General features: G+C 36.4%; 1 protein-coding gene across 5 annotated transcripts; it reads right to left on the bottom strand.

The window, feature by feature from the left end:
* Nucleotides 1-85,059: 85,059 nt before the first annotated feature.
* Nucleotides 85,060-251,221, bottom strand: EPHA7 (EPH receptor A7). 5 transcript variants are annotated; one of them, XM_039727442.1, is made up of 17 exons: nucleotides 250,903-251,221; nucleotides 246,862-246,926; nucleotides 241,951-242,620; nucleotides 196,185-196,340; nucleotides 194,983-195,318; nucleotides 131,883-132,007; nucleotides 128,138-128,306; nucleotides 120,203-120,311; nucleotides 119,454-119,509; nucleotides 115,545-115,670; nucleotides 111,275-111,460; nucleotides 110,655-110,716; nucleotides 109,426-109,635; nucleotides 108,197-108,346; nucleotides 103,552-103,745; nucleotides 102,279-102,434; nucleotides 85,060-88,839 (listed from the first exon to the last, which is right to left on the bottom strand). In XM_039727442.1, the coding sequence occupies exons 1-17, from the start codon at nucleotides 250,997-250,999 to the stop codon at nucleotides 88,644-88,646; spliced, it is 3,063 nt and encodes a 1,020-aa protein (XP_039583376.1). In that variant the 5' UTR covers nucleotides 251,000-251,221; the 3' UTR covers nucleotides 85,060-88,643. The 5 variants fall into 5 exon arrangements, with proteins under 5 accessions (XP_039583376.1, XP_039583382.1, XP_039583413.1 ...); XM_039727448.1 differs by having other exon boundaries at nucleotides 115,545-115,658; XM_039727457.1 differs by lacking the exon at nucleotides 85,060-88,839 and adding an exon at nucleotides 98,992-101,106.
* Between the last annotated feature and the right edge of the window lie 37,137 nt (nucleotides 251,222-288,358).

The following is a 288,358-nucleotide window of genomic DNA, read 5'->3' as shown; positions in this document are numbered from 1 at the left end:
ATTAGACCCAGAATAAAGTAGAATCCATGATAAAAATACTTTTCTCTAAGTGTGAATTCCTGGTAAACAAATAAAAGCCAATGCATCTGATGGAACAGAAAGAACAGCAACAAAATAGATGGAAACTGTAGTGCCCCCTGCCCACCTCATACTACTGAATATAGATGGAGTAATTCACAGTTTTCATTGATAAAGATGTGTTCTTGGTGTCAGAACTAATCCCTATTACATAGTTTAGTGTATCTGTATCTTTTAGGAACTTCTACCACTTTACTGACCTAAGCAAGAATTTGGACTTATGATACAGTAAATGGATTCCAGGTCTTTTAGTCACATTAGGAACTGCAAGATATCTGAGAATCTGTCACTATGACCTTAATTCTTATCAGGAATTTGACAAGACCCCAAAAAAGGAACCAGTTTTTGTCCACTTTGTGTCCTTTCTTATTATCTAAGCAATCTGTCACTCAAGTAACTGAATAAGTATTGACAGACCCATTCTCACAGGTATAATAAGTATTGGTACTTGTCTTTTGCAGTTCAGGATCTGAACCACAGGCAGATAGCCATGAAATAGGAAAATACATAAGCACATGCTCACCTGAGACATATCTGAGAAGCTTAGTTTACAAAATGAGAGCCAGGAATACATTTGAGAATTTGCCCAGACCTATATGACTTCCAAAGATTCATTCAGATGGTTATGAAAACATTAAGTGTTAAAAACCCAGAGCTTCTGAATGCTGATGAAAGGTTTTATTGGCAGGTTTCTCTGCAGCATGTAGAAAGACCTTTATAGGACAAAATCTTTATTATACAACTGATAAATTCCATTGGAATTTTTGTCTGACTACAAAATTTTTGTTTTGTAGCCTTAGACAAAGAATTTTATTGTCAGATGAAACCACATCTAAAGTTATCTGGGAATGAAAGATGAGAAAAATTCCATTATATAAAATAATCCCCTTAGGTTGGCCATATTTCTTTTACAACCATTATTTTTCCATGTTCCAGTTATGGGAAAAGCAGATTTAAGGGCTTCCTCCAGATCATTTTATTTCTCTTTCTATAAAATAAGTAAATACTACAGAGGAAAAGAGATATTTACCTTTTATTTTGAATAAACATCATGGTAAAAGTAAAATTCACGAGGATTCAAACAGACTGGAAAATTTATTTTTAACAATATTTGCTTTGATCTGAGGAGTCTAAAGGACTTTGGATAATTAATTAAAAGTACATTTTGGGTTGGGTGTGATGACTATATTTTCTCCTGATTATATTACGTGCCAACAAAAAGTGTTTTAGGAGTCATAATTATCTGTGAATTCTTTGTTCAGAACTGTTTAGCTTAAGATCATTGTTTTTAGCAATTAATATCTCAACCCCTTTAAAATATGCTGAAAAATACTGATGAGATTTAACAGATGTCAGAAGTTCACACGTCACTTGGCCATCAAAGATTTAATTATTAAACCAAGATTTGAGTATATTTGTAATAAAACATATTTTACATACCTCAAACATGGAACCTGTTTTATAACTGTAGAACAATATTTTTATATCAGGAATCTTCTCCCAAACAAAAAATCTTTACATTCAGGAAAAATCTTAGGTTTATTTAAAATCATTACAAAAGATAGTACTTTCTGAGGCTTTTCAGCAGAAGCATTGGAGACATAGCTGCAGCTGACCATTTCCCTCCAAGATTAAAAAGGTATTAACAATAAGAAAAATTAAATAAATAATCTGAATATATCAGCATAATCTTGTTACTTCTAGTATCATACCTCCAATCTTACATATACTCATCCCTTTAATTTACTTATTTTTATTTGTGTTAGTGCAGCCTTCTCTGTGCTTTCAAAGGACCAACTTTTCCTATATTCCCAGGTACACTAGGGGAAATTGTGAGGTAGGTTGCCAAATTACAAACTGTTTTCCAGGTCTGATCTGTCAAGGCATTGCGAAAAACAGGGGTCAGAACCTGCAGTAAATGTGTTTTGTTGTTTGCTGTTTAAATTTAATCAAATGTATCAAGCTAACAGTAACTGGAAAGCATAATGATCACTTACTTAAAAAATAAGTTGAAGTGAATTTCATATGTCACCACTACAAAATTTAAAGGGTTTTTTTGTTTTTTTGTTTTTTCTTATTTTTCTTTTATTTTTTTGGGTTTTTTTTGTTTGTTTGGTGTTTTTTTTTTTTTTGTTTTTGGGTTTTTTTGGGGGGTGTTTTTATATAAAGCAGCCTAATCTATAATGTGCTTGGTTTGATAGAGGATACTGAAAATTGAATTATGAAATATAACAATAAACAGTGTTTGAAGTCAGCCTGTAAAATGGCAGTAATTTTATGACAAAAATGAGACCTCTAGAAGGAAATTTTACTTTTTAATTTTTAAATTATTTTTTTTCTTCCCACATCCATTTACTGTGTGATATCAGAACTTTAATAACATTTCTTTTCTTTTAAACACTATGATAATTTTTAGCCCTTTTAAAATTCATCTTGACACATTGTGAAAAAGGGCATTAACAACAAATAATGTCAGGCAGTCTGTTCATTTTTACCGTGAAAGGAGGAAGAAAATACAGGTACAGATAGAAATAAAAGGCATAAAGATGTGTGAAGTGTAAGTTTGGCTAGAATATCACTGGTGTGAAAGAAAGAAACAGAAACCACACTCTTATGCCTCTGCTCCTCATTGACCTTGTCAATAAACTAATGCAAATACCAAACCTATGCCAAATACTGTTTGACGAGACACCACTTTTTTTTCTGCCAGGATCAGTCTAACATGCATGGAGGATAGAGAATGGGCTAATAACATCTGTGTGCAGGTGATTCAAAATGCCCATGTGAAAAAACAAATGTTTGTCCATTGTTAGCCTTGTTTTTTTCCCCTTCCCCCCCCCCCCCCTTTTTTTTTTTTGGAATTCTGCCCCTTGACAGTTTCATTGAATGTCTCTAGCTCTTGTAGTCCATAATCCCCTAAAATTTTCTTTGTAATGTAGCAAACAGGCAAGACTTCATGTCCCAGAACCACTTCTAGTCACCACTGCGTTTTCCTCTAGGCATATGTGTAAACTCTATTCTTTCAACTGCTGTTTGGTTAGTGGACTCTGGAGGCTTATGTAGATAGAAGATATACAGAGCTGACATTTCTGGCAGACCCTAATGCTACTTCCTTTTCTTTTGTTCTCTATTGTTCTTTCTGTGGCTTGAAGCAGATGCTTATGATGTCTGTGTTGTAAGTAGGAGCTGTAGAAACTCAACTGCTCAACTTCTTGTCAATGTTTAAGTCTCTGTGGGCATCATTATTTATACCTCCAAAGGAATACGTGACATTCTGGAATTCTACAGCAGGAAAGCGGTCAAGTACAATTTTTTTTTTTAAGTGCAAAGACCTCTTTTTGAGTACTGGTGTATTACAATAGTCAAGTGAGAGATATATCTTTTCCAGACCCATCTTCCCCCTGCAAGCACTGAGAGGTTTCTACTGTGTAATGAAAGTAAGGAGAAGAGAAGAAGTTTCAGTTTGCTACAGTAAATTAAAATCATAAAATAAAAAATGAAATCATTGTAATCTGAAGCTTTTTAGAAGATGCTGTGAACAATAATGAAGACTGAAAACATATACACTGATCCATAAATGTCTGAGAGCAATCTTAAGAAGTTATTTGGACTTGAAAATGACTTGCTGTAAAATGAAGACGTCAATTTAGGGAATATTGAAGAAGCTTTGGTATGAATAAATGAAGGGAGCTAAATCCAGGGTAACAAACTGGTCAGCAAAAATATGCTTCATATTTTTCAACTTTTTTTTCAACTTCAGATGAAGAAAAGTTCAACCAAATGTTAAATTTTTTCCCACTAAACCTAAGTTTTACTTTAACCTCTAAGTATTTCCAAAGCATATCTAGTACTGAACTCTTCCCATGTGTGTCATCAGTTTATGCTACCTTTACACCCTGTATGATTCTCATTTACAGTGAGCTCTGTTGTCAAGTGTAAAGAGGCGTTACTATTTACTAATTGCATCAGCTATGTTATATTAAATTGCCAAAATAGAATGCAAAGTGAATAAACAAGAACACATTAAAATTGCTTCATTTATAAGTGGGAACAACCCCTTTATCAAGAAATTATATGAAAGATAGACCTAATGATCTTTTATCATCATAAATTATCTGAAGCATCTGTGAGGATTGGGAACCAGGGTTACAGAGATACCCTTTCTTTATAATATCACAAATATGCAACTGATACCTTGAGTAACATCAGCCAAGTATTTATTTAGAATAAAAAGGGTCTCATTTGTACATGTGATTGGATCAAGAAATGCAAGGCTGTTTTTAAGCCACTTTGGGGCTTCCTAGGGCTTTTTGAGAAACTGTTGTCAGCTCAGACATCAGCAGGTTTGGAATATCTTTATATTCTGTTTTCTACAGTTTTGTAAGAAAAATAATGGCAATCCAGATTCTATGTCCTTGACAAAGATTACTTTGCTGCCTGCCCTGAAATTTAACTCCAGATATTTTGTGATAGCTAATGGCCACTGGAGATACTTTGAGTAACCTAGGTAGTTAAAAAGGATCTCATATAGGTATTAAAAGTGCAATAAAGAAATTATTTCATGTTTTAGACTTCTGGTTTGAAAATTTAACATTCTTTCATTTCTACTTATAATATGCCTATTTATGTGTAAAGATTTTCTGCAGGCTTCTAATGTTCGTCTCTGGAAAGTTTCTCTTTGCTGATGAATTTTCTCATCATGCTTTTCCTCTATGAACAGCTGTAAATTTGGCAAAGACATATTTACATTCCTGAAGATCTTATTTGGCAGGTGGCTTTTTTTTTTTTTACAACCTGCTCTCTCTTTAGATGGTAAATATTTTTCTGCCTTCTTTCTCTCTGTGATTCTGTATGTGACAGAAAAATCTATTTTGTAAATTCAGATTAATATTGTCTCCTGTCTGCAGTTATGTACTTCTCTGTAATTGCTCTAACTGAAATTACTGCATATTAATAGTTCTATCCTTGAAAGCCTGCTAGATTTTAATTTCTTTTAAACAAACACATCGTGCCTCATTCCACATATTAAGACTATAATTTTTGGACTATCTGATTCAGAGGTTTCTGGCAGACTGAGATCAGGCCAAATGTCACACAAATTCCTTTCTATGGCCTTCATGCTCTGCTGCCTTGTAGCAGGAATAGTAGTGAATAGATAGTCCAAATAGAATCAAGCAGAAGATACCCCAGGGCACCTTGGTGAGAGAGTGAGGGTGTCCTCATGCCAGAGACACCCACCCAAGTTTTGTTGACTAAATTTTTTTCACACATTGGTCTTCACCACATTGTATTTCTGATTGATGACAAGAAGAAAACCTGACATCCAGTTCACAGCCTTATAGCTGAAAGAGAAAAACCTTATTAAAGAATATTTGTTTTCTAATCTGTGACTCTATCTATTTGGGTTATTTTAGTGAAACATACTATTACACACAATATGATAGTTGTCATAATATTGCCAGTTTTTGATTATATTTTTTCTCTCTCTCTCAAAGACTATGCAAGGAGATGAGATGAATTAAATTATGTATTTTTGATTCAACAGAGACTACAAAGAAAGAGGAAAAATAGATAAAATTAGATACCATTTTTAATACAATTTCAAAATAAATATAAGCCTTTGAATTTGCACAGTGAAAGCCATATTCTACACCATAAAAATTTATTCTGAATAACCAGATAGTCATTATCATGACATATTCTGGAGAGTGCATGTTCTGGATTTCATGGCAAGTGATCCCCTTAAAAGATTCCCTTAAAGATGCCATTTCTTTCTGGCAATGATAACTATCATGTACTGTGGCATGCGAAACCAGTCAGTTTATTCATATTGATTTCAGAAAGCTAGAGTTGCATTGTTGTATCTTGAGGCAAAAAATGTATGTCTCTTGAATTGGTTTTGTAGAGAATTTCACTAGAACTAAAATGACATTTTAAGCATTAGTGGCTTTTCATGCCGTAATTTATATACTCTTACAGTAAAATAGAGAAATATGTAGATTCATGTAGTGAAACAGGTTTATATATTTGTATTTTATCTTGGGATTTTGAGTAAAAAAATTTTTTGATCATGCAATATCCAGTGTTTGTTAGTCTTCTGGGACAAGTTCAGTGTCAGAACATTATTTTCTATAGGCATTTATTAAATCAGCTAAAGAAAACGCAATGTGACTCATACACAAACACAACCATAAAGCTCCAGATAGGAAAAGACCTGTTCCCTAGAATCCTAGTCTTATGTGATGACAGAAACTTCCTAAGGGAAAGCAAAGACCCTAGCATATTTATGTAACTGGAATTCAAATTAATGTGTTTCAGTTGCTCTTAATAATTTGCATTGTTTAGATCTTTCACCTATTTCTAAATATTTTTGAATGGTGTGGTACCCAATGACTCATTAAATCCAGGCCATAATAAGACTGAGAAATGTTCTCCAGCACAATAGTACTGCAAGAGTATGTCTCTGATAGAGTTTAACATCCATCACTTTCACTGCTTTATACAAAATCATGATTGAATTTCACTCTTGACTCAGTTTACTACAAGTTCCCAATGCAGTTGATGTAGAATCTGTTAAAACATATCCGTAATATATCAAAGTATAAATCCTTATAGCTGTGTAAATATGAGAGAGCCCATTCATGGTCCCACAGGAACTGATATAAGGAAAAGTCATTCCAAGGAATGTAATGAATTTGTATCAGTCTGGCCATTACTGCAAAGAAACCACTTTTCTTGTTTGTTTTCTCATATTAAATGTGAGGTAGAGCAATTTACTCCCTTTGGGTGATGGGTACTCTGCTGCACCTTTGTCACAGAGTAAAAGGTTGCATATATATTATAATATATATATATTATAATATATATATATACATGCATGTGTGTATGTATAAATAAAATAGTATATAATACAGGGACTAGCATAATGTCAATCCACACTTATCACACTGTAATCTGTGAGACAGAGAGACCTTGAAGTTAACAGAAGTATCCCTGCTTTGCTCACCATAATGTTGGTACAAAGGTTAATATTGTTTTTCAGACAGTTAGATCCTGATGACAGCTTTGTGAACTTCTGCCATAGTATATAATTTTAGCAGAGTAGAATTGCCCCAAAATCTTAGGTTATTCCTAAAATATTTTTACTCGTCTCTTCCTACCTGTCTGCCTTCTTACAAAGGAAGTTCTCTGATATGATTACTGACACAGACATAGCAATTAGGAAAGGATCATGGCTTCTCCAGGATCCAACTCTTTTGACTGATGGAGATAGATGCAGGAATTCAAACCAGTTGAGCATCAGCCTCATTTTGGATACCATGTCCTTTGAGTTGTCCAGGTTTGACAGTTTTATGGAATATTTTTTCTTATCTATTTCTTACATAAAACTGTATTATTTGGAATTATGTTGATTTTTGGCACAAATTGTTTAACAATACCTGAGGGAAAACTGAGCAGACGTAGGTGAACTTCCATTTCAGTGGAAGATATAATTCAAAGTGAAGTCCATAATTTCCTTTAAACAGGATTGAGCAGTACAATCTTAATCTTAATAAAGTCAATAAGTACAGTTGTCTTGCTTTCCAGGGGAAGACTGGATTTCACCCAGGATAGCAGTTTTGAAATTTCTGTGTATCTTAAAATCATTTATATTACCTGGGGGGTGTTTTGTCACTTTTTTCTCCTGGCTTTGTGTTTTTGTGTCATTAGGGTATGACTTTGGGAACCACTTCTCTCCTGGGTTTAGGGAAAGCTTTACAAGGTTTGTGCTCATACCACTAGCACTATCAGCTAATGTATCATCCTTCAGCTGTAGGAAGAAGCACAGAATTGGCTCTGCACTGGAATTCAGTCAAATCTTGTCTAGCTAACAAGTCTCCTAGTTCCATGTACTCCCCTGTCTCCTGGCAGAGATGACAAAATTGCTGGAATCCAAATGCAGAGAAAAATGTCAGCAAAACTAGAGGGATCAAAAAGGGGAAAGGAATCCTAACATGTTTAGTCTAGAATTTATATATTTTTATATTTGAAAAAAGATCAGAAAATAAAGGAATGAAAATACAAAAAAAAAAAAAACAGGGCTGCATACACTTTGTAAAAAAATGAAAAATATTCAGCAGTAGAATGGAGAAAATAGAACTTTTTTCCTTATATTCCATACATATTCCTATTTTCCTTATATTCCATACTTTCCTTTGACTCAAGTATGATATGAAGTTAACCTCAATGGAACACACACTGAATGCACAAGTTACACATACTAGATAATAAAAAAAAATTGTTATTGTCATACCTTTATGACAAACAAAAATTTTGAACATATTTTCTTTTATTCTGATAAAATATTTGTAAATTTTATCTGCCATAAAGCCTGATGTTGCTGAGAGACTTTTGTTGGCTTGGTTCTTGCTACTTCATTTATTTGTTCGGGGGATTTTTGGGTTTTCTTTTTTGTTCAGTGTATTTCTAAAGTAAAGATTTTGTTGTGTATTTTCATTTCCAGAATATTTAAACTTATTTCCCCTTTTATACAAGAATCCCATATATAGCTGGAGGATAAATTACCAAAACTTATCACCTCCCAGAAGGAAAAAATATTTTAAATATACCTGTATAAAGTCACTATTATCCTTCTTTATTTTTCAACAAATATTAAGAGAACTAGAATAAACTATACCAGAATAAATTAATGGCAGGAAATTTGTTTCCTTTACAATTGGTTCCTTCCCTTTATCATTGAGGACTTTCTATGGTAATTGCTAATACAACGTCTTTCCATGAGATTGCACATTGCCTGCATCTGGGCAAGTGCACGGAGCACTTTCTGAGTGCACTGAGACACGCCTGCTCTCGTGACTCATCCGAGCAGGGCAGGCTGAATTCCCATGAATTTGTTCACTGATCACTGCTTAGCCCATGCAAATCAAAGTAAGTCACAACACCACCGATGTTGCTGCATCTTCATGCCAGAATGCTCTGCTGAGCCTTGGCTTGTTTACTGCTGAATTCCCTACAAAGGGGAGGCTTGGCTATATAAACAATTGAAGACCTTAATATATAATTAATGTGTTTCCTAATTAAATAGTAACCAAGTATGTTGTAATGTTTCAATTAAGAGTATAGAAAGTAATTAATTATAATCTTAAATACTTAATGTGAGCATGCCAATTAACAAAATGCTACTTCTCTAATTTAGAAATTGAGCTTGCCTCAATTTCAGAATGACTATACACTTTTAAGTGGATTTTTTTCATGGCGGGACTTTGTTTTCCAAGACAGTGACCTTTTAAGTTTATCAAGAAATAAAGTCTCTCAGTGTAACTAACTTTACACACACATAAACCAATATAAAAATTTCTTTTAAAAGAACACATGCAAACTATTTTTCAAATAATCGTTTTTTTTTTAAGCGAATAGTGCAAAATCCCCATTTTAATTATATTTCAAGGATATTTACTCCATGTATTAAGTCATATGATTTGGGCATAAAGCCAATGTATTTCATTTCCTCTGGCTAACAAGCGGTAAAACAGTACTAAAGCCCCTGGAATTAAACTATCAATTCCAGTTGTATTTCAGCCTTTGAAGAAGTGTTTCGAGTCTCAGCCCTAAACATTGTATGTCACTGGAGACGATGCAGAGTCACAACAGTTTAGCATAAAAAGGTTGGAAGACGTATTACAATATTTGGATTTCTTTAAGAGGGTCTACTTGAAATTCGTTGCTGGCTTTCTTTTCTTCTTCTTTAGTGTTGCCAGTGAGGTATTCAAATGCACAAGGATGAGTTCAAGTCACACTCTGCATAAAGTCATACACAGAAGGGTGGGATGGATGGCACTGTTTGCAGTCACCATCTGTCTCTATGAAAATAAGCCTGGCATTTTCTGGTTATTGCACTCAGTGCTAAGAGACCTTTCCTGCAATGCAATATAAGACTGGCAAAGTCTAGAGAAAGATTCTTTGGATCGCTGCAGTGATCATATTGACTCAAAAATAGAGGGTAGATGCACATTTTAACAACACTGAGAAAGGAGAAAAAAGAAAATCAAAATTGGTTTCTGAAATAAGGATAGTATACCATATTTAGAAAGTACAATGGAAATCAGCTTGACTATTGGACATCATGTTCCTTTATGTTTAAAGAAAGTCAACAGAAGTGAAAATTTTGTGAGATTTTCAATGTTTTAACCCCACAAATTTGAAACTTCTGTGCAAGATTCCTCCAGAAGAGTCTAGCCTGATGCTTTTAATCCTGAACAGAAAGAATGCAACAGAAAAGAATAAAAAAATTTTGAGTGCTCAGTTTGTAAATTGCTGAAAATACAAAGTTTGAAGACTTGTGTAATCATCTATTTCTTAAATAGATCTCTGAAATGTAATTCAGAAGACTTCTTGAAAGCGAAATATAGACTAGCCCTTCATTTATTCTGTAAAAGTGCTTATGACTTGTTTATTTCTGTAAATGCAGTATCGGCAGATTGTTTATCTGAGGAGTGTCATGCAGTATTTCAAGGCCTAAAGTCTAACAATATTAATTATAATTTTCATTTTAAATTAATAAGAGGCCAAACAATAGTGATAAACAAGCCAAGTATTTAATATACTTTCATATCTTGACGTGCATAATGCGTTGGTACAGAGGTTACTGCCTTTCACATTATTTAACATTGACTAAGCGTATATACATTATTATTGCTATGAAACTAATGCAATTATATTAGAGTTTTAGTGCAACCACAGAACCTATGTTTGTAGGCTAATTTGACAGGTTTTTTGCACATTATGAACACTACAGCTTTCCTTTTATGTCATTGCAATTTATTATATAAGAGCCTTTATGTGTAAGAAGTATTCAAATGCACATGGGACTTCATATCATATACATCTTATTTTCTAGTGCTTAATACTGAACAGCGTATCACAAAACATAACCCAATATGCTTGATTTCCTCTACAAGGTTCTCTTTAACTTTTCATTGCATGACTGGTTGGAATGTGCAAATTATAACTTGGAGCAGAGTATTCTGAGAGCATAATATTTGCCTTAGGATCAGTGTGGTCACATTGTATTTCCACAGCAGAAAGCTACATTGAACTACCTGCTCTGACAGAGTTCATTTGTCACCCGGAGTTATGCTATCTTAGAGCTCAGAGCAGCAGAAGTTCCCTGTTTTATAAATAGGTGGCACAATTCTTTAACCACACTTAAACAAAGTGCTGGAAATTCTTTTCTTGGGATTTTATGTTCTTTACCTTCAAGGATAATTAATATGTTTAACTTCTAAAACTAGGAATTCATATTAATCTAGTTGCTTAAAAACATAAACCATGATCTGATTAATCAACTTGAAAAGTACCACACAGGAAAACAGTTTCTTATCTGTCCATGGCTTGATTTTTTGTGTATTCTGTCAAGTATTTCTTGTAAGCCCCTGTCAAAGACCTGTTATTGAATCAAGCAGATGGATGAGTGGCCCTTCACACTGTAATGTTTGTAATAATTTAAGGATATGATTCCTTTCATATGGAGTCAATGACTAGTTATGTGTCAAACCTAAGGTAATCATCTAGGATCGTTGCTGTGGGCCTAAAGCTAAGACCCTCTGAAGGTAAATTGCAAACTCGCTAAAAGCAACTCATCACCACTGCCTTGATATCTGTACTGGGATAGGCAGAAACGCCCTCTGCAAGAATGTGTCCCTTCATTGTCCACACAGAAAACTAAGAAAAGACATTTAAGTGTTGATGGCTAAATTTGCATAAAAGCAATCTCAGACTTAATCAATTACTAAATATAAATCTATCATTTGAAGAAGGAAGTACTTCACAGTAATGAATACAAGTTTTCACAAGGACATTGGGTACAAACAAAACCCAGCAAGTCTGAGATCCTTCTCAGTTCTCACATATATGAAATTTGTATTGCACACAAGTCAGTAATATCTCTTTTCCAGATTTTTAAATTAGTTTGGGTATCTGTAATGCAAATTGGTACATGGCACGATTTTTTTAAGTAGATTTAGTAATATCAAAAACCTAATGAAAGCATACTTGAGTCTTGAGTCCCATAAATACGCCGATATAGTGATCCTTAGATCAACAGAAGTATTAAAGAAAAAACAAAAACAAAAACAAAACAAAACAACAAAGAGCATCTACATAACTAATGAAGTAGCTTGTTTTAAAATGGCCTGAAATAATACCCATATGTCCTCGTATGTGTCCATGTGTCTTTGGATTCCCAAAAATAATGGGAACAGTGAACATCTGGAAGCCATTTACTTGGAGAATTTGGTGAATTTGTCATTATCAATTCATGCAGTATTCCCTGTGAATTCACTTATGAATCTCTTTAGAGTTCTTAGGGATCTCACTTAGCATTCAATTGGTCCTATGGATCTAGATTGCAGTTCAATTATAGTATATTTGTTTAAATGGCATCAGTTTGTGCTCAGATTGTCTCTAGACAACAAATCCATTTGCCACCTTTTGGTTGCTCTGTTACTTTGCTTTTTGTTTCTTTTATTTGGAGATGGTACTGGATTTTAGAAGTGTTCTTGTGCTGCTGCTATTTTTTAACAGAATTTGCTACAATCCCTAGTCTTTACACTTAAAGCATTGTTAAAGGAGATTTAATGGAGATAATATTTTAAAGGAAGCCACGTAACACCCCCTCATTTTAGCCACTTTTTAAATAAAATTGGAAAAGAATATGAAGACAAGATGTTAATTTCCAAATAAAGAGAAGGACCACACTTTTTTTCCTTTGATAGCACTGCCAGAAGTAATTATGAATATGTTAAATTTTTAGTAGTTTAGCATTTTCAACTGTTAGTCTTTCTGTGCAAGGTTTAAGAAAGAAAAAAAATCAAAAAAGCAACATTTTTCAGGTTCCCTGAAACCTAGCATATGCTACACATTTTATGCTGTCAGGAAGGCCTTCTTTATGCTCAGATTTTTTCTTCATAGAAGATAAAGCACTCTTGAAGAATAAAAAGGAATAACCTCTTTTTTTTCACTTTCTGTATGCTCAGAACACAGAAGACTTAATGACCTTTTTCAAAATTGTCACAGTTCATCCTTTTTTTGTTTGTGTCCCACATTTCATATATAGTGTGAACTATCACACTCTGCAAATTCTTTTGTGTGTGAACAATCTACTTCTCTGATCTTACCTTCCTGCTGCATAGTACATAATATGATCACAGCTGTGTTTTATTTCCATACGGAAAAGAACTGGGTAAAAGGGTAGGAAGAGAGGACAGGTGAGCTTCTTTTGTCTCCTTAAACCTCTGCACCCAGTTTCTAGTCTGCTCTCACTACAAAATTATTAAGTTCTCAAAATACTCTGGGTTTTGTTTCATTTTTTTTTGTGAGTTGGGTTCCACCTGTCACACTAACCACTAGGCAGCTGTTCTTGAGAGCCCCTCAATTTTGTTCTTACAAAAGTGTAATTGCTTTCATCCTTATGACCCATACACACATCTTCTGCACTAGCACACTGCCACTTTTCTGCCCATTCTAGTGGATGTTCCAGTTAACCTAACAGTTCCATCTAAAACTTTTTTAATAGACCCTGATTTTAAAGAATGATCTAGTGTCAAATTTATTTTTAATTTCAAGTGACTAAAAAATAAAATTTTATCCACCATGCTGAAGTAACCTGGGTGTCATAAATTGAAAAGCTTGACATTCTGCAGAATATTAAGTACTTCATTATTCAGCAGTGCATGCAGTACCTTTGCAAAATACATCCAGTATTACAAAGTCTTATATGTTCCTATGGAGAATCTGCAGCAGACTGCCTCTGAAATGATAAGACAGTTTCGCAGCAGTAAGAGATCCTTTGAAAGTAGTTGGGTTTTTTTACATGTAGTCAGGCAATATTTTAGGAAAGATTTCTTGGGGATTGGTTTTTGTCCACTTCAGCCTGAGTCAGTGTGCTTAAACATTGTTGATGTGACAGTTTATTGTTGTATATACATTAACAATATGTACACATTATGTGTGAACAGACACTGATACGCAGTGGAATTGAAATAGTGTTTCATTTATCATTAAAACTGTCATTCTAAATGCCGGTATAACTGTTGTCTCAAGTAATAACTGTAGCAGGAACAGTTTAAAAAACAAAGATACAAAATGTGTAAACCATATCAATTGTTGTGCTTACTGCCACAAGGGGGAGTGAATCCCAAAGACAGCGATGTTATGATCCTTCTCCAATAGCCCAGTTTCCAGGATTCAGCTGGTGAACCAAAGTATTCAAGTCAGCCATATCAGTACATATTGGAGAAATGACATTTGAGATGGTCTGATCAGTGTCACTAAAGAGTTTTATATGGTCATCAACACCCACAATTACATTAGAAATGAAATTAGATGATCACTTCTTTGTTACCAGCTCCCTCGACTTAAAGGACTCTAAGAAATTATTACAACATTTGAAAATTATTCTCTACAGCAAATTATTCAACCACTAAATCCAAAAAACAAGTGGATTGTCAGGTTTGTAAAAGACCCTCTACAGTGAAGAGCAGACTGCAGCTATCCAATTATCTGCTCCCTTGGTTGCCTAACTGATCTATGAAACCAAATTAAACACCAATCTGCAGATTTAATACTAATATTTCAGTATTAAAGTATATGGGCCAAATCTACTGAAACAAGGAGGAATGCCTAAGTCCTCTTGTGGTTTTCAAATTGAAGAGATACTAAATCTTGAATAATTAAAATCTATAACCAGCTATTCTGTTCTTTAGAATTGAGAGTTATTAATCTGAATTCTCACTTTTTATGCTAAATTCACAGCCATATTCACTCTGTCCTATCTGCATCAATAAACAAGCAATGGTGCATGCCAAAGAGGATAGTTAACCATCCCTCTTGGTTCTCTGAAGGCTGTTTTGTTTTGAGTTTCCTGGTCTTGTTGTTGGTTTTGCTTTTGATTTTTCTTTTTCCTTACTGGAAGTTAGTCATCTGAGGGGACAGATATTGCAACAATGAGGAAACTGAGAACCATATCTGTCCTCACTACTCTCGATTTTTTTTTTTTTTGCTCTTCTCCCTTCTTCTTCCCACTCTCTTTTACATGTTCTACTAAGAACAGCTACTAAGCATTTTCAGCAGCATCCAGAGTTGAGCTGAAATGCTTAAGAGTTCTCTGTTCTGACATTCCAGAAATATGGCAGAACAATAGCTTTCTTTGGAGGACATTTCTGATTGAAAGGGAAAAGGAAAAGTAAAGGGGAAAAAAGGGAAAGGGAAACAAAGAGGACTTATTTAAGAGAATATATGATTACTTAGCTCTTTTTTAATGTGTATAGTAATTCAGCAATTTCCTTTGTCAATGTTTCCCTATTAGTTAGTGAAATAGCAAAACATCCCTTATGTTGTTTTATTGCCACTTGCTGTCAGTACATGCCACTCAGAAGTTGAGATGATTAGGCTGAAAGAAATTAGGACTTCTTTCTTTTCAGTCACCTAAGACTTCTTAAGGAGAGATGCCTGTGATTGACTGGGAACACATGCCATAGAAAGAATTGTGTATTCTAGATTTAGAAGCAATTATTCCACCACATTCTTGGCTTTTTAGGTAATTCTTCAAGGATTCTGGCAATGATTCTTGCCTAGAAGCTTTCCTATACCACTTTGAGCTAGATTTACCTGGAGAACTGGTGTCTAGGCATGTTAGTTTCAAACTGAACTTCAGACTTGACATCTGGCAGGAAATTAGGATCCTGTTAGATATGAACTATCTTGCACCTAGTACAAGAGCAGTATACTTAGCTTCTCATGTAATTTTTTCTACTCTGAACATATGAAAAGCACCCTGAAATGCAAATTGTATAGGAAAAATTGTAATATCTAGCAAATCCTCAATGTATTTATATTTATGACTTTTCTTGAAATATCAGTTTCTAGTATTGTGACATTCCTCTTCCATCTGAGATGACCAACCAGCCTTGGTCTAGGTCTTAAAACCTTTTCAACTAGGAACAGAAAATTTAGCTATTACTGGGCCTGGCAGCACAGTTCTTGTTCTTTGGACTCTTTTGTCTTAAAACCAAAAGTAATATGTGCCAGATGGTGAAGTACTTAGTCTGCTTCTTATTTAATTCAATTCCATCATTAAATTCGGGAAGGTACCTACTTTGAGGAGTTTGTATGGTACTGGAATCCTTACTATTCGCATTTGGTTCTAAAAAACAAGAATTCATGTACTTTTTTAAACCATTATATCATTTTGCTTTGATCTGAGGTCTGCTACCAAATACATAGAACTGACATTTAAACATTTGAATTCTTGATTTAGAAGATATTAGGTTCAGTTCTACCGCTTATTAATCACACAGATTAATGAAACTTCTTGTCAGCATCATTTGTCACTAAAATACAAATTTTAATGAAAGCAATCAAAACCTTTGCACAAGACCTAGTATTCGCTGGCAGAAGATGCACATCTTCTAAAAGCAAAATTATTTACAAGAGTAGTTTTGACAAATTTATTTGGTTTGATTTTTTGATTGTAAAAGATAATTTTGTTTTCTGTTTGAATATGTTTTCTGATAGGTAAATTAATTAAACTGATTTTTTAAAGTAAGATTATTAATTATTTTTAAAAAGTTTTAAATGTTGAAAGAACAAGTGGCATTAATTTGCGTGGGAAGTTGTTGAACACCTATTTTCTTTAAGATTTGGACATTTGGCCTCATTTAAGATTACAGAAAAAAAATCTTGATCATGTTTTCCAAAACGGAAAAGGCATTTTCCCCAAATTTAATAATGGTATTTATGAAAAAAATTTCCAGGGATATAATAATGGCATAATGACTGTCTTAGAAAGAGGTAGAGAGGAGATAGAAATGGATGATAACTCCCCATGGATAACTCCCCAACTTCTCGGTTGTCCCAGCTACCGTGCTACCTCAAATACATAATTCAATTTGCCAGGATGCTAATCTCCATCCAAGAAGTAAAACAAGCAAATAAATGTGACCTGTGCTCTTCATAGAAGTAACCTTTCACAACCTCGTTGTTGAAGGTAGATTTCTGTTCTGTTCTGCACAGGTGTTGCCAGGAAGATGTTTTTGATTGTGATATCAAAATCCAATTATTTTTGTTTTAAACATTGGGTTGAAAATGTGCAAAGCATTCATACCTAAAGTTACACCAGGGCTTTTGTTTTGATTTATTTTATTTTTCCTATTTGAAAATGTCCATTTTCTATAGTACTTATTTAGAAATTAAGGTATTAAGCACTGCATGAGCAAAATAGCCAGTGGCATGAAGACATAGACATTACTCAGCTCAATTATCACTTTAAATGAAATGCCCATATTCTATGAAAAGGATACACATGTAATCAAACTTTCATATTGGTCTGTAACTACCAATAAAAAGATAACTATGTAATGTTGCAAATCAGGATTTAAAAACAAAACTAAGAACCTTCCATACAATTGCTTTAACAATACATAGATTTAGTGGATTTTACCACAGTTGCTCTAGGTTTTGGCTAACACCATAACAAAAAAATCCCTTGCCTTAATGCTAAGTGGACCACCAACATGCCTGTTCCCCTTCTTAATGAAAGTAACTAAAATTAAGATTTTAGTACATTGCCTTAATGCTAAGTGGACCACCAACATGCCTGTTCCCCTTCTTAATGAAAGTAACTACAATCAAGATTTTAGTACAGTTGAGAGTCCTTTATATGGAATGTAGCTGTTTTTCTTGTACAGCATAAACGAGTAAAATATTTTCTGACACTACTTTTCATTTGGAAAACAACAAAAAACAGAAATAGTTCATAGTAAATTTCTAGAACATCAGATTCTATAATAATAAATATATATACCTTTATGTATTTAAAGGTAGACTGTAAAAGATTCAAGTAAATTTGGAACCCTCATTTTTATTATTAATCACTTAAGATAAGAGAACATTAAGGTTTTATGTAGTTTATGTTCAGGGAAAATCTTCCAATTGATTTCAGAGGGGCATAGGATGCTTTCTTGGTGACCATTTGGGCATGAGAGATTACTTATATGGATAGCCATATTAAGATCCAGGAGATATTTTTCAGAATTGAGCTTTGTCTTAAAAAAAATATACAATATGTTTACATTTTCATAAAGTGTCATATATATTGTGTATATATATATATATATTTATATGTACATAGAGTTAAATCCTTATTTGTAATGAAATGATGAAGTAAAAATATGCTTTTATTATGCCTTTGGGATAAGGAAATTACTGGTGAATCTGCATCACTCATGGATTCATAAGTATAAACATTTTCAGAACAGGAAAGATTTATGATCACTTAGGATGACCTTCCACTTAAGTCAGGCCATAGATTTCACAGGTGTCAAACGAAGATTATCAAACCTTTATTTAAGATAGAAATGGGGAATTCCATACATCCTGGCTAAGTTTTTTAATTCATTGTGAGAAAATCTATACCTTATACATTAAAAAACCAAATCCAAAACCAATCCACAAACAAACTCATAAAATCAATGAAAAAAAACCAACTAAAGATACAAAAACAACTAAAGATAAACACTTTAATCATCTTCCCACTACATGGTTTTCTTTTCCTTTACAGTAAAACTGGTAATCATAAAGAATAAATGTGAAAGGGAACTTGTTTTTTCCACAGACACATTAAATGATCTGAATTACCTCGTAGACTTATCTGTGATAGGTAAAGTAGGTAGTTTGTCTCACTGTAATGTGGTTTATTCACATTTTAAATTGGACTTGATTATGATTCTGTTGAGGTCTTTCCAACTTTTCAAAAACATATTTAAAATGCAGCTTATCTCAAGTGGTTATCAATAAAACCTTCCCGACATTTTCAGAAGCTTATTTTTTTCCTGTTGTTGTTTTATTTCTATTTCCCACTGCTGAAAAGGCCATCTAATTCCGTGTAACGAGTATGGTTTTCCAGTTTTTGAAAGGAGAGAAAAAATTTTAAAGAATATAAGAATACTTCTTCCTTTAATAAGAATGCTGAATGTCAAAAGCAGAAAACTTTCAGAACAAACATACAGTGAAAAAATACCTCATTCCTTTGCAGAAGAGGTTTTAACTTTCAAGTTTTAATCAAGCTTTTCTTATTTTAGTCAACCACAATGGACTGTACCTTTTACCTAAAATTTAATGTTCAGGCCCTATACACTAGGCAACTCCACTTTTCTTTGTTGAGACTCCTAACATTCCTCTCCACTGAGCAGCTACAATCATCCATCACAAAAATAATAAAAGGGCTCTAAAATAGGATGTGATCATAGGTAAATTATACACTAAATATAGCACAAGGAACTAAAGCATGCCACATGCACATCAACACCGAAAATGCATTCAGCATAATAGTCGTATTAAGAATCAAATATTGTCTCTGGGATTTAGAATATTTTCTAAACACAAACTTGTATGTTTATGTTCCTAATCATCCAAGAAAGAAAGAAAGAAAGAAGATTTTTTGATACAGACAGAAGTGGGCACACCTGACATGAAGCATCCAAATCTGTCATTCAGACTGCTTGGGGAACCTGAAAATACTGGATTTTGAAAACCAATAAGAAATTAAAAGTTCTGAATTGTTTTTATTTATTTGTCATTTTTAGAATGAAAGTCACAGTAGTAGCTTCTAGAAGAAGTACAGAGTTTCATATTATAAAGTACTCCCTGAATACGTTTTTCAACTCGGCATTAATGATTCCAGTGAATTGCATGTCCTAAGTAAATTAATGCCTTCAATTCATTCTTGTTGGATTCTGATGTCCCATTATATATCATTCCTCAAAAAGAGAGAAAAAAATGCTAATGTGAAACTCAGAAATGGAAGTGCTAACTTTTTAATCAGTTCCATTTCCTTCTCAACTCTCAAAATTTTTTACTTAAAATAAAATACTACTTATAGACAGAGATACATGACATTTTTCTGGAATCCCATCTAATTCTGAACCTTTTAAATTGTGTGTAGAGCTCTATGGAAAAGAAGATATAAAATGAGAATATAAAGGTTTAATTCAGACCAGCAAGATTATATACCTGGCTGAAGAAATCAACACTGTTTATGGAATCTGATTTCTCCAGATATTTTTGGTTTTTAAATGCTAACTGTTTAAAGAATATAAATTACTGACACATAGTAGCTCATAAGTTCATTACCTGATTGATGCCCAAATATTATTAGTGGTGGGACACCAACAGGAGCTACTATTAAAGTTTTAATAAGAGAAAAGTCATGCCTGCTGCTATAAATCCTTCAAAAGAGCTGATAAAAACATTAAAACATTGATTGGCTAAAATGAAAATTATACAAAACTTTAAAGTAAGATTAATACATTTAGTTAAGAGAGTACAGGAACTACTATGTAGCAAAACAGTAGACCATAACCTAGAGCCAAAATCATGGTTTTGGTTTTAAAAAAACCCTGAACTTGCTGTAATGTAGATACCACTTTGGCCACCACCATAGTATTCTCTAGGTTTAATAACTTATGTGATGCATGTAAATCCCAGGCTCAAAATCTATGAAGATGAAAGTATGTTGTTCAGTGCCAAAAGAGCAATTCTGCATAAAGCCAAATATTGTTATTTGGTGTTCTTCAAGAGTTCCTCACCTTAAAAAATTGGAAAATTTGTGAACAGGGATAAATTTTTGTCCACAGCCAGATGACATGGACATTGCAGGGTATAGTACAAAAATTGCCTTGAACATTCCTCAACTATTTTTCATAGCAACCTGTTTGCTTGTTGACACGTGGCTTGTGCCAGTCTGTGGCATTTATGACTTGAGGCACCTGAGGGCTGAAATGCTTGGTTTAGCTCAAATCAAATGGCCCCAAAGGGGAGTATGCAGGTGAAAGATAACAACTTTTGACATGTTATGGATTAATATGGAAGATTTATTGGGTTCCTACAGTCTTAAATACTCTGAAGTATAAAACATAAACTTGCTCCAGATGGCTTGTATAGTTGCCCATATGAGTAAATTGACTTATGAGTTAAGTTCTGACATAGCTGGGACTCCAGAGACTCAGTAGATAAAAACCTTAGTCTACCTGAATCCACTGCCAAAATCTCTACCAAACAGAGTAAACTCAAGATTTTCTCTGGGAGTTTTCTGATGGGTACTGAGTACTGATAGTCCCAGCTACAGTGTCTTCTTGAAGGAGCAGTCAGAACACTCCAGGACAAAGCTTTTCACACAACACTCAATGGACACCACCCTCATTCACAAAAGAAGTTTGAAATCTGTGTGAAAAAATTCCTTGTGTGGTTTGATATCAGTGACATTTTAACTTCCAAGAATGAAGGAAGTAAAAATGTAAAGAAATTCCGTCATGTTTCTAAATGACTTACCTGCTATGAAAAGCAATTTTTGACTGTAAACACTGTCTTTCTTTAACAGTGTTGGTAGAGAGCAGACGTAGATGGCAGTCACAGTTCAAAGTGTTCACAATGTAATTCTGTCTCAATGTTTCCTACGTGATCGTTAACAGTAACCCAACTACTTTCAGTATGATTAGCATAATTTTTTGCAAATGGGCCAATGCTTAATGAGTAGGAGGGTGTTTTAAGGTTAAAAGAAAGCTCAGAACCAAGCAGCTTCCCTATCACTTTTTTATCTCTTTCTACGGAACATACAGAATTCTTTTGTTCCCTCAGTGTAGCAGTTACTGAGACTCCATGTCTCTCCTCTGCGTGATCTCTGCTTACTTTCAGTGAGGATGAGCATTCAACAAGCAGCAGCTTCAGCAACAGAAAGAAGCAACTGGATAACAACCTTCAGGCCAGATCTTCAGTCAAGGCCTAGTTACGCTAGTTAACCCACTGTATAGGAATCTGGTGACTAGTGCATGCTTATATGAAATTATTCAACACAACAGAGAGATTTGGAGGAGACCTCTTCAATGCATAAGCCACAAGTGCAATGTATACACTAGTAATTCATAGGGTTTGTTTTTTTGTTGGTTTTTTTTTAGCAATATCCATTCAGAGTTCTGGGAAAGGGAAAGGGAAAGGAAAGGAAAGGAAAAGAAAGGAAAGGAAAGGATAGGAAAGGAAAGGAAAGGGAAGGAAAGGAAAGGAAAAGAAAGGAAAGGAAAGGATAGGAAAGGAAAGGAAAGGGAAGGAAAGGAAAGGAAAAGAAAGGAAAGGAAAGGATAGGAAAGGAAAGGAAAGGGAATAAGGAAAGAGAAAAGGGAAAAACAAAAAAAAAAGAAGTAATGTTGGTTCCTGAGGAACTTTGCAGAATCTGAACTATCAGTTATCCATTTTATCTGCTTGCACAGAGTTTGGTAGGAGTGTCTGGTCTATTTATTTTATGATTATTTTCTTTTGCATTCTGTGCCGTTAGGATTAGCATAGAGTGGAACAACATATTTCATTGACATTTTGTCTTAATGAAGGTGTGTTTCAACTCTGCTGACTGCCCCCTCCATCCAAAACACCTACACATATATTCACACACTCATTCTGAAAGAGGAAATTTACCTAAATACACAAGTTGTTTTTCATCTCAACAATGGAGTGAATAGGACAGAGTGTATTATTTCACAAGAGGAAGAAAAACTTGATTAACATTTTAAGGATATCATTATCCTTCTGTTTCTTTCAAGTTTAAAGTGATAAAGTGCTAAATAGTGCGTGCCAATTGTGACACTCCCATGGAAAATGCAGGTACAAAACCAGCGAAGGTTTGGCTGAGTTGTCTATATATAAACACTTGATGTCATTTGAAATAACTGCATGGGGACACCTACATTTAGGCATCTTGATTTTGAATTAAATTTTATCTTGCAGTTGTCTACAGGTATGATAGATGCATATTGTAAACTCTTAGGCCATGATTCAGTTGTCCGTGATGACCATACACAAGCAAGTAGTGTCATCTGAAATTTCTTAGGGTATCTGAGACATCTACACAAAATGGCAGGTATGACATAAACTTGTGGGAGACTAGAGACCTGGAAGAGTAGTTGCAGGCATCAGAAATGTCACTGGATGTCTGTGTGCGGAAAACTGGACCAACTCTGCTGCTCCCTTGAGTGTCTCTCTGATGAATAAGTTGATGACTGAGGTGATCAGCTTTACTTCAGTCATATAACATATTTAATACCTGAGTCAGTCTCCTTATCTGATTTAGCCAATTAGATACTCTCTACAAGATTTCAAGTTATACTAGGCCTGTGAACTCAATTAATGGTGTCACCAGTCATAACAATTATTAAGTCCTAGATGAAGATCCAAATGCATCTGAATGTGTCCAGACCAAGATTTAGCTTTGGTTACAGATAAAGCAAACTGAGTCAAGCAGAAACACTTGATCTGAACTGAAGCCTTCCAAATTCTAAAAGTAGGTGATCTTCAGGTTTTGATTCAGGTTTGCTGTCAGTTTGATATCTTTTGTTGTAAAATCAGTGTAAGTGGGTGGAGGTGTTTGCACAGTGAGACAAGAGCCAAAGGAGAGCAGCAGAGCAGACCCAGGGCATGCCTGCACTAAGCAATGCTCCGATGATGTCTCACCCGCTGGCAATCTCTCAGCTGTTTGCTGCTGGGCAGATGCACCAACTTGCTCAAAGACAGCACAGAGATCATTGCACAACACTTCACTGTCTGAGGCAGACATGCCTCTTGGGGAATATTTTGAGCAGATATAAATAGCTTTTGCGTGCAGCTAATGAAGTCTGTATCGAAGGGATTTTCTGCTTTTATGTTTAACGTTTTAATGTTTAAAGTTTTAAAGAGAAAAGGTAGGATAAACATTCTTTCTACACTTTTTGCTTTTCTTTTTCTTCATTGTGAGGTGAAGATGAAAGGATATATATACACTCGGACAACTCAAGAAAAGTTTTTAAAGAAGACATGCACATATTAACACAAAAATCTTTGCCTGCAAATCAACTTTAGAATTGAAAATCTGGAAGTTTTATGGGTCATTACCTTGCATATATCTTGTAATTTCTTTGCTACAGTGTGCATTATTTAAGGAAAATCCATCCACTTGAATTTATTAAATTTATTGAAGCATCAGTCCTTTTGTAAATATATACACATTTTTAAAATTGGAGGCTGGATTTTTACTTTTGAAAAATTCAAAGGCAGATATAAGTGAGATGAGAAAAATCTTCGCTGTTTACATTTTGTGGACCAAAAGCTGAGGCCAAAATGATTAAAATATTTGCTTAAAATTTACAATATTTTAAATAAAAACTTAAAATGAGATGTTCTGAGTGACCTTTAAAAACCCAGGTATCTCTGCTGTTCCACTATAAAAGACATTTTCCAGAACTAACTGAAACTAACTTTCTTTTTTCAGTAATTCTCTCTTAAAATATATAAGAAAAGTTCTTTTTTTTATTAAGTACCAAAATTATTTGTGATAAAAAGCATACATCTTATACATGCCAGAGGAAATATTTTTATTACTATTATTTTGTTTAATAGCCAACTGAAGAAAAAAAAAGCATGAAGAAACAGAGGCTACAGCCAGCTGAATAGGCAATGCCTTAATCCTGTGTAATCTCCCATTCAGTAGAGGATTTATACTGATTACACTGACAGAGATGCTGAATGGATATCATACAGTAGAGGAGGAAAAAATACCAGAAAGACCCAGTAAAAGCCTGATGGAGTCTTCATATGCCCTGATCCTGAGTTTACTACTCCTTCACTGCTTTCATCATGGTTGAATCTTGATAGCAAATTAAAATGTACTGGGAAGCATTCCTCACCTATGTAATCATATAGACATCTGGTCATTTGTCCCATTACTTTCCTGAAAGGATAACTAGTCTGCTTCTGTCCTGAGACAGATCACTCAACCTGCTTCCAGACACCTTCCAGAAAGTAGTATGGAGTAGGAAGAGTCAGTCCCAAAGAGGCAGTTCACACTCACTGTCCGGCAACCTTAATAGTCAGGCTGTGTCACTGGATTTCTGGGCTATAAAAATAGTTTATCAATAAAAATTATTACTTCTCTGGCTTCATTAAATCTGCTAAAGATCTTATTAAAGAGTTCTTATTTTTAAATATACCTCTAATTTCAGGATTTATTATTTTCTGTGAAGACAGTTTTCGTGATTCTTGTTTCTTTCTGCCCATAAATGACACTTTTCCTTGCATGTAGCAACAACTTTAGGAAATCAGGATTTTTGTTGATGTTGTTGTTATTTCTGCCTCTATTGTAGTGTTTATCTTCCTAATATCTGTGTGGAGCTTTCTTAATATTACACTTTGCTTTAAAAATTGTATTCTTTCATGTCCAATGGTATGAATCCACCACTCAGGTATCAATCTAGTCATTGCAACTAGAAAGTGCTGCGAACGCTTTGTTTATGTTTAAAGTAAACCATTTCATGGAAATGCAGTAAAAGTTTTGATTAAGAAATTATAGTAATCCAGTAGTTAAAATCCAATATCAGAAAATTTGTCTCTATTTATATGAATATTTCTTATATCCTTGGGAGTTTCAAGTGTTAACATGCTAATAGACTTGAAATACATGGTGGAAATTCAGACTTAAAGCATTCAGTATTTTAGATTGATTCATTTAATTTCTTTATTGTACAATATGCTATAAATGTTCACTTTAGGATAACAATTATATGTTCCAGGGAGTAAGAAAAAAGAGATTGTTGTGTCTGCTACACTTTCTAGAAAATATTTTATTTTGTTGGGCTTTACTCTCCACTGATTATGACTTTGTGATATATTTATGGCTGTTCTTGGCTTTGCCTCCTCTTGGCTGAAAGGAAACCGTGAACTGCTAGAATGAGTGGTCAATGTAAGCTCACAATTGATCATTTTCAGTGAAATAACTGTGAACATTGCATCTGGTATAGTAAATAGGGTGTCTGTACATACTTAATTTTTAAGTACTCTTTTAGAGTAGAGCTGAAAAACATTTCTCTTGTTTTTCAAGGGGGAAAAAAATTGCACTTTTCAATAACATTAGTAGACCAAGAAATCCTTTTTGGGGCCTAAAAACAATCAGCTCTCATAGCTTCACTCTTACAATTCTTGGACTGAAAGTTTCAAATGGTTTTTGGCTTAGACCAAGGAGTGTTTTGCCATTAAAGCAGGACTTCTTAGTCTAGTCTTTCTCTGGCCTCTGCAAATGGCAATAAATAAACTAAACTACTAGTTTAATGAAATCTCATTAATACTTTCCCGTGGAAAAGGAATAGATAGAAAAATACAGTAGTCCTACATAAAGGACACAAGATAGTACTTTAAATACTTATTGCTTATATGTAAAGGAATCCTGAGCTCCTTATTTATTTACACACAATAATACAAGTCTGCAACTGTTATCAAATTTTGTTTGTCCCACTTTTCTGCATGCTTATGCTTCATCATTTCTTCATCTGAAAAGAAAATATCTTGATAACCTTTGCATTCACAAGCTTTTTTATCTCATCTGGAAACAAGACCTTAAATCAGTTAACAAGACCTTAAATCAATTAATAGTAACAAGGTTCATGAAGATTTACCTGAAAGATTATAGAGAAGGGAAAGAGAAGAAAGAAATAAAGAAAGAAAGAAAGAAAGAAAGAAAGAAAGAAAGAAAGAAAGAAAGAGAAAGAAAGAAAGAAAGAAAGAAAGAATCTTAATGATATAAGTATTTCAGAAGTAAATACTGATTTGACAAGTTCTAGGAGAATATGTACAGAAAAGATATCTATGAACCCTATCCATAAGGGTTATATTCTACATATTCTGAAAGCTTTAGCACTGGAAAAATTCAACTTTGATTTAAAATGAAAATATTAGTTGGCCTGCAGTAGGGTGACTGACCTAAATCAAATATAATTGTATGCGCTTAGAACAGCTATTCTGAATTATCTATGTTATAATGCACCAAAAGACATTGAGAAAAGAAAAGGCTTGAGTTTTATTTTGTAGCACTTTTAGTCTGCAAAAAGAAAGAAAGAAAGAAAGAAAGAAAGAAAGAAAGAAAGAAAGAAAGAAAGAAAGAAAGAAAGAAAGAAAGAAAGAAAGAAAGAAAGAAAGAAAGAAAGAAAGAAAGAAAGAAAGAAAGAAAGAAAGAAAGAAAGAAAGAAAGAAAGAAAGAAAGAAAGAAAGAAAGAAAGAAAGAAAGAAAGAAAGAAAGAAAGAAAGAAAGAAAGAAAGAAAGAAAGAAAGAAAGAAAGAAAGAAAGAAAGAAAGAAAGAAAGAAAGAAAGAAAGAAAGAAAGAAAGAAAGAAAGAAAGAAAGAAAGAAAGAAAGAAAGAAAGAAAGAAAGAAAGAAAGAGGAAAGAGAAGAAAGAAATAAAGAAAGAAAGAAAGAAAGAAAGAAAGAAAGAAAGAAAGAAAGAAAGAAAGAAAGAAAGAAAGAAAGAAAGAAAGAATCTTAATGATATAAGTATTTCAGAAGTAAATACTGATTTGACAAGTTCTAGGAGAATATGTACAGAAAAGATATCTATGAACCCTATCCATAAGGGTTATATTCTACATATTCTGAAAGCTTTAGCACTGGAAAAATTCAACTTTGATTTAAAATGAAAATATTAGTTGGCCTGCAGTAGGGTGACTGACCTAAATCAAATATAATTGTATGCGCTTAGAACAGCTATTCTGAATTATCTATGTTATAATGCACCAAAAGACATTGAGAAAAGAAAAGGCTTGAGTTTTATTTTGTAGCACTTTTAGTCTGCAATTTGCATGTAAACCACTTCTGTGAATTATATCAGACAAATGAATAATTAAGAAAGAGCAGGATAGAAAGGAATACTTGGTTTCTTGTGATCTCATTTGGTATTTTTAAATTAGGCTGAAACAATGTCACAGATGACCTTCTGAAATAGTTAGTTGGTATTTTCATATACTCCTTTTATTTGTTGTTGTAGTTGTTGTTTTATTGCATAATATAGCATAAGCATGGTAGGGAATAGACTGAAATCATTATCAGTATAAAACGGAGGTTTTAATTTTAAAATGGTTTTTTGGTTTGTTTTTTTTTTTTTGGTTTTTTTTTGCTACTCTGTGAGATAGTAGAACTCAGTGGGCCTGAAAACTTTGCTGAGTAATTTAGGTATGAAATAAGTTATTTGTGTTGCAGATCTCTGGTGTCTTCCAAAAGTCACAGGCCTGGGAGCCAGGTAAGATTTGCTATAGTTGTACATTTTGACTTTCCTCTACCTCCTAGGATTTCCTTGCTTTTGTGTTTTGATTTGTTATTTTGGGTTTGTTTTTTTTTAAAGTCTCTGGCACAAGTATATTTATTTCTATATAGCTTCTTCAATCTGTGATTAGATATATTTTTCTTTTAAGCAGGTTTATAAAGTTTTCAAATGTAAGCATGCATATAAAACTGTGAACATATCTTTACTCATCTGTAGCAATGTTCCTTTCACACATACACAAACCAATACTGGAAGGAGAGTAAGAGAAGTCTTTCTCATCACTGGGAAATTTAAAGACTGTATTCATCGTCTCAGAATTGACTTAAGGGCTTGCAGTTACCTCTAGTCAGAAATGTTCCATCTTACATGAAAAAATTGTTAACTCAAAATTAAAAAAAACCAACATAATAAGTCAGATAACAAGACTAAGTAAAAACCAGAATTATTCTTATATTTAAGCACTAGCAATTTTGCAATAATGCAATGACTTGCATTTATTGCATTGGTTAATTAAATTTGTCCCTTCAGTGGTTAAAAAAGACGTTTAACTTCTTAAGAAAAAAATGCATCTTATTAACTTGTAAAATTGAAGGAACTGACAAGTTGTGTTTATTGTTTTAAAGAAAAGTGTTTCTTCCTACAGTGCGTACTGGAATGTACCCAGCAGCTTTCACAATAACAATTGCATAACACATTTGTTATTTAATTGAGGATATTTGATACATGGTATTAAAAACACAAAGCATCATGTTAAAAAAAAGGTATTTTGAAACATAATTATAGCTTTAACCAACATTTGGAATTTTTAAAATGTGAAATCCAATGTGATGCAGAACACCCACACACATCTTTTATTACGTATTTTTAGTGTTTAGTGTTAAAAAGAGGGTTGTGTAGTGCTTTGTTCCAATGTTAGCCTCATCCTAATTTATTTACAATGCTCTAGTTTCCTTTCCATCCCTTCATATATATATATGTATATAGGGGTATATGTATATGCGATTAATAGGTGAAAAATATTTCCATTATAATCTAGAAATGTTAACAGGCATTTTGTGTGGCTTATGTGACTCTCCTACTTAAAGCAGAGTCAGATCTTGTTGCAATAGCCCAAAGCAAAATGGGCAGGAGGGAAGGAGGATGGAAATATGGGGCAAATAACATGACCATGTCAGGTAGTTGGAAACCTGTGCATGCCTGAAAGGTTGAACAGGAGGAAAGCCACTTCATCCCCACAGGAGCTGAGATGGGGACTGATGCTCCCATATCTCTGCCTGCTCAGTCCATGGCCTAGAAGAGGAAATTTGCACCCTCCTTTTCTTTTCCATCCCTGGTTTATAAAGCAGCCTTACAGGCAATTAACATAAGTCAGTATAAAATACATTGACTAAGTAATATGAATGAGGCAGGTCTTATCATTTTAGTCTTAACTCTTATCAGAATAAATTCTCAATCAGGTTAATTTGAGGAGCTCATGAAATCTACAGAAATCTTACACTATACCAGAACAAGCATTTATCCTTGCTGGAAAAGATTATGTGTAGACATCACCTGGTTTCTTACTGAAAATTGTTAAGACAAATTATAGGATCCTAAAATGGTAATCAGTTGTCTGCTCATGATTACTTTCTCATAGAAGCAATAGATCACAAGTGTCTAACTGTTTGCATCAGGCATTCAAATTATGTAGTGACACTTAGGCCCTACTGGACACCATAGCTACCATAGTATCATTCATTAATAATCATTCATGCTGTGGTTGGGAATGACAGGACTGCCAAGAAAAGTAGTTGAGTAAACAGTTTTACTTGTTGGCCTGTGAAGTAATCAGATAACTTCTCAGGATTTTAAAATAATCCATTAATGTAAGTAATTACTAACAGTTATCTGGCTCCATGTAACCATTGCTTAATTTCAGCACAACAAAAAGAGCCAGGAGCTTTGTGCTGCCTCGTTGCCAAATGTCAATCATTGCATATTTTAATCAGTTCTTAGTACACACTAGCACCAGTCATAATAAACACTCTCAGTCACCTATCTGAACATCTGCCTTTCAGAAACCACAAATCAGAATGCCATCTTCACAGAACCTTCATATGGTAAAATACTCATATACCTGTATCTGTACATATGTGTGCAATTTTGAAAGCTCTATTTCCATATCTCTGCAATTTAGAGAAATGGGGAAGGTATTAAGGAAAATTCCTAGTTGGGGAGGGGAGAAAGAATGGAAAATGGAAAAAAGAAGTTAAACTTTATGGTGGAAAGATAAAGTGGTCAGAATAGGAAAGGATAAAGAGATAAGTCAGAGTATGTATGATTTACTAGGCTATTACCAATCCTGAAGCCAGACTTGCACTTCAATCAGCCTGTGTAACTGAAGGAATCACTTCAGATTGATAGCTTTTATTCAGAGCAAGCCTGCTAAAAATCTTAGACTCAGTGAAATATCTGTCTTGCATCCACATTATTGTTCATAAGGAGCATTTTGTTGGAAAGTAACTGTGGTTTACAAAAAGATATACTCTTTTTTTATATCATTTTCTGAAGATACTTTACATTCTTTCTTTCAACAGGCTTCAATATGGAGACCTAGTAGAGAAGGATTATCATAGTTTAACGTAGTGAAAAACTAATTGAATCATTAACTGACTATTCAGATTCAAATGTCTTCTTCTCATTTGCGCTCGTGTTTATACTTCTGCTTTACTCCTGCACATCTCTCTTTAGTTTGCCTTGTTTGTAAAACTCCTTAGTTGGTAGCTCTGTGCTGAAGAGGTCATGTGAAAATTCATATCAAAATGCTAGTGAAAGTCAAGGATTTCTATTTATTGTCATATATTTTTTTTGGTGAGACTTTTGTTCTTAGTGATTGAAAACACACACAAAAAGTGCTTGAGATTTTACAGTGCTATTAATTTATACAACTTTTTTTAATACAGTTCTCAACTTCCCATGAATAATAGCCATCATTAAGCAAAATGTATGATTAAACACAATATTCATGAGTGGCAAACAGATAATTATTATTATTTTACAAATTCAAAATGTTTCCTTTCACTGTAAACTAAATTCTTGTATATCAGCTACCTTGGTTGGTGATAAATTGAAGAACAGTCTTCTCTTTTTATTCTGAATCATTCCTTAATAACAGTAATAAAAAGAAAGGAAATTATGTGTATAATTAAGAGATCTTACAGTTTTAGCATGTTTCTGCAAAGAGCTGCCTGGATTTAAGTGTCTGAAAACAATTTTTGTTTCAAATGTCAGTTCTCTTGCCTGAATATCCTGTTAAATCTCACCTTTAAATCTCACTGTGGTCAAAGGATATTTTAGATTTCCAAGTAAAAGTAAACTGGTTCTTTAATGTGACCATGGCTGAATGAATTAACAGATGGTCAAACTTCATAGAAACTATTAACACCAATTCTATGAATTGTAATAACTAAATTATGAACCATAGAACATTTACTTAGCTTAGGGTTAGCAGCAAACATTAGTGTAAGGTGAATGTTTGCTTGAACATACTCAAAAAGGCAGAAATTATGGTGTAATTCCACTCAGAAATGCAGTGTGATTTTCTTCCAGGAGTAATCAACATTACTAGGAAAATCAAAAATTGATTGCATTTTCTTATTCATCTGTGTATAGAATGCATTTATATATATTTAAAATTTTGCTTTCTTAACTGTTATTCCTGTGTGAAAGAGGCTGAAACTACAAACACAAGATCAATGCCAGAACAGCAAACCAGTTCACATACAGGGATACATGTTTTAATCCCATTGACTGATTTATGTCCTCTTTTGCAACTTTTCTGGAAGATCAAAGGCAAACTGTAAGTATGCAAGTTAAAATGTACCATGCACTCAAACTTAGGAAAAAAAATCCAAGCAAACAAAATTCAGTCATATTTAAGTAAACTTTCAATCTTTTTTTTAATAGGAACAACTCTCTATAAAAATGCTCTTTAAAAAAAAAAAAAACACCAAAAAATAAAAAACACTCCAAAAATCTAAGAAATTGATTAGAGATCTGAGAAGAGGGGAAAGGCAAAACCACAGTATACACCTGAGTGTACTGCAGCCGCTTGAAAATTCAGTTCCCTTCTGCTCAAGCCACCAGTATCTCTTCAACTCTCCTTCTAAACCTGCCTAAAAAGTAACCAACTCCCCGTAGATTACACCTCCTCTGATTTCCTCCTGCTGCTCCCACCTACCCCTGGCTTCCTCTGACAGAGTGACCACCCTCAGTACTTTACAGGTCCTGCTGTTGTATTGTAATTTTGTATTACAAGAACCAGTACAGAAGGGAAAGGAAACTCAGTCAAAATTAGAAGTTGCATTGAAGGTGAAGGCCAGTTTGGTCACTCTTTCAAGTGTGATAATCTCCCTTTGACATAGAGCAGGCCCATAAGAAGTGTCACAACAAGTGTCACTCAAGCAGATGAGGACATCTTGGCTGAGCTGTGCCTACTGGTACCCAGCACGATGGGGCAGCAGCTGTTATTCATGATCTGCAGATCACAGCTTTATTGCTGATATCAGGGCCATGCTGAAACAGGTAGTTTGGGTCAGTAAAATGATGAATTATTCCCGATGGGACAGCAAAGAATGGCTCCCTTGCCCCACCAGTTCCTGTTTTCCTCCCTCTCAGGAATGCATCTGTGTGCAAGCTGTGCACACACACACGCACCCATGTGCACACACAGTCTGTATCTCTCTTACACTCCCCATGTGGAATGCAGTTTCCCCAACCACACTTTGAACTTCTTGTTGTTGGTTCAGCACCAGGCTGGGTCAATGTAACAGCCATGTGAAAAGTCAATGCCAAAGCCTATTCTCTTGTAAGAATTTGGTCCTTGGGGTAGACACTGTATCCGTGGACATTTTGCCACACACATTTTCCAGCTACTCCTCATTTCTTTAGTAAGGGAATAATAGATAAAATAATGGGGATTTTTAGATATTAATATATTAAATGTTCAGATCTATATAACAGCAAAGTTGCATGGAAAATCTATATCTACCCATTCCATCTATCTGCTGCCATGATATTTTAGTGAAAAAGCCCCTGCTAGGATTTTTCCTGTCCTGAGGAGCTGAGAGCCTCAGGAAAGAAATGTAAACAATAACTATCTGCTGTTGTGGAATGCCACAGGTGCATCTTCCATTGGTCCATGTGGATTGTTTTCAATCAGTGACCAATCACAGCCACCTGTGCCAAGGCTGTGAGCAGTCACAGGATTTTTGTTATTCTTTTCCTATTCTATTCTTGTCTTTGTAGCCTTCTGATCTTCTCTCTCTGTTCTTTTAGTATAGTTGTAATGTAGTATTTTAGTACAATATATAACATAATAAATCAGCCTTCTGATGAAAATGGAGTCAAGCCTCGTGTCCTCACACAAGGGGATCTTGTCAAAACAAGATCTATCTATCCATCCACCTCTCTAAAATTTCAGTTTTTAAAAAGAAAAAATCAGGTGTGATTGCTGAAATTTTTACTTTCAGAGATTATTTTTATACTATTTTTTATTTTCATTAGATATTTTTTAAGCCAAACTCATGATCTCATAAATAAATCACGAAGGATAAGAAATAAAAAGTAAGGTTTTATTTCATGAGCTAATGAATAAAATGTGAATGGCAGTTAACAGGTTCTTATCAACTCATTATACAGGAGTTTCAATTTCTTTTAAAAAATCAGCAGCATCAGAAGTAAGCAGGTACTCTAACATGAGAAAAATGTCCTTTTGCCAGTGAACAATTAATGCTAAAATAAAATTTAAAGTTTTCGAAGTCTAAAACAGCTTATTCATTATGCTGTTTAAAAGTTTGTCACTTGATAACCTAGGAAGTTTAAGTTTGCTGTGTTGTTTTAAAATGCAGTCCTTCTGGAATTTACATTTTGTTGATTTTTAATCCTCATATGCCACTTGGAGTGGAAAACAAATTTTAAAGTGGAAATAATCTACATGTTAGTTTGATACAGCAAAACAAGTGGGAACTATGACTGTACTAAAGCAAGAAGTTGCATGAAAACTGTAAGCTACCTGTCCTACCCATGCTTCACAAGAATTTTCAGGGCAATATTTAATTCTGCCTGACTTACTTGACATTTTATGCTTGAGAAAGGGTAAGGGCAGAGAATTTTGGAAGCAGATGAAAGAAACAGTTCAATTCTTCTGAGTTCTCCTCCCTTGCAGTGACTTCCATAATTGCAGTTAAAAACATACAGCTCTAAAGAAAATAAATTAAGTAAAAAATTTCCAGAAAATCAAAATATTTTTTCTTCAAGGTGTCCTTAAGTCCAAACTCACTTTTTCATTACAGACCATCCTAAAAGAATAAAATCATTGTACTATAAAAGGTCATCCTAATTGGCAAATTTGTTTTAACTGACACAATAAATAGTTTTGAGCTTCTCTTTAACTTATAGATTCATAGAATGGCTCATATTGTCTCCCAATCCAACAGCCATGTTAGAGATCATCTAGCTCCAATCTCCTTCCCATAGGCAGGGACACATTCCACTCCAGCAGATTACTCAAAGCTCCATCCAGCCTGACCTTGAACACTCTCAGGGGTGGGGCCCCCACAACTTCACTGGTCAACCTGTTCCAGAACCTCACCACCCTCACAGTAAAGAATTTATTCCTTATACCTAATCTAAACCTGCCCTCTTTCAGTTTAAAGCTATTCCCTTTGTCCTATCACTAAATGTCCTTGTAAAAATCCTCTCTCCATTGTTTTTATAGGTTCTCTTCAGGCACATTGGGAGGCTGAAATTATGTCACCATGAAGCCTTCTCTGGGCTGAACAATCCCAATTCTCTTAGCCTTTCCTCATAGCAGTGGTAATCCCTCCCTCCAATCAGCTCGATGGCGTCCTCTGGACTCACTCCAATAAATCAATGTCCTTCCTGTACTGTGGACCCTGGAGCTGGATATAGCCCTCCGGGCAGGGTCTCACAGAGCAGAGAAGAGGGTCAGAATCCCCTCCCTCACCCAGCTGACCATGATGCTTTGGATGCAGCCCAGAACATGTGTGGCTTTCTGGACTGTGAGTGCACATTACCAGGTCGTGTTCAGCCTCTCATCCACCAGCACCCCCAAGTCCTTCTCAGCAGGGCTGCTCTTGTCTGTTCATCCCCTAGCTTGTGTTGTCCTGACCCAGCTGCAGCACCTTACACTTGGTCTTTTTAAATCATACAAGATTCCCATGGGCCCACTTGAGCTTGTCCAGATCCCCCAGGATGGCATCCTGTCCTTCAGGTATATCAATTGCACTACTAAACTTGATGCCATTTGCAAACTTGATGAGAGTGCACTCAACCCTTCAACTACATCATTAACGGAGACAGGAAATAACACTGGTCCCAACACAGATTCCTGAGAAACACATTTAGCAGAAAAAAAAAATAATTTCATTGTATCATCTGAGCAGACATCTGTTGCACAGACTCTGAAGTCAGAGAATTTTAAATGTTTTGTTTGCATACTATATTTTCCTTTTTTCTAGAAAGTCCATGAACTTGAAAAATATGAGAAAAAATATTTTTAAAGAGATGTTTTTCAAATAAATCTTTCCTAAAATAAATTCATCCTTAGTCAAGTTACCACACCAACCTGACTGTCTGAATCTTTCCTACAAACTGTTTTAAGTGGGGGAAAAAAGTTATTTAGATCATTCTTATTACGATCATCTAAACCACAATAACACTTTGGATAGCATCAAACCATTCTTCCTAACTGCATACAAACAAATAACAAGGAAATTCTCCCCACCACAAAGAACTTGCAATCTCATTATAAGACGATAGACACCAGATGGATGCAACAAACAGATGGAGGAAGAATAAGGTAGCAATGAGATGATTATAATCAGCATGATAAGCAGTGATGCATACCAGCAAACCGGCTGCCTAGCCTTTATCTATGTGTGTGCGCACGCATGTAAAATTCACACAAATACCATTTACATGATATTAACTAATTCAGAATGCCTGATATTGTCAGTCTATAACAACAAGAAATGCAGGCTCTGTCAGTGAGAGCTGATACCCTCAGGTAACTTTGGGAAGAAGTATTATACATGCCTGATGATATTAACTAAGGAAAGGGTGGAGAGTACTTTCAGTCAGCAACTGGTTTGCTGAACTTTAACAAAATGATCATTTCCATGTTACTGGGAATTATAAGGTGAGGAAGATTCATCTTTTAAGGTTTTCTTTCCAAATCAAAGTAGAGATGAGTTCTAGAGAGAAATGTGTTTTCGATAGGAAATATGCAGCGTGGAAGCACAATTTGAAAACCTTTATTGCTAAATATCTGAGGCCATTTTGTTCAATGTTAGATCAGAATTTCAAACAGAAAATTCTTCTCATAATAGTAGAATTACTTTAGAAGACATTGCAAGATCACTGGAAAGTATGTGGTTAATATTTTCTCTTCGAAAAATAAAATTTTTTAAAGTTTCTTCCAACATTTATGACCTAATTTTCCACCAATATTTAGATAGCAAATACTAGTGGAAAAATGTGGTTGTATCTAATTCTCTTTGTTGCAAAGAAAGGTGTCTAAAGGTGAAAATATAAATTTAAATGTAAATGTATATTTAAATGCAAACTATATGAAGCAGATAATTCTGCACACTCTCTTGTTTTCTTTGTGTTACACAAATAACTGTGAGAAACATTGAGCTGCAGCCACCCCTGGCCTGATGACAGATTTTTTTATCACAGGATGGCTGAGCTTCACAAAATGTTATGAAAATGACAAAATTCTGCAAACTGCAGCACATATTTTTGTAAACAATTAAACAGTGAAAAACTAAAGTGCACTGCAGAAATTGTTTGCAAAAGATGTTCCATGCCCAAGTAAACCTCATTCTTCCCAGCGTGACATTCAAGGAATAACTTGAAGGGTGCTACTTCTATCTTTTTTTAAATACCTATACAAACATGAAGAATGTGCAATAATGTGAATTTGAAACAGATCTTTAGATGATGACAGTATTGCATTTGCATTTCCAAGAGGGATTGCAATGAATAGAAAAAAGTCTACTTTTAATTTTTCATGTAATTTTCGTTCTGACTGCTTAAACAAGTATATATTTCTCATGGGTACTGTAGGACTCTGAGTGTTAATGCTGTTGAAATTCATTCAGTTTCTGAAATTAATTCAAGAATTTATTAAAAAATAATATAAGGAAATGGATTTTTAATCCATTGCAAACACATTAAAAGCAAACTTTGCAAATAGATTTCTATTAATATTATGTTAATAATGTAATTTATTTCTGAAAATATTTTACTTTTTCCTAAGCTACTTTCTTCAACAAAATTCTTTTTTTCACACAATTTTTTTTCGTTTTAAGCGTAGATTTCAGTATATCTGTGGTCTTATACACTGTAACTACAAAGAAATTATTTTCTTCAAACAAAGTGACTCAAAATATATGCCACTTTATACTGAAGTCTTCCCAGACTGACATGATGAGGACATGTGAACACCTACTAAAAGCATATATGTATTAAGAATTTTTTTCTCCAAAAGTAAGTATATATAGTAACTTTTTTAGGTGTACACTTGACAGTAACTCAGTCATTGTGTCACTGTTATTTGATTTCATTGATTTAAACAGATAATTTTCTTACCTTAGTAGCCAATAATCTGAAGGGGGGCAAGATGGAGATTGCAAAAGGTAGCCCAGATCTACCTTAATGCTTTGAATTGTTCTTTGCCTATGACAGAACCGTATCCAGTGGAGTCTTTGAAAATGTCCATAGCACTTTAATGGATGAGTAGGTTAATTAAGCAGTTTCTTTAGTGAAGCTTTCAGTTTCTTGTCTGATAAATTTACTAGATTATTATGTTAGTTGACTTTAGATCCAGATGTTAGTCATAATTCAAGTAATGCTAAAAAATCATAAAAAATATTAAAAGTTAAAAAGATGTTAACACCAAAATTTTGTAATGCTCATGCAATTTCACTAAAATTAAAATTGCCTTATTTATTTGATTTAGTATATCCAGAGTAATGGGCTATATTAGAAAACAGCAGAGTGGCTGTTTTATTTGAAAAATTTGGCTTTTATTTGAAAAATTTAAAAAACTTCTACTACTTCTTTGCTTTTAAATTTTACTTTATTTCCATATTTATGTACTTTATAATAGTAAATAATTTTATGCAAGTTTCTCTTCCACCCTAAATTAAGAGAGAATAACCAAAGCACTAATGAAATAATTTTAAAAAAGGGAGAGGGGAGATACGTAATGAAGAACTATAAACAGGAGAAGAAGGTAGATAAATGAACAACAGCAAGGATAAAAAATATACACTGGAAAGAAGGGGACAAAAATATTCATGAATATTCGATTTTATAGAACTAATTTATAGCAGACTATTATTATTTGCAGGTTTTTAATTCCAGCTGCTGCTAGTATTTGAATAGCATTGCTGAAGCAGGTGGTTGCCTTCTCTGTGAAGGGGCTACCATGACATAAATCATTCCACCACTCCCAGATTATGTTGAAGGAGGAGGAGTATTTCTAGTTGAAGCAACAAATCTTTCAGGGCTGTTGTAGGAAGTTTTGAGTTTTTCACCCTTTTCTGCCTGTCTAGTTCATGCTAGAGGTGAAATAAATCCCAAATAGTTCCAGTTCAAGGAATTGAAGTGAAACGAACAATGCCTTTGTTCACAAGGGTGCTGGCATATCTTTATAGATGAAGACCTCAAGTTCATTTCTTTGAGTCTGCTGAGAGACAGAGTAGTGTCATCAGTAGCCTTTAGTATATACACATAATTTCTGAGGTTATTCAATTATAAATCCTTGATAGCTCTGCCTGTCAGATATTTCTTATGCTAAATTTAATAAACTAATAAAAATTTTTCATTTATTCATAAAAGACTGATATCAGTTACAATTAATTCAAACTTTAAAATCGCTCGTAGAATTTTTCTTTTGTGTATCTGAAAAAAGAACGTGAAAATTTTCAAGTTTTTCTCGCATTTCTCTTTCACATTTTTAAACTTATTTTAAAAATTACTGATATTTTTAAATTCACCAACTTTAAATAATACAAATTAACTCATTTAGAAATATTTTAAATTATTTTTTATTTACTGTTTTTCTGTCCACCTTGCTTACATGCCATGTCTCTGACTGATATAAATCTGATAAAACCAGATCACCTAATGTGTCTGTTAATTATTATGGCTACCATAGTGTAAATAAGAAAAAGCACCAAATGAAAAGGAGCAATTGCACACATTCATATACCAAGGAAAAATATCTTTCAATATTCAGCCAGGGCTACAGGGATTTGATTTCCAAAGATAAAACTAAAACTGCTATAAAATGCTAGTTTAATGTTGAACATCTGTTTTAGTGCAATAAGCCACATATATTGTAGAATCAGGACCCTAAGACAGTAAACCATTTAATGGAAACCCAGAATGGAATCTAGAAATGAAATCCAGTTTTGCGGCCTGTTTATTCAACTATATTTTGCCTTTCTGTTTTTGCGTTGTTCCTAATGACATACAGTCTATGGTATTCCATGATGATTTTCCTTTCTATTTTTTACATTTGAGAGGATTTTGCTTATTCTAGAATATTTTGAAATAGAAATCCAATTTGCCCATAAGCAAGTAGCAACATGAGTTGTCTTTTGCTCTTGTATGTCAGCATATAAATAATATATAAACATATGACTACAAAATGGAAGAACAGTTACACAAACAGCAGAATATAACCCATCTGTTGTCAGGTCTGAATATTGACAGTCCAAAAGTGCTTGGACATGTAACAGTTAAAAGCTTGAAATCTTAAGTGCTGAGTTAAGATTTCAAGCTGCCTATATGTTGTAGGATTGTTGCTGGGTACCTAAGAGTGAAACATGCAGCTGATGATACACTAAGCAGAGAAATGAACAAGTGAGACAAAAATGCCACATTTATAACTGCCTTTTCTGGACTCTTCTGCAGCTGTAGCCTTCAATAAGACACCCATGGGAAACTGAAAATCCCTTCTGAAAATGCAGGTCTCGTCTCAGCTCAGACATTTAAATCATGCCCCTCAGCAGAATCGGCCAACACGTACTTCTTATGGAAAAACAGTATGAGAAAAGAAGGAGTGACAACTACTGCCTGGTAGGTTAATATAGAGAAAACTCTCAGTGAAAGCAGGGAGTTGCAATATTCCACACTGCTTGGCCTGAGGATATGAAACCACCTGCAGAAAGATAATTTAGCATATGCTGCCTGGTTTGCCATACCCTGCAAACTGCCAACTAAAACTTTCCAGCAAAGGAAGGAAGGGTCACACGAGAGAGCAGGGAGGTCATAGCACTACATCCCATAACCAGGGCTTTTACAATAGAGATTAGAAAACTCTGAGATTTGCCAGAAATATTCCTTCACCAATAAAGCCTGAGCTGAAAAAGCCATGTCTTATCTGTGCATGCACTGTGCTGCAGGTATGGCGAGACAAAGGCTCTAATGGGACTGTCCCTTCCCATCCTATCTCAAGGGCTGTCCCACCCTACTCACAACCCAGGAGCCCACTGCATCCAGCCTGGACTGTCAGCCCTTGGCTCCGAAATGCCACAGCAGGACCGGTCTCCAGCTCCCCATAGCCTTTCCCTGCCCACCCACAGGCCCTGCTGAGCCAGTCCCATCTTCAGTCCCTCAGCCCATACCATTCTCAGCCCACCCTGATTTCAGGTAAATGGCTGGTTACCATGGCTGTGGCTGTTCTGGTGCCATCAGCTTTCTTGCTCCTGGCTGGAATGATGGGGCAAGCCCTGGCTGGTGTCCCCTGGGGAGCCCCCCCACCATGCTCTACAGGTGCTGATGGGGAGCACATATGGACTTTACTTAAAGTGAAACAGCTGTCAAACACAAGCTGGGTTGGGAATGTCTATAAAATTGGATATTGGTAGCTCTTTTTGATTTCATTTTTGCACTGTTTTGAGAGTGAAAATTGAGAATTTGTGACCCCATGTGCCAAGGAAGGATGTGAGTTATTCTTGCATCCCAGAGAATCACATCAGCTGCTAGACAGGTACACAGAGTTCCCACTCTGACAACAGACTTCCTCTTCTGGACTCGTCCTTTTGGTGAAATTGACCATTGCAGCTGCATTTTGTATTGCTGGAAAGTGTTGTTCCTGCTAGCCCAGAGCCTGTGCTGGGCACAAGGTTGCAGAACTTGTAAATCTTAGGCAGCTTAAAGCAGCTGGTGAACACCTAGGTACTCACATCAGATAAGAGGCAAATGCTTCAGGGTCTGATTTGTAGCAGAATCTTAAGTGCCTGAGCAATTTGTGAGGCAAAAATACACTCCCTGAACAGGATAAGTGTTGGTTTAACAGACTTAGAGATCTAAATCTTGTTTTGGATCTTGCCTTCCGTTCATACCTTTAAAACATTAAATGGTCTGTATCAAGGATAGCTATTCTTCAAGAGGCACATCACTCCTGACAACTGTAATCCTCATGTCCTGACAAAAATCTCCAAAGAGAAAACTCTCTTAACAAGCTGGCCATGTTAATCACTGTAATTATTCTTCAAAAAGAGTTTACTAGAACAACTTCCCGTGGGAAAGAGAAGCCGCTTCTTCAATCTTCTCTATCTTAACATAAATAAGCAGACTGATAACATACTTACTAAGAAGGAAATGTGTTCCTACATATTTGGGTTTTGAGAGACAAATGGAGAAACAATTCTAACAGTGCTGTTAGAGAAGTTTCTCAGTTTTTGAGCTAAGTCTGCAAAGCTGCCCAGGTAGGTTGCAACTATTTGTCTTGACTGAGCAGTGATCTGAATCAGGCTTATCTGGCAAATATATTTGTACATAACCAACACAGGGATGTATAAGAATAAGTCTCTGGATGGGTCTGGCAGATTGGTGGAGTTAGGATCACAGAGGATACAGAGTAATCTTTCAGAAAGTTGATTGTTTCAGCAACTATTGAATCCTGAGGACACTTCTGAGAAATTTGTAGGTCTTAGATCATTTCAGGCTTGAATAAGAGGACAGGACTTAGCCCAGTCCATGTGGCAGTCAAAGAGAAACTTGTCAAAGCAACGTATAAGGCATGGAAACACAGTGAATGGAGCAGAGGAAGGAAATAAATCTCTAAAGGATTTTTTTTATTGGAGGAAGATCCAAGCTCTTATACAAAATGAAACTTCATGCCTTTTAGTACTTGGTCATTGTTGGTTTTGGTGACAGGATAGGGACTGGAAGGAGAAGAGTCAGTAAAGGAAAACATTACTAACTGAAATATTTGACTTAAAGATATGAAGATATATCTAAATAAGAATTCTCTTTCATGCACACTCCACATAGTTTATATTTTTGACAAAGGAAAAAGATTTTCTTCAAGTAATCTTTCCTTCGTCATAACCATGCCTTATTTTTACCCTTTTAGAGAGAACATCAACAAAATAAATGTTTTCTTCTGAAGCTCCTAACATTTTATTTTTTCTTATTAAAACAAATAAGAAAATAAAAATATCCAACCACAAACAAACAAAGAAACCCCATTAGGAGCTGGAATTCTTAAACAATACAGAAGGATTTTGTAATAGTAATAACCTCGTGTAAAGGAGACTTGTATGTAAGAAAGCCCATTTAGAAGCTGAGTGCTTAGAAGATTTGTGATCAACTCCATTTACTCTTGAAGGATAGATGATCCTCCACAGAATACATTGACCCCTTCTAGGCTCCAGAAGCTTATTCAGTGGTCTTATGTCTGTTTGGAAGTTCCTTCCCACCAATATAACTTAGGGGTTTAGAGGGAAAAGGCAAGGCATCTTTTTCTGAGGCTTCGTTGCTCTTAGACTTACCACAATTATTTTCCCATTTAGTTTGTTCAGTTGTTGGATAGCTCAGTATGTAAAGCCAAGGATTAAAAAGCAAGAAAGAAAATGAGAGGTGGTCTAAGATAGACTGAGCTGTAATCTAAACAAGGAGAGAGTGACTGTGCATTATCTTCATGTGAATGGGGATTCCTGGGATAATGCTTTTGGCTCTTAACTGCAAGAAAAAGACTTTACCAATAGCCATCCATTGTCCTGCTTTTGTCAAGACTGAAATAAGAGAAGACAGGCTTTTCAGGTCCAGTCTGTGAGGATGGCAGGGTGGAATGCAGTTGGATTCCAGCTGAGTGTTTGATGTCTTCATTTTTGAGGCCTCTTCTGAAAAAGAGCTGGCAGGAAAGTGTGGCCTTACATAGAAAAAGGGCAAGTCCTGGAGCAAGTCGCTTCCTTAGTAATGAGTAGACATCCAATTCTATTATAATAATGTTCTTTCATTGCCACAGTGGAGCTAATAGAGTTGTGGTGACTTCACACCTGCTGCAGCCTGGAAAAAAAGTCACCATGAAATCTCCCAGAAGGCTACTGCTGTCTACAGGCAAGAGTGCAAGTGACAGATAAAGTGTCTGACAATGACATATTGCTTTAGGACTGCCATGAAATTACTAGAATGCTGTAGTATAATCTCCAAATTCCCTGTGTCTGAATAATATGAGAAAGGCAAAGAAATTATACATACAATTAAACGTTACCGTTTCTTTTCCTGAATGTCTGTGGAAACATTCTTCATCTGAGGAGTTTGAGATTTAAACTCCTCAAGACCATGTATGCCTATTCAATTCCATACTGCTTTTATTACTGTTAGAAAAGAACAGTTACCATCTTACTGTTTACATTCACTTTCAAATGACATTTTGTTTTAAAAAATGTCAAGATCAATGGAAATGTTTCCAATGGCACAAGACTGTGTTATTGCTTTTCTCCGGATTCCACTGATAAACACAACTTGGTTTTCTTAAACAGCAAGATGCCATCTTTTTGACAGATACAGTATGTAGTTATGTCACAGCATTATGATAAACCTTATAGGGAAGACACAGCAGGGTCAGAGAGTTTCTACATTCCCAGCACAGTTTCCATGAAAGGAATGTTTACATGACCTACAGCGCAAGGTTTAAATATATGCAGCAGTTTTGCTGTTAACTCCCTGAACTCGCTTGCTGAGCAGCCTGTGGCCAGCAAAATTCTACCAAACTTGTTATAGTCTTAGTGTTAACATTTTCCTGTCTTGTCAGCTGTTTTGGACATCTGTTGTGCTCCATAAAATGACTGCAGAAGGGTGGTTGGGAGGTTTTGTTTGGTCTGTTTGATCGTTTGAGGAACGTAAATATTAGTCTGTCCTTTTGTTTATATTGGTTGAGAGCAGATGAGAGAAGAGAAGGAAATCTTGGATATCAAGCCAATGAAAATGAGTAAGAATCTTTCTTGACAAGTGCTGTATTTGCTTTTTTGTGACTGCTTTTAAAAGCTGCAACATGTACATAGAGAAAGCACAGGCTACATCTGACGTCATGTTTTGTTAACAAGTTTTTACAGGACTGATTCAGAACTCATTGCAGTCTTATAGGGTTTTCCTAATCTTTGTTAATATCTTTTGGCTGAGATGGGATTGCTTTATACATTGGACATGTTCCACTGGAGAAATGAAACTGTCTAAAATACCTCAAATACTTAGAGAGCACTTTATGTTATTCTCAACAAACCCTAATTAAAGCAAGAAGGCAGATCAGATAGGATGCTAACCAGTGGCTGAAATTTATGCATGGAAAATAGTCCAGACCCAGTTGTGTTTGTTCCTTGTGCTACAAAATCTTATACCTATAACATTTAAAGCAATTTTGCAGTGGCTACTATTGGTTCTAGACTAGAAAGGCGTGGAGATTCATGGAGAAAAGCAGTTATTTCCCAAATCTCAGTGGTTGACTAAAGAGAGTAATTCAAGACAATGTCTGAAGTGTTAGCCACAGGAAGATCAAGTCCATATTCACTTACTAGTTTAAAACTGGTTAAAGCATTAGATGAGAGTGAGCTTCAAAACTGCCCATAAATCATGACTCTATGCTCATGATAGCTTCTTTAATGCCATGGTTAAACTGTTAGAGATGCCTGCCCTACCCTGTTTAAAGCTAACTTGATTATGCTTATAACATAATACCCTTGCTTTTTGTGACTGACATTCCAATTACTTTCCACAAAAGAATGCTGCTTGCTTAGGAACTCTAATTAGTTTGCAAGTTTTGAAGGACTTTCTGAATAAAACTCAAAACTCTGGGGAACTGCTCATCACAGCCCTAATTTTGTGTCATTGTTCAAAACTTTCAAAAGTTCTTTAAAAGAAAGACTGATTAAGATTGCAAATAACCAACAGTGCATACTTGAAGATTAAAACAGTATGGCTTTGATTTATTAGAAGTTACTCAGTTGAAGCGTTTGACCTTGCTTAGAGTATTTTTTTCTCTTTTTTAAAATTTATTGGCCTGCAGTTTAGTCCAAGTACTTTTCTTGCCTTTACAAAGAATGATATTATTGGGGTTGTATTCATGATATGATGTCTGGTGTCTTAGAAGTATTAAAGAAGTGTTGCCTCTTTAAAATATTTTGTTTTCAAATATTAAGTAAGTTCTGATTTATTTTTCCTTTGCATGAGCATATGAAACAACTATCTCAACACAGGCTACATGTATTTTTCCCCATTTGCAATGACTGTAATTGAAATGTCTTCAGTAGCTGCAAAGAAACTTCAACTCAGCTAAACAAACAAACTGTGTTGATCTTTCTCTCCAAATTCAAATTTAACTAGCATTATATCTTTAGTTATTGGAAGCTCTCTCTGTAGTACTGTTACTTCTTTGCAGACTTGAGATGATCAACAACTTAAAAAAAAAATGTTCTATGACTCACTTTTTGAAGCTTTCTGAAATAAATCAACCATATCTGAAGACACGAAAATTAAACAAACACTTTTCCATCTGAATGTAAATTCTTAATGAATGTCAATGTACACCTTCTTCTACACAATAAAAGTTCTGAGATAACAACTCAGTCAAGCTGAGATATTGACAGAATGGGCTGAAAGCTCAGGAGTCAGATATGAGGGAGAGGAGGCAAAGGATAAGTCTTAGTCTTAACTGTCCTGTATGAATTTTCTTAGCAACAGCAGGGAGGGACTGGATGTGCTTTATGACAAAAATGTCAGAGATGGTCAAAGGAGGGCTGCCAAGGAACGTTCCTTCGGACAGACAGCACAGCGCAACAGCAGTGACACCAAGACAACTGCCTCGCCAGTTGCTAAAGGTGAATGGAAAGCACAACGGGAAAATAAACATATTTGACACTCACTTTTGAGAGAAAAGCATAAATGTTCCTCTTGCCCTGCAACATTTCCTGCCATACGTCTGTCTCAGACCTGCCAAATTACCTAGATTCACCCTGTGCTCACTTAGATTTGTTCATTTAGATCTTTGGTGCTTCAGGGACTGTTAATCCTGGAAACTCACAGGGAATCTCAGGTTTTGATCTCTCCACCCTTTCAGTATGTCCCACAGATGCATATGACAGCTGTTTGTATCTGACAGATTAAATCTGGTAAGTGAACTTGCTGTGTGTGCACTCAGCCAGTCCTTGAACCAGAACCCTGGGGATGTATAGAGAGCAGGTTTACCAAGTGAGTCAAAAGGGAGTCTGCCACTAATAGCTGTGCTAAGCTTCTCTCAGTTGGAAGTCAGTTATTTTCAAGTCTTACAGCAGTTCTTTAGCAGGGGAGATTTCTTTCCCGTGATGAAACAAGAAAAAGAGCTGATGTTAATAAGAAGAGAGATGCCATACCTTGCCATACTGAAATGATGTGTCTGGTTTATTGCAGCAGGGTCATGGCTGTGAATTATGTGATTAGTGCCTCACCACAGATTTGTAACAGGACTTGAGAGGGAGAGAAGAGCATGAAGAGTTGCTTTTTTCCATCCATTTAATTAAATGGACTCAGTCCTTATAGAATTTTAAAACATGACAAAGAGCTTCTGTTTTTGTCAATTGATAAAATCTGGTTAAGGCCGTGTCAAGCCCAAACTATTAGTTACAGAGGCGGATCTATGTACTTTCATAGTAGAAATACTGGGGTTTAATAATTTTTAAAAATAGATCCTAATGTTAATTTCCTGAAATTGTCCCTTCAAGCAGGTTTCAGCATCTCTGTCAGAGCTTCAAAGAAAAATGTTTCCTCTGACCTCAAAATAAATATTAATGTTTTGTTCTAAGACCCTCAGTCATGAAATCTGTTGTGTTATCCATCCTATTCTCACATTTTAGGTATACTGAAAAGCATCTAAAATATGATTATGTTGCTTAAATTATTAAAAAAATATATATATATACACCCAATTCCTGTCAAAACCAAGTTCCTTTTTTTTTTTTTTTTTTTTTTTTTTTTTTTTTTTTTTTTTTTTTTTAATCTTTGTACTCACTTCTGACTAGGAAGCTACATTTTTGAGAACAGTAGAGAACCCAAAAGATTTCTCTCTTTGTTCTTCTGACAGCTGATGCAAACTCAGAGCAGGCATATCTGAACCAGGCAGCTGTGGCAGCCATGGAGTCATGAGCCTAGTCTCTCCTTAAAGGACTTGCTCTGCCTCACAAAATCTGCAGGAACTAAACCATGCTTCTAAATTCCTGGCAAATAAACAATAAGGTGGACTTTTGTGACTATTCTGATGCTTTCTACTTATTTGCTTAGGAAAATTTCATAAGGGTTTGAGTTTTGTATAATGCCAAAACACTAAATTGCTGAATGGATTAATATATTTTTGAGGATTTTTTTTACCGGTATAAGCTTTGTAAGGATCAATCAATAGACAAATGCAACTTTGGTAAGACTGATATTAAAAAAATGTGTGAAGTTTTAGTATTCACAGCCTTGAAAAGAGGTTAAGAGTTGGAGATGAGGCAGTTAAATCCACAGAAAATATTTGCAAGATAGAAAAAAATCTCTTAAAGTGAGAGATGTATAGGGTTTCATGTGTTGACTTTTTTTTTTTTTTTGTAAATGGCTTTAAACTTATCATTGTCATCATAGATGGAAGATAAAGGGTATTGAGGACTTTAAAATCTAGTAAAGAAAGCCATAACAAGATTTATGGCTGCAAGAAGAAGCCAGATTTCAGATTAGCAATAGAGCACTTTTTTGAAACAAGTGGGCCTGATTAATGAATGGAAAAACTCAGCAAAGAAATGAATTCTCTGTCTCTCAACATGTTCAAATCAAGACAGGATGATTTTCTGAAAGCTCTGTTTTTTCTAAATACAAGGTCAGTTTTAGTCAAAGAAGGACTGTTGGCTTCAGTACATGGTGAAATTTTGTGTCTTATAAATGAGTAAGACTAGGTAATCCAGTGTTCCCTCTGGCCTACTTTTTATTAACCTCTTATTCATTTAAATATGTGTTCAACAAAAAGAAAATAAAAAGATTGAGATCTTCATATAGAAATCATTCAATTTTTTTCTCTATTGTGCATATCACCTTGTACTAGATGAACATATTTTTCTTGGATCTTTTTGAAAATATGCATGTGCACTTTATTTCAGTAGGTGCAACAGAATAAACCTCAAACCAAAACCAAAATCAGAAAATCCTGCAACTTTTTGCTGACATATACTGTCTTTTATCTGAATTTCATGGACAATTATTGTGTGTGACAATAAAGGCAAAAAAACCACAAGCAAGGTTGGGGGGGATTTCTATATTTTGTGAAACGCTAGGTGCTTGCTTTCCTTATTATTGCACTAGTCTTCCAGTGAAGATGTGCATTCGATATCAGATTACACTCTGAGCTACAGCTGAATTTCCTATACTGGTTTGAAGGTAAACCAGCAGAGGGAAATTACTAATCAATAGGAAAATTGCAATGAAGGCAATAGTATAGAAACATTGTCTTAAACTGACAGAGTACAACCTGGCCCCTGTTGGTCAGGGATGGTGGTCACAGTCCGATTAAACAGTGGTTGCAGTGGTTGTTGAAGTGGTGGTTGTGGCCTTGCTGATAGCAGTGGTCCCCTGGACAACTGGGTGACCCTCCGGGTGTCCAGTGGTGGTGGTGGTGGTTGTCCAAGTCCCCAAACCCTCAGGTTACTCCTAAAGCCCAGGTAAGAGTATTCAGTACCTCCCCCAGGACAGGCGATGTAATGATGAAATGATGTAATCCTTTGAGCCATAGGATATTCTGGGGAGTCCTTGATGGCCCATTGACAGAAATGACCTCCCTTAGTCTGGGTGTAGTGGCCAGGTGAAGACCAGAAGAACACTACACCAGCTCAGAGCGTTACACATGACCCACCATTCACAGTTCATCAGGATTAATATGGATGGGCGTGAAATACATAGTTTGGCTACATCCATACTGGTAATCTTTCTCCTGTAACAATGACATTTGACACGTCATTACATTTGCACAATCACACAGAGGATTTAAAAAGATAAAGACAAAGTATGATGGCCTGTTTTTTCTGAAGTACATTTTGGCATTTGCCTAACCACGGTTTGTTGGAAATCAGTTAAAGTTGTGCCCTTTATTTCACAGGCAGTATCTTCAGGCTGTTTTTGAATGCTTGTAATAATAAACTACAGCTCTGCAGTATCGTTCTTAATTTTGAACTGTAGAGTATTAAATGACAACAATGTATTAGAGGGAAACTATGAGTAATTGTAAATGAGAACATTTATTGGAAGGAACTAGAGATTATTGATATGTTGGCAAGCACATATGCAATCCCATAACTCCACACTGAAACCTTATTTCAGAAGAGTGTAGAAGAACGTTTCCCTTTCAACTGAGTTTTAAGTGGAGGGAGACTTAGAAATTAACACCATTAATTCAAAAACATCTTTACTTTTTTCCTTCCTCTCTTTTTTTCTAATATACAGTGAACAGGGGAGATAATGAAATGGAAACTGTCACCATGAAAAGAAATCCAAGTGCTTTTAAAGACAGTTAATAACTGATGATACAAGTCAAGAGATGGACATTGTCCCATTCCTCTCAACTTGGTTATAGATAACTCTTATTAGAAGCTTACCATATCACACAGCTCTAACTTTCGCCTGTTTTCTAGGTCAGACAATTTTTCCTGTGCTCCTCTATTAATTTTATTATGTCCCAGTAAAATTCAGTTGATTCATCAGTCTGCCAAATTAATAAGAAGAAATTATTAGCAATGAGTAAAGTTTGTTCTGTGCTTTTTTGCTGCCCTCGTGTTGCGAAATTAGTGTTTGCCTTTTATACCAGTTCTGATCCCAGGAAATACTGATAAGAACAGTGATATAAAAGTGAGAAATTTAAGAAGAAAATACATACAAAATCTGAATCAACAATGACAAAAATGCAACAACAAGAAGCAAAAAAAAAAAAAAAAACAAAAAAACTCGTATCTGCTTTTAAAGTGTAATGAGGGGTGAAATTTTAATGTTTTACAGTTCACTTACACAGGTGAAGATTTTCTGATCAACTATGGTTCAATAGGGCATAAAAGCATAAAAAGAAATTAGTCTGCAGAGAAAAAGATAATGTGCAATCTATTTAGGAAGAGAAATTAGTTGAGTATGGTCTTGATCATTGATTTTGATTCAGCTAAAATCTAATTTAAGTATTTCATTTGAAGGCCAAAATTTTTCTCTCAATATTTTCTGTGAAATTAAATTTTTGGAAGTGCCCAAATCTGCTATGAACTTAAATTTCTTTGTGATGTTACTAAAGGACCTCCAGGACTCTGAAAATTATCTAGGGATATCCAGAGCCTTTTCTGTATTTGTCATGCATTTAAGTTAAGCCTTTTTTTCTTTACTATATCCATACTGGCAGTCAAGTATGGAATTTTATAAGCCTTTTGTGATTGTCAGGACAAATATAAGAGACATCTAATAGTACTTCAAAGTCAATTTTTATATATCTGTGGCACTGTAAGAGAACATTTTTTTTTCAGAAAAGGCATGTTTAAAATAAAATCAAAATAGTAAGGATATACTATAATAAAATATCTGGAAGAAAAGAGACCTCCTTTTGAGCAGTGTTTAGATGAGGCTAAGCTTTGAATCACAAATAAAAATATCTGAATTGTTATTCTGTGTTCCTTTTTCACTGGAATCATGGGAAAATTTAAATATTTCAATCTCTTGTCAGCACTTCAGCTCAACACTTCTCTTGCATCTGCAAACAGAAAGGATAATAATCATTTGCTTGCATGCCCTATCAAGAGAAAAAAAAATCAAGCATTTCTCTGCATCTGGGGTAAGGGACACAAGGGAGCTATGTATGCTACTTTCTGTTGATGATGTTGAGCTGGGATTAATGATAAATGATTAATGAACAGATTAGTTGAGCACCCATTGGGAATGGGGTAAATACACTTGGAGCAGAAAGATAGTGTAGGTGACTCCTCAAGGTTCTTTCCAGATCTATCTTCTATTGTTCTATGATAACACATAAGTCCATCCTCTCTTGTTGTTTCAGGATTTTCTCTGAGGGGATGCTTCTATTCAAGGTCACTTCTCTAGAATGATACGCCCCATAATTAACTGCCCTTAAATTGTGCAAAGGTGGCTTAAAGTGAAAATATAAAGCAAAAATTTCAACTCCTAAGTGCTTCTACTCACTACCCCAGAGCTTCTACAGCTCACAGGAGAAGAGTATACAGCTCCCTTTCTTCAACTTACACATCAAAAATGTAGTGAGCTCATTCTCAATATTTAAAGTACCACTGTGGATGAATTCCAGCACTGGAAGCACATTTGAACTGGCAAACAGTAAATGGCTGCCATCAGGCATAAGCACTTGTTATATCAAAGCTTTGGCACATTATTTATGGAAGACTTATTCTAATGAATTCCATCCACACCTACCAGATGTGCAATCCAGGATTATGCCAGCTGTTTACCAGAATGCTTGATGTCCAATAATACCATGAGTATAACATGACATTCAATTTTAATGTTGCTGAATAAGAAAACTTTGTCTTAATATCTTTGTTGAAAATGAATAAGCAATGTTCTCACAGATCTGGATGCAAAATGTTGGCAGTCCAGCCCCTCTGCAAACACGGGCACTTCTGTGAAAGTGGACAACCCAAACTGAATCTGCACAAGGCTCTCCAGTGTTCATAACAAATTAACCTCATACATAAAATCTGTGTAACAATAAAATACCAAATGAACTGTGAAGGAATTGAAATAGGTAAATATTCACCATTGTCTGTTTTTTCAAGGTATGTGCAGGAACAAAAGCACTCTTTCTAATAATACTCTCCTTCAGAAATCTCACTAAAATTAGTGATATCTTTGACAAATTCAGGTTTTACCAAACATAAATGAGGATAGAAGAAATTAGTTCTGCTATTTTATTGTGTTAGATTTACAGAAATATGATTGAAATGGTATTCCATCATGGAACATTGAAATAATTTAATACTAATCATTCCACTTCTTGGGTAGGAGCATTTAATCTTCAGATTTATATTTTTATAAGATTTATAACTTTTAATACATTGGCTTCATGGTAATTGTATTTTAAAATACAGTAATTTACCAGTGTAAAGTATAACTCATACTTTTAAGCAAGGAAGGCAACAAAGACTTTTTAACAGCATTAGGTTTTCCGGGATGATAAATGTTTGTGATAACCTGCTTGGTTTTATAACCCATACTTCCCACCACAAGTCCACAACCTCTTCTCAGGCATCCACCCGCTCCAGCATGAGTCTCTTCCACAGGCTGCAGGTGAACCTCTGCATCCCTGTGGATCTGCATGGCCTGCAGGGGCACAGCTGCCTCACCATGGTCTTCACCATGGCCTGCAGGGGAATCGCAGCTCCAGAACCTGTCACATGTCCTCCCCCTCCTCCACTGACCTTGGTGCCTGCAGGATTGTTCCTCTCACATGTTCTCACTCTTCTCTGATTGCAATTAGATCTGCATAACAAATTTTTTAACTTCTTCTGAAATATGATATCAGAGCAGCATTACCAGAATTTCTAAATGGCCCAGCCTTGGCCAGCAGTGGGTCCATCCTGGAGCCAACTGGCCTTGGCTCTGCTGGACGTGGGGAAGCTTCTGGCAGCTTCTCACAGAAGCCACCCCTGTAGCTGCCCCCTGCTACCAAAACCTGTCCAGGGAAACCCAATACACTACATAAGCCACTGACATATCAAGTTAGGAAGAAATACAATGCGCTGATAACAATCCAAATAAGTTAAAAATTCACAAACTTTTTTTTTAAAAAAAAGTTGTTTATGGATCTTTATTTACGTAGTGAAAGCTACAAACAATTCACACAATAACTGTTTCCACAGGAAAAAAAATATGGTGCTAGTTTACTGTACCTCTTTTATAAAAGAGATTTTTTTTTTAAAACAGAGATGAGATTGACCTTTTAAAACTTTCTTTTCTCCAAATTGCTCATCAAATTAGGACTTACTAGGTCTTGATCTCAGAAACCATCACACAATTCTTTTTTTTTTAATTCAAATAGTGCTGTATGTGCACACATTTCCTACACAGGTCTTTGATTTGTTAAATTACCTACCCCTCTGTACACATTTTTCTAATCAGAAAGAGTAACTCTGCTGCTGATGTGACTGCATTAAAAATTCTAGTTTTCTGTCATCCCAGCTTGCTATTCCTACAAGTAAAACACCACAAAATGATGTAACAATATAGCCACATGCTGGGGATATGTGTACTGTGGTTGTTCAAAATAGAGCATGGAGACAGTTATAAAATATTACTTTGTTTATCTTTTCCTGTAGAATGGTAGTAATACTTGTAATCTATTTTTCAAGTCTTCTTTATTTCCCCTGTGGGCTTGATTCTATATCAAACCCATAGGTTGCTATATTGAAAACAACTTCAGATTAACATTTCCATGTTGTAATACACCATTCCTAGGCTTTTATCTCTAAAAGCATTGTTAGAATTCCTGCATTTCAATGGTGTTTGATAGATGGACAATACTTGGGAATGTGTATAAACATCTTTTATTCTGTTTCTGCTTGCAAATATACAAGTGGAAAAAAGTGAGAGATCTTGGCATGAAAAATATCTTTCACTGTTAGAATTTCCTCACCTAATTCTGAATGAGTTTTATTCATTAGTCCTCTCCAATTGTTTCATTGACATCTCTGGCCTAAAACTTACTAAGGAGAATAGGTTTTGAAATGATTCTTCATGTTCCAAAGTCATGTATGTATTTTCTGGTTTTGAATCTCATTTAAAAATGAATATTGCATATTAAAAACACCTTAAAACAAAAAAATTGTGTAGGAGCAGCAGGGGGTAGGACGGTTGGGGCAGACGGAGACGAGAGATCTCTGAAGCCAGGTCTTGGAACTTGCGGTTTATTGCAAAGGGCGTGGGTGCAGGGGCCCTGCTTGGAGCTGCCAGCTGCAGCTCAGAGCAAGGCCAAAAGAGAGAGATGTAAAGAGAGTGGTAGAGAGAGATAACAAGAGAGTGAGGAAGAGTAAAGAGAATGAATGCAAGAGCATGGTAAAGAGAGAATGAACAAATGGTTCCTGTTACAATACAATAAATCTTCTCTGTTGAATATTTTAATTCTTACTAACCAATCTAATACAAGATACAGATCCTATAGCATTTACATATAGCCTATAAGAATCATTACATTACCATACTGTGTTACATTTTAAACTCTAAAAGCTACTCTTTGGACCCCTTCTGCCAAGCTAGTAGGGTCTGCTCTGATCCTTGGACCTGTCTGCAAGCAGAGGGTAATGTTTCACCAAAAGGGGATTACCTTCAGCCAGCCATACCATTGTTTTCCAGTTGTTCAGTAAATAAGCTTGCTTTCATTTCAATCTTGTTTATAGTTTCCATATTCTCAAAATCTTTTGCCATGCTTTATGAGGCTTTTTTTCATCTTCTCCAACAAATTTGGAGGTAAATGTAAATCCACTCATCAGAACATTTAGATAAATCATACTTAATACTTCATTCTTCTGTGTTACCAACCTAGAACAAGTAGTCACTTCTATCCCCTGTTTGTCAGACAAGAGTAAATCATAAAATCACAGAATGTTTGGGGTTAGAAGGGACATCTGGAGATCATCCAGTCCTATGCCCCTGCTCAAGCAGGTTCACCCAGAGTAGGCTACACCACATTGTGTCCAAGACTATTTTGAATATCTCCTGAGAAGGACAGCCTTTTCCAGTGCCCAATTACCCTTACACTAAAGAAGTTCCTCCTCACGATCAGCCTGAACTTGTTCTGATCCTATTTCTGGCTGCTGCCTTTTGTCCTGTTGCTTGGGTCTACCAAAAAAGAGGCTGGCTCCATTCTCTTGGCACCCTCCCTTCAGATATTTGTAGACAGTGATAAAGTCCTCACTCAGTAATTTCTTCTCGAGGCTGAGCAGGCCCAGCTCCCTCAACTTTTTCTCATAAGAGAGATGCTCTAGTCCCTTAATCAACTTTGCAGCCCTTTGCTGGACTCACTCTTGGAGCTACATGTCTCCCCTGTACTGGGGAGGCCAGAACTGGACACAGCACTCCATACATGGCCACGCCAGGACTGAGCAGAGTGGTAGGATCATTTTCCTTGATCTGCTGACAGTGCTCTTCCTGATGCATCTTTGGGTACCATTGGCCTTCTTGGCCACAAGGACTCACTGCTGGCTCATGGACAACTTGTTGTTCACCAGGACCTCCTTCTTTTTGAAGACGGGAATGACAGACTTCCTCCAGTCCTAGGCATTTTTCCTGTTCTACATGACCTTTCAAATATGGCATTAAAGCTTTCAGGCTATTGGAGAATGCGGTTTTATTGTTTGGTTTTTTATTAACATAATTGGCCTTTAAAGAAAAAGATGAGGCCCAGGATAATTAAAATCTGAATAAAATCATGAAGGCAGGTTGCACATCATCTTCCTGGTAGATTTAGAGAATAGAAAATGAATGAATGAATGCACAAAGGTGATAGCAGGATTGGAGCCACCCTCCTGTGAAAATGGTCTAAAATAGTTAGGATTGTTCAGCCAGGAGAACAAAAAGACCCAGGGAGACCTTAGAGCAGCCTTTCAGTGCTGAAAGGAAGCACATAGTGATGGCACATGGTGGAATGACTTTAAACTGGAAGAGGGTAGGCTTAGATTAGATATTATGAAGTTATTCTTTCCTGGGAGGGCAGTGAAACACTGGAACAGGTTGTCCAGAGAAGTTGTGGATGCCCCATCCTTCAAGTGTTCAAGACCTAGCTGGAAGGGGCTTCGGGCAACCTCATTTAATGAAGGGAGATTGAAACAAAATGATCTAAAAGGTCCCCTCCTGCCCAAACTGTTCTGTGATTCTGTGATTCCAGTGTTGATTAGGGAAAATGGGCAGAGGGGAGAGAATCTGGTTTGCAAGATATTTCCTATTACTATTACTAGTGTACTCCTCTAATGAGTTCCATTTCAGCATTTTGCCTGGAGAAAACTTAACCCATCCTAAAGACCTATATATGATCTGTGTCCAAACACAAAAGCCTCAAACTCACTTCAAGCTCTCCAGGAATGCTGGCAGACAGTCCTTTTTCGCTAATCATACCATATGTAGGTAAAAAGGTGCCAAGAGTCATACCAGACCTGAATCATCTCCCACTCAATTATTTGTTTGCACACAACTTTTAGAAGCCAAATTTTAATAAAGAAATTATTTTGCCATTAGTCCCCATCATCTTTGCTCAGTCTTTACAGTGTAAAATCTATTGCTTTCCTAAAACCTCTCTTTGGACACATGTCCAAACCTATTACTCATTACTCATTCTTCTTTCATTGGCAAGTACACCTGCTGACAGTGGCCAGGCAAAACTGGAGCTTCCTGTACTCATAAACTTTCCAAGAGTCTCCTAGAAAAGCATACTCTTCCTTAGTGAGATATTACAAATTATATCCAGGAACATAATAAAAAAATATTTAGTGTAACAATAAAAAAAAAGAAAATGTTGAACATTGTGGGACCATACTTAAAAATTGTTTTGTTTTCTTTTTGAAGGTGAATGCAATTTCATAGACTTGAAAATATTTTTCTGTCACTTCATGGTGAAGGCAAAGTTGACTTAATCAGGGAGGTGTATCATTGTGTATTCAACCTGACACAAAGTTGTTGTGATCAATAGAAAAACATCTACCCTTTTGACAGTAAGATACATAGTGTGAACATAAATTTAATGCACTTGAAACCTGAAAGCAGGCTCACAATTTTATGGCATATCTATATGGATACAAGCTGTGCTTCTAGGAATTGTTACCAGTACCCTGTTTATACATGCTTGTATCTTGCTTTTATAATATGTTTATAACATATTTATCTTTGTATATACATGTATGTGTGTGGTATGTGTATGGAGAGGAAGAGAGAGAGAAAGAACATGCTGCAAGCTTACACAGTTATGGGGAAGTCTCATAATCTTTTACTAATATCATTTGCATCTTTCACAAATGTAGTAGTATGCCAGATAAAACAGCATCAAAAAAGGAAGCAAGCAGACACACGGTGACAATTTTAGAAAAATTAGAGGAGAATTTGTCTTCCGTAAAAATGAAACAATAATTTTATAGAAAATGTGTGTCTGTTGGCACTTAACATTCCCAGGGAAGTATTTATTGTACAGTTGCTGGGAAACAAACCCTTCATTTGTATATTCATTTTCTCTGTCATGAGCATGAGCTGCAGTTTACTGTAGAAAAGAAACATTGTCTGGCCATTTATATAGACTGTATTATGCCTCCTTTGTATGAAATGTTGTCACATAAATATCATAAGGCTACAGTTAAAGTATTGACAATAATTATGGATTGCATCACTTCTAATGAAGAAGATTCATCTTTTTTAGAAGAAGGAATGTACTCAGCCCTACATGAAATAAATTTTAAACACAATAAGCAAAGTACCCTCCCAATCATGGGGATGAATCAGGACTAAGTTGGTGCTCTTTCTATACTTAAACAACACCCACTCACAAGTGGGATATATGTGATGAAACAATTAGCATTTACTATTTTCTTTACTATTTTTCCCTTTTTATCACAGATGGGGAATGAGTTGTACACAATATCTTCTGGTTTTTATGTTCACAGGAGAGGAGGTTTGCATATTTTTTACTACCATCTAAACCCTTTACTACCATCAATTTTACTACCGTCACCTCTTACTACCATCACCTCTTTCATTAAATGTGCAGCTGATTAGAGAAATGTGCAACTGATTTAGGAATGCATCAGTTAAAAAGTATTTATTTATTTTTTATTTTTTGCTTTTGCCAGAGACAAAGTTTTGCACAGAGAATCCTGAAAATGACTCAAAAGGAAAACTATTTCTCTTGTGTGATTAAATTTTAAGCTGTAAAAAATGTCCTTTATCATGCAGGTTGACACTCAGACTGCCTAATTCTCTCTAACCTGATACCCAGATAGAATTTAAATCATTTATGTCTCAAACTGATCCTTTTCACCTGAGACAGTAGCATGAAAATCTGGACACCTCTGGTTTGGAAGATAAAGGTCGTAATATGCTTAAATCTAAGCTGTAACATATGTTTGAAAGTAGCACCTGGTTCCCACCTAAACCACTTTATGATTCACAGATGGGCTGGGAAGCAACAACACATTTGGAATTCCCAATATGTAAAATATGATCTTAGCAAGACAATACACTCAGAGAGTCTTGAGTTTTAATTAAAATCTACAGCCAGATGAAGGATCTTACTGCAGTTATTTCTGATAATTCAAAAACTTACACTGAGGGATATGGTGCAGATACCAGAGCTTGAGCCCTGTAAGGGGTGTCAGAGCTTGGCATCCTGCTACCAGGAAGGGAATTTAAGCACCAAATAACAAGCTGGACAGCAGCAGCTTGAGCTCCTCTGGGTTGAATTGGTGATTCAGAGAGAAAGAAAAAGTGTGGCTGAACTGTCTATAAACTTTAAGGCAATTTCTCCAGGCTAGGTATACCTGGACTACAATCCATTTCTAAAGAACATGTCTTTATTTTAAAGAATGAGCCATAATGCAAGAAAATAATGATTCCTTAAACAATTCCTTAAATTCCTTAAATTTTAAGTCCTAACTTTCCTTCCTTGTCCCACTAAAGTGGTCTCTTTGTTTTTCACAGTCATGTCCAGATTTATACCTTGACTACAGTGCAGATAAAGTTATTGTTAAAGGGTAACCTCCTTGGTTTTCTCCTCCTGTGGCTGGGTTTTAAAGGAAATTACAGCCACTTCCGTGCTCTCTGTGCTGGTTACCTAATATAGGTGTACAGGTGACTAAATTGGAGTAAAAATTGCTTTCCAGTTTTGACTGGGTGATGGAAAGCTGTTCTGGCACATAAAAATAGAACCCATACTGGGAATGCAGAGGCACCTGAGCAATGTTCATTTCAATTGCTAACAAGTCTATATGCTTTGGTACTCCTACAATCAGGTATCAGTTAAATATGTATTTTCAGGATCATAAATTTGAACCTAGACACACCATTTCCACTTTATAGCCCTTTGTATGTCTTACCTTGTGAAAATGTTGCCTATAGCTGTAAGGAAAGAATATGTATCTTCCCTTACATTTATATTGCTGCATTATTAGGAATGGTGATTAAAGTGATGTTTCAGTTTGTATTTTAAACCTTTTCTTTTAATTAATTAAACACATTTGCCTTTTTATTTCAAATCATATAATTCTTTTATCTTTTAGCTAAATAGTGTGCTGTCTTACATACTTATTTGCAAAAAGATATTGCTGACCATCTCTGTTTTTATTATTGAACATTGTTATGTAGTAAAATCTGCAAATAGTTTAATTACTTCAAGCCAATAGTCCAATTTTGTGTTTAATATCACATTGTGTTTAATTTCACTACTGTGAAAATGTCTTTGATGAAAAGCATTTTGCTTTCTGAAAGAAAAATGCATAATCCCAAATCTTCAATCACTGAAAAGTAGTACAATTCCATTTAATGCACTTAGTTTCAAAGCCAGAAAAATTAAAGAGATTCCTTTTGGCGCATTCTATTCTAAGTTAAAAGACATTCCAATTTAGAAAGCATGAGCATACCTTCAGAAGGAAAAAAAGAATTCAGAGAAAAAGCCCAACATATGCTAGGCACCTCTCTCTTAATACCATCAAAATAACAGAAGAAGCCACTTGAGGATTCTCTGCTGAGCTGCACAGGCTTGCTCACCAATCACTAGACATTCAAACGGAAGTAAGAAATCCCCTGTAAGACCAGCTAAAAGGCTGTGAATTATTCCTCCTTTCATCTGACAGACATGCCTTGACCACAGAATGCAGAAATTGATCTGCAAAATAACAAAAAGCTGCACCCTAACTTTGAAAGTTGCATATGTACGTATATATTATGTATGTATGTATATGTGTATAATGTGTATAGTTATTTATATGGAACCTTGGTCAGGTATCACACTGAACTGCCCCTCTGCTTGCCTCACCATAGCTGCTGAGCTAGAATAGATTTTGGTGAACTCCAAAAGCTACAGGCTTGCTTAAAGTTCTTGCTTGTGCAAATACAGAGAGAAAAGGAATTATCAAAAACATGATCTGAAAGCACACTGATACTTTCAGTGCAGATAAAACTTGGTCTCTGCTGCCAACCAGGTGAGAAGATTTGAAGCCAACATTTCAAGCAAATCAGTCAGTTCACAGTGCCTCCCTCATCAGCTCACATGCCATCAGTCAAATGTGAGTAAGACTGTGGGGAAAAGTGCTATGGTTTCTTATTTCACTGCAAGACATGGTACAGCTATGCATTTTGGACTTTAGATGATAAGTGTGTCCCACACATTTGTAAGGATGCCTTCACAACTCACTTGACAAGTTAAAAGCTGCTTGATGCCTGTAGATGGGATCCCCTTTGTTCATTATTTGTGCCATTGGCCTTAATCCAGTTCCCTGCTGCTGACTTTCTTTTCCCTCCCTGCCTGTTGGACAGATATTTTCAGATAATGTCATCTGATAACACACCATACCAGCTCTTGCAGCTCATTCAAAGGCTGAGCTTATGAATCCCTGACCATACAAGCAATAAAAACTGTGATAAGGGCAGAGATGGGTACAGAACGTGGAAATACTTATGCTTACAATGCCACCTGATTGGTTTTGTGTTATTAAATTGCTTTTTTACATTTTTTCCCCCAGTAATTCTCTGGTGAACTTATAATGGAATAATATTCTGAAGTCACTTCACACTTGCAAATATTTGTCAGATGTAAGTTGTTTTAATGAAATTTACCCAGTCTAAAAGTCTATGTTATTAGTTGGGATTTTTTTTCCCCAAAATCACATTTTTATGGGAGCTAAGTCTTAGGAGCAGTGATAGAGAAAGCTTTTATTTTTTATGAGAAGGGGAAGAAATGAATAAATTGAATGAATTAGCTTTGCAAACAGATCTCTGATTACAGTTGTTGCTCTGGGACTATCACTAGTGTTACAACCAATAAACAATTTGCTAATACTAAGCCAAGTTCTAACTCTCCAGCTGCTAATTTAAGGTAGAAAAATTGTTTTCTTTCTTAATATGCTTTTCTTTCACTTATGTATTTTTCATATCCTTTGCTGAATAAGAAGGTAAATTGTGCTCCATTTAAGTCTAAATAGGTAGTTTTATTGTATTTTTTCATACTTCGCTAAGTATTTAGCGCCTAATTTTCACATTAATTATCATTTTCTCATATTTGAATAAGAGAAGTGAGAAAAAATCTTACATTTAGGCTTGAGTTACCTTAAATGATCCTAAATGAAAAAGCTTTTCTATATCTCTCTCTTTTTTTTTTTTACTATATGTCCATCTGCTTTTTGACTGGAGATCAATAATTTTTTTTATAATATATTTTCAGTTACTTGGATTTCTACTTTGGGGAAAAAAGAGAAAAAGAAACACATTAACAACAGTCTACCAATGTTTTTTATTCAATTTTTCAATGCCTCTCATGAAATCCAAGTTATTTTTCAACATGCTGAGCTTCCTACTAATAAAGAAACGAGTTTATAAAACTTTGTTGCCTTTCACCTTTAATAAATAGGAATAATGATATAAAAAATAAAAATAACAAAAAAAAATTACTTGCAGTAACAAGAAAGTGTTGTTTATATTTAGAATAAGAAATACCCTTGTACCTAGGTTGTAAACTTTTCAATTATATTTCCACAAGGGTGCCAGAAAGATTGGTTAGAAGATAGTTTTGAAGCTCAATGCAGTTGTAAATTCCTAGTCATATAGATGAATTACTGGTTTTAAAAAAGTGCAAAAGCATTATTAATAAGTCAGCTATCTATTCTAGCAGAGAGACTGGAAGGTAGATCTAGAGAAGAATGATCTTCTGATGCATTTTATGTGGACTGGGAAGAACTACATACCTCTAAAAAATGTGTAACTAGGGAAGGGTGTTGTAGTGAAAAAAGAAAAGACAAAATCACAGAGCTGTTCTGCATTGTATTGCCTCCACCAGCCTGAACTGCTGCCCCTGTTTGTAGGAACATCATCATGCCTGGAAAAAAATTGGAAAATGCAACAAGAGTCGAGGATATTTTCCAGCAGATAAGCATACAGAACCATTAGAGAATCCATATTTTTGCTTCTACCTGGTTTCCATTAATTGATGCAGGAATGCATATCTTCCATAAAGCCTGTGACAGACCCGTCAGCTAATGTAAATGTCTCAGTTTTCAGAGAGTAACAGTGTACTATATGTCTAATGCATTTGCATGTGCTGACAATTGTGACATGACACCTATGGGTAACCATCTACCAGGATGGATATGAGGTATTCCAGTGCTCTTAAAGTGCATCTTGACACCTGTGTTTAAACAACACTTAGAAATTTAACCCAAACTTAGCAGAACCACCCATTTCCACTGCATGTACTGACAAGATGTGCAAGGAGTGTCCTGCTAGTGATAGAGAGACCTTAAGATATACACCCAGACTTAGGTGCCTTGGTCTCAAACTGAATCCCACCCAAGCAGTTTTATTCTTGACTAAATGGTGGCATTGTACACCCAGCACAATATACTCACACAGATACAGATTGTTTGTCTCATCCTCATTGTTGAATTGTAATAAAAGGTGTTATTAATAGAGCTTTCCCTGCTACCTGCTGGCAGAGCTGTCCTGCACAGCATTTTCTGTTTAGCTGACCACCTAAGGTTTCTGAGCAATCTCCAAATTTGCTGGGTAATAGAGTTCTTGGCTGCCCTGTGTGAATCTTTTCTTGGTCGAACACCAGGACATGCAAGAACTCAAAGGATCTCACAATGGGCTCCTGGGCACCAGCCATGCTAGCTTAACGGCCCAACATATTATTATGATTTTTTTAAAATATTGTGTGAAAAATTATCAGCTGTGGCAACCTTTAGTAAGAGTCAAATTTCTCTCAAAAATACTGTTCATATTCTTGTAGTATTTTTACTAGTATTAAAAGTATTTCCAGAGGCACCATTTTTCTCCTGTTATTTCATAATCTCTTCTGAGCTTTACCTTGTGTATTTGGACTGCCTTCAAGCTCCCTTTATGCTTCCACTATTCTGATAATATTTTGTAGAAGTATGGCTTCTAATTATTCTCAAGACATGCCAGAGCATGATGGCAATCTGGCTAATTCTAAAATTATATATCTAAAACTACTTGGGAGAATGCAGCAGACAGAATGCTAAAGTTCTATATTATTCATTCATATCGTATAAGGGACTTTTCTGGCCATCCTCAACATAAAAATAAAATGTAATGTGGACATAAACATTTGGAAGCAAAGGAACTATGCAAAAAAAAATAGACTAGAGTGGATATGTAAAGTGATGGGAGAGTCTGAAGGTTTGAAAGAAGTTGAGTAGTTAGGAATATATCTTCACATATCTTAAAACAAATCAATTCATTCTGAGGTGCCCATGCTCCTACTCCAGTATATAAAGCCTTTAAAAAATATAAGAAAAAACCCCATGTGCCATAAAAGACACTATCTAAAGAACACTTAAACATTTTAAACAATAATCCTACTTATCCTACTTTTCACAAATATAAAGTCTTCTTATATTTTTGCTGCCTATCTGTAAATAAGAAGTAAAAAATCTCCTTAATTTTAGAATTTACATAATAAGAAATGATCTTTTGTGTGTAGTAGAAGAGGCAGAAGATATACAGGTGAGGAAGATCAATCTACCAGAAACAGAAATACAGCTAAAGAACTATGTGTAGAAGAAGAATTTAGAAATGCTGAGAAAGTAAAAGAGCAGATGAATTTTTTTACTTCTCTTTTCCTAAGTAAAAAAAGCCACCAAACAACTCTAATTAACTGGAAGAGGGATGCAGCATCTAATAGCCAAAATACCCCAAACTTCAAACCAGAAAATAACTTTGCTGTAGCAGTGAGCAATTCACTTTGCTACTCACAGTTTTCCCATATGTAATTTGGAGAAAAGCATTTATTCAACTCATAGGAGTTGTATAAGGAAAATAAGCATATGTATGTGTGCAGCTTGCTTTTGAATAATATTTTGATTTTTAAACAGGATTTGTTAATTTTGCTTTATGTATTTTGAAGGCTTTTACTGCCATTGGTGAAAACATGGTTGTGGTGTCAGACATTCTGATCCAAAACCCTCCCACAATAATATTTAAATGAGATTCAAATTAACCAAAGGGAATCAAACGTTGTCCTCTGAATGTAATAATGTCTGCCTAGTAGAATTATGTAAAAGTAATTAAAAAGCTGAATAAAGGGATCCCACATCATGTTTCCCAGTTCATTCTTGCATGTAACATTTCATGCAAATCAGATTATGTTGTTTAACTTAAAAATTACTGGGCCAGATTCTCAGCTGAACTGGAATCAATGGAATGGAGCCACTATATAAGCTGTAGGTCTGACCTATGACATTTATTTAACTTATTAAAGTTGTTTTAAAATAAAAAACAACAACAGAACAACAAAAACCAGGGGAAAAAAAGAGATTTCTTTCCATATATTTTTTTCTTTCTTCCATTAAGTGTAAGATATAGTTGTGCTTCATGGTAAGAAACACTAAACTGACGAGATCCGTGACAGATTACAAAGGAACAGAGTCCTAATTTAGGCACAACTGTGGGTGAGGACTGTGCCTACTCCCACCACAACCATTGCAGACAATACATATTCCCAGACTCAATTCCTTCTGTTTCCCTTTACATCCAAAGTTAAAATTTCTCAATGGTAAGTCTCAACACTGTTGCAGACAATACATATTCCCAGACTCAATTCCTTCTGTTTCCCTTTACATCCAAAGAGTTAAAACTTCTCAATAGTAAGTCTCAACCCTACATACCTGTGCTCCCACTGTGAGTTATCTCAGTTGTTTTGGCTAGGGAAAAGGAGAAGTGAATCACTGTTGTGATTGTTCTTCCATTTCACATAAAGCAACCTGTCCCCACACAAGACCTATCAGGTTCAGCGGGAAAAAAGCAATAGAGATAACAATGCAATCTATACACTTTGGAGGTGCAGCAGCAATAAATGAATGAGGCATGCTAACCTCCTCAACTTCAACATGCTGTCATCATATATCACTGAGAACCAGAACAAGAAATAGTATATAAAAATCAGTTGGAAAAAGAGAATTGGATTGTGATTTTTCTTCCAGTTTTGTGGGTTTTCTTGTTTTCAGATTCTACTGAAATTGAAGGATAATTTTCATAGATATTTTGGAGGGAAATAGCAAAACAGGGTTACGTTTCTTTCATGTTCCTAGAATTTTGATTCTATTTCCAAATTTGCTTTCATAGTTACTGTGTGTTTAATTATCATAATGTAATGGCAAAACCAGAGAAATCCATATTAGGTGGGTTACAGAGATAGTGGAAAATCACGCTTTGTTTTCTGGAAAATGAATACATTAATCACTGGATAGATGTATTTTTTACCTCAACTAACTCATCTCTGGGATACAGTAAATATCAAAAAACACTTAATGAAATATTTGTCATCCACTCATCCATTATTATTATTTTTTTTTCTGTAGTGAAAAGGAATGGCTTTTTCTACGTTAGTCTATGTTGCAGTAGCTAATAGCTTAACACAAGCCCAAAAGTTGGTGTGAGCAAATTTTATTATGTGAAACGTCTTGTAAGTATTGGTTTTGCTTTGCTTTTGCATAAAGGTTACATGACAATAACATCTTTATTAAATTGTAGTGAGAGGCTTGCATATTTGTTCATCAAACTGCAGTGAAATGCATGGGGGACTTTAAATTCATTAAGTGAAGAACTGAATGTATAAAATTTACTCACAAACTACTGGTTTTTGGGTCCAATTAAGTAATACTTACAGAAGCCGATCCTTCTGGCTTTGGAGCAGTGAAGCTGAATGAAATATATATAAGATGCAGAGATAGGAATTAATAAATTCTAATCCATGTTTGCTTGAGACAAATTGAAGATTAAATAGGTATCTGTCCAGACCTCATTTGAAAAATATATCTTTGAAGATTCTAGGGCTTCTTGTGCGTTCCACTTACTCTATCATACTGAAATTAAGACAAAGAAAATCTGATCTTAGCATTTCTTCAATTTACTATAGTGGTAAAACTTTGCTGGAAAAGGAACTTCAGCAGACAAGGAAATCAATACATATGGGTATGAACCTTCCAGTAGATCTGTTGGAATAGAGAATAATTTGCATGTAGAGAGCACATTGAGTGCCACGGAATTTACAGAGCTAAATGAAATTAGTATGGAATGCATTTATAAACAAACCTCTTTTTTATGACCCGTATGTCAAGTAGTAGTTTTATTGCAGTTATACTGATTGCAACCTCATTTTCCTCAAATATAATTTTTATTGTTGTAGAGCATGAACAGGAGTGATGCAGAACTCATAACCAATAATTTCTGGACCGTGTCTGGACTGGGAGATCCACAAGTTTGTCTGAGCTCACAGTGCAGGTTCTGGCCATGTCCACACCCACTTTCTGTAGTCTTTCTTTTGCAAGAAAGAAACCTGGATATACAACACCTTGGTAAGTTCTAAGCAGGTCCTCAAAGAGTCTGATCCATCAGGAAAGTTTTCATGATTGTTCCTGTAATGTGGAGATCAATGAAAATCTCAAATTCACCAGATGGGCGTGGAACAGTTAGTTCTAATTGTTCAGATTTGCTATGGAGCATCACTTAAGTAACAGTTACATCTTCATGTTTCTAAGTTCAATTCAGAAATAGAGATAACAGCAAAAGCTTTCTCTCATTTTAATGTTTTCTCTGTATTTAAACTGTTAATATAAGGTTTTTGTATACAGAAGAGTGTGTATGTGTTTGTGGGTGTACATGTGTTCTCTGTAGGGATAGAAAAAAAAATGCTGCAGTACACATTTTTAGAAACAGAAATAGAGACAAATATTTACTAGTAAAAGAAATAAATAATTTTTATCCAATTGTAAAAAGTGCTTATGTACAGGCTGTTGCTACTCTGGGTACATTAGCTAGATCCATGTTAACAAGCTGAACAGAGCAGAGACTAGTGCAGTGGTGCTCAATCATGCATACAGATTTCTCACAGGCCTTGTAAATATTAATCTTTACATGTCTGTGGAACCGTTTACCTTTCTAATGGTGCTCATCTTTGCTTTAGACAAAAACAGTAGAAAAAAATTTTTTTTGAAGATTCTTTATTGTTTTCTAAAGCATTTTTTCATACAGCCATCACACTCAAAAATAGTAAATTCCTGTATTCATACCACCTTCTAGAGGTGTCAGATATAAACATTACAGATATTTTTGCACCCCAGGTCAAATTGAGAATGCGAATTTTGGATCATCTTGTTTAATATTTGCATATCTGGCAAGCTCTACTGCCAGTGAAAAGAAAAACACTCAAAACCTAAATTTTACAAATAGTAAACAGCTTACTTTGGGACACTAACTTAAATACAACACTTGTTCTTTCCATTGACTCCAAAGTCAGTAGGTAAGCCAAGCTGAAAGGTTTTTTTCCTGAAAATCTCCCATCATGATGCTTAACTGGAGTACCTCTGTAAGACTAAACTTATGACACTTCTTTCTTCCTGCATAAGGTCCTTTTGAGTTTTGTTTGAACTTATCCTCACAAACAAAACACCAATATGCACAAGAAATAACAGCACATTTACTTTTTTATTTTTAGTAAAGCAAAATTTTTATTCAGTACAGACTAATTTGCATTTAACTAGACATGTTTAAAAATATGTAAATGCCGCCAACATCTCTCTTCTTATTTTTGATGTAAAATCTTATTTTTAGGAGAATCATAAAGCTCTTGTGCCCTAATTTTTTAGAGTACAAAATAGTATTTGCTACTAAAAAATTGGCAACCTAAAAAGAGGTTGAATGGTTGATACAGCTGTTAAATCATGTCTACAATGTACATTAAAAAGCCAAAAGATATAAAGCAAGAATTTAATTGACCAGTTCTTGGGTAGTGTGTGACATTATGTAGCTGTTTTAGCTGGCTTTGTAACATCACACAAATCTATAACTTCATACTTCATGAGTCAGAATCAATAAACCTGCCATTACAGACTCCAAAATCAATCTTGCCTTACATGCTTCCCCGCCTTTACTTCTTCCTATTTTCCTTCTACTTCCCAGCAAAACAAAATAAACTGCTCTGAGAATTTATAATCTTTTGAACTAAGTAAAATAGATGAATTAGGAATATGGATTCTATGGGAAAAATCACTTACCATACTCTTCAGGGTTGAGTGCATCCAAGCTGGTATTCCAATGTAGCCATAGTCCCTCGCTCCTCTCCCATTATTTTAGATTATTGTGACTTAAATTTAACATAATCAGCCTTAGGCAAATGAAGATCTTCAGTTAAATTGAGATGCAAAGCCCTAATTTATCCTTCCACGTCTGCAATTCCTCTATTCTTTCTAAGAACTCGTTTTACAATCCTGATCTCCAATATTATGATTTATATATTTTCCACCCTGCTGTATTTTTACCTCCCCAGTTGAGGACAGCAATATTGTAGGTGCTAAACTTCATCTACTTATGTACTTAACCCCACATTCAGATGTGTTAAAGTCTCTGCCATACAAATATCATGGAATGAATATCCCTGTTTTTTGAAAGTCCAAGAAATCACTTACCTTCATTTTAAAGTTAATATTAGTTATCAGAAAAAAAAGGAAAGATAATGAATGTGAATATTATTGACATTTGAATGACGAAACAAATTGTACAAGCTAGCCCTACATTTCTTCTCTAGTGGGTTTTGTTCAGTAAAAAATTCTACAAAAATATGTTTATTTGGATGATAAAGTCTTGTCCTGATATTTAAATGTCTGGAGGATTAATCTCCAAAGAAGCATATAAATCATATAAGAAAAATTTCAACAGGTATAAATTTGATTAAAAAAAAAAACCTGCTAGAACAGGCCAGGCCAAATCTCAAAAGCAGACAACAAGTGATATGATCTTTATTCATTATTGTTCACCAAGGCAAGTTTTCTAACTGAGCTAAGATTTTATCTTGCAAAATGAATATACAAATACTATGTTTTGTGCATCATATACTCCTGGCAATAATAGAACTCTAACAATCTGAACACTAATCTCTTTTGAGCACAGTTTTCCTATATTTTCCTCATTATTTATTAATATTTCCAAATAGCCCAGACACTGCTCAGGATGTGGTTTAATAACCCTGGCTCACACTGTTGAGCTATTAGTGCTCTAGTAGGGAGAAGTTTTTGGCATGAATTTTGCTGTGTCAACCCACTGGAGCACTTAACAAAGGTCGGTAAATGAGAAGTTTGAGAAGGGAACAACAGTTAGCAGGTGTCATGCATTTGCTTGCAGAGCTGCACTTGTTACACTGAACATATAATCTGGCAAAAATATTGGCTTGAAATGGCAGAGAAGAACGAAAATAAAAAATGTATAGCGCAATTCATTTTCCGGGTATTTGTTTCACAGGTTCTGGCATTCTGGTACAATTTTTGCCATTGGTAGGAAAGGCAGTGCAGTTCCTCCACACAAGATGCCATGTCATCCTTAATTAGCTTCTCTGATCTTTCTGAAAAGGGGATGTGGATCCTTTCCAAGATTAATAACTGTGCATCTGTTAGTATAACAGTAAGGCATATTTGTGATCAATAGACCTACACATGTATCTGAAGAGTTCAGTGGCACTGAATGAATCTAATCATGTAATTACAAAAATTAGGCCATTCTACATCTGTGTCTTTATTTTGATGCTGTGATATTTTAAATGACCGAAGTACTACTTCCCTTCCCTTCCCTTCCCTTCCCTTCCCTTCCCTTCCCTTCCCTTAATGACCCTAGTCAAATTAAATTAAAAATCCCTAATTAATTGCAATAGAGGAGAATTTTGACCAACCAATCCTCAGTAGACCAAAACCACATTCTCCTTTAACCTCTTTAGAAACTGTTCAAATTATAGAACTTACTTCCCTTCCCTTCCCTTCCCTTCCCTTCCCTTCCCTTAATGACCCTAGTCAAATTAAATTAAAAATCCCTAATTAATTGCAATAGAGGAGAATTTTGACCAACCAATCCTCAGTAGACCAAAACCACATTCTCCTTTAACCTCTTTAGAAACTGTTCAAATTATAGAACTTTTTGGTTTATTCTATTTTTGGTTGTGCTACCACATACTGAGAATACAAACACAGAAAGGGAAGGAGTATAAAAGTGTTTCTACATTTTAACAGCAGCATATGCACTAATACTAACTTTAAAAACTGACCAGAGGGTTTGTTCTCCTACATATGATACTATGGTCTCTATGTGGATAAAATTGTCACTGAAGTACATGGCCTGAGAAAAAATTGCAGAGAATTTCACAGCCAACCCACATAATTTAGTATGAATCATTCCTTTTCTGCAGAGGAAAGTGCTGTCAATAAAATGAAGTTTTGTCCTAATTCTATAGGAATTAACTACTTGTTTCATTTGGAAAAGAAAATAAAGAAGCTTGTAGATTTCAGTATTTATTCTTCACACCAATGTACAAACCATCACCAGTTATAATCACCAGACTTAAAAATTTTAGATTTTTTTCCACTCTGTTAGGAATTTGAAAACAACTCTCCAGCCTTACATACATGTAGAGAATTAACTAAATCAACCATGAATAAATGAAGCAATGAACCAATATGGGCAACCAATAGGCATTTAGTTTCTGAGACCTTCAGTTTTTGGGAAAAAAATGTTATCACGACCACCCTTTGCACAGAGGTAATTATGTTTTTCAGTCAATGAATGCAAGATAAACTGCATATGGATATGAATTCTGATGTTCCTTGTGTGTTATTTCGGCCATGGAAAAGGGTAAATTTACGCTTAAATGAATATGCTATGTCACTAACCGTCTTATCTGCTTGAGAAAAACCAGTGGTTATTCAAAGGAGGTAAAGAACAGGTCTACCTGGGGATTCTGAAGCTGTTATCACTAATTAAATAATAGTATTCAGCTCAAGATATTTGTCAAATTAGAAAACACCAGACAAACAACCAATACAAAAAGGGTCAATGAGATAACTAAAGTTGAATTATAAGGCAGTTATTTGTGGTTTTTTTTACAGTATTACACAGGGAGGCTTCACAGTAAAGTCTAATCTTTACAATCTTTTCACAACATGAGAAACCTTTTGTTTTTATGCCAACTCTACTGATACCTTGTACCTTGATAAAGCCATAACCACTTTCAATAACAGCAAGCCTTTGGCCTCTACACACTGGTTTTCTGACCCTTTGTGGTGGCCTGCTTTTAACTTTTAGTCATAGTTCTTCAAAGCAGCATATCAGTTCTCCTGTGTTTGGGGAAGAATCTTGATGAGAGTGAAGTTTCATCACTTCTCCCTGAGGATCTGGCTTTTTTTCAAAAATGTAAATGGTAAAGCTTCACATGCTGTCCCTGGCAGGACCATTTCTAAGCAAAATATGAAGTTTTGCAATATGAAAACTATTTCCTCCCTATTGAAATTGCAGTGGGGAAGACATGAAAATTATATCAGTTGTCACAGAAATCATACAGAGATTCTCTTTGCCTGGGTAGATTCAGATTTGTAAGCAGACAAGCAACTGCTGCTGACTTTTTCTAGTCTGCTCTTGAACTAAAGGTCAGCATGGGTTTATGCGCTACGTGATACAGCTGACACCTACCAAGGTAACTATAGTGTCTTGGGTTTTTTTACTTAATACCTAATACTTGTAATTTCTGTCTTCTTTATTTTTTTTCCCAAAACAGCATCCCTGAACAACGTATCAATAGAGGAATTATCTCTCTTTTTTGATTCTTATCTGGGAGAAGTTAATCTTTTTGCACTTCTCCCGACATCATTTTGTCAATGAGCCATTAAAATGATGGGCAAGAGCTTGAAGTTAGAAGTGCTCTAAATTATGTATTTCTAGTGCAGCACAGCTGCCTGGGAGATATGAGCTTGATTTCACATCCAAATCTCATATTCCTGCACATTTAAACAGAAAACCCATGAATAGTAACTGGTAATTAATAACCCTCTCCAAATTGTCATCTCCCTCAGTCCCTGACAGTGATACTGCTTCCCCCATAGGCACAATAGAAAATGCAAGGAAATAGCAATAGAGATGTGGATGCCACTACTTTTTGTGCCATGTTCCTTAACAGCAAGTTACTGCTTGAAGTCCAAGAAATAGCTCTGATCATAAAATGAGTTAATGTGTCTGCCCTCTCACCTTGTTAGGACCCCCAATGTGTCTGAAGAATGATGACAGAACTTTACAAATTATTCCCCAAGGAAGCAGCTTTTACAGACCACAGATAAGAAGAAGAGACCAGGTCTTGATCTCATTGATCTGTCAGTTCTTAAGTTGCTATATTGGCACTAGCTCCAATAGCAGTGGTATTCTGCAACCATGCAATTAGGTTATCACAGGGAAAACAGTATTCCAGAATTCAAAATAGGCCTGGAATAGACCCAATACTTCCTGTCGCTCCAGAATGGAAAAACCACAACTGAAAATATGTCAATGCCTGTCCTGCTTTACCAAAGGAAAAAAAAATCTAAAGGAAGCTCAAATTGATATTTCTAGTTCACTACCAAACAATTTGTTACATTGAATAATTGTTCTTCATAAATAAATATATTTGCACATTGAAACCTGATTATTCCTTTTGTTTTAAGGAAAAGAAAAACTTTGTTTTACATAGAATGGTTGTTACATATATTAGTATATATATATATATATATTTATTCTTGTGGATATAGATCATAAGATGCCGGTTGATGTTATTATCAGACTCATTCTTACTGCATTGCCCCCTAACACCCAAATTTTGAATACATGTCCCTGCTGAACACTTTAAACCATATACTGCTGGGTTTCCGTATGCATACAGCAGTCTGCCATTGTATATGGAATTGCAGATTTTGGGATTTAATAAGAGCATAATGAAATTAAGGAAATATTAAATGAAAAATTAGTCTGCTCAGAACTGTATCATGCCCAAAATATTTTATATTTTTGGGAGAAAAATGGTTATTTGAATATGAAAATACATAATGATGTAACATTTTAAAGAATTCTGACTATGAAAAGAGCATGAATAAAATAGATAATACTAAATTTAGCAATAACACATAGATTTTTGGCAAGAACTGGAGAAAAGACAGCAAGTATACCTTTAAGAATATTTATCACTTCTGTCTTATTTTTCATTACAAGGTCTCAAAGAGCTTTATAAACATCAATTAGATCACACTTGTCTCCTCATCTACTTCAAATGAGTAAACTGAAGTTCAGAGAGATTAAAGAGCTTCCCTATTATAAAATAGTAAGTCAGTGGAAGAGATGAAAACAGAATTTGAGGCTTAGATGAGAAGACCATATTATGCAAAATTTTCATAATGCAATAAAAATGTCTTAAATATCATGGAGATTGTTTGTTATAGAAATATAATTGGATCTAATCTAGTGAAAACTACATTTATATTCTAGTGGAAACAAAATTTAGCTTTGTGATGGAAGTATTCAAATCACATTTGGGGCTGTTTTCCAGTAAAAACATGACTGTTTGTGGGTGAAAATAGATTCTTGAAAATGTTTGTACATCAAAGAATGAGTGAGAATTTATAGTTTTACATACCAGTATCTATGTATATGTATACCAATATGTTCATTTTTATATATACATATAGCCAATAAACTCACCTTATTAAAGCTACAAATGCAGGAATAATGGTGGGACTGAATATGTTACCAGACCATGATAATTTTCATGCAAAACTACACAAAATAAAACCAACAAATTTAATCCTGTTCCAATCCTAACCATGAACCTAGAGTCAGAAACTAATGTTTCATTATAAGCTGAAAACTTATTTCAGTTTCCAGACACATGAGCAGTTGTTTTGTAATATCAATGATTTCTTTTTTAGAATGAGCATAATTTCTGCAAGTAATGGCAAGTAATGGCCAAAGTTAAGACAATGAGATGTATTTAGGCTATTTATTGTTTTCTATATTGACAACAGTAAGATTGACTGAAACCTTTAGTGAACTTAAAACAAAGGTTTCAGCACTTCAAAAGGTTCATGATGTTTTTGTTCTTGGAGATTTATTTGACTATATTATGTCTGGCACTAGCTGGTGAGCAACTAACAACATAACACAGTGGTGACTGCACGATGCTGTCTCTGCTCTCACTGTGAGCTGGGCAAAGATTCCTATTTTATATATCCTTAACAATTTGTTCTAGTGGTGGAAAAAAAATCTGAACTTGTCACATACTGGCAACAACAAAAGAAGTATTCATCCAGGAATGTTTCTGTCTTGTTAGTTTTGGAAAGTTATCTGTGAAGCTGGATGTGCAAAGCGCGCGTCTCGGTGACTGTGTGGTTTTATCTCATCAAGGCCTCCCAGAGCCACCTCAGCACCCAAGTGTCACTGGCCTTAGCTGCAGACACCAGTTAAGAATTTTGGTGTGTTATATTGCAATCTCCTTTACACCTTGTCATTTCTATCTTTCACACATTTTGTTTGTTTCATAGCTCAGTAAAATTCCAGCTTCCCAGGCAACTGCCAGCTGCAGCTGCAGTGTGGCTGGCACCTTCTCTCTGATCCCACTGCAGTCAGTGAAAAGTTTCTCACTGATTTCATCAAGAGCTGGACTAAGAGTTTTGTGTGGAAAAAGCTCCTTCGAGACTATAGTCTGTAATACTCCAAGTAAATTCCTCTGCCATACTCTTGGCCAGATAACAAGCTTAAAATCAAATTTCTGCTTGCCAATCCCAGACAGGCCATTTCTGATCCACCTGCAAAACTCAGCAAAAGTCAGTAAAGTTGCATTATTAGTAGAGGAGAAATAACAGATGTGTTGTTTTTTCATTTTGTTTTTCTTTGCGGTTGGCTGCAAGTCTTTGCCTATTTAATCAATACTACTATAGGTTATTTGATAATATCCAGAGGAAAAGGTTGGTTCATTCAGGATCCTCAAGTGAGCCTTTTTCTACACAAGACAGAAAACACATTTATATAAAAACATACATAATACTTCTGTGGCAGTTCTTCCATTTGTAAAGAACAGGGAAGTAACAGCATAAGAAAGTATTGGAGATTCTCATTCTGAAATTTGCTATTTTTGTTCATGTGGGTATAGTCTCATCTAACCCTTAACCAGCTGCAAGCTTAGCCATGTCACCTGGAGTTTATCTATAGCCAGGAGAAAGAAAGCAATTAATCTAATTCTAAAACAAGCAAATCAGGTAAGAGGAATGACTCACTTTCTAATGAACCTTGTCTCTCTGCATTAATTATAGTATCTAAATAATTAATTTAGGTTAGACATATATATATATTCTCTATCCCACTACAAATTTTTTCTTCAAAAGTTAAATAACCTGTATTTTAAAGACAAACTTTAATCAATCTTTGAATACATAAATTTATGCATATGAATAAAACATATATAACATGAAATACATAATACAAAATCACATACATAGATGTGCAAATTCACATAAAGTCACATATGCATAGATTTATGCACATATTACTACCACAGCTCTTGCCTCTATATACATGTGATCAGGTTCCTTAGATGTCTTTCTAAAGCCACTCATTCCGTTTCCTTAAATGTCACTACATAACCTAGTCACATCTCCCTGTGGTCTCCATAGTATTTAATTAAGAAAGTTACATCAATAATTGAGAAATAGTGTGGTCAATCTGAATCTGTTTCTTTTTTATTTGATCGTCCTTAAAAAACCCCAAAACAACGCAACCGACCACATTTAATAGATTTGTTTGCCTGCCACTGTGTTGCCTTAAAAAATAAAATCTCAGAAAGATTTCCTTTCAAATATCCATCATTCAGTACATTTTAAAATAATTAGTTGCTTCTCTTAATAGCGATTTTAATAGCTAAAATGTCATTTTGATGGCACCTGTGTTTTAAAACAGCCATAATAAAGTTATAAAATTCATCTTTTGTTGGAAAAATTCTCATGAGAGTGAAAGAAATGGCTTATTAGTAGAAAGATAGAGAGGGACAGTAAATGTAAGGTAAGATTGGAGTAATCTCTATTTTCAAATTGATGTTAATTTTGCACCACATAAATATGATTCAATTTATAATTATTTTATTCATTATGTATTTGAGTTAGATTTGAATCTAACAAACCAAAGAGGTGATGACACACTACAGCTATAATCTCCTATAAATGTATTTAGATTCAAAGTCTTGCATCCTTTTTGGCTTGCATTTCTCTTCCAGATAAATGCTAACCTTTTAAGAGATTGTTATCATTACCAGTAATTGTTAACAATAATATTGTTAATACTAATTAGCAAAAATGCTGCTACACATAGAGAAAAAATAGGCATAGCGAAAAATACAGAGGAGGTGCTTGTTAGGAAACTGATCAAACAAGCTTAATTATGACCCCCAGATAAAGGGACTGCCATTAAACCATTAAATTATCACAGATAAAACAGACGCTCAGGCACTGTCTGATGATAAATCACAGCTAAAAACAGCAAGGAAATCAGAGCTTGAACTGCTAATCCTTCTGAGGTTTGTGATGAGCACCAGTTCCCCTACTGTTTTGCATCTATTTATACTGCACTTCGAACCCCCAAATGGCCTCTGCTTATCTGCAGCTCTAGATAATTTATGTCTATTGGTGTGTCACCTCACAGCAGAGGCTGTTATCAGGAGAGAGGAGTTTAGGAAATCTGATCCCTTGAAATGCTAATCCTCTGGAGATTACTGAACATAAACGAGTTTTGTGCCATGATTTACTTTTGTTTATTAGTAGCAGAGATTAGCACTTTAGGCTTGCCATTTCAGACAACTGCTTAGTTTGGGAATAAAGTGATCATATAATGTGCAGGATTTTCACATATGAAGTTGTCCTGACTATAGCAGTCAAAGGCAAGATAGTAATTTTTCTTTTTATGTCATCTCTTAGAAAGACTTGTAAATATTTTTCAGCACATAAAGGGCTGATCTTAAATGCCTCATTCCTTAGACCCTAATCCAGAAAAGACCTACCTACAATTCTGTGCAATTTTAATCATGTGGGTCATCATATAGTAATTTTGATAGGATATTCTTGTCCTTATATTCTAGCTGTACTTAAGCACTTTGCTGGATCACATCCTAGCAATGAGATTCTCTCTGGTTTCATTCAGCTATGATGGCTACACTCCATGCTGAAATGGTTAATGATGAGAAAGGATATGTGAGTAGGAATTTTATTTAAATGTTTTTTCCCTATCTTAATGCTGTTCAACTGCTAAGAAATCGTATCTTTCAGCATTTGATGGGGTTATTTGGTTGGTAGCTAAATGCCACAGGTTTTAGTCCCACAGACTATTTCTATATGAATAACTCCCAAAACCATCAAATTCAAACATGCCTATTAACATAGTATAATGAAAGCTTGAACTGCAGGCATAAAATGCTGCTGAAAATATGTGGGCTAAACACATAGCTGCTAAGAGTTTTCAATTTCCTTTTTTGTTGTTGCACTCAGGTTCAATAGTCAGACTGGATGAGATCACACCAAGTGACATGACTGATTACCAATTAGCCAAGCACACTGATGGTAGCTGCTGGTGGCAGCTACTGAGATACAGTACTATGTGTCAAAGAGATAAGGAGATGCAGGAAATTAAGTTGACCTTGAGATTTCATTACATTTAACGTCACCTAATGGCACTTGATATTTTTAAATCCTGGTTACATTCACCTCACCAACTCCATTCCATCTGGTAATTATTAAAAAAAAAAAAGTTTCAGAACTTGTGCATTGTTTTTTTCCAAGGGAATACTTCACTATAAAATGCATATGAGAGCAGTCTGGAGGGAAGGAAGCAGTGAAACTAGTCCCTGCTATTTTCGAAGGTGACAGAAGGACTATTTCATCACTTTAAAGCACACATTGTATAATTTTGAGGTTATTTCTTAGGTCTCTTGTGGGAATGCAGTCAGCCATTAGTTCTGTTAAACTTCTCCAAAAGCATGGCAGTGAAGAGATGGAAAATAGCGTCATCACCAAAAATAAAAGCAAAGAATGGACATAAAAAGGCAAGTAAGAATGCAGATTACATCTCTCAGTATTTGTTTTTGTTAGATTTCATAAAATTACATCTTTATACACAGGAATATTTCTGTGACATTTTGATTCAGATATTGCACAATAGAAAAAGGTTTGCTTAAATTATTTTATTCTTAACATATCTGTGCTTTCTGAGAAAAGAAACAAAGATAAGACCATTTGACTTCTCTGCATCTATTTGTGAATGTGTGCTTGAACATCTGTGTGCACCCATGGGCAGATAGATAATATTCCTGGTAAACTTACACACAGAGCTTTTAAGATTTTGCCCAAGAATTTTGCCTAGCTGTACATAAGAAATTATGGACAGCTCTGATGATAATTAAATTGTGATTACACAAATATCCAAATCTTTCATTTTTATTCACCATCAAAATTAATGTACAGTTTTCATACCTGTACAGATAAAATATAATTCTAAACGGACTAATGCGACAATTTCTACATTTTTATTTGGCTGAGATAAATAATATTAATATGTTCAACTAGCTTTAAACTTAATTTGAATCATCTACATCAACATATATTAGAAAACATTAAAATATGAAGTTTTCAGAAAGAACATGCTCCATATATTTTTACTTATTAATTGGCAAATTCTTGACAATATAAATAATAAGAAATTTATCATAAGAAAACTGTATATCTTGAACGGCCCAAAGGAATTTCTGCTGGCTCTAGCAACCAAGACTTATTACAGTAGTGTTTGAAATATTCCTGTCCAAATTGGTATTAATTATGGTTGACAACAATGCATTTTCTAAGTTTCATTTAACTGAAATATTTAATGATGCATATAACCAACTCCTTGTATTTATTAGAAAAACCTGCCTCCAAACTGACCATCTCAATTTGTTTTCCTTGGTACTTCAGCTTTGATTAAAATGGCTGTCCACTAGTTAAAAGTTTATTTGTAATATTAATGTTGAGAGACTTCCCTGGCTATTCTACACCAATGCATGCAGCATGAGCAACAAACAGGAGCTGGAAGCCATGGTGCAGCAGGAAAACTATGGCATAATTGCCATCACAGAAATATGGTGGGAAGACCAACACAGCTGGAGTGTTGCAATGGATGGCAAAAAACTCTTCAGAAGGGGTAGACAAGGATGGGATTATTATCAATCAATTATTTTGATTGCCTAAAATTTAGTGATGGTGATGCTAGGGTTGAGTCTTTACAAGCGAGGAAAGGAAGAAAGGCCAACAAGGAATATGTCATGGGAATCTCTTACAAACCACAGAGATAGGATGAAGAGGTGGATGAAATAATCTGCAAGCAGTTCAGAGAAGTCCCACATGGCTTTTGCTCTCATGAGACACTTCAATTTACCAGATCTCTGCTGGAAATACAAAACAAGAGAAAAGATGGTCTAGGAATTTCCTGGAGTGTGTGCAGGATATTTTCCTGGCACAACATCTGAAGGACCCAAAAAAGGTCGTGTTGGACCTGTTGTTTGTGAACAGAGAAGGAGTTTAGTGTTATGTGATGGTCAGAGGGCTTCTTGGGCACAGCCATCAGGAAATAATATAGTTTGCAATACTTGGAGAGGTAAGGAGTGGGATCAGCAGAGCTTGGCCTTCTGGAGGGCAGACGTTGGCCTTCTTAGGAGCCTGACTGACAAAGTCCCTTGGGAGGCAGTCCTGAAGGAGAAAGAAATCCAGGAAGGCAAGATGTGCTCTAAGAAGGAAATCTTAAAAGTATAGGAGCAGGCTGCTGCCACCTGCCATAAGCTTTGGAGGTGAGGAAGAAGACCAGCCTGACTTAAGAGAGAGCTTAGAGTGGAAGTCAGGGAAGAAAGAGAGTTTATGACCTTTAGAAGAAGGGGCAGGCCATTCAGAAAGACTACGAGGTTTCATGAGGCTATGCAGAAGGAAAACTTGAAGGGCTGAAGTCCAATTAGAAATTATCTGGCTATTGCCATAAAAGATAATATAAAATGTTTCTATAAACATATCAGCAAGAAAAAGGAGGCTGTAGAGAATTTCCATCCTTTAATGGAGGCAAGAGGGAATATAGTAACAAAGGATGAGGAAAAGTCGGAGGTAGTGACTCAGTCTTTAATAATAATAAGAGTAATTTTTAAGTCTCTAGGGGTAACTAGCCCTCTGAGCTGAAAGAAAGAGATGGGGAGCAGAATGAAGCCCCCATAATACATGGGGAAATTTTCAGTGTCCTGCTACACCACTTGGTGAAGACAGGGATTACAGATCCTGCATGGGATTCACCTGGGGGTACAGGGGACATACTAGAAGAGTTCACTAAGCCATTTCCATCATTTTTCAACATTTCTGGCTCGGCAGGGGAGTCCCAAATGGCTGCAGATTAACAAATGGGATATGCATCTACAAGAAGGGCTGACCTCAGTGCTGGGGAAGGCCTTGGAGCAGATCAGCTTGAGTAAGATGACACGGTACATGCAAGACAACCACAGATTAGGCCCAGCCAGCAGGGATTTAGGAAAGGCAGGTCTACCATGACGAAGCTGATTGCCTTCTATGACAGGGTAACCACTTTAGTGGGTGAGGAAAAGGCTATGGATGGAATCTACTGTGACTTTAGCAAGGCCTCTGACACAGTTTCCCACAGGATTCTCTTGGGGCAACTGGCTGCTCATGGTGCGGAAGGTCTTTGCAGTGTAAAAATTGCCTGGATGGCTGGCCCAGAAAGTGGTGGTGAATGAGTTAAATTCCTAAATTCTACTGGCAGACAGTTACTAGTGACATTCCCTGGGGCTCAGTGTTGGGGTCAGTTCTGTTCAATTTTCATCAATGATCTCAATGAGGAAATCGAGTGTACCATCAGTCACTTTGAAAATCACACAAAGCTGGGCAGAATTGTTGAGCTGATGGAGAGTAGGAATGGTCTACAGAGGGATCTGGACAGAGTGGATCAATTGGGTAAGGCCAGCTGTATGAGATTCAATAAGGCAAATTCTGGGTCCTGCATTTCAGTCACAACAAACCTATGCAGCACTACAGGCTGGGGCAGTGTCAGGCAAAGTGCCCAGCAGAAAAGGACAGGAGGATGTTGATCAACAGCCAGCTGATCATGAGCCAGATGTGTGCTCAAGTGACCAAGAAGACCAATGGCATCCTAGCTTTTATCAAAAGTATTGTGGCCAGCAGTGATTGTCCCCCTGCCCCCGTCACTTGTGAGGCGGCACATTGAGTACTGTGTCCAGTTCTGGGTGCCTCACCACAAATTCATTGAGGAGCTGAAGTGCATCCAGAATACGGCAACAAAGCTGGTCAAGAGTTGAGAGAACAATTCTAATGAGGAGCAGCTGAGGGAGCTGGGGTTGTTTACCTGGGGAAAAAGAGGTTCATGGGGACCTTATTGTTCTCTACAACTATCCGAAGAAGGTTGTAGTGACAGGAGGCTGGTCTCTACTCCTGGGTAACAGCTGGTAGGACAAGATGAAATGGTTTCTAGTTGTGACAGAGGAGGTTTAGTTTGGGTACTGGGAAAAATTTCTTCATGGAAAATGTTTGAAATGTTTGAAATGTTTCAAGTGTTTCAAATGTTTCAAGCATTTGAAAAGGGAAGTGGTGGAATCATCATCCCTGGAGGTATTAAAAGTTGTGTTGATGTAGTGTTTAAGGACATAATCTAGTGGTGGACTTGGCAGTACTAGTTAAGGGTTAGACTCAATCTAATCCTTTTCCAAACTAAATTATTCTCATTCTATGATTCTTTATGTGAAAGTGCAAACATATGTGTATGCATTTATAAGAAAAATTGAGCGTAATATAAATCAAGATCCTAAAATGTCAAAGAAAATTCACTAAGTAAGGCTTTTCCTTTTACTTTTAAAGATGCCTTTTATATTTCTTTAGTTTGTAATAAATTGAGAATTCTGATATTTCAGAGGTTTGGAAATCAGTACTTTCAAAAAATTAGAGTCCCATAAATGGCTTCAAACTGAGATCCCAAACTTTTGGAAACCTGAGAGCAAAGGTATGTTATAGGAAATGTTTTTCCTTAAGAGAAGTAAAAGAGATTTTTTTTTCCTGAAGAATCAATCAGTCATTTATCACTTCCTAAATCTGGGTTTTGGAATAGAAAAAAAGATTGAAAGAGGTCTTTCAATAATGTAAGTGTAGTTTACAGTCAAAACAAAATTAAAATACATTTTTCATGAGTATTAAAATACATTTTTCACGCCTGCAACCAACAACCAATTAAGTCTTCAGTTGTGTACTATATAGAAAGAAAAGAGCTAGAAAGGGCTGGTGACATGGGCTGTGAACAAGGAAGGGGCATTTCCCTAGGATCTGGCATGAACGCAAATTTATCACTTAGATGTTTTTGGACAAGTTTAAAAACAAAGCCTTCTAGGAGTTCCTTCATGCCTCTAAGTATATGAGGCCTAGAAAGAGCTTTAATATTATTTGGTGTCAGTGTACAAAAATCCACTTTCTTTGCCATTTTGGCATTATATACAAAAAGTGTTGTGCCTGCCCAGTACATACCAGGAAGGACAGGCTGACCTGGAATTTGTTATTAATTTTTCCCTAATCCCAAGTTTCTGTTCATTGTCTTTCATTTTATTGCTACCTGACATTCTTAATTAATAACAATCAATTAATGCTAATATCATTAATGCTAATATCAGCAAAATAAAAAAAGCTGAATCACTGGAGACACTGTGCCAACATATAAATCTAACTGAGAAATTAAGAAAATAATTACAAATGTGTGAACTAGTCTGTACTAATATTGATACATAGATACAGATGACAGAAGTTTGTATTAATGTAGATGCATAGATGTAAATTACAGAGATAAAGATAACATTCATTCAGAGCTTGTTCTTTTTTAAAAAAATCACAGGGCAGATTGATTTGATAGTTTGCAGAGTCTTAATTTTTGGCTTACTAGTTCTCAAAGTTCTACTGATTAAGAGAAGAATTTACAGGCACCTAGGATCAAATGAAACAGATGGAAACTCATAATCCAAAACCTCCTCTGGCAGCTGGTTCACTTTTGTCACTGGCCAGATTAGTATACCTATATGTTTTGATAGAATTACTTTTATAACTACAGAAAAATAAGCACATTACACACCTTTGGTGTGGGGAGTTTTTGTTTGATTTTTTTGGTTGTTGTTGTTTGGCTTGGGCTTTTTGTATTTTTTTATATATTGGTAAGCAGAGAGCTTCTAAAACATTAAATAAATAAATAAATAAATAAATTTATATGCTCTCAGGTCTTTCTCTCAACTCAGCTTAAGAAACACTAAATGTCAGTCATGGTTCACTTATGTTGCTCACTCTTTTTCCCCACTATCTAACATTTTTGGCGTGTTATGAATACTTATAACTCATAGGGTCTACTCACGTGTCTGCATTTACATACTGTCAGTATTCACATGATAACATCAGTCATGGCACAACACTTGTGTAGACCAAGCATAGGTTTTGGAGGATTGCAAGAATGCCATTTTAGTGAAGGTAATACATGGGTTTTATAAAGTGAGTCCTTTCTCACAAGCAAGTTTAACAGGTCTGCAAAGCTGGGATTCAAATTCTTGTCACTGCTTTCACTGGTGTTGTAACTTAGACCCCAGCTTAGACTTGCACTCAAACAGAAGTGGCTAAATACAGCTTTGAGTGCTCATGCTGACAGGACAGTTCCCCAAAGTCTACTCAGCTGTTGCCTAACCCTGAAATTTCAACATTCACTGCACTAGAGAGAAAGAAGGATTGTGACCTCAGCATTGTAGTTTGGTTCTAGAGCTCACTACAGAAAATATTTGGATCAACAAGAGAAACAGCTGCTGTCGGTGGGAGAGATGCTGAAAATCTTACCTCACAGCACCTTACAGTCCCATGAGGAAGGCAGTGTTGAAAAATATACCAATATCAGTTCACCACTCCCTGGTTTAATTTACCCCATCTGGATGTTTCTTCTGTTCACTCAGACTGTTCCCTGAGCAGTGTGAAAGAGTTGATGGAGGTTGTTGCTTAACATCCAGGTTTTCTCTTTTAGTGTAGAGGGATGTAACTAATCTGGGTTTATAGCTTTTGCAAGGAGATAGGAGAACTAAGAGGCTAAAGGCATTCCTAGATGCAGTCTATGGACCTAGCCCTTAGCAATTCTTCACTCTGAAGGTTGTATAACCACTCTGCAAGAAGCAGGAGGCAAGAAGAAGGTCTAAAATCTACTTTTAAGGTTTCCAGTTAATAAAACACAAGCGACAATAGTTTGAAGTCCTCCCTCCCCCAAGCTTAAAAACATAGAAGTGAATGATATCAACTGGGCACTTAAGTGTTTGCAAAGATTCCTGGACTGAAGCATGAAATAAAACAAAGCATTTAAGCAAAAGTACTTTTATTAGTAGTAAAGGGAAGTGTGATATCTAAGAACTGTCAGATGAGAAAGTTTGATACAAAATGTTTTTTGTAAGTTAAATCAGTACGGAACTGCCTGGAAAGAACTGCAAAATGATTTCACAATTTTCAATGCCCTTGGCTATGAAGGAATGATGAAATCTGATAAAACAGAAAGAACTGAACAAGGGGTAAATAAGTCCAACTATACACACACAGGCAGGGACCACGAATTAACTATTGCTTGAGAAGAAAAAAATAAAAATAAGGAATTAACATCAGACATCTCTCTGAAAACATCAAGTCAAGCACCCAGTATCAAGTAAAAATGTGAAACAGGATATTTGGATGATTAAGAAAGAAACTGTAAACAAAATAGAAAACATATATATAAATATATCACAGTATAAATACACTGTATCGCTATATCACTGTATAAATACATCATACACTCTTATTTTGAATAATTCATGCAGCCCTGGTCATTCTACTTCAGGAGAAAGAAGGGCAAGACAGAGAGAGAAGATTGACAGAAGAAAGAAGTAAATTCACAGAATATAGGACAAATTCAGACTACTCATCATAGTGCACTGCCCTGATTTGGGAAGTATTTGAACTGTACATATTGGATATAGAGCCCCGAAGATGTCTAGAAATGAACAGCTGAAGGTGTCCCTAAGCTGTAGGGATCAGTGGAGGACTTTTGACAAGACTGTAGCCCCAGCAAGGCACACAGCCAGGTACACACGGCTATGTGGGCTCGTGGCGTGGGTCAATGCAGCTATTCCTACTTTATGCACAACCAAGTGTCTTCTTAAAAGAGCTGACAGACAATATCAGGGAAGGATTGTGAGGAGAAGTATAGGCAAGATTAGAAATTAATATATAGGCAAAATAACCATTCTGTCCTTCAGTCCTTCATTATGGTAGTTTGGTTTTTTTCAGTCTTTTTCCTGTAACATGTTGTGGCTACTGAGGTAGCTGGTATTAAATTCCTTCCCAAATCATGCATCCAGTTCAGTGTCTGAACCCAGAAGGTAGGTCAAACGGCATTTCCCAGAGGTTATGCCACATTCCCCAATGGAATTTTTGTTTTAGTTTTTTTTTTTTTTTCTTTTTTGGTATCAGAGGGTGGTAAGGTGCCACACAGCTGAATCCTCTCTCAGCACCAAAAGTTAGGCAGGTATGGATAACCTCCATATCTGCTATCATGCCAAAAGGAGAGGCAAAATTATGCAAAATCTGGAGTTTGACTGAATAAAATTAGTAGAAATATTACATGTGTTTTGATATTGCTTTATGTTATGCCTCTTATTGCAAAAAGTTTTATGCGACTGAGTTAATGGAGTTCTTTCAAATATATAAAAATGATATGCAAAAAATCTGTATTATGGGGTGATACTATGACACTACTTTGCAATCCCATTTTTTTAATGATAGGTGGATTTTTATAAAACTTTGATCTACATTTAATTGAAGAATAATTTAGGCAGAGAAGATTTTGGTAAATTGACACCATGGGTATAGGATTTAAATCCAGAATTATTTTGATAACAGTGGAGAGAAATTACTGAGGTGGGAATCACTCTTCAAGCATTGCTGAGCACTGAGTTTACTCTCTATACTTCATATATTCTTAAGTAGCTGAAGTTTTTATATTGAGAGAGAATATCTTGTAAACCTCATTGCTAAAACAGAACCCTGAGATGACAAAATCTTAATTAACTTAAGCAAAGTCCAAATTGAAGAAAATTAAAAGAATGTGCTTAGTCATTGCTGGTATTTGGAAACCCAATAAAGCACCATTTACCAAAATCTTCAAGCAAATAATGGACAAATCCAATCAGTTAAGGATTTTTGGTAATATTTCAACTATGAGTTTCAGATGCCTCCTCCTCATCCAAACAATTATTTTAATCTTATACAGAGTAACCATTCTTAAACAAGGCCAGTGTCTCTATGAGACAAATCATTCCACTGCTGGAAGAAACTAAAAATGGGTGTCATATTGACAAGGTGTAACAACAACCAACTTGATATCACTGTGGCATACATTCAAGATGAATGACTCATGAAAAGCTGTGCTACCCTGAAGGAGAAGAAAAATTTACCCAGTTCTGTCCTCTAAAATTTACCAAAAAATATAATGCGCAAGTACTTATAATAGCCTAAACATCAATACTTTGCAGTCAGAAGTACCAAGTGAAAAGTGTCTATATATGCCAAGGTAATAGAATACTTCATTAACAGCAGTAGTCTCTCAACTGTCATACCAGTACATCTGCTAAGCTATAACTATGTTCAGAAACAGTTTCACTGGAGACGGAAAGATCTGAGCCTTTCCAGCATGCTTTCCGATAAACCTTTCCAGGCAAAATGGAAGAGCTTTGAGGAGGATTTAAGTGGACACATAGTCTGCAGCAAAAAAGTGACTTCCTGTAAGTAGATCGAGTTAAAAATTCTTAAAGTAGTTGGCAAAATGCCTTTTCTCAGGGAGACATAGAAACTGGCTTTGCTCTTTGCAGACTAATCATTAGACATGTCTGATCACAGAAGCAGAGGAGAAGGAAGTGAGGAAGAGATTAGACTGGCCACTTTTCAGCTTTCTTACTCCTGAGGAATTCTTACCTTGGAAATCAGGGCATTTTAAAATGTCTGACAGACCAAACATGGCAATTTTCCTGTTTCCTTCTAAAAATACCAATTTTCTAAAAAAAACACAACAGAAAAACCAGTCCTACATAATTAAAATAATTCCCAATTTTATCAGAAATTTCATGAAAAGTTATAATATGTATTTTTTTTTCACAATGAGCAAAATCCTCCTTATATTTTTCTGTAATACTGAAATGATTATTTTCAGCATTAAAAAAAAACCTGCTAAAATATCTTCTTTCCTGTTTCCATTTCACTGTGAGTGGTATAATTTCTTTCTGTTCTAGAATTAAAGGACATTTTAAAACGTCCCAGATTGGCTGGAGTATTATAATTTTGCTGAATATTTCTCAACAAGGCCTATTTGTAAGCAGAGGCAAAGACTCACATAGATTCATCTGCAGGAGTATGACTAACAGAATGCTCTCTGCCTCCTTCTACCACAAGCAGTATCAGTAGGAGCAAATCTGTATCATCACAGCTTAAACTTCTTCCCCAGCAGGATCTTTGGAAAAGTTTATTTAGCTGCTTCTCCTTCTCCTTTGCTCTTCTACATACATATTTTATGTATAAGAGGGGAGCTAGAAAGAAGATGGGGAAGCAGGGTTATGTTAGCGTGAGGAGCTTCCAGGGCAGGCTTCCAGGGCAGCTTTGCTGGCTCTTCTCTCCCTAGCAGCATCGCCATGTCCTGCTTCGCCATCCTCCTGAAATCATCATGCTCTTCAGATGTGGTCTTTCATCCTTGTCATTAGTCATAATCCTCAGTTTGTCAGATGTGTGTTCTGGCCTCTCCCATACACCTCTGTTTACTCTTCCTCCTGTTGCCAGTCTGTTCCTCCCTTCTTCTCCATTCCTTTCCATGCTTCTTTTCTACATTTCCATTCTCTAATCCCAACTACAGTCCTTATGGGCTTTAAAAAAATGCCTCATAGCGATCACTGTGCCTCCAAACCAATCTCATGATCTTATGGTTATAACTCTTGTTTTGCTTCCCCTTTCTGCTTCCTTTGTCTCCTGCCATTATGCCATTTCTATTCAGGCTGTCATCTCTTCTGGAAAGGGATTTTTCTCGTTCTCTGTTTTGCAAAGCACCTGGCATGTTTTTGATTCTGTCAAACAAATAATAACAACAGATATGAAATTTGCAGTGCAGCAGAATCCTGATATCAGGAAGTAATAGAGGCAAATTACACTATCATTTTCATTGCCATGTATACACCACTATTTGACAAAAATTCTCATTGACTGGGTAGGTAAACATCAATAAACTCAAAAATTCTCAAGCAAACACCTCTAACATGAAGGAAATGTAGTTGTGTTTCACGTTGGATCTCAATGAGCCACAGGGTTATACTTGACAATTTCAGTATTGGAAACAAAGGAAATAAATGAATGAGGTGCAGTTTTTCAGATGGGCATTAGGGTATAAAATCAAGTACCAGGAGAAGATGTAAATAACTGTTTGAAACAGAGAAGCAGGACAAGGGTGGAATGGGTGTGTTCAATTTAACTCTGCTTAATTAAAAAAGATACAGAAGGTAGATAGATTCTAGCACGTAAACTAATAAAAGTTGACTCTCTCTTAGCCCAGTGTTATCAGAAGCTCTTAGTATGGCTGAAGAATCTTATAAAACATTTTAACTGACTCATCTCAGTCATTATATGATATTGGGAACCTGAAGACAATGGTTATATTACTCCTGCTGCTTAAAAAGCCCCAACAAAAACAACCCCAGAGATTAGAAAAGAAAAGGAAAGAATAAGAGGTGGATTTTACTGTACATTAAGTGATAGACTAGTCATATGAAATCTCTAAACAAGATAGCTTTAGCACTAATGGATGTAGGCCAGGACTGAATGGAAATTATTTTACACATGGCTAGAAATCTCTTAACTAAATTATTTGAAAATTCCTGGGAGAAAAGCAATTTGTTATAGACATTGAGACAAGCCAATGTAACACTAATACTAAAGAAAAATAAACTATCAGAGGAATGTCCCCCTGCTATACCAACCAATATACTTATAGCTGCTTCCAAAGTCGTATCTGTCATTCCAGCACATGGATTATATTATTTAACAGTGTGAATCAAAGGGAAGAGACTCATTCAAGACAAGAGTGATATTAACACATCATTGCATGCCATACATCTCTGTCACCAAAGTGGAAAAAATGGGAGCAAGATGATAAACTGAGAAGAGGATCTGATATTATTAATAGCCATAATATCTAAGGCTTAACAAACAAAAAGAAGAGCTAGAGGAAGCAATCTGATGGAAGGACAGAAAGTTTTCTTCTGTCTCTAGTAAAGTGTCCTAGGGACTAATTTTACATGAAGGGAAGGTATTAACTAAGCTAAACCTCATTTCTATTAGATTTTTTTGCACCTGCCCTTTGAAGCCCTAGTAATGCATGGAATGCATGAGAAAAGAATTCATCAAAAAGGCACTCTGAGGAGTAATCTTTTCAAAAAGGAAGAACTTTTCTACTCTGATAGGTCCTTTTAGTATTTTGAAGACAAGTAAGCCTTTGAATTAGTAAAAATGATTGACACATGATTTAATTCAAAGCTAAATGTAAATGGTAGCCAAAAATGTCACTTTGATGCATAGGTATTTAAAATCTCAAGTTATATTTGTATTGGCTCTCTCTCTTGACATGTTTTGGGTAGCACCAAAATTAAGATCTCCAGATCAAGAGATTAATGAAATAGGGTACAGGGCCACCCTGGACTGTGGCACAGCTTTACTCTGGGCTGCCAATAGTTCTCACTGCCCAGGTGAGAGAATAGCATGAATGAAACAAGAATGAAACATCAACAAATGGGAGATGAGGATCCCTGTGCAACACATGGCAAATCAGTGAGATAATTTCCTTGCATCACTAGGACCCAGCTACTCAGTATCATAATGGCTCATTTCTAGTTGCCATGCCATCCCATATCGTTCCAGGTTTGAATTAGACAGGAAATCTCCCTGGAAAGAGATGGAAGCCTAAAACGGTTTGGAGAAACTGAAAGCCATTCAAACAGAGTAGATAAAGCCTCTGAAGTGAGGATAGGGGTTCAGTTATCGGTTGCTGCATCTGTATGGCTGAATTTAGCACTTATTTATCCAGTCTCTGGGACACACCAAGGCCATATCCAAAATCAATAATGAGAGAAAACGTGCAAAAGTTACTACCGACACTGTGACTTCCACATAAAGGAAACCTCATGAGAGCTAGCTCTCAGAGTGCCCTGGTTAAGCTATCATGTATCCCAACACTAAATCAGGATGTGTCAGGGATTCACAGCCCCTAACCTTCTCTGAAATTAGATCTCTAAATTCATCCTTTCAACAGGAGATACATGTAAAGAAGGATCAAAGAGATCACATGCACTTTATCTGATAGTTGAGCAGTGTCAGAATGATATGACAAAGTGTGGTGCCTGCAGACTGAGATACTAGCTCTTCTGGGAAAAGAAGGCCACTCAATGTCTTCCAAGAAAAATCTCCATTTTACTCAGAAAAACAGTCCCCTCATTCCCACAGAAGTGTCATAAACAAAATTTTCAGAGGAAGAAGGAGGGAATTTCTGAAAAGGAAAGGTGCATCAGGAATTGAAGGGATTGTACAGTACAGGAAGTAACTTCAGAGGTAATTTTGGACTAGGTTTATCTTAACCAACCTTTTTCCAGGCAAACAGCTGCAGCTCAAAGTGTCTGGTAACATATGAATGCCAATATACAAGTCTCTCCTTTCCCACACCAACCCTTTTTAGAGGTTGAAAATATCATGTTTGCCTTTTTGTAATATCTTCCCACAGCCCAGTAGTGTAGAGTCAATCTTAGTCTTTCTATGCCTTTATCACCCAAGAGATATGTAACAGTTCCACAATTTCCAGAAAAGTAGGCCATTCGTAAAATCACAGGAAAATAAGGTGAGCCTTATCCATAAGGATGCCAGACAGGTATTACATGTCTGTCCATCAGCCTCCTGAACCGTGGATAGCCATGATTCAGCTATCAATAAGCATGAGGGGAGTCAGTCTGCTGTCTTGTTCTGGCATTTACGTGAAAAAAGGAGAGAAAGTGAGCCCAGTAACAGCTGGATGCCATCTCTGTGAGATATCTTCCTACTTGCAGCAAACAGCTTCTACCAATTTACATCATATTCATCTGTTTAGTAATGCTCACTGACCTTAGCTAACAAGGACTTCTGTCACCAAAAGGTGCTTTAAATTAAAAATAATAGCAACAATACAATAGAACATAGGTCTAAGCACTGCCAAATATAAGATACTGTTTTGCAAAAGTATGCTGCAATGGTTCAATGACACATTTGCATATACAGAAGTCTTTGCTAAGATATCTGACTTCTGTGTATATATATATATATTCTCTATGTATATATATGTGTAATCTTAAATTTAAATAACTTGACAGCATCTGATGTTAAAAAAGATAAATTCAGCTTTGCAAAATCTTATTAAAAATATACAAGTGTAAAAATGGTATTAGCTACTTTAAAGGCTTACTTTATACAGCCTTTTCTTCCCTTTTAAATGATTATTAAGATACTTTGCTATACTGTAAGCAGGTAATATTTTTAAGGTATATCTTCTTGCTTTTTCAGCAAATAATTCAGAAGCAGATGACACAGGTCAAGAATTAGTTTTCATACAATTTTCAACAATCCAGCTATATCAATGCCATAAAACCCATAAGAAATGTTTATAACAGTAAAAATGAATGTGAAGTGACTTTCCCCCATTCATAGTGAGGAGTGTAAAATCACAAAAAGTAACTCTTTTCTCTTGCTTCCCTGACATAATCCCTTCACCAGATATTTTGGGGTTTTTTGCCATTCAGTTCCCCCTTAGATTGCACTGACAGCAGAAAAATTTTGACATTAAGTACACTCCATTAACTTGTAACACTGGTGTTAACTGGGCATTCCATGAAAGCCTGACATTCTGCTTCCATATTCAACAATTCTCCCCACTATAAACACATTTCTTTTTCTTGTTTGTTTTGATTTGTTTTGACCAACACTAATGACTTCTGCACTTAAGAATGGTCTCCCTGACTCATAGTTTGTTGGTTGTAGATAAACATTGCTTTTGTTGTTGCTGGGTAGTAAGTATTTCCTCCTCATGATCATCTTCTACTTACCCTGCAGGGAAGTATGGGTGCTGCTAGGTAAGTGTTAATGATTGATGCCAGCTGGGGAGAAATTGTAGTCGAGCATGGTGCTACAAATAGTTTCCTACCTCATGGCTGAGAAAATATCCCTCAAAGGCAGCTCTGCACAAGGTAACAAACATGGACAACTGCAGAGGGAATTCAGTGTTGGGACACTCAAGTAACTACTGCAAGAAAGGTACTGCCTGGGAGTCATCCTGCTGTTAGGAAAGCAGTTTCATGGGATAGGAGGCAGCTTGTGGCTGAGACTTGCAACAAAGAGCATACAGCCTAATTGGGATGTTTTTGCCAGCAAGTAAAAGGCATAAAGAGGATTCGCCTCTTGCACAAATTTAGGTAATGTAGGCATTGAGACAATTATTTCTCTTGAAAAGAGCACTACAAAGAAATGCCTGAAAGCTATTTTTTATTCTCCTTCCCTGCCTCCATTCCTGCTATTGGCAGTGGATGAACTGAAGCATAGGAAACCTATGTAGTAAAGAGCAGCTTTTCCCTCCACAACAGAAATGAATCATTTCTCCACAGCTCTAAGTGGTTAAGGCCCAGTAATATTAAAGGAGAATCCTCATTAGGAATACCTCTCTGTGCCTTGCTGGCCCAGTTTCTTCAGGTAGGCATACTGGCCTGGATTTTAATCTAACCCTGTCTTTTTCTCCAGCAGCCTATGAGGGTACAAATATTGTCTAGTGGCAAAGGAGACACTGCTATTTTGTATAGATTAATATAAGGGATGACTTAACAGGCTTCTCCAGTAAATAAATCAGGAGAGAGACCTGGAATGAAATGGCCCGAGGGCGAGAGCTCTGCATCTCTTTCACTTTCTGTACAAAACCCTAACCAGCCAATCACTTAAAAAATGCCACTTGAGTGGCCTTTAGGAAGTATCTGGGTGATTTTACTAAGTTTCTTCCATGCAAATCAGATTTCTTGTGCAATGTACTATGTGAAACATCAGGAGAACAACACATTTAATTTGTGACTATGACTGAAAAGAACATGCCGGAGAGAACAAATCTGATTCCTGCACATTCTTGCTATTAAGTTACACGTGTTCTTGGTACAGGCTGTTTGTCCCTGAGAAAAGGAAATGAAAACATTTTACAGCAGACATGTTAAAATGGACATGCAGCCCTTCAGGAGGCCAGTGGAAGTTAGCATAGTAACTGTTCTGTTCATAGGTTGAACAACAGTCAAGAAATTGCCTGAGTAATGTTTGTACCGAAATTAAATGAAAGGGTTCAATGTGGATACATTCTATCATCTATCTATCTATCTATCTATCTATCTATCTATCTATCTACCTATCATTCAGTTTAGCCTCTTGCAAGCCAGGTTTGAATATCTAAGTAAAAATAATGGATGATTTTTTTTTTCTCAGTGAGACAGTATCTTTGGATCAGGAAGTTTGTTCCTTAGTGTAAATTCATGGGTTTCTTCATAATTGTAAGGAAGCAATCACAGAATCACAGCATGGGTCAGGTTGGAAGGGACCACGCTGGGTCGTCTGGTCCAACATCACTGCTCAAGTAGGGTCACCCTAGAGCACACAGAACATGATTGCATCCAGATGGTTCTTGAATATCTCCAGTGAGAGAGACTCTACATCTCTGGGCAATATAATCACAAGATAATTTCTACTGCACTTGTTCAATCCTACAGACTCTCATCATTCCTTCTGTTTTGTTTTGGCACAAAAAAGGAAGGCTTTACTTATGGGTTTGGGACTATAATGTCTCCAGTCTATAAATGACTTGACATACTCAGAGTCATGGAACTCTAACACCAGTAGCACACATAAGTCTTTGAGCATAGCTATGGCTCAAAGCCTTGTGTGTGTTTTTCGGTGTAAGCCATGTTATGATTCATCAGAGCACCTCTAAGTTGTAGGTTTTTATTATTAATTATTATTAGCAGCACAGCTCTACAACTGGTTATTTGATGCAATTAAATTCAGAAGCCTTGGTCTATGGATGAATAGATTTTCTATTCCTGATTTAGCTCTTCTGGCACCAGGCATTATGTCTTGTTTTGTCCAAGATTCATTTGGCTGGCTACACAAGTTTCGCCTGGCTGTATCACATCTTTTCATAGTCTATCAAGATATCAGTTATTTTTTAACTTGTGGCTCTTTTTTGGTCACTTTAATTAGACATTAATTTCACCCAATTTGTATGGTATAAGTGCTAAAATCTGCTATCATTATACAAGACTTAAAGAGAGCTACTCTAAAATCATCTGAAAGTAAATACCATCACAGTTCATGTCTTATTTTCAGGCTTTTATTGTATAATTCTCCTTTCATGTCTCGATTTCAAGTCTGCTTGAATGAGTTGTGTATTACCAGTTGCTTTCCCATCTGTCTCAATTTAGTCTCTTTGACAAATTCCAATCTGGCCTGAGGAAAAATCAGAGTACTGAAACCACTCCACACTGCATTATTAGGTATATTATATTAACAGTGTCTCTTTACTTAAAACATCTTCACACTCCTTAACTCCCCTGACAGAAATGTCTTGTGGATCCCTACAACTTAGACACTGTGAACAACTTCATAGCTCTCTTTCCACTCCCTTCCCATCTTCTGACTTCTCACCATGTACCAAAGTGAGGGTTTTCATCCATTATTTCTAACCTTTCATAATCTTGTTGGTTGTAAGCTACAGGGTGTACATATCACTCCTTTCACTTTCAAACTGCCTAACCCTTGCCCACCCTCAAAGTGCTCTGAGAATTTCATGGATATTGTAGACACAAATTTTATCCCTTGGCCTGTCCCAACAGATTTGGCTCTAAATGCATGAATCAATTATTGCAATTTAAAAGTCTCAAAAAAAAGAAAAAAAATAAAAAAACAAAACCCAAATCCAGAGGAAAAACTCTCACAAAATCAGCTTGCATTCTGTCACAACTCTTTCATCAGGATATTGCAGTTTTTATGCCTGTGGTTTAATCCTTTATATTTTTCAAATTCCTGTGTTACAAAAATGGGGAGCCCTGTTATATTTTGGGTTTCACAGTCCATTTGTTAGATGAGGTTTTTCTTTTTATTTTTTCTCCTAAACCATTGTATTCCCTCCCCAATCCATTTTTGCAGGAACTTTAATTGCAGAACTGCCTATTTCCTAGTAAACAAAGGGCTACTCTATGCAAACAGTAATGATCTCTGTTTAAAAGTAATTGTTGGCTACATTTGAAACCCTTAAGGGAATACAAGAAGAAATATAGTCTGCAGCCCAGGATTTCTTGTTTTACTAGAAATTTGTTTTAGACTAAGGCTTTTGAGTAGTCTCAGAAATCTCAAATCTACCAAATGTAGGTCCATTTCAAGTCAGTGGGGATAAATTCACCTGTTTCCATATATCAGTTAATTGATCAGACGTACAATCCTAACAGGTCTTGAAAATGGAGAAAATCTGTTGTGATAGTTGCTCAGCAAATCATAGAACCAACTCTCTGAATACCCCTGCAGCACCTGCTGCCAGAATGGCTCATGGGCAAGAATTTGTTTTACACTTTTCTAAACCAGCACTTGTCATTCTGTACAGGATCTGTTCTCTTCCATGAGACCCTCAAATGTCACTCATTTAAAATAAAACAAATAAGAGAAACAGCCCAACCAACAAAAAAAATTCACCAAAGACCAAATGCATATCATGAGCACATCAATTTTAAACCACATGCAGGGAAGCAATTAATTAAGGATGTTTCAGCTCTAACATGTCACAAACATCATTTTAGAAGGTGAAATGACCATTTTTTTGGCTGAGTTCCCTTCACTTCTTTCACACAGACAGTGAATTGCTTCATATCATTACTAGGCAACAGAATGTTGGCTGAACCTACCCTTGTGGCAGGGTGTTTCTGTATCACCTGGCATTATGGCTGTAGTGACGTGGTCACCCTCCCAGCAGTAACCCAAACGTCATGGAATTTAAATAATTTTCAAAATTGCTAGGTATGAATTACTTAGAAAGTTAAGGACAAATTATTATTTTTTTATTTCAACTACTAACCAATAAATGTAAAAAAATACCAACAACAAAACAAAAATAAACCCCGTTCATCCCCCACATTAAAGCAATAGATTTGTAACATTCAAAACAGTGGAAACTATTCATCGTATATTACTAGTAGTGGAAAAAAGCAAATTTAATTTAAAATCACTTTTTCAAACTCCCTCTGTGGCTCCCAGATAATTCAAGCTTAAACAAATATAAAAAACCTCATTTAAAATTGAAAATAATACAGACAGAGCTCAATTATTGAGATATTAAGGGCAACATTCAATTTGAGATACATTTAAGCATCTTTGCCTCCTGGAGATTTTACATGGCAAGGCATTAGATAAACATGGTTTTGCAAACAGCAACTATCATATCTGATCACATAACCTCTGGACTAAAGCAGTATGCCAGCAAATATTTCTGATTATTTAAAATATTAAATAACTGTAATTTACTAGGTGGGTCTTCCTCAGAACAATCACAAAAATTTTCAAGAATTGATATCCACATACAAAAAGCATTTAGATGGCCTGTTACAAGTCTCTGAAGAATAATAATATAAATAAAAAATCACCTCTCTCTCTGTAATAAAGCCCAGTTTAAATACATTCTGGGATATACTAGTGGTGGAGGAGCTGCCTCTCTATGACACTCGGCTTACAAGGAAAATTGTAGCAGCCAAGGACAGACAGGGTAGGAATCACTTCACCTAACTTTAGCTGTATAGATATTAGACGCCTAATTTAAGCTAATCATCTGGCTTCCCTCTACATCTAATAGAGATAAGCATTCCCAGAGGGAGATTCATCCTGCTCTTTTTAGGCATCTCTCTTCTAGATGCTTGCAGATGAATAAAGTCAAGAAATATGAGTCTCATTGACAGCCTGATAATCTCTCATTAGCAATGCACAATGTCCAAATTCTTTGAAATAAAGTCAGACCTGAATTTTTCTTTTTCTTTTTTTCATCATTTAGCCTTTCATTCTCCTTGTGACCCAACTTATTCTTCAGTTCCTCCTATGAAAATCAACTTTCTATGGCACTTTTTTTCTTACCCTGGACTGTGTTTTCTGAAACCTCGGGAACTGCAACCAATGTCAATATTTCGCTGCTCTACCAGTTACAAATCCATTTACATGCATGTGCTGTAAATTGCAGTAATGATCTGAACATGTAGATAAGTTATCTGATTGATTGCGGTTGATCGCGATTGTGCTTTCTGGGTCTACTCTACCACTTTCAAATGTGTAAAAATCTGTGGCAACATTAAGGCAGTCAAGGTATATAGATGAATGCTAAAATATATTTACTATTCAAAGAAGATGGCTTAAATCAAACCAGGAAAATTAAGGAAGAAATACCATTAGGGCCCTCACTTGTACATGCGTGAGCCCAAATCACCACACATGCTTCAAGGCCTCTGTGCTTCAGAATATCAAAGAAGTCCTAAAGATGAAGCCTGGCCTCAATTCTTTTGCATTTAGGGTTTGTAAGTTCTCAGCAATACCAGCATTGCTGCACTGCACCTTTGATGACCAAGCCCTTAGAAACAGTAGCCGAGATTAGTAAGGAAGCAGATGTCTGATCTTAAAGACTCCTAAATTCCTAGCTGGGTGCCTAAAGCAGCAACAAGTCTGTCAAACACCCTGCCCAGCTGCCCACAGATGCTCACCCCAGTAGTGAGGCACTTAGCATTTGTTATAACACAAAATGGATGTTTATTAACTGTGTATTTTTTAATTGTGTTCTAATGGCTACTTGAAGTGCCTTGGCCAAGTGCTTGCGTGCACTTATTCCAATATTGGGCATGCAGTCTACTCTGCATCTTACTCCTACAGATTTTTTAGAAAATTAATTTTAATAGTTAAAAAACCAGCTTGAGCTGCATACGTGAAAATAACTCTGTTACGACTGAATGACAATCTAATATGAAATAAGAATAGTCACCATTTTTTCTTACTCTGCCCAAATCCAGGCAATAAATTAGGCTTCTCAGCATGACTGTAAAGTGCTGTGAATTGTATAAACAATCATATATGGACACTGAAAAATAACCCTTATGCACATTGCATTATAGTTCCAAAAATATATTTACAGTCTATTACAAAGATTACAAATGGAAGTGTCTATGTATCGGGATTATGCTAGTTAAAAGCTTTTTACAGATTTTTTCAACAAAGGTGGGTGGGACAAGAAATTAGTATAACCAAACTGATTTTTCTAGTGAAACAAATAAATAAAATGACAAATATAACACTGTACAGTGATCTAAAAAGGGGGAGAAAAAAGGAGGGGGGGAAAAGGATGCATTTAAGTTTTTGATAACTATCTTTGGTCCTAAATGTGGGAAAACACATTATGTAGCACTGAATATACATGTTTGTTTGTGATGCTCTGCAAGTAAAATAGAAAAATATAGTGCATTTTCAATGTATTCAGAGCTCACGACACATAAATGTGTGTACAAAACAAGACAGTATAAATAAAATTTACAAGTTTTACAAAGGAACATTTACAAGGTTTTTCTTTTGTTTTTTATTTTTTTTGTGTGGATGCCCACATTATCAAACCAGACCAATTTATGACTGATCCCTGGGATCTTTCTCTATCAAAATCAATAGAAGCAGCCCAATTCTCTTTGGAAGTACAGCATTTCAACGCCGGGGAAGTTCACAATTTTCAGATTTTTTTTTTAAAGCATTACTCTCTGGTTCATGTACATTCTTGCAATATCTGTAAAGACTCTGTTCATTATTGCTTATGGTAATTAAATATTTTAATCAAACAAAATTGTTATATAAGTAAATGGTGTAAAAAGATATTCCATTGAGCAACTACCTTTGCATCTCCGTTCCTGATGCATGACTGTTGCGTCTGTGTGACCACGCACATGCATGTTCGTTCCGAGCAGCAAAAGCTTGTAAAAAAATTGAAAATTCTGAACTGCCCCTTGTCTCATGCTCTACAGTTCTCATATAAAAGCTATGTCCTTATTCTGACAGCTGGACTGCATACGGCTTAAACTCATAGAAAATACACACCAGCTATTTCTCTTAGATTTGCTAATGCAGAGTACTGAAACAAAATGTGATGTGCTCAGATTAAATGGTTTAGGTAACACTGGAGAACTGCACCCACACTCTGAGACATTCCTACAATCACTTGTCCATTCAATGCTGTGTCTCAGCAGGTTTACAGTTGTAGATCTACATCTTAGAATATATTTCAGTTTAACTCTAGTCCATTAAAATCATCTTGCAAACAATTTGCTAAAAGTGCCTAGAACTACTTAGGGATCATTATTGCTTTTCTTTTTCTTACTTTTTTTTTCTCTTTTATTTTCTTTTAAAAGATAGCATATGTATAACCTTAAAAAATTCTTTAAAAAATATCAGAGCTCTTGGCAATTTGCATTTTCCTGACTCCCTGCCAATTAGCTAGCCATGTCAATACGGTGTTGATTTAACAAAAGGAAATGGCACAAAGGGATACCAAAGTTCGGATAGATATACATTGCTTGGTCATGCTTCTTAAATCTCTAGGAACTCAAATTCAGAGGTACCCAGTGTAGTAATGTGTCATTGAATTAGCACTAAAAAGGTCCAAAGATATAAACATCATACTAAAAGAAAGTCTTTATGAAGAATAAACACAAATGATTAAAAAAAGATTCAGAAATCACAGATTTAAGGAAAATATTTTGTTGAATTCAACAATAATATCATGATTTTTATCTGACAAATATATTCTTTTTTAAATTTTTATGTACATTTAAAAAGTCTATTAGATAAAAAGGAGGTTAGAGAGCTCAAGGTGTTTGTATGTTTATTCAGGTAGTACTTTGTTTATTGTCACTGCTGTTTTCCTTGCCACCACTGGTGGATCCTAATTCCCTTTTCATAAATTCTGGTGGCACTTAGGAGTTCAAGTCTGTAGGTGCTTCTTGTAGCTCTTCTATTCACTGCAGGAAGGACCCAGGAAATCAAGTGTCTTCTAGCAGCACTTCATATATACTGAAGGCCAGTGCTGTTCTCTCAGTCTGTCACCTCCCTCATAAGGGAGAAATGTCTATCACACTTGGATGCCAGTGCCGTGTAAATGTAGCATTTGTGCTCTCATAGTCTGAATGCTGCTCATGATTTTCTTTTGATGACCAACCAACGTGATCCCTAAACTCATCACATCCCTGGGGAAGATAAATGCGTACATTGTTAATTTTTCAACTTAGACTGCTATCGTATGGTATTCAACTGTGAGTCAAAGCTACGCAGTGGTTTGGACTACAGGGCTCTGACACGGAAGCTACGCCACATCTTCAGCTCAGTACTGGGAAGTTCATAGAGGCACTGTTCAATCTCTCAGCAACGAGTGCAATTACATGACAGGTGTCATGCAATTACACTGTGTGGGTCTCCACATCTGAGAAGGAGGTCAGTATGTTTCACATAATCTTATCTGATAATCTAATGGTGTGTCTTTTAAGGACACCCAAAGACAAGGACACTTCTCTTGTAAAATACTTCGGGTGGTTTTCGGGACAATGTATAAATACAAGATTTTGGGGATCATAGTCTGCTTCCTAAAGAAGTCTAGATGCCTTTGTGTATTGACACATTCCCATCATGCAAATGAATGAGGAGCAGCTGTTTCAACTCCGCCTCTACTAATGCTAAAAGCTTGTGGACTCTGAAGACAGTTCCCAAGCTATAGGCTGAGACCCCTAGTGACACCAGGCAGATAAGAATAGGGTTGAAACCTTGAGAATATTGGGTTAGAAACTTTTTTAGAAACCCACTGCTCTCTAAGAGGAATTACATGTTTTTGGCAACCACCAGGACAAGGAAGTTGTTTGCAGGGTGCCAAGAAGACCTGTTTTAAGATGACAGTACTGATACAGGCCATGCTTGCCTTCAGAATTTTTTTTTGCTTCCACAGACTTATCCTGATGCAAAGTCCTGTCTTGCAGGACACAGATTGCTCACAGCCAATTAGAAGAAAATTCCACATCTTCCTGGAGCACATTGGGAAAAAGGTACCAATTAGGTGGTGGAGGCAAAGTGGTTATTTTCCTATACATACATACTTTGGAAGGGGCCACATTCTCCCTCAAATTCTAGTCCCTTTGTGTTATTTCAATTGGTCTGAAAGGCAGGGAAAAAAGTGATCCCACGCAGAGGTAGCAGGGTATTTACCCTTTCATGAGATGCTCCAATACAACACCATCAGCTGCTAAAATGGCTGATTTGACCCCCAAGTACAATGTTAGTACTCAGGGTAAAGTTTTGGAGTTGAACATTGTGTATTGTTATACCTAGAAATTCCCTAAATGCAAGTTAAACATGCCCAGTACTAACTTACTCAATAGTCATCCTGGCAACTGATTCAAGAGAGTTGTAGCCTGCTGCTGTGAAATTATCCTTATATCTTTCCATCTTAATAGCTTGTAACCATTCGCCTACGGAGCAGAAAGTGGTAAAATCGGGAGTGTTCTGGTCCAGAAGAGGGCTAATTGGTCTATGGAGAAGGAAAAAGGAAAGTAAGTTGTTTCCAAAGAGAGTAAAACATCAGGGAGTATTTAGCAAGGTGAGAGTCAAATAAGTTTTGGGTATTAAAAATGTAGAGCGTAGAAAGTAATAGGCCTTTATACACAGTTTAGATTATTCTGTGAATAGCTCTTGACTGCTCTGCAGCTCACGATATGTACTTCCTAAGCTTATTCACATAAAAGAAGGAAGGTCAGAGTGAGCAAAATAAACCTAATGAACTACCTTTACCAATAGAAAATCGACCTTATTACCTAGCATGACAGAAACTATGTCTCTATGTTGCTGAATAAAATAAAGATGCTATTCTTTTATGCATCTTAGAAAATATAGTAGTAACTACTCCCATTTTTCAATTGGATGGGACAAAACAAAGACAAGGGAAGAGCAGAGACACAAAGTCTTAAGGTCACACAGCAAATCAGTCAGTAGAAGAATAAGGAGCAGAACACAGGCCAGTTGATTCCCTAATACAGCGGTCTAGCTAGCAGATCAAAAGATTACCATGATTAAATAATTCGCCTGAAATTTATGAAGAAGCCATTAAAAACTACATCATGAAATACAATGAGATGCAATCACTGAAAGGAGTTAAAGCCAGAAAATGAAAGATAAAAATCTAGGGTGTAGCATGTCAAGGTACGTTGGCCAAGCATGAGTATTGTTAATTACTATTTCTACTGTAGCAGTTCCTAGGGCAAGGGATGCATCATATAAACATACAGTACGCAATGATCCCTGCCCTCCAGACTTTATGATTTTAAGAAACAAGGAAAACATAGACTAGTGGTGAGGGTGGGGAAAGAGTGATGAGCAGGCAGTAGTTTACTGAGAAATGTGTTAGTTCCGCGATATATACTTTATTTCAGTTGTTGTTTTGGTTTTTTTTACTAAGAAAGTCCTTTTTCAGCTTTGTTTAGCATGGTAAAAAAGAAGGGCAAATGAGGAAAGAGAAAAACAGGGAACAGAAAGGACGAAAAACCGAAAGACAGATGAAATAAGTGTGAACTGGAACCAGCCACCAAGCAGAACATCCAGAGCCCAGCCATGTGCACCATCATAAGAACACACACTAAAGTTTTTCTTACCTGCTACAGGTTCCCAGGGGAGTTTTCAAGCTGTTTGGATTTCTAATCATTTTGTCCAGAATGCCAACTATCTGCTCAAACTTTGGCCTTTCACCGCGTTCCTTCTGCCAACAATCCAGCATCAGCTGGTGCAATCCTGCTGGGCAATCCATGGGTGCTGGCAAACGATAGCCTTCTTCGATTGCTTTTATAACCTAGCAGCCAAAATAGTTAATCATTTTTCATCAACAGTAATTTAAGAATATGTATTGCTACCCAGTTTAAATACCTAAGAAAAAATAAAATAAAATAGAAGAAAATAAAATAAACTAGAATAAAATAAACTAATAATCAATAAACTAAAATTTGCCATTGGTGTTGCAAAATATGAGTCTGTTGTTTTGACACTAGCCTTCAGGTTTTCAAATAATTTCCCCAGTTTTATCTTTGGGCTTATTAAGCATATTGTTCTATATGTGCAGAACATAGCTATATTACCTAGACAAGTGAGTAGCAGGGTACCACAATTGAATTCACTGAGGGAGCAGTAGATAGATTGATAAATTGAGTTATTTCAGAAAGCATTATTACTAGCCCCAAGGTTTTTATGAAAGAGTGTGTGGTAGAAGCAACTGACTTTTAAATGGATGGATATCTGTGCATGCACATATAAAATACAAGAAGCCTGAAGGTATTATAAATGGATCCAAGAAAAATGTTTAGCAGATAGAAATTGCTAAGGAAAAAAGTTGTATTCTATGTCTAGCCATGTTATATTAATGATAAAGCAGCAGAACTGTGTCATGTGAGAGAGAAAGACCTGGGTAAATGCTATTTTAATATATCCCAGAAAGTTAGATTTAATAAGAGATGCTGCTAGATGATGATATGATCAAAGGACAGAATAAATGTCTGAACCTAGAATTACACTCACCCGTTGACTTCCTTAGCCAAGTCCATTTGGATTTGAGTAAAAAATAAAAATGGATAAAGTAAAATCACAGCAAACTGCTGTAAACCTTGAGGGCAGAATAAAAAAGCACATCAGGAAGCAAGGCAGATAAGAAAAGGTAGTGAAAAAGGGCTAAAACACTGTTCATGGGGGATTTCAAGTGTACTGACATTGAGTGACACAGCAGCATTAGAATTGCTAAGGAAGGGTGCTTGTTCCTGTAGGGGAGTGCATAGGACTGTCTTCTCCCTCATTTTGTACAGAAAGCAAGATCAGAAGCTATTCTAGGTGTAGTTCTGGGATGTAGATCTCGTATGATAAACAAAGCTGGTGAATATCCAGGTTTTAGTAAAAATAATAACCTCAGAAAGAAAATATTCTGTAGGTTGTGCGAGAAAATGCAGAAGTAGTGGACTGCAAAGTAGACAGAACTGCAGACAATACAGAATGACCTTCAAAAAGCTGGCTGAAATCCAGCCAGGTTTTGTATCAAAACCTTTTGCATAAAAGAAATTTTGTGAAAAGAGAAGGCATAGCCCAGTGGTAAGGCACTGACTGCAGTTTTGTGTCACAGAATGTCCTTCTGACCTTAGAGAAGTTGCCTCATCTCCCTAGGCCTCAGCTTTCTCTCTGAACATTTAGAATGACAGTACTGTCCTACAGCTCAAAAATGACTGAGAAATATTCAATTCCTGCAGAAACATTCACACCTTGAAGACTGAGTGCAGTGACCTTTTACAAATGTTGAAGTTGTCTGTCAGAGAGGGTGTGGAGAGAGGTTTTCTGCAGAAGAACAGGGAAATTGGAGGAACAGAGCTATACATTGAAGAAAACATTAAAAGTAAAATGTAAGATCCTTTAGAGCTACATTAAGAGGAAAAAGAAAAGAAAAGAACAGCTCCTTATGCTTAGAAGTAGTAGTGGAATGAAAGTGAAAAATAATCTACAGTGTCTACAGGACAATTGCTGTGCTGTGAAAAGTAATGCAGGAATTTCTGACCCTCTAAATGGCAAAGGGTATTAAACACTTTGAGCATGCTATGTATGATTTACTACAAATGAAATAGTTGCTTAAGAGGTCAGAAGACAGGGATCACCAATGAGAAATTAAAAAGTAGGTGCCAGCAACAACAGTGCAACGACCAAAATATCGAATACCCTTAGAACTGGCAAACCATCTATACAAGACTCTATCCAAGAATGTAAGGGAGAGTGAAAGCATGAATGAAGGGACCAGAACAGGAGTTTTCCCCATTCACTATGAACTGCAGATAAACCTGAAGAGAACTGCTCATCAAGATGATATTGATGGTGTTTTTGAAAGGTGTTACTTCAGAATCGGCTTCTCTGATGTGTATGCTGAGCAAGAAGGTTGAAACTGGGATATATGAAATAATGAGTCAGCTAGAGATGGATGGAATTGCTGTGAATATCCAAAACATTGAAAACATATTCTAAAATATTAATAAGTAAAGTACAACAAGTGTCCACTCTGCTAAGAAGGGAGGAGGTGTGGTTCAAAACATCAGTATTCAAAGAAAATGACATAGATGCAGAAACCTACAAAGAGAAAACAGCTGGAGTTCTCACTAATAAAATTGATTTATAGTATCTACACTTCCCACAATTAGTTTTTTAAATTCTGCTTTTGCTGCAAAAAGAGTAAAAGGGAATACTGTTAAGACTAGTTTTTACCATAAGCAGGCTGAGGATGCAAAACAGGACAGAAGAGGACTGGGTCTAGTTACTTTATATACTAGATGCCTACAAGGAAGTATTCAATATAGGTAACTGGACAATGTAATGTTGTAGCTCTGACTATGGTCATACAATAATAATACAAATTAATGATTATAATAATGGTAAGAAATCCAGAAGTATAGCCTTGCCCTTCTCTGAAGAACTAATCTGCACTGAGGTCAGAAACAAAATGGGAGCAAGAATATCAGCAGTCCAATAGGGGAACAGGGGTTTGAAGGCTACTGTTACTAGCAAGGATTAAGCTGAGGTGAGCCCACTGCTCAGGGAATTTGGGACCTCTGTCTATCATCTGTGCTCAGCCTGCTGTGCCTCTGCAGGGAGTTTGTAGGGTGAGTGTTCTTTTGGTGCACCCTAGCCCCAGGTCATTGCTAAAAAGGAGGGTTTTGCTTGAAAAGTGTTCACAATGCAAATATCTATCCTCCATCAATCTACAGCAATGGCTCAAAGGAGGAAGGGCAGGATTAATGAAATGCTATCTAAAGATCCAAAGTCAGAGAGGCCTATTATTTAGGAGATCTGGTCTGCTCTATGACTACACCTACTTTCACTTTTAGGCAAAATGAGACACATAAAATATAAAAACTGAGTGCAAAACTAGAAGAAAATATTTAGAATTTTTCATTACCATTAAATATTCCAGCTGGTGACTTTGAAGGTGAACAAATAACAAATTAGGTGTTTTTAAATATTTTCATCATAGATTATCTAGGGATTGGTAGGATGTGTATATGTTATGGAAGAACATGCCTGAAGATCACAACATACAAGAATATTTTGAATTATTTTGCTAAGCAATTGATGCATTTTTTAACTACGTAATATTGAAGACTATAATGAAAGATGGTAAAAAGGGACAAAACTGTAAGAAGTGGCAATTAGTTATTTTTTGAAAGAGGCTCACTCCTGTATTTTACATGCAGTTTTCAACAGAAGGAATACTTTTCAAAAGCATGAAGATATCAAAATTTCTCCTCTATTTAAAAGTTTTTCCTTATTGTTCCCTGAAAGATAGGTAAGGTTTGCCTTTGAGGCATCTTATATTCCTGTCAGACTTCTTTTATGTTTGAATCCAGTACAGAAGGAAGGTGTCAAAAGAAATGAAACTCTACTGGGTGTCTGGGGAATGTAAATATTTCTCTTTCTCTGCCCCAAGGACTTGTTTGCCCATATTTTGACAGTCCATGAAATCTTTGACACTGAGACCTGTCAAATATTAACAACTTTGCACTGTGCCAAACTGACTCATCATCTACACTTTTATCTTTTTTTTTCCAACTTTGATGTTGATCATTCAATCAAAAATTAAAATAACAATTAAAAAAACCACTCAAGCTCCAACCTGAAGAACTTTAAATGAGACTCTTTCTGACACCTATCACACCTGTATGGCTTTTTCCTGTGTAATTTCTATATTAATAGATACTCCTGTCAGAAGTCAAGATTAACATCCATCTGTTCTATTACTGCTGACCTGTTGCTCTGGATCATATTTTATGCAAACAAGGGTACTTTTAAATCAGCATAATTAACTTGAAAAAGCCAAAGTAGGTCATTAACTGCCACTCAGACTTTTAACAACTTTTTTCAAATGATTAATCATTGCTCTAAGGTCAAAACCATCAGAATTATTTTTTATTGGAAAAAAATTAATTCTTTCCATGCTTAAGCATAGTTAAGTGAAGACCCCATATTACTGTTTTTGATGTTCCAGTTTTAATTGATACCTAGGACACAAACCTACAATATCCATGTGGCAAAAAAAAGATTTTGATTTTGGTAAAAAGTAAAAGCTCTGTAACTTTTTAATTTTGTGACAACCACACAGTACTTTGATAAGTCTTATTTCTAAACCAACATTTTATGCATTTACAGTGAAACACATATGTACGTGTTTACAATATGTAATTTTTGTTTTACTAACACACGCACATGCTCATGAACAAACAAACCTACATCTTGATTTGACATGTCCCAGTAAGGCCGTTCTCCGTAAGACATTACTTCCCACATAACTATTCCGTAACTCCACACATCACTGGCTGATGTAAATTTGCGGTACTGAATGGCCTCTGGAGCTGTCCATCTCACTGGAATTTTTCCACCCTACGAGCAAAAAAAATAAAAAATACAAAAAAAAAAAAAAAGGAAGAAATTTCTCTTTTTCACCCCCATAATTTTCATATCATCTTCCATAGAATGCATTTATAATTATTTCCATCAACATCAAGAGCAGCACTTATATGATCTGCTATGGTGGACTGACTGCAGAATTTCCAAAGGTCTATGGAAACTTAGTATCTTAAAACACTTGAAACATAGATACTTAGATACTTGTATAAGCTACTTTGAATGAATTTCTCTCCACTGATTTTAAAGGGCTGCTTAGACGTCTGATTTACACTAGCTATTTACACTAGCTCTTTAAGTCCTGGCTGGCTGAAGCTAGGTGAGGGGAATCCCAACCTGTGCATATAAATCCCAATGACTTGTCATATGGCTCCTCTGAAATCTTGGTGTGACATTTTTAAACCAGGATCCCACTTAGAGCTCAACAGCAGGAGTGACAGCCGTGAGCACCGGTGTGGTTTCCTGGATCCCTGTGCCTGTCGGAGCAGATTCCAGGGGCCCCTCCTTCCCTCAGCATGGGAAAATAGGTACAGGGAGGCCCCATGGGTGGGAAAGCAGAGCTGGCTAAACAAAAGAATAAAGAGCATAGTGTGCCTGATGAATACGTATTTAAGAAAAGCGTCCCACCCAAAAGCAAGGGAAAATACAGGAGTTGAGCTTTGTCACAGACTAGCCTCCAGCTAGCCAACCCTTTGGTGAGATAAAATCTAGCCTGAAAATAGTAATAGCCTACAAATATTTTAATTGAGTCATAGTAAGTTAGATGTTTAAAATTTTTGTGGGTAAAACTTCCTTATTTGTTCTATCAGAAAATCAGGAGAAATGGAATAAAGAAGATACCATATAAAATGTTTAGAGCTTTGTCAAATAAAAATGTATGTTCTTACAAAAATATTATCTCCTAATTAGAGACAGATTTCTGCAGAGACTCTTCCTTTTGACTGGCTAAAACCCCCCATCAATTAATGTATTTGTCTTATCTATACTCTCCAGAAGATACATTTCTTCTAAATAACCCTATCTCAAAACTATTAAAACCCATTGATTTATCTTACGGTTGTAGTGTAGACAGCCTCTGGATCATCTTCTATAACTCTGGAAAGGCCAAAGTCTGATACTTTACAAACAAGGTTGCTGTTGACAAGAATATTGCGTGCTGCGAGATCCCTGTGTACATATCCCATATCGGCCAAATATCTCATTCCAGCAGCAATTCCTCGCAACATTCCCACTAGCTGAATGACAGTAAATTGCCCATCATGTTTCTGGAGGGAACAAAGGAGCAGCAATTCTTGTTAGTATAGCTGAGAAGAGAAATAAGGATTAGTTTTATGACTTCAGCTCTCCACTTATTTACTCCTTCTGTGGCAAAGAAACTCACCTGAAACACACTTTCTTCAGAAATAAAGCAGTGCATCCAGTTAAGAAATGTGTGAGTAATTAATGTACTGGTAGTAGCAAAACTTGATAACCACTCTGTATTTCCCACTAACTCATGGCAAGTCACTTCCAGGAGAGATTATCTAATTAAGATTTCCTAATGTTCTTATAGAGTGCTTCTATGCTCTTCATCTCTCAGAATAATTATTTGTATCAAGAAAATAAGAACTACCTCCTTTTTATAACCCTAGCTACTGATAATTTTCATTCACAGCTTGGAGTTTATTAAAAAAAAAAAAAAGTGTTATCTTTAGAGTGTTTACATACCATCTCACCCTGACAAGCATACCTGGTAAGGAGTCAGAACTGGCAAGTTCAGAACACTTAAAAAACATTAAATTGTTCTGAATTCACATTTATGTTTTCTTTGTTCATTTCTTAGACAGAATGGTAATTAATTTAGGGACTCTTATGCTGATTTCCACCATGCTGACACAGTAAAATTCTGCTCCCAAAAGGCCAAAGATTGGACTTCAGGTATCAGTGATTTTAATTTCAACTGGTGGCTATAATAAAAACCACCATGTCTATGCCACATTAAATCACATAAACTCCAGAATGTCTCCACATGATCCTGTCTGATCTTCTCATTTCTGATCTGGTTTTTCTGAAACAACATAGAGAACCTGCTAGTATTGGTCAAAACTACATTTCAATCTGAAAACCATTTAAATTATACTTAATTAAATATAATAAATATAAATATAATGCATATTTTAATTGTATTTAATTATATATGCATGTATACATATATATGCACAGGTATAAGACATATTTTTTAAGTGCAATATACAATATATGTCACTTTAAATATGTTTATACAAGTTTTCATTTTGGTACTCACCCTAAGAAATGCATCTAAGGCCCCATTTTCCATGTATTCTATTACAATCATGACTGGTTTCCCTGAAAGAAAAGAAGACAGATATTTGAGAACAGTAAAACAAATGGCGTGCCTTTTTTTGATAAAACACACGCTATTCCTTTGAAGGACTGAATTGTTCAGACACTGAACATTTCTGAGCCCTCCAGCACTGTTACAGAGCTCTAATTTCTTAAATATCTGCATGGAAAGTGGTCATGATTCATAAAATTGAACCATACAAATCAAAAAGTCAGTGTGCTCTCCTAACTCCTGCTGTGTGAACAGGACTCTGGAATAATGACACTTCAGATTATATGAAAGGACATGAGAAACCTTATCTCTCTACATGGTCTTTGAGGCTAAATGAAACTAGAAAAATAATATGTTTCAAAGTACTTCATCTTTTAATCATGCGTGCATCTAAATTTTTTCCTCAGGTTGTAGCATGAAGTAAGTATTGTTTTAGTTAGTCACGCATCAGGAGAAAATCCATTAGGAGTGTGCAGTCTGTTTATAATTTGAATCTTTGACCATGAATAAGGCAGAGTAATTTCTGCCATTGTGTTGTTATTTGACTGACAGACCGAGTTGCTGCTTACCTCTGGTAACGACTCCTTCTAGGTGAACCACGTTGGGATGGTCAAACTGTCCCATGATGCTTGCTTCACAGAGAAAATCTCTCCTCTGCTTTTCAGTGTAGCCAACCTTCAGAGTTTTTATGGCTACTGCAACATCTCTCTTGCCAGGAAGCTTTAGACGCCCACTGCACACTTCACCAAACTCTCCTAAAATGAAGTAGATAAATGCTGAATTACTCTGAATGCCAGTAGGTTTTTTTAGGCCTTGATTCAAATAGCCACCTAAGTGTGTGTTTAAATTTAATGCGTTCATATTTGAAATGGATTACTTCGGCATGCGCCTTAAATGAATTGCTGACCCTATGGAACAAACAGTTCAGTTAAACCAACTGACAGGACCATAATTTGAATATTTAAAGAGACTGGTTAATAATTTCTTGCATTTTTTCAAAAAACAGAAAATAAAAACTGAAGTAGCTTTCATAAGAAAACATCATTATTGAAATAGTAATACCATTCCTAAGTAAAAATGTCATTCTGCTCTACATGGTTTCATTGCTATCTTTACTTGCAATGGGCTTTTTTTCCTTTCAAAAGGCAGGTCTTGCAGAGATGCTTTTAATTTAGCATCGTTATGGTGTTAAATGAAGCACTACATTATTACCTTCATACAGGATAATTTACTTTACATATTATGAAATGAAAGGTGTGACTTATAACAATTTTGTTACATTAAACAAACACAAGCAAATACTGCAAGTTTACAAAAGGTTCTAAACTAACAGATGATTGGAACTTGAAGAAACCTGTCATAAAAGAGACCAAAGAACACAAAAAAAAGCTCCAACAACCAAATTTAGAAGAGAAGCAATTGGACTCCATCAGGAAAGAAGATGGAAGCATGTGGGATATGAAGCTGAATGGCAATATATCTGCCTCACTATTAACAAGATTATAAAAGATTTAAGAATTGTCCCTTGCCTCACAGCTGTGTCAGCAGAGAGCAAAAGTGAGATCTCCAATTTTGCAGACAGGAAGAAAAATCTCCTTGTATACATAGAAGAAGAGGGTAGTAACAGATGTTACTGAATAAAATATTAACCACAAAAATATTTAATAATCTGGTACTTCACAAACTCATCTGGAGTTTAAGAGATATGGTTCCAAGTCCCTCCCCCAAATCAAATCAAGTCAGACATTCTCTCCGGCATACCTGTGGAGTGCCTTAACATTAAGCTGTTACGTATACTCAAGCATGCAGACACACCTACATCTAAGACATGGATAAGTGTTTTAGGATAAGTGCTGAAAAAATTACTGAACTAGACAAGACCTACACAGAGAGTTTGATTAGATAATCCTTTTGTGAGAATCCTTGTGGGATCAGGACTTTAGTGGACACTGGCAAGGTGTCTGACTGTCAGTGGAGAGAAGTATGCTTGAAGTTGAGCTGAATGACTCAAGAGAGAGATGTTGGGGTGTTTTAATGGATGGGCTGCTGTTTATGACACCATCAGTATTTGAACATTTCTGTTCTCCTATCAGCCCCAAATCAAGCTTTGGGAAAGAAGAAAGTAGTACCTGGATCTTGGCTTCACAGTTCATCCAGAAGGGTAGAACCATGTCTTTGACCATTTTTAACAGACTTGTTTGAGCAAACTTCCAATCAGTATGGCTCTTTTCACGACCATGATAGGAGATGACTGCATATAGAATCAAATTCCTGTCCCTTACATTCTATGCCAGCTGAATCAAGCCTAGCTCAAATTAATTCCATGCACCTTGTGCTGTACCTAAGCTAACTGACCACACAAGTGTTCCTGCCTGCATATTATCCTCAACCATCCTTGGGCACTGAGCTAAGAACGCCACGAGGTACAGCTGTTACATACACAACACCTAGCTGCTCATGTCCCTAGCTTGGTGCTTTAACCTCCCTCCTGCACTTCATTAGCAACATGGATGACTATTAATGAATTCACCAGTCACCTCACTCACAGCTCCTAGCCACAAGAACTTCCTAAAGGATAACAATTTTCTCTAGCAGTACTTTCCAAAGTTGTTTCATTCCATGCTGAAAACAAGACGTGAGTATAGGAGTGTGTCTGTGTGTCTGTGATATTTCAGAGCCAGGTAATTAGGATACTTGGCACAGGAGATACTAAAAGCTTAACTCCTTTCCAGCTTTCTGTGATCTGATTTTGATTGATTTCCAAAGGCAGATCACACACACTGGGCAAACCAGAAACTTCAACTTGTATGTTATGAATTTCAGGCCAGGATGCTAGCCAATGAACTACTTTTATTCCCAAGAAAATAGTACATTCAGCTGAAATGATGCCCAAAAATAAACTGGAAAATATGACAACAAGAGAGGGAATACTGCACAGCCGCACAGCCACTTGCTCAGCATGTCAACAAAGCAGAGGCTAAAACAAAGGATGTGTGGTATGAACAACTTTACATAGTGGACACCATATTCTGTATCTGCCAGGTGGCCACAGCGGGATGGTAATGAAAATGTTGGCGAGGAAAGCACATATCCCTCATGCAAATTGAGTACAAGCATACTTGCACCCTGTTTGTGTCTGAGAGACATGACACTACTCAATAGTTGATGGGGCCAGCATTACTGATGGATATTGAGATTGCTAAGTGGCTTTTCAGGTGCTGCCACTAGCAGAAATTTCATATTCTTCTTCCATGTATGAATTTCAATTGCTGCTTTGGGTCTGTTTGCTTCTGTTGCTCCTGGACTGCATTTCATTTCATTCCTGTTTGCTATTTACATCAACAGGTTAAAGCCACAGCTAAACATGATACACAATATGCTTTCACCACTGCACTCCTAATTAACTTTCTTCAGATTGACTACTGACACACGTTAGTTGTTTTTGCTGTCAATTACACTAATTAAAATCAAGAATAAATTCATCTGCAGTCAAGAAAATTAACACTGGAATTTGTCATAACAGTGAAAATGCATTTTAAACTGTATACTCTGCAGCTCAAGTGTTTTCAGCATTTTTTTTCAGAAGGCATTAGCAAAATCCAACTGAATATATCTTTGTGCTCTGAACTGTTGCTATGCTGGTAGCTTTTTAACTCAAAGCAAAAGATAAAGCTCAGCAAATTTTCTATGCTAATCTTGCATATTGTGTATCTATTAGAAGAGATGCTGCCATTCTGGCATCACAAAAATTACTAGTTAGCAAGGGCTGGATTCTTATGCTCTTACTCATCGAAGGAATAATTAGCTCAGCAGTCTGGTTAATTTCAATGGTACTACTCCTTGATTAAGACATGATTCAACATGACTGAGGTTACTTTTAAAAGGCGTTGTGAATTCTAAATGTAAAGATATTTTTACAGGTAAAACAACTTATTCTAGAGATTTTTCTTCTTCTGTTTTTAAATAATACCGCAACATGTAATTTACAGTACCAAACTACAGGGTGATTTAAAAAGAATTCTACTAATACTTATATAAAACAACAGGAAAGCAAAAGAACATTTCCTCCAGGAATCCAAAGTATTTGATATTTTTCTTACTCATGGAAACTTAATTTCACTACATGGAGTAGTGCAATAAAAATGTCACGTATCTTATTAATGCAAACAAATGAAACTGCCTTTTTAGAGCATGAACACCATGGCTTAAGTAGGTGGTAGACAGTTCAAGAGAAAAAAAAAGCAATGTAGTGCTGGAGCAATTACAATCAGTCATAAGAAGTTAAACAATAACTTTTTGTATTCATAAAATATCAAAAAGAAAAATGGTAGAAAAAAACCAGCCTTAGGGAAGATTTTGCTATACAGAAACAAGACCTTCCCACTCTCTATTTAAGATTTTGTGCTGCAGCCAGTTTTCCTTACTCATATGAGCAAAGCTGCAGAGGTCAAAAAGCCCCCCTGCAAAAGGCAAGCAAGCAGAATTTGCACAAATGCCTAATGCCTTTACTCTGACAGTAAATAATAGGCAGCACAACTGACCCACTCCCCCCAGTTCCAATTTTAACAGCAGATACTTGATTAAAAACCCATAAGCTTTCAATGTCAAGCAAGACTTTTAATTTACTCATTTATTTGCTTTTTTTCAGTTGTAGTTGGGCTTTTCCCCTGTTTGTTTTACATTTTAGAAGCAAGCACGGCTTCATTGCTCTTAACCACTCTGGCAAATTCAAAAAGTTCTTCTATACCTGAGGTATAATTATTTGCCTGTCATTATGATGAATGAGTTTCGATCCCGGCTAAATGGAACAGTTGAATCAGGAAGCCACGGCAGCCTTACCTGCGCCAATCACACGCTCAATTTTAATACAAGAGGCATCTAGCTCCTTGGCGAATTGATGGACAGCTCTATTTGGGTCCTCGTAGGTTTCAGGGTCAATGTAGGTTTTGGTGCCTGGAAATTTAACTGTAATGATGTAAGAAAGCATGACTGTGATGAAGCAAAAGCACTTATTGTGCAGTCAGCCCAGGAATTTCATTATGCAGAGTGCTCCTTGGAAGAGTGAACCTGTTTCCATGCCGCCTGAGCCAGAGCCACTCTGAGAGGCAACCTTAGTTTAAGGCATCATCTGCAAGCATGCTGACACGAGTATAAACAATCCCATCTCTAAAAAATGACTAACATTAGCATCTGCATCTCCTCTTGAACTGAAAGAAATAATAAATATTAAATAATGCTTAATGGAATAAAATGCAAGGGTTGAGTGGGAGTAAAAACAAAGTGGGGAAAGGATATAATGCCAGCAGAGGAGGTGAAAGTTTCTTTTCTGTTTAAGGACATCTTATCCTCTTCACCCAAGATGTGTAAACAGCACTTCTTTATGTTATTTCTCTCCTCTAGTGGGATTTGAAAGGCTCCTCCACCCCCTTGAATTTGGTTAATCTACTGAATATAATATTGTTTGTGGCAATAGTCAAACTGTTCACAGCACTCAGAAATTACAACCTTAGGTGTATTTCTTGCACTGTAATACGAACATGAGAAACACCTGCAGCCAACTTGTAAAGGCACAGGAAGGCAAAGTGGCCTCTGTGGCACAATTATCTCCCCTCTTAAGCACCTAAGTGAATACTATGCAGCAACTTGTTTTTTGTTCATTCTTTCTCCACGCTTAGTACAGCTCAGGCAGCATAGTGCTCTGGCCAGCATGTAGTTTTTTCCCTTAGTTTGCTGATGATTCAGGTAAATTATCTTTCACTATTCTGGTCAAAGTACAAACTCCTGGAAATCTATTAATCAATAAATTTTTATGATATAAATTTGCTCACAAGATTATACTCTTGAGCTTTAATTAAATCAGTGAATTAAAACTCAAAATGAAAATGCAAAAATGTTCTTCTGTTAATTGATATAAAAAAGAACAGGATCAAAAGTCAATACAAAACAAATGATTTTCAGTTGGTTTGTATTCTTTGAATTTAACATAAAATATATTAAATTTCAAATGATGTTGAAAAACAGCTTAGTAATCATGTGTATTTATGTTTTAGATGGTATTAATGACCTAAATCAACAAACCATAAGAAAAATAAAAACAAACCTAGAGAATTGTTTCACTAATATAATGAATTTACATCCAGGGAAATTATTTCAAATGTTGCCCAGATGTTGTTATCTGTCACATAATGTATTTAAATATATATTCTTTTAGCTGTATTGGAAATTTGAATGCTGATTTTTTTTAACTCATAAATATTTATTTCTTGCAACCAAAAAAGACTGGACAAAATGAAAATTAAGCAGTAGGTTGACCTCTGGTAGTAGCGCTTTAAGGCAAGGAGATGGAGAAGGAGACATCCTCTTGTGTTTGTGTTAAAGGGCCTGGACTGGAAGTAACCTTGTGAATCTCAAGTGGGCCTCTGACGGGTCTTTGTTCAAGCTGTCATAAAACATTTTGACAGGCCAAGGCTATCCTGGCATAGCAACATGAAATAATGCTGGCCTGCATTGTGCAGACGTTGTTAGATGAAAAAGGGAGGAGGAAACCAAATATAAATCTGAATTGCTTGACTAAACTCCTCCATTGTACTTGTATCTTCAAGTGTAGCACTTGAGGTCAAAGAGAGATGAAGGGAACTGAAATGAAATATATGATGGTCCATTAAATGCACTGCTTTAAAAATGTTTGCTTGTAAGTTTTCGTTCTAAGTCAGTGCTTGTTATAAGTTACATTTTCGAAAATCCAGTCTGGTACCTCAGTGCAGAAGAACATTGTCTAGCTATTACAGAGCAAAAGGCCACCAAACTGCAGTTCACAGCTCTGTGACCAAGCTGGTGACCACAGCATTGGGTTCCACCTCACTCATTTTGTATATAGCTACCAAGTGAAATTAAATGCTACACCTACAATCAACAGATGAAGGAAGATTAGTTTGGCAAGAAGTGACTTTCATCTGTTGCCATGATTTAAGAAAGACTTTGTATGCTCAATAATCAAGCTAATTTACTAGATAACCAGATTTCTTGAAAGTAAAATGAGGGAAAGGAACACTTATAAAATTTCACCATTTCTGGATCAACTATCAATTATTAAGTAGCAACTTTCAAATTATTTAATTTACACTTTTACTGAAATTTAAAAAAAAAGTCACCAACAATGGAGGTAAGTAATTATTTAGTTAACGTATCCCTTTTATTTATATACTGAAAAGCAAGAATACATAGTTGATCTTTTCCTTCAGGGACATAACAGGGATATTAAAAGTAAAAGTAGTAGCTCTTCTGGAGATGTGAAAAGCTTATAATGCATTATGAGAGGCAAATTTCAAATCCATCACTCCCAGAAGAGCAGTATTTAAGTAAAATGAGATTTTTGACAAATTCTTTCAAATCAGCTGCACTGCAAAGTGCACGATACATAATTCTTATCTCATTATTATTTTCCACCTTTCTGGCACAGTTTATGAATTGATTGACTAAAGCTGCAATGATGTCACTACTTAGTTTGACACTCACTGCATTTAAACAATTTAGATAGCCACACACCCAAACTTAGGAAATGTGATCAATTTCCAGCTGTTTATTTCAGGGAAGAAAGGTAAAACACAACCTTGATCTGATTTTGAGTGGAACTTTGGGTAGAACTATTCATTTAAAGAGGAATGCACTGAGAAAATGCTTAGAATTTATTACTAGTGGCTACTTCACTTTCCATGTGACATTACTTTTAGATAATAGTTCATGATTTTGACATACCTAAAAGAAGCCCTATTGCTTTCATTAAAAAAAAAATCATAATCTGATGGATTTAGGATACAACTGCAATTATTGGTAGACAACAAAGGCTAAGTACAGCATAGCATGACTAAATAGCAGGTACTAATATGAGAGTGACCAGGTGTGGAAGAAGACTGGCATTGTTCTGCATCAGAACTTATGTTCAGTTTAATTCTGTGATTTTTTTTAATTATGGTTGCTCAAAATAATTTTGCAACTTAGTTTAACATGCTTCCTGAGTTAATGACTAATTCTAAAACAGATTAAAACATTCCTCTCCCTTTACATTTTCAGTTGTCATGAATCCAAGAAGGATGTGTTTTATTGAGTTTTCCCAGGGTTCTAGTTTAAGTTGAAGTGGTAGACATGATTTTAACAGGAAAGGCTTTAGGTACTATTCTTAGCTAAGCAAGGGATTGTAGATCACACAGCAGTCAAGAGTGGCTACCTTTCTTTTAATATTAAATATTCTATTTTAAGGACATTATGTTTTGTAAATATTGATGGTGCTACTGTATTTGCAGTAGCAGGACACAGCTTTTGAGCAGAACAGCTTCATTTTAGGGTGATGCAGTGACTCACACTTTTTTAATCTGAAGTTCAGCTGAGGTAAAGATCAAAAAGTCACTCAGGCAATGGTCTCTTGAATACTGCACCTCAGAGGGATCATTAGGACAACATGAAACATGTATTCAAAGCAACCAAAAGAAAACAAAATATGCAGAATGAGAACAACAGTATATCATAGACATATATAGAAATAAAACCATCTGTGTGAGCAATGTTGACTTTAATCTGCATTCTTTTTGTGTATGTCACATTTTTACAGTGTTTAACTTCCCTCTTGCTATTTACACAGCGTTTTTGAATTTCCTATGGCATTGTCTTTCATGAAGTCTTGGTTTTGGAAGTATTGTCTACACTATTGCAATTTGGAATTTTTGAAAAGGGGGAAAAAAGCAAAACACTTACAATGAAAGTAAAGTTCTTCATCCCCTTCTTGATCCGCTTTGCTATAGCCACAATGCCTGAAAAGAAAGGAAAACACCAGTTTTACTAGTAAATAATGATTTGCTTATCACATCTAAAGTCCTGACAAAATCAGTTCTGCAGGTTGGGATTTTCAGGCATTGAGCACCTAACTGCTGTAGGCCCTTTGAAACTTTCACCTATAATTCTATTGACAGCAGAGTTTTAAATAAATCATGAACAGTTGCAATCAAAAGGCTTTTGTATCAAATACCAGTCAGGACAGGTCTTGGAGAAAAAATTCCAGTTCTGGTGAAAGGCTTCTACAGATAAAACAGAGGATTAAAGAACTTGAAAGTAGAACACTGTTTTACATGAGGTTATTCTTAAACTTACTGCTGTGTCTCTTTTTTTTTGAATGTAAAGTCATTTAAAGGCTGATCAGATAAAGTGTCAGACTTCTCCATGTGAGAAAACTGAACAGAAAGAGAGACTTTGAGGAGTAGAGGTAAAGAACCTGCTAGGGGTTCCTTTTACAGCACATTTACGTAGGACAAAAAGAACATCTTGATACAAGTATCTTGCCAAAGTAAGAGGACAAACCATATAATTGATAACAGGATTTAAATGAAAACTGTCCTTCATAAGATTTTTTCTGCTTCAGTTTTGCAAATTACTATCCCAGGTTCGACTGTCTCAAGAGTTCACAAGAGGGGGGTCAGATGTGCTTACGTCCATCAAAGATGCAATACCTTCGTCCGATGATGAATCCAAACACCATGAACACCAGGATGATAGTTCCTGCCACAGCAACCACAGCTATGATAATAACAGGGTTCTGTTCACTGGAAACAGCTGTGGCTACAAACAGAGCACAGAGTTGAGATTAGTTAAAAATTAATCCCTACTAAGGGACTTCAAAAATTTAAGCCAATCATCATGAATTGTAGACTGTCTACTGTTGTAGACTGCCTTTGTCTGAAAAATTTACACTGATGAAGTTTAAAGAAGGGCCTCTACTGGAAATTCAGCTAAATGCTATATGAGTTAACGATTGTCTACACTGAATGAAAAGAAGCCAAGCTGGAATTACCTTGGCCAAAGTGGTACAGTCATTACCTGAAAGCCAGCACCACTAGCATCAGTCATTTCTCCTCCCTACTACTGCTTTGCTGCATCTGTTTTTACTCCCTCCTAAAAGAGGAGTCCTGGATATCCCTGTAAGGAGGGACAGTAGGAGCGTAATTCCTAACTCTGCTCCTAGCCTCCCCTCTAAAACTCATTGATATGACTTTGAGGGCTTCCAAGGAAACAGTGTCTTTAAGAAAAATGTTTGTGCTGAAACACTATTAACACAGATTTCCTTGGTAGCATATTTCAATCTCTTACTGCTATTAATCATTGTAAATGGCTATTATTACTTACCATTTGTTTCTGTTGGCAACAAAAAGGTGCTTCCACATTAATACAAAATAGAATTCTCCATGCTTCAGAGAATTTACATGCTAAAATATCCCCACATATTGCTCTTTTTATTCAGATATGCCAATTCTATTAATATATGCAAATGTATACATGTCACATTAATGTAAACTGAGGATGTAATACTTAGCCTGAGAAACCTTGAAGCTTGTTAAAAACATTGCTTGCCTGACATCTAATAAGGGTGGCCATGTACTCAGATACATTAAGTAAGCACAGCTCTCCTGAATTCTGGAGATGCAATTCTGGTTTGTAACAGCGAGGATCTGAACCAGAAGATGAATAGAGGACGAGACATGAGGGACTGTGTAACTGAGAGACAGCTGGCATCACAGAATCACAAAATCATAGAATCATGTAGGTTGTAAAAGATCTCCAAAATCATCAAGTCCAACCTTTGACCAAATATCACCATATCAACTAAACTACAGCAGTAAATGCTGCTTACAGTGGTGTTTCATTTAGGCTCTTACGTGGCCCATTCCAATGACTAAACACCTGTTTAGTGACAAAATTCTTCCTGACATCCCCTGGTGCATCTCGAGGCTCTGTCTTCTTGTCCTTTAGAAGAGACTGACCCCCAGCTTACAAGTTCCATTCAGGTACCTTTAAAGAGTGGCTCCTCCCTGAGACTCCCATTTCTCCAGGCTAAACAACCCCAGGTCCCTCAGTTTCTCCTCATCAGACTTGTGCTGCTGCAAACTCTGTTCCTTTCTCTGGACATGCTCCAGCAACTCAAGGTCCTTTTCAAAGTGAAGGGCCCAGGAGTGGATACAGGACTCATGGTGTGGCCTCACCAGCGCCAAATACAGATCAATGATCACTACCCTAATCCCACTGGTCACAGTATTCCTGAAAGAAGCCAGGATGCCATTGGCCTTCTTGGCCACCTGGGCACATGCTGGTTTATGTTCACCCAGCACCACCCAGCATAGGATCAGCATCCAGGTCCTTTTTCATTGGGCCACTTCAGCTACTCTTCCCCTGACTTGTAGTGTTGCATGAGGTTGTTATGACCCAAGTGCAGGACTCAACACTTTACTTACATATCTCATACAGTAATCTTTGGCCCATCCATTCAAACTGTCCAGATCCCTCTACAGAACTTTCCCATCCTCCATCAGATCAACACTCCTGTCCAACTTCATGTCGCCTGAGAGCTTACTGAGGGAGTCCAAATCATCCATTATAACATTACACAGGACTATCCCCATTACTGAGTTTAGGGGAACACCAGTAGTGATCATCCACTTGCTGGATGTAGCAGCATTCACTACCACCCTCTGGGCCTGGCCATGCAGCCAATTTTTAACCAGCAAAGATTGCACCTGTCTAAGCCATGGGTTGCCAGTCTTCCTGGAAAAATGGTGTGGAAGTCAGTATTGAAGGCTTTACTGAATTCCAGGTGGACTACACCCCCTAAGCAGGTACCTTGTAACAAAAGGAGATCAGGTTGATCTAGTAAGACCGGCCTTTCCGAAGACCAAGCTGGCTGTACCTCATCCATGTGTTGACCTGTATGTGCCGTGTGATCACACTCAAAATGATCTGATCCATGACCTTTCCTAGGACCAAGGTCAGGCTGACCTTAGCCTGTAGCTCTCCAGACCCTCCTTCCAGCCCTTCCAACCCAGCAGATGGGTGTCACATTGTCCAATCTGCAGCCATCTGCAACTTCAGCCTTTTACCCATCCTTGGCTACACTCCTCCACATCAAGAAAAGGAAGGATATTTTCCTTGACCCTCTTTTTGTTGTTAACTTTTTTATAAAAACACTTTTTATATTTTCACAACAGTGGCCAGATTGAGCTCTAGCTGAGCTCTCACCTTCCCAGTTTTCTTTCTACATGACCTAATAACATCCTTATATGCTTCCTGAATTTCCTGCCCCTTTCTTCCAAAGGTCAAACTTTTTTTCCCCCTGATTTTCAGTGAAAGCTCCCTATTCATCCATGCAAGTTTTCTTCCCCGCTGGCTCACCTTTCAGCACACAGGGACGCCCTGTTTCTCTGCCTATAAGATTACCTTCCATCCCCTCACAGTTTGTTACTCATACTGAGTGCATTGGTATAGATGCACTTCAGTTGGGTTGATTTCAACCCCAAAACTGGCATATCACCCCTAGACTCACCTTTAGCAAGCCTGGTCTTACCCCCTTCCCCTTTCAAACCTAATTTAAAGTCCTGTCAATCACCCCTGCAAACTCACGGGTTAGAATCCTTTTCCCTTTTAAGATAGGTGAATCCCATCTGTCTCCAGCAGGCCTGGGGCCGTGTAAAATGTCCCATGACTGAAATGAAGCCAACAGATGAAAGAAAAGGAAAAAAAGGAAACCAAACAGATAGCTGATTAATTAAATTAATGGTATGCTAATATGGTTTACTGCTGGTAACTGAACTGGAATGTCTACACCAGGTTTTATGAACTCCGCAGAACTGGGCTCCTATTACAGACTTCAGAGGTTCCCATAGAAACAAATAACACAGAATTTTCTTGGGAGAAGTAAGCCAATCAACATGGTTTATTTTTTCACTGACACTGACCTGTACCAACTGTTTCCCCCCAAAATAACAAACCCCTTGTTGCACTACACAGATTTAGAAAACTCTGCACTGGAGGGAAATTACATACACATCATACAAACACCCCTCTAGTTTTATTTCCTGAAGAAACTTGTAATTTTTCTATATTCTTTCTAATGCACATGAGGAAGATCACACTATTCCTATAACTCTTTAACTAAAAAAGAATGCTCATCTTTAAGTAACTATAACTTTCTGTTTCTGAGATACACAGGTCAGTAGGATGCTACTGTACACTTGCCTATATTCCACTCCTGCAGCTTTTAAGAAATCAGTGGTGACTGTCTTGCACAAGAGCATAGTCATACAACTCAGTTCCTGCAACTTATCTAGGTCATCAAAATAATCCCAAGGAATCTCAAATTTCTGTAAAATACAGCATTTCCCTAAACTATTCCCATCTTTCTTTGAACTTCATTCACTGCAAACCTCACTTGGAAGTGAAGAAGAGGCAGACTGCTGGCCAGGGTCTGCCTCTTCTTCATCCATCCAAAAAAGCATGTGCTTCATCCATCCAAAAAAGTTTGGAAAAATCCCCAGCCCTGCCTGTCACCTAGTCCAGTAGCCAAGATAAGTGCATAGAGGCTGACATATGTGAGTGGGTTGCTCTATCTAAGTGCCTCACAGATTTTGGGTACTGGCACATTCTGGAAGCGAGCAGACAGTGTTTTCTGGGCTCTGGAAAATGTTGGGGACATGGTACACTGGCCAACTGGTAAGACAGGTGGGATGCAATGTATGATTTATTTTTATATCCTTAAAAAAAAAGAGGGTAGGGGGCTGATTGTGGGCATGGTCTGGTATAAATTCAGTGACAGCAGTGTAAGACATCTGCCTCTGTTCAGGAACTCTGCTGCTTCTCCTGTGTGATGAACTCAGTCTGCTGGTGTAAGGGTGAATCAGAGCACAGCTTCTGGAATGATCCCTGTGGCTTGGCAGAAACAAAGATGCTAGAGTGTTCTTAGAGGAATGATTTTGGGATGCAGAAGATCTTTTCAGAGGGTGCATGCATGGCTACCTGTCATTGGTGATGCCACAACAGCAACGACAGGGAATCAACACCAGGACAGGAAAGTTCTTACCTCTGCTTAAGCTGTGTTCAGAGGGCGACACAGGGAGCTGGTACTTGGGCATTCAGCTACAACTGACACCTGATCTGAGCTATCCAATGATAGCTTTGTGCCACAATGCTTAATTTAAAGGAGTTAAATTTAAACCAGCTTTTAAATACATGGTTGTAGGAATGGGAGTGCACATCTAAACACCCTGGAGGATTTAAAAAAGGATATCAGCTGAAAATGCTGTGCTGCTGCTCCAACAACCTTTTCTCACGCAAACAACTTCAAATGCACAATTCCTGGAAAAGAATTCTTGGCGAAGTTCACCATGAAAGCTTCAATGATAACTGGATCTATGTATGCCAAATACTATTTTCTTAAGTATTTCTTAAGCATGTACTTTATACCTTCTATAAAAATTTGTAGCAATGCTATTTCAGACTTTGGAGATCAATTTTACGTATGCATAATGCTTCAATCTTGTTTGGTTTACTCTGATTCATGGAAAAAGCAAAAAGCAAAGACTTCATGCCACGTTTTGTCAAGGGCTTCTACTTTAACAGTAAGAGCTGTAAAGAAGTCAAAGATTGGACTCGATGACCTCAGAGGTCTTTTCCAACCTAATTGGTTCTGTGATTCTGTAAGTGAAAAGATCAGTTTCCATTACAAAAAGCAGAGGATTGTCTTTAGGTCCACTGGCTACAAACCACTTAACTTGACTTTTAAATACGTCAGTGAACCAAGAGATTGAATTGATACTCCAGTGATATTTTATGCATTTGAATGTTTTTCTAGAGGGACTTCTGTTTCTGATAACCAGCCAACAAAAAAAAAAAACAAAAAACTAGAGCCCTTGATTGATCTGTGGCAAACACAGTGTAGAATAGAAATGGTCTGCCTTTATAAAGCATATTTACTTCCTAATTTTGAAAATTTTCCCTAAATATCTATGCAATACCCAACATGTACAATATAGTCCAATACAGTTACAAAAAGCAGAGGATTGTCTTTAGGTCCACTGGCTACAAACCACTTAACTTGACTTTTAAATACGTCAGTGAACCAAGAGATTGAATTGATACTCCAGTGATATTTTATGCATTTGAATGTTTTTCTAGAGGGACTTCTGTTTCTGATAACCAGCCAACAAAAAAAAAAACAAAAAACTAGAGCCCTTGATTGATCTGTGGCAAACACAGTGTAGAATAGAAATGGTCTGCCTTTATAAAGCATATTTACTTCCTAATTTTGAAAATTTTCCCTAAATATCTATGCAATACCCAACATGTATGATATAGTCCAATACAGGTATAATATAAGTATATTTCACATATCAGATAGTATCAATATAATGGATATAGTTCCTCAAATATTGAAAAGTGGCTATGCAGTCTCTATTGCAACTCAGAAAACAACATACTATTCAAAAATCTACTTAATTAACAACACTAATCAAACAGTGCCAACCAGAAGAAGTGCCAGGACAAATCCACACAGGCAACATGACTGAATGTGGTGGTCATTATTATATTCTTGCACAAATATATAAATGTGTGCATTTTCTTCTTAAAATACTTCCACATTTTTAAAAGCTGAATTCAGAAATACACTGGAATAATGAGAAGAAGCCAAAGCCTCTAAACTGTAGCATAACACGGTCTAGTGTTCACCTGCATGGTATGTCCCTTGAGATATATTTCTCAAAACCAATCCAATAAAGGTCTTCCTTTCAAATGCTAACAATAGACAAATTTGATGAGTCTATAAGTTCTGAAAAATTATAAATAAAATATAAGAAACTAATACTTTAATGTAAAACAGCTTTAGAAGCGCTTAATGGAATTTGCTATCTTTTTACCAACATTTTAATTATTTCTTCAAACTCTGTATGAGACTTGGATGGTTATCCTTGCTGGGAATGATATCCTATAATATTGTCTCAAGATAATGGAAAATATGCTACTTCTAGAATTTTCTATAATGAAAACACAGGACATTTTTCATTCCATCTCAAAGCATATAGCTGGCCTGTGACAAAAGAAACCTGCTGTGCATCCTGGCCAAGAATCTCTGTGGTTTATATGCATTTTTTCATCATCTGAGTCAGAAAAGGAGTACAGGAGAGTGGTCAGTGATGCATTTATTATAGGATTTTCTAATCCCCCATATGTTGACCAAACTCCAGTCAAAACTGTTCATCTTTGAAATCATCTTTGCTAATCTTAGCAGCTACCAGTCTGCTTACATTCAGTATATAAAAAATACTCAGATAACTAAAGAAATGTTGGGGAAATATTTTGACGTAATAATTTTAGACCACTATGGACAATAAATTATCTAATTAGCAGAAACTTATTATGGCAGACTTCTAATTTGTTTTCCAGAAAACTATTCAAAATAAGAAATTACTTCTGGCTGTACCTCAGGTTCCCTTTCAGCAAAATGGGGATTCTGCCACTGACTCTTTCTACAGATGGGAAGTATGCTATTAGACACAGAGCTAATAATATTAGTAATAACAGCTTACTGCTGCTATTATGATAATTACTGTTTCAATTATGTCTATTAGATATGTGGTATTATTCATTATTTATAGTTTTTATATTCTGTGTGGGATTAAGGTGGAATCAAAACCTAACTACTGTATATTAAGAATAACCACAAGTTGTTCAGGTGACACCTGGCTGCAATTAATGTGTCTTAGACAGGCTGCTGCATAGGGTGCTAAGAGGGTATGGCATCCATACCCTTTGAATTCACAGGCTATGTATTATTATATTTCCAGCTCCCAATCCAGCTGCCCTGATCTCAAGGTCAACGTGAAGCAAATGCTCTAAGCCAAGGTAACCAAATTTGGGTCTGCAACAGGGTGGTGGAGCTGCCAAGGACAGAGTTCCTGTGAAAGGGCTCAGGACTACCAGGTCTCACTGATGAAAGAAGTTTTTTGGTTACACACCTTACAACTTATTATATGAGCCTGAAAAAATCTTAGTATCTTTGAGATTCCCATTTCTTTACTAAACTAAATTACCAATGAATTCAAAATACACTAAAGATGGAATTACAGCTGAAGACACACACATAAATTAAACTACCAAGTTGTTGGGGGTTTTTTTGGGGTTTTTTTTGAGTTTTTTTTCAGAAAATCAAATGGAAAAAAATAGCCTGGAGAAGTCTGTGGGTTGAAATCTCCCTTCCTTCTCTCCCCAGTTACAGAAGAATCTAGATGAGTTATTCAGCTCACCAGTACTCACTCCTTTTGTGGGGAAAAAGAAGTGTGTATTTGAATTTTAAAAAAAAAAAATCCTTGTGTATTAGAAGGAGAGGAAAGGAGAAGAACCTAATACATAACAAATTTCCTCCAGCCAATTATGAGACTAATTTTCATTTATATGGTAAAATAAATTATGGAAGCTCATCCTTCAAAAGACAATGTTAAAAATTCACCTTCCTGTAGAACCAAATTCTTTCTAATAGTAATTATATTACTTATGACACTTTCTTTTCTTGCTTCACTTACTACCTCTACAGAAAGGTTTAATTTCCTGTAAACCTAATTCCTTACCTGTGGCTTCTTCCAGTGTGGCAACATCCAGTCTGGGGCTGTAATTTCCATAACCAGCAGCAGTAAAAGCACGGATCTGGAAAACATACACTGTTCCTGGCTTTAGGTTATTAATAGAAGCTGAAGTGGACTTGGTTTTCACTGTTGAATAGGTTCTCTCCCTTTGATCCTGGAAACAATAAGACAAAATATTAGATGACACTTACAGATCACTTTTTATCATGATTGCACAACAGCAACTAGCAGCCAGCCTGGGCAGTTTATTTCAGTTTGCTGAATGCTCTTTTCCCCCAACAACAAAAATAAAGCATACTCTGTGGAGTATTACAAAACATTGTCAGTGCAATGAAGAGCTCTAAGCGTAACATAAAATTCAAATGGGATGCTCATGTTGTTACTCAGAAAACAGAAAGAAACCCCTAAACAAACAACAAAAAAAGACTGCTTTTTTGGCTCTGATTAAATTTTGTGAAATTTTGATGAGAAAAACTCAACCAAAGCTTTCCAGGAGAATCTGTGAGGTCTAAACAGTTCAAGGACAGGGAAATTTTTCTTTCATGGTCAGAACATGACAAACATAGGGTTGCACAACCTGCCTTCATTCTGCATTAATTCAGTTTACAGCTGTCAGAATTTTTTTATTTCTAGAGTACTTCAAAGTTATAATGAATGAAGTCTTAGACATTGTGAAATGCATAGAAAAACTCTGACATCATTACTTTGACATCGTACCCTTCTATCACCTCTAAAAATACAGTATCACCGACATATAATTGGCTGGATTTTGCATAATTTTTGAGGTCCTTAACTCAGTTTTCATTATGATTTTTATCCCTGGTTTTCAGTCTTTTCTCAGTTTTAGGCTCTAAGGCATAAAGAGGAACCCAGGGAAAGAAGCTCAGTATGGCTCTCCACAAATTTGAAGCTGTAAGATTACAAACCCTATGAGTAATAACTCACTTTCAAATAGTACAAAAGCTGTATCACAGATCATTAGAGTATTCAAAAAGCTATACTTATTCATCACATTTACTGACACAGATTATGTTTCAGCATAGATATGTGAAGCCCTGTTGATTTTTGGTGGCAGATGCAACCCTGATTTGAAGGGCAGAAGAGATGAATTAACCAACCATCTGAATGCACCACATGACCAGAGAAGCATGAGCTGAACGCAGCAGTGCTAATGAGACGGATACAGAGAGAAGGAATAAATCTGTAACTCATTTCAATAATATTTCACCAGCTAAAAGTGATGGAGAGCCTTCCCTGTCATAGTCAGTAAAGCAACAAAGGCTTTTGTGAAATAGAGGGTTATACAGAACATACATGATTTCTTTTCTCAGATTCAGTAAGGGCTTCTCCTGGTTCTTGCCCAGTCTGTTACTGGAGCAAGCCCCCAGTCTTGGCAAGCAACAATTTTCCATATCTTCTCCTAGAGAGTTTAAATCATCTGTAAGTGAGGACCATGGCAGAATGAATGTTTGTATGGGAGAAAGAATAGGAATGCTTGAGAGATGAGACACAAGTGTAAGGAAACTGTAAAGAGTCAGGTTCAGGACTGTAAGCCACAGTGGAATTTCAGTTTGGGTTTTGATGCATAAACGAGGCTTATTTGAATTGCCAACAGTCCTTGTATTCAAAAATAAATAAATAACAAAAAAATAAAAATAACCTGCACTAGAAATCTCACAGGACAGGCTTACTTTGGAGATTTCAGGCTGTTTCCATTCCAGCCCTAGCCAGAAGTGAGAGGTGAAAAAAACACTTATCAGAGTATTTCAGTATGACAAAAAATGTCAGATTTAATTTGGCTCTAAAAGGAGATAAAAGTTCAAATCCTTTTATTTTTCTTTTCTTCTAAACTACTGTAACAAAACTTAAATGGCCTCTCTTGTTCTGAACAAGATGATTGTGAATTAATTTTAAAGCTGAAATGCATTTCTTTGGAAGGAAAACAACCATTTCAGTATTTGTGCAAAAATTGCCTCATTTAAAGTGATATAGTCCAGTTTATCTGTGACTGTTAGAATGAGCTTTTTATTCTCTTTTATTAATTTCACTGTACTAAGTATAATACTGGAAGATGTCCTTCCATTAAAAAAAAACAAACAAAAAACAAAAAAACCCTCCAATATCGGTTTTTGTCTTTGCAAACACAGAGAAAATTGGCAATGAAATTTTGCTGGTTATTTAAAATGAGTATATAGGGAAAATAATAAAAGCCACATTCTAAAAGCTATCATTATATAAAAAGCTGGGTATCTTGGTAATTTTTCTGTCATTCTACATTACCCATTTAAATTATTTATTTTGCTTGAACACATTAGAAACTGCTCTGCACATTAAAGAAATGCAAAGTTTTTGATTTTTGATTCTCAATTTCTTTTTTTTTTTCTTTCAGAGGACAGTTTTTCCCTTGATAAATATGTAACATTTTAAAAATACTTGGACTTTATTTGCATGTGTATGTACACACACACATGCTCGAGGGACAAAAATCATCTGCTAAAATTAGTAAAATCTTTTCCAATGAATTATTTAGCTATCTGTACCTATCTGTTAGATTTTATTATAAGAATCATTAGAGTGAACAACTTAAATTGGAAGTTAGCCTCAACAAATAAAAATGTTATTCTTTTCCCAAATCATATAAAGATCTTTTGATAAGTATATTTGTGTAATACAGCACTGAAAATGAAATATGACAATTGATATTACATCCAATCTGGGCTGAATTTACCTAACTCTATGTTACCTACTAAGCTGACAGACTGTTTTTGATATAGGGGTACTGTTACCTCGCCTGCAGAAATGTCTTCATGAGTGATCACAAAGGAGCCCTTTTATTATTTTTTTTCATTTTAATTCAATTCTTTTTTCACAGAATGTTTTATAAAAATTAGGAGTATGTTATGTTATGCAGAGAATTTCCCAGAGAATCTGGAGGAGCCAAACTTAGTCTGAGTCCCATGACAAACGTAGAGCTGCACAACCTGCCTTCACTCTGCTTTCATCCAGTTTACGGTTGTCAGAATTTTTTTATTCTGCAGTACTTCAAAGTTATCATGAATGAAGCCCTAGACATGCTGAAATGAATGGCAAAACTCCAACTGACATCAGTAAGATTGCAATTTCACTCTACCAGAAACAGAGATCACTTCATCTATTACTGAAAAGCAGCCTTCAATACATTATTGTGTTGAGAGAACAAGTGAAAGATAAATTTCACAGTCCCAGTCCTTTTTAAAATGGCAAATAAGGAATATTTATTTCCTAGAAGTCTAGGAAGTGTTTTGAAAATTTTCAGACATCAAGTTGAACTGCCCAGCTCATAAGAAAATAAAAAATGCAGCCAGGAGTTGTACTTGGTACATCATTTCAAGACTAGAATTACATTGGTAGAGAAGGAAATGAAACAAGCTTCAAACACTATGTAGAATAGATGTGAAAACAGGGATTTAATGATAAAAAAGATCCAAGTACAACTTAACAACTAAAAAAAAGGAAAGAAAGGCAGATTTCAAGTGTATATTTCACTTTTAGTATGCCAAAATATAGTATTTGAGACATATGATAGCAACAATAATGGCAGGATTTAGCTAGTTATTAAAAACAAGCAAAATCACTGACTTTGGAGAGACGAGGTTGATAGCTGATGATTTTAACACTGTTCCACAATGCAGCAAACCAACATAAAACAAACAGCACATTGTTGCACATTACAGATAATCTTAGCACTTACTTTCTCATAATACTTGATTTCATATTCAGTAATGACTCCATTGGGATGTTCTGGTTCCTGCCAGGAAAGCTCCACGCTCCTCTGCAGCACTCTTTCTTTCATTACGCCACTAACTTGCGAGGGAGCTGTTTGGACAAGATGTGTCAATAAATAAAAAGAAAATTCGTTGGATGGCTAAAATCAAATGTCATTACTGATCCACTCCATGCTGAGCAACTTTCATTAAGGTAAAAGAAAGCACCTTTTCATAGCTCACAATTCAAAGCTAATGAATATTCTAGCAGATGCCTACTACTGTTCATAAACTTAGAACAGAAATCGAACTAAAGTGCAAACAGCAAAAGGTGTCATTGTTCGAGGCAGTACAAAACTGAGATTGATGGGATAGGAAAAACAATTAAGCAAATTAATTCTGATGATGATAGCAAATCAAGTTTTTAGACTGATGTGTAGTAAATTAAGAGTCTAAATATTTATTGCATATGTTTCTGAAATGCACATAAAAATATAAATAATCTTTTTGAAGCAAAATCACATTTTAGGCTGATTTGATATGACTAATTCCAGTTCTGCTTAGAAATAATTTCTTACATTATCTGATTACAACATGACAGTGATGAAAACGACTTTGTTGAGAGACTAAGCCCACTCTTTTTCATTGTTCTAACCTTTCTAGGACATTTTTTTCTTTATTTGGTTTCCATATTTGGTCTAAGCATTTTTGAAAGTGCAAGACAATTTAAGGAGTAGATCTCATGGAACAAAGGCAACACTGTCTTACTTCACCTCACTCTACAGAGATATAAATAAATGCACACTTTGTGCACACACATGTACACACGATGAGTTTCCTAATAAATATTGCCCACAAACAAGGACCTTTTGAAATTAAAAAACACCAACCTCAATATAAAAGCATTTTAGAGACATTGACTCTCATATAAAAATGTTTAAGAGAGCATGTAATAAACTGTGAGAGACTGAAAAAATAAACTCGCTTTCTCAACTTATTTTTAATGAGAAAGACAGCAGATATTTTTCTGATGTGCAGCATCAAAGGAGGCCAAACATCACAGTCTTCCTCAAACATACACACTGAATTTAGAACAGAAGTCCTGTAAAACGATAGCACTTCGACAAACAACTATGGTATTGGAACCAGGCAGAACTTGATCTTGTTCTCATTCAATTTTACTCATGCAAAAGACAGGGAGGATCTGACCCTCAGCCCCCTACAGTTAAAAGCTAAATTCCATTTACATGGGTAAGGACTTGGTCTTGGGGCAGACTCAGCCACAGGAAAGGTGTCTGAGATAAATTTAGTAGAAATAATATACTAGAGATAATACTAAAGATATTAGAGATAAATTTATATTTTTTTTCTAACACAGAATCTAATACTGATTCTTTATTGAAATTCTTGTTTACAAAACCTGATAATTTTAAGTCTTTTAGGTAAAAAAAACCACCTTATTTCAGAACTGTGTATAAAGCTTTCATTATGTAAAATTATGTAGTCTTCAGATAAAATACAATTCTCATCAAAAGCAACAAGGTGATCTTCAATTTCTCTAGTTTTTAAAAATAACATAAAACATCTAGAATGCACACTCCTGTATCATTATGTATAAAATCATAATGATAAAATTAAAATACCTAAAGCACAATCAAGAAAATAATCCTCTGAAAAATTAAATTGGATTGTTAAATTCTTACTGCAATTTTGAAGTTTCTAGTGTTTTGTTTTTTTAAATTACATGTAGGCTATGTTCATGTAGGCTAAATTTCATTGGAGGCTCCAAGAATGCATGACAATTAGGTTTTGAAGCCACGCATGATAATCTTCATTATTAACTATTATGATCTATATAATCAATATAATAAAAGTTGAAGATCTCTTAATCTAGGCTGCCTAAATGATAAAATAATAAAATTGTATCAGACCAACAACCTGGGTTGCTGCACAAAACCAGGATCTGTCTCACTCTCCTTGCATTCTCTTTCTAAAAGCTGAGAGTATTTTCACTCATTAATTAGTGGAATATATTCTTTTTCATAGCTAGGACTCCAGAATGCAGCAAACTAATTTACTTTCTAGTTTTCTTTGACATGATTAACTAGTTGCCTTCTTTGCCTAAATAAGTACCTCTGCATCCTAAATGAATTTCAGAGAAGTCATTATGTTTCATGCATAACTTTCTATCTCATCCAGATAAATGTTTCTCAAATTGCTAATCTTACATTTTTAGATGTCTGAAATTGTTAATGATGGTACTTATAATTGAACAATTTTATATTACCTAGGTCACTGGAATTTGTTTTCCATGTTTCCTCCTTTTTGTTTTTGCTTATCAAATTTTTTCATTCCATTGGCCACAGCATTCATTTTTCTTAAAGCAGTGAAGCAAAATAAACTTGATATTAGTTAACTCTGTGTATGTGGGAAAGGGACAGGAATGTGAAGGAGGAGGAACCGAGAGAGGGGAAAGATTTTAATCAAGGAAATGAAATACACTGTGCGACATTCCTGCTTAACAGCTGTACAAAGTACATAAAAAACAGGCATATACCATTCTTAAAGAATTTCTATTCAAACTAAAATCCCCGAAATTTATCAAAATTGCAAGGCAGCATTCAAATTGCTTTGGTTTGATTTGGGGTTTGTGTGTAGGGTTTTTGGTAATTTGTATTTGTTTTGGGTTTTTTGCACCCAAAACTAAAAAAAAAGTTGTGCTACCTTTCATTGTTAAAAGAACCACACGAGGAAAAAGTCCAAAACTGCAGTCCAACCCTGCATATGTTGGCAGCTCTGAAGACAATTGTCCTGTATATAATTCCCATACCACATGAGATTCCTAAAATGCAGCATGCTGTTTAACCATATTTGAGTTCCCATGTTTTTCAGGGGAAGAAGGGAAACATCAAATTGACTGAAGACAGAGTATCCTCCTCTGGCAAGGAGCACCAGCTTGTTTTCACTGCACAGAAATCTCTTCAAACTAGAGCAGCCACATAAGCCAATCCATTGAGAGGTCACAATATCTTTATCCTGCCTTTTGGGCTGCGTTTCTTGATCTCTGCTTAATGAGAGTATACAGGTCAGAAGCATTTTGCTCTTTATTCTAGTATAATAACTTCCTCTGGCTTCTCTCTGTGGCTTTCTTACAGATGGTTTTACATTCATGTTTTATTTGTTATGGCTTCCTGACACCTCCTTTTAAACCTTTAGCCAACTTCTCATTGCCTATCTATGCTAATTAATTAACAACTTTTTATGGCTTTGAAACAACTATATTTGAGCAAGCTTGAAAATTAGTTAAAGAATATAATTCATCCTTAAATACAAGATAAATTAGGGAACTGAATTAAAAAAAAAAGATAACTCCATAACAACAGGATTAAAAATAATGTATTTGTTCCAATTTCTAGCTAAACCAATAATGATAATAACAATAATAATAAACTACTTCAGGGTCTTTTTCTTCTAGTAACCTACTTCTTGCCACTGCATCTCTAACAAAGTCTTTCATGGCAAAGACACTTAATCTTACAGCATTTCTAGACAACCAGATACCCAGTCCTGAATGACTTGAGCATGCACAATCCCTACTGTATCACTTCAGGTTACAAAGAAGCATCACTTGACAGAATCATTATTTACATAATATATTACATGGGGGGTACAGACTGTTCAAAACACCATTCGCTATCAACTTTCTTTCTGATATACTTCATCTCTTCTTTTTCTCCTTCCTGCTGACACAACATCCAATGCATCAAACACACACAGCCTCTTACGGCTAACAGGCAGATGTACCTAAACACACAGCATAAGAAAGTACTTTCAGAATGACAGGCCCTCAGCACACTCATTCACCTTTTTTAAATGCTTCAAATATACCATTCAGCAAAAGAAAAAATTGATTTTCCCCAGGTTTCAACATCACAGCCACTGAGAAATATAACTGTGCTGGGTTTTACTGATAAAGCCTTCAAGTTATACAGATTTCAAGCTGGTCATCATTTTCAGATCAAGTTATAGAAAAAGTTAAAACCGAGGTGACAAAAAGAGCAGGATATTCCAAGGATATATTCTCTTCCAGAGAGAATATTGCAAGTGGTAGACTGATATATTCCATCCATACTGCTAAGCCAAGCATATGGTACATTATTAATAAGTGCAAATATTAAGGTATAGCAATTGTTTTGGAAATCATTACTTTTAGTCCAGAGTCATTTGAAAATTTTATAATATAATACTGCTCATGCCTTTAATCCTCATCCTTAGCTATTCTCTGGTTTTCAAGACTAACATTTTCCTTGACCCCTACTGTGCTTTCCAGAAGGCAAAGAGAAGTGTATCTGAACACATCACCACTAAAAAACAAAGCAAAGCAACAAACTCACAAACAAACAAAACCCAAAACCAATCAAACAAAAATGCCAAGCAAACAACAACAACAACAAAACCAATAGAAACTGAAAAATTAAAATATGTGAAGCTGGACTTTAACATATAAGAGGAATTTGGCAGAATTGCTAGCTCAAAATCAGCTACAAACATCTTTTTACTGAAAAAAGATAAGTCGGCAAAAGGAACATACCTATCCATTTCTCACTGATTTCCTAAAGTCCTGAACATTGAATTTGTCTCAATTCCATCAAGAACATCATGGAGACTTTTAATTTGATACTTTTTAAATAGTGTCTCCAGAAGCAGCACCATGTGTATTTAGTATTTCATGTACACGAAACAAAGTACTGAAAATTCTTAGAAATAAGGGTTTACAATCCTGTAGTCACACTTCATACAGAAAATTTCATAAATGAACAGAAGTACATGCTCCTTGTGCAGGACTAAACCCTGTATTAACAAATTGTACCAAATCTATGCTTGCAAATCCAGTTACATGACTTTTCATACAAATTCTCCAGAGTGAATGGGCCCTCAGACTTCCTTTTTTTTATTATTATTATTTCCTATCTTACAGCAGCAATAATGTGCTGAAGTCAATCTGAGCTTCCTCTTGTACTTGCTGAAGTCAAACAATAACACTGGCACTTTGATAGCATCCTTACTGCATTCCTAAAGGACAACTTGGATTTTGGCATCTTTTACTTTCATACCATAAAGATATGCAAGAATCATTCAAAACCAACAGCTTTTCCTATAGCAGCAATGATATTAATTTTACATCCCTGTAAAACTGTATCTTAGGGCCCAACATAAGTTTTACATGACATAAACCATTTTTCTGCAACACTGTTCTACAGCAGTTGAAGGGTGTTTTGAGTATTGAGCCTGAAGGAGACATTGCTAACAGATGCAAAACAGAGAGAAACAGGGATATTGGCATCCCAATGGTTATAACCTATTCTGTCATTTCTTTTTAACATGTCTTTGCTGTGTCCTTCTTTAGCAGAAATCTTTGGATAACAGAGTTGTTTTTCCTCTACATCTATTTTAAGTAAGACTGTAATCTGGCATTTTATCAATAACAAATGTAAAATGAATGCAGGTATATATATATATATATATGTATGTATATATATATACACACATATATATATATTTGCGCTGATATATGTGCTACATGTATATATGTGCATATGAAAATAGTAGCAGAAAATTACACTGTTAGCTCTTAAATGGTTGTTCAGGAAGCGAACACAAAACTCCCCATACTCCGTTATAGTCCTGCACCCAGATTACCCAAAGGGCACCTTTCTGCACTGATTTGCCCCCAAGAGAAAGAGTGAAAGTGAAGTCGTAACCTGGCCTCCAACCATGTTCTGGTTTGCTCTCAAGGGAACCAGGTGTCAGAATTGCCAAAATTACTAAGAGTGGAAGGCAAACAGATTATACACCTTGAAGAATTGCAGCTGCTGCTGTCAGGAATCTGGGGGTCAGCATGTGGCACCATACTGTTTTTTGTGCTGGTCTGAAACAGGATACCTCAGGATACATGCCCTCCCTTGCCTCAGGACACATGCCTTTGCTTACTTCTATGGAACTGTCTGGGTCAGCATGTGGCACCATACTGTTTTTTGTGCTGGTCTGAAACAGGATACCTCAGGATACAGGCCTTTGCTTACTTCTATGGAACTGTCTGATGCAAAAAGAGCCTTAACCAGGTTTCAGGTACTGAGCAAATTTTAACACTTTACTACGTAGCTATTTCCCTTACTTACATATTCTGTTTCTTAGAAAAAATACAAAAGCTTTTTTACAAGAAAGAAAAAAATATCACATTAATTATTCAAATTATTAAAAATTTCAATGCACTGTAATATAGCACTCACTTGAGTGCCACTAAAAGCCATGATATAAAACTGCCACAGCTTGTCCTTGAAATGCTTTGAAAAAAAATGCTTACATTTCACTTCATGTTTACACTAATATGCGCAGTAATTTTCATGTTGTTCTATATCATAACTCATGCAAAAAGATAACAGAAAAGATCATGATAGCTCTTATACTGAAAATTATTAAATGTATTGATAGACATTCTCAAGATTTCCTGTTTTGTTATAGTGTATTTCTTTCCCCCAGTTAAGCCTCCACATGACAAAGCAGCCCATGATAAAAGGTTATTGAGTACCACTGTATTATGCCATTAGTACCCATTGCTTTGGATCAATGGCAGAGAAATTCCCCACTGTGTTTACAAGCTGCAGTATTCAAAAAAAGACCCAAATAAATCAGATATTTTACACTAACAATATCCTACAGAGAAACCATTTTAACTTCCTTGCTGACACACTTTACTTTCCAGCTCATAAATATAACACAGTGTGCTCACAGCAGAGGCACACACAGTTGCTCTGGCACACACAGTTGCTCAGAGCCACCTGGGGATGCCATGAGTACATGGGAACAGGTAAGGTAGTCAAGCAATACTTGACTGCATTACTCCATCACATGTTTTGCCATTCCTTTTATGGCTGAGAAACTCTCAAAATACTTGCTGATCTACAGAAAGGAAAACAAGCAAAACTGCCCAAACTGTTGAATATCAATTAAAAAAATATAATCATAAAATATGCTGAGTGGGACCCCAATAGCCTGTCAGGAAGGGACCTATGAGGAAAAAAACCAATAAATACATTCTGATCTCCCCTGATATCACTAGCAAATTTCTATGAATACTTATGCTCCAATAACATTATTACCAAATATGTTGTGATTTGCTAATTGCCTATACTTTTTAAACATCTGATGCATTTAAAATACATAATGGTTTGGTAATTCCTTCATCAAACTCAAAACTTAGCAGCCAGATCAGTCCTGTATGCTGTCTATTCTGGCAAAATTCTGGGGAGGGAAGCCCATAGAAAGACAGAAAAAGAATCTACCAGAAAGAAATGAAACGGTTTAGAAAGATCGGGCTGACAGCTTGTCTATCATGTTTTGATTTTTTTTCTGGTCACAGTCTACATCTAGACCCATTCTATGAACTCCCCTGTTTCTTCTGCCTGACATTTGGTACAAATATTACTGTTATGTCTGCATCTCATTTCTTTGAAAACTGGCAACTTGGGCATCAATCAGTGCTGAACGGATGCTGAGTTGCGTAACAAGTGACAACGCTGTCTCCCAAGATATCCACAACTCTTGTTTTGTGAATAAGTTTTGACATGTCAGGCACAAACCTGATTCTTACAAATGTGTTAGAGTAACAAACCAGCCTTACAAATAACAGAGAGGGGCTTTTGTTCTCCTGAAGCATTTGTTTTCCTTTGCAGAAGAAATATTTCTATGTTAATTAGCTTTTTCTTTTGTCCTGTGTTATTTTGTGATTCATCTTTCATAACTTTTTCTGTATTTTTTTTTAGAGAAACATCTGCCACCAGCCTTGCAGTAAATCCTTGGCACACAGATATTATTCTTCATTAAAGAAAACAAAACACCACAAAACTCTCCAAGATGAGGATACTCTTTTCCCTGGTGGGATACTCAGACACATAATATTCTCCTTCTGTCTCCAGTCATCTCTGCTGGCAAATGTCAATTACAGACATAGGTTTTAGGGAACAGAAGGATAAAAACCAATTTACAAATACTTTTCTCTGGAAGCAGACAGGTGTAATGACTGAGACTGTTTGCTGTAATTGAATTTCATGCTGTCATCTATTCAGTCACAAATAGATGTCAGCTTCAAGAATGCTACACATGGGAAAAAAACCAACAAACAACAAAACCCCCTTAATACATTCTTATTGCTACTGCATAGCTAAGTTTGCCACTCTAGTTTGAATTCAGCAAAAGAAATTTTAACTTTTAGAGAAGAGTGTGAGGTGACTTACAGTAGTGGTTTTGGGAGCCTATGGAGTAGTTAGATCATGTTTATTTAGTGTAAGATGTCCAAGACACAACTGAGTGAATTCCAGCCCCATAACAAAGCATTTTGTTTCAGACACAGCCAACCAAAATCTGGAAGCAAAGTGCCATGCCAAAAAATTAAAAACAGTTGATCAAATATTAACAAAAAACATATAAATATTCTATAAGGATGTCAGCAGAAAACAATAATTGTGTGCCAGAGGTTTGATCAAATTGATGCTTCCAAAGATATAATTGTTCTGTGGGGGAAAAAAAAATTACTAACATTCCTCAAATGTAACAACTTCTTTTTCAGCCTTCCAAATTCCTGTGAAATGCATCATAACGACACTGTTAAAAATGGGCATATTTCTGAAAGCAGCATGGGTAGTATTCACAGGGAATACAGGAAGAACTCCATGCAAGAACAGTTTTCATTTTCTCTTGTTATGAACTGTTTTTTCCCAAAGAGCAATAAATCTCTAGCTTTAAGAAGATGGATAAATATCCATCTGGGAATCTCTGCTACAGTGATAAATACCAGAAGCAGTAAGGCTGAAGTTATTGACTATGCACAGGAGGGAAAGTCATGTCCATGAGGAGAAGGTCAGGCAGGGCAGACAGCCCGTGATTCCCTAGGTCAGGACTTGTAGAGGGAGCAGTTTCACTGGCCAGAGCGAGGTCACCGCTGTGGAGAACTGCCAGTGACAAAAACACAATATTCAAAATGTCTCCTGATGTACAAAAATTCAAGTACATTCTGTCAGTTGAGAAAAAAATCCATTTGACACAACGTTGATTGTCCCAAATGAAGTAACTTTAGATGTTTGCAGGAGCTGCTTGAAAAATACTCTTGTGCAAAAGCAGAAGGAAAACCCGTTATCTTCAGGGGAATGTATTTTGCAAAGCAAAGCTAGTTGATTGATTTGAGATTGATTTGACTATACAACAAAAATTAACATCTCACTATTCAACAGCAAAAACTAATCTAGACATAGTGCATATTTACTTAAAAATAAAGTGAAAAAAATTGTATGAAAATATCTTTAATATTTTTTATTTTCTTTTTTACACCAAAAGTATTAAAACTTGTAATATATTTATAGGGTTTATGCAACTACGTATGATAAAAAGATGATTTCTAGAAAATGTATCCCTACCATCTATTACAGAAAGAGTAAATTCTGTACATAATTTCAAAAGGATCTTAAATATTCTTCCGTTTGAGGAGACATTAATTCCTAAAACTCCTTATTGCTTATAGTAGCTATGGTTTAATGCTTCTCCAGGTTCTGCTTACCAGAAAACTTTGCTCAAAGACTTGTCTGATGCAGAAATGTATTAAGCTGAAAACACATCAATCATTTAATGAAAGAATTTACTAGTGGTTTTAAAAGCTGTACAGAATTTTTTTTAACAGGCTTTCTATTGGCTTCACTTCCCTGAATACTATGAGACTCTAAAGGAAAGTGAAGCTCTGTATCCAAAGGTTAACTTCTTGGAGATTTAGAATACGAAAATGTCAATTGCACAAATTATAAACCTATTTAGCTTTCTGATTAGTTCCACTTTTAGCATACCATTTAGGGCTCAATTCTGACCTCTCATCAATTATATTTTAGTTTAGCTGCATTGATTTTATCTAAGTTATCCTTGCTTTATACCAATGGAAACAAGATCAGAATCAGGTCCTAAGTGTAAAGTAATTAAAAATATAATTACCACAACTGATTATGCAACATAGTTACATCATTAATTGGCTACAATTTTTAATATATGTTTTTAACAGAAAGATTACAATTACAATTTCACAGAGATTGGTCTTTATTTTTTTTATTTCAGAAGTAATTCTATATGAGATACAGACAATCTAACTTAGGCACCTGGGTGCACCTCCCCTTTAGGCGACTACAGCACACATAAATTAAGCGCTTAAGTTCACCCAAAAGGTTTGCTCCCTGTAACAAGGAGGTAAGTGCGCTGGAAAGAAATTAAAAGAGAGCCTGCCTGTTTAAACTGAGACCCATGAATTTTAAAACATCACTTTAAGACCTGTGAAAAACTTTCTCCACTGGCTACACAGTGAATTTAGGCATTGATTTCAGAAGAAACAGATAACCTAGTAAAGGAAATAAAACTGACACGTAACATTTATGTACTTTTTAGGTGAGGTGGACCCCATCATTCTCACACACTATCTACTATTTTTTCCTTCCTCCTAAATTTTCTATTGCATTTAAGTAGGTATTCCATTATCCTTAAAGCTCTTGAAGGTCATTAGCCAGGAGTTTGCTCAGATTCACCTCTCCTGCAAATCTTGTAGGATCCATGTTTCTACATACAATAGCATAAGTCTAATTCCTGGTCAGCCTAGAGGTATTTTAGCAAACTGCTATTTAATACTGTGACTACTTATATAACTCTGGCTTCACAACTGCAGAGAATCAATTTAATGATGAAAATATTCCTATGTAGTATTGAAGTTTGAACTAATATTTTATAAGGAAAAAAATCCCACAAAAGAACAAGACCAGAATACCTTCTGGGTTGGATACCATTTTAATTTTTAATGGTGTGAGCAAGTAGTGACTGGATTGACTCCTTTCATCCTGAATGTTAAACTTCAATCAATACTCAGGATGATGGAGATGAAAATGGAGCTCTTTGCAGTAACCCAAAACCATGCAACATTACATCAGAAAGGCTAAACTTTAAAAAAAGAAACAAAAAAAACCCCAAACAACAACAACAACAAAAAAAAAAAAAACCAAACAAAGCTGGTTCTGTTTTATTGCACATTTACTCAATATATTGGAAAAATAAGCAAAATTGAATAAGTATATAAGTATCTTGGATAGTTGATTATGTTTCTATTTATCTTAAATAAAAAACTTTACATCTGATTCTCCATTCCCTCACTCAGTTAGAGTATTGGGAGAGTGTAGGGTTGGTCTGTCTTTCAGACTGTATCCAACATAAGCTGTTCTGCTAAATGAAAGTCTGGAAAATCATGTCAACATATGTAACAAGTCCTTCCAGATTGTAAAGAAGACAGCAAAAAGGCCATAAAACTGGAATGTCACAAAAGCAATTAAATTTGAGTCTTAACAACAGCACAATCCTGTTTTTTAATAAAAAATTACTGTTTTCCTACACACACTGTGCAGATCATTTTTCAGTTACTATTTCCCTGTGAGAGCCTCCAGGTCTACAGTAGAAATTATTACTACCTACATGTATGTATAGCACAAAAGTTGCACTTGCCACCAACAGCAAGAGAGTCAAATTTAGTGACTCCAAGGCCCATCAGTAGCACAGCAACTGAGCTGACATGAGTGAGCACAGTGTACAATATGGGGCATATTTATATCAGTCAAACAATACAACATAACTTGGACCAAAATGTATTAAATAACAGAATGTGCAAGGTTGCACAATATTTAAAAAGAAAGAGAAATAGAACTACATCCTCTGAACAACAGTCTAATATTTTAGAGCTCCAGTGTAATTATTTATACTCATGAATGAATTATAATACACATATTAAGATGGATATACATTAGAATAATAAACATCAATAGCTGGTTTCCTTAATGAATATGGTCTCAGCACTGCTGTATGAAATGAAAAAAATAAATTATTGGTACTGGAATTTCCCATGAAAATAAATATACTGAATGTTCATTACTCTCCCTTATATGTACAAGTAAAAGCCCTGACTTAAAAAATAGCTGTGCTAAACCACTTTGAAACTCCTCTATAAACATTCAATGATAAAAGTAGTCAATCTACTCATTACCTAGCTATGAGTTTTTGAAGATCTTAATGCGAGCACTGCTAGAAAAGGGAAAATAGTAGAGATTACTTAACATACAGATTACTTAACTAATCAAAGCTGTACTGCACACATGCTCAAGCATAATAAAAACAGCAAAGAAAAATCCTCCTTTTTCCTGTCTAGCCATCAGTGGTTGAATTAGTCATGAAAAAAAAAGCTGGCAATGATATGAATGATATGCTCAAGTTTTATTTCAAATCTCAACTTAAAAGCTCTTTTTTTAGCTTTATAATTTCTCCAATCCAAACTAAAGGTTTATGAAATACACATATCAGATAATATAGAGACTCATGGAACTTTTTTTAATAACATCTGCATTCACAGGAACCAATCAGATCTTTATACATTCAATATGTGTCGAGATTAAATAGAATAACTATCTTCAAAAATATATGACTGCAAACTTATTTTGAAAGTGAAACACACAACTGGCTTATGTTTATTAAAAGAACTATTACCGCACATGTTACAGTCGTTAAGGTAATGTAAAACTCACCATCAAATGTAATTCTCCTTATCTGGACTCAAATTTCACACCCCAGCATGCAATACCTGCCTGGACTGATCCCATCTAATTTTTCACAGACATACTAAAATACAACTCCAGTGTCTTTATCTTTAAGATCCTTTGAGTTAGTGGAGAAGGAGATCCTGCAGGTGAGTGAGATCCCAAGTAAGCAAGGCTTAGGTGTGCCTTTAAACTAGCTGTTTCTACAGGTGTGTCCTAAGATGGAACCTACATCACTTGACTGGTAGGACTGTTTTCTCATTCTACATCTTTCATAAGGTTTGTTCTTTTTTATAATTTCATTATCATTATTAAATTTTAAATCATTCATCTAATATTTATTTTCTCTAATAGAAATACAGAAATGCTAATTTCTGGTATTTGTCTCAATTTATTACCCACAGATGGGAACTAGCTTTCCTAATTTAAACCTCTAAATCTATTTAGTAAATGCCTAAAAACTTTCTGAATAAGAAATATCATCAAGGAAAGGGGCTGCCCTAAAAGGCCTACAGAGAAACATCTTCTCTGGTACAACTCAGGCACCCAGCTAGGGAGGCTGGACTCCCCTCTGAGGGATGGTGGAAACATCTGCCACTCTTCAAGAGGTAAATGAGGCATATCCTGTAAAGAGTCTGGCTTACTCAGAGTTTAAAATTTGTGTCAATATGCAACACACAACCAACTTTGGCAGACAGAGTTTACCACCTACCCACCTTTCTGCTGCAGTCATTAACTTTTCTCCGGAGTGCCTAGAAACCACTCTCACCCTCTAGATACAAACAGACTTTTGAGTTTTTGCAAGCAATTTCCACAAGATTGTATTCTATGACACATGCACTAAAAAAATATACCATAAATTAGGATTGCGACTAACACAGATTTGTGAGGTTTAACATGTGAACAGCTGGCCAACTGACCTAAAGCCATATGCACGTGTCTTAAGTGGGTCTGCATGGCCTGAAGTTACAGGATCACCCCAAATTCTGTTTGAACTATACACTTTACTGTACAGCCAGGCCACCCAGATTACATATGCTAGTGTTACGTATATGCTTCTCCCCTTTTCAATTTGGTGCTTAACTGCTTGCCAAAAAATTGAAAAGAATAAAAGAAATCATCAATTTGGTTTTTAAAATACTTAGAATGTATTTTTATATTTGCATTTTTTAAAGATATATATATTTAATATCAAGGTAGGTCTCAAACCACCCCACTGCCCCCTACACCCCTCAAAAAAAAAACCAACAAAACCTAAAGTGGGAAAGAAATTCCAAATCTGCAACATATTTGAAGAAAATGGATTAAATTATTGTGAAATTATCTCATTTGATCCTTTCCATTAGTTTTCATACTAGTCCATAGCTCAGGCCATATGGTTCAAGAAGGGAATATGGTCTCAAGAAGGGAAAGTGAAAGGGAAAGAGAATGGGAAAGGGAAAGATAAAGGCAAAGGGAAAGGATGTGGCTTTTTCAATCAGTGCATTCTTTCTAAAAATCAGATGCCTGCATCTCTTTCATTAAATTTAACATGAAGAACGCAAAATCTGGAAAAAATTTTGGCCCAGTCCACACTGTGTAACAGTAGGTGAGGTGCCATGACTGGTCTTAAGTACTGGCTCAGAAGTTCCAGAAGGTCAGGAATGCAAGCAGCTGGCTAGAGTTTAAAGGAAGCTTAACTGCTGTGGGAGAAAGCCATTTTAATGACTTACCAGAGGCTTACAGAACGTTAAGCTGTCTGAATAGATACAAACAATGACAATAAAAACGTTAGACAAAAGAAATTCTCCTTACCTATAGAATATCAATGTTTATCAGAGGAGCTTTATCTTGTTCTTAACAAGTTGAATCATGCAAAAACAAGATCAATAAGGGAGAATGCCTTTAAAGCTCCACTGTTGCATAATGAAAATTACTTTGAAGAGCTGGCTGTGTGTTCATGGAGAGTTAGCAAACTGTCCCTGCAGGCGCTGGTGACATTAGGCAGCTCAAAATACAGTATTTCACTTGAAGCACATCTGACTCATTCTATTGGCATAAACATCACATGTTTAGCATTAACTGCTTTTACAACAAGCTTTATAAATATAGTTTGCTTCCCTTTCCAACAGCTGTCTTCTCCTTTCTTTTGTTGCAAATATTTTTGCTTGTTACTTTTGCCTCTGACAGTTTGACAGTTATTACCTTAAGACATTGCAGGTGTTTAGTTCTTTCCAAAGAATAATCTAGGTACCCAAAGCCTTCAGAACTGGTGACTAATGTTTAACGGTACACCTAAAAGAATAAAGCTCAAAGGCAAAAAATACAAATAAATATAAAAGGATGACGCGAGTACTTAATATTTTTTAAAAGTCCAGTGGTATTGTTTTATGGAGAAATGAAGAAGAATCTAACCTCTAGCACTTTATAACATGGCAGTGTAACACTCAGGTTATAACAAATGGAACACACTACACTCTTAATTAGGCTATTAATCAGCAGAGTGAAAGGTAGATCGACACAGTTGCCATTTCCTCAAGATACAGATTCCAGATTGTCACCAGTTATCCAGAGAGTGGAAGTTTTGCTGGAATGATGGTTTTGCTTAAACAGCACCCTTTGCCCCAGTCATTCTGGGACTGAAAGTAAATGTCCCTTATTTTCTTTATTTCCACAGTGAAGTGCCTTTGCCAGGAATCAGGAGGTAGGAAGACAATCCAGGAATGTCCCTTAGCCTGTATCAGCTTTTCCTGGACAGAGCCACAGGCTTCTCTGAATAGAAGCTCACATGGGCAAAACTGTTTCTTCTCCCAGAATAAAGCAGACAAGAGAAGAAAGGTCAACCTTCCTTCTATATATCTGTTATCCTATTATTTCCTTCTTATAAATGTATGATGAGACTGATTAGAACTTTTTTCCTCTATAGAATTCCTGTCTTCCTTCCACATTCTCATTTTGTTTGTATACAAATGTAAAACCAAAGTCCTTCTCATTCTTGACTCAACTATGACTTATGTTGTTTCATGTATTTAAATGCACTCAGAGTTTTCAAATGAAGTTGTGATGTTTAAATAACAAAATGGTAAAGCCTAATGAAGATTTTAAGCATCTCTACTGTAGAAGAACCGAAGAGAAAGGAAAAGACAAGCTTCTTAAATGCAGCAAAATAGAAATATTTTAAGGCTATACCTAGTCATCAAAAGGATAGGTAAGAGAGGTGACCCAAATTTATATATCATTTAGAGTAACCTCAGGAAGTTATACTTCTAGGTCTCCCCTAATATTATTACAGAAAACCTTTACTTAACTGTAATTGAACTGAAACTTACATAACAAACTTTTACTTAAAACAGAAAATCTCACTAAAGCAGACTGTGATGTTTGCTGTGGTGTTTGCCCATGGCAGAAGAAGAGGAGGATTAAAAGTTACATATGTAAATCAGGGATGTACTACTGTTGAGTAGTTTGTTTAAGAGACAATTATGTTTGAACAGAGAGTGTTAAAATTGGGCTCTTTTGTACATCCTACAATTATCTTCCATCCTTTTAATTGAAAATGGCAAATTTGCTTCAAAATAATAAACAGGATATGGTACCCTTTTTCATCCCTCCTTGTTTTGGAACAATGATCTAAATCTAGTCCGTAGAAAGTATCCATACTACTAGCCTGCATCCCCCAAAGGACTGTAAGGGATGTGATGCACTGTGTACCACTTGAGAAAGAGGCCCCAAGAGTAAAATGCTGCTAAGGGCTGGAAAAACAAATTACGTCTTTGCATCATTGGAATCATCCAGCCTTGTGTTAGATCACAGACATAATTTTTAAAAAACGAAAATTATGTGAGCAGACTAAAGAAGCAATCTTAATGAAATTAATTTTTGTCTTCTTTTTTCCTGACTCTTTTGTCGTGGTATTCAAACACAGTTTTCTTCTAAATAAAATTAATGTGCTCTTTTTCAAATTCTCAAAAGATTTATTTTTTCAATGTAGCTATTTTGAAATTGAAGGCTTAAAAATGGTTTATTTAATGCACTTTATAAAACTACTTCTTTCTTAGACATATAATTTTATGTACTAACTTAGTGTTTCCATTTTTTTAACTTTTTAAGTTTATTTTACTGCTTGGATTTTTTTACAGCTTTGAGAGAAACAACAATGCTACCTATGTACGTCTCTTTAACTCAAACTCTCTGCACAATGAAGGCTGCACTTGACTTTCAGTCAAGATGTATTACCTGGCACTTTTTTATTTGGATGGTTTATGCATCTTCTGGTCTACCTGATCTGTTGGAGCATCAGCTGTGAATGGACACTAATACACCTGCTTTGTTTTCACTGCTCACAAGTCTGCTCACCAGAAACAATCAATACTACAAATGACTTGAGTGTTAATAACGTAAAATAAACAAAAAAAGTGTTAAACTGATCGACCATTAATTATCACATCTTTATTGTGGTATTGTCTGCATATTTATAAATGCTGTTGGACTTTTGTATTGCCAGGACAATGATTTTTGCCAATTAATTAATCTCTGTATCCTGAAAGAATACTGTTCTTTCTTGTGCTAGATACAGATATGATTATACAGAGATATTATTGGGAAAAGAGTGTAATTTTTCATTTTAATATTCTTTTTTTTGTGAGAAACTACAAACTGAATTTGCTGGGACAATTATCATACCCAAACCAACCAATAATAAATATCATAAAATAAAAAACCTAAAACAAATCCACCAAATGTTGCTGATAATAAAACAAATCACATCATGCTTCTCTGATAAAAAGAAAGAAGAAAAAGAAAGAGAAAAAAGAAAAAAGAAAGAAGAAAAAAGAAAGAAGAAAAAAGAAAAAAGAAAAAAGAAAAAAGAAAAAAGAAAAAAGAAAAAAGAAAAAAGAAAAAAGAAAAAAGAAAAAAGAAAAAAGAAAAAAGAAAAAAGAAAAAAGAAAAAAGGTAGTGTGCTCATTCAAATGCAATCCTGACTTTTGCAAGACAGGTTTTATAGCAACCAGATACTACCATAGCAAATATTTATTTATTTTTAATAGGTTCTCTCATTTCACTTGAAACATGGATTGTTTATTAGCATTTACATAAACATTGAGGAAATACCATTTTTAAAGCATGTTGATTTAAAAGTACAAAAATTGAGGAATTTCATTACTAACAGAGATACAGCTGCCTTAGGTGTTGGAAATTTTAATCAAAAATGAAGTTGGGGAACTAAAGTACCATCTTTGATGGTACTACAATTCCCCAGTTAAGCTGGGGAACTAAAGATGCATCAGCATCTACTGCAGTGACTGGAAGGTGTCTGGATGCCTCAGGCTCTAATGGTGATTTCAGATCAGAAAATCCAGGTTCACCATCATGCAGCTTTAGGCACTAAGTGGCACACCATAGTTAAAAATAAAATCTCCAAGACTTAGAGCAAAGTCACCTTCTGATTTAACATCCCTATGTCTTGCTGCTGGATTCATGAGAGTCTTAAAAACACACCCCAACTTTATCATTAAAATACAGTCTTCTGGGTAGGTGCTAAACTTGATAAGGATTAAAATTTGGCCTGTGTCCTTATCTAGAAAGCATTATGTGACTGAACTTACACAGATATATTGTCCCAGGGGAGTCTGGAAAACCAGGTTTTTCTGTCAAAATATAATCTACTGTGCAAATACAATCTCAGTTGGCCAAAGTTTGCCCAAAAGGTCAGCAAAGCTAGCACACAGTATGACAGAACACTAAACAACAGCCTAACAAAATGATGATTCAACTGAAATTAACAGTGCTTACTTCCTCATTATTTTTTAAATTTTTCTTTCTCTGTTTTTACTTGTGGAAATGGTGGCATCACTTTCTAAAGCAAGGTGAGAGAAGAATTCAGGGCACTCAGTTCACAGTGAAATTCCTTCTTTAAAAGCTGCATCTGTTCAAGTGCAAACATCAATCCAGTGATCTATGCTAACAAAATGCAGGAAAACAAAATCATGAGCTCACTGTATCTCTCTTTCAAATAGGGTTTTCCTGTGTATGTCTAGGACCTGGCCACAGCTCAAGGAGAAAACTTCCTGCCATTCAAAGGAAGTTGTCTCAGAAATGCCATTCAAACATTTGCTGCTTGTACCACTCAGCTTTTACTTATTGATTACACCCATGTATTTTTGCTCTTTCTTTTTACAGGTTAAAGTCAATTTATAGAAAAGTCACTACAAGTCCTGCATTGCAAAGAAAATTTAGGACATATTTTTGGATCTACTTATACTGCCTGTGAGAACTACTCTGCAAAAGAACTGAGGGTAAGAAGTGTAAGGAACTGGAGTAACTCAGGAATGAGCAAGTGCATGGGCAAGATGCCCTGATACTTCTGTATCACAGATCTATATGAAACACCTTCCCTTAACTACAGTCATTACAACTCTTATTCACCAAAAATGAATTTTGCTCTTAAAATCTGGCTGTCTGAGAAGAGGCCTTCAAAGACAGAAGGAAAAGCAGGTGCCATAATTTTATTTTAAGAATGATGGCTTAAAAGGATACTTTTTTGTGCTGCTCTTTGAATTTTTTTTTTATTTTTAAAATATAGAGATTTCCATGGGGATATAAGATTAGGTTTTTAGCTGAGACAAATCAGTAGAGTGCCAGAGAATGTTATAATTTAACTTCTATTTATGTATTACATAAGTAGATTGTTTTGGTTTTATGCATAGTGAACAAAATAAAACTCACTGCTATTTAATCTAATAATTCTGACCAAATTCAAGTTCATGTGTTCTGATATTACGCATATGATTTTTCTTCATTACAGCAGGATTTTTTTATTTGGTTGGTTTGAGTTTTGGCTTTTTCCGTTCTGTGTGTTTCTGTTATTAATAGAGTCACATAGCTTATAACTATCTAGAAGTAACTTAGTATTTGGTTCATAAGACACATATCTGTTACACATGTACACATTGAAATATTAGGGTATTCATTGACAAGAAAATGCTTGACTAATGTAAGTCACATGGCTCATAATAAATAATACTTAAATTAGCACTTTAGAAAATGAATATACAGCAATGATTATCTATTCTATTATATAGTATTGTCTCAATGTAATATTACTTGTAATACATAATACATATATATGTAATGAATAATAAATCTTTAGAACAGAGGAATAAATAACCTAATTACAAATACTTTGACAAAAATAACTATTAGATCTAATTTGATAAATAATGTTTTATTTACTTATTTATTTCGATGTAGCTCTGTGACCAAAACAACAACAAACACAAATACAAACAAAAGCACCAAATAAGATTCAATATTTCGTAATATATGAATTCAGCAAAGTTCTCATTGTCAAAAGAATTTTCCTGGATAATTATTTATATTCTTTTAAAATAATTTCTAGTATTAGAACTTGCTTTAAAAAAAACCTACAAAAATCAAAAATTACTAGCATAATTATTCATTTTAAAAAGCACAAATATAATTTTTTCTGGGCTTTATTGTGAGTTTTTTTAACCTGAAGTCTAGTTAAATGTGTATTTCATCAGTCTGTAAGAGAAGTGATATTTTAAATACTCTAGAACACGAACTTTTCCAAGTCCCAAAATTTGCAGACTCTCACCAACTTCTGTCTTAATGCAAACTCTTACTAACTTTTGACTTAATTTCCTAATCTGAAGTTCAAAAGCTATGCAATGTTCTTTCTGTCATGTCTAATAAAAAAAAAAAAAAGTCCATGTCAGAGAGTTAAGAAAGAAGACATGGGAAATGTTTGTTGAACCAGCAGATAAAGATTTTCATCTAAAATGGTGGAAAGAAATTTGAGGAATCTGTATTGTTATCTAGACAGAACCATTGTAAATTGGCATAATAAATGAGCATGTCTTAATTACTCAGGAAGTTCCTGAAATTAGAATCATAAAGCTGTCCTTCAGAGTAAGGACTTTTGTCTATTCCACCATGCAGACCATTGGAAGGAGGTAAACAGGACATTAGCATTTAACCTTGTCCTTGGCATAGTATGCCATTGTTACTTAGAGTAAAAAGCTTTTATGGCTAGAGAATGCATTTTTATATGTGGATCTAATGACTAATGTAGTCAGCCTGAAGTCTGATGGGAGCTGTTTAATGCTATTGCGAAATAAATGAAAAACAGTAGGAAAAAAAACCCCAAAAAATAACAAACCAACCCCAATAATGACGCTGTCTTTTAGCTAGTTTGGTATCAGAGTTTATACGGCTCTGCAGATGAGATACAATTTTAAGTACATTTCAAAAAAAAAGGCAAAAAATACAGGGATTTAATGGAATTAATAAGACATATTCATAGCAGAAAAGTAACTGAATTATGTCTATTTTCCCCTGCCTTAGACATAACTCACTGCCATCCTCTTCCTTTATCAGAAATACCTGCAAGAAACAAGATAGGGCACCTCTATTTCTATCTTGGTTAGCAGGGCTCAGTCCTGCAGAAAAACCATAAAGTTGATTTGTGACATCACAAATAATGTTCTGTGTAACAGTTCTTATCAGATTTTGGGGTAAAGAGTCTTTGAACAATAAATCAGAAAAAGATGGGTCATCAGCACAAAAAGTTTAAAAATATCTGGAAAAATACAAAAATGTAGAATCAAATGGGACAAAGAATTATTTAAAGCTAGTTTCAGTAAAGGCCTGTTTTCCAAAACTGTGTACCACAAATATGCAATGAGAATGCATATTCCATTTCTCTGAATATTTATAATGCACTGGCAGAATTCTCTTTCTTATTCCACCATTAATAATCAATAATGCTAGTGGTATATCCAGACAGCAATAATACCAGTAGGGCACGGTAATGGCAACAGTGAAGGAATAAATCTTTTAATATTACAGTAATGATTGTTTCCAGTGGCTCTAAAAGTGTGTTTAGTATTATATAAAAATACAAAGAGAATGGTAACATGTGCAAAATTTAAAACTTTCCATTATCCCATATTTGCCAGAATTCATCAAGATGAATGTTTATGAGCATCACCAAGCATCCAATAAGGCATAAGTCCACAAAAGGTGCATTCAAAATGTGTACTGTTCAAAGATGGACAATTATGCCAGATCAAAAAGGAATTTCATAAAAAAAATTAAAAAGGCATAATAATAATAATAAATAATCACTATTTCCTTGCCAGGATTTCAACTCAGTTATTTAGCTGCAAGTGTGGCTCAAATAAATATGCTTATATAAATAAGTCATAAAATCCCCCACATTCCATCCCTTCTCTTCTCACTTAACACGAAAGATGAGTATTTTATTTCAAAAGCCCGGTATTCTTTTTCCGCAAACTACTAAGCAGAAAAACCACAAAACCCATCAGTGGAAAAATTTTAGCCAAAAATTAAGAGCTTGGTTCTATCTGTAACCACATTTAGGCTAGAATTATCACAAAAGTAAATACGTTTTGGGAAGCTTTGACTTCATACAACCAGTTTTATTAGGAGATGTTTGGCATTGATCCTGCAGCAATGAATAGTTTAAACTTTTTCCATTTGAGGCATATAGATGTCCATGGTCATAACTAATTGTAAATACAATATGGAGGTACAGAAAGCAAACTTTTTTTGTTAGTGCAGAGAATATAGAAAAACAAAACAAAAAATTACCATAACTTATATAAAGAGCGATATTAAAAATAGGCGGCAATTTTCCTAAACCGTATCAGCTATACTTGACAATGAGTCAAGTGTATGTAAAATTACATAAAACCATGTAAATCTGAAGTGAAAGGGATAGCGTTTGTTAGCTAATGAGCTTTACTTTTTAATCTGCAGAGCTGTTGAAAGGAGAGGCATTTCAGAGCAAAGAAAAGTCCACCATATGGTGCAAGGAAAGACGCATAATAATTAACCCTTAACAAGGGAAGCACTGCATGCAATCAGCTTATGAATTCTCTTCACATTAGCTAGATTTCAAATGGTGACATAGTTTTAAACAAAGAGAAATCTGGAGGCTCCCCAGCAGCCCTCCTCAGGAGTGCTGTGGCTCAGATATGTCTCTGTGCATCAAGAGCTCACTCTCTCCTTCCAGGCTTTAAGGCTGGGATGAAAAATTTTGATTTTTATACCTCCAAGACTTCTACGTAAATATTTTTTCTTGATTCTGTAGCATAAATGGGTGAAAAAGAGGAGTGCAATGTAGAAGCAGAATGTTTAATGAGCCTTTTGGAGAATGCTGCAGCTCAATGATCTGATTGCATCCACATGTAGACAGAGGGGCAAGAACAGGAACCCAGATCCTGGGCTGCCAAGTGGGCCACACGTTCTTCTGCTAATGCTCTTATTGAATACCTGCACCCTTAAAGCTATACACAATTGCTTGCATGGGAACACAGAAGGTATTAAATGATAGCTCTACTCCTCATCTCAGGATGACATCTAGGGTAAAGCCCAAAAGAGGGGGAAAAAAAAACCTGAAGAGCTTTTCACAATACAAATGCAGTATTGCATCCTCACCTCACTCAAACACTTCAAGTATGATGAATTATCAAGATTTATCTGAGCTTTCAATGTTGCAAGCAAGACACTAAGATAAGGAAATTTGTATGTGCCAAGGTATCAAAATTAAAACAACTGCAGTTTCTAGGCACATCTGTATTGTAAGTGCAAATAAAATGTCATGCTAGTCAGCTCTACCAAACACTGTAAAATTATTGCTATTAAGAGATAAGCATAGTTTCTTACTGGTTTTCTGGTGCCTACAGTCAGGGATATGCTTTCTGGAAAGCAGGTTTATGTACTTGGACAGATGGGAAGGATAAAAATTCCTTTTTTTTTTTTTTCTTTAAGAGGATAAAAATTCATTGTTTTCATATAAAAATGTTGAAAACCTGTTTGCAGCTCTTAAATTTCAGCATATTTCCTTATGAAAATTGAAGAGGATTTGGGGGGAGAAGTAGGATCTCATTTCAGACAGCATAAATAGACAAAGTGTGAGAGAAGCTTTCTAAAGATATTTTTCAAAAAGAGACAAAAAACCAGGATTGAAGCACAATGAAAGTTGAAGGGATGCAAACATACAATATATTCTTTATCTTCCATGAAATGGTCACTGTTTTGAAGCCTTTGAGGCTTAATCACTAACGAGTGATGTGCCATATGATAACTCAAAGCTCCATCTCAGGATCTACCCACACCAAACCTTTATTACTCCTGGAAACGACAACGTATTTTTCAATGGCTCACTGAACTGAACTCATATACACTCTGCTCTGGCAAGTGGGAGTGCTTTGAATAAAACCAAAGACAGAGCTATACAAGTACTGCCCTTCATTAGCAGAAAGCTTTGGAAAGAAAAAATGTGACTTCCATTTCCCCTTCAAACTAAATCAGAATTAATCTAATTTGTTTTGAAGCTGAAGAGGAAAAAAAAACCAAACACATATGGGGGGAAAGAGGGAGTGAAAAGGGGCAACGGAAGATGTGAAAGACATGAAAGAAAAGAGAGGTGGAATCACCAAACTCATAGCTGTGAAAGCCTGGCCTGCAGATTAACATAGCCCAGTCTGCAATAAATTCAAGATATGATTTGCTCCAGCCTCAACAATTAAATCAATCTGAATGCTACTTTATAAATCATTCAGTCATTTTTTAATAAGATGAGCTTCTGGCAAGATCCTTTCCCTCCCTGTCTCCTGGAAGAGATTACATTTTAAAAATCTTTAATTTCTGAAAGTCTTCAATATGCTAAAGTACGGGCTTCTCCAAAAATCAGCCTTAGCTCTGTATTTCAACAATTTCAACAAATGAACTGAGACTGAATACACAAAGAGAAAGATGATTTACACTTACTGTCTCTCACAGATTAGTGTGGAGAAAAAAAACCCAAAACCCAAACAAATAAACACCAAACCACTCTTTTTCTACCTAAGCCTTGTGAATTTGCTGAAAGGCTGATTCTAATACAAACTATCAGAGAGATGGTTTGTTGAATCAATGTTTTTTTTTTACTCATACTTCCAGGAATGGGTGATAGTTTAAAGCCAAAATCACCCTGATACAACTGGGTCATTCTAGATTAGATTCTGAGCCACCCTGAATCAATCATTTACCTGAAATGAGTCACAAAGCCACAGAAAGGGTTTTCTGTGTTTGATTTTTTTCCTTGTCATTTTCTTCCTGAAAGATACCACTGATAGAAAATAAATCATATATTTAGAATTTATGCCATCCTAAGCAAATAATTTCATTTTCTGATTCTAAAATTGTTTAATCTGATGCAAGAAAATTGAGAGGTAAACATATTTTAGATCTACTAGTAAATAAATTCAGCACTGTAAATTCTAAAAACCTGCGCTGAAACTTTCAGTCAAATGAAGTCAATGATATTTAAGAATATTCTGACTTTTGGTCACTTATTTTGTTAAAAATGATTGCTTCGTGGGACCAAGTCCAAATTAATTAACACATCTATAGCTAACTGCCTGCTTTACATCTAAACTACTACATTCCCATACTCTAACTATATTTAAGAAGAACACAAAGTAGGTCTTTTTGCCCTCTATATTAGAAACATTTCAGGCAAAGAATTAAAAACTCCATGTAACTATGTGTAATAAATATTAGGCAAACTTTGCTCAGGGAAATACTAAGCTAAATTACTCTAGGTTTACACATGGATGCCAGCACACTTGACAGAGAAAGATGTCTACCAAGAATTTCTAGATTCTGCTGCATTCTTCCTTTCAGAATCCACTTCTCGCAGTTTGCTTCGTGTCTCATCAATCTCATACACGCCACAGAGGGAACGGTATAGAGGGAATCTATCTAGAAATTAATACACCTGTTGCACATTAACTTCAAGGTGAATTTTATTATGGTTTGTCCTTCCTTCTCTCCCTTTCAAGCCTCTGGCTTTGGACACAAAAAGAGTGAAGCCTTGAAGGCATCTGCCTTTGAATGTTTACATACAAATTCTTAGGAAGAAAGGATTAGGCCAAAACAGAAATCCCACAAATGTGGTTATTAACTTTTGATTAAATAGTATCATATTTATAAATCCTACCTAAAAAATGAGATACTATGTGTAACTTTTTATATAGCTTGGGCATACTACTCTTCTTTTGGCAAGATCTATTCTGTAGACAAAAGCAGTCAATTCTACAAGACTTTTATATATGATCAAGGATTCACAGATAAGACACACATTAATCCATTTCAGGTCCTAGTATCCGTCTAAAGTCCAAGATGCTTCAAATTATATATATCAAGTTAGTTTACTGTTCTTTTTTTTTCAGTTGGCTTTTAAATTATTTGGAAAACTTAATCTTTACTTGTTCTCAAGGTGTCTCAATATATTTAAAGACACAAAATCACCACCACCAGAAAAAAAAGAAAACAAACAAAGCCTAAAACTGCTGTTATATTAATGACACTTATAAAGAATTGTTTCAATGTAAATTAAACCTGTTTGAATTCCAATCAGCTGAATTTACACTAAGAAAGCTTCTTTTCTAATAGCCACAAAGCTATATAAAAGTAGATAAATGCTCATCAGCAAAATGTTAGTCATAGGAACAGAACCACACCATGAAAGTCTTATGGGTTAGAACTTTAACTTAGGCACACTTTTGGGACTCCTGGGTTTACACTCCAAAAATGTGTGGTCAAATGCTCTTTATCTCCTTTTCCTTCACTACACAGAATTTTTTGATGTGAAACTGCATCAAGCACAATACTTTAAGAAAATGTGGAATGCATTGTCTAAGTTCTCATGACAAACTCACAGAGGATATTGTCCACAAAAATCGAATTAATTACCCAGTGTGCAACAAGCCAAAAAATTAGACACTCTATAATAGAGACATCAATTATTTCAGAGTTGCACAAGCCTGACTGCTCGGTGTTATTCTCCAAATCAAGCACAACCACTATCAAAACTTTTTACTAGTCATTACTTCAGCAAACAAAGGAATTAGCGTTCACTAACTACAAGTTACATAGTTTTCTTATTAATTAGTATTCTATCTTCTATTGGTTAGTGATTCTCTCATTTCTCATGCTAATTAGTCCACATGCTCAGTCTTTCTCTCCTTTTGAGTCAGTGGGTTTCTTGGGTCAGTGGTCCATGACTCAGTGGTCATGATCACCCCCTACCAGAATTACCTTTTCCCCAGTTGGAGCTGATTCCAGCACAGTTACTGAGCTGGCCTTGTGTGTTTCTTTTTTATCTTGGGAGTTCTGCCAGATGTCCTTGTGGCCTGTAAATTCGGCATTCTTTGTGTCCACTATCAGTGGGAATCCTTCTTGCCAAGCTTTTTTAACCTCCCCCTAGGCCTGAGATCATTGAACACATCAAGCCCTAAACCTTAACAAGGCAATTCTACTAACGAGTAATTAGGTTTTCCAGCACCTGGCTGTCACTTACAGCTTGTTAGACAGATTAAATCTCCCTTCTTGTTGATTAGGCTTGAAAGTACATAAACGTCAAACACTAAACAACATCTTTCTTGAGAAAATTTTACATATTCCCCATTTTGGAACAATATGGCTGATACGTTTGAGGATTTTAGCTTTTTTTCAAGCTCTAATCAAACCTGGAGGGGTTGACTTTTTTCCTGTCACACAGCAAGTAGACTCCAGCAGCCTGACAGAATCTCCCAACCAGATATGAAACAAAGTCCTGAGACCCTAACAAGGCCCCCACGATTGTTACTGCAAGTAATATTTCAAGAATAATTCAACATTAGAATATTGTACCCAGACAGTTTTATTAAGTCAACATTTGTAAAAATGCAAATTTTTAGAATGTAAAATTGCCCTTCAGGAGTCATCATCTTATGGGTATTTTTATTCTGAATAACCTGACCAAAAATCGTAACTGACATTCAGACTCAGAAGGGAGTAGGTACAGACACTGTAGAGGCAGCAGGCTATCATTTTATTAATTCATTATATGTGCCATATAATAAGACCTTGCCTAGAGATAAGAGGGCTACCACCCCTGAGAACTGCTTGACTGAATTCATCGAAACATTCAGACCAATCTTTAAATTCTCTCATCCTTCTTCTTGAGGCGAATAAAAGATATTCAAGAAGGAATTCAATTGTTAAAATCCTTTCTTCTGTGCTTTTCAAAGGAAAAAGCTCAACTATTAAAATACCAGGTTGCCTCTCACAAGATGAGTCTTAAGTTGTTTGCACACAGAAGAGATGAGTCATAAACTGAACTAGCTAAACATACATATTTGGTTATTCACTTCTAATTAACTGTTCTTCATCCCTCCTTCTCAATGTCCCCCAAATATTATGAAGAATTAAATAAAAATTTGCTAAAGTTCTCTTGATTATCATTCTCTCTTTAGTTTCAGGAAAAATAGATTGGTCATAGCTGCAATATCTTAGACAAAACTTCTGCATTACAAGTGTAAATGGGACAAAGAAGAGACAGACACATTTAAAAACTTCCTATTACTGAATAGGGAAAGTGACACTCATATGTCAGCTCCTTGTGGCATTCCATGAAACATACAACCCCTTTGTAGCTGAAACTACAAATTCCTTGTCTTCCTCCACCAAGCTCTTCTACACTCAGCCTCCCTTCCCATTATGCCGGTCCAGACACTATACCAAACCCAAAACTGTTAAAAATTTTTACTCTATTAGTTCAAAAAGCTGCATACAATGCAAACATTTTAAGAGGCAATCGTGTTGTTCCATCCCTTAAATTGCTATATTTGTATAGGAAGAATAGATGGTTGCATATCAGAAAAACTATGTTGTTACTATGACTGGAACCTTCTGACATCTTCACAGAGGTATTCCTTAAACTTGTATCTTCTATGAAGTTATACCAAATGTAAACGGATGAACTTAAATCTGTGTGAAAGTTGCTCTTGAGACACATGGCAACAAAGGACAACAAAGCTGGTAAAGGGTCTAGAGACTGGGTCATATAAGGAATGGCTGAGGGACCTGGGGTTGTTTAGCCTGGAGGAATGCAGGCTCAGGGGAGAGCTAGTGACAGGATGAGAGGACATAGCCTTAAGCTGTGCTCAAGGGAGGTTCAGATTGGACATCAGGAAGAATTTCTTCATGGAAAGGGTTGTTAAGGATTGTAATGGGCTGCCCAGGGTGGTGGTAGAGTGACCACCCTTGGAAGCGTTCAAGAAAAAACTGGATATGTCAGTTAGTGCTAGGGTTTAGTTTACAAGGTGGAGATCAGCCAAAAAGGTTGGACTCGATGAACTGAAAGTCTTTTCCAACCTAAATGGTTCAGTGATTCCAGCTCAAAAAGATGATGAACCAGATACTGCTTCAAAACAGCCAAAACTGTATTGCCTCCTGATTGCTGCTGCTACAAGACTTCAACACCCAGGGGCTTTGAGTTTCTCCACCCTCTCTTTTACTCCTTGAGAAACAGTCTTTTAGATCAAAAAAGAAGCTTCAGAAACTTCCCTTGCAACCATATAATTTCTATGGAGTGAGTATCTACCTTTTTGACAGAAAGCATGAATTTGCCTTCCTTGCTATCAAGTTCACATAGCCTGACTAATAACATGATTATCAATCATTGCTTCGTTTTTAATCATAAGCCATTTCCTTTGAAATGCTGAAAATATGATTTAAAATAGATTCATTTCACTTTTTATTTTGTTTGGTTTTAGTCCTCTAAAATCCAGGGAATATTGACATTTCTGAACACAATGGATAAACATTTTAAGAAATGCCACTGCTATTAAGTGACAGCTTGATTCACATATTCTGATTTGGGAAGTTCTCCATCTCTAATGGAACAGGCTAAAATAATCTGGAGATGTGTCTGCTTGGCTGACACACTTTCTAGATACTTACTCTATTTGGTAATACATTGTTTAATTTCTGAAATTTCTTGGAATCAGTATATAGATCCTGACAAATCATCCTACTTCTATCACTGGAAAGAGATATCTGTGTCAGAAAATTTAATTCTCTGTTAACATTGCAGACATTATGTGGTCAGGATACGAAGATTAAAAATACTGTGGGGTTGCAGCTTTTTTGGCTGGAAAGATTGTTTTAGAATAAGATACATGCATTTTTAACTTAAAGGCCATTTCCTATCTGCCTTTCTCTTGCTAAACGAGCTAGGTACTTTAATATCTTCTCACTGAGGGGAGGCAAAATGCATACATCTAACTCTGCTGAAGTGTTTGGGAGGAGTCACTAAACAATCTTCGAGGTAGGAGAAAAATCTGAGTGGGAGACAACTGTCACCTAGGAAGCCTGACGCCAAGAGAGCTGTGGTGAAGGGGTAGGAGGTAGAAGTGACAATAGGAGGGGAAGGAAGTGAAGGAAGCAGTATAATGCAAACTCCAATCTCTCTCTCTCTCTCTCTCCCTTACTAGACTCAAACCCCTGTGGTATGTGATAAAACCCAAACAGAAGTGTTCTCATAAGGCTACTCTCTGCACAGCACACTGATAGATACAATTCTGATGAAAACAAGTTTAGATTAGTAGATCACAAAGAAGTGAATTAGGTCTCACACCTTTTGTCTTAATGCTTTGGATTATATTGCAGCCCAGACTTTTCAAATGGTGCAGAGAGGTGGAATATATCCAGGCAAGTTACAATTCCCTTTTTCTGCACAGCCTGCCAGCTGCAGAGCACAAGTGTCAGGATGCTCCTGAAGTTTGTTCAAGCCCTGAGAGTTCCCCTTGGAGAATCTGACCTACGAGAAGAACTAATATCTGCCAACATCAATGTAGTGATAGAGGGGATAATGCTGCTTTGGCTTTGCATGTAATTTTTCCCTCTGGTTTTGACCTGGTCTTGGCTGCCATGTGACTTTTTATGTGCTTTTTGAAGGATAAAATATATAGGCTATTTAAACAGGTGATAAAAAGAGAGAAGAAAAAAATGAGAAGGGAAAATAGGAATTGAGATGGAGGGAATTTTGCTGAAAGACAATTCATGGTATTTCCAGATGTCTATCCAAAATATGAACCATATAGCAGCCAGATTGTCTTCAATTTCAAATACCTTAGGTGAATGCAGTCTGTGTGTATCTTAACCAGACCATTTTATAAGAAAAATAATTACATTATAAATTACCAAAAAAAGCTCACATCAAGTAATCAGCCTGCTTAAATGATTAAAGAACAAAACTTGCCTTTGAGATGCTTGGATTCTTTACTACACTCTGCCAAAGATTTCCTTTCATATCTTCAGCAACACTTGGTATCTCTCCATCAAAAGTTTCCAGTGCAACAGTGGATAATAATTCTTACCCTTATTTGTGATGGATATGAAGACTGGAAAATAATCAGCTCATCACACTTTCCTAGGGATTTTCCTATATTTAGGACATGTACTCTACAAGGCATAGCTCTGTGAAAACATAATGTAATTTCTGCATTAAACAAAAAGGTCATTGACTGACCCTGCTGTATGTATTTAATAAGAACATTTCTGAAAGACAAGGCCATTACTACTATTTGTATTTAGCAACAATGTGTGATGCAGTGAGATTTTCCTTGCTTGTTTTCACTCATCAGCAATTTTTCTTCTCCCAAAGATGACAACCATGAAAAATACAAGGCATCTTTCTTATTTAAGTATATATTATTATCATTATCATTATTATTATTATTATACCTTTGTAAAAATGTATTAGTTATAGGTTCTGCTATGGCTAGTAGAGAATAAAAACATAAATCCAAAAACATGAGCTTTATTAAGTTCATTATGTCTTTACAGACTGAATTTCTAATTGCAGCACCACACAGGAGCAGTGGGTTCTAGAATCTGAAAATGAATTAATCCATCAAGCCATGATTGGTAGGTTGTGAAAAGGCTGTTTAGTACTACAAAAAAAATCTTTGGTTATCAAAACAAAGCAAATTATGCTAATCAGAGTGAAGATGAAACTTTGTTCAATTTTGTCCCAACTTACTCAAACTATTAAGTTTTTATTTTATGTAAATAGTTATACTTTACAACTGAGTGTGCTGACACATACAAGAAAAACAAACACAGCAAAGGCTTTCCATTTTTAAGTTATTTATGTCTATTTCTTCTTCAAAATACATAAAATGAGATAAACAAGTTGATTTGATTTAGCAAGCAGAGAGAAAGATGAGGAATGAAAAAAACTCTCTAATTTACAAAGTGGTAATATGAAAGATCAACTGTATATTTACTAAAACTATCCATGAGTTTGGCTTCCTGAAACACAAGGAAACACACAGCCTTGACTTTTTAAGTGCGTCAAAATGTGAAGGCAGCAGTACATAGCAAGCCTAAATCAGCACTCTATCTTCTGCTTTCAAAAGAAGTACATTCAAACTCTTGTTACCTTGAAGAAAGCAAACAATAAGGAGACAATCATGTCTCAGGGGTCAAGCAACAGGAGAAAAACGTGCAATTTCTGTTTCAGTTGCAACATGTTCAAATATACTTTAAAACTCTTATGCAGCAGACTGGTTTACTTTATCCACTGACTTCCATTGTTTTTTTCCAGGTACAGTCCACTGTTGTAGCATTAATGTTCCCATACCAAAGGTTAGTCAAATGTATCAGGATATGTTTGGAAAATTAAAATAAATGGGTTTCTTTGCTAGGGCTACAACACCGTGTCCAATAGTATTCTTTATGTAAAGCACTTTCTCAGAACATATCCGTACTAATTTCCTTATGGATTGCTGTATTAAATTTTAATTTTCACTCCTAATGGTAACACACAAATTATGCAAGGACTTTTATTCTTTCTCTGTTTATAGCAGGTGAACCATCAACCAATATTTCTGCCTCCTTGTAGAACACAGCTTAAATATGACCATTTTCCTAATTCAGATAATTCCTATTGTCTCCGTTATCAACTATTTTGGAATACACTTCTGATTTCAGTACCTTTCTAAAAAGCCTAAACCCTTCTTGCACTTTATAGAAAAACTTGTGTGAAGAAAGATAGGGTGTGAAGCCACATATTATCTATTTATACTTTCATATTCACCACCAGTTGTTGTTAAGAATTGTACCTGGATTTAGCACAAAATCCACCTGCTAAATTTTAGTTTTATGTATGCCATGACGATGAAATGCAGCTGAGATCAGCCAATTCTCTCCTTTTCACATCTGGTCTTAAAAACTAGTCCTTTATTAAATGCTGGGTTTCACACGAAATTAAGAGACAGTGTGGTTTTAATATAATGAAATTTTAGTAAAATTTTATATTAATTTTAGGGAAAATGTATGTATGTATGTTATAATTTTCTCCACTGAAAAATGAGCTCTAAAAGATGAGCTTTATATTTCTTTGCTATACCCCAAGGAAGAATAGTTATATTAGCTTTTTCAAAAGGAGCGCAGCCATTAGTGTACAAAGCATTTTTGTCAAAGTTCATTGCACAAAGTAAGAGCATACAATCTAAATTTTTATTCTAATTAGATGTCATGGAATATAATTTTCATAATTAGGTGATAAAACGGCTACATGTTCTTGAAAAATCAACTTAGAGCTCAATTTGAAAAATAATAAAAATAAAAAAAATGTGGCATATTCTTTCAGGTTGTCAGGTTTATCTATAATACACTAAACTGCATAAATGTCACTGTAAAAATATTTTTTGACCAATATTTCTAAATTAATGGTAATAAAACAGTGCTCTGGAGGCAGTATGGTCCAGCACAATTAATAAAGCTCTGAGGCAGCACTAAAATATAGAAGGTGAGATGAGAATAAACCTACTGCCTCTTAGGTCCCCAAAAGAATCTGGACACAGATAACAGGAGATAATCCCATTTATAAGAGGCTCCCCACATCCCTCACACCTACTACAGAAACTGTGTCTTCTGTCCTGTGGAATTTGCATGATGGAAATATGAGTAACAAACCCACTCCCTTATGAAAACATCATGGCTCTTTATCTCTCATGCCACTGTTTCACCATCATTAAGTTTGCATAATTATGTCATTGCCCTGCTGAGGGGGAGTGCATTGGAGTGCATAAACACATATGTGCTTTAAAAAATGGACATGGCTGTGATATAAAAAGGGACATTAACAATTTGAATGTCTGCATAACTTTTATTTACAGGTACAATCTATGACCGAAATATCTTTAAATGCTGCTACATAAGTTTCTTATGCAACTTTCCTACGAGGAAGAAACGAGGCACTAGAATTCTGTAAAAGTTTATATTTACAGGAAGCCTAGTTCAGTGAAATGCAGGATTAGGATGCCTTTCTGGCACTTTTTCATGTTTCCCAGGCTGGATTATGATGGAAATTGGAACAGTCCCCAGGAGATGACAGCTGAGGTGGGGGGGGGGCCTTTCTGTATTATAGCAAACTCCAAGGATGCTCTAAGGTAAGCAGAATTGCTCAGAGTTGCACAATGCCACATGCTGTTATTCTGTTATAGAAGGCACCATTACAATTTGGAACACTGTACACTCACAACCCACCGGCAAAGAGGTGACAGGCATCACTGGCCATCCAGCAAAGGGGTTTGGTTCCCCTCAGACTGTCATTTATAATGCAGCCAGCTTATATGCCTGGAGAGATACTTTTCTCTGCTACCTGTGCATTGACAGCAAACAAAAGTCTGCTTCAGAATATCACATGCCTAAAATGAGGGGAAAATTCTTGGCTGCCTACAGGATGGTAATGTACATGAATAAGTCTCACTTGCCTCTGTGTTACCCCATTTGTACAGGAATGCCACTGGAACAGATCTCTGCCATTCCAGTGTTATCAAATGTTGTGTATCACAGAAAAAAAAAAGACATGTTCTGCTTTTCTTTACAGCCCAAGGTGCATCTACAACATTTGGGAAAAACTTGCACAGGAAGAACAATTGTTCTGCAAAAAATAATAATATCGTGAAGAAAAAAAAAATGAAACTGTTTACGCTTTAAAAAATGTAGTTCTAGAAATAACACTGAACTCAAATTAATCCCTGGTATAAATGTATAGCATGCTATTAACCTAAAGAGAATAATATCCCATACAGTCATAAGACTGCTGCATGGCCAGGACCATAGAAAGAGTGTACTTCTGTCCCTCATTCATATTAAGCTTGTTCTAAGGAGATTTAATCTGAAATGCTTGTTTGAAATGAAGATTTTGGTCTCTGAATCCATATTCTTCCTTTAAGACTCCCTGGCAGTGGGATTCTCTCCCACTGTTTGCACAGCGCTTCGCACAATGGGACATCAAACCTCATTGTGTGCATTAGACACAACTGTAAAGTCATTACTGTCTACACATATCTGTTCCATCTTGGTTCCTCACTACCATTCATATGCCCTCTCCTCTCTCAAACCTCCAGCTGAATGTTCTCATGTGTGAAACAAGAGACTACAGTGGTAAATATGAACTATACAGATTCTGAAATCTGCCAGCAAAGCATATATGGTAATTAAACATCAGCAGACGCGTGTTATTTGTTAACTAGGCCTTAAACATCAATACATTCTGGGCTGTGCTCTGCACTCCTCAGGCTATTTATTAAAGCATAGTAATAGCAAATGTTTACCTGTTTTGATATATTTTTTTTTAGATTTATTTTTAAACCTTTAACTTCCTGCTGGATGAAATTCATTCTTACAAGGCCAAAGTAACAAAAATTAAAGAAATTTGCTGCTAGATGATCAGATGAAGCACCCTCTCCACTTCCAGTCATTCCCGCTTTTTAGCATCTTCAAGCCTGACATCAGTTTTGGATGCAGCTAAATGCCAACTATCCCGATAAACATGTACACTACCAGCTGCGGCTCCATCTGCTCAACTAAACATTTTCACACCAAATCTGCTGGGGGAAAAAAATATTGTTTTTGGAGTTGGTTTGTAACAACTGAAATATTAAAATCTTAACTCCAGGTGGCCTCTCACTTTTCTATTTCCTCTGACAAATATATTTAGAAGAAACACAACCATCTATTTATAGTCTGCCCCAAACCCACAAAATCCAACGGAAAGAACTTAATGCAAAAAGCACAGATAAATAAAATGTAAATCCAGAGCTGATAAACCTTCACAGTGCCTTTTGCAGAGCCCTTGCAAATGCCTCTGTGACTGCGTGACCTGTCCAATGTGCAGCAGCAGCTATAAATAGCTCCTGGTCCCTCTGCCCCAGCCTGGAGGCAGGGAAGGCTGGTGTCTTTATCAGGCTGCTCCCAAAGCACTGCTTTGCAAACCCAGAGTAGCAATTGTCACTTCAGTACAATTGGGATCTGTAGTTTTTCAGGGCCCTTCATGAAAACAAAAGATCCCCCTTTTCATTTTTTTTTCTTTTTGTTTTGTTTTCTTTTGTTTTGTTTTGTTTTTGTGAGGAGGAATACCTGTAGGATCGGTTCAGGCAACATGCTACCAGAATCTTGGATGTGCCACCAGTCTGCACTGACTTCACCTGTACAGCACGCTCTCAACACATAGCTGTGTATATCCCTTTGTACCAGGCAGAGATCTAGCTCCCAATCTGTTAAGTCTTCTTGCCTTTGAACAGTCAGATCTTCTTAAGCAAAGAAATAAAAGTCCTCAAGAAATGGCAGAAAAACACTGTGAATGTGGCTCTTGCTTGAACTGTCAAAATCATGTTAGAAAGTTCACGTGGTAATGAGAAGGCACTGGGAACAGCACCTGCCACTGTGCAATAAGCAATATAATGTAACAAGTCTGAAATAGGAACAAGGTATGAACTGCACAAAGCCAGTGCTTATCACTTCGCCTCCTCCACTGGGAACATGACAGAAGGTGTAGGGCAGTCCAGTTCTGTCACCATGAAAGCTTGAGTGGCTGTTGTGAAACATGGGCAGCACAATGGCTGAGCCAGAGGAGAAGAATAACGCTAGCCACAAGAACTTCAAGTATGTGTTTCCTGCTATACCTGCTAGGGCCTGTGCACTGCTCCTTCTGAGAGTTCTCAACTGCACATGCCAGAGTCCTGAGGTAATCTTACACCTTCAGGAATAACAGTTTGAAAATGATGGATATAAGTCTGTTTAACTCGAAAGTCCAGCTGATTCAGTCTATCAGCTGGTTTGTACAGTGTCATCCTAAGGCAAGTCCAGAAAAACTCCCCACCCCAGTTAAGGCTTTTAAACAGTTGTAGTAATATAAGAAGTCAGAAAACAGCAAAATAATCAATTAATAGACTGTGGCTGCAAATTCAAAAAAAACCTAGTGGAAACTCAAGAAGGATGAAAAGGTATGATTCTTCTCTTAATTTTTGTTGAGATCCCAAGAGTAATTTTATTGAAATGAATGGAGTAACACAAAAAATTTCATACTCAAGAGACATCAGATCTCTTTAGTTGCAAAGTACTCCTTGACAACTAAATATCTTTCTGTTCAAGAAAGTTAAATTTTATTTTTGATATTACACCTTCTTCTTTTCTGTTACATATATTCCTTACAGAAACAAACAAACAAAAAAACCAAAATCCTGCTATGTCTAATAATTCCTACTAATTAAAAAGAATGTCACCCAGGAATGTGTTTTAAGTAAATGTGGCAAGCAATTAACAGCTTGGACACTACATCAGAGACTTCTGAGCTTTTTTGATACAGCTTTCTCATGATTTTGGTCTGAGTTGATTCTTATTATTAAAGCCTAGTACATCAGAAAACCAGAAAGTATTCAGCTGGTGAAATTAAAAAACACAAATCAAAACAGTCATGAGAAAGGTATCCAGATTCTGCAGAAATATGTAGGTTTGTATATTTAATTTTTTCTGTTCCAATTAGCAATGACTTGTCTGCAGGAATACAAACGTGCCAGTGGAAAATATATCTATCAACTAAATTAATCACCTAACAGCTCTTACTAGAGACTACACATTGCAATCTAGTACTTACTGTTGCTGTATCTAACAAGTTAATACAATTAAACTGTGAAAAATAACCTTCTTTCCTTTCACATTTTTGACTGAAGAAACATTACCAAAAAATCTCAGTAATAAAACTAATTGTAAGACATGAGTGCTAGAAATAAACTTGAGTATTATGAAGTTCTGTGCAGAGGCACGTATACATAAACCACTTTATGACCTTTTGTGGTTTCAGTTTCTCCAAATGAAGTACTACTAGCATCAGTGAAAGAATAATGAAGAAACATGTTTTTGCAAAACAAAGCAAACAAAAAAATTATGAAGAATTTTAAAACCGAGAGCAATATACAGCACTGTACACAAATGAATTGGTTTTTCTGTTGTTTAGTAGCCAGCATCTCTGCCTGCTGGCTAACAGTAAGGAATAATACTTTAAAAAAATTAATAACATTTATTTTATAGTATTAGTATTTAACTTTGGTGTAGATATTGCACTATTATCTATGTGACTTAGAAAAAAAACTAATTTAGCAGCTTCTTTAAAGTAAAGCTTATGATACATCAAGTTCTCATAATAATGATTTCCCATCTATATATAATTTGTTATAATTTGGCCTATATTCACTGGAGTTCTTTGAGCTCTACTAGTTTATAAGTCAGGGATATTTACAAACACAGAAGTATATAAATATATTATACATCCCTCATCCCTTCTTAAGGAGGAGGGGAATGAGTAACTGAACACCTAAGCCTCAAAGTGCTGTTTTTGCTCTGCGTATGGCTGTTTCTGTGCAACTATCAAGACAGAAGCAAGTCCAAGAAATTTGCATCACACAGAGAAATAAAGCAATATTTCGATAGTCATCAGATTCCTTGGGAATTAACTCAGATACTTTGATGCAAACTGTACTGCTGTATACTCTCTTCTACAGATAAGCCTTATATTTTCTGTGAAGAAATCTACTGAAGAACTTCCAGCAGTGAAACTATCAACTGAGACTTCAGATAGCCTTTTAGATATCTGGGCCCAGGCCAGAGAGTCTTGAAGATAAGAGTGGAGACTGCAGTTAAGCCTAATTCTCTGAAAAGCCAATGTAAGGCAATCTCATGTGTTCCTGGTGGTCTGAGCTGCTGCAACCTTTTGTACCAGATAACTTTCCCTAGCTGGCAAGAGCTTTATGCTCAGGTATACTGTGCTCCTGTCATCCAACAGAGAAGAAGAAATGCAAGAATAACTACATACAATGCTGCATCCAGCAGGATGAGGTCAAATCTCTTATTCAGAGATGGAGTTTTATTTACCAGATGACACTCGGTAGCAGCTTTACTGTCAACACAGAATACAGAAGGACTCCTAAATTATGGAATGCATTGATGAAAAAACAATATATAACTTTCAACAGAAGCTCCTACTTCCAGAAGGCCTGGAATCTCACTGACTTGTCACTTTATTCTGTCTGCCTCATTTAGGTTCAGTTTCAAAACAACTGTTCTTTATTTCTGCGCTGGTTTTTGCAATCAGTTGCCACTACAGTGAAACTGGAATGGTTAGAGGCCTCAAAGGACAAAAGGAAATGTATGTGATCTGCATATTTCTCAAGCATACCATCCGACCTGTTCACACAGTAGCTGAATATAGATGCCAAAAAGAGTTAGCAATAAAACTGATTCTTGAGAGACACTGCAATGAAGAACAGAAAGGCAGTCTGCCCTGACTGCTGGTTGGATGTGTTTGTCTGGGAATAATGCCAACCATTTTAGTGTATTACTTTGGATCCTGCTACCTCTCTCAAGCAAGAAAGTACTATCTCATGATCAACTGTGTTAAATGATTCAGATATGTCTAAAGTGATGAGAATATATGTCTGTACTGTCTCCACTGACAGAAGCAGATTACATACGCCACTAAAACCATTTCAAGTCCTGCTTTAAATTCAGATTGTGCTGGATCTAGGATTTTATCTTAATTTAGTTAATGTAGTTGGCCTTTGGCTAGATTCTCTATGAGCCTGCAAAGAGTTTCACAATTATTCTGTGTCTGTATGTGGGGACAGACAAAGAAAGACGATTACTTTTTGCTCTAGGGTGAAATGTGGAACCTCTTACAGAGCACATGGAAATGCTACACAAAGATTTGGGCCAGGAAATGAATAGCTAATCCAACTGAAGCTACAGGGGGAGTGACATGGATGTGAGACATAATTATTCCAACTGGAATTTGCTTAGGACACTGAGGTTAACGCCTCTCCTCTAAAAAATTGTGTCAAGGCTACAGTTAACAGGACTTCAGTTCATTTGAAAAGCAACAATTGCAATTGCAAAATTCTTTTTTTCCCACAAGGGACAAAGGGTTCGGCATAATAGAGTGAGAAAGAGCTATCTTCTGAATCATCCTTAGCACTTCTTTCAACATTTGGATTCATGCTGCAGGTATCCATTTCCAGTAATAATACTCCCCATTATAACTCAGTATGATAGGTGAAAAGAAACAGTATAAAGAAGTGTAGGTACAGTGACCATGAGTCAAATACTTTTGTAATTTACATTGCCAACTAGCTAACAAACAAAGCAACAACACATAGAAATCTAAACACTGGAGAATTTGTATACTGGAAAAATTTTATGTTATTACTTTAAATTTACATAAGAGTGAGTATACTAGGAATTAGGTGAATGAAGATTATTTAACCACATATATATGTGTGTGCACTCACACATATAAAAGAAGCAATTTCATGATGTTCAAAGCTGTACAAAAACTACTACATCTTTGTGGGATTTTGCTGATCTTTCAAGAATGACACATCAATTTGTTAAAGGAAGAAAAATGGATTCAAAACCCACAATGTTTTAAAAGCAATTCCTTTCAGAGCCCTACTTTTTTGATAAATTAACTGTGATCAGCAATCAAGAAATCCATTTTCCTTTCTCTCTAACCTTCAAGTAATGATATACAATAATAATAAAAAAGAATGCATATAAACAATTCATGCCAATGCTCAAATTTTTAGAAGTAGCCTCTGATTTTCAATTACTTGGTTTTTGTATCTCACATCATGATTTTCAGAGATGCCAATTGCCTACAAGTCCAGTGTCATTTCAGTTATGCAATGAAATAACTTTGACCAGAAGTCTGGTAGGTGTCTGTTTTGTTGTGTCCCTGAAGCCTGACTGAGCAACTTGGTGCAACACAAACTTGTGTCCTATCACCACAACTTCTTTCCTGACCCTTTGAAAGAAACAGCTCCTCCCAATAATCACTTCTGAAAATATGACCATGGGCATCAATCAATGGGCATCCACCACCTGAAGCATTCAGAGAAAGCACATTTTAGAACCCTGATCATATTTCTACATAATCAGGCAATTATGTCATTACTTATAATCTGTAATCTTAAAGACCCTGCTCCAGGGGTTTCATTCCATAGAGAAAGTTAATGACCCATTGCAAAGCACCTCCTTACAATACAATTCAAAACTTCATTTTCACACCTTGATTATGACTGGCATGTTCCTGTTTCACCTCCAGGAAGGTGCTGAGTCATTAGCAGCAGGATATGAGAGCAGAAGTTTTAACACTAACAAAGCCAGGATAAACACATTATTCCAAAGAGCCCCTTGAACGTAGACACTACATAAGACTATACTACCATCATCTGCAGGAGAAAAATATTTTAGCAACTAGTTTTTGTGCAACACAAAGGCAAAACACGTTCAAAATGCATTATAAGACCAGTTAATATTAAGGATCATAAATTTGTCTTCTGTATTTGAACCACTGATGGCAAAAAAAATCTATTAAAAAAAAATCTCATTTGAACTCATTTAACTGTAGTACTAATGTAAAACAGTATTTCCAAGTACTCGTTTTACTGACTACAACATGATTTGTCCTCCCACAAACTGCAAAGAAGTGTTTTGATGAAAAAATGGAGAAGTCAGAACACAGTCAAATGGATTTCTAGCACCAATGATGCAGAACTTACAGATTCTAAAACGTTAACAAATGCAACATTCATTTAAAAGTAAACAAACCGGGGATAAGTCTTTGCTCGCCTTCTAAATTTACACTATCCAATGAAACAACACTTACCCTATGCTTTATCAGTCTTGACATCGATATTAAAACAGATATTACAAAGTGCCATAATTGTTTATACATTCCTTCCAGCCATTTCAATGTGAACAGTGTCCTCCTTGTTTCTCTACCCTACACACAGCGATTTCATCATCTCCAGTTCACATATCAATTACCAGACTTGTGCAATCTAAACAAAAGTTTTTCTTTTCTATGTCCAGCCTCTCTTAAGCAATAAAAAATACCACCATCAAATTACAGGTGAAATGTTTCTGAGAAACCAGAGAACATGAAAAAATATATTTTCCTTATTAAGAAGGTAGGACTGGAAGGGTACTTTGGGATCACTGTATCCAGTCACCTGCCATCACCAACCATGTGATGTCATTCCTTCCAAAAGAATATCCACACTTCATCTTAATATCAGATTATGTCTCCTACTACTTCCATCAGAAGGCTGTTTCAGAATCTTGCTGGTCTGATGGATAGAAAAGTTAAAATTTCTAGCCTAAATATCTCATGGTACAAAGCCAACCATTTGTTTTCACATCTGTACTACTAATTTTGTTAAACTGGAATGTCACTCCTGATTTTTCCCCAGCATTCAATCCCAGTGTATTTCTGAACACTAGTGAAATCTGAGGCAGTGTGGACTCCCTCTGTGATTCCTGTTGAATCTCTATCAGGTGAAATAAAGGTAACAGAAGAAGAAAATTAGGCAGTACACATAAACATGGCTCTGTGGACTAAGGAAAAGGATATTCCTAAAGACATAGAAGGAGCACAGTAAACTCAACAGTTAAAGAAGGGACCTGACTCTCCTATTTCAGTTTATGGTACAGTGCTGGAACAGCATTTCTGAGACACAGTACCCTATTTTAACAGAAGGCCTAGCCTGTTCTTTTCTCAAAAAAAAACCCATGAAGACTGGCACACTCACCTCAGAACAGGTTTTCTGGCTCTCAAATCCACATACACTCCATTGCCATATTAAAGGCAGATGAAAGGAGCTATGTTTTCAGTGAAGCAAGTCCAACAGCTTTTCTTCCAGCATGTTTCTCCTGAAACCTTCTGAATCAGCTGACTTTCTAGCATCAGAGGGTGAAATTTCATACCCTTATTGATCCCCTCCTAATAAGGGGCTACTGATAAAATATTCTGGTTCTCCTCACTGCTTGAAACCATGCTACTCCATCATTTCCTTTACATGAGATCTTTGGAACAAGACTTGAGAGTAAGAGGAAAATGTTCTCTTGTCTCCTTCCCATTGGAGTCATGAGTACTAATGCAGGACCCAGCAGCCAGCACACAGGCACCTTCAAGCACTTTGTTTCTTTTTCAACTGTGAAACAGAGCTGATTATCACTCCTTAATGTAGTGTTAAACTACCTGTTTCTCCATGCTGAAAGAGATGATCACAGTGCAGATGTGATACAAAGAGGGTCAGGTCTGATGAACTCCATGTTGAGTTCATACTGAAGAATATGTTTTATAAGTGGTCACTCTTGGACTTTTCAGAAGGAAATAAATTTGTCAAACCCCAAAATAAAAATTACTTCACACTTGTTAGAAAGAAAAAAAATTATATATTTAACTAAACCTAAAGTATAGATGGTTTCATTACTATTTTTAAAAACTGATCTGAAGTTCATTGTCATTAATCATACAGCCATTACCAAACTTCTGCTTTCAAAGTGATTTTTTAAGATCAGTTGAAGACAAGAAAGCAATAACAACAAAACAGCACCTAATGTCACAAAAGTGAAGAATTTGCTTTCAACTCTTATAGGAGTCTAAGCCTCATCTGTTTCATTTTTCATCATAGTTAATCTCTACAGATATTACACTATATTAAATCTGTACCACTGCCATATATATCTTCAGTTCTTCTGTTATGTGTATGTTCATGACAAAAACAAACAAAAAAGGCCCCAAATCAAATTCCCCAAGATGGCTCATGTGAAGAGGATATGTGAAGAGATTTCTTTTAATTCATAACTAGTTACCAAAATAAGGTTAAAATGTATTTTAGAACTACAATTTCAGTTGTTCCTAGTATGAAATTACACTTGAGACAATTGAATGCAATAATCTATAAATCTGTGTAACAGTTCTGTGGCAATATTTTCCAACACTGGCTTGCATTTCAGTGAAATCTGTAGGCAACAGAAACTGAGAGCTATAGAATACAATAAAAAAATTTGTATTCTAAATCAAAATGGATGCAAGTTACAAGCAACAACAACAACAACAACAACAACAACAAAAAAAAAAAAAACAAAACCCTACGAGAATTCCCTTGGGCAAAAGAGAAATAATAATGTGTAACACAAGCTTCTCTGAGATTTTTAATATTTTGTGTATGTGCAAATAATAATTACTGATGTCTATGAAGTCATTAATAATATTGTCAAAGAAAAATATTGTTTGTAGTTGAACAGATTTTTCTTAAAAAAATTAAAAAATTATATCACCTGCTCATTTCAAGGTTAACAGGATAATGCAAATTCATACGGGTCCCTGATGATCAAGGTAGGATTAACATATTTTCACCTTCACTAAGAGAACTGCTTTGGTACAAAATACATTGTTCTGCACTGTCATGATGTATGGCTCATATTTAGAAATCTGACAGTTTAGGAGTGCATTATGGCATTCCATTAAACTGAATACATTTTTGTGCTGCACAGGAAAAGATAAAGAGGCCACAATTCCTGTCTTCTTTTTAAAGAATAATGGCTTTTCTCACTACTGTAGTGAAAATTTTAGAAAATGTGGTATTTAGTGGACTGCTAAATTCTACTTTCTGTGTCTCAAAAATCATAAGGATAACCCTTTTTTTTCATATAAATCTTAATTTTTTACAAGAACATGAACCATATTAATTGATAGAGATGTCAGCTAAAACCCCCATTAACAACTCCTGTAACACTAATTCTGAAAACCTTTGGAATTCACCCTGTAATGGACTGTGACGTCTCATCTTCTGAGTAATATTCATGACTTCCTTCATTATGAAATTCCAGAATCACTGGTGATGCACTGTTATTTCACTAAACAATACTGTCACTGTCATAAGAAGGGAAAGAAAAAAAAGACTAGAAAACCACATGAAACTTCAGGTTAAAACAGATATGTGCAAGGACACCTTATTCCCATGGTGACAGGACAGTGCTAAGTTGTCTAAAATGCCCTGAGAAGTAGACAAGGCGTTAAAGAGATATACCTATCCTTCAGGTATTTGGGGCTGTACCATTACAAAGCCAGCTATACCATAAATGTTATTAGCCCATTGCTCAAATGCAAAACATTACCTCAACAAGAATCCAGAGAATGCTTTAAAAACTATTTATAAGTTGACTTTTTTCCTTCAGCAGTATGGACTTTACTTCCCCTTCAGTCTTTTACCCAAAGTTTTCAAAATCAAGATTAATAAAGAAACAGCTTTCAGAAGATCCCTGTTATCCCTAGTGAGAATCATAATTCAGTTGATCATTAAGAAAAGCAAAATGTTTGTGCATGGCCAGAAGAGGGGAATATACCATTGTGTGTGAGTCCTTCCATAACAGGACCCAAAAAGGTAGAAATCCCAAAGCTTCAGCTGTGTTTGAGTTTCTTTCTTCCTCTTATGGCTGAGTCAACAAAATGCAATTTGGAGCAAGAAGGTGGCAAAACAATCACAGCTTCACACAGCAAATGTGTGAGGAAGAATGGTGGCTTTGAGAATGTGTTGAAAGAGGAACCAGGAGGCAGAGGCTTGATGGTTCTGCCTTTGCTCACCCTCATCCAGAGATGTGGGAAATTGTTCTCTGTGTTTGTACCTAAAATTTACTCCGTGTTTACCTCTTAATGTGGTTTGGATTTGCTGACTATTTATGACTTTATCTATATTTCAAAAAAACACCAAAAATAACAAAGTTGATCCCCAAAGTTTAGCATCCTCTGCTGCTCTTCTGATCACACCTACTTTTCTTAGTGTGTTCTTATAGACAATCAGGTTTTAAATTGCCTGTCCTGCAGCCATTGGAACAGAAGCTTATGCCTATAAGCTGAACAAATTCTTGAGCTTTAATGGTGCTGCAATGTGGCAGAAAGGTGACACCTTAGCTTTATAACACTTCCAATTTAAAACAAGCCCAAGATCTTTCCACACGAAAGATACAAAAGTAATGGTGCTGTCTCCATAAAATTATTCCTCTCATTTGGACTAGTGGGGTGAAAAAAAACATTAGCCATGAAATGCAGTTTAATGAGACCAATCTTGTTATTTTAGAGTACTGGGTGAATAGCTTATTAACTGCAACAAGGTCCAGATCTTCCCAGGTGCAATTAGGGAATGAAGAAATGCATCAGTGCTACAGTATTAAAGATCTGGTTTTATTCAATGGAAGGCTTTCCTAGAGCACTGCAGAAAGATTCATAAGGGTCAGTTGCCAAGAAAAGTCAAAATTATTAGTATTTAAAAGCAAAGTTCCAGAAACAACAAACTCTTGCAGAGAGCTCACAATCTCAGGACTTTTTTTTTTTTTTAATAAGTAAATGTATTATTAAAATATCCTTAAGGGTTTACTCTGCTACCTGCTCTGTCTGTCTAAAAGCTTCAAGATTCCTGGTGAGATTTATTTCTTCCTTATGCACAACTCACAGCTACCTGTGCATCCAACAGAGCTGCAAGAGATGCAAGCTTTCTCAAAAAGCTGGTGACACATTGCACTAGTCTTGTTTAAAATCTCTCTTTAAAATGTACAAGGATTTAGAAATAGAGGCATGAAAATGTATGTTTAGGAAGGTTTAGAAGAATTCCAGCAAAAAGAATTTGGTCATTACTGAACAAAAAACACCAATACCTCTACATTAACAGGAAGAAAAGGGCTTAATTCTATTTTACATTTTAAGAAGAAAAGGATAAAACCACAAAAAAAAACAAATCGGGGAAGCTAGATAACTTTAACCTATCTTCGTACTTATAAAGCCACCAGCAAAACAGTATCTGAACACCTCACAGTCATTAATGGATTTTTCCTCACAATGCTTCTTTGATGCAAAGAAGTTCTATTATCCTTATTCTTCTCGTGAAGAACAGTGTCATGAAGAGATTAAGTCATTTATCCAAAGTAACACAAGATGCCTATGGGAATGACTATGTAATTTATCACGGATCTCAAGAGCCGCAGTCCACTGCCTGAACCAGTAGACCATTCTCTTCTTAACAGACAAGAGCTGTTGTACAGTACCTTAAATGACCTTTCAAAAAGGCTATTTTGTGCATGGCTTTTGCTCTATCACCATTCTGAAGAAAGCTGTTAAAGCAACATACTTTGAGAGAGCTTAATTAAGCACCCTGTATCTTGTCTCAACACCAGCTGTGAAATTTGGGAACACATATACTTTCAGACTAAATATTACAGATCTCTTGGAAGTCAGCAGCAAAGTTAAAGCTCAGCAGCTTGGCAGCTGGAAAAAATCCTTCATGCTCTGCAAATGACCACACTTTATTCAAGTCTTTTAAAGGTTTTTTTCAAGGCTTTTTATATTCCTGTGACTGAAAAGAACTACTATACTTGTAATATATGTCTGAATATATGGCAGGAGCCATTTGGTAACTACCAAAATATGTTCTTTCCCAGTGCACTGAAGAGCTCTGTTTATCATTTGGTAAAGCTGCTTAAAAAGGAAAGGCAGTCAATTGTTTTCTCTTTATATTCAACAAATGGTTTCAGTTTGAATGTAATTCAAACTACAGAAGCACCCATGAGACTGATAGTCTAAAACACTGGGTCAGTATCTGCCTCTGAAAAAACACAAATTAATTACAATATGCTATTTAAAGAAAAAAAACTACTAAAGTTTTGTCTTTATCCAAATAACAAGTACAATTCACATCAGCAACACAAAACTCTCCAGCCACTGTGTTCACCTGAAGGGATCATGACCAGGAGTGAAAAGTTTACTGGGTCATGCTCCTTTAATCTTACCGTCTCTTTTGAGTGACTGCCAAAACCCCTGCTTATGATGAAGTTTATGAAGAAGAAAATGAACTGAGATCATAATTTAAATTCCACACAGTTCACAAACAACTTTCATATGGTAACAATTTTTGGTCACTGGTTTACTGAATTTGAATTGGTGACCTAAAGGTGAAAGATTCTACATTCCAGTATCAATCTCCATGCTGTTTATCATTCCAATTTTCTGAAGTTGAAAGTGGTAGAAGTGAGAGTTACATGGTTAAACACAGTTGTCTGCACTTTAGAACCACTTCAAAATTTTCAGATTTTTTCCCATAAAACAATTCTAAGCACAAACCACAATTATACAAAATTTTCTAGTGTATGAAAAACTTTTTGATTAAAAAAATACCTGCATTAAATAGGAAAATAATCTGCCACATAATAAAATTATGACATTTAAGAAGTCCTGTTATGAAAAAAAACTGTGTTACAAGTTCAATTGTGCCTTTGTAAAGCTGTCTGCTTCTTTCAAGGCCTTTTAGTTATAAGCATCATACAGATTGCTCCAGCTAACTTAAAAATTATAAAAACAAAAAAAATCCTATGATTTTAAGATTTCATAATTTCCCTCACAAATCCTCATATTATATTAATTCTTTTTTTTTTCCTAATCCATCCATCCAGTTCTGTTCTGTACTTAAAACATGATACTTAAGTAACACACTACTTTATCAGCTTTAGTGATAAAGTGAATAAATTTATTTCCAGGAAATGGACTTGTGAAAATTCTCAAGGAATTCTCAGCTGCATCTGAAGTTTTTTTCTGTCAGAACCTTTGAAAAAAGAAACTTTTTTTTTTCATTAGGGAATGGGAAAGAAACTAAGAGGAAACAGAGAAGGAAAAAAACACTTTCAGAAAAATTAGATCGGAATTTCCAAAATACTCAGTGTGTCTAAACGGTAGGCAACCAAATGAAAGATTTGCACCATGCAATTATTTATTTTTAACCAGCAAGGCAATTTTTCTCAGTTTCTAAATACCTTAGCTCTTTACCTGTTTTTTAATGAGACAGACATAAGAAAAAAGAACAACCTCACCTAAAATTTATGGCCATGCTATTTAATCTTCTGTTTCAATAGTACATTTTTTAAAGGTTTATCTTTTAGCCACAGAGCAATGAAACACAAATCTGAACACAATTTGAAATCCTTAATCTGATATTGGGAGAGAGACTTCTAATTTATTCTGCAAACACACTAGTTTTACAAAGTAACTCTTTGGCATACAGAGCTCATACTGTGAGAGTTATACATTATTCAAGAGCAAAAAAATGATTATTTTTGGTACCTAGTTTCACAACCTGGTAACTATTTCTTAGAGACTGATTGACTTTTATGATCTGTGTTTTTAATTATTTTTTATCAGCCAGCATTTTCTACCATTGCCTATTCCTGCTTTACATTATGCAAATCTCCACTATGTCAACAAAAGCAACTAGACCACAACATCTGTACAAACCCATTTAGCTAAGGAAAAAAAAAAAAGACAGAAAAAAAAGAAAGGACCCAAAATTTGTTTCATGGCCTATTTGGTTTAACAACAGACCCAATGCCCATTCAAGCACATATAATTCAGAAGGCCTGCCTGCCAGCAATAAAGACTGAAATTGGATACTTTGTGAGATTAATTACCTAGATAGGGCATGATAATGCTAGTCAAATGGGAAGGTAATTAAAGTGCACCTTCCATGAAAATTATTCATTGCTGATGGATCAGGTGACAGATAAATCAAAAGGCACTTAAAAAAGCTACAGGTTAACTTTGTGGAAGGCCGTTCCTCCCTGGAAGTCCCTGCAACCATGCTCCTGTTGTAAGACAAAAGGAGGGTAACGTGGCCTCAGAGAAAGAGGAGCCCAGGGAAAAGTTTCCAGCATTGTGCCTGCACACAAAGGGGCAGCTAGAGTGGAACCAGCCGGCTGGCAGCCTTCAGATTCCAGGATCTCTCTGCTTGTACGCCGTAAAGGGCTATTGCACCATGAAAGGCAGCAAGTGATGAATTAATAAGTTGACTGGTCCCCCGGGTGCAATCCTTACAGGCGGAGGACATGCCGCGGTAATCAAACGGGGCTATAAATTGTGTACATTGAATGGCACAAAACGCATCTCACTTCATCACCGTTAAGTCAAGACTTCCTGAATTTGTCATTAACTCTTTGGCTTCAATATATTTATTTAAACAGTAAAAGTAAGAGAAAGAGCTTACAATAACAAAAGGGCAACTGATACTACCCAGCGGGATATACAGTCTAATGGAGATCACTGACTTTTACTTTCTACAGCTACATGGGTCAAAATCCACTCCTTTTACACCAAAGCTCCCCCTGAGATGCACCGATTAAGTTCAAAACATTACACTACATGTACTTCTGAACACAGAAAAAATCCCTAAAACCACATGATTAAGTTATTTTTTACAGCTAGTTTATGCAAATTCCTAAGTATTTATTCCATGTTGGAAAAAAATTGAGTGTTACATGGGTAAGCATTTCCCAAATCCCAGATTTTTACATAAAATTTCTAAACCTTTTATTAGATGCAACATCTGAGATTATTAAAATGTATGAAAAAAAGTTCAGTAATTACTACCTTCTCTTTTTTTTTTTTTTTTTTAATGTGTGCTAGCTCTCTACGTTGTGATACTAAATAATACAGGCTGCTCAGAGGTAGTTCAATAGAAAGCAATTTAGTGCCACCCTATTTGTCCTCATTTTAAATGGCTTAGATACCTACAAGAGTTAAAGAGAATCTTACCACTGACTGAATCAAAGCATAAATAGGTAAGAGAACATTTTTTAGAAATCCTTTATTAAATTTCTTCTATCAAAAATATACTTGAGGTCTTCCCACATTTTGAAACAACAGTTCTGTGTGTTTTATCAATAGCTTCAAAACTATTTTACAAATTCCCTGAATATTTTTACCATCCCTAGGCTTCATAGTAAGTAGAGGAAAGGAATATTTAAGTCAGTATTGAAACATAACGAAAACTTTAAAAATAGGAACTACAAACTGAAGTACTTTCTGTGGGTCCAATGGAAAGCATAACCCTTTTTCAAAACAGAATTTATGAAACAAGCTCTGATGGTTCCCAGGAGTGTTCTACATTCACAGAAATTTATATGACCATGTGACCAAGACAAGCATGGTAGTTTTCCAACTTCACTGCAATTGGCAGATGCGGTATTTCCCCCAGAAAAGGAGCTGTGCTGGTTTTATGAATAAGCTTATCACTTTGAGATTAGCTCATTACTATATTTTGTAAGAAGTCAAACTTTATAGACCTCCTGATCTATAAATTTACCTCATGAGACTTGGTAAACTTAATCTACAAAAGTAAATGGTGCTAGAATTGAGAATGAAGTATGAACACGTTTGTTCATACTGTTACTTTGTTAGCATGCTTAGGTAGCTGGGCATAATTCTGGCGATCTCAACATTGGAACACTGTTCTGAGAGACAAAGAAGTTAATTTTGCAAGTATGAGCCCTGACATGCCAGAAAGGATGAATCCTGATCTCTTCAAGCAGGCTTAGCTTTGGTAAACAGGGAACACCCTTCAGTTTCTTTAAGAGTCCCACTGGCTGTCGGCAGGTATTCCAGTGAAGTTTGAGCTATCAGTTTAGATCTACAGATTGCTAAATGAGATGGGACATGTCTGCCTGAGAGATCACCGCCAACCTCTCAGTATAGGTCTGAAAGGTAGTCTCTTTGGCATACAGAATTTACCCTCCAAAGCATTGTGAATGTGACAATATTCTGAGAGCCAGGAGTACCTGCTAAGGAAAATATTGAGAAACAGCTCCCAAGAGTTTGGTGAAGGTGTTCACTTTCTCTACTTACTGCTCATTGGAGGTTATCTGACTGTAATTGTTCCATGCCACTGCATGGCTGATCAAATTCATTTTTATATGGAAGGTTGTAACACTGATGGGTGGCCATCACTGCATTACTGTAGGCAAAATAAGCTGAAAGGCACCTGCTGCCTTCCTAATGGAGATTCTTAACTAGCGCTACAATAAAAATAAATCATAGTAAAGTATTTTACATTTTTAAAACATTATTAACATTAAAGCTATAAACTCCAATCAAATTAAATAACCCTATTTTCAGGACACACCTGTATAGAAACATCCTCACTAAGCACCTTGGTTAATTCAGTCCTTGGTAAACAGTTTCAAAGAGTCTTAATAACATGAAATACTAATATGACAAGCAAATTATTTTCTAGAGTTTTAAAATCCCACAGACAAACTATTTTAAAATGTGCTTGCTTGCTTGCTTAATAGTCTCTTGAAAATAAATAAAATCATGTAAATATTTAATGTTAACATTTTGGCAGAAATTAACATTTGTGTACGTGGGGTGTGGAAGGAAGAGGGCATTCAAGCCATCAACTTTTGCCAGTTAATTTAGGTGGCTAAATAGGGAAGGTAATCTAACGCTTCCTCTGTAATTAAGGACGAGTCAATGCACAATTCCTAAACTTGGCTCCTGTTCCAAATCACTCCCTAAAGAAACCTATCAATCTCCACTGACTACAACAATGTAAATATCCACCAAAGATTTAAATGCTAATGTTTAATGCCAACATCAAAGAGCAGAATGTTTAGCCCTAAAATACTTCATATTGTGCGATTAACTCTGCACAATATAAAGTCTAATGTTTAATGCCAACATCAAAGAGCAGAATGTTTAGCCCTAAAATACTTCATGCGATTAACTCTGCACAATATAAAGCGCAATGACACTTTTCCCTCTTCATTACCAGTTAAGCTGCTATGCAAAAAATTAGGACTAGGGTGAAATTTTGATCTCAGCTACACAAGGGAATATTTGGAATAATTCCACAGGAAGTCCACAGAGACACATCATTACTGTATTGGCTCTGAAATATTAGCATCCAATTTCTCATTTCACAGCCATGATTAGAGGCTGTATGAACTTAAATAGACTCTTTAGCGAAATAAATGGCATTTCTCCACATAAGCATCAGGGTTTGCTAGCTTTGAATCTGCTCTGCTGACTCAGCCACTACTGCCTGATAGGAGTTTGGGTATTATGGAAAAAAATGAGCTCTCCATGATGCATTAGGAAATGGGATTCTCAAAAAAAAAAGAAACGTTTATGTGACAGACAGACAGAAAAGGTTAAAAGGAGAGATGGCAAATAGATACATCGGCAGACATGAGATGGCAGATGCAGAAACTGAAGGGTGTGCTGCTGCAAATACACACATATGAGAGAAAACACCAGATTCAATGGATAATTCTGTACAAGCTGTTGAAATGCAGGAAGGAGTTTAGGAGGGGTCATACAAAGCAAAAGAAAGCTAAGAACTACAGTGACAGGATCTCATCCCTAATCTTAAACCTACTTAAGAGGAAGTGAGATCTTTCTGAAAAATATGCTAACAAGATAGAAGAAAGAATGATTAAAAGGAGATTGAGCCACATGTAGGGGTGTGTGTGTGTACATGTACACATGTGTGCATCTGTCTCTCCCCCTCCTTTTCTTATATAGCAGAAACAAGATGGAATTAGGATATGAAATATCCCATTCTGCACTTCTAAGATTTCTTGCATTAACATTAGAAAAATTTGAGCAGTTCTGTGAATATTTTTTAAGGTTTTCTGTGTTTCTGCAGATGTGGATACTCTTGTGTCTGGCACCATTTACCTCATTCAGTAAGGAATGAGGTCTTTATTGGCCCATTGACTACAGGTAAGATCTGAAGATCTGAATATTTCTACTTCTCTGTCAAGCATAGTTAAAAATAGTCAAAAACCATTGACAGAGAATAAAGGAGCTGAAGGAAAATTTTCCAGAGATGTGCATTTAACATGAGCCTTGGATGATTAGAAAACTGAGATAGAAATTACCTCTTCTTAATCAGCATTAATATTACAATGGTCTGAGTCACAGAACTTATGACACTTGCTGTGAAAATGTAAATGTACAAATGAAAAGCAGCAACTCAGGGAGTTTAAAACTACAGCTATCACTAAAGTCTCATTTATTTTGCAGGCTGCCAACACAAATAAACTGCCTTATAGAAACATAAAAAGCAGCTTCTTATAAGCTCGAATTGAGGACGTTTATATTGCTCCCACAGTAAGAAGATTTCTGTGTCATTACCATGAGCATGATTTAGTTGTATTATGTTCACATGTAGACATCATTATGTAACACTTAGCTCAGACAAATGGCTCTGTTCTTGATCTTTCTTATTCTACTGTATTTAATGACCAAATATTGTTAAAAATTGGGACACTAATTATCTGATGTCGACATGTTATGGATAATTAAGAATTGCTCACTCTGAAGCCATGCTAATTGTTTTTCGCATGTCTCCTTCTCTCGTCCTTGTGTCCTCAACAAGGCAAGTAGCTACAGGTTTATACGTACATCTCTGTCACGTACTTTGTCACAGAACATACATCATCCTTTCTGGCTCATCCCCGATTAATTTTGCTGGCTTGCAGCAATTATCTCTCCCTTCGTGACTGACCTCCTGGTAAATGGAGTGCATGATCACTGGGCAATTTTTTCCTGCGTATTTTACCACTCAATTGATACTTGTTGGCTGACCACAATAGGATACAGTAAATTTAAATCATAAAATAGTTGAAGTTGAGAGAAAGTGGTAATCATGTTTTAGCATTTGTAATTGACAGCTGTAAAAATCAGATCTTGATAATGTTCTCTCATTTACCCTATTACTTGGATCAGTTGGTTAAAGCTGTTAATGATCCTCTTGGATCAATGTCGTTTGCTTGTAGCTATAATTTACTGCATTGGTGGATTAGTACAGATGTTTTCATAGATAGCTCTGCATCATTCCACCAGATTGCTGTCTGCATCAAATTTGCTTCCATTCATCACTAACGAAGCAAAGAAAAAGATAATCAGCATCTCCTATCTTAACATTAACTATTGAACTTGGGATAACACTTTTATTGTTGTCAATTTGCAGCCTTCAACCATGGCTTCCTCCGTAAATTGCCCTGAGAGTTCTCTCTAGAAATAGAACCAATTAGATATTTTGACTGTTACAGAGAAAGACTACAGAAGTGCTTAACTGTACAAAACAATACATACAGTAAAGAGTAGTAGATAAAACTGTTCACTTAGGAACATGCCCTATGGAGTCATGGCTGGTTCTATCACATACAAAGCAGAAGAACCTACATAGGGAGGCAACATGTCAAAGCTGGCAAAAATTGTCCAGGCTATTAATTATTGAGACTATTCCAGCACCTGAAAAATCTGCTGACACCCATGGGTTGTCATAGCGGGTAAGTCAGCAATGGTCTTTTAAGGGAGATGTCTCCCTTTATTACCCCACTAACATTAGAAAGATCATACCCATTTCTTAACAGAATTTGTCCATCTTCACCCTTTCCTGCCAGAGGTGAACCATTTATTCTTAGGCCATTAATACTCCCTAAACTGCCAGAAGTCCGTGAGCCAGAAGAGGAAGACTTTTATTTTTCCACTGAGGAACCATTTAGCCAAATCTGGTTTTCCTTCTAAAAAAAAATGAGGCTTATTGGAACAGGCAACAAATATAAAATACGTAACTGAATAAAACATTATGTGCTCCAAAGAAGAAGCAGCACAATCTCTGACTAGATTTCTAAAGAGAATACATATAAAAAAAAGGAAACTGGAAATACACTGTGTTAAATTGCTGGACAATTCTACATGGCATCATTTATGCTTAATAAAGAAACTTCTTTAGCTCTCCCTATACAAGCTACCGTCTCTCTTCTAAAGATTTCCACAGGAGTTATTACAGTAGGTTGGCTCCATGCCATGCTGTCATCAAATGCTTCACTATATAGAGATGTTACAGTCTAAGAATTTTTTAATTCACTACATTCAGCCTTAATTAGGATTTCACATTTGGTAGCACTTACACACTTGCAATAGTGCCTTTCAACAGTGACGTTCATTTCTCATTGAAAAAGTGTCTGAGCACTTAAAAGGTTTTGTTTGTTCTAATGACAATGGCACTTTAATTCTTCAAAAGGTCTGATACAAATAAACAACACTGAGTTCAGAGTTCCTACTGATGATGTCCTGCACTTATTTATATCCTGATCCAGTTACTATACTACAGTTCACAAGAAGCAGTAAAAGGAAGATCTGGGGATGTTGTTCTGCTGTGAAAATCAAAGGTCTGTGAAGTTGTATATTCTTCACACATAAGTTAATTAGCTGCTCTAGAATGTGTATCACCAAGTATAAATATATCAAGCAATTTCTTGTCTTTGTAGTGCAGCTATCTTGGAAGTCTTTGACACTAGCTGGGTCATCACAGAACTATGTATTAAAGTTCCCAAAAAAGTATAATAAAGTGCAAAGAGTTTCTATTCTGTTAAAAATAACTTGCGACCATGAGAAAAAAAACAAACAACTAAATATGGATGAAGTGAAGAAGAAGAGATTTTTAAGGGTTTAAAAATTCACTCAGCAGGTGCCACAAGTAGAATTCTTTAATCTTACAGACCTTTCAAAGACTGGTCATAGACAGTGTGATATTAATACTTGCTTTTTCAGATCAGGGCTAATTTTTCATCACTGTTTTTTATGAACACAATTGGTTTAACTCATAAATATTGAGGAGATAGCTGGTCCATGTTTTTGAAAGAAAAAAGGGGCTCCTAGTCCTTTGTGCAACTCAGTAAAGTAATCCCTCCTTTCCATGGCTAAATTGTACTTTATGTTGCTCATTTTCTTCCTCAAGTACATAGTTTTTTATTGTGCAGCTGGTGAAATTATTTTTGAGTAGTGTACATTAGACCATGGTGACATAACCTGTTTTTTCAATAGCTCAGTGCACAGGAAAGTCAATAGCCCTGCGGCTGTCGTGCTTCTCTTAGCAGGTTGCCACCAAACATTCAACATACATAGTTTAATCAGACCATTTCTAATTTGGAGCTCTGTTTCTGTGAAGCTGAAACTTTATCTTTGTTTAGTTACACTAGAGTGTAGCTTCCCATTCTTTTCACTTCTAACTATTGTAAAATTCACGTAGTCCTTATAGAAAAAAATTAGTTTCTTAGCAAAAATTATTACATCTCTTCCAAAAAAGCTTTTATGATAGAGCTGGAGAGGTAAGAGCTCTGATATCCATTAAAAAAAAACCAAAAAAACAAGCAACAAAAAAACAACAAAAAAACAACAACAACGTATTTTTAGTATGCTATACAAAAAAATCCAAATTACATTCAGTCACAAATGTGATGTGCAAAAACCTGACATATTCAGACTCAAAATATGATATGAAGTTAAAGTTTCCTTTCAGGATGACAGAGCGCCCATTGCTTTTGTTCCTGTGTGTTCTGATAGAGCATAAGGTTCAAATCCTGCTCCTATTGAAGTCAATGACAAAGCTTCCATTGACTTCAGCGGTGCAGGATCAGACCCTAAGCAACACAGCTAGCATCTGCTTGCTTTTTTATCTCTCTTATCTTTCAGTGAAAAATATTGGAACAAATTAGAACTAAATAGTGGGGGGGAAAAAGGAATTAATATCAATTAGCTGCTCTGTGGTACATTTTCTTATAAAACATACTGCTTGTCATTGCAAATTTTTTGTGAATATACATGTTCTGTGTATGTATATAAAATATCATCGAAGCTCTCAAATATATGTGCCATACCACGTTATATCCTAGACAGATGTTATATCCTATCCTTCTTTGTGAAACTCCTGAAGAAAAATCTAACTTTTAATAATCTAATAATAATGCCCCAACCTTGCAATTCTGTAGTATCTCTATAACCTTGTGGATGTCACAATATTAAATATGACCTGATACAATCAGTGAATGAACAAACTGCTTTCTTTGATCTGATGGTATTTGCTACACTGGAATTCTTATCAAGTTTTTATCCATCAGTTTAATTCAAGTATAAACTCAGTTATCGCCTCCTGTAAAAAAAATCTGTGATATTAGTTCAGGGTAATGTGATTGCAGATCAATAGCCAGTCTTAGCTCCACAGAAATAACCCAATCCATTCTTCTAATGTACTGAAAAGACATCTAAAAACGTACAAGAATAATAACTATCACATGCAACTAATTTCTACTCTTTTTTTCCCTTTTTAGTTGATGACCATGGAGTGCAGAACACTTACACTGCTATGCTCTCTACCTACTGGTCTAGGAATTTTTTTTTTAAATATTAAAATATATCTTAAATATTATTAAGAATAAGCACAGATATCCATACATCTCCCATTAAAAAAAGCAAAAAGGTAACCCAAATGAAGTCATCATCATATATATGTTTCTAAAAAACTCAGTTTAATGAAAGCATTTAGTAAATATTACATCTGATAAGTGACTTTTTGTAAAATAATTCCCACAGTTCAACAGGTGATACACTTTTGGTAAAAAGAAAAAAAAAATTTATAATCTGAATTCATTTTACATGAGGAATTGCTTTTAAAAATATATATATTGATGATGCAGCCATATCAATGTGCAAATACTGATCTACATTTGGATGTTAGGAGATGAAGCATAGCTCAAAAAGTAAAGTCATTAGCAGGAAATAGCCAAGGAAACTTATAGCTAAAGGAAGTCCACTGAAATGCGAAAACATTGCAGAGATGTTAAATTGAACACTGAAGCTCTTTGTAATAAGCTGCTCTGTAGCATGAGAAGTGAACATTGGATGGAAGATGTGGATGAAGGTAGATTAAAACATCTTGGTGGCACTATGGGAAGAAACCAAAATGGCCTGGGGAAAGGAGGGAAGTCAGAATAGGACTAGAACACTGAGGTCATAGTGACTGGGAAAGCTGCAGGCATCAAGCTTCTTGATTGCTGCCTCTGCTGGGGGACAGTTCATCGCTGAAGAAAAGTCAGGCTTAAGTGAGACTGACAAGAACAGGAAACAAATAGATGATCAGTAGTGCAGAGGCTATGAAAGAAGAGACTTAAAAAATGAGTAAGGATAATTCAGAGCTGGGGAAAAAGAGTAAAGAAACAAAGAAAAGAAAAATTTTAAGCAGCAACAATGAAAGGAGAATGTAAAATGAGAGAAAGTGAAGTGTCTCTCTCATTTTAGAAAGACTTCAGAATTATCTAAGAAAGGCAGAACCCATCCCACAGATTTGCATTTATGCATTCAGCCATTTCTTCTTGTCATGTAAATCAACGGTGCTGCTGCTAATAGTCATGATTTTAAAGCATGCGATGTTTTTTTTTTTCCTACTTCAAGTTACTGGGTTAATGCCAATTTGACAGATTTGGTTTCCTTTTTTTTAACTGTGAAATTTGGGATATTTTTTTCTTTTTTTGTAGGAAAAGGTCTTAAAATTGAACTTTAAGATGTAAAAATGGAGTAGTAGCAAATCAACATAAACAAAGGAAATTGTTACTAAAAACCAATGTTTTTCAAGAGTAAGCCTTTATTATGGAACTGATTCAGGGTTTTTAACAACTTGAAGTTGTCAGCATAAAGTACATCTGAAGGCACAGCAGGACCTAAGAAGGCTATGGGGCATCTTTCTCTTGCTGTGAAGAAGCAGCAAGCATTAGCAAGTGTTCTCTGCACAAAAGCAATGAGTACATTTAGGGACAGTTATGGGCATTACATTTTTACTTCCATTTGTCCTAGTTAGTTACAGTAATAAGGCATGATGAGTGTCCCATTGGATGTGACTTTTTCTTTTCAATGACAATAAAGACAATTTAAATTGGCTTAGCAGACACACTTAAATTTTCTCACACCCTGATACATTTTGGTATTCATTCAAAATATCCTAAGTTTTTTCAAGGCCAGGGTAGGTTGTGTGTATATTACCCTTTACCAGAGATGAGTCATTTATTCATTCAGAAAAACCCTAGAGGAAAGGATGCAGAAAGACAGTTTTAAAAACACACTATCTTTGCAAAAATGTCAACAGAAAAATTACAAAATTGTTATTGATGCATATTTTGTAAAATGAAAATGCATGAATGCCAAAATACAACAAATATTCATCTGCAGTGAAACCTACCCAATTTCCATTCACCTTCTGGGTGTTGCATGGAAAAAAATATAAAATTTGGGAAGGAATTTGATGGATCAAAAAGAACTACCAGTACAGCTGAAAGGGGATTATCTTATCAAGGAAGTGGTCAATTTTATCTTTGGTAAGAACCCATTATTGCAAAGGTAGTCCTTGTCAGCTGTTCACCAGGTGCAGCTCTTTAGTACATTTGTTTATTGCAACTAGAGCTTAGCCACATTCAAATCTGAATTCTACAAGGATGCAGGGGTTCTCATAGATCAGCTTGCAGTACTGGGATGACATCCTGTATTCTTTATATGATGCTGGATAAGCAAGACATGAAACAAGATGGGTTACTCCTGGAGGACTTTGTGTATTTAATCTTGTCAAAAAAAAAAAAAAGAAAACAAAGAAAAACCAAAAGCCTCATGGTTCTTGGCTGAAGCATAAAAATATGCCACATGACAACTGATAGCCTAGTCACAAAGTCTTTTTAAAACAAGGAATGAACAGCAATGTATCATACGTGTATATATATAGATATATATATAAGTGATGTAAAATGATACCTACCCACTTGAAGTCATTTTATTGTGTTATTTCCACAAATATAAATGGGTTTTTATCCACCACCTGGCTCTTTTATGTGGCATGCTCTCTTTGTCTCCTCAGAAGCTTGTTACATGTGGGCGAACAAACACAATGTATTCTATAACCCCATTCTTTTATCAATAATTTCCTGTTATCATTACACAATGATTTGAATTTTGGGACTATGGCCACAAAGGAGCAATTCAATTAAACCAAAACTACAAAGGGAAAATCTCATTGCAATCCTCTGTGCAACTGGTGAACCCAGTAATTATATATAGCCACCTATTGTGTTAGCATAATAATATGTGAAGAAGGTTTAGTTAGACACATTTACCCACATAAAAAGCAATATGGGCACAGAAAAAAGTCAGTTTTTCCAGAAGTATAGAATAGTCACACAGGAACAAATGAGAGCTGCATGAATCCTAGTTTACTTGGCTATAAATAAATCCAACATTTTCTTTCTCTCTATAGTAAAATAAAAGAGAAACACAGAAGCATAACAGTTTCCTTTGAGCAACCAGTCTCTTTCTGTTCAATTATAGTCATCAATCTGTTCCACCTAAAATATTTTCCTCCTTGAGAAACCAAAGAAATCAGTATTAGGATCCAAAACATGCTGTTGCAAAAATAATGTAGAAAAGGTCTTTCCTTTTGCTAAATGCATTTGTTCTGAACGTCTGTATTTTCTTTAACACAAATTTTGTAATTCTGTGAAAAAAAAGAAGCTGCATTTATGTGACACTTCTAATAAGAAAATCTTGAGAAGCTTGGTAAGGCAAAATGAAGGTTACCTTCATTTTACAGAAAAAACTGCAAGAAAAAGAGCTTAAAACCATTTTTTTTCTTCCAAAATCTGTCCCTCACATATATTCCTTTTAGACACCAAGTTGGAAGCCTTTAAATCTTTATATTCATAAGTGCGAAACAGGCAAAGCTTCAGTCATACCCTTTCTCTAAACAGTGTCAAATCCGGGGAAATGCTGGTGTGTGCGTAATCCCACAGGAAACTAGAAAGTAGGGAAGGAACAGAGTCAGATCTCCTGCTTCATGGTCTTACAAAGCTTGTCTAGGAGGCTGAAGATTTCTGATTACTTTAAATCTTTACTAAAGTCTAGATGCTGTCTCTAATACATACGCAAGCCATAGTTCCATTAACATCTCTGGGCTTGACGTGAGGATCGTTTCATAAAATCACAGAGCTTGTGTTACATATAAGATAGTACAGGATAACCATATTATATCTTCTGGCTTAATAAAAGCCCTGTAAGCCCATGACTATGACAACACAAAATCATGAACAATAATGAGTTATCTTGGAGAAAACACAACAAACTTCTGATAAAGGCTTTTTCATCTTCTTGAGATGTGATACTAGCCACTAAATTGCACATGCTCTTCCTTTACCCTGTGCGCCACTGAACCATCAAAGCACATAAATTAAAGCCAATTTGATTCAGCCAAATAGGAAAAAGTCCAAATCCTTTTCTTCATGTGATAGTTCTGCACAGTCATCTACAGAGAGCAGAACACTGTCCACCTGTGCATGTTTGGAGAATTATTCTGAGGATGAAAAATCAAGCTGCCAAAATAATATCATCTGTGGTATAAAAATAGTCTCAGGGTAAGTTTTCGGTGCTGAAAATCTCATCATAAACTTCAAGAACTGAATGAACACAGAGACCAATCCTTTCAGCCACAGAGATGGCTCCAAAATAATATAAAACGTGCACTTGGAATCCATAAAAGCACTACAGGGAGATAAAACACTCTAGCCTAACTTTAACAACCACATCAACTATCCTAAATTTCGGGGGAAGGAAGGAAGGAAGATTTTGAACTAAATTTCTTGTCCCTTATTTTGTTTTTTTGAGATGACTCTCTTTAAAGTACAAAATTCATACAGTTTTTCCTGTTTGTTTGTTTGTTTGCCCTGTTTGGTGAGTTTGTTCTCAGTTCAAAACATTACTTGAGGGGATCATTTCTACTGCACTAAAAAAAAAAGCCTATGATTCACAGTCATTAAAATTTCCTCCAAGACATAAGTATGAAGTATCCTTTAAAATATAAGTCAGCCGTTCTTACAGGAAGAATCACATTAGTTATTCACTTTACATTTTCTTTTACTATTAAAAGTAATAGTAAAAATACTATTTAATATTTCTTTGAAAGCCAGATCTTGCAGATAATATTTGGCTTAAGACTGTTAAAATTACAAAAGGTTAGCTTTACTATCCTCTTTTTAAGACCACACCATATTGTCTGTAATTTTATCAACAGTCAACTGGCCAGTTCAGAAACCTAAATTTGAGAATTCTTTTTTTTTTTTTTTCATTTAGCTGATGACAACTAAAGCCCTTTTTTTCCCTGGGGTGATATGCTGGTTTGATTTTATTTCCCCTGACATTTCACCTGTCAGATTATGATAAATAGAAGAAACAAAGAATAATCATCGTATTCTCATTGCATCTCATAATCAAATATCTGGAAATACAAGATAAATCAGAAATATTGTCCTGAGGGAAAACATTAATACTGAAAACACCATCAGAAATACAAATCATCTTCCAGTGACCTAGGACTCCCATACATGTTTAAAAAATTCAAAAAGGAAGTCTACATAGAACTGTCACATCTATTTTTTAATCTTCGAATACTAGGGAATTAACTATAATGAAGTAAGAACAAAATAAATTTTAAAAAGTTCCTAAGTTAAGAAATTCTATTTAATAACAAAGCTGTGTGTCTTCTTTAAGTCTTTTGCGAATGCTTTCTGAAAGCAGTCCTGAGGCCAAGAAACAGGACAGGTTATCCTGAAATAGTATAAGCTCAAATTAAATAGCTGGCAAGGTGAAAAGATTAATGAGCCAGAGCACACTAAACATGCTCCTGATTTACTGCATCTCTAGTTTGCATATTCCAAATTTTTCTCAGTCTCACAGTGTTGAGATTCATAAGTGATGAAAACTTACCTGCTTGGCCGGTGGTAATACTGACAGCTGCAAAAAGCCTCTGGGAACGACTCAAGTCAGAAACCCCATTCACAGCTTCAACTTCAAACGTGTAGTTAGCGTGAGCTAGCAGGTCCATGACAGTGACATAGTTATCTACTAATCCAGTTTGCTGGGGCATATATCCAATGTTACTCCCACAGGGAACACACTCGCCCTGCTCCCAGCTGCACCTCTTGCACAGAATGCGGTAGGTCACATCACTTCTTCCCCCGTTGTCAGCAGGAGGACTCCACTCCAAACTCACAGTAGTCTGGTTGATATTGAAAATTAGGTTCTGTGGTGCAGATGGAGGTCCTACATAATACACAAAGAAATCCAGGGTAATTACACAAAACCACAGTGGGACACACAGGTAGCATTTTAATTACTGAGATAGGCAACACTTGAAGCATTTTTCTTCACATAAGCATTTCATTATTTTTAGTACAGGATGCATAAAAGCTTTCTTGAACTCATTTGGTAAGAGCTTGATTCATTTTCCATTAAGACATCAGAATAACAATTGTCTGTATATTTACTGCAACTGATTTTAGCTGTTTCTCCCCTGTGTAATTAAAAGGAATAGCTAATATACCTTAAAAATTCTCTTTTATAGGTTTTCCACATATGGGATTTGTTCATTTCTTCTAAACATGTTGCACAAGCTGCATCTAGTCTTTTGTTATCAGCTCTGATATGATTTACAGAGATATTTAGTGATGTTTTGGATTTAGGAGACTTCCACTATTTGAGCCACCAATCTGTGTTGGCCAATCTATTTGTAGTTAGAAGGTTAAGTCAGATCCAATTATGGTTCAATCAAAGTGCAGCTCCACAGAGGCTACTTTTCATTTTTCACATTACTAATTTTGGTATTATATCGCATAATGCATATTGTCTGCAACAACTTAGGGAGAACTGGGCCTGTATTACATCTATTACAGTGAGTTATGCACTTATGCAACATGCAATGTTTCTAAAGCTGTACCAAGCAAACTTGAAAATTATATTTATGCTGAATTTGTATTCACTGTCAACCCTTTTTCTGCCTTTCAGTTTCTTTTCCCATTGCAAATGTACTTTTCAAACACAGGAAAAGCCAGACAAAACTACTCGCTGCAAGTGGCTGCACCTGGTTGGTTAAGCAACGTCCTTTACTATTAAATTCATGACTCACTCACTTGTGCATGCGACATATGGTGGATCAGAAGGTGCTCTATAATAGCTATCTTCACAGTCGCATCTGGAAGATCCTTCCTTGTCAGAGAAGCTGTGAGTAGGGCAGCGGGAGCACTGCAGATCTTGTGAGGAGGATTTGTAGAACCCACGGCCACAAGCTAAAGCAGAGCAAAATAAACTGAGATTTAGATTAGCAAACAAAACTTCTGTGTTTTTCTGTTTCTGTCACATGAGGTACACATTTCTGTAAACATCTAAACGGTCCACTCTGTTATGTTGGCTCAAGCAAGATATACTCACAATTTCTATTTCTTCAGATGATGTTGTTAATGATTTTGTGGCATTTTTATGAGTTCAAGTATATACTATATGTACCTGAACAGCTGGGAATACAAGCAGCATCTGTTTTTCACAATAATGGTGTGAAATATCTGGGTGCTTGCAATAGGCCTAAACAAAAGGAAAACACTCTAGAGATCTGCTGCAAGGCCACTGAAGTGTTTATGGTATCTGAACTAGCTGTTTTGGAGCAAAATTTATTCTTCCCTGGTGTCAGAAACCCAAAGAAACTGTAACCCACCAGAAAACCCTGATCCTGAGGAAAGAACAAGGCATGAACATTTGATTAAAAGATGACTCTAGTAAGAACTTTAAGAAAGAGGAGGAAAGCAGACAGCATAAACGACTCAATCAGTTTTCCCAGTTGCACAGAAAGACACAAGTAGGTTGAAATGAACTTATTAAAACTTTCAAGAAAAAGACAAAAAATAGACAATAGGAAAAGAAAAAAGGTAGACAATAGGAAAAACAAGATAACTTTTACTTTGGTTTGCTCACTGTGAATCCATGAAATTAAAATGTGTTACAATGCTGATGTTTACAAATACTTCTTGCAGCTACTGCCAGTCCCCAAGGCAGAAACACACTTGAAACACATCAACCATTAGACTTGCAAGCAGAGCATTGCAACCTAGACAGACAGCTTAAGAATGTATAAACTATGAGAATTACAGGGAATGAGGAAGAGGGAAGTGGGGATTGGACAACACTAAAACTGAAAAAAGAATAAGACTCAGTCTCGACACCAAAGTTACAGGCAAACTTATAAACACCGTCAACATGCAAAGCAAAAGACAAAAGTCCTCCAGAACCTTCTAATAAAGCAGAAGTATTTTCAACCAGACTATTTAACTCTTTTTTTTTTCTTCCAACCCTAACAGACAGTCTAACCTTCTTAAGCCATCACCTGTATGCAAAGGAAAGGGACAGCGGGTGAAACTTTGTACTGGGTATCAAAATATTAAAGCTAGTTAAATAGTCATTCTGTATTCAGAGAGAGAGAATTTACTTTGGTTACATTCATATTTGCTTGGATATTTTCTCAGAACAGAAATGCAAAGTATCAAAAGACACTGATATTTGGAACAGTTATTTCAGTTGTCTGGTACTGCAGTGATGGAAAGAGCATGAAAACAATGAACTTTATCCAAAGCTCACTAAGTCAATGAGGAGTACCTTTGACTTTAATAGCCTTTGGACTGGACCCATAGTGTTGCTAAAGCAGCATGACTCATATTAGTCTGATTAATTTTATGCAACAGAGAAAACTAATAAATGCAGCAATATTTAAGACAACAATAGATAAAAGCTGATGAATTATGTAAATCAACAGTAAGAAATTCCGACTGTCTATTACTCTATCAATATATTAGTTTTTTAAGAAAAATATGCTTAAAAGAGCCATAACATTTAGAGTTTGTTGTGCTAAAAAAACCCCCAGAGGATGGAAGCTAAATTATTTGGCAGAGCCAATTAGCATGCAAATCTTGTAGCCTTTGATTTTGACAAGGGGGCACAAGTTTGCATCAGAAGAAAATCTAGTCCTGCTTGTAAAATGTGCTATAGCTTGATTGTGCACAGGAGCTGTTATATATGTTCTTTAGAAAAGACAACAAAAAGAATTTGGAGAAGCTCTTTAGATAAACATGACCTTTGAATTCATAGCTGTGGCAAACTCAACTCAAAATTATCCTTTTATACCTTCATCCAAAGTTGTTTCAGAATTTTCTGACCGAAGCGCACAAAAGCTGAACAGATTTGTATACATGTACCTTAAGACATGCATTTAAACTTCTGTCCGATTTTTTAGTACTTGCAATAGAAATGTAGCTAAAATTACCAAATACTACTTTCCTGCCTTTCTTAAATTGTCATGTTCTTCTTATACCAAACAAAACACTGGACAAATACACCGGAACTTCCAACATGTAGTCCTCTACAAAGCAAAGAGCAACTAAAAAGGCAAAGATCCCTACTGTGTTTCCAGTCTGTCCTTCTCAGCAGGGAACATTACCCAGCAAAGATGCAGAGAGTAAAATAAAGATTTCAGACAGAAATAAAATGTAAACAGAAAAGTCCTTTTCAGTTTTGGATTTTTTGGGGTTTTTTTTTGTTTTGTTTTGTTGGTTTGGTTTTTTTTTTTTTTGGTGATGACTTGATCAAGACATTTATATGCTTAGTCACTCACTATTTAAAGTAAGTGTGCATTTCATTTCTTATTAGAGTTCAAAGGATCTGAGTGTCTGTGACTAGTTTACATGACTGAAAGCCAATTATTCTCCCGCACAGCATAACAGAGGCAGCAGGTTCAGGCATTCATGTCATGCTACCATTCCATTAGCTTTTTTGCCCACTAAGAGGGTTGTGGCCACATTTAATAACCACCCCTTTAACTTATAAATCCTAGAGATATAAGGGGCAGAATATTCCAGAACCAAATTTTTTAACAGTATGAAAACAGCACTTTTATATAGGATTTTAAAAACTTTGTAGTTCTTCAGAAACGAGGGTATGCAGGGCTGTACACTATAATTAAAGGTATTCATTGGAGGAATACAACTAAATTATTCTCCCATCTTCCTTCATAAAATTAAATTTCTCACAAAAACTGTTTTTTTTCGGGCTAACAGTAGAATACTTCTATTGCTTAAAAACTGGGGACCTGTGGTTCCTTTTCTGCTCTTAACACATACCATTGTCCTTGTAAAGAAAATTACAACTGAAAACTCTACCAACATGGTGTTGCACAGACCACTTATGAAGGTGTGAGAACTTGCCAGTCAGCTACACAGATAACAGATGGGAAAGAATCATTCAAAAACACTGGTTTGATTCCTTTTTCCATTCCATTTTGTCCTTGCTTGCCAAATTGCCATGGTGGATTTTTTTTATTTATTTTATGAGTAATTTAGATAGATTGTTTTGTTCTACACTATTTTAGTTCTACATATTTTGATTCAATTTAGTTCTTCATGTAATATTTTAAGATTACAGGGACAGGTGGTATAAAATCCCCACTGCTGCTACCTCCATAAGGAACATTAAAAAATGTTAATTGCAAAAAACCAAAACCAAACACAGTAGCCAAACAACACTCAGAGCTCTGTACATGCAAATCTAAAGGTGATAAATACAGCTACTCTTTCACAAAAGTATCTCATGGCAAAGCTTCAGGCAACTCAAATGTCATTTGATCACATTCATTTTAATATTTCATTTCATTAGTACAGAAAACAATCATTAGCTGCACTTCTTCCCTATAAAGGGAGCCTAAATTATAAGTCCAGGCACAGGACTCAAGCAATGACAGAAGATGTACAGGGGGATATAACTGGTCAGATGGCACTCTGATGTTGTAGCTCTAATCCTCATAATTGCTGAGCTGATTAAAAAGTGCACTCATTTGATGTTTCTCAAGCAAGTTAAGATCCAGCAGTAGTTTTGCAACTGAAGGGCTTCTAGGGTATGACAAAAGGCAGCACAGGGGTGGGGAGAAAGGTAAGAAAGGCAGCAGAAAATAAAATTCTCTTCCACTCACTCTGTTGTGTCATTTATGGCTGCTAATTTAATAGAGCAGCTCTTCCCAGATGAAGCTCCCATTTTGTTCTAACAGCTGCTCCAAAGTCTTACATGTTCTGACAGCACAAAGACACAGAATAGCACCTACCTGCCTGACCTCAACCAGCTTAAAACAACAAAATTAGGTTTTAATTTTTTTCCCATATACTACAAAACAACAATAAATACACAGGAAAGTCTTGCTTCAGCCAAGGCACAATTCTTTGCTTAGTATCTAGCCTCAAAACTTTTAGGAACTGTCTATCACTGACCCTCTCAGGGCTGACCAGCTCCATGGACTTGTTCACTTATCTGCAATAGCCACGGCTACTCCCTAGAGCAAATCTTGTCAACTCCCCCATGAAAGTGAGATTTTTTTCTTATTGGGAAGCTGGCAGAGTTTCAGTGTGAACTACAAAGACAATGTGAACAAAATCTCTCAGACAAGTGAGCTTTCCTGGAGTTGGGGCTCAGTTGAGACTGAGGGAGCCCTAGATAAAGCAGTACACTATTCTGGCTGTATATGATGAAAGACCCTTCAGAAAATCATACCACCAGTCTTTCTGGGCTTGTTGCTGGCTAAGTTGCTTTCTTCTGGTACATCCAGTAGCACTCAGCCATAACAAGGATGTATGGTGACAGTAGGGGCTGGCACAGCTGGGCATGACTGTGGCATCAGGGCGCAGTGCCCACTTGGAAACGAGCTTAGCATATGCTGTAGTCAGGGCATTTGCAAACATTTTTAGCCACTATGTTTGGTATCCCTTAAGAGGCTACACAAATACTGTAAAGAATGGAATTTTGCAAAGCCAAAAGTAAATACTGAGGAATTAACACACGCTAACAAGAACTATGATGCCACATCTGTGGCATAAGCTGCAGACTGCACCTAATGGAGAAAAATAGCAGCTTCTCTGCTGTGAGCTCATCACATGTTTTAGTGGCCTGTGAGAGATCAAATAAGGTATATGTTTCTTTTCATATTTATAAAAAAAGAGTCCAAGGACCTCTGGAGAAGGGAATGAAAGCAGATGTAGAAGGAAAGAAACAGCAGTCTGGAGTTCCACTTGTGGGACAGGAGAAAGGAAAACAAGGATGTGTTAAGTACTATTCATTTTTATGTAGCCTTTTCACAATAAAACACTATGAGATTCATTTTGTGTCTAGGATAGCTAGAGAACTTTAATTGTGAGCAATGATGGAAATACGGTTAGGGCTATGAGTAACATATGCAACAACTGATGTTTATATAAGCAAAGGAGAAAGAATAAACAGTTATAGGGCACTGACACATTAATCTAGAAAATTATTTGCTACTACAATAAACAATTTTTTTTAAAAATCACCATTTTTCAAAGTGCAAGGCTTCCAGGTGGCATATGAGTTTAAGACTTAAAGGCCCCACAATTGTTTCAGCATGTCAGATACTTGATTGAACATGGCCTTTGATAATAACAATTGAGTTTATATGAAAATAATTAAAGAGGTGAATGCACTTATTACTGCTTGATACCATTATAAAAAAAGTAGACTGGTGTATGAGGATAAAAATAAAGATGACATACTGTGCTAGCAGAGCAAGAGAACTTGTCTATTTACTCTGGTTTGTGCACCATTCCTTCAGTAAGCCTTGGTGGTGTGACAGTTTTATGCACGTTAAGATGAAACTAATGTTTGAAAAACACTTTTCCAGAGCCAGAGTCAAAGGATGACAAAGGATGTCAAAGGATGACAAAAAAAAAAAAATCACAGATTTTCAACAACATCAGTATTACCTAATACCTTGGAGTACCAAGCTGGTCCCACTAAGACTCATGGGAAATTGATTGCCCATCTTGGAAGGGCTCAAGATGGGCAGAAAACCTTGGAAAGTTTTCTCCTGGTTCCCTTTCTCTCTTCACTTGAATAAGTTGACTATAAGTGATCCTATGCTTTGTATTTTTTCCTACAAGCAGTGAGTAGAATTTGTTTAATATCTGTGTGAGCATAACTTGCCATTCTTGTGATTTGTTTTCCATTATCTTAATCAACTCCCTACCTTTCTATCTTCTTCAAGCCTGAGAAAATTAAAGAGAATTCAGCTAACCCTCTTTTCACAGAAATGATGTATACACAAAGAGTGTGTGCAGATGTTTCCTGGATGAAGTTATGCAGCTGCAAAGACTTTATTAATTATAAAATGCAAAATGGATTGTTCTGTAATTGAAACTCTCTGGGGCTCAGATACATTTGAAAATTAACGTACATATATGTATGGCCAGGACATAGATGGATGCTGTTAGATTATTTATTACAGATGGATATTTTAGCTAATGCAGGAAAAAAAAAAAAAAAAAAGAACTGGTCTTCCTCCACTGGAGCTTTCAAATATTTGCTTCATATTAAAGTCTATGGTTCCATAACTCAGGACTAAAGCACAGCTTGCAGAAACAGTACTCCCACTGCTAGTGTTGCTGACCTCATCTACGATGGACAGGTCTAGAATCTTTATTTTAATCCTATTGACAGTGCCTCAGTGGGAGTAATTATAACAGTAAGCCACAAATCCAGACCTCCTGTCACTGATATATTAGGGTTTTTCACAACCAAAATGAGCAGCAGACGAGGATAAAAGCAACATGGGGTAGTGATTATAGAAAGATTTGTCAACCCCCTTCTGTATTAACCTGCTACAAACACATGACAATTTGGCATGGGAGACATTAGAAATGCAAAAGGTTTAACCTTTCACAGTGTCAAAAAAAATTTTTTTAAAACATTTGGGGGGCATTGTTCTCTTATGGGATACTTGGCTGGTAGATCACATTGGCCAAAGGCATTTTGTAGCTAAAGTCTATGAAAAGTTTAGATAAACTGAAAGCAGACCATTATAAAACAATTCCCAACTGCAGATTTCTATGTGAAATATTAGACACAAGAAATCTAGTAACAAAAAGAGACTTCATAACCTCTGATCCCCTTTTCCAATAATTTGTGTATGTTCCAGTCATGGCTATGTTTGAAACTAAATTATTTTTATAGTGAGAGATGGCATCTGTTATGCCTTCTCTGGCACCTAATATATATTGTTTTATAAGGAGCTTAGACTATAGTATTTTGTCTAACTACCATGCAATGCTAAATGTCTAACTAAAAAAGAAGTTTATTTTAGCTCGATTTTTAAACTGCTATAACATCTAAAGATGATTCATGTTTCAACTAAGGAACTATGTGGTATGTTTTATTCAGAATAAACTCAGGACTTTTAACGGTGCCTAAGCTATAGTGTGAATGACATATCTAAATAGGGTTGTCCCACGGCTGCATACCATCATTCACTGAATGTTTGTTGTTGCCTGTCAGGAATCTCTCAGACCTTATATTAATTTTCCAAGCCTACAATGCTCTTGTTTTCCAAAATCCTGCTAATGTCTTTTGAGAGATGTTCACATACTGGTGGTCACAAAAACAGATCCACAAAGAGAATGCTTGCTAGGTAATAGTAACTTGCACTGATTTTTCCACTTAATGAAGTGAAAGCTTCACCTCTCTATAAAAAAAAAATAAAATAAAAACCCTTAAAAATCTTAAAAAAACCCAACAAAACCAAACAAAACAAAGTCCCCAAAGCAAGCATGGCAGTATGAGTCTTTTTAACTTATCTAGCTGCAAAGAAACATAGGCACCAAGTAGTAGTCTGTTGTTTTCCTGGCTAATTTATAGACAAGGACAAGGTAATCAAATTGAAGAACATATCCTACAAATCAAAGAATACCCAATGTCACTATACTGTAGCAGCAAAATTACTTTGAATCTAATCATTCCGAATCAGTACATAAAAGACTACATCTAAATGGCAATTAAAGACACGCTGTAATATTCTGAGGAGAATTAATTAACTGGGTGAGTTAAAAGTTGTGCATTGAGACTATGACATAATGTTTCTCTAAATTTTCACTATACAAGGATAAGGCATGTGCCTCTCATTAGCTTTCCTGGAAATGACAAATATAAAGCCACTATGAAAATTGGGGGAAATTAACAAGTGAGAGATACAAACACACTAAAAATGCAGAGGTATGCAACTCTGTTACAGAACTCAAAACTGAAAGGTGAGATAAAAAATTAAAGGATAAGAGGTATTCTGGATTTCCTGTTCACTCTTTTCCTATTTCTTCCCTTTTGTTCAACCATGCCCTTCCCTCAAGATTAGGTTTGCAAGGTGCTTGAGCAGCTTCTGCTCAGAGTTGAGTGACAGCTCAACTCATTAGTTGGCAGCAAATGCTCCACACTTTGCAGGACGTGGTATAGGTTCATCACAAAAAAACCACCAAAAGAATATATGCCTGAAGTATTGCAAGCAGTATAAATTTTACCTGTCTTCCTCAAAAGATTCTCAACCAGTCAGAAAATTAATGAAAAAATAGACTTGATTTAATCATAGCTTCTGCATCTTTAGGTTTTGGTTATTGTTCCTTTCTCTTTTATTAAAATGGTAATATTCAGTCAAAAATGTTTTGAAATTTTTCCTAAAAAAAGAATCTGTTAAAACTACAGCAACTCAGAATTCAGCAAATCTAAAACTACAAACCAACTTATGTTGTGAAAGTTATGATGATCTGATAGGAAATTTGTATGATTATGTAACTGAGCAGAATAACACATCTCTGGATGCATCAGCAGACAACAGAGAACTGTTGTAACAAAAAGAAATTGGCTGTGCAAACTTGGATATAAGTGGCGCTTTTTTTCTATACAGATATACGAAAAAATTAATGCTAAATTTGTAACATTCCTGTAATGACTTTTTGGTTGGGTTTTTGGTTTTGTTTTGTGTTTGTTTGGTTTTGTTTTTTTTTTTATTCATATAAAATTCAATTCGAACACCTGTAAAAAAATAAAAACAAAACTACAGAAACAAAAAAATCACCCACCCCAACCCAGCAGTGATGATGAAATGAACACAATAGATTGTTTTCATGAGATTTTTCTTTAACTTTTTTACTTCCATATTCTAGGGCATAGCTCAAACAAAGAAGCATATATGATATTGCCACTTAAATAATAAACAACTCACTGAGTTCATGAGAGACTTTTGACAGGGGAGATTCTGTGACTAAACTCCTCTGATTTCACACAGGCTCTGTACAGCCATATCTTGTCCAGCCATACACAAATTAACATTTCGAGGTGTCTAATGCACACTTGGGATTTGGTATTGACAGTGTGCCTCAGGTAAGGTTTCCTGTTGTTTTGTAAAGAGAACGAAAAACATCAAAACAGCAATGAAAATAATTGATTTTGGGAAGGGGAGGCACAAGTATTTTGGGTTTGTTTGTTTTCTAAATAAAAATACATTAAAATCTGATCACTGACAAATCATTTGGAAAATAATTTGAAAATATTTTGAAAACAAATCTTTGAATTTCAAGCCAATAAGATTTCCATGCTATTCTGAGTCTTCCTACCTGACTTTCCAATGTAGCAAAGGCCTTTGGATTCAACAAAAAAAATCTTTAACCTCTATTACTGTGTTCAGTCCTGGGTCCCTCACTACAAGAAGAACATTGAGGTGTTGAAGCAGGTCCAGAGAAAAGCAACAGAGTTGGTAGGGCCTGGAGCACAAGTCTTATAAGAAGCAGCTGAGGGAACCACAGTTGTTTACCCTGGAGAAAAGGAGGTTCAGGGAAGATCTTATTGCTCTCTACAACTGCCTAAAAGGTGGTTATATGGAGGTGTGGGTCAGCCTCTTCTCCTAAATATTAACAATCAACAGGACAAGAGCAAATGTCCTCAAGGTGTGCTAGAGAAGGTTTAATTTGGCTGTAAGAAAAAATTTCTTCACTGAAAGGGCTGCAAGCATTGGAATAGGCAGCCCAAGGAAGGGGTTGAGTCATCATCCCCAGAGGTATTTAGAAGATGTGTAGATGTGAACATGGTTAAGTGGTAGATTTGGCTGTGTTGCAGTACCACTTAGAAATTATGGTCTCAAGGGTCTTTTCCAACCTAAATAATTATATGATTCCTGGATATTAAACGTAAAAATGTACAGTGGAATACAAAAGTACTGAGCACTAGGTAAGGTAGGTTTTTTTTTTTTCACTCTCTCATTGATTTTTTTTAAGAAACTCCATTATTTTAGAATCTTTTAGCCTCATTACCTCAAATCAAACAGAGAAAGAGCGACGGTCACACTCTAAATAGCAACCTTATTACACAGCACCACTCCAACACAACTACGATATGACAACCTTTTATACAGAGCAGTGAACACGTCCCCTGACATGAGCATCTCTAATGCCTAGTAAGTCCCCCAAAGGCTCTCATTTCCCTTGCCAAATGAACACCCATAGTTTTGCCAGTACAGCTGTCAGAATCGTCTAATCAGAGAGTCACCATGTTTTTTCACCAAACCTTACAAAAATCGTTTACAAATATCTGAAAAACCCTCTCACTCCCTGACTATCCCTATTCTTCATTCCTGTGAGCAGCACTGAGAAATTCCTAGGAGAAGAAACATGAACTGGTGAAGGGAAGACGCAATGAAAGCTTTACCGACAGTTGCTTCTAAATTACCTTCAGAGGGATAACAGAAAGAGGAGTAAGTTTTGGTCTATCATTGAAATATGTCAGCTACATCTACCACTCAAAGAGACCTAAGTGTGCATTATCAAGGTTTACAACTTGCCTTTCATCCTTCAGAGCTGTTCCTCAATGGACAAGTGTGGTGGCTGTAGGGGACAGACAGCTTATGCTGTCCCAGGAACTGCAGATGCCTGCAGGTAGGTGTTTCTCAGGCTGTCTCAGACTGGATCTGTCCCTCTGCAACCTTCTAGGAGAATATCCATACCTTGACCTGCCTGCCTGACCCCATCCATGGACAGTGCTGGCTCAAGCCAGGTAGAGGATACTAGGCCAAGTTTTCCTTACTAGGATGCCATGAAGTTCACCTAACACTTTCCTCTAAAAGCCTGAACACTCAGACAGTCTGTTTTGCTCAAATGCTCAACACTGATGTCCAAAATATAATGTAGACACACCTATGCTGACATAGGAGTTCCCCAACAGCAACCTACTTCTGCTAAACATAAAAATTTATTATATGGGCAAGATAATTAATATGTCACTAAAGTCTTATGTAGAATGCCTTGTGACATACTACTGTAAAACTAACTTTTGTGCTGTTTCTCAATTGGTTTCTCAATCCAGTTTACTCTATAGCTATTAATTTTCTGTGAAGTCACTAACACAGGGGCAAAGGCCTGCAGAATGGAGAGGAAAGTGGAAAAGGAGTAGTTTCCTTACAGCAACAATGTTTAATCAATGCATTAATAAAGTGTACAGGTAGCAAAAATATAACCTGAGTAGCTTCGTGTACTTCTGTGGAGACAACAGCACTTAAGCTTAATCATTCTATCTTCATACCAGACTCCCTCTTCACACAGATGATTCCCTCCAAAACCCCCAAAAATCCTGCCCTACAGCTCTCCAGATAGAAATAAAATCAAAGCGTTTCCTATGAAAGCCTCAGATAATCTGAAATATTTTCATGAAATCATTTTAGGCCCTGTGAAATAATGAAGGTCTTTTTGTGGAGTCTCAGATCTCTCTCAGATCCCATGGTTCAAGGATAAAGTTCTCTGTAAAGCAAGTGGTGAAAATGAATCTGTTCTGTTTCTTCCTGCAGTTTTGAGACAGTCAGCTTGTTGTGGATGTTTAATTTAATTTAGCTGTAATGGTGCTTAATAATTGGCAGGCAAGAAATAAATCTGGAGGGCTTTCTTGTGAAATAGAATAGAAGCAGGCACCTCTATAAGCTTTCCAATTGAAATGAAGTTAAAATAACTTAATAACACATTTTTTGTTTCCTTTGGACAATGACCTACTATTAACATTCCAGGCCTCAATCCAGAAAATATTTTTCACAGGTTTCTGTAACACATTCCTCAAGGCCATCATTATACAGCAGTCAAATCCAACCAAACAAAAGACCAACTTCTAAGAACCCACAAGAGAGAAATTACTCTACTTCAGCACAACAGTGCTATAGAATCTAAAAATAACTTTACTTGCATAACCTGGTCTCAGATATTTCTACATTTAATGCTGATTGTCCTACTTACTCAGAAAAAAAAGTATTCTCATGCTTTTGAATCCATTGTAGTTCTTTTGAAGGAACCTTAATGCAAAAAAGAAACTGTTCTCCGCAGTTACATTTGGTTAGGAATGGGAAAAACCAGAAATGCTGCCAGAAAGGAAACAAAACAACACACTCCTATTTCTTTAAGAAAGAATTCCCTTCCAGGTTCACAGAAGACAACAAAAATTTATCAGTGCATAGACTGAAAATTTAACTGTCTTTGTAAGAATTTAACTATAATCATTAAAAATAAAAATGGATTTAATCTCTTTATCTAAATATTAGAGTGTCAGTTTATTAAGAGATTACAAACACAACTCCCCTTTAATGAAAAAAAAATATAAATGAAAAGCATTACTATAGTAATTCACTGACATGAAACTGAACTGGAACAAAACATGAAGAAACTTCTGGGTTTCAGTAAGCATGTGGTAAGAAAAGCACTACTAATTCTGACAGATTTATCTGTACCAGTTTTTATGATAAAACTTCTTGGATTCACACAATGCTTTAATTCCAAATAGTACAGCATGAGTTGTGATACTGTGAAATGAAGTTGTCTTTACTAATTGCATACTCTGAACAGAAGTGTGTCTTATAGCAAAGAGCGTATCAAATCTGCCTGGCTGATCCTTATGATTTGAAAATGTCACTTTCTACTAAGCACAGAGAAAACAGGGAGGGGCAATAAAGTCGCTCAAAGATAGCAGCCATCCAAAAAGATAAAGAACACGCTGAGGAAAAGCAGACAACAGATTGCAGAGACAGAACAATCACAGATGGAGGCCAGGTGGGTGGGTCAAACAATTTTTTTATAAAAGGTTTATTTTCATATTTAAACAGTACCCCGTTGTGTAAATGTTCAGCAAAGAACTGATAAGAAAATGGATTTGTAAGTGCGTTTGAACAAACAACATGTCTTACAGTCAAGAGGGGCTTAGTCGTATATAATTAAGGGATAATGTGCATGGCTGAAGAGTGTATGATACTGCAAGTGATTAAACACCACTGCAAAACAAAGGAGATAGATATTCAAGGAAGCTTTATGGAACCAGCACGATGCAATCTCAAAACATGAACTCTATTTTTGTTAAAGAAAAAGAGGATATTTATCTAACCAGACAAAAGATTTTTTCACTCAAAATGCTGTGCACTTACAAGCTGCTTCTGCCCAGTAAGCAAGCTAACTAAGATTATCATACTTTCTGTTTCAGGATGCGCTACTATTACATTTAATCCCTTAAAACCCCTAAGAGAACAGCTCTGTGTACATGCAAGGCCCAGGTTCTCTGGAACTGTGCAGTCATAGTTCTCTGCAAATTTCCAAAAACTTACTGGCATTAGCTAGCTGAGTAATTACATACCCTGAGGGCTTGAACCAAACCCACTGAAGCAATAGGTGTCTTGGACAATGGATGACCTGAATCATGCAATAAAGACAAGGCAAACAAGGAAGATCATAAATCCACTGAGACCACTCAGCACCACCATTTCACAGCAAAGACTGCAGTATGAACATGAACAATCTCCATTGCATCTGCCCCACCGTCAGGTATATTTTCAAGGATATTCAAAATATTCTAAAACATTTACAAAACTTTTAAGTGTTTGGAAACACAGGATTTCTATTTTTGGGATTTTGTTATAATATTTTTTTATATTTGTGTCTTGGATTTCAACTTGTGAAAACCAAAAAGGAATAGAAAGAATGCCAATATAACAATGCATCCACATTTACATTTTTGCCTGGATGCAGAGGGTACTTTTGAAGGGATTTCCCAGTCATCCATGCATATTGTGTTTTGGTTCCCACCACATAATCTCAGAGCAAGTGAACAGGTTTGTTTTCAGAGGAAATTAACCAGAAGATGTGCTCCAAGAGTGAAACGTATGTGTTCCAACTATAATTGGATCAGACTAGACCTACTACAAATGACACCTTCCTGAAATTTATTTATTGTGAACATCAAGTCCTCAGGACAAACTGTTTTGCTCTACATTCACTCCTATTGCTCTATTCTCCTTGCTAGTGACATCATCATGAGGGGTAAACATGAATTCCGTATTTAGAGCAGCTTTAATTGTTGGCTTTGATTGACAAAGTACTATTTAAAATATCTAATAGATGTAGAGGTGACTCAGCATCCTAATTGTGAACAATTTGTATCTCGAATGATTTTTCATGCAAGTAATTCTTCAAACATCTCTGTGTAGTTTGTTAGAAAGACACATCTTTAGATGTTGGTAACTCAGTGCTCAAGAAACTGTACAATTCCTTGAAAAAGAGCAAGACACTGAAAGAGAGACAATTAAGGAAGCGAGTTGTTATAGTTACGAAGAGAAAGAAAACAGAAAAAGAAAACAAAAGCTGGTTTATGTAAGTGAGGGGGGAGAAAAAGTAAATTTTTACAATGTTCAATAACAGGCAAGGAGGCCCAGTTCTTCCTCACCTAACATGCTTGCAGCTCCCAGTAGAAACAGTCCATGTTCCAGAAGTGCTCTGTCAGCCAATGGCAAAACTCAGTTTTCCACAAAGGTGGAATTTAGGGCTTTTAATTAGGCAGCTCTATTCAAAAATCATTAATTAATTCATTCTCAAAAGGATGGACTGCCAAGTAAGAAATAAAACATATCCTACAAAGGCGTGAAAGTCATGGCAATGGCCCAGGGGACAGCAGATACTGTCACTGATAAAAAGCATTCCCTGGTATCTCCCTGGCCTGTAATGCATTTCCACCTTCATTTCTGCTACACTACCCTAAAGCATACTGGTTCCCTAGTGTTGCTCTCCTTCTTTCCCAGTCTTGCAACTTTCTGCATTAAATATTTAAATAGTGGGGTTTTTTCTGAATGATAAAAGATACAAGTAAACTTTAATTGAAGTTAATTTAATAAGAATAACAAATATGGAACAAATTCAGAGACTAGAGTGGCTGTAGAGGTCCACTAGAAACCAAGGAATACGGCTGAGTAAGGGGAAACAAAACAGGAATGCAGTCCTCATGTGGGGTGCTCAGTTCCTCCCCTTCCCAACTTTTTCTAATCACACAGCCAGACACATTTCCATTACACAACCCACCTCCTTATCACCAGCAAGCACACCAGTCCAGCAGACCCACTGATCTCAAATGGGTCTCCTCTGAGACAGTGACAGGAAAGCTACACAAAGGAAAAAGGTTGGCCAATTCTGACACTGGATTTAAATACAAAGTCCGACTGGGACCTGGGTATCCTGAGCCTGCCCTGAGGGCTTCTGCAGGAAAAAAAGGGCTGCTGGGAGGGAAACATCAACAGAAGCTGCAGCAATGTGATAGAGTGTGAATATTTGTAGAGGAGTTGTCCCTTGATCTCTACTGCCCAGCTGACAACAGGCCGCAGATTAAACCTTTGGGATCTGATTTCTCCCAAGATTTTACAACACCTAAATGTCAGTTAGTGCTTACATATCTAATGTACAGCTCAGTTCTCACTGTAGTCTACAGGGACCTAAGGCTCAGTGCCCAGCTGCCAAAGGCTATTCTGCCAGGTCCTCAAGCTAATGGTCCAAAGGAATATGGGTCTTCTTTGACCCCTGTATCACATCTGTCAACCTACATACTGCAAACTACACCCCACCTCAAACAAGACCAGACAAACAATGTTTACAAACCCAACCCAAGCCTCTTGCAAACGGTCAGTGGAACTGCTCTCCAGGCGACAGCCGCAAATAAATCCTTTTCTTGCTTACCTGTCTTGGCATGCCAATATAAAGTATCCAGTCACAGGAATTAGCAGTAATCCTCAAATGGCACCCGGCTTCATAGCCTCATAAAATATCTCCTGTTTTCATATGCATCTAGCCTCTTATGAGCCTGGGTAGCAATGAGAAAATAGAACAGCAGATTGTCCGAAATTTTTTAGTAATAGCTGGATCCACCTTGATCCATACACATAGCATTGTAGAGCTTTTTATAGCTTGTCACACAAAATCTTGGTGACTGAGCTGAAATGAGTAATTTATGCCTACAGGGAATGAGATATCAAGCTGAGGTTGGCATATTTGAGCTTTTGAGCAAAGAACTGGTGTACTGTAACTAGTACTCTAAATTAAAAATAAAATACGGGTGCAGTCAAGTTGTTTATGACTGTATTAGGCTATTATGACATTTATGTGGATGGTGATGAAAACTAATTTGCTATGAATACAAATGCTAGCTGGCAATTTCCTACACTACAGCACCAGTACAGATAGGACACACATCTGAAGAATCTTTATTTGTGGGCATGTGTGTACACATGTCCATGCTTCACGATCATTCATATTTCAGTGACACAACCCTCTCTAGTCACCTATCATTCAGCCAAAGATGAATGGTATGAGTAGCAAATAGTTTGGGTGAACCAAAGAACAAGTAAACGTACTCAGTTATTAGTGACTGCAGAAAGTTGCACTTGTAAAGACTTTATCAAGTACAGATTTGTTATTAAGAGAAATTTTAAAAAATCCCTACTTTTCTTTGCATGTCTCTTCGTTCTTCTTTGTTTGGAACAAACTAACCTATGACATCACTGAAATAGCAGATGCAGAAGCCATTTTTTAGGCTTTTTGCCAATATATGTATAAAGCTACAATTATTAACTATGGACTTTTCTGAGGGATCTGGGAATCCCTGAAAATATGTTACTTCCTGCACTACGAAGTGTGCCAACCTTTTGCCTAGTCACTAATTCTCATGTTGAATTAATAAAGCACCTCTGTCCACTTTTATGCTCTTTTGGTTTCCATGCCCTATAAGGCCTGTAAGAGCTTGAAACTCTAGTCTGCATTTAAGTCTCAGCTTTCAAGACATGTTATAATTACTGGGAATTTTGTGAAAACAAAATGTTATTCAGAATAAGGAGTTATAAGATGCAAAAGGAATGCAAAGATCGCTAGAATTTGTTTCAAATGCAGTGAGAGTTTTTAACTATGTGTGCAAACACATTTGATATAAAAGTGTCTTTACTGGACATAATTGCAAAAATGAGCCCAAATGTACATCAGCACTGCAGGAATATTGGTTTTCAACCAGTAACATTCCCAACAAGGACCTTTGGATGGACTTAAGCCAATATATCTGCCAATCTGTGCTTTGCGCTTATGTTTTTCCAGTAGTACCAGAGATTTCAAACCGCCCCTACTTTGTGCTGGATTTTCACTCATCCTCCTTCAGTCCTGAACATAGCACGTATTTTGGATTAGCAGTCAAAAAAAACCTGTTTCATCAAAGTCTGATAATGGGAGCTTGTGAAAAAGAAATGGAATTTAATGTGAAAATAGGTATTGCTAGGGTTGCTGTACTGATTGCTTTTCTTTTTTCTTTTTTTTTTAACTGCATTCACTTACAGCATCTGCTTTGTGTTTGCAGTGAAGCTGCTATAAAATTTTCCATCAGCTGTAACTGGTCTGCAGAACTAAGGGTTTCTGCTGTATGGTTTAGAAATACAGATACTTGACCTTTTCTGTGATTATGTTTCTACAACATCCTTTGGCAGCAAGGCTCACAGTCTAATCAATCGTATAGTAATTGTCCTAAAAATTAATATAAATTATTCCTGACACTACATAAGCACATAGCACTTTTATTTATGTCCACTGGCATATCAAAATAAAATACTCCTTTCTTCTTTGTAGCATTTGTAACAGGTTGGCAGATGTAAGATTTTACATAGAAATAAAAGAATTTCTGCGCACTGACCTGCTTTAAAAAATCCAAATAAGCAAAGCCCAAAAAACATCCAGAAAAAAATATTGCAATCTTACAAATGAAGACAACAAATGCCAAGTCATACTGGTAGATGAGTAGTTTCCACATAAAGCAGCTCTTTCAGATGACAAAGTCAGAAGAGAACAGGGGACAAAGCAAAACCACAGACAAATGCAAAATTCAAGAAGATTAGATGGGGTTTATGTGGTTTTACTAGTAAATCAAATCCAATAACACAAGACTTGAGGAAGAGATTGACTTGTAGTATTATCTCAGTCTATATTGTCCAGCTAAAGATTCGACAGGTATATAGCCCATTTACATGTGCCGTTTTGCATATGCAGCAAAATTTATGTCTCCTCCTCAAATTTTATACTGCTTCTGTTAAACTTAAAAGATTGATAGCACTGCTGCTCTCATGAAGGTCAAACAGGCAACGCAAACTTCTGCTCCTTTTAGTTCCTAATTTTCTGTAGAGTCACCATAATTGTGTAGGGCTTAGGTTTACTTTATTAAGGTTGTAGCTATACTTAAATATGTCAGTAGAGTGGGAAAACGCAATTTTTCTGTATAAAAGAATAACATAACATTTGGCAATCCATACATCTGCATTATCACCTTAATTTTCTTTTTGCATCAAAAGCATTTTAAAGCTGCAGTCATTTTCTCTATTCTCAATTTCTTTAAAAAAATTATTTTACATTTCAATGAATTTGGGTAAATATTCTCTTGAAGTACCTATTTCTTGAAAGAATAATGGAATTATAAAGTGGTTTGGGTTGGAAGGGACCTTAAAGATCATCTAGCTCCAAACTCCTATCCTCACCCCCTGCCATAGGTAGGGACACCTTCCACTAGACGAGGTTGCTCAGGGCCCCATCCAGCCTGGTCTTGAACACTTCCAGGGATGGGGAATCCACACCTTCTCTGGGCAATAGATACATTGCCTAGAAGAAGATGAGCCCGGTAACTCATCATCATGGCAACTCAGCTCTTCTAGTTTGTCATTTTTATATCAGAGAACATGCATATTATTCTTCCAGGCATGCTGACACACTATTATCTTTTCTTCTTCAGCTTGAATTCTTGACACTGAGTACACCAAACTTGTCTGTGAATTTTGAATTCCTATTCCCTCATTAGGGAACTTAATATACTTTTTCACTGTGTCTATCTTTATAGGTCCTCATTCTGAAGAGACTAAGTCAACAACAATATATGCACAATGTCCTTTTGTCACATAATGAAAAGTGGTTAAAATGAGAAGTCTAGTCATTGTTTTAGCCATTGTTCCAGCTGGTTTCAGTAGAGCAAAATGCAAAACACTGCTTTTTCTTCAAAATTACTTTATTCAAGTACCTCTAAGCCTAATGTACACTTTGTACCCTTCTCTTTGTGGTAATAGCCATTAAACTAGATTTCATATGAAGAGCTTCAGAAAGATGGTTACCCTGCTCTGTTTCAAATTTCATTAGTCATGATAAGCTATAGTACAGCCATAAAATTTAGGATTTCTGGCCTCTGTTTTAATCATAAGTATGAAGTAGAAGGGGAACAAACCCACACCTGGTTTTATTTCGAGATTTTGTCCTACTTCTCTGTTACCTACAACAGGTATTTGTCCAGTTTTTCAGGCTAAGCAGTCTTCTTCATTGGAGAAAATTATGTAGAAGGATGCTCAGTAACAAGAATACTAAGTCAAAATTTGTGTTTGCGATCCATTCCCCACACTAGCACGTTATCATTTTGTTACCAGACCCAACTCAACTTCTCTATCTTTGGTTAAATAATGAAAAGTAGGAGCATAGAAGGGATATATTAAGTACATGGAGTACATGGATATATTAAGTACATTAAGTACATGAAGATGAGCACCCCAGAATCAACTGATTCCTTTTCATGAGTCTGGCTGAAACATGTAGGCATTAACACAGTAAACAGCAACAACAGCCTTCAGTAAAATCTGTGCCATTTCAGAAGAATTTAAACTGCTCAAAGGAAAATATCACTAGAATAGAGAGTACTTTATAACAGCTGATAGAATTAAATAGAATAACTGACTCTCTTCTCCACCAAAACAAGCATGAAATGATAAACTGGAAAAGAGCCTTGCTGTCAGCCATAGGATGTACCTAACAGACAGGCACATTGAAGATAAATGCTTTATTCCTGCATCTTTTTTTCTTCTGGGTTTCAGGAAAGGGCTGTGGAGGTAAGAAGGTAGACAAGGGGCTTTTATTGATTTTCTCTGCTATACTTGCTCTTGCTACTTATTAAGAGCTGTGGAAATTGCCCATAGCTATCTTTTCCCATGTTTTTTTCTAGCTGCAATACTGTCACTCCTCTCTTTGTTCATGTCCTGGAAAAGTAGTTCCTCTAAGGACCACTGCTACAACGGCAGCAAACACCTAAGTCATATAAATGAAGACAGTAAGAGATGTGCAAACACCTCACAATATTTCAGATTCTCCTATTAATACCACAGTCATTTAAAGAGGTGAAGACCTTCAACCCACTACCTACAGTTAAGACCACCCAAAAGCACTTGATGGCAACAGAGACCCCACAGAGTCTGTAAAAGACTACCTTATTTTTAACTGTGGGTCTTCTTTTTCAGCTAAGGGAAGACTCTTTGCAACTTTCTTTTAAGAATTTGCAATGGTGTCGACAACGGCGGCAGTAGGGACAGCAGCTTTCCAAGCATCTGTCGTGTCAGTGCTAGGGCCATCAGCAGAAACAGATTGTGCTAGAGACAGTTGTCCCATGTGAACCAGTAGGACTCAGCCAAGTCTCTCCATTCTGTACTGATCGCTGATGAAAAAGATTTTATATGAACTGAAGGATAAATAAGTTCCTTGCAAAAGAAAAAAAAAAAAAAAACAAACAAAAACAAAACAAAAAAAATAAAAACAAACCCCCGCACACCAAAAAAAGAAACCCACAAAAAACCACCAAACCAAAAAGCCCTCAGCATATTTTATGACTTGCTTTCCCTGAATTTCTTCCAATAAATGCACACTGCAATCTGATAAATATTCCCTGAGAAACACCATGCATTCTGCTGTCCAGATATAGGGGAAAGGGGAGAATTTAAAAAAAATCAACCAATGGATGACTAAATATTGATGAATATGGCATGAATTCTGAGGCAGGTTGTCCCCTCCTCTGTCTCCCAATTCCTAATTTACAGAATCTGCTGTATTTAGAGTCACAATGTCAACCAAAGTCAGAAGAAATAGAATTCTAGAAAGCATTACAACCATCATTAACACTCTCTACCCTGACTACTTATCAGACACATATAAATCTTGATGCCTATGTGACTCACTATGATGAAATTAAATGAGAGCAAGCAGAGCAAATGCATGTCTACTGCTTTTATCTCTAACCCAGTCAGACAGTCATCAATATATTTGAGCTACTGCAATATATTCTGTAATATTTCAGAATATTGTTATCATTTTATTAACCCAAGTATCTTTAGTATTTTCTTCTATATCTCTACTGGTTTTTAACAGATAACCCCTCTCCAGCCCTGACTGCATTATCCAGCATTTTATACATGTTCCTTGTTCTAAAAAAAAAGAAAATATTTTCAAATATACATTTAATTTATGCCTAGTATAGTGAAAGGAGAACTAAAATCAGCATGCACAAAGGAAAGGAAGGAAAGCAGCTATGAGTCCGTAAGGACATTAAAGCATGTGGTATCCCTGTTCATAACTGCATGTATTGTAAAAGCACAGAAGCTGTACATTCACACCAAATCAATCCTCTGTTTACCCACAGACATTTTAATCTGTTTCCTTAAAAGGACAGGTGCTGATAAAGATTTGAAACAGAGACCAAATTAAGAAAATGACGGGAAAAAAGAATCCCTGCTGCTTCAAAACAGCATTCTCACCGGGATCATATTTCTTGAATACTCTCCTTCAAGGAGAGGAGCATATCATTTTTTATATTTAGCCAGGGAAGGTGACAGACTGAAATCAGAGTTGCTAAAACCAAAGCAGGTAGTGTGAAATCTAAGAAAGCAGAGAACCAGGAACCTAAAATGAGGAAAGGGCTTTATTTTTTTTTTCCTTTTCTTTTCTTTTTTTTTTTTTTTTGTCTTTAGGAAATTATTCCAACTGAGCTAACATGTTCAACTGTACTGCAGGATTACAAGGAAGCTGAAGACAAAGGTTTCATTCACAACTCTCCTCTTTTACAAGGGATAACCTCCTGCGCAGATGTAAAGTCAAGTCACGTCTGATGAAGTTCGCTTCTCCTGGGACAGTGGACAACACTTTTGGAATCAAAATAGAAAGAGCAACCTTGATCCTGTATCATTCAGTGTCCTGTACGTTGTTCAGATCCAAATTTAGAATAGGAAGCAGTGCATCTAGATAGTGTATTACAACTATGCTAAAAATCAGAAAGAAGTTTTAACCTTCCTTTTCATTTTCACCACCACACAATAAAAATAATAACTCTTTCTAACAGCAAAGTCTGAAATATCTTTAAACATCACTGATTTCACACCACTTACTTTCTCTTACTACAGGTAATTTTAAATAAATCATTGTCTGTGGGGCTTAGAAATGTACCTCATTTGTTTCAGCCATGATGTCTCTGCTTTGTGACATCACAACTAGCTGTCATGAAAATTAATATAAGATAACAAGCAGAATACTTTGGGTCAATTCCTGGTCCAATTAAACTAAGACTTACACCATTCACATTACCAAGGCCAAAATTACACCAACTCCCACCAGTGAAAAGCAAAACAGAAAATGGCATCCAGTTTTTATGCAATGCTTGATAAATAAATTCAGCAGGAGGTTTACCATTTGTTTTCATGAAAACATGTATGAACCTATCTCATGCAAATAAGATGTCGTGGAAGAAAAACATGCATAAATTGGAATATTTTGTAAAAAGTGATATTTTCCACACAAAGCTTATGATTTTTAGGAACTTATTAGTTGCTCCAGTGGCCAAATTAAAAGAGATCATTTTGAAAATAGGAAGAAAATTAGTTTGCTTGTCCATGACATACACATCGTATTGTTTTGTTCTGAATCTCTACCAGTGTACTGTGAGATTCCATTAATTCTTTGGGTTTACTGAGGCAGCAAGGGAGACTATGACACTCCTGGTCATATTAGAGAATTATCTTTTACTGTATCATTTTGTAAGTTTCTCAAACTATGTTTAATCATTGTTTCAAATGAAAACAATTGAAAACAATAACATAAAATTATCCATATGATATGCTAATTACCTACCTCAGTACTGTAGGAACATGAAAAAAAAAAGTGAAATGTAAGACAGAAAGCTGACAGTAGAAATATTTTAATTCTGTTTCTAGCCTAATATGTTAATATTTTTCATTTATCATAGAAAAATAGGATGTGTGCTGACCTGGCACTGCAACTTTTTGCAAATGCACAGTAGCCAGATATTAATGCCTTTGAATGTTATTAACACACTGCGGTGAAAATAAATGTATCATAGAGTTCTTAATGACTTTAAATGAGATGCCTCTGTGAAAGCAGCCAAGACAGGCACAAACATAATATATGGTGTTTTATTAATAAAAGCACAACCATTTTTAAGTCCATTGAGATTATCCCCTTCGGGCCTCAGGTGCACCATAGGTGAGAGCTCTGTGACAAAAATAGAAAGGCATTCTCTTAGTCCTAAAATAATACTGCCTAGAAGGCATTACGTTCTTCCTTTGAAGCAAACAGATTATTTTGGACTTTCACACAGCCCTTAATAGTCCATAACTGGAAAACACATTTGAAAAAAAAACTTTAAACTCCCTGGCTAATGAATGATATGCATACAGAAGGGTTAACTGCAGGAGGGTCACCTCTACCTATTTGCATTGGAGACTTTAAAACAAGAGCATTTCCATTTTTCTTTTTTGATTGCCCCTTATCACTTATTATCTTCTTTTGATATCCATAACTACACAACATTTGTCAAACATCAGAAGTGCTTGACAGCTGATCCTTAAAAAATTCAAGAATGGAAACTGAAATATATTTCTGCAGGAGCTGAAACTGTACAGCAGCAAATAGCCATAAAGCTCGTGACAACATTACAAGAGCTGGTAAGAGGCACTTTATGCAATGAGGCAAATTCAAACTTATTTTATTGTCCAGCATAACTTGACCAAATTCCTACACTTTATTTTTAGCATAGGATTAAGTGTTACCTCTCAGTGCTGCTAAGAAATTCAGTGAGTGATGGGATATTTCAGTTAATTCAGCAGAGCAGGAGTTGATCATTCCAGGAATGCAGATGTCATAACATAAATGGGAAGCAGCAAGGCTGTAAACTTCTAGGGGTGCATACCAAGAGAACTGTGCATTACTTCAGTGGGAAGTAAAAAACACATGCAAAGTAGAAAAATGCAGAGAAATACAGTTCTGAAATAATCAGACGGGTATTGCATATCCAGTAGTTTATCCCCATTTAGCATTCAGTGCTAAATAAACTAAAGAAACTGGAACTCATAGCTAAACATCTGATTTGCAAGCTGAGCTTCACTGCACTCTTCACAGGCAGTTGTTCCTGATTATAACTGTGCAAACAGAGAAAAACTTGCTCCTGTTTAGTTTAAACCACTTTGAAACCTGGATTCCCCTTAACATGCCTGTTCTGCAGCAACAATTCCTGTTTTATCCTGCACTCTTCAGCATGGAGGAACAGGTGTGCCCTGACCAGAAACCTTCTGCTGCTCAGTGTAGAAGGATATTTCCTCACTTTTAACCTAAATTTTACCCATAGGGAGACTCTAATTACACAGACATTGGAACGTTAAATCCTGTGCTCCCTGATGTGCTGCATGGGAGAGGCTGTGAAAGACCTAGATCTTGTGTGCTCAAAGCCCTCTGCAGTCTGGCTGTAGAGAGTATTTTTCACACGCAGATTGTAGATTTCACTCCACAAGGGCCTCCACACCACGGTCATATGGGAGAGAGACAACCATTCATGCTTCTGGTCTGCTTGGTGAATTCTGCAGCAAATATGCTTAGTTTGCAAAAAAAAGTATGGGTTTGCTGTTCATCAGCAATACAAACCCAGCTTTTACTTCGGATCTTTCAAAGCCCCCAAGGGTTTTCTCTCCTCCCCATTCCTCATCAGTGTTTCCACAAGTTAAATTACATCCTCCTTTACACCTATGCAACAAATAAATGTTCTCCCACGCTTGGAGACGCTTTGCCCATTATGATTTTATACAGGTAAATGCTGCTTGAATTTATTATGCCTGGACTGTCACTTCCTAAGCAGTCCTGTCAATGGTATATGACATGAATTAAGATCCCAGGTTTAGTTCTTCAAGATACACTGGTTCATCATAAATACAAGAATATTAAAAAAAAAAAACAAAACCCACAAACAAAACAAAACAAAACAAAAAAAAAACCCAGAAAAACAATCCCAAAACAACTAAATTTAAAAAAAAAAGAAACAAAGAACTTTGTAGTTATTTTAAATGAGGGTTATAAAATAAGCTTCAAAATCTTCAAAATCTAAGTATGCTTGAGCATATGAATTTACTAATTTATTTTTTTTAAAAATTCATAATCCTAAAGCAATTGGTAATCTATTTTATATTTCAGTGCAAAGAATCACATGGCTTTGTTGTTGTTATTGTTTCTGAATGACCATCTAAACTCTACCTTGAGGAAAAAAATGCTTCTTATCCTTCCAGTTGTAGAAAATATTTTGAAAAGATGACCCAATTACATTCAGAGACTGAACAGATGCATACAGAGGGATTAAAGAATAATTTTTATTTCAGACATTCCTGATATTGTGGGGACCCAATTAATTTCAGCTACATGAGCTATGTGTGTCTGTCTACAGCTAAGGAAGTTAAAGAAAAAAAAAACGAAACAATAAATTCTCAGCTTCAGAACCATTCTTCTTTTACTCAGCTCATCTTTAATTTCCAATTTTGCAGGCACTTGGGGATGGTGGATAGAGAAAAGAGACATTCCAGCTTGCTTAATGAAAAGCACAGAGCCTAATAACCTTAGGTTGAGATCACAAATTCAAATTGCATCTTGTGGGTTTCGGGGTTTTTTAGTCGTATTTTTCCTGTGTCTTTTGCCATCTGGATAAAACACAGTGAGATCTTTTGCATGGGTAATACAAAAACCTAACTTTTGTCACACCCTCTGCCATTTGAGGAGAAAGAGGAAGAGCAAGGAAGTATGTACCTTATTCTCCTCCACTAAGTAAGAATATGGCTGTGCTCACAAATGAGCCCTTCTTTTTTTATTACTTATGAAAGGAATTCCCACAATATTTACCACTGATATTTCATCTATTAAAACAGATATTTCATATCTTAGAAAATTATCTTTTCTCTGTGTGTGAAAAGCACTTTGAAAACTGTTGCCATTTAAAAAACCCCAAAAACAAAAGAGAGGCAGCAAATAGACCTTAGTGCTTATGAAAGGTAAAGACTATCTCCCAGTCATTTCAAAGGGGCAGGATCAGGCCTCACCTTTATTCTTGTACATTTGCATTATTGATGTTACGAAACAAAGGCAGAGCTCTAAGTAAAGAACTGGTGGAGCAGAGCCAGGGTGGCTGTGTGCTGCTGTGACATTAGTGACGGCGGCTCCCCGGCGCACCCCACGCTGGCTGAGGCGCTGGTTATGTGCAAACAATGAGTGCTGTGCAAAGCATCCACACACCACTTTGCCTTGCTATGCCAGCCATCAGATGGAATGCCTTCCACGGCAAGGAGAGCTCCTGCTTTCCATTTGTGCTCATCCACCTTTTGACACACTGAAGTAGAGGGTAGAAGCTGAGAAACACCAACATCCTCCTGAAGCTCAGACCCTGCCCAAAATCTTATCTTTAGATCGCATCTCCTCACTGTCCACAGTTCCTCATAACTGAGTTACCCTCTCCTTCCCTCTCACCAGTGACATATTCCCAGGCTTCAATCTGACAGCAGGTGCTTTACGCAATTCATTTGATCTTTTTTCCCCCATATGGCATATTTTGTTTGTTGTAAAATCATGTATTTCATTACTGGTAGGTTATTTACAGTATTTTTGATCTGTTCAACAAAATGGTACATGGTTTAACTGTTCTCTTTGAGGTGATTCTTTATTAGTCATATAATCCATTTTTCTACTGATTAGAGAAGATGAGTCAGTACTAAATATTCTATCTCCTCATGCAATTGATTTTTCTGTGCTTTTTTTCTTCCAATATTATTTTCTCCAACAGAGTTTTGCTGGCTATTCTTTATTAGTACAAATCATCTGCAGACATGCTAGAGATTTCACAATACAGCTTCAAAGATGTTTTCTAGAAACTCTGGAGAACAAAGCAATTTTTCATATCTAATTCCATTCTTCTCTTCCCAGCTGATGTAACTGTCAAAGAAAATCACAGCCATGCTAACAATGCAATACAAATGAACTCAGATCCATACAGACTGTTTCTGCAGAGACCCTGAGTCCAGAAAATTATGTATCATCCCAAACAACAGAAACAGCCAAAACAATCTGCTGTTGAAGACCTCACTTCTTACAGATGAGATTAATCAGAAGCAAAAACAACCTAGCTCCAAGCAAGAACATCAGATTCACAGTCCCTGACAGGTTTCCTCAATGAGAACCCCAGACACAGCACCAATGTCACCAGCAAACTCACAGCTGGTAGTGCCTTCCATCAGCAGGAGAGACCCCAACCACCTCCCACGCCCCCACACCTCCCAGCTACCTGTGTCCCTATCCCCTAATGAATCTTCTGCTGACATTTACTCCAAAGCACTCCTTGTTTTGTTCTGTTTTGTTTAAAGGGAAAAAATAAAATAAAAAAAAAAAACCCAAACCACAAACAAACAGAAAAGTACATTAAACCAAACACTTTCAATTTATATTATTTTTGGATCACTTCCTCAGTGGCCTGCCCATAGAAAGCTAGCATTTTGCAAACTTTCAACTAAAATAAGAACAATATTCAATACCAACAGGATGAAATGAAACAATCTGTCCATGGGTTAATTCACAAAGGCAAATTTCTCTTTCACAATCTCCTTCCAGAAATAGGAAATAAACTTCTGTAGTTCAGTATCCATTTCTGCTGTAGGAGAGGGCAGAAGTGGGTCAGTTTGATGTTTCTTTTGGCATTCTACACTTTTCATAGGATAAAGCCTGACAAAGGGACAGACTAACAAAACTGAGCCAGAAATGAACCGATTTACAGGAGAATAGTAAAATGAAAATGTGACTCAATCTGGTTATTACTCAATATAACTTACAGAAGAAATGGGTCTTTGTAAAGTCTTAAACAAATTAATTTGCTTGCTTAGCAGACTTAGGGCTTGTTAAAGGCCCACTAAGGTGCCTCATTGCTTTCAGTGCTCTCTGGCTCATTGCTTTTTGCACACTGTTCAGTAGCCGGCTGTAATTCTGTATTTCAGAAATTTTCAGTTAACTTCATGTATTTTCAGAATAATTGTAGAATAAACTGAATATAAGATTTGGGCAGGCAGGGAGGGGGAATCTGATTTAATCTATCTGGACAAATTAGTCCTTTCAGATACCCCATTAAAATCAGTTCTAAACTAAAATTAGCCTTTTAATCATCTGAGCTATATGACTGAGCCATCATATGTCACAGACATCACACAAATAACCAGAAGCTAATGAAATACAATGTTGTACTTCAAACAAAATCAATCACCAATTCCTTAAAATTGAATCCAGGAACTCAGTGAATTTATTTCTCTCTTTTTTTGTTAAATCCCACCTGATGTGAGTTAATATCGAGCAAAGACATAGCGAGAAATCTCTAGCTGATGAGCTTCTAAGGAAATCTGTTACTACAGGAAACATGTTCACTTCTCTAACAGGTACAAACAAACATAACTGATGGGAAGAACACAATCAATAACACAGTTTCCAAAAATACTAGGACTGTTTATCTTAAGATCAGATTTGAGTGATTTCAATTAGATGCAGATCTGTTCTGGTATTTCTCATCTTTGCCAGCTTGTCAGATAATTGCCTCCCAAGCAACTGTGATTATCAGGCTTTCTCAGTTCAACTATTAACTCATTCTTTGACCAAAAAAAAACCCAAAAAAACACACCAAGAAAAAAAAAAAAAGATCTTTTTAGTTCCTTTTCAAAATGACACAAATGCCTCACAGCCTAAAAGGTGCTAACTGTACTATCATTATTCAAACATATTTTTTAACATCAATACCATGGCATAATAGAGAATTTTCTAGATTTCCGTTACCTGCTGCTGCATTTTGCACACAAAAGGGAAAAACATGGTTGTGCCAAGTTCATTGGTTGATACAGCTGAATATTTTTGTTAATAATGACTACTCATCCTGCATCTGCACTTTATTACCATATGTTGTTATGCTCATCTCACATAAGATAAGCACACATGAGCCAGAATTATAGCTAATTTACAAGAAAAATAAACCAAATCAAATAATTTTCACCTCCCATGTGTGGTACAGGTTTATAACTTTCCTCGAATCAGAACCACAGGCTGCTGAGAAATAGCACTGTGCTTTAAAAAGAACCATAATGTTTCACCCTAGAGTTACAACATATGTTTGACACTGGCTTTTACACAAGAGGATGTGTTCTGTTTCTAGAAGTCTGCAGAAGGTTTGGGGATCTGTCTGGATGAAATGCACTGTACAAATATGCAGATATCACCAGTATGCTTCTGTCTTAGACAAATTTCTGGCAAAGTGGAACCTGTAAGAATTATTTAACTTTCCGTAATTAAAGCATTAAAATAATCATGTTTCACCATGACAAAATATTACTGGAAACAAAGGAAGGCATTAACAATTGTTTGCAATAGGCCTTTCAAAATAAAAGCTGTCTGTACCTCTGAAAGTGGTATTTTTTTCTTTCTTTTTAGTTCTGTTACATATTTCCTTTCATGAAGGTATATTGCAAAATAAACTGCTATTCTTCATTTTGCTCTAAAAATGTCTGCTTTGAGCTATTTAAGCTATTTTAATTACTCACTGTTTTATCAGTATAAATAAATTTTGCTCACTGACCCATATATTTCTTATCTAAGTGAACCAAGCTACTTCTCCCTGACCACTTAGTGCAAGTTAGCCAGGCTTTGTGAGCAGCATATAATGATATGCAAACTAAAACCATAACTATGTCAATTTAAGGTCAAAAAGGCCTATTTGTGGTTATTATGGAAATCAGTTTAAATGCGAGGTGCCTAAACAATGCGTCTTTGCGTACTGGCTCAGCAAAAAACCACAAACAACCTGCCAACATCTGCTTTTTGAAGTGTCAGATAACATTATTTCCAGGATGACATCAAGGGCCTTCATTGGCTATGCATAAGGTCAGTGAATATTAACTTCATTTACACTTGGCTGAGAATTGGCTGGTGCCAACAATAGGGGTTTAGATCCTCTGCTGAGCAGGGTTAAAAACTGACAGAAAGCTGCCATTGAGGAAGATGGATGATCGTACTGGCTGACCCTATTCCTCCCCAAGTGTCACAGCTTCGGCCTCTTTTCTATCTCCGCAACAAAAGACCCTCCCTGAGCTTCCCAGTGGCCTTCAGCTTTATTGGTGCTAACAGGCCCAGACATTTTCATCGATTGGATTCTCTACCTCTTAAACACAAGAGCTTGCCCTCCCTGGCTAGCCAAACCTTGGCACAGATGTCTTTTTTTGTAATTGCTTCTCTGCTGTCTGTTGGGAAGGATGCAATCGGACAGGCGAACATCATGTCAACACAGAAAATGCTTCACCATTTATCTCGGTTTCCCAATGGCATTTTAAGGAAAGTGATACTCTGTTTGCCTGGGGAGGGTGGGTGTTAACCCTTCAATGGTCCAGAGTGTCTATAAATACAGAAAAAGAAGTTGCTGTAATGTTCCTATAATAAAATTCTACTGTATTTGTCCTACACATAATTTACAAATTATCAATTTAGTTTTCCCAATCAAACTGTTAAAAATCTACATCTCTAAATGCACAGAATTCAATTTAGTGTTGTTACTGTGTATGCTTCTACATCAGATCCTCAAAGGCCTTTTCAGTCAAGTTCAAAGTATAAATTTAAGACTTGAATAGTTAATAATGCAAACATCTGTAGAATTTCCATTCTATTTCAATCTGAGGGCACAAACTCAAGAAAAATCACAAAAATACACTAGAAGCTTACATGGAACATATCCATTACATGAAATGAAAACAATTATTCTAACATCTGAATGACAAAATGACTGACGAAAGGATATAAAGGAGACAGAGCTGTAAAGAATGCTTTTGGGTTGAAGAAAAGCAAAACTGATGTTCCCTCATATTTTTTTTTCCAAACATCTGCTACTGGACATTTGCTGGCAAAAGAGTAATGAATTTGACAAGCCACTTGTTTGATCCAATACAGCAATTCCTGTCTTTCTGCATACACCATGGAAACACGCAGCCTCCTATCATAATTTATATATTTTCCCAGATTCTGGGCTGTGCTGCATGTGCTCTGTGCCAGACTGATTGTTCAAAGGCACCCTTAAAGGCACTACAGCCTGCCAGGGGACTGGCCTGCCACTGAGGTGCAATCAACAGGATTATAGCAACCCGTGTTCTGCCTAACAGATTTATAGCCAGAAGTGAAGGAGCATGGATTAAATGCTCCTATTAACACTCATGGCTCAAGTTACCTTGCAGGGAATGGGCACAATTCTCAGGACTAGTGATGTACTGATGGAAAAACAAATGGACAGGATCAAGCTGATCCTTTACACAGATAGGGGGTTTGTATGAAATATTATGGAATAATCCTCTCAAATATGAAGACAGAAATAAAAAATACAGGGGAGGTCACAAAGTTGGGGGGAAACAAATGCAATCCAACCTAGCAGTTCATCCTACAGGTGAATGGAAGTAACAGCCACCAAAACTACCTCTGTCATGACGTGTCATGGCAAGATGGATCAAATAATTTCAGCTCTCCAGTAACACTTTAGTTATAATTGAGGGAGGGGGTTGGAGAGTGTGTGTGTCTGGGTCAGAGGAGTCATCAAGTAAAAAGTCCAACATTTTCTGCTGATGGAGAAGGGAAAATGGCACCATTTTCAAACTAGCTGCTACAAAAAATAAAAAAATAAAAATAAGAAAAGGTTTACCTCAGTCATAAAAACAGTAGGAAAGCAAACCCAGTCATAATTCAGCCATAAAATAAAAAGATGTACTATGAAAAAAATATGCGTGAAAGTAGCTGAAGTGATTTTTGAAAATACTGCAATACATATATTTCTTGGAATGAGATGTTTATTGCATGCAGCCTACCGCAATATAAAATAATGCAATTGTGTGATTGTACACCAAGATTCATGATGACTTTTTTTTTTCACTACTGGAAGGGAATATTGTCACAGTAATGAGGAAAACACACATTTTTCATATTTGTAGTAATTCCTATTAAACAAACTGCTTTTAGCAAGGACTGCAAGACTGGGCCCTTGCTCTTTGTGTTAATAACAGATGGTTATGACATGGGGCCAATTCCTGTTTTTCTTACTTTCACAAGCAGTCCCAAGGGACTCATTATTTTTTATTTTTTTTTATGAATAAAGCAAGCAAGATTTTACCCAAGGGAAAATAAGCAGTTTTGCAACAGAAACATTTATGGTGCCCTTTTCCACTGGGTAAAAGCAGGGAGCTCTGCCTCATTGCAGGAATACCCTGCCAGCCCCAAAGAAGCATTAAGGAACCCCAGTAGCAGGTACTTGGAAGAAAGAGAGAAAGGAAACTGGCACACAAGTATGAAATTATAACAGCTCTCAACAGATTTCCCCAATATGCTTCAGAAACTGTTATCAGGGACAGAGATTGGCAAGGGATTCCCAGCAGCACGCTTCTTCCATCTGGAGTGGGTGGAACTGCAATGTCTCCCAAAGCTGAAAGTTATGGGGATTTTAAAGAAGACAAGACAGATCCAATTTTTAACCTACAGAGTCATGTAATAGAGCACAGGAGTTCTGCCCCCACGGATAATCACAGGAAAAGGGCTCCATTCACATGCTCTCCTTTTCAATCACCTTAATGAGCAGCCCTCTGTCTTAGGTAATAAATCCAAGTCAACCGTGATACATTTGGAAGCATACTCAAAAAATTGAGAAAAATTATGAGAAATAAGTATCTGTGAGGCAGGTGCTTATCATATGGTGATGATCAGACTGTTCACTTACACAGGAAAATGACACCTCCCTGAAAGTCTCTACAGCCCATAAAGCACCATACTCCGTTTCTTTAGCCAAGTACTACCACCTTGTACAAGCAGGTACCCACCACAAGAAGCAGGAGGAGTTCAGACACACAGGCTACTCAGCTTAGGGTAGGTGGAATTGGTATGTGACACACTAAGAGCTTGCTTACACCCTCCTTTAGAAGGAGGTGTGAAGGTGCCATAAGGGTGTCTCCATTTCACTGAATCTAAATACACTACTGATTCCAGGAGATGCACGCAACTGGTATCACTGCAGATATTTAAAACTCACTTCTGAAGAGATCATAGAAATAGTAAGATAGAAAGACCTCTTCCATCTCTGTATTTCAAAATAATATAAATTAGAGGTTGGGGATTTTCTTCTGCCCATAGAAAAAATTGCATTAGTATATATCCATTAGGTAAGTACACATAGCACTCCAAAAAGCAACATAAAAAATATTGCTTCAAGCTGAATGCTTATGCACCTCAATCACAAACAGCTAGAAACAGAACAGTGACCTTTTTTATCCATATTTACCACAGTTAACTGAACTTTTCTTAATTGGTGACCACAGTGCAGGAAAGTGAAGGCTTAACTTAAAAATCAAGTGTGTCTAGGATATCCTTGGAAGGATATTGTCCCTTCAGGAAGGACAGCCCAAGCTTTCTGTGTATGGGCAGCTGATCTGTAATGTTTCCATGTATTCAGATGACCTGAGCAGGTTGTTTGTGCATAGTCCCAGAATAATGTCCATCAATCAATGTCAACATTCTTCCAAGCTCCACTCTGACTGGCAACTGACAGTCAGTTATCTCCTGAATGTTAATTAATAATGAATACCCTTGTCACTGCTTAAACACACAAAACGTCTTTAAATGGCAGAATTATAAAAGTGAGGTTTGTTTTGTGAGAACAGGTATTGCATTTTCATTTAGTCCTTGTAATAAGAAGAGAAATAAAATCCCTTACTCAGATACTGCACATCATTTGTTCTATCAGCTTGTGCTTTATTTTCTAAAAACCATTCATCTCTACTTGTCATGGAATTTTCAATCTTATCTTCTTGGATACATGATTTTTTACAACAATAATACACAATACAATGACTGTAGCTCTAAATATGACAGAAAATCTTTAAGATAAAAGATCAAAAGTAGGTATGTCATTGTCTCCTCCTATGTCACATTTGCCCAGGGAAAAGAAAAACTGTTTTAAAAAGATGTCATTTCTCTCCCTTGTTTACCAGTATTATTCACTAGCAATTCCACTGACAAGACTTTTTTCAATAATAGGACAAGTAGAGACTTATTTTAACTGACAAACAAAAGCAGACAGACAAGCATATACACCATAAGGACAAAAAATTATGCCTTTTAATCAGAAAATTAGGTGATATGCAACTAATTATAAGTGGTAAGTAAAAAGAAGAGACAGAGATCACAGACTGAGAATTCTATTCCATCTGCACAAGGGGACATGATTTTCAACCCTGCTTATGATTTTAAGCACATGGCACTTTCACACTTCCCAGCATCAGACTGCAGATGAAATCTAGCTGAGATGTCCATAGGTGAGATAATTAGGTGACAATGTGAAGCTCTGGGATTTGCTAACAGTTAAAACAATATCCATTTCCTTTAGTTATCATTTGGAAGGACTTTATCACTACTCTTTTTTTCTAGTCAGTGCCAATAAAACTGACCACACTTTGAAAGATGTCCAGTTGTCTCTATAACAGACAAATGTGTTCTTGCGTAATCAGCGCAGAACAATGTCACAATTATATATACTCAGCAAATAATATAATTAACACTATTTTTCCTGAAGAGCTACTGATATGGAACAAACCTTTTCAATAAACTGAACAAACAAATAAAATGGAGAGTTATTTCATTTCTCTACTGTGCAAATAAATTGATCAAGAAAAAATACTATGACATTTTGAAACATGAGAAATCAAATATCTAAGATTCAATGCCTGATATCAGCTAAGAGGGTGTATCATGGGTCTGATCCAAGACAATAAAATCAAGTAAGAATACCCTCTTTTTGAAAGTATTCCAGTCACATCCCAAAACTACCTCTATGTAGAAATTAAAAACAAAATACCAAATCTTATATTTAAAAAAAAATCTGTTCCATACAATCTTTTTCTTTCTAGTTACATTTTCTTATGTGATGTTTTAAGACTTCAAACAGAACTACCAGAAACAAGGGAAAATATCAATACATCTCCATTTGCTTCAACATACAAACACATCACTCTTATAAGTAAAAAAATCAGTAGAACTTTTTCTCCATTTCTGCCATTCACCTAATAAATACATACATATACACACAATTCAAATAATTAATCAAAACAAAATCATGTCAACATTTGGAAACACTAGAGCACAAACAGTAAAGTTTAGATGATTTATATTTTATATGCATGTCTGTTTTATATATATATATTCATATAAATATATGAAGAAGAAAACTTATAACCTAAGGCATTGGAATCTGTCACTCTGTATGAATGGTTTTAACTGCTACACTATGAGAACAAGTTTCAGCAGTAGCTAATAAACCTTCTAACAGTGACTGCATGTTGGTTAAGAGACATGCCCTATTTGAAGCAAGAGATGCAAGCTCAAGTTCTCCTCAGCAAGAAAAATAATTGACCTAAGCTTGGATAACATGAGTTGAGTGAGATCATGTAAATATGGCCAGTGATCACAGCCACATGTTGCCCACTCAGACCATGTCCCACAGACAAATTTTTGAACATGCAATTTGTTCCAGCATTAACACAGCTGAGCTGTTTGGCACACAAACTGCCAAACTTTTAGGAGTACAATAAACTTCACTTACAAAGCCTCAATTGCCAACATTCTCTAAGAATTTTCATGGTAGCTAAGCAAGGGTTCCAATATTTTATATTAGAGATTTAATGAGTTTCTCAACACCAACGATATCCCTCTGTGGACACAAATTGATTGATTCAAATAGGCACCACACACACTTTCATTAAATCTATAATTTTTTCTCAAAATCTAACCATATAATAATTTCAATAATTTAGTGTACAAAAACAAAACAAACAAAAAAAAACAACAGGTGGTACACACAGGAAGTTAAAAAAATATTATGTTTATTAGCCACAATTAACATCAGCTCATAAACTGAGAAACTGAGGGATTTGGAGGGTTGGAGGTCTCACGCCATTTTAACTTTTGAGGTCAAGTGGATCAGGTCATTAATACAAGCTCCATAGAACTCCTGAGTTTTGTTTTGATGGCCCATCACAAGTGGATGAAGGATGTCCTGCCCTCTCCTACAAATGGGTTTAGACTTCCATAGGAAAATATCCAGGTGTACACTATGTTATAAGACTGGAAAGAAAGTATATACATGGTCATTTGAGAAAAATTAGCTCCAGCAACTCTCAGGGGACACTCGCAGTTTAGTCCCATTATGAGGACACATGCAGTGAGACAAAGAAAGGGAATGTACAGCAGGTCACATGCATATAGCCACATGAGGCCACCACTTCAGTCACCTGCCAGAAGACTTCCAAATGCCACTTGACCCCCCACACGAGTTTAATCCACTGTGTTCCATCCACTGCAAAATGAACACCAGTCATCTACACTCCATGATACATCATATTCACTACATGCAAGGCAAGAATAATAACAAGTTATAGCCACTAATTATGCTAGAGATTATATATCTCATCAGTGGGAGATGTATAATCAGTGGAATTTTAGGGTCCTCTTCACTTCTCTGTATACATTTATAGCAGCACAATATTGCAATTCTTAAAATTCTAATAAAGCATTCAATTAAATATATTTCATCAACATAGAAGTTTCAAGTTTAAGTATATGCTTACACTTACCTAAAACTTTAGCACTTTCCTCAGTAGAAAAATATCAACATATGATGTTACTCTAATTAAGTTAATAGGATTCTTTCCATTAAGTTCTGGGGATGGTGCCTCAGCCTGCAATTCTACAGATAGTTTCCTGCATTAGGCATTACCTCCTTAAAATACTTATAACTTCTTTAGTGGAAAGTAGAAACCTCATTTTTACACTTTCTTAGTATGTTTATTTATGGTAGTACATAATATCAGAAATTTTTTTGCTAAAAAAAAAATAGCAGCAGCCAGCCTGCTGTATTCTCACTCCAGCCTTTCTAAAGCCTTAGTGTCCTTCCCAACTGCAACAAGAAATAATTTTTGCATTTATGTATACTAAATACATTGCAAAATATTAACAGTAATTATGTTTCTCAATCATGTACCTCCCTCTTTTTCCCATCAATGGCACGCATTTGAGGTATGCACTGATATCAGATGATATCAACAATTAGAGTTTTACTGGAAAAATGCTTGGTACTATTATTGCAGGAAAGCCATGTCTTGCCAAGAGACACATGTAACTAATCCAAATCATAAAAATTAAGAGCTTGAAGTATCAAATTACCCTGGGTAAAAAAACCCTGATGTTTGTTACAGATCTGAGCAACTTTATCCTCCTTAAGACAAGCAGCGGGGCCACCCAGCTAAATAAAAATGTGCAGACACATGCCCTGACAGGATCTAAACTCAAGAAATACAGTATTTGAGCCCAATTCTTCTTACACACAAGTTTCATACTTGGTTGCCTTTGCTACCCTGAATTAGACTTATAAATTAGCTTGATATTAAGCAAAATTTTCCAGAGAGCATATACATTCAAAGAGATAAGTTTTCCTAAATGGAAAATCTCTTCTTAATGAAGAGAAATAGAAGGAAAAAAGTGTTAAATATTTAACAGACACTCTCTTTTTTGTTGGTGTGTTTTGTTTATTAGGGAGATTGTGAAGTCAGAAACAGTCATTAATGGAAAAGTATACAAGAATACTTTCACCAGAGCCACCAGGCACACATTGCTGATGTGTCTGAGAGCAAGAAATGAAACATGAGATTACCACAGTTTCTGCTGTGAACTGTTAACTGGATACTATTTACTTTCACATATAACATATATTTTTCATTATTATTAGGGACAAGAGAGCTCACTGTGACAGACAGCAGCAGCACAAAGATTAGGAAGTGCACAGGAATAAAGGCTTCTCTAAATAAGGAGAAGCGTATTCATAAAAATGTCTTAAATGCTACGGCTGCTGTTTGCACAATAATGCTATGTTATAGAAGAAATTAGATACACCATTCTGTAAAGAGAGGTTGCTTTCTATGAAATTAAAGACAGGTAATGCCAACCTAAATGGTGAGCCTGCCCTTTTTTGGTTCTCTTTGATGCCACAACATTCTGTGAAGGACTATAATGGAAATCATCTACATATTTTTCCTGTCAAGTGCTGGGCTTTTAATAAGTTCCCTGAATATACTTTTCTAATTCTTTGAAAAGGAAACTCCTACAAACTGTTTTACTCTCAATTTGGTTCCAGTCTTAAGTTTTTTAATAAAAGTAATATTTATAGTACCTCTAGGAGACGCAAAAACAATACAATTAAGTTATATACATATAACTTATATAACTTACTATAAAACTTCAAACTATCCATTTTGACTTTAAAGATATGAATTTGAACATGTTTTATTTGTTTTCAATCTAAAAAGTGTCAATCTACACAGTTCATTGTGATAAATTGTGTACAACTTATCGTCTTTAATAACTAAATTATCATTGCAGACAGAGCTTGCACAGTACAGGGCAAACCACCTGGGAAGTCAAGAAGCAAGAATTAACTTTTACCCTATAGTTCAAGTAATAATAAGCATATTAACTGAAAACCTACACTAAAACTATCTCCACAGTTTCCCAAGTGAAAACAGAAAGATTTTCTTCAGGATTTAATAGTGTTTAATATATAGGAATTGTTGCTGAGGAGCAAATATTTTCACAATAACAGAGGAAGTTTGGGATGCATCAAAATTCAAAACCTCAAGTAGTTAACCAAACATTTTGCCCACATAATTTCCTTTTTTTTCAGATTCAGTACCAAACATAGATCTCACCATATGCTTGTCACACTTCCTAAATAAAAACCTCCAATTCAGCCCTCTACTTAAGTTTCCTTATTTTCAAAGAAAAATTTATACTTTGAACTGCAGCTTTCTTGTACAACTTTCAACAGCATTTCACCATAGAGATAATAGATGTTTTACAGATATATGAAGTAGATTAGATAAGTAGTTATTAACATGCTCTTCTATTTTCTGTGATCTGTTCTTCCATTAATTGATCCCTACTTGCAGCTTCTCTGTAACCTACTCACTCTTTTTTCAGTTCCTGAAACCTTGTTTTCTGGATGGGTTTTGTTTCACTTTTTCTTAAAAAGCTAATAGTCATATTTAGTGGAATGCATGCACCATTGTGATACTCCTAATGAGGAGTATCACAATGGTGCAATGACCTCTCCCATTTGTACTCAGAAATGAAAGAATACTTAGATTTATTTTTGGTGGCTAATTCTGAGAGGTTAATAGCAACCCTGAACAAAACAAACAAACAAACAAAAAAACAAAAAAAAAAAAAAAAAACCACCAAAAAAAACAAACCAAAAAACCCTCTCAAAATTTCCGAGTAAGCAGCTTCTTTTTCATATAGAAAAATTTGTTTATACTTAGAAACATAGCAAACTTAGAAAATGATAGCAAAGCCATTAGACACCTACTGCACCCTTCACAAAAGATTTCTGGGCAGGAAAGTTTGTTTCAGAAGCAAAACATATGGTTTTGGGCAACAGACTTGACAGGATGAGATTCCATTTCTAAATACCAACTAAAGCTTCATTTAGAACAAACAGCAGATACACTTTACGGCTAAGGAGTTAATGGCCCAGCTGTTGAGCAACCATAGCTAATTCAGTAGTGGCATCACAGACCCGTAAAACAGACAGTTTTAGTGCTTCCCCTGTAACTAAAGGAGATATTACTAAAATTCTCTTAGATTTCATTGCTGGTTTTGTTTTCATTTCAAAATCTGTGCACAGCAGCGGATCTGATCAAAAAAACATCCAAACAACAACCACGCAGCAAATTCAGGTGAAGAAATACATATTCAACCTCAAGTAAACCTTAAGTAAAAATGCAAAACTAAAATTAATTCCTGGAGACAGCTGAAGCTGGGAAGAGGGGCAGGCCAGAGGGCAAAGGGAAAGAGGCTGGAGGGAGAAAGAGCTCTACATTGAACTGCACTACCCAACAATCCCACTTCTAGGATCTGGGCTCCTACTCGCCCATTTGCATGTGCAATTTCACCTTTTTCAGCTCTTCTGGAGCAAAACTACTAGTTTATTGGGAACTAAATCTGTCAGTAGCTCTGCAGTTAATTCATTTCAGGGATCACTCTGACGGCATTATCAATGAAAACTAGATGGTTTTGATTGCCTTCAGTACTTATCACTTTGACTTCTCATCATTTTACTTCTCTCATCTCTTTGTCACATTTGGGAGAGGATGCTGTATCACCAAAACTATGACAGCCTATAATCAGACTTATCAAACTAATTGAGATACTTCAGGCAAAGCAACACTACAAAAAATCAATTGTATCTTAGGGCCAAAAAACAACACAGAAGAGACCTGAAACAGATTTTATGAAGCATGAAGGCATCAGCTTGTTTCAGCGAATGGCTAGCCCTGACCAGTGAGAACACCAGCCATTTTGTGTTACTTCATTTGGAAAAAAATTTCAAAGAGGTCAAGTTTAACAGTGGACATAGCTCCTTTCCCTTTATATTCCCTGCACTTTCACATCCAGAAAACCGAGGAACATGAACAAAGTAGGTCAAAGAAATCCAAATTACTTAGAGAGACAAATGAATTTGTAAAAATCGTCCTCTTTATGAACACTAGACTGTTTTGAAAGGAAGATATAGCAAAAAAATATATCTTTGTATCACACCTCCCTGACAAGAAGGGAAGTCAGAAAACTACAGGGTGAATGATAGCCAAAACATTCAACTTTCTACAAATTCCAAAGGTACCTCTCTATTAAAGCTCTCTATTTCATGCTAGAAACACCTTAAGTAATTCTTGACCCTCTAACGAAAAGGTCTTACTTTCACTTTAAAATATCTAGTTTATTTTCCTGAACCTTGCTAGGATCCTTTGCAAAGATACCTACCTTTTAAACTTTTTTTTTTATTAATAGTTAATATTCAGCTGTATGTGGTGCCTGATATCAGATCCCACTGGCCTTTCTTTAAAAACGAACAGAAAAGTTATTTAATATGTTAGGGAATAAAAAGAGAAGGAGATAGACGCTCTGCTGTTGAACTTCTACAGGCTTCTGAGAAAATGACAAGACTCAGTGACACAGAGATACCCTCATTCTCTGCTCAGGTTCAATTAGCTGAAACTAATTACATTCTCTTCCCTAGAGTAATTTTGGAAGCAAGTGGAAGAAAGGTAACTCTTCTTCAAAAGAGGAAACATTTAAAGATCTGATGACATAAATGCCATTGAAAAGTTTTCTACCATTTTCCACATCTTCACAAAGAAAAAAATTTTCAAGTTGAAAATGTGAAAATGTGGGAATGTCAGCACAGGTTACTTAGGTTGCAGGTCACCACATCTTCTGTGACACACTCCCTGAGCTGAACTCTACGCCCAATTCACAATATGAGCAACCTGGGCTTTTGGGAAGCATAGTAATATTTGTTTTAATTACAACTTATTCACATTCCCATCTTAATTCATTGCCCTCTATTAATAAATGTGTGGCATATAAGCTCCTAAAGGGAGAAACATTAAAAAAGAAAACACACAATAAAGAAAAAAAAAAAAAAACAAACAAAAAACCCCACAACCACACATACTTTACCACAAATATGCTGCACATAAGGCAAATTCAGTTTCTGGATCTGTTATCATGTAATATCTCACAAAGTGAAGAGAGAAAATGTTTGTCCCAAGGAGAAAAAAGAGAAGGAACAGATGCAGTTTGCTCTTTGGCACAGTGTATAGCACTTGACAAAGTTTGGAAAGAAAACCCTGTAGCTCCCTTTTTACCTCACCAAGACAAAATGTGCAAATAGCTATAATCCCCTCCTCATTTGGAGGCCAATAAAACAACTGTTAATGCATACAGTATTATAATGCATTTAACAGTAAAATGCACTCATTTGGCTTTCCCTAGGAATTTGATTTTTTGGACTTGGTGCCCAGTGATCTATGTAATTTCTCAGTTCAGTAACATTAAGAGAAGCTTCATACCTTCTGAAATATCACTCTACTGCTCTGATTGAATAAATTTAATTCTCTCCCTCTCCACCCCCAACTAACATAAAACAGATGGAAAATACATTATAGTAGAAGCTCTCATAGAATTATTTTCACCTTCAAATATCAATCACTGATCACAATGTATTCCTTTACATGCATAACATATCAAATGAACTCCACTGCGAGAAAAGTCCAAGTTAGACCTATTGGGAGTCCACCACAGTCACCGAGAAGTCCATTGGGTTTTTGTGGTTGGGGTTTTTTTTGGTTGGTTGGATGGGGACTGTTGGACCATTTTTTGGTTGGTTGGATGTGGATTTTTTTCCACACCAGATGCAATACATAGTGTTAGAAGAACTGAATATGTCTAAGTACCTTTCTGGTACTGCTGCTACATACCCTTCAAGATAATCCTTTGAAATGTACGATTTCCACACCTAAGTCTAGTTCTACAAACTATCAGACCTAGGAAAACACTAAGAAAAGAGTCTCCTTGTACATAAACAAAACAATCTGAAGCTGAAAGTTCAGAGGCTCACCTAGTTTCCTTATGTTTGTTTCACACAGCTTTAAGATTTTGCTTTAAATTGCATTTGTGAGCTCTCTGAAATTTGGGTCTCTTACATACGCTTTACACTGAGGTCTCAAGTATTCTTTGGCACTCGTATAGTGAGAAGTAATCAGTGTACATCCAAAAGGAAAAAAAAATTAACTCAGTTTGAATCACCAAGCAATGAAGAGGGAACACAGGGGACCTTATTTTCCAGGTTATGTGTTTCACCACTCATGATTGTTTTCTTTCTTTTATTTATTTGCACTACGAGTTACTTACATTCATTAAAAAAAGAAGATAAATAAATGCATACAGTGCATTTATTTATAAATAAATCAAAATTCAATTGTTTTAGTATCTGAACTCAATAAATTACACAAACAGGAGAGGAGATGTATGCAAAAGAAACACATTATTCAATCACAGACAGCCAATCAAGCTAGCGTAACACAAATGAAAATCCCTGCTGAGTTACAGGCTGAAGAGACATTTGGAACTACAACATGGTCATCTACTCCTACCTTTGCTGCAAAACAGTCAGCTAAGGTATTATTCTGTATCTTTAAAAGACAATCCTACTGTGCTAATTCAGCAGAGCTTTAGCAAGTGTGAGAGAAGAATCACAGACATCTGCCCGTCTTGACAGAGCACAATACTTTCTGCCCTGAGTAGTCCCAAAGAAGTAACACAGCATGCCAGGTACAAAGTATTTGCAGAAGTGAGCCCTCAGACAGGGCTACAAAAGCTCTGGGTTAAGGAAGCACACACCAACTTGCTTCCACTTGATCTGTTACACAGCTTGACAGTAACAGATAGCCAGCTACATTAGTGTCAATGTACAGATAAGTTTCTCTCAATATCTGTCACAAAAAACAGGCACAGTATCAGTGTGCCAGCTGCATTATCGGTCACTACATAGTTGATCATACTTAATAACATCCTTGAGCCCAGACAGGACATGCAGACAGCAATTACAAGCGTGTGCCACCGTCACCCAGATCGTTCTGACTTGGAGCTGCCGACTCTGCGCGCACTCGACGAGTGCCTGCCCACCACCACCTTTTCCCTCTCAAACACATTAGCTTGCCTCAATATGGGGCCAGAGTTTGTTTTGAAACTCTTAACAGGATCACTGAAAGAAAAGAGGAAAAATACCATAAATGATCCTCTGGACTGCTTCCAGAGTACCGTGTTCTCCTAGAGATTGCTTTGGAAGCAAGCCAAAAATGGGAAATGTTCTTGCAAATGAGCACACCACCAGGCTCAAGTACAAGTTATCATTTAATTCTTTTGTCAACATCAGCACAGTTAGAAATTAAGAACCCTGTTCAATAAAAGGTTACTTGAATTCCAGTCACCAAACATCAGTTTCTTCTTTATCCATCCCTGCCATGCTCACTCAGCTCATGTCACCCACCCCCTTCCTAACATACACTGGGGTTTTTATTGGATATTTTTTCTCCCTTATTTAAAGTCAAATAAAATTAATATATTAATTACATCAATGATAACTAGGTCTGTAATCAAGAGCAAGTTAACTAAAAAAAGGAAAAAAAATCAGTCGCTCAGAAAAAAAATCTAAAACCTCAACACAGACTTCTATGGGACACAGAACTTAATATTTTTAACAGACCTCTAATACAGTCTACTGAACAGTTTTTCCAGGGCAGTTTTTCACATTACAATTACTCCTAATGAGATCACCCTCTGCAGTGTTTAAGACTTCATCCTTTCCCAACAGAACAATGAAAGATTTGTGTGCAGCTACAAAGACCTCAGATCAACTCCACACCACCTTCTACTGAATTTCCTCATAGAAACTCATCAAAACAGAAGTGTGTTTTTTTCATGTGGACAAACTATTAATAAAGCGACTCATTTATTTTTTTTTTTAGGCTGTCCCTAATCCTCTACAGTTTTTGAAGTCCTCATCAGACTGAGGAACTTCAGTGAGTGCTGCCAGCTTTGTTTTTGTGACTATGTAAATTTCTCCTCTTCATAAATTTGTGGGATTTTTTTCCTCTTTTTCACTTACCATATTTCTCACCAATAAATGTCTGCCTATCTTGCAATAAACATATGGTGATACAGAACTCCTTGTGTTATCTTATCATAAAAATTACAGACCTTGTATTAACTGTACATGAAAATACAGGTCTCCAAACAAACTGCAGATTCTCTTGTTCTTACTGGAAGCAAAGACAATAAAATATTCTTTCTCATGCTATGCAGAAATGTCTTATGCCTGTAGCCCCAGTAACAGCAAGGCTAAGGGCAAGAATAATTCTAAGAACATGGTTAACTGAATTAGTCTTGGATCAGGAAGTACAACTCAGTAGTCTCTGATCTGCTAGTATTTTAAAATAATCACAGTGATTCAACTGCAAGCCAAAAATTTAGAGTTAGTTTTGTGAAAAGAAATTATAGAAAGGCTATCATACTTTATTCTGAAAATTTGATAGTCCATTTGAAATATATGTCTTGCATTTAGTTTGTACACACTTGACACAAACCCCTAACTCAGTCTTGATTTTGTATCTTCCCATTACTAACCACACCCATTTTATTTATTACATGCATTTTAACTTCCTTATAATTATGTCAGGGATCATGTGGAAGAACAAACTATTTACCTACTCATACCTGACATTATTGCTACAATGTTCTGTGATAGGTATGATTTATTCAGCCTTACCAAAAGGTACAAGAAACACATTAATCAGTTCATAACTTTAGTCCTGAACCTATCTTTATACTTACGACTTCAATGTTTTTCTTTAAAGTTAAAACTGCATTGTGCAACCACTGATTTTCAGAATCAGCCTGACTGATTTAGATTAACCAGTGTGAACTTCACAGATTAAGGATCTGAAAACTTTAAAAGCAGACTGATGATGCATTTCTCTTATAGAAAAGTGTGCGGGGAAAAAACAAAAAAAAAACCAGAAAAATCTGGTAGAACATGACCTACAATTTACAGCAAACTGTGTTTACTTACGTTCACAGGTGTCTCCTTTCTGCTGGTATCCTGCTTTGCAGATACATTTTCCAATAGGCACTAACCATTCTCCCTCCGCGCTACAGTGCATCTTCGGCGCGTTCTCCGCCTCCTCCTCCGCGCTGCTGACACAAGTTCCTCGCACTTCAACTAAAGAGGAAAACTCTGAGCCAGTCACTGTGTCAGGAAAAATAGCTAAGTTCTCAATGATGGACCAGCACTTCTTGTAGTAGACTTTGACAGAGACCAAAGCAATGCAGGCCCCTACGTCCTGAAACGCAAGATAGAATCCTTTTTTGGACAAAGGTCCAATTTCTCTCACCTCTGTGTTAAGTTTCATTTTTCTCTCCCCAAGATCACCCTGGGTAAAACTTTCATCTGCTGCAATAGTGTCTATTTTTACATATTGGTTTTCTCGGATATTCCTGCCAGTGTCGTAGTCTGTTTCATAATAATACAAGTTAAAAGTTTCTTTACAAGTCCCCAGAACTCCAGGAAGACTGTTACAATCCCTCAGAGTGAATTTCAGTTCTACAAAAATCCTTTGTGCATTGCTTTTTGCAATCCAGTTAGTCCGAAGCCAGTTGTTTTGGTTTGATTCCATCACCTGGCATACCTGGTATGTTCGTATAGGAGTGTAGTTTTCATCCAGTCCACTAATTTCTTCCCACTAAAACGATAACAAACAGTTAGTAATAAACAAGAAGTATGTCACCAGTTGTAACTACTGAGTATTTAAAAAAGCTTCACACAACTCACATTTTCCTTCTTTTTAACAGTAAGTTGTTAAAAATACTGTTAAGCATCTAAATTAATAAAACATATATTAATGCAGGAGTAGGCTCTCTCTCCCTTTATGTTTTTCCCACCTACAACTTCTAAAAATCATTGTCATTTCATGGACACAGTTAAAAATGGACAGCTTCAGAAAAGGCTGTTTAGCTTACCAGGTTCTGAATTCACCCTGAACTCACACATATTTCTTTAATGTCACAATGGAGTAAGCAAAGACCAAAAGGAGGGAGGCAGCTTCTCTTTCAAAGAAACCCAATGTCAGTGAAGTCTTAGAAACTGAAATTGCGTAGCATTAGAGTATATAAAACTTGTGCATATAAAGCTTCCAATGAAACTTGCAGTTGTATAGGAAGCATGGGATCAGGTCCTGAAACTCATGAGTCAGATGATTCCTACCCTTATGTAATCGAAATGGAATAGAGAGAGGGCAAGAGAAAATTGACAGAATTAAAAATCTGAAAGAAAGGAAACACTTTAGTTGTCTCCCTTTCTTTCAGTGTACCTTCCGTTTTATTTACAAACTGAAAAGATAAGTAGGAGCTCCTCCTCACCTCACCTTTTGTCCAGTGGCTGCACCCCTATTAGAAAAGGCAAACGTCATTTAGCTGGAAGTTCAAATGAACCATGAGACTACATACAGAATTAAAAACAACCTGTATGACTGAAAGCTCTCTGGTTCAAAGCCTGAGTTTTGTTGATGATCTCTCTTTAGGCTACCAACTGTGTAACGAGCTGGTAAGCCTTTAACAATCCCTGAGTCTTTAACAGCCTTTGGTAGCGTGGGAATTTGCACCTCCAGCAATGGCAAACCTTCCATTGAATTCAACCAGGCAGATCTGCCCAGGTGTAACCAAAATATTCCTCGTCTCTCACCTTTTTTCACATTTCTTGTAACAATTCAGTGCCTGCAGAAACTGCAGCTGTAGTAAATTAGAGGAGGGGGGTGAGCTATCGTCACCCCAGGATACAGGCAACCAAGACTTCTCTGGATGGCACTCAGCCCTCTGGCCCTGTGTCAATAATGCACTTAAGTTCATGCTTAAGATCAGTGACTGTACTTATGAGCTTAATAGCAAGCACATGCTTAAGTGCTTTGTGGGACTCGTATAGTCGGCACCTCTGCAGGATAGAGCATCCACTGACATTCCTCATGCCGGCAGCCAAGCATGGAAGGCATTGGCTTCCCAGATCAGGAGCCACACAGTGTACATTACTCTGCAAGCCTATTTGACAGCAAATGAGACCATTTCAATGTTATTGTCTGTTTCAGGAAAAAACAGATGTGGCTGAATTGATGCTAGAAGTTATCACCACAAAATACATCACAGCTCCAGATGCTGAAATGCACAGAAGTTGTAAATATCAAAGCACATTTCAAGGACCTACAGTTAATATAGATGAGATATATACAGTATTATATATTATATGCATATGGTATTAAATGATTGAAATAGATGATTAAATGCTTCTGGAGTTAACTGAAGTGATTGCGTATGGAACAATATTAACCACTGAACAAAACAATGTCTATCTTCATAACAGATTTATTAGAGCTGAATGAGTAATTTTTTTCACCTCTATAAGAGCTAGAAAAAACAAGAAAAAGAAAAAGAAAGAAAGGGGCCCTGGCCTAAGAGGGTTTTGGCTATACCATGATCATAAAAATAAATCGCCCCATAAAAAAAGAAAAACCATCAAGATGACAAAAAAGGCATAAAGCCTAAAATTTTGCCATAATGCTATGTCCTTTGGGGTTTCTTTGAGATGGTTTGGGGTTTTTTTTTTGTTTTATATTTTATAATGTGTAAGCATTCTTCCCTTAAGACACCAAGCCAGATTCTGCAAGAAGACATTCAATAAGACAACGCATTCCATCTTTGACATGAAAGTGACTCGCATGCACCCATAACAGAATCTGTCTCCTTGAGTTTTGATGTGGATTGCTCCACCAAAACAAATCATCATTCCTCCTCAAAAAAACCCACAAACTGAAACAAACAAAAAAAAAGCAACAAACAAATACATTTTACAAAATCAACCCACTCTTCATAATACAACACAAATGAGTTCTCTCAGAGTCAAAATCCTACTACACAAGACTAGCTAACATGGAAGAGATTCCTATGGACAATCAAGGAAAATAATACAATTCACACAAGAAGCACTACTTTTTTTGATCCCTAGAATTAAGCACTGGAACTATTTTTCCATATTTTACCAAGGCAAAAAAGTTAGGGAAATGTGATTTATGATGCAATTATGTAATGAGTGTCTGCAATGAAAAAAAAAATATATCAATACTTAAAGATGTTTTCACCTATGGCAGGTGAGGTCACCACCACTCATTGAAGTTTTCTCATAGTGAACAATTCACAGAAAGAAAACTCCACTTTTCTTTGTCCTGCTGCAAAATATGGTGCTATACATGCAAATCTGTTTGAATATGCCCTGTTCTATTGGTTTCAATTTATGGTATTTTAACTTCTTAGTTATCTTAACAGCATTAAATGTAGCATTTGCAGTTGAATGAGGCATTTAACGAGTGTCTGACTGATATATTCTCTACTGTGATTATGCACTAGTTTCTCACAAAATCGTCTGTGTTCATTCCCATGAAGTCTTTATTGCATAGTAAATAATTCAGTAATTAAAATTAGAAAAACATTTATTTTCAAAATTATTTTATTAAAATTGTACTTTTATGCTAATTTACAGTCAACTTTTCCTGAACACTTTCACACATGCAAACCTAGCCATTAGTATTGATTCACTTTTAATTTGTGATTGAAATTCACTTCTGCCTCTGAAACTCACTTTTCACTATTGAATTGGACTCTACTTTCATCTTTAGGTATGATGATGTGTAACATGTGTTGACAGATCTTTCATTATCTACAGGTTAGCCTAATATAAGTGTCATCAAGCTAATCTTCCAAACACCTCTGGTAAAGGCTTCAGTCAGGGCAAAACGCTAATGCTGAGGTTATTGGCCATCATACACATTGAGCCCGCATTATATTCCCTCTCAAGTCCTTAGATTAGTTTCCAGTTTATGCTTGTATTGATACTACAATCTTGCTTTTAAAGAAAGACACTTCCACATTTTCATTCTTCTTATTTAAAGGATTTGTTACACTTTTATATCCCTACTCACACTTCACGCTCTTCTGGCTCCAGATTTCTTAATGAACTGAAGATTAAGGGACTGATCCCCCAAGTTCTTGTTCGTGCAAGGCGTCACAATAGATTCAGCAAGGCTGTATCCATGAGCAAGAACTGTCCATGTAATTTATGATTTGTCAGACTAAGCTCATGTAGGACTGAGTTAAGATAGGACAATATATCCATTATATTTTTCTGAAAATGTTCTTCCTTAAGGCTTGAGGAAGAAGAGGTTTTATAACTTTAATTCAGACTGAAAACAGCATTTCCCAACTTTACATATATAATAAATAAGACAATAACACTGATGTTTCTGAACATCTCATTTTTATAGTGGTGCAATTTACAATGGTACATTTCACAGAATGCCATAAGATTAATTTGTACGCAAGCTGGAGGTGGCCTTAACCACATAATTCGTGCCTAGTTCCAGATATCAAGCTCCTCAAGGCTTGGGCATGTTTCAAGTTTGGAATGTCATTTTAAACACATCTGCAGTATAAATGTTTTTATTTTAGAGCACTTCAATCTGTGCTATTCAATTACAAAGAAAACATCGTAAACAAATTTATGATCACCCATTCTACAGAAAATGAAAAACATATTTTTAGAAAGTTTCCACACAGAAGCAGATCTGTTGTTTCTAAGGGAAGAAAAAAAGTGATTTAAAATACTGTGTTATAAATATACGGTGTAATCCTTTGTATAGCGCAAAGAAATACACTACAAAGCACAAAAGTAACAAAAGTTTCCAAGGAGCCACTTGCTTTTAACTGGCTTGTACATTTGTACACTGTAACCTGAGGTTTCATTCTAAAAAATGAAGAAGCCATTAACACTTGGTATGATTACTGAGAGAAATATGAGGGGGAACTAGTTTAAAGCAGGTCTTTCAACTGCTTCGATAAACTGACTACTCATCTTTAGGAATTAAGTTTTGCCTGCAGTACTTACCCCATTGGGAGGAGAGGAAATCCATTCCAACTCTGTCTGTTGTGCTTTAGAGTCCAGCAGTATTACTAAAAAAAAGGAAAAAAAATTTCACAGCTTGTTAAACATAACAAGGGGGGATTTCAAACTAAGGAACAAAATATGAATTTTAAAAAGTGATAGAATTAACATAAATTTTGTGCAGATTGATAATTCTTCATATTGTTAAAAAAATTATCTGCAACCACAACTATTTATTTGTAAACAAACAAATTATGTACCATTTACATACAAGCAGATACACATATCTGCTTATATGTGAGAAAAAATACATAAATCCTTACAATTTCATTGCTTAAAATAAAATGAGGGATTTTTAGTGCTCTGAAGTGCTATTAATCAGTCATTAAGATATATGCTCCCTCCCTCTCCTTTTTCATAAGGACATTTTCCATATGCTGGTCATTACAATCAGCTTAAAGCACACAGGCATTTCAACATATTTCCAAACTGATTTTTACAGGACTGGTCTATACCTCACCGAGAGTCACTTTGAAAAAGCAATGATCTTCTCTGAGTGTCAAAGTGAAAAATATTTTCACAAGTATTTTTATTTCACAAGGAAAAGCAATAATTCTGCAAATAAATGATAACCAGGAGTACAGAAAATAAAAGACTCTGCAATTATCTCGCATACACAAAATCAGACTAATTTGCTTTATGGTAATAGCTTCCTAAAATCTTCACATCATGATGACATTTATATACAGAAGGACATCAGTTCTAGCAGCACCACAATTATTTTCAGCTAAATGTAACCCTACCTCCAAAAGTGGTTTATCACAGCCTAATAAACCAGCTCTTTAGTTGCATTTCTAATTTGAACCTATTCCATATACCTTTAGCTATAAGGTTATTTATAACCTCATACACAGCATTTCTGTACTGTCTAAGATATTTAGATGTGTGACTTAAGGCTGTAACTTGAAGCAACTTTTGTAGGTCTAACAAAACAGTATTAATTCTAGCTTTGGCCCTTTCTCCAAGGAGAATTTAACACAAAATTTCAATGAATTACTAAAAAGATGCCTAAAAAATCATACCGTAATACATGAAATATTAGCTGAACACAAAACGGTAGCTTCCAGGGCTGTATTTCAGTAATGAAGTGGAACTACTCATTAAGGAAGTTTGATGGTCTCCGTCTAGAAAGATTACCTGCTTATGTCATTAAGGTTGGATTCAAGGGGCTTTACTTTGTAACACTTTCTATAGAAAAGCAGGTGGTGTATGCGGCGGCTTGTTAAACAAGAACATTTATAATGGTCCTGGAAAAAAAAGGTACCACCAAAAATTTAACCGTTTCAGCACCAGCACACTACGACTGCAATTCATTATACTTTTTATTTGGCAGTAATTCTCTATCACGTAGCAACGGGTGAGCACATCACAGAAAGAAAATATAACAAGCAAACAAAACAAACAAAAAGAAAACCCACAAAGAAACAAACAAAAAAAAACCCAACACAGAAACCCCTGCTCTGCAAACACCCCTTGTAAAGAAATCCTAGCGTTCCTTCTGGCATCCAAAGTTACCGGGGAAGAGCTTTCCAAGCCAGCGGCTGCTGCCCTGCTCCCTGCGCTGGGAGACCCGTGGCTGTCACGGCTCGTTCAGCAACGCGGGGAAGTGATGCGGGGGACGGCGCCGCGCCCCGCGCCCCCCGCCGGCAGCCGCAGGGGGTCCGCAGCCTCCCGCGCCGGGAGCGCACCGGGAGCGCACAGGGCTCCAGCGCGTTCCCTCCGCGGGGGAGCTGCGCAGCGCTCCGCGGCGCGGCGGAGAGCGAAAGGAGGCGGAGAGGCGGCGGGCGAAGCGCGGGGGCGCGGCCGCGGGCATTGGGCTCAGCGGGGCTCCGCGCAGGCGGGGAGCAGGGGCCTCTCGCCTCCGCGGGGAGCCGCAGTCGCGCTCCGGGCGCTGCGCGGAGCTGCGCGCAGGCGGCCGCGCCCCCGCGCCGAAGAACGGGGCTCGGCGGCCGAGCCGCGGCCGCCCCCGCCACACCCCCGAGAGCCGCGGTTTTGGGAGGAAGCGCCCGGGACAGCGGCCCCAGGACGGAGCCCCGAGCTGTCGCAGACACGGAGCGAAGGGATAGCCCGCTCCCCGTGTCCGCGCTGGACCCGAGGGTCCTGCCGCTGGCAGAGGCTCCGCAGGTAACGCGGCCACTTTCGCACTTAGAGAGACAGACGGACCCTGCCCCGTTCCTCCCCAGCATCTCATCGAGGCTTCTACTGAGCTACAGAAAGGAAACTCGGGAAACTTTTTAGCCTTTTACCCCTCCCAACCCTTTTCCGTACCCAGCGGGGAGGGGTAGGAAACCACACGGGGCTGCTGCCGCCACCGGCCCTTCGGCGGGGCCGGAGGTGAAGCTGTAAAGTTACTTTTTTGTTGTTGTTGTTTTGGTTTTTTTTAAACTCGCTCTTTCTTCCGCCAGAGTTTTCTGCGCTTGCAGCAGGTAGCCGCTATCAATCCCTGTCTGCCGCTCGCCCCCTCCTGACCCTCCTCTGGCTAGGTGATTTTCCCCGAACATACAGACACTATACGCGCACACTCATAGGTATAGATGCATACATAACCACCCACACACGTACAACACAGAAAAAACCGGGACAGGCTACCAGCGGGAAGCGCCGGCACAGCTCCGATCAGGGAGCAAGCCGTAGGGCAGAGCGGGGCAGGCAGTCCGCACCCTGCCCGCCCGACTGCCCGGCCCTCCTCCTCTCCCCACCCCACGGCTACTGCTTAGTGTTCCCCCCGGGAGGGTTTCTGTGCTTTACAGCCCCTCCAAATAAACTTTCAAAATGCTGCTACGGGAAAGCTCCTTCTTATTTCCCTCTCTAATCTCGCCATGGACTTCGTCTTTTAAGGGCAGAGTACATTTTAATTGAGGCATTTTTTTAGAGCTCCAAATGATATTTTAATGCATGCTAGAGGTTTGATGGAAAATACTGACGCATCCAGCTGAGGCGGGGGGGAACCCCAAACGCATACATATGCAGAGGCACCGAAAATGCCCTGCCTCCCCCTTCCCAAGTCATGTCGTGTGTGTCTTCGTCCCCCCCGAAGATGGAGACGGACCTTCGCCTTTGGCTGTCAAACGCGAGCAGGGCGCTCCTTTAAATAATTTCGGATTTTCTCAGCGTGAATAAAGAGATTCCCAGATGGGCTTTGTGAATTGATTTTAAACACCTCCATCAGCCTCTGATACAAAACTGACTGATTTGCCTCCGTGCGCGGGGGAAACAAACATGCGGGGTGCGCCTTACACAGATACCAGTATTGGACTGACGAGAAGGGGGAAGCTCCGTGGTGCTACGCAGATGGTGTAAAAACCCTAAACCTCTCTCCAGCGATGCCGGGGGACAGCACACACATTGCAGGCACACGACGCTGGGCCGTACGTATCCTCTAAATACACGTCCAGCCTGCACGGCTGGGACGTGCCAAACTGCGCCCCGATGCTCCTTCCCGCGGTCTGTGCCCGGCCCCGCTGGGCCGGAGCGCTGCAGGCCCCCGGCGGGGAGCGCCCCGCAGCCCCAGCCCCGCGCCGTGCCTTGCCTCCCACCGAGCGTCCCGAGCCCTAAAACTCGGCCCCCAGCCCCTGCCCAGGGAGCAGCGAGGTAACCCGCCCTCCCTGCACCTCCTCGGGAGGATCAGGGCTGCCACGGGAGAGCGACGCTCCCCGGCACGGATACCCGGGCCGGGGGCTCTCCCAGCCCCATTCCTCCTCATCACGTGCGAATGCCTCGCAAACCTCATTCCTGGGAGCACAGGCAGTTGTCCCGGTCCCTCATACAGACACACGCACAGCCCCCAGTGAATGCCATGCTTTTTCCTCCCTCCCACCCCAACTAAAAAGTCTTTTTTTTTTAATTTTTTTTTTATTTTTCTTGAGAGGGGGGCTGATAAGCAGCTGGCAGGGGCAGGAAGGTCCCCTACTTAAGCCACCAAACAGACTTCGTGGGCAAAAGCAATAAATAAGCTCAAACTTTTTGTTTTCCGCATCACCTTACCTTCTTTTGCAGCCTGTGCCTCCCCCGTGTGTGCAAAGCGGAACAGCCAGACGGAGCACAAAATAATCCAAGAAGGGAGCCTACTTTGGAAAGCCATGGTGCAGGAGCGGGGTGATTTTATATTTCTAGCTCTCTATTCCTAGACACTGCCACTGCCGCCGCTTGGTGGGTGCTAGAGGACGGTGGAGAATTTGCTGTGCTAGTCTGTGGCTCGGCGGTCCCTCCCTCCAGGCTGCCTTTCTCTTTCGCCTCCTTCTCCTCCGCCTCCGCGCCGCTGCCCGGCTCCCGCACCGGGCCGGCCGCCCGCCAGCCCCGACTGCAGCCCGGCCGCCCGCGCCGCGCGCCGATAATATCAATGAGGGCAAGGGGGCGGGGCCTCGGCCGTGGGGCGGCCCGTCCCTCAATGTGACTGACAGCACCTGCTGACCAATCGACAACCGCTATCGGCGGCCGGCGGGCCGAGCCGCCCCCTGAGTCGCCGTGGCCAGGAGGGCGGGGCCGGCGGCGCTGGCCAATGAGCGCGCGGCGGTGTCGGGTGTCTGCCGGTGCCGGGGAGCCGCGGGCTGCGCGCAGGGCGCAGCGCGGGACGGAGGGGCTGAGGGGCTGAGCCGCGAGCGGGCGCCGGGCCCGGGCGGCTCCCGGCGCGTCCCGCACGCCCGGGGTGACTGCCCCGATCGTCCTGCGAGCGAGGGGATGCCGTGCATCCCTCCCCCTGGGTTCCCTGTGGTCTCCCCGTGGGGTAGCGAGAGAGAGGGGTCCCGGCCAGGGTCCGGCCTCTGTCCGAAGCCGAGCAGCCGCCAGCGCGTCCCCGCGCGGTGCCCGCTCGTGGCCGGGCTGAGCGCGCACCTGGGTCGCTGCCACAGAAAGGGAAACTTCGGCAGAAGCTGCGGGATGGTTCCCTGAGACAGCCCCGCCACAACAGCCAAGTTCCTCGGGGCTGACATCACTTGGGATCCCTTCCCTCTGATGCGTTCGTGTTTTCCGCCCCGCGTCTCCGGGTTGCCCCATATACGAAGAAGAGGTTAATGGCAATATCGACATTATGTGGGGAGGTAAAGGAGAGGCTCCTTCCCCCCCTGCCCTCTCCGGGTGTAACCTGAAGCGCGTGTAATCCTCTAACAATGAGACAATTTAAATAGGAGGGGGAGGAAAAAAAAAGTGAAACCCGAGGGGGAGAGGAACTTGCCAAATCTCTCTTGTCAGCGCTCATCCTGCGGACCGGGAGAGCTTTTGCCGGGGATCCATCACGCCCCCACCCCTCCGCTTTCCTTTCTCCAAACCCACGCCTCGCTCCTTCGGAGTGAAGCAACTGCGGGACAGACACGGAAACTTACCGCTCCGGGATGAGGCCGCGGAGCGGAGCGGGGCCCGGTGGCTCGGGGCGAGCGCTCCCCTCCCGGGCCGCGCCGGGGCCGCGGCCGCGCAGCCCCCGCGGCGAGAGGCGGCGGCCCCGGCTGCGGTCCCCGCTCGGCCCCTGCCTCCTCCACCTCTGTCCCACTCAACCTTCCTGGGGCCGATGCCGAGCGGCATGGACCCGGTTTTGTACCGCGCTAAAGGTGCGTGGTCGTGTCCTTTCGAAGGATAGATATACTGCGATGTAAACAGAATAAGTGACTATCGTCTCGGAAGCAAGCGAAGGAGCGAAGAGCCAGGGGTGTAACTGCAATTCGGTGGCAAGATTGTGCGAGAATCTGAAACACGCCTTGCGCAGATGCGTATCCTGATATAGAAAATGTTATGCCATAAATGGGAATTTAAACTGTGGGGGAGGTTTGTTTGTGGAACCTTTAGGTAGATAAGACACAATTAGAATTACTACTATCAAAATAACAATATTGTAATGCTCAGCACTGACGGATAAGCAGCCACCATACTCCGGGCTGTGAGCACTTTCCCTGCGGGCTCCTTGTGACTTCCGAGAAGGATGTAGACAGAGGCTCCAAAATGTGCTGTATTTCTTTCACTTGCTGAATAATTATTATGGCTTAGAATATGACAGTTTTTGTGTTTCATTCAGAATGCTCTGTTGATACTTTGGATGCCATGATAAGTGTAGGCATAGTGCATACTCTTGGTTTTCTCATCCTCTGCTGTCTGTCATACCCATCCTCATGCATGTGTACTTAGAAAGGGGAGCTGTGCAGAGCAGTGAGTAGGCTTATCTTCTTTTTTAAAGGCTGTTTAAATACACGCAGGGATTTTGTGACTCCTTGGCGAATTTTCACTGGTGAAGTTAGTTTTCATGTTGCATATATTGTAACAGTGATTAACGAAGATGTAGGAAGTCTTCAACCTAGTTAGTCCTCAACAGTTTCCTAGCACAAAGTGCAAGCATTTATTATGTCACTAAGCCAAAAAGACAATTTTCACCCCTAAGAATGTACGAAAAAAATTGCATTGAGATTTTGAGTGACTATGTTTATAAAAAGGTAGAAACTTGATAAATGAAAATATTTACAGGAGAAAGGCTTAAATGGTAAAGAGGTGTCTTCCTGTCCTGTATATATTATTAGGCCAGACAATCCTTTTTAACATCACCTGCATTTATACAGATTATACTGTACTATTTTATACAATCCAATATTGTATGTGTATGATATATGTACCAGATCATACACATATACAAGGATTCTCGAAGTTATGTATTAACCACACAAAGGATGTGTGTGTACATGAGCAAGTGTACAATGAAATTAAATAAAAGATTTTAAAAAAGTATATTCTTCTTCCTGATCAACCCATTTTAAATGTCCTGTCTTACTGATAATTGTAAATGAAGGTAAAGATGACATATTTTATGTACTGCTTTGTTAAAACAGTCATGGATGTATTCACTGTTACACCAAAACATTCCACGTGTATCGAGTGTCTGTTAGTGTTGGGAGTGGTTTTTTTGTGCTTCTCTCACATCAAATTTTTGTGAAATTGATAAAGAATTTGAAATTGTTTTTTAGTGAATTTGATTGTTCCATTGTCTCTGTTTATTTGTAGTGTTTTCTAATACTTAATTTTACTCTGTAGGATTCACATCCTGTATTGCATCTCATCCAGCTATGTCAGATCTTCTGCAAAGAAAAACAGAAAAGAGATATAATACAACAGAACAAAAATACTCAAGCTAAATGGAACTACAATCCTCAGAACTGGTAACAAAATCTCTGAGAGAAGAAGGAAGAAAAAAGGTGGGGGAAAAAAAGGAACTGGGTATTTAATTCAATTCAATGTGTTACTATTCAGGTACCACCAAAAGAGCAATGGTTAATTGGAAAAGAACAATAAAGATTGTTTCTTTATTCTGTTTTGTTATTTTTCTCCTGTAGGCCAGATTCTGTCTTTTATTTTTACTTGTAGTTGGAATGATTTTCTTGATATTGCCAAGCTTCACTATGCTGGTACTAACTTCATGCTAGCTGAATTTCTCTATGCTGAATTGCAAAGTTCTAACCAGACTTTGGAAAACTACTTAAATAATTTCGTCCTCCTTAAAATTTACTAACTCTATCTTCACCAAAACTCGATCTGAAATTTTGGCACAAGAAATATAGGATGAATTCTAGGGCTACACAAGCATATGTAAGGAAATGAGGATAATTTGAAAGTTGTTACAAAGTTCTGTTTTCACTAATCTTCTTCTTGCAGGATTCATTCATTCTTTCTTTCTTTCTTTCTAACTTTGTGCAGGGCTGAAGTGAAATTTCAATAGTTTCAAAAACCTGCTGAAGTTTAGCCTCAGACATTGTTTCTGTAAATCCTGTTGTCTTGGTTCTGTCCACACAACAGTGATCCTTAAGACTGGTTTTGAAAAAAAGAAAGCAAACCTTGAACACTGTTTTACAGTAGCAGAAGAAGAAATTAGTTTTAAGTAATAACAGAAGATCTTATAAACCCTGAATTTTTGGTCTTAAGCTAAGCAATCCCTGAGCTGTTTTTATCCATGCACAAGATTTTTTATGAAATACATAGTACACATTTTTGTGCAATTTTTGTCAATTTTTTGTATACTTTTTAATATAAAATTCAGTGTCTTTGTGACACTTCACTTGTAAGCCGTGTATGTATAATAAATCATTATATCAGACTTTGCATTTAGTTTTACAGATGTAATGGCACTTACATTCCAAATCTAGTCCAGAGATGGATTTTCCATACACTGTCAATTTCACATAATCTGGTGGATTTATAAGTCAGAGTAGCTCTATTGTAGTAAAGAAGGCAATATATAAAATAAATATTATTGGTTCATAAAGAAACTAGAGAATTGGGAGAATTTCAAACTGTTTTTTTTTTGAAAAGCATGCTCATATAAAAAGTTCTTTTTCTAGTTAACATGCCAGTTTGGTTTTGGGTTTTTAAAAACTATTTTAGTTAACACTAATCAAAAATAGTGCCATAAAGCTTCACACTTTAAAGTCTTTACTTATATCAGAATGGTAATAAAAATTCACTGTCAAATTTTCTCTTGGGAGATTTAAAGTTGTACGGTGCTAAATAGATACATAGATCATGTTTTCCAAATCTATGAATTTTCAATACATTTTGAGAAACACTACAGAAATAGAGGTAGGATGGTGTGTTATCTTGCCATTTAATGGAAATGAAATACATTCTATAGAACAGCACAAATTAAATTCACATTAAACATACAGTGAACAAAAAAAGCCTTTGCCTTTTTGGCAAAGGAGGAGCAAGAGCAGAGTTGTAGAGGGTCCAAAACCATGCTGCATTTGGGTCCTGTGAGACTGTTTCCCCTGATAAACCTGAATTTGGAAACTGCTTTACTGAGCAACAAAAGCCTTTGGAGAACATACTGTCTCTTTGTTGGCCATTCTTCAGAGTCTGTTAGTATATCACATTGTTCTGCAGATCTTCCCCTGGGAAGCTTGAGCAGGACAAGCCTGTGCCATCATCCTGTGATAGCATCTGGAGATATTCTGAAAGGAGTTAATTTGCCTTTCTCACCTATGAATTAAAGGAGTGTCTTTGAGTCCAGATGCAACAACAAGTATCCAAGCATATAAACTCCTTGTTGACTTCAATTCTTTGTAAGATTTAAAGCTTCAGTTTTTCCTAGGATGTTTGTCATACTAAAAGTTTTGCACAGAAGAGCCTGACCATAAGGGCAGCTAATTTGTATTTTTGTTAATTAGTTGTAAGTGACAGATAAACTCTAGCAATATGCTCCAGTGAGGTTAGTATCTTCCTGTTCTTATTCAGCACAAGTGACATCTGATCACTTCCATCTGTGACAGTCCTAGAGTCTTCTTTCAGCCCAGCTGAGGTGAAAATGCAGACCCAGTAGATTTCCTGTTTCCATATATTACCTCCTCTTACAGTCGGTCTCAATCTCTCAATTTCCTTCTGTGAAAGAGCATGAAAGCATCTCTTCTCTCAATCTCCCTTCTGTGTTAGGAGGTAGGAGGGGAAAGGATAAAAGAACAGATGCAACAACCCTTATTTAGTTCTGAAAGAGAAACTACAGATTGCAATGGCAGGAGTTCCAATGCTTTCACCTCTAGATCCAGGAAGTGTAGTGATGTGGAGCATCACTACTGACAGGAAAGCTGCCAAAGTGTATGGGAGAAGGTGTTCTTTGAAGTAGAATAATTTAAGAATTACATCTCTCAGGAGTACAACCCTCCACAGATTTCCCTCTTTGTCATATTTCACGTGTTCTCATACTCTTGTCAAGTTCCTATGCAGATGTAGTGCCACTTCTGTCCTGGTCTGTGGATTTACATCTCCCCAAAACTGATCTCATTATCCACTGCAAGTAAACTAGATTTCTGGCAAGTAATACACATACTAATTTGTGGAAGCTTGTTTTGTCCTCAGATACTTGATGCTTGCCAGATACACTTAATCACAAGACCTTGTATATTTTATCACCTTTAAATATGAAAGTGCACGTGATAGTGTGTTTCATGGGTAAGCAATGCTTTATTCAGAGTGCATTTCCTTTTGGCTTGAATTTGGCAACTGCAGTTTCAGGATGTGATTTCTTCAGTATTTACCGTAGTGTGACGAAGGTTAATAGAAGTACCTAACAAGCTGTCTTTCTACAGCCAATTCTGGTTTGTGTAGAGTAATAATATTATACAAATGCAGGCATAATGCAAATCCCCTATAAAATTAAGCTACATGGCTGTATAATGAAGAAAAAAATTCTTTGCTGTAGTAGACCCTAAAGGGCAAGCTAACCCCTGCCTGGATCAGTAAATATGACAAATATAAATCACAGTATTGCAATATTGCCCTGGTCCATTCTGTCCTTCATGCACCCAGATTAGCTATCTCTATTCCCTTGAAAACATGCACCACAAATGGATAATCTCAGCCCCTACACCACTGAATAGTTTATTTTTCTTTTAATTAATATAATTTCACATGCATTTGCCAAGCAAATTCTTAGCTGTTTCCCATCTAAGGCCTCAGTTCAGATAATGTTTTCCTCATGTAAGTGGTTGCATTGATCTAGATGAGAGCTAGGTGATACTCCAACTGAATGAGAGTGACACACTTAACACTAAGTATCTTTCATGCTCTTTCAGGTGAAAAGCACTTATTTTCAAGAAATACTTTATTTGTCCTTTTGCACATGTTTTTTCTTGAGAAGGTGATTTGAGCTGTAGTGATAAAAAGAGCTAAATGGTGCAGTGGGGTGTGGTTTCTTATACATCAATTTTTTTTGTGTGTTCCTTTTTTCTCATGAATAATATGACAGCTGTCTGCAGTAATTCATCTGTCATTGTGTTGCCCAGTTGCTTAGAGTTAGGGTTTCTAATCCAATGCATAACCTTTCTTAATTCTGGCCACCCTGGATAATCTTTTGCTACATTGTTGTCTACAATTTATCTCATAAGTAACAAATGTATTTTCTAGTCATGGTACATATCTTGGAGCATCCTATAATTTTCTTGGGTTTATGATTAAATTAACCATTTATTTTCTAATACACTTTGTTTTCTATCTCAAAGCTAGATTGCAATTTCAGACAGCTGTCTGCCTTGCACTCTGTAATTATTTAGGTTTTAACCATCTTCTTTGGGTAGACTAAAAAGACTGTCTGGTGTCAGTTTATTTGAAACTTTATTTTTTTTCCCTTCTAATAGTACAATTCAAAACATTAAAGTCATCTGTGATACGTGAATTAATAACAACTTCTGTTGTGATTCATTAATTAACATGTTCTATTTCCCTTTACTTTTAAAGTTTTTTCTTTATTCCATTTTGAAATATAACCAAGTATACAAATAATGTTACAGGAATGAAAATTAATAAATATATCTGGCAGATTGAACCTTAAAACCAAGGAATTCAGATTTATGCTCTCTGTGAGATAATATGATTTTGTATTTCTTTCACTTATTTCATTTGTACACTACCAAAAAATTTCTGTAACTGCTGTATTACTGTAGTAAGCCCCACAGAAAGAAATCCACTTACCTAAGTGAACTTCCAGTATTAAGATTTAAAAAAAAAAAAAGGTAAGATCTACTCTTCTTTTCCCTTCTTCATTGTTAACATATATCTTTCTAATCATCCCATATGGCTAGTGGGAGTTTGTTTTTCCCCCAAATGGTCACAGGCTTGTCAATGAATGTTGCTACACAACAAGCAAACAAACAAACAAACAAACAGAAATACCAAAACAAAACCACCCAAAAATTTGCCATTGTATGCCTCTTAAAATTTACAGTCAAAGGACATGGCAGGCTGAAAGAGAGTTAAGTCACCTTCTCTTTTGGTAAGCTGAAAATGCCCTCATTCGATTCTGAAATGCTCGCAGGTCCTATGAAATTATGGCACACTCCTAAAGCTGGCTGGTGCACTGCAGGACCAGTTTCAGCCTTTGCTGTCTGGAGCCCTGTCCCAGTACACTCTTCCTTGCCTCACCCTGGCCTTAGCTTTGCTCCTTGCTGTGATTTGCAAGTCAGTGCTCTGAGGGTTTTCTTGTGGCATGCCTATGCAAAGGCTTTCCTCTCAGAGAGAAACAGGGAGGCTTTACTGCTATTCCAGCCTCTTTGTCCTGCCATATAGTGTGCCTTGCAGATAGCCAGCTGTAGTATAATTAAGCTAGATTTTAGGCGCTTAATCAGGCTCAGCAAAATACCCTAGTTTGTCACATTCCTTCCTGCTGAAATCAGAACATAGCTTTAAGTCTGCACTGCCTCTACTGTACCTGTTAGTAACTGCTGGCAGCTGGCAAGAGCTTCATCTGAATTTGGATTCACTAGGAGATTATTTAAGATACTTTTCTTTCAAAACAAGTACTGTACCGTATCTGAGACTTTTCAGTACATTTATTTGTCAAATATGCATATGTATGTGTCTACATACATAATTTCCTCATAAATTCAGTAGTCTTAGATAAATGGAATGTAGAGATAATACAGCTTCATGCACGAAACACTGTTTACAGAGGGCCAGTCTCTTATCTCCTGTGAATTGACATAATTGCAACAATATTATGCTAGTTGGGGCTTTTTGGCAAGAATTCATGACAGTTACATAATTCATTACAGCCTATTCTAACCTACTGAAATCTATGCATATTTTTAGGCGTAGCTTGTACATTCTCAGTGATTTCTGCTCTGAATTCCCTACTGATGTGCCCTCAGGTTCCCCCTGGGTATGCTTCTGTCACTGTGTCACTTTGAGAGTCACTGTTGCAATTCTTCCACCTATACAATTCTCATAGAAGTCAGTGCAGTGTTTAGATGCACATATGTAGTAGGGCTGGATGTTGGTCAAAGCACAGTAGGTCCTGAGCTCTCTTAACAGTCCCTCACACACACTTCCAATTACCAAGTGTTGTGAGCCTGAACCTCACCTGATGTGAACCCCTGGAGTTGGTGTTTTTGTGCATCTGCTAAGATATCAAATTTATGATGAGTTACACCACTTAAAGCTTTCAAAAATTGTTTATCTGGATATTAAAAAAAATATCAAGTATCTGGACAATATTAGATTTTTAAAAGAACAAAAATTCTGCATTCTTTTGTGAGTATGGAGAGGTCTTTCTCCACTTCTTCCCCCATTAGCTTTCCACCTGACTTTTCTAGGGGGCTGGGAGTTGTTCCTGAGGAAGTTTGACTTACAGCTGTGACAGTAACCTACAGTCAGGTAGGAGATGTTTGAGCTGCCCTCTTCTATGCCGGTCCTTGGGAAGCATCCTCTCTCACCTGAGGGCACAGTAGATCTACACGACTGCTCTCTCACTGCTTTGGTTCTGTTTCAAGACTGTGCTGGAGGAATGAGAGGAGTGAGGGAAGATTAAGTGTACAGCCTGCCTCCTCCTTTGCCCTGCTGAACTAGGGAGAAGGGCATCGCCGGGAAGCAGAGTAACAGGAGGAAAGACACAAAAAGGGGAGGCGGCTGTGCTGTGCAGGGGATGTACTGGATTATCACTGTGAGTACTGTTATAGTCACTTTATAGTTTTGTTGCTTTTTGATGCAATTACTGATGATGCCATCAGGTATGCTGTATTGTCTGTACCTTACCCTTTTTTCTCACCTTCAGTTTTGCTGTTCATAGGGAATTATACAATTCTCAGAAAGGTGTAGCATTGATTTCAAAAGGTGTAGCATTGATTTCACCTCGTTCCTCCATTTGGATCTCTCTGTATCCAAATGATGAAAAGCCAGAAGAGTTAAGGAGGCTAAAATAATAAGATTGTTTTAAAACTACATTTGTTTATGTTTTTTGCTGCTACATCTGTCTAGTATGCAGATACTTTGATAACCCCACTTTGCTGACAGTTAAGTCACATTAATCAGGCTGCTTCTATAATTGCTTCTTTTTACCTGCAGCTGCATATTGTTGTCCAAAGGAATTCCACATACTTCTGACCAGTGAGGAGACAGCTTTGTTTGGCTAAATTTTGTTGTGCTACATGGAAAGAAATTAGTTCACATCAAAGTTGCACTAACTTCAGTGACAGGTAAGATTGGTGTGTAGCAGTGTGAGCTGATATAAAACTCTGGAACCTGGCTTTCAATGGATGTCTTAACACAGCTCAGAAGAGCAGCTCCCAGAATAGTATAGCTCACAGAATTGCTACAAAGGAAATAAATGAATGAAAACTGCATGATTAAATGCTTTCATCTGGAAATTTTGGTGCAATATTCAGAAACTCTACAAATTCTTCTAATTCATCATACTCTTTGTTTATTACTAATAAATTATTGTGGTGATGGAAGGAATTCATTACCCTTTCTACACACTTCACTAGTTGCAGGTCATTTATTAATCTGTGTTATCTGGTAAGACTAAAACCAGCTGTAATTACATTGTTAAACATTGATTAATAAGCATCCCACATCACTAATATAAGCAAGAAGCAAGATAAAAAATCTTTTTAAAGATTTGGAGTAAAATTTGAGCATTCCTTTGGGAGTAAGGAAATCTGGATCTTCATAAATATTCATTTTTGTAAAATTCCATTTGCTTGCACAGCTGTATTTTTGAACACCTTTTGGAAACAGATTAACAAGCAAATTCAATTACACTAGAGTAAACGAACTGCATTCACAAAGTGGTATTAATGTACTAAATGAAACATTTAGAATGAAACATTTTTTAGATAGTCTTCAGCTAACCATACTTTTTTCATTCTTAATTTAATCATATCATTAGGCATGCATTTGTTTTAAATCCATTTCTATTTCACAGATTTTAAAACAATATTGCAATTAGAAATGCATTATTAAAAACACTGCAGATTCTTAAATCTTGCTTTTGTAGGTTTTCAATAAAGTCAGTTTGATTGAACTGACACAGATGAAATTATTAGTTGTCAGAAACTTGGATTATTATTAAGGGTAAATAAGCAGAATGTCTCTGGCACTTGACAAAATTGGGGAACTGATTTTTATGATATAGCTTTATGGGGAATAAATTCAATGGAAAGAAGATGCTTTTAGAAAAGATGTTTTAAGACTATCCTCAATTAATCATAAATGACAAATCTCATTATAGCAGCACTATTGTTAAGGGTCTGTCAGTATTTCCATTACAAACCTGTATTTCAAAGATTTATAAATGGGCTACAGAAATTAACTCTGAGATGAAACTTGCTGTTCATACTCTTCACTATTGGATTATACTTTCCTCACAAAACTTTAAGAAAATCTGTTTTACCTTTTTCAGTTGGTAGGCTTCAAAAGAAACAGAAGTGAGAAGTTCTGTTGATGACTTTTTTGTATGTATAATTTTTAAAAAGGTCACAATTTAATAGATCAGGAGAACTGTGATTCTATAACATAAAGGATTGAACTTGCCTTTTTTTCCTTTCTGTCCCTGAAAGGCTGACCTATTTTAGCGTGAGTTCAGCTTGCAATATGGTTGCAATAGGACTGCTGAAATTCTTTACTCAGTCTTCTAATCCTTTTAGGTTATGTCTTTCAATTTCATTACTAAACAAGGATTTGAGACCTCCTTTTCCAGCTCATCCAAATGTGTGCTAGTCCAAAACATGTTTGACCATTGGGATCTTATAGGACTTTGAAGCAGAGCCTACTGTTTCTGCAGAACTGATTCTCAGGGGTGCAAAACTAAGTATTGCTAGGAAGTACAGCCAGTGTAAAGGTCAGTAGTGCCATGGCTCTTCAGTATTTTGACTCAGGAAGGTAGATGTCCTGTCAGGCTTTTGAAACTTCTGACAGAGATGGGGAGAATTCCTTAAGAGCGTTTTGAAGAGAACCAGAACCACGTTTTGAATTTTCTAAGTACATTTTCTGTAATCAGGGATGTTAGAGGTGATGCAGTCATCCGTTTGTATTGTTCTGTTCTTGGAAGACAGGACTACCCACATACATATGTCCAGAAAGGTGGTAAGTGCCCCATTCCTAGAAACATTCAGTTCCTTGTTGGATAAGGCTCTGAGCAACCTGCTTTAGTTAGAGATATTTCTGCTCATAGCAAGGGATTGGACTAGATGACCTTTAAATATCCCTTCCAACCCAAACTCTTATATGATTATATGATATTGAGACAGCGAAAATGACATCCTGATTTCTGACATCTGGCCATGGTTTTTTTTACCTACTTTGGCCAAATCTGTCTTGGTAAGCCATGTTTGTGCATGTCGTCTCACACTGGTGGCCTGGTAGAGGAGTTTCTGTACCCCATTCCTCGAATGTTTGAGCCACCAAATCTGTTACGCAGTTCCAGAATCCCCATGGGGAATTTAATTTGCCCAAAATTTCCTGCCCATGCCCAGGAATCACTTACAAAAGTACTAGCTGATCTGGCCACATTCTGCTCTAACAGCACAAATAGTTGATGTTTGGCAACATTCCACACTGTTCTTTTATTTACTAGTGCAGATAGAGATTTTGAGGTTATTCAAACTGACAAGACAGCTAGAGGTTGGTTTGGACACAACTGAAATATGCAATCAAGATTAAGTTTGCCAGTTCCAAATGGGGAAATACAGCTTGAGAGTGCCAGACCTTCAAACTGACAAAGACTGTTTTACCTCTAGAGATGGTAGCCTTGGATGACCAGTGTATAGATGTACACTGATACCTGCACATCACATATCTGAAATAATTATTGATTTCTAAGGGGGCATAGGCTGTATTCCTGAAGAGGCACAGTATTTGGCTGGCTGTCCTGGATGTGCTCTTTAATAAGAGAAAAAAAATACTCTTTTATCCACTGTTGCTGAAAAGTTATTTCCTTAATAGTAGCCTTGGAATAGGCATGCACTAAAGATCACAGCCTGCTTCCTGGCAAATCAACCTGCAAATGAACCTACCAATTACCACAAGTGAACCTTGCAGTGACTGAACAAGAGGCATGCGTGATCTGTGTATACAGCCAGACAGCATCTCCATTAACCACATCTCTCACTTTATCTTAGATGGCAAACTTGACTGGCTGAGGAGAGATAGTACCCTAGAGCCAAAACTCAAGCTGAATTACCAAGACACTAGATTTGAATAAGTAGAAAAAAGGAAACAAACTTCATGGAAGGAAGATATTCAATGTACAATGGCGAGTTTATTGATGACATGGTTATTATATGCTGAAAATAAACGTGTTGTTTGCATAGAAGACAGAATTTCTGAAGAACATAATGCATGGTCTTGTTTTAGTCTGTTTAGAAAACAGCATTTATGAGAGTTAAAATCTAGGGTGATAGCCTGATTAATTTAGATTGATGCTGAAGGTATTGTGGAGAAAAAAACCCTTTCTATTTTATTAAAGAATAAGTTACCTAATATTTCAGGTGGAGAGGTAATTATGTTGTGTCACTTTTTACCCATTTGCTCTTTGTCTTTATACAATATTGGCCATGATGAGGACAGTAGAAACTTTACAAAATATGATGTTATCTTTTAAGAATATAAAAACAAATTCTAAAAGATGTGAAACCAAAGCAAATGGTAATAAAGGGAAGTAGGTTGAGTGAGCAGACAAATAAGTATTTAATGAAATTTTCTTTCAAAAATACTCTCTCTTCCAGATATTTAAACAGTGGGATTTTATTTCAAAAATAAACTTACTGGACATCTGTAAAAGTTAACATGTGGTACAGACCTCTCTGCAGCATGCAGTCAGTCTCTTCTGCATTTTATTGTGGTATAACCAGAATTAATGTGGTCATGCAGTAAATTTTCATAGACATTCATAAGTAAGTGTATGCTAACTTGTGATTGCTGATGATTTTTGAGACTGAAAGATGTGATATGTGAAAAATGTAAAGGTTATTTGTGCAGATAATTACTGTTTTAAAAAGTTCCATATCTTTCAACACATATAAGTATTTCTAGAAAGAGGATTATTTCCCTTTATTCCATTATTATTATTCCATTATGTCTGTGCCCATTATATCTGTTATGGACTAGAATCTCCATTGTAATACTTAAAAAAATCAGCCACTTACTGGCAATAGAAATAACTTCATAGCATGCGTGAGGATGAAGCACATTACTTCTGGCCTAAAAATTATTGATCTATCCAAAGTTTAACAAAAGCAGTCAGTGATTCATTACTCAAAACATATCTAAATGTTTGCGGACTACTGTTAACCCATAGCCTAATCAACAAAAAATGAGGAGGAGTTACTGAGCAATGCTCAATCTAAGCATTGCATTGCTTAATGACTCACATACAAATGTTATCTAAAGGTCCTTCAGCTCTCTCTTTCACTGCAGAGTTCATTTGAATATGCTGCTTTTGAATTATTCTCTTTTGATTTGCCTAGCTTGGCTGAAGGTGTATATTACACAGTGGTAGTGTGTGAGTGGTCAGGTCTGGCCGAGAGTGCTTGGTGTACACAGTAGGAAGTCTTTGAGGTCAGAAGCATGATCACAAAAAAAATACTGATAGAGAAATTCCTTCTTTCTTATGGACATACAGAAGAAATTGCAAGACCCTGGAGACTGAGGGACTATGTTGTCCCTAGCCGGCTTGTATGAGTAGCTGCTGAGTTTTGCTTAAATCTTTACCTGTATTATTTCTCATGCTCACTGTCAAAAACTGAAAGCCTCCATGTATGCATGTTAAAGGATTTCTTACTATGAACAGGACTAAAGTTAGGAGAAGAACTGGAATAGAAACAGCCCTATAGGATACCTTGGGGTGGTTGGAAAGCATGATATCAGCTTAGGAGAATGTGTGGTGTCAGCTGATTTTGATGCACAGCCAGCAGGCGGTGCGTGACTTGCCACTCTTGTCCCATGTGCACACTTGTGCCTTCTGTGGGTACAGTGCTGTACCAGGCGGGCTGAAGTTTAGTGAAGAGAGAAGCTCTGGTGTGCCTTTGAGGAAAATACAGAAGATTCTCCAGTTGTGCCTTCTGTTACACATTTTTAAAAAGCATGTTGAAATCACCGCAGCTTTTAGGTGAATTTCACCAGCCAAGTGATGCACCTGGAAATGTTATGGTATAAATTCTGCCTGTTTGGTTGTCTCACAGAGTATGTTCCTTTCTACTAAAATTATAGCCTGTCCTATGTAACAGATCATGGGACCTAAGCACAAGCATGTATTTGGCATCTTATGGTGGTATATTTGTAGAGAACCTGGTAGTCTGTAGGATTTTCTGTGTTCTAAGGAATCTGACTGATATTTCTGCATAAAAATTAAGCTGTAGGTTGTGCTGAAAAATCTGTATTTTTTGTTTTCCTGTAGGAAATCCCAAAAGAAAAATTAAAATATTTTTCTATTTGAAGGTTTTTGGTTGTGGTGGAATTTTATTTCAAAGAAAAATTAGTAAAATTAAATCAGATTTTTCTTTTCAGAAAAATACCTTAGGTAGAAGCTGTTTATTTGCTTGTTCATTAATTTAATAAAGAGGGTTTGTTTCAAAAAAAACACAACTCCCTAACCAGCTGTAATTATATATTGAGCATTATTATGAAGAATATACTGCAAAAATCTGCTAAATACTTATAAAGGTTATTTAATAAGTGAAACAACATCACAAAATATAAACAAATATTTTAGATGTGACAGAAAGCAAACAAAAGCTATATGCACATAAATAAATAAGAGACCATGTTCTGCTCTTTACTCCTGTTTGCATCTCCTCCCTCCTAAAGCAGGTACTGCTCCTGCAGCCAGCCCTGCTCCCTTGTCCCCCACCTGAGCTAGTGCTGGCTACTCCAGGCAGCTCCATCTCTGAGCCTCTGCAATTACAAGGGCGGGTGGGATAAGCCATAGATGGTCACAAGGTACATGTTTAGAGCTGTGCCCTGCTCCTGCTTAGTTTCTTAGTGAAAATGTAACAAAGAGAGTAATTTTCTGCAACAATTTTGGCAGCAGTTTGGTTTACCTTCTGGACTTGATCCTCAGGGACTACAGAGCTTTTCTCATGTGGGAGAGCCTCACCAGAAATGAACAGAGCACAAGGAAATGCTTTTGGCCTGTTTTAGATGATAATTTTTAATAGCATGTGAATCACCACCATGTCATCAAGAATATAGCGGAAATGCATGAGAAAATTCTGTCAATAGAATGCTATTTCCATGGTATATTTTGTATGATTACAAATTGCATTTGCTGTAATAAGTAACAAATGTAATTTATTACAAGTTAAAATCAGGACTGAGACAAGTCATTAAAATGTATAATATACAAAATTTTGTTCCTCCTAATGAATGTAAAGTTTCTGAGCTCAACTCCCCTCATTAGTATGTGACAGTGCCAGAAGATACTTTGATTCAGAAGGCTAGATATACATGCTGTATGCCATAAACACATTTTAGGTTTAATAGCAATCCAAGAGGTTCAGCATATTGCTTAATAAAAGATCAATGCATTAATATGATTAACCAGTCTGTGTTGCATTCTTTCAGTTTGTGAGAAAAGATAGTTCAGGAGCTGCAATGCAGTGAATAGCAAAATGACTAATTGACAGACAAGATGAAAGTTTTCCTAAGGGTTTTTTCTTCCTCCCTACCCTCAAGGCTTTCTTTGTTGTTAGAATGCTGTTAACTCTTTTGTTTAGGGCCTCTTACCTTTAAACAGGCTTGTGGAAGAGCTTTTCATATTTTTTAGCAGTAGGTTTACTTACTGAGTAAATATAGCTGATGAAAGAAAAGCTGGTGATCCATAAAAGACCAGACTGCAGGGATCCTCATTAATCTTCTAATAGTTTTTGCTGTCATTCCTCTTTAAAGTTCCTCCTTGCCTTGTAAAGTGTTTGTGGAAAACATAGGAGCACTTTTGCCTTCCACTAAGCAGTGATTTTTAGCCAGATCCCAACAAAAGCTCTCTCTCCCTTTCAACTAATTTTAACTTCAACTGTGTCATTGGGCAGGGCTCTCAGCTGTGAAAGGGGAAACATTGTTTGACTGAATTTTACAAAAGGAAGACAAAGAAAAAGCCAATTTTCTTGTTATCTGATGATGGTAATGTGACTACATCACTAAATGCATAAGATAAGTAGGATACAATGATAAAATAAATTGAAAAAAATAGAATATATTCAAATTGAAAGAAGAGACTGTCCTTTGGAAATCTTGACTTCTCTTGCAGAGATAATGAAGCATAGGCCATGAAATTGAGAAAGTTAATATAATTAGCTGTGATGGATTATGGTAAAATCATGAGAATATTAGGATGGAAGTGGTAGAAACTATTTCAGCTTTGGGATTGCTGAGCTGATAGTCTCTCAGCAGGGCTCAAAGCATGGTCTGTTTCTGCCAAGTATTGTTAAACTGACTCATAGTCAGATTAGCTCTCCTGTCATGTCCAGCATTTTAGTGCATCCATCAGGTATGCTACCAGTAAGTCTTTAGCCTAAGGAGTCATTGAATCATGGTTTGGGTGGAAGGGACCTTAAAGACCATCTAGTTACAACCCTCTTCCCAAGGACAGGGGAACCATTCGCTTGGACCATTTTGCTCAAAGCCCCTTCAGACCTGGCCTGGAACACTTCCAATGATGGGGCAACCACAACTTCCCTGGGAAACTTGTTCAAGTGTTTCATCACTCTCACAGTAAAGAATTTCTTCCAGATATCTAATCTAAATCTATCCTCTTTCAGTTTAAAGCCATTCCTTCCTTGTCCCATCACTATTTAAAAGATGTTATTTAAAAGTTCCTCTCCAGCTTGCTTGTAGGTCCCCTTTACTTACTGGAAGGCTGCTATAAAATCTCTCTGGAGTCTTTTCTCCATGCTAAATAACTCCAAACCAGCTCTTTCTCTTGGTCTTCACAGGAGAGTGCTTCAGCCCTCTGATCATCTTTTTGGCCTTCCTCTGGACTCGCTCCAGCAGGTCCATGTCCTTCTTGTATTGTGGATCCCAGAGCTGTTCACAACACTGTGGATGGATTCTCACAAGAGCGGAGTAGAGGGGCAGGATCCCCTCCCTCACCCTGCTGACCATCCTTTTTTTGATCCAGCCCAGGACCTATTTTGGCTTTCTGGGCTGCAAAATGCAGCTTGCTGGGTCATGTCCATCCTCTCATCCACCAGCACCCTTAGTCCTACTCAGCAGGACTGTCCTCAGTAGTATAGAATAATTCAAGCTCTTTCATAGGCAAGAGAGAATGGAATCAAATGGTTTAAAAGCTTCTTTGGTTCAAAAAGTAAGAAAAAATGCAAACCACCAAAATTCAATTGGTTTGCATCAGACCAAGGGGAAATAATTTTTGCTCTAGGGTAAGAGAGGTACAATCTTAGATAGTAGCTCCACACTTTCACTAGGACAGTGAAAGCATTGGGACAGGACATATTTTGGTCCTCTTTCAGCTGTATTTGGCACACTTATTTTCAGAGCTGTGTGAAAGTATTTTACTGGATCAATTTTTCTAACAAAATGTAAAGCCTTAGGGAACTGGAAAATATTTGATCTTGGATTAAGTTTAATAAATATTTTTGGTGAAGCAAAAAAAAAAAAAAAAAAAAAAAAGGAAAAAGAGAATAAGAAACACTGTAATCTTCTGGTTCAGCATTCCAACAATCTTTTGATGTAAGCAACACTGAGAAAATCAAGAAAGTTCCATTACAGTAGAAGTGCAGATACTTTCTTCTGCTAACCCTACTCCTGAAACCTTTTCTGGGACCGTGGAGGCCAAATTTTTACTTATTTTCTTTTTGAATTGAAACAGAAGCACAGTTTTGTGAATATTGGCAGTCAATTGCTCTTTGTCTAATCTCCCACATTACAGCTTTTCTGGTTTTTGTGTAGTGCTGAGATTATCATCAGGGTACACTCTGAAATTTAGGACAGAGTTTTAGCTGGCTTAGATTTATACCACTAAATGATAGTAATTTTGTTTAAACCATCTTCTAGAATCCATCTATAGTTAATGTCAGGTTAGCAAAACAGTCTTAAGACCTATCTAAGGATTAGTTTGAGCTCTGAATCTTTCTCTGCTCTTGGTAAAGGGAGTTAAGATAATTACAAAATTTTGTGTCTTTATGGCAGGGGGCCAAGACTGGATGATATGAATCCCTGATGGGACATCTGCTCTTCTAGAAAATCCTAGACTTTCATTTTTATTCTGTGACCTAGTGAATAGTTATTTATTTATACAATTGGCAATAATTAAAAAAAAAAAAATCCATAGAAAAACATAGCTCTAAATGTAGAACTTACTAGCAGAAGAATGAATTTACAGAACTTACTAGGAGAATGAAGATGTTAAGAAGAAAAGACTAGCAAATACCCTGAAAGAAATATTTGTTCTTCTAGAAAAAACTAACTGTTAATTTGTCTCTGAAATTTGATTTTATTTTCATTTAATTACCTGTACAAGCTATCTATCATTATTCCCAATCCCATAAAATGAGGTTATATAATAAACATACCAAGATAATAATGTATTCAAGAGATGCTTAATAGATGTATCTCTTTATGGTAACGCAAAATAATGAGGGTCTTTTCTATTATTTGGCCTTAAACTCTGAAAACCAAAATTTCTCCTATGGAAAAGCAGCTACATCAGTTAGATGTAGCAAATGTTTGGGATTTTACAAGCCCTCAACAACTACAGAAGTGGCTCTGTGGCTTATTCAGTGTATAGGTCAGCCTTAGACAGATGGCTAGTCCCTGAGAAAGCCTACTACAGTGAGTTACAGGACTGCCTGGGGCAAGCTCTCTTCATGGAAATGAGCTCACCTCTTCTTCCATTCCCAGATTCCTAATTTTTGGAAACACCTGTTCCTTAACCTGGGGCTTCTTAGCTCAAGAGAGTTACTTCAGCTCGTTCCTTTGTGGCCTTGGCTTTGTATATGTATCTTTGTCTGCCGGGTAGAGATGGAGGGACCTTTCCATCAGGGAAGAAGGCATTTGCTGTCTGTGGTGAGGTTTGGGGCTGTTTGTGAAGAACAAAACACACAGGCCCTGATTGTAATTGAAGATTGGTCCCAGTGCCAGCAGAATAAACAAGACCAGATACATTAACTGTTATTTGTAACAACCATCAGTACAGTGGTGCAGGACCTCCATGGTAAGGCAATAATTATGATCACAAGAGAAAATCTGTGCCTCGGTGACCTGTAATCTATAGACTAGAACCACAGAATGGCAAATAATACCCACTTGTATAACTTTAAGGGAATGGATAAGTTCAGAAAATCAGGAATGTTAACATAATCCAGTTACTAGTGAGCAGATAATATTCAGGAAATACCTAAAACCATCTTGGTTCACATTTCAAAAATCATCAGCTCACTAAGGCCATTTTATCTTCTGAGACAGAAAATAACACAAAACAAAACCAAAACATTCATATAATGAAAACCCAACCCCACACAAAACAAAATTAAGAAAAGTAACCCAACCCCACACAAAACAAATTGCCTTTTTCACTGTTTAGTTCCAAGGTATAATGAATGGGACCTACAAAAAATTCAGGCTGAGTGAACAAGAAATTCAGACCCTGTTCTGTGAACAAGACCAGTCCAGTCTAGAGGAAACTACCTTTGAGCTGGTGGACATGAGGCACCTGGCATGACTTGGCTTGCGGGTCACCAATTGCTCTCTGAAGTGAGTATCTTCAGCATGTTCGCTATAGCCTCATCCCTTGTGGTGCAAAACACAGCACTACCTCTGCTGGTGAATGTTGAGATAATCAGTGTGCTAAGTCCTATTTTCCTGTTTTAAAAATACACAAGTCAAAATAGAAATAGAAGGGTGAAAGCTGGGTGAAATAGATCTTCTAGAGGTTTTCAGGAGAACCAGTCAGTTCTAATACTATGGTTTCTGTTCTGTGCTCTCACTACATACTCTGGGATGTTGTGTGACTGATCTGAGCAGGTCCATCTCCTTCACTGCTCTTGCTGAGGCTAGGCTGAAACATCTGGGCTGTTCTGCTTTCTGATTGTTCTCAGGATTGAAAAACAGAAAGGAAGAGAGCAAGAAAAGGAGTGACAACAACAAGAATCTGAGAAAAACTGAAGAATGTGCTGAAGGAATAAAAGAGGATAAAGATCTCTTTTTCTGTGTTTGTAACTCTGTGGAATGATGATCAGGTGTCCTTTGTGGGTACATCCTGCTGATCATGAGTGCTTAATGGAAGTGTTTTGATGACAGCAGTGATAACAATAACAGAAACAGTAACAACACCTTTTTGTTTTTTGGGGTTTTTTTTCTTTTTTCCTTGGACTCACTACTGAGGCCATTTGAGAGGAAAAGATTTCTTTTAAAGCTTTTAGAAGTAAGGCTACTGATGGAATATAATACCCAAGACTATTTCATTCAAAATTTAGCTCCTTTTCTGTAATATTGATTTTGGTTAATTTGCTTTTTTTTCAGTCTAACCCAATCTTCACATAGGTGTTGAGCTTCATTTAGATTCTTGTCATGTGAATGAGTTAATTTTTTCCCATTTTAACACCGCTTTTTTTAAACCGTGGGTGTATTGTTTTATGAATTTTTGACTACTTTGAACAACTGAATTCAGCATTAGGAAAAATTTTCAAGCTCAGATTTTTACATTAGGAAAATAAGGAACAGATAAGGAACATTGGTCAGCATTGCTGGCAGTTGGCTTAGCACTTGTAGCCAGACAGCTGGGAAGTATTTTGAAGGCATCAGGGAAAAGTTTGAAAGGAAGACAGTGAGTTAGGATTGCAGATATTTACAAGGGTACCTTTCCAAATGTGAGTAAAAAAAAAACAAAACCAAACCACAAAAAACCAACCAAACAAACCCACAACAAAACAAAACAAAACAAACCCCCCCAAAAAAAACAAAAAAAACCACAAAAAAACAACAACAACAAAAAAACCCCAACAAAAATACAAACAAACAAAAAAAAACCCACAAAAGGACCATAAGGGCTTGACATAAAAATTAAAGAACTGCATTTAACAGAATGAAATTGGCTAAGATAAGCTATGAAAGGGTCATTCCTTGAATGTGAAAGCAGGAGTCAGGGTTCAGTACAAAAAAGAGGGAAAGAAAATTCAGGAGAAAGACAGAGAGGGATGGATTGAATTGGTCAAAGTGCCAAACTATAAAAAAGATCTTTACAGAATCATTTTGAATGTATTGAAAGAGAAAAATTAACTGTCTTAGGTCCTGTGAGAGGGATGCTATAATAACTGAAATGACCAATGACAGGAACCAGCTGAAATAGACAGAAAGGATAGAAAAGGCTTCTACATAGAAAAGGCTTCAACTAAGAGATATTTCACAATATTTAGACACATTCTGGAAATAAAGATCTAGGGAAAAGTCTAAAAAGGACTAAAACTATTAATCTTCATTAACCATTAAGCAAGTCTAAATGACTGTTTAGCTTTAATTGTTCATACTGATTTCTGTGATGGCTAGGTGATAGATGTGATTGACAGATAGGTCTTTGGTTTTTTCAGCAAAAAGGAAAAAAATGGAGGAAGTCTTTAAGAAAAAGATTCTATTTTAGCCGCATGGAATCTGAGCCAACAACTAGATATATTCAGGAATGTATGAAAGATGAAACAGTATTTTGAGTTGTACAGGAGAAAACAGATTTGGATGAAGTAGAAATATGATTAGTCATACCAGAGGAAGAATAAAATCAGTTTTCATCTGAAGATAAAATTACCTGTAGAGAATGAAAAAAAGACAGTAATCTAGAACACAGTTTGTAGTTCCACCACTCTGAGGTTTCTCCTTTGACGAATGCACTGAAAGGTCAGATGTTAGAAGCAAGAGATGATCCAGGGAAGTATCACAGAAACTAACTGAGACAAGAGTTAAGGAGAGGTCACTAATATCAAACACAGCTGATAGATTAAGATAAAATAGTGTCTGGCAAAAAAGAGCAATTAGAAACTATATTAAGACTAGTTTCATTGTACATACGAAGATATGTTGGAAAATAGCTCAGGTTAGAGAAAAAAAAAGGAAGATTTTATAAACAATTATCAATTAGCTGTGAAGTACAAAGATGTGAATTGTTTTTTTTTTTCAGTGGCAAGGTTAATGTTTGTGTCATTGGGAGGAAAAGAGCAGGCATTATGAGTTTGTGGATAATAGAAAGAAATAAAAATGAATAATAGGTTTATGGGATTAGAGGGTATCTAAGACTCAAAAGGAGAAAGTAGAAAATGGTTTCTTCTGAGACACAATAGTAAAATGAAGGGTGGGGTAGGAAAGCATGTTTGTTATCAAATGATGTTTTGTATGAGTACTGGTTCAAAACGATATACATTTTCTTCAAACAGAGATTACCTTAAAATATTCTAGTGGATTGTAACAATTTTCTTGTATGGTGCCATGAATTAGTCTTGAAAAATTCTACAAAAGTTAAAAATCCTAAACAAACCAAGTTTTACTTCCCACTCATTATATATAACACATAACAATGTGATTCTTAAGAAAAAGATCTATTAATAGCAAGGGGCTTAAACATTTCTCAGTGTGCTATGATGGCACCAAGAATGTAGTGACACAGAAGTATTTAGAAAAATTAGAGTATACAACATTTCTTAAAATCATGTCTTAATTTTCAGCCATGATTTCCCTGAGTTTAGATTTACATAACAGGAAACAGTCAGGCGCAGCAATGGTTCAAGGGATTTTTACCAACCAGACATTCCTCATGACAAGCAATCTGCACACCTATATTTCTGAGCTGCATTCTCAATCACTTTTGGAGCAAGGAAAGTCTAGCGAAGTGCTCCTCAGGACTGGGAATGAATCCTGCCTCACCATCTGTTACTAATTTTGGAGCTGAAGACCCCATGCATTCTTAAATCACTGAGTTTAAAAAGTTGAATATAACTGGTGTTAACCCTCTACAGTTAGAAATGTTAGCGTTAATGCCTAGATTTGGAAGAGGATGTCACTGATTAATAGATTCCTAACCATATATATCACCTGGCCTGGATTTCTTTGGGGCAGAAGATTATATATTTTGTAAAGAATTGTTTCACACTGTGGTGACTGAGTACTGACATGGTCTTGAATAGTAATATATTGTAATCAGTCTTTGCTGTAAATACTGAATTACCAGTTAAGGGTATGCTCTCAGCTGTGTCTGATATATGGTGCTATCTGATCTGTGTCCTCACTATGTGATGGCTTTAAAAGGCCATCCATTGCTTTACAAAGGTCAGCTTTTTTGGCCCTACACTACTCTCTTCATCTTTTTGTGAGCAGCTCAAAGGACTGCAGAGACAACAGAGCAGGAGATGACAACTGCAATTTAATTTGGTGTAGAGTTCCACAGTATGGCAATAGTACAGAGCATTGTTTGGGACTGAGTCCTTCATTCTAAAGTTCTCAAACTTAGTAAAAATGGAGGTATGCTTTCGGTCTGAGTAATTTGTAGGTTTACCTTCTTTTTCTGCAGGATTTCCCCAGAGAAATACATTCACAAAACACTGGGCTTGCTGCACCTGATCTGTACAGATGGTCCGCATGTGCACATAAAATCAGATGGGTTGACCTGCCCATATGTAGCCTATATGTCTCTGCTGCTCTTCCAACTGAGCTGCCAGGCATCTGGAATTCTCAAAAAAAAAAAAAAATCTCCACAATACTCAAATTCCACCTGGCCACTTTTTCTGGGAGGAAAAAGTGGACATATCAGGAAAAACCTGGACATATGGCAGCCTTAGTACAATCAGAATTGTTAACTAAGAAAGCAGCCAAATAAAATAAATTGTGTATTCTGTATTCTCCATCTTGTGCTGAAAATGTAGCATACCTGTCAATGCGATTTTAGGGTGATTATTTTTTATCTCTTTTATCATGGAAATTAGGAAAAAAAAAAGACACAGATCTTCTACAGTGCATTGGGTTTGCAGTCTTATTCAATGTCTATATTTTCTATAACATGAAATTATACTTTTCCTGTTCTTCCCAAGGGTCACTGTCACACGTAGTATCCACAATAATTTAAAATAGCTACAGGAGATCTGCAGCTTCTACTGCAGTCACAAAGCAAACTCACTGAACACTTTTTCAACCTCTTTATTTTTATGTGTGTAAAACACAGTCACTACTTTTGTTACTTTGCACCATTAAAGTAATGACTGTTTTAAACATGGAAACACTGTGTTGTAACAATAGTACAGATTGCATATTATGAACATGCAGCACTCAGTGCAGAGCAAATATCCCAATGGCAAGTAACTACCGAGGGTGTGCAATAGTTGCTTTTAAACTACAACATATTGCCCAATTTAAATTACTTAAACTGATTATTCTACATTCCAGGCTAATTGCCTGCAAAATTTCATTATAAAAATCACAGCTGTTTCCTTGTGCATGTGTGCATGGGATTTTGTTCATTTGGTTGGGTTTATTCATTTGAGAAAAGAGAAATATGTGTCTGAAACAAATCTTTTTTCCGTATTCAGGGAAACATTTATTATAAATGTTTAACACAGAATCAGTTTAAGCCTATTAGGCCTTAGTGCCTAAGCTTCCGTCCACACCATCTCTATGTATGGGTACATGTTGCTAAGGAGGGTGCACCAGTGCATCAATGCCTATAGACACATATGGCTTCAAAGCATATTGACTCAATCTGGGCATAATTTATATTTAAAAATGGACAATGCCTATCCTTATTTGCATATAAAAAGCCACAGACATCTTCAGATATGAATCAGAAAACTACTTGGCATCAGTGGAAGTACATGATCTAAAACTAGCATATGGTCAACAGTGTGTGGAAAACAAGTGTTCTGGTCACACGTTTCTCAAAAGACAAACACATAAAGCTTATGTGTTGTACTTTCACTGAGTGCAAAATGGAACATATAATTATCAAATCATTTTTTACATTCTTTATTTTGGTCTGTATCTCTATTCAGAAAGATTAAGTTGTGGTTTAACTGAGCATTTAGTGAGACGAATAAATAATTTTTTGTATAGAATAAACCACTGATAAAGAGCTAAATTTACCACATCAAAGCATGACTGATGTCTTAAAAGTCTACTTCTGTTACCTGTATAGACAAGGGTAAAAGCTGCTGCCTTACAAGAATACCATTAGCTGCAATAGTAACAATAGTGATCGTGGTATGTGAGCGAGATAAGACTGGGAGTCGTGCCTTATATAGTAATTACATCCAATCAATTAATCACTGACTTCTGTGCCATCTCTCCAACGGCAGGCAGTGTCAGCTCTCTCCATAAAAGGCTGAGAGTATTCACACTATAACTATAACTACTACTCTCACCCACTGACTGGAGCGGGTTTTCTGGTAGACACTATTTAGTGACTTTTCTAAAACACCTGCGTGACTCAGAAGTTTGAAAGTGGCTTAGACACTTAGGAAAGTCAATAGAAATTATGCACCTCAGGGCCAGATTTTTAAAGGCTACTATCTTCCATTGATTACAGGAATTAGGAACCTAAATACCTTTACAAATCTGGCACAAGAGGCTAAATCACATTTGAAAGTCAATAGGAATTAGACTTCTAAGTGCCTAAATCAAATGAAAAAAAGACGTGTTTTAGGAGTGAGACTCTTTATAATTGTATTCCCGCTAGTGTAACTGCAAATTATGGGTTCAATTATTCCACTTAGGCACAGCTCAGAGGAAGAAAGTGGTATGAAGTTGCAGTACCCCAGAGGAAAGCAACCATTCCTAAACTCTTTCAGGAGATGGAAAATACCGCTTCATGAATTTTAGGCTTGTGAGAGAAAGAAATCACAGTTTTGGTTTAGGCTGTTTTCCTTACACAACAAGATAAGGACTAATGATACTATAGGTCTTTATTTCTATTGATAATACACTGTAATTTAAAAAAAATTATATTGTTTGTTGTTTCCTACAGTTCTGAAAACTGATATGATACTTAACAAAAATGAAACAAGACTTAAAGAAGGTTTGTTTGAGTCCAAGAACTTACAGTATAGGGACCAAATGGGATCATTATTTGAACGCTCACATGTGTACTCCAATAATGTAAATCAGTAGGATTAAGAAGTAATATTTTACTCAACTACTCATTGTGAACAAATGTAGAAAAATATCATCATAAATAAAGACAAATAATATATAAAACAAGAGTACAGAGAAGTGAACCAAAGAAAGGAAAATAACAATAGGAAGATAAAAATATGTTTTCTAATGCCTTGAAAGACAAATAACTGTATAATGGTGAAGCAGAATTATTTTGTTTATAATTTTATTATAATTGGATAGGAGAGATAACCTACCACTACCAATAGGGCAGTGATTATATGCAAAGGTCATCTCTCTTCACATTAATCAAGAAATTAACACTGATTGAAATGATTCAAGAAAATCCTAGAATGAGAAGGGGGTAATTATTCAGAGAAAAGAAGAAAATAAACAGGAAATATCATGCATTGAAAAAATTAATAATGAGACTCCAAAATGAATACTACAATAATTTTTAACATTATCTCATTTGGGGAAAAAAAAAAAAAAGAAGCTACTATTTGTGCTATCAGTGTCACATGCAATAATCTAAATGTTTTTGAATTCCTCATTTGGAAGACTAATAATGGGAACTGAGGATAGCATATAGAGAAAATTATGTAAAGGAGGCCTCTAAAATCACATACCGTACAGCAAAAGTGAATTGGGAACAGTTATATACCAAGTCTTACCATGCACAAGTTAGGGGCAACACAATTAAATTAACAATTAGCAAGTATAAAGAAAAGAAAATTAAGATAAATTGTTTTTTGCACAAAATATTGTTATATTCCATTAAGTTTTGATACATGCAGTTGTAGAGCTGAAGAATAAGGCTGGTCAAAGTGAAGAAGAAAACAACTGGCAATTTTAATACTCTTAGCACAGAGGTTAAGTCTGAAAATTTCTAACTTCAATGACTTCTAGAATCTGGGTAACAGGTAGAGGAGGAATCCTATTATTACATTCTTCCCTTAACATACCTTAGCTTCTGGTACCCTCTTCTTTTGTTTTTTTGGTTTTTTTTTTTTGTGGACAAATTCATGCCTGGCTAAAACATCTTTCCTTGAAACCTGATCTGGGAAAGACAAATAGGGAGAGAAAACCCACTCTGGAACAAGCAGAAGAATTGTGGGAGAAATAATAATCAGGAAAGGGAGGAGGGTAACAATTTAAGTGTCACAAACATAGCAGCAGGGAAACAGGTGGAGACACCAAGCAGAGTGCCCCAATAGCACTCATCATTTCTTGGAAGTATCATCCAAGGGCAGGTGGGCACTGCCTGCTGCTGTGATGTGTGGATATGTGGTAGGATGAGCTATATTATTTGCAGTTGCTCCCTGTTCTTCCCGTGCAAGTTTTCCTCATTCCAGGAATCATCAGGGCCAACAGGAAGGTAATGAATTGCTAGGGCATGGTGGGTTCTCAAGCATCACAGATATAAAGAAAAAGAAATGGAGGAAAAAAAACCATCAAAAGGGGTTTTTGAGGAGGTGGAAGAGCAACAGCAGGTGGTGTTCATGATATACCTGTGTGTACCTCTTGCTGCAGGAGTCATGGGACACTAAGAACTGCTCCAAGTCCATGAACAAACCCACATGTGGACAAATTTCCAGTAATTCACCAGTCAGATGTAGTGTGTGCTGCTGTAGAGTCATATTTGATAATTGATAGTTGTTAATTACAGAACCTATCGATTAGTCTAGATGGAGGCAAATGCAAGGAAAGAGGAGGGTAAAAGAAGTGCATGTGTGTGAGGAGTTGTTTTCTTAGGGCAGTTAAGAGTCTGACATGAAGCAATAGAGGCCCACATATACCCACGGATTAGAGTCCAGTCAGTCTCCAACCTTGCTGACAGTCTTTCTCCATGCACCAAGGGGATCTCTACTGCCTACATACCTGTAATGAAGGGTTCAGTAAGATTCTCCTTTTTTTGATAACAACAGAAAGCACAGTTACTCCATAGAACCTAGAGCTCTATATGCTATTGGCATATTCTGTTTGAAACAATAATGTTGGTTAGACAAGGATTTAGTCTGAGCCTGGCAATCCTTATTTTTGCTTGAAGTTCTCACCCTTTTATACAAGTCCAAGCTCCCTTTATAGCCAGTATTGAGAGAGACACCTTCAAATAATGATTTATTTAATTCTGGAAATGGCTTTCTCTCATGCTAGGGTGATTAACCTAGGTGTCTGGAAATATATTGTGTAGGAGGAAGTAATTCATATATATTGAATATTGAAGGAAAAAATTTCTTGTTGCCTGACTTGGTGCTGATCTGATATGACGGTGGGTAGCTTTCATAATGCCAGATCTAGCTGTCAGATTGTAATAATAAAAATAAGTTTTCTTCAGCATTTGGTATAAAGAAACATTTAGAACCCTTTCAGGCTCATTTTTTGCAGGGTATGGAACAATAAATGATTTAAATTTTATTTGTACTGCTCTATTAATACAATAAAGCCACCCTCTGAGAATTTCCAGTATGCAACACTTCCACAGCAAGTGCTTCATTTCCCATACAAAATAAATCAGAAGTCATATAATGCTGCAACAGAGCCCTGTCAATACCAGTTAAAAATACAAGGGGATTTATGAGGTGACAGCCTTCTGATTCCTCAACACAAGGTAACTCAAATTGCTCCAAGGTTTGATTTAAAATCAGTGACCCTTGAAGTTTGCTCCTTAAATATTATAAAAACTTGCTGCTAATTATCAGGGCCATTACTGTCAACAAATCATGACTTAGAAAACTGAACCTCTGACTGTCTACTATCCTATTCATATGTAGAAGATTTATAGTTGCAATTCACATCCTGTCAAACCCTTTCATCTGTAAAATGACAAGTGTGATTTATGCATGTCACTTATCTATTAAGTTCAGTGAAATTCCAGGGCTGAATTCCTTCACATTTTTTTAACAAGAAAAAGTAATTTCAAATAATTTTTTTTCAGTGAAATGAGCTCTCCACATTAATTGAGAAAACATTGCTTGTGGATCTCACAGTTCTAAATAGAAAAGTAATTAGTGTTTGAAAATCATATGGCTTCAGTTCTTGTAATGTTGAATACTTAATTGAGTGTTGATTTTGCGAATATTTGAGTATATGAGTACTACAGTTAAGGTTAACAATGCATCTACAGCTTGGTAGATTGGATCTTTTTGTGATTTATCCTAGCATTTCCTTTTATAGATTAAGGAATACATAAAATAGGAAAAAGGATAATTTGAAAAATCAATTGCTTTAAGTTGCTGCTCATTAAATGATCTCAAGCTATAATAGTGACGAGAGGACTTTTTTTTTCATAAATCTCTAAGAGAAGATTTGTAAATTTCTAAATGATCATGTATCACTGAAGAGTTAAACTTCTTACAATTAATCTCTTATGTTGCTTATAATTATATTTTTCTTTCCATTATTATTTTGCTTTTCTACATAGGGCAAAAAATATTTCAAATGGTGTGGTAGAACTAATTACTCCTATCTGTTAATCTGTGTAATGCAAGACTGTCATTGTATTCATTTTATGCTAATACTTCTGTCAACTTACTTTTGTCTTCTTCTCTCATATCATGGCCTTTAAATACTATAAGCTATTGATGGTTTCTGATTACAATAAACAAGAGTCATGGAGTACAAGGATTTTTCATGTACATGTTTATTCACTTAGTAAATTGAGTTTTTCCATGGCTTTTTAAAATAGATCTAAAAAAATAATTCTTCATTTTCTAAGAAATGCAAAAATGAAACCTGTCTTGAAAGAAATGAAATCCCTTTCCTCCTCGTAGAGTCACTACATTACCACATTGGATTAGGGACTATAACGAAGAGGTAAAATTTGCTAACATTAAAGGAAAACTTCATGTTTTGTTCTCAAAATAGTTCATTTGTTTTAATAGAAGTTCAGTAACCTTCCTGCCTTGCGTGAAACAGACTTCCAAAAGTACATGGTATTTTTACATGTAATTCCCTTTAGTACTAATTAAAACACATAATTATGTGTGCAGGATTTTCCCATGTGCCACCTGGTGAATTGTCTCTGATAGCAAGTTTCCAGTCGAGGGAGAATGTTGTATGCAGAGGACAGCATGGAAAAAACCCGAAAATAACAGAGAAAATGTAATGAAGCTATTAGGGAAAAAAAAAAAAAAAAAGTGAATGAGCTTTTCTGTTTAAAGAGGAGAAAGTATAGTGGGGATGTCATGGTTTTGGGAAGTATTCATTACACATTTAAAGCAAACAATAATGGCTTTTTCTTCACAGTGTCATTAGTTTCTGCTGGGTAGCTATCAGTGGACCCTTGACAGCTCCACACTACTGACAGATAAATACCCATTTCTTTTCACTTCTCACTCAGCAACTGCACCCAACTATGGCATTCACCAGATTCTTCTAGAGCCAGATCTAGTACACAAAGTCTGTAAAAAATTATCCCAAGTAGTATATGCAGAAAGGTGCAATGAAAGAAAGAAAACAAACAAACACAGAGAAAAGCAGTAAAGGAAAGAGGAAAAGAGAAAGAAAAAAAGATAATGAGAATGGGAAGGAAAGGCCGCTGAGAATATAATTTCCTGTGTTGACTAGAGAGAGACCCAAACAATTTATTAGTGATAGATAACTAATTAAAAGACAGCTAAAAAAAAAGGAGAAAAATTTCAGTCTTAGTGAAATAGTGTTCAAACCAGAAGCAAGATAAGGAGTGAGAAGTGAGCTTACACCAATTATTTTGCATTGCTATGGACCACATGACCATTTGTTCTAAAACTGCTTGTTCTGTATAGTGAGATAAAGAGGTGTGTATTTGCAATGGGCCACAATGCCCTGTAGAAAGATAAGGCACAAGAACACTGTTTGAATCCTTCCTCACATCCTGACTCAAAGTATCTTTGTCAGCTGACAATGTTGGACTCAGCTTTCTTATGGAAAAAAAATTTTCCATACTAGGCATTGTCCGCACTCCCCCTCTGCTGCAATGTCTCTTCCTTTCCCTATAGCTCCCATTCCCAAAACTTACCTCTGTGAGACTTCTCCTAGGACTTGGTGTACTCACACATTTCTCTCAAACTGCCTCTTATCCCTATTTATCATCTACCCATTCTACTGATCCTACATGAAGCACTAATTTGCTTCAATACTGTGGATTGCATTTCCTGAAACAACTTCTTCTTCTTCTTCTTTGTCTTCTTCTTCTTCTTCTTCTTCTTCTTCTTCTTCTTCTTCTTATTATTATTATTATTATTATTATTATTATTATTATTATTATTATTATTATTATTATTATTATTATTATTATTATTATTATTATTATTATTATTATTATTATTATTATTATTATTATTATTATTTTGCAATGCTCTGGATTGCTCTGCCTCTGTTACACCTTTTACCTTGTTGATGGAAAGCCTTTCTCTATACCTTGTGGCTCGAAAGCACTTACAGTATACCAGTTAATGCACTTCCTCCAAGGACACTTCCAATAGCACTGAGATTCATGGTAAGTTCTATTTCTAGCCTTTCTGCCAGGAACGCCTATGGCTTCTTCACATAAGACAGGCTTATGGTCCCAGGATTTCCAAACTATGTAGAAAAGGAATAATCTTCCTATTAACCCAACATAATGTGCCTATTTTGTTACACTGATTGGTGTTTCCTTGATTCAACTGGAAGCTATTTTCATTGCCAACTTGAAGTCAAAGCTTTACAAAATATCCATGATCAGGTTTCTATTTTAATCCTCACATTTAATCCTATAGCATTATGTTTATTTCTGGTTAATATGCAAGGATAGTTGAGTCATATAGTATTTACAGAATTAATTTATTTAATGTTTATTAAATCTGCATATTTTACTGTTTTTAAAACTCATCCACTTGAGAGTTTCTTGCAAATTTGATTAAATTGTTGCTTAGGAAAAGTGCTTCAATTATTCTTCTTTTTTTCTGCACTTTTTTGAGGAGTAACTGGAACTGAAAATAGTACTCTAAAGTGCACTGATGTACTGCTAAGCAGTGCAGCATAATTGCCTAGCTTGTTTTACATGACATTCCTAATAATGCGACCCAGATAGCATTTATGGTATTTGAAATATGTCATGTTGTTGACTCATTTAATTCATCATCTCCTAAAGTACCTAGATCTTTCTCTCTAACTGCAAAGTTACTGATTCTTATATTTTATATGTATGCATTTAGTTGTTTCTTCTTATCAGGAACAGTTTGCCTAACCTCATTGCATTCTGTATTCCTTTTCAGGAATTATATCCTATTTATTATTGTTGCAGTTATTTTTTATTATTGGCAGGACAAACATATCTATAATCCCCGGTCATGGTTACCAGAGTTCTGCAGTAAAAAAAACCAAACCAAATGATGAGGTAGACACAGGCTCAGCCTTTTACATCTGTCTTGTACCACCATGATATTTTGATTACTTTCATCCCTGTATTCATCTACAAGCGCAATTAACGTATTTCCAACTTTAGTCTCCAAGTCATTATTGAAAATATTGAATGATACTGAAGCCAGAATGGATCCCTGAGAGACCCAACTTAATGTCTTCTGCCAAGCTGATGTTGAGTCATTAATATTAGAATGGAAGAATATTTCATCCTGACTAATTTATTGGATGAGCCTTATTTTTTCATGTTCTTCTCCCTAGCAAACAGCAAACATTTAATTGAAGTGAAAAATCTAGTTTTCATTAAAAACCTTCTGTAGAAATCTGTGATTACCACTTTCCTCTTGAAATACAAGAAATTTCACGGCAATATATGCTTTAAACTGTGTACAGTGATATCACTATTTGGGAGTTACACAGAAGAGATACACAGAAGAGTCACAGAGCAAGAATCGAAATTTCACGGCAATATATGCTTTAAACTGTGTACAGTGATATCACTATTTAGGAGTTCTATACACAGAAGAGTCACAGAGAAAGAATAGAGCATGGAAATAATATTTGCTCTTCATTAGTTTCTATTATGGATGTACACAATGATTTCTCTGCCAGGGACCAGCTACTCCCTGTTCAAGGTGGTGTAGCTACTACAGACAGCATTTTTCAAAGTTCTCACTAATACTGTCTGTGCTAGTGGATTATATGTGCATTAGGACACTTTTAGGTGCTGAGGCCAACTGGCACGATGCTGTTCACCTCTCTGGTAGCCAGCTCTCTTAGCTCCACTCCAGGGTATAGCATGTGAGATGTTTATTGGGAATGAGCTAGCCTGTGCAAGCTCTATCTAGGCATGGTCTGGACTGCGCTAGTTGGCATGAGCCAGGTTAGTGCCAAGGAACATTTAAGTATTTATTCACATAGACTGTTGTGTTCCAGCATCTGGAAACATTCCCAGACATGACTGAATTTAATGTGATAGGTACAGTTTAAAAGTCTATACTGAATATTTGTGTAGCAGGCTGATCTATTTTAAATTCATATCCCATTGTGCTGCTAATTATTTCTCTTATATTCTGTGTCTCTGTGTAGATACATGTAGTAACTACTTGGAACTGTTTCCCAGCACAGCTTTCAGCATTGGTTTTACCTTGGACCTTATTCCTTGAGGAAAATCAGGTCATTCAGTAGTGAATGACTCCCTGCTTTTCAGCACATTTTGTTGCCTTTTCTGTTAAGTCCTTTACTAGGACCGGAGGTGAAGGCAGTCAGATACTGTTAGAAGCATAAAAAAACCTAGTAAAAAACCAGTATTTTCTGCTGAATCTTGAAAGCCATTACATATCTCTTACACTAAAGAGGCAGAGAGTGCTCTTAGTGATTCATGTGAGTATCTAAACCTATAACATCTTCAGTGTTTATCCTCACAATACTGAAAAGGATGGTTCCTTCTTAATTTCCATTACGTTTCATATTTTAACTTGGTCAACCTGATGTTTTTATTTTATAAACTATGACAGATTCAAACATGTTAAAATCATATTTCAGTATCTCCATCCATTCATGCCGTCCTGAACCTCAGTCTAGTTTGCATCTCTAATACTGTGTAATTTAATGTTTTAAGAACTTTCCATAACTCTTAGCAATGAGTTATGGAAATGCAATTAAGAAAATGAAGCAAAATTCAGCAAATGAAGCAAAATGAAGCAAAATTCACACACGCGCGCACACACACACACGCACACACACACACAAACTCCTTATCTTGCACATCTTATTTGATGGTTGTTCTTTAGTAGCTTTTGAATGCAGACTCCTTCTTCTTACAAAAAAAAAAAGAAAAAAGGGAGAGTTGAAGATGAAGATGGGATTTAACAAAAAAAAGTTTTGAAGGAAAAGAATATTCAACAAATAATGGAAGCAGTATAGCTTTATTTCATTTGAATTTTGTTACATAAAGTTTATCCTTTCTTCTTTCCACAGATACTGTTTCCTACCTCCTCAACATAATTTAGATGTTTTATTAATACTTGCTCTACATAGATTTATGTTTTATTTGTGATGATTTCTTGCCAATATACAATTGCTGAATGACCAGATGTCTGATTCCTCTCAAAGGAGGTAAAGGGATAAATTATATTTGCTTTTCCCTCAGGGGAGACAATCATGTTGGGGTCTTTTCTGTATCCTGATTCCAATTATCATATGAACTTTGAAGAGTTAAATTCTTTATTAAATTGGTTGAAACTGGGGAGTGACTTCAGAAATTATTTGTAAAATAGACAGCATAGTAGCATAAACCTTACTGCAACAGGAAACCAGACTAAAATTATACATCTGGAATAGATATCAGAACTTCTGCTTGTATATTCTTCTTGTATTTTTATAAATTTCAGCAAAATTCAGTTCATATAATTTCCAATTATTAACAGTTCAGTAATTTCCAATTATTCTACCTTAAATTTCTCAGTTTATGTGATGTGACATACAAATCTTGTTATATGATTCTTTTAATATTTTTCAGGATGTTTAACATTATTAGATCTTGACCACAAAATATTTATGTGAAATGGCTCTAAGCCAATAATGTGACTTTTGTTTAATAAAAATGCACTATGAATGGTTTAAAAGATGTCTGTGTTAAATGATGAATAAAACACTGAATGTTCCTTTCTACGGCCAAGTTGCTGTCTAGCTTGAGGTGCTAACAAAGAGTAAATTTTGTGGTCTCTGCTAAGCTTGGAACTAGAAACACCAGAGAAATTGCTTGTTCAAGGGATTTCAGAGCAGGACATAGAAAATAGCTTAGTTTGTAAATGAAGTAATAAGAGGAAAAGGTCCAAAGAATATTCAGGGTGACCAAGGATATTGACGCTCAGGATGATTAAATGAATGTTAATGTGCTGTCCTGGTGCTCTGTGCCTTACCCTTTTTCCTGGGGGTGCATTCTCCATGGGTAGGACAGCTGGCTCTGTGTGAGGCAGCTCATGGATAGCATCATTTTAGAGCTGGCCTTTTGCCTTACTATGGCAGTGGTAAGCTGTTCAAGAAATAGCCTTCAAGTTGGTCCAGTCTTTCCAGCTGCAAGTGGTCACGTCAGTGAGAAGCAAGGTGAATAATAGCAGGAAATAGCTGCTTCAGCCAAACAAGTTCAATCTACTTGAGCTCATATGTCAGCTCCAAGATGGAGTGAGGTGAGAGTCAAGGTAAAATTTAAGATGAAATGTTGAGCAGCTTTCACTCTAGCTTTTACCTCACTTGAATTTTGGGAGTGCAAGCCACTTAATCACAAAAAAAAAAATAATTCATCTCCCCTGCTTAACTTTTCCAGTAAAAAAAATTACAAAGTGCAAGGTCCTGCTAGCCATAGGGACAAACCGCTTCACATCTCAGAGCTCTTCTATCACAGAAGTAATTTCTGAGGCATTGGGACTTTTTCAGCAAGCAATGAATATTCATTTACACAATTCTTTCTGAGATAAGAGGTTTATATATATTTGTCTAGCAGTGTTAGTGGTTTGCTTGGCAAAGTTTTGGTAGGAGGGGTCTACAGGAGCGGCTTCTCCGAGAAGGTGACAGAAGCTTTCCATGTCTGACATCAGGCTCCAAGATGGACAAGTCATCAGCTAAGGCTGAGCCCTCAGAGATGGTGGTAGCACCACTGGAATAACCTATTTAAGAAGGGGGAAAAGTAACTGTGGAAGGGCAAATCTCAGCCAAAGAGAGGAGTGAGACTATGTGAGAGAAACAGCTCTGCATACTCCAAGGTCAGTGAAAAGGGAGAAGGAGGAGGTGCTCAAGAAATCCCAGTCGTAGATTTCAGACTAGTATTACACTCTTAAAGCTGTATAAGTCCAAACAGAAGGGGAAGAACATTCTAGCTTGATTTCTACCCGATTCCTACACATGCATTTTGTATGCTTTCTATACATAAAATGTGATAGATCATGAAGATAAGATCCAATCAGATCAGTAGCTTAATGTTTTAAGATCTGGAACTCTACAGATTTGGGTTAAACACACACACACACACACACACACACACACACACACACACCCCTATAAAAGCACCACTTAAACAACTGACCAATGTTTTCTCAGCTGGGCACTGTCCTGGGCATGTGGGACAGATATTCTGCAAGCAGGAGAAGGCAAGGGGTAAGAAGAATGAAACACACATCATTCCTTCTTCTCTTGAAGCATGCTTCCTCTCCTAAGTCTGCTTCAGCTGGGGGCCAGGGCAAAAAGCTGGGTGGCAACT

Source organism: Passer montanus, unplaced genomic scaffold (assembly GCF_014805655.1).
Source record: "Passer montanus isolate IOZ18808 unplaced genomic scaffold, ASM1480565v1 scaffold11, whole genome shotgun sequence".
Classification (NCBI taxonomy): domain Eukaryota; kingdom Metazoa; phylum Chordata; class Aves; order Passeriformes; family Passeridae; genus Passer; species Passer montanus.
Note: the sequence above shows the minus strand (reverse complement) of the source record. Positions and strands in the feature narration are given on the sequence as shown.

Excerpts from the sequence above, each read along its gene's own strand:
- EPHA7 (XM_039727442.1), bottom strand. The coding sequence starts at position 250,999 with ATGGCTTTCCAAAGTAGGCTCCCTTCTTGGATTATTTTGTGCTCCGTC. Across the intron at positions 196,341-241,950 it reads GAAAGGAGACACCTGTGAAC|CTTGTGGCCGTGGGTTCTAC; the intron begins GTAAGTAAACAC and ends GCTCTGCTTTAG. Across the intron at positions 119,510-120,202 it reads GGATTCATCATCGGACGAAG|GCATTGTGGCTATAGCAAAG; the intron begins GTATTGCATCTT and ends CTTTCTTTTCAG.